Source organism: Corvus cornix, chromosome 3 (genome assembly GCF_000738735.6).
Source record: "Corvus cornix cornix isolate S_Up_H32 chromosome 3, ASM73873v5, whole genome shotgun sequence".
In the NCBI taxonomy this organism is placed as follows: Eukaryota; Metazoa; Chordata; class Aves; order Passeriformes; family Corvidae; genus Corvus; species Corvus cornix.
Window position 1 is genome coordinate 43908264 of NC_047056.1, and position 288358 is coordinate 44196621.

The 288358-nt window shown below is 41.1% G+C and overlaps 3 protein-coding genes and 1 long non-coding RNA gene across 4 annotated transcripts; 2 read left to right on the forward strand and 2 right to left on the reverse strand.

The window, feature by feature from the left end:
- Positions 1-24021: 24021 nt before the first annotated feature.
- On the reverse strand, positions 24022-38997 carry LOC120411718. The gene is made up of 3 exons (XR_005604225.1): positions 38824-38997; positions 35778-35843; positions 24022-24314 (listed from the first exon to the last, which is right to left on the reverse strand). It is a non-coding gene; the product is annotated as an uncharacterized LOC120411718 (long non-coding RNA).
- On the forward strand, positions 38465-206299 carry SLC35F3 (solute carrier family 35 member F3). Its single transcript, XM_039569397.1, has 8 exons — positions 38465-38750; positions 39024-39253; positions 159667-159991; positions 193219-193438; positions 199274-199399; positions 201750-201942; positions 203497-203586; positions 204626-206299. Exons 1-8 carry the CDS (start codon positions 38698-38700, stop codon positions 204868-204870), a joined length of 1482 nt encoding a protein of 493 aa, XP_039425331.1. The 5' UTR covers positions 38465-38697; the 3' UTR covers positions 204871-206299.
- A 9252-nt stretch (positions 206300-215551) lies between these two features.
- LOC104684291 (cytochrome c oxidase assembly factor 6 homolog) lies at positions 215552-217871 on the forward strand. The gene is made up of 3 exons (XM_010391529.3): positions 215552-215614; positions 215758-215914; positions 217021-217871. The coding sequence occupies exons 2-3, from the start codon at positions 215771-215773 to the stop codon at positions 217114-217116; spliced, it is 240 nt and encodes a 79-aa protein (XP_010389831.1). The 5' UTR covers positions 215552-215614; positions 215758-215770; the 3' UTR covers positions 217117-217871.
- A 208-nt stretch (positions 217872-218079) lies between these two features.
- TARBP1 (TAR (HIV-1) RNA binding protein 1) lies at positions 218080-253093 on the reverse strand. Its single transcript, XM_039568580.1, has 32 exons — positions 252841-253093; positions 252529-252770; positions 252255-252480; positions 252069-252166; positions 251212-251281; positions 250230-250378; positions 249488-249540; positions 247832-247929; positions 246614-246749; positions 245477-245573; positions 244516-244605; positions 243674-243812; positions 241907-242003; positions 241437-241612; positions 238326-238423; positions 237514-237675; positions 235695-235888; positions 234316-234571; positions 234044-234232; positions 230604-230803; positions 230398-230469; positions 228158-228278; positions 227224-227334; positions 226511-226660; positions 225283-225369; positions 224522-224718; positions 223930-224011; positions 222422-222593; positions 221985-222176; positions 220909-221033; positions 219640-219776; positions 218080-218454 (listed from the first exon to the last, which is right to left on the reverse strand). Exons 1-32 carry the CDS (start codon positions 253091-253093, stop codon positions 218292-218294), a joined length of 4632 nt encoding a protein of 1543 aa, XP_039424514.1. The 3' UTR covers positions 218080-218291.
- Between the last annotated feature and the right edge of the window lie 35265 nt (positions 253094-288358).

Genomic DNA, 288358 nt, shown 5'->3' on the forward strand with positions numbered 1-288358 from the left:
TCCTTCTAAAGACTGCAGAGTATAAACCCATTACAGCTGCATTCCAGTTTGTTGCTTTCAAAAAATGGTGTTTTCAGTTCTCTATTCTACCAAAAAACTAAGGCTGAGTGAAAGGAAAAAAGGCAAAATACTGAATCCTGTGAACTCTGTGTATGGAATGCCAGTCTCTCCCAAGCTGTTCAACTGGCATTAACAGTACACCCAGCTTCAAGGTTTCACATATTTGTAACTTTTTTTGGCTAAAATATACTGCCTTCAAACCCAGACCAGACTTCATAACAAATACCTGGTGTTCATTGGAAGAAGTAATGCTTTTTCAGACACTGTCAGCCCTAAACTTTCATCACCTTAGCAGCTGGGCAATTTGCTTTTAATACCCTCTATGGCCTCACTTGCTCTCTGTGCCCTGTGTTTGCTGGGGGACCAATTGTACATTACTTGACAGAGAGATCGCAAAGGCTCTTGGGCAGAAGAATCAATTGGTTTGTTTGTTGGTCTTGAAGACAGCAAAAGAGAAACCACTCTCTTTGGACTTTCTGCCCAAGCCTGTAGCAACCTGGAATGCTGATTTACTTTCTAATGTTTGGGCATGAGCACTGCACAAAGAGTTAGCAGAGCTGGATGAGGTCCTATGGGAGCGGACGGTGGAGCAGGAGTCTTCAAAAGCCGTGCTTACAAGCTGAGGGAAGCAGGAGAGGAGAAAGACACAGGATGGGACACCAAGGGGAGAAAGACTAGAAATGGGGACCATGCCAAAAGGGGCCACAAAGAAGTAAGACAGAGAGAAGGGGCAATGATTCGAACTTTTGTAGATACATGGACAGAAAGACTTTAATTCTCTAGAATTTACTGTTGCCAGTGACAACTTCTGGAAGAAAAGTGCATGAATCACATTGCTTTTCTTCATAGGAAGATGCAGTTTTAAGGGTCAAACCTTGCAAAACCCATGTTCTACGCCTCTATGAGAGGGAGCTGTCTGGCAATTAAATGCTGACATCAGACAAGAACTTGCCTCCAGGCACTGAGCTCCCACCTGAATCCCTGCTTTGACACTGTGACAGCTCTTGGGAACAAAGTGTGCCCTCATTTTAGAATTACCATGTATACCATTTGGTAAGTGTGGTGTATTTGCTTCTGCAAGCCACAAACAGAACCATAAATAAAAGGCTTTGCCTGAGTGCACAGGCCATGACTAGTAAACATCCACCATCACCTGGGTCCTTCCCTGCATGGCACACTGCACACCCTGCTCTGAGTCTCTTTCTCCCATGGCATGAGCTGTACTCGACTCTGTGCAGAAGCTGACATACCTCATTTTGCTGTGCAGACAAACCCTGTAATTTATTCCCCCTCTTTTCTGATTAAGACTTAAAAAGGCACTTGACACTCAAACACACCTCTATTAAATAGCTAGTAACTGGGCTTCAAAGCTGGAGGTGGTGCCTAGGTGATGTGGCACTGGGTAATGAGAGGGCTGGTGCTCCCTTGCACAATGCAAATACTGCAATCCTTTGTGGCTCTCACAGCACTGCTAGCTCACCTGCTAGTATCTGAATTAGTCCAAGTGTCACCATGCCCCCAGCATGTCTGCTGTTATAGAACTCTATAATTACCATGTGTTACAAGTCTGTATAATGTGAGTGCTCTGTAAGGAGAAATCCCACCTGTCTGAAGTGGACCATGCAATGAATGGATGGTCTGACATTTCAGTTTCTCTTTATCCTCCACCTAGAAAGGGAGAGAAAGTAGAAATCCCTCAACACCAGATTGCTGTGGCAGTAAATGTACACCTATTTATCATGTACTCAGACATTACAGTGTGAGTGTGCAGAAAAATAGAAAAGCAACAGTTTCCTTGTCATGAAAAAACCCAGAAATAGTGTGGTTAGACAAGACAATGAAAGTGAGATAAAACACTGAATAGCTGTATTAAGCAAGCTCCTACTTTGTTCAGTGTACAAATGGGTCCCACAGGGAAAAGCAGAACAAAAAGCAAGTGGAAACCTGTAATTCAATACACTGTTTTAAAAAAATTGCCTCTGCTGCGATGTTTCCTAGCATTCAGATAGTTCAACCAATATTACAAGACCATTAATGTCATCGGCTGTGTTTTATTTTACTCATAATCCAAGAAAAGGGAAGGAGAAAAGAGATTTGTGGCAGGTGTGTTCAGTAGAAATTCTCTACAAAGGTAAATGGCTGATATGCCAGGAGATGGTCTGGCTTAAATTTATAACACTCCCCCTAGAACTGTAGGACTGGATAGTGCCTGCACTGCCAATGCCATGCAGTGTGCTGCACATTTGGCGCAATGGGTAAAAGAAAGATTGTATGTGTAAAAGTGATGCAGCTGAAGCAACAGCTAAACAGCATTTTGGAAACTGCTTTCAGTGTGGGAAATCACAGGCTTTGAGAGACAGGACTGGATCAACAGAAGGGTTAGGGGAAGAGGCAAGGAGGAGTTGCATGTGGGTCTGGTTTGTCTGTTCATCCCTTGCCTCCTCTGTACAGTTAGCATCACACAAGGCAGTCTCTCATACAGTAGATTATTCTCTGCTGCCCACAGTCTGGGTGGGATTGATAATGGAATGGGGTTCTTCCTCCTGGTTTGATGACTGAGCAGAAAAGGAATAGAAAGCACATTAACTGAGCATGGCCACACTCTTGAGGGAGGGTGTTATCACCAATCTCGTATCTTCTTCCAGCTTTCCATTGCACCGATGTTAGCAGGTATCACCCAAGTCTTACCTGATCACTTTGAACACTTGGCTGTTCCATGCCCTCTGTTCCATGCCCTTTGTTCCATGCCCTTGTCCTCAAAAGGTGACATCTGCAGAGGGTAGAAGTTTGGTTCTGCATCTTACCTGAGTGCTTTCATCCTCCAGCAGGTCCTCAGTACCAGTCTGGGACCAGAGCCTTCACACCTTGACTTCTCTCAATTAATTGAGTATACATGATGCCACAACTTGCTTTCCAGGCAGATGGTTTTACTTATTCATGAAAAAAATAGTTATGCTGTCCTCATCACTTTGGAGGGAAGGTGTGTATCCACTTTCTCTTAGTCCAAGTGCTGTACACATTTTCTTATATGAACATGCTTTTATCTTAAAGTAATCAATAGCCTGAAGTTTTCAGATGCTTTTATCCTATTGACCATCACCAGACACATAAATGACCTTTTAGTTTAAACACTGGAAGGATGATTCTTGTCAAAATGTGGCCTGACTGCTCACTGTCTGCCCAGGCCAGCACTGTCCTAGTTTCACTTTCAAAGGCCCTCTGTCCTTCTGCTGCTCAGGTCAGGTACCTCAGTGTTCTTTTTCAATTTTAGCAGGATTTTGCATTCTGTTTGATCTGCCAGCAGATATTTCCACCCTTTAGTAGCAGCTAAGACAATCTTCTTCTCAGGCTCACACGCAAGCCCCAGTCCCCACACCTGTTGCTCACCGGTAGGGTGAGCAGCCATCTTAATTTTCTTTTACCAGAAGAGCATGGCTCAAAGTCTCTAGAATACGGAAGTAAATACGGAGATCAGCGGAAGTCAAATATTATGTCTACTTATTTTCTGTGTTGCTTAATGCTCATAGATGAGGTGCATCTACCTAATAAGCATGAAGAAGTTCTCCTACTAAAGAAAAAAAGGAGATCAAAACATATAGCTGATGTAAAAGTCTGGAAATAGAAACTGTGCTCATGTGTATATAGTGTATAAAAATGGCACGTGAAAATAGGATTTATAAAGCCCATTAGCTGTTGAAAAGCAGATCTTCTGGGATTGCAGTTTCCATTGCAAATTTCTTTTTTTTTGGTATATATATCACATGCACATATTTTCAAGTGCCTCAAGTGAGAAAGCAGCCTTAGGTTCAGAAGCTGCAGACCACTTGTGGTTTTCAGAAGTCTAAATTACCTATTGAGTGTCTAATGAAGATTTGGAATAACAAACTCTGATAAACAATTTGATCTATGTAACATGTGGAAACTCTTTCTCAAGCCCCCCCTTCCAGTGATACAAAAAAAAAAAAAGTTGTAACATGCTGGACTATCATTTTCAGTTTGCCATAAATCTGGATCTATTGATGAGTTGGGATTTCATTTTATTTTCTTTAATAGACACTCTCCAAATTAAAAGGAGAAAGATGAGCCTTCACTGAACCCCCAGCTGGTGAAAGGCAGAAGGGATCAGTGCTTTGCACAGGTGTGGTGTTATCTGCTGTGATTACTGACAGATAGAAGGGTGAGGCATGGAGTGCCCCTGGTTCAGTGATGGGACTTCTTGCCAGGGTGTCTGCAACAATGCACAAATCAGGGGAAGGACAGAGATAAGCAGCTCCTTTGTGTGCAGAAAGGATCTGCACTGTCACAGGGAATTTCAGGTCACATACCAGAGGGCTGTCCCTGCCAATGGCAAAACACCTGTCAAGTCTCTAAATATTGCTTTTCCAAACAAGGTATTGCCACTGGCTCAGGACTGTTCTGGGTCTGCTAGACAGAATTAACTCTAAAAAGGTGTTTCTACTTTAAAAATTAATTTCTACACCTACCTGTGAGCAAAGCATGATCACACTACAGTTTCATGTAGGAGAAGAATGTGGGTTTGGAAAAAACAAGAAGAGCTCAGGGGTAACACTTAAAACGCAAATGTGCTTCAGGAAAACTGAGTGAGGGAGGTTATGTCACAAACCTCCCCCTGTTCTCTTAACATATTGATATCCCTATTAACACACATATTTTACATACATGTATAAATATATATGTCATTGCTATTTTTTACTTTCATTCTAAAGATGTTTGCATAGTAGAAGCATGAACAGAGTATTTAGTCAAGATACTAAACTGACAGGTACACCTATGAACCTGTCTCAAATTCTGTAACAATATTTAATTTTTAAAAAACAACTACAACAACAACAGTCCATGATCAATGAATATTAAATACAAAGAGAGGGACTGAAATCTGCTTAATTAATGGATTTGTGTTTTATCTCCTGAGGGAAAGGGAATCACACAGTACACTGCTCTGATGTGCACTGTAGCACTCTTCAAATACCTGTTTGTGACAATAAAGAAACTGCCTAGTCCTGGACCAAAGAATGTATAAGCAGAGAAATGTCACATGAGCAGAAAGAATATGCTGTTTCTGTATAGGTTTATTATATCACCACTGCAGGAATAAAACAACCTGCTCTAGAGCTAATACTCTTTTGCACAATTCTTTGTGTAAAAGAGTTCAAGAAAAATTTTAAAACGGGAGGAAAAATATTTAAAATTTAACATATTTGCTTACTGCAGTTGAAGGGTAAGAGGTAACTTGATCATGGTCCACAGGTATAAGAAAGGGATTTGAATACTTAGGGAGAAAAGCTCAAACAAAATAAAGAAATCTTCAGTGCTTTAGTGACAAACTATCACATCTCTGTATTTCCTGACAAGTTGGAAGTCAGAGAACTTCTGCAACTTAGCCTATAATCTACTAAAACAGATGTGAAGCAATTCTGAAATCCTCTTTTTATCTCATGATTGTTCAAAGAAATATTAAGTTGTTAAACTAATGACATAATGAAAAATGTAAACAGGAGCATCCAAGTATAAAAATCATTTATCTCTCCAGCTTAAAGCAGAGTCTCCAAAGACCGTCCTTTAATTCCTGGTCTTGTTCAAACATCATAAATCAGGTTAATTTCTGGAGTAAGCTAAACTGTCATCTTTCTGTCTGAAGTGTTTCCCTATACCTTCAAAATCTCCATTTCAGGGATTCATGAGAAACATTGGAGGCCAGGAGAAATGATAGTATAGAAAGGTACAAGAAAATCTGTACGCTTCATCAAGTAGCATTTTCAGAAATCTGTTTGGATCATGAAGATCTCTTGTTTACCGTCTCTTTTGGAGCTGTGTACTCAAATAGACAACATACAGATGAAAATCTGGGTTTGTTTATTCTCCTGCAGGCTGGTGGCTGAGGAGAAATCCCCAGAGACATGCTAGTAGATTCTGTAACAACTGGATAAAGAAGAAATGCAAGTGTGTTCCCTAATTGGTGCCTCATCTGTATGGAAATGGGATTACTTATATACATTTAACTCTCCCTGGCACCAACACCTTTCCTGTGATCAATGCATCACTCTCTTCTCTCTCATCTTGGCACAAAAAGTCAAGCAACTTTAAAACCCATAGACATTAATATAGCTCTACAATATTGTTCCCAAAATGTACTAGTATAGATCCTAAATATGACATGTACTTTATCTTAGTCAGATGGAAGGAAAATAAATCCAAGCAACTCAAAAACTTACTGTAGATTATTTTCATTAAATATAAATTGCACATCTCTGATGGGCAGAAAGGTTTTTCTCTGTCATATACAAACTACAGCCTCACTGAATGTATACTTTAAGATGTTTTATGCCCAAAATTATCCTTTATGTAGGTATGCAGCAGTCAGTTTGTGATTATTTGTGGCCAGGATGATTTCTCCACATACATAAATATTTTCTGAAAGTGCAGATTATCAGCCTGGTCTCTTGTGGAAGTGCTACCTATGCATGACACATTTTCAGTCAGATACATATGATCTGAGCCTAATGAAACACCTGCTATCTGTACTTCTGTTAGAAGCGACTCCCTGATGTTTCTTGCTGTCTTTCACTTGCAATCATGTGAACTCAAAAGGAATTGGCTTTTTCTCTCTCTTTGATATCATACAATTTATATTCGTATTTTGCAGAATGGTTAGCTGCAGAATTGACATGATTGCTCTGAAAATTGCACCTAACTCATGAAAGCTGCAATTGATTTTAAAATGGTGACTATTCTCACTTTCTGTGATCTCTGATTAGGCTTGAATACACTGAACTTTGTCTAAATTTTCTGGGCATCTCTGTAAAAGTGTTTCATTAATGGGAAGCTACAGTTTTCATTTGCAAATTTTAATGGGTCTGTGACCTCCCACGATCTCACTTTGGATCTCCTATGGAAACTAATGGGAATTGCTTTGGGAGAATAAGAAGCTTCCTGAGAGTCTCTGCAAAGACTTTCATGCAGCTTGTGAAGATGGCTCTGGGTTGTATTAACACCCACAGTGCACAAATAAATACTGTTCAGATAGAGTGCTTCTGCACAAATTGGCTGTAATCTCCGCCAGAGGCAGTCATTGCCTGCCATATTTCAGATCTTCAGCCTCCTTTGTCCTATTCTTGCCTCTAGCATCAGCAGCTATATACACCTATGAGAGAGCAAAATGTATTAATCTAAGCTCACCTGAATACATGAGGCTTGAAGAGCTTGGTGGAAGAGCTCAGGTGAGCACAAACTGGTTCAACATAATTCTGTGATGTCTTGTAGAGAAAACTTACCAGTGGAATGAAGTCTCCCTCCCAGGAAGCCCTGTGAAATCTTATTTTATATCTTACACTTCAGGACTCTGAACTGGGGGCAAGGGAGCAATTAAAAACCTAGTGACTGGACTCACTACTCAGCATGGCCTTGACCAAAACCTCGTGGCAAGCCTCGCTTCCTATCAGTGCATGGCAAAATGACACCTCAGTGCTTTAGCTTGGCCTCAGGCCTAGGGTTTCTCTGATAAATGTTATGCTGCAGTTGTTGCCCGAGCTGAAAATAGAGTGAGTACCGTTCTGCTGTGGCTGGTATTTCTACTCTAGTGAGTTGCACTGGTATTTCAGAGTGCAAAGGTGCAGTGTTATGTTGGTTGCTGCCTTCTTGCAGGTTGTACATTTTCTGGGGTGTTTTGGGGTTTTTTTGGCCAACACCTTCATGAAAGTCAAAATAGCTTTTCTCATAGTCCTTTCAGAGCTTGCCATGGTTGTGTTGCAGTAGCCATCCACGTGAACACTCTCTTTGCAGTGACTATGATCCTTTGCTTGCCAGCTCTGATCAGCTACAAACTGTTAGCTATTGACATTTTGTGTTTGGTACAATCAAATTCCAGATGTGCTTGTAATGGAATGGATGTATCTGGAAAATTCCCTCCCCTTTAGTCATAATTACAGTTGCACTGTACAGTCTTGTGCATAAATGTGCTGCAGTAGGGCCCAAACATTATAGTGTTACCTTCTCTTGCAATGTAGGTAACATGGGAGGTCGCCCTCCAGAAATGTGGGGCAGTCCAGACAGGCTGGTGATACCTGGATGTTCAGAGAACCAAAACTATTGCTGCAGTGAGAACTTTGGTTATACTACAGATCTTTTCTCTTAAGATTGTCAAACATACAGTGAATGGACAACCAAGGTACTGCATAAATGTGAAGTAAAAAAACAACTTATACAATGCATTAATTACTGGGAACATTAATTGTTAGCAACAGAAAGGACCTGGTTGCCTGATGAATCTGCACCTTCCAAAACAAAAAAATATTGACAGCCAAATGTCTGTAAAGATTTCTGTTAGTATTATACATACAATATTCTTCAAGAATCATGTAGCTATAGGAGAAACAATATTTTTTTTAAAGTGTTTATTGAATGAAAATGTTTGCATTTGAAACTGACTTTAAAACTGTTATATGATTTCTAGTTTTTTTGAACAGACTGAAGTGAAACCAATGCTGTATCTCAGATTTCTGCTCTTCCCATAAATGAATATTACTGATACCTATTTCACAAGTGGTAGACTGCAATGTACGCAGGTTTTAGAGCTCTGTCCCTTTGCTAGTGCATTCCTCAGTATCATGGACTTTGGACAGATAATGTAGTTTCATCAGCAGTAAACTAGTTAAGTTAGTCTTGCCTGAAACTGTTCAGTGATTTGAAACAGAGGACTGTTGTGCTACAACAAAAATATTTCATAAATCTATTGTGATAATTACAAAAATAATGTTGTCAGTATCATAATCTTGGACTCAATATTTTTGTATTTACAGTTGTTTTTTTCTGCTTAAATGAATATTGTTTCTGAATTAAAGCAGAACGACAATTCTCACATTAGATACTTAGGTTCGAAGAGATAAGTAAGGAACTGTGAACTCTGTTTGCTTAACCAGGTTTTTAGACAGCTTTCATATCTTCCTCTGTTTGCTTGTCTTTAAGATTATTGCCTCCCACTGTCTTAAAAGACTTGTTGATCTTGGAAATGTGAAAGATTGCTTTCAGGATAGCTGGCGCATGCACAGTCTCAAAAAGACTTAGGAGAGAGCAGTACTTGAAAAACTTACATATGGACGCATAATGTTTCTTTGGTATTCAGGTTAAGGCTGGCCAAAAAGCTTCAAATGCAGTTTATTTTTATCCAGTTTCACTCACAGTTTATACAAACCTACCTTACCTACTGAAGACAGCAGAGATTGGCACAGAGCTTTATATGGATCAGGGGATCATGGAATAAAAGGTAGTATCTGACATGAGTTTGGCAGGTGAGCACTAAAGATCTCACAGCCTGCAAATCTGCGTGCAATTTTTTGTGCAGAGTCCCTCTATTTCCACCTAAAGTACCATTTAAATGAAGGCTACGTTAAGGCATCCATAGGCAACACACTATTGCAATTTCTGTCACAATGTCAATTCCAATATGATGGTGTTTGGTTTGCAAATGTAATACTATCTGAATGCATTTTTTTTAGCATCACTGAGGCTACCAATGCTGGAAAACCACCTTTGGGGTGGTTTGCATTCTACTGCTGGTTCCAGGCTAGATAAGAGATTGGAGTGATTTTGGTCAAAGCAGAATAGTTAGCAACTATAGCAGCTCCTCCATACTGCACAGATAAGTGCCTTCAAAGTGGAAATTCGTATTTCTGTGGCATTAGAGAGCTCTAAACCGTAAGCTTTATGGTTTTCATGTTCATAATATTTGCCTGATGTAACATGTGGGAGGGCAATCCTGAATACAAATGAACCTCTGCACACTGTTACGTGCTGTTAACTGTTCCAGTGGGAAGGAGCAGCTGGGTCACTAGAACTAGCCTGGGTGTTTGAGAGCAGTCATTGCTGTGGGTGCAAACACCCTTTGCAGCTCAGTGCTTAGACAAATCCAACCCTGGATCCCATCAAATGCAGCTTATTAGTGCAAAGAATTACAGTAGGTGACTTGTAGCACTTCACAGTCATCTGAGGTTGAGGCAGTGACAGGAAAACAGTATCCTCTGCCACATTAATCTGCTTGAGCCATGAGCTCATCCTTTCTGACTCATCTGCTGAGTACTTTCCAGTTCCTACAACAGGCACAGGAGTTGGTTCAGCCCTTTTCCTTGCACAGCCTTGATTCAGTCTGCAAGCAGGTTCATCCCATGATCTGAAGGAGGAAGGCCCTGTGCAGAGCACTGCCTATGAACACATGCCACCACCCACGACAAAGTGTGCAGTAAGCACACCACAGTAAAGCTGCAAGAGCAATAGTAACTCTCTCACTTCTTGATTTCTGAACCCTTTTCTTTCCAACCCCCTATTATACTTTCTGGTGTATTATAATTTTAAGTGCAACATCTCCCCTCACTATACTGAACAGCCACTTCCACACAAGTAACCCAAAAGTTAATTAAATTGTGCTTAATCAAAAAATAAAACCTCCAGGATATGTCAGTCAACTGCTTCATCTATTCTATTTCTTGCTTGGAAGATTACAGTGTCTCCAAATTCCTGCTCCTGCTTCAGAGTACCATGAAGAAAGGCAATAAAATTCGTCCAGGTATAATATTCTGAGCTATAGGCCAATGATTACAATTATACTTTTAAATATCTTTCTGTCCTTATACATAACACATTACAGTCAAAATTAAGCATTATTTTTATATGATGAAAATCAATGAAAACATGGTGCAAGTATGGGCTTTTACTGGCATGAAATAACTGAATGAGTCACAAAAGTCTCCTTTTGATAATACGATTTAAAAATTTTTTTTACTTCACTCTGTCACAGCTCTTTAACTTCATCCTCCCTCAGATAATGCTATTTGAGTAAAGGGCTGTTTTCATGAAAAATCTTGTGACAAGGAAGAGTTATATTAAAATGACACCACTAACAGAAAGGCATAGTCCTTTATTTTGCATGTGATGTTTGTAGTTCAAAACCCTTGAGCTGGTTATATACTTTGGAACTGGTTTGTTTCACAGCTTAAAAATCCCAGTGTTTTGCTTTCTAATACCTTAAAATAGACAGAATAGTTTAGCTTAATGATCCCTCAGAGGCTGATAAGTATTCAGTTACAGTCAAACCTATATCCCAACAAATTTCAGGGGAAAGTGGGCTGGGATGTTCACTATTCAGAGGACAGCTGGGATACCCTTCTAAGGAGTTTGCTTGACCCAACACTCAGCTGGGATAGTCTTGGGGAGAAAAACCCTGTAACTTCCCACAAAGTTGCAAATGGACCTGTAGAAGAGAAGTGCTGAAAAGCAGGACTCTCCTGGCAGAACTAACCTGGCAGAAGTGGGGACACTGCATAAAAAGATGCTCACTGCACACATCAGTTCTGATTCATCCCACAGAAATGTGTAGAGACATTTTAACAGGTGTTATTAGGATTTTTCTTGGTTTGCACACCTAATCACAGTCCATCCACTAGGAGTGCACTGGTTTTATTTCAGGCAGAAAGGAGAATTTGACAGATAAGATAGAGATCATGTATATTGAAAAATAAATACTTAAATACACTTATGAATCCTAGTAAGAGCAAGTAAGATTCTTCAAGTGAAAATAAACTACTTTCTCAGAAACAAATCTAATCTCTGTCTATTTCCTGGGATTTCTATCCATATCAGTGAGAACACCATATTATGAAGGGTCATTGAGAACCTGCCCGTCCATGTTATTATGGTAAGAGAAATATAGGTATAGTGATGTTTCTCACATATAGAAAATATACATCTTCTACAGTGGCTTTTTTTTTAGGAGATGAGAAATTTTCACGTGTATTCCAGTTCAGCAAAAATGCTGAGATAAAACATAATTCTTTACCTTATTTTATGGAGTCCAACACAAAAGATGTTGAAGCTGGAAAATACGAAGTCTTAGGACATATGCAAACTGTGTGAAGAAACAAGGAAACAAATAGGCTTCAGCCTTCATACCAGTCTTCAACTGGTTTCAGTTTTCTTAAGTTTTTAGTTGTTAGGCACCTGGATTCAAATACCAAAAAGGTGCATTGAAATAGACTGAAATCTTGCACACTGCCAGTTTAGAAACAAGTACCATGTAGGGGATTTGGCACATTTGGAAGAATAAGCAAAATCATGGCAGAAATTACAGTTTCTGTGAGGTGATGTAAATGTGATTGTCAGTTTCTGAGCATTATCTTGAAACTCTGAGGAGAAAAATATCTAAAGCAAGGACAAATAATTCCAAGTTCTCTTACAGTTATTCCCAAGACTGTAAGGCTGCAAAATCACCCCTGCAGAGCTATTTGGCTTCATGTGTAGGAGCCATGACATAGACATCTGTCATATCCACAGGTGTTCCTCCCATTAATAGAACTTTTTTATTATTTTTTTTTATTATTTTTTTTTATTTTCCCAAGTTACTTGTCTCTAAACACTTACTATGACAATTTTCACTTGCCCAGATTGATACTATCGTCAGAGCACAAGTGAAAGTATTTACAGAATACTAACAGCAGAAAATCATGCAATATGTGGTACTTGTAGCTGCTCCTTTGCCACAATTCAGGTTCTTTCTGTGTTCAGGGATTATAAGTTTAAAACAAGCAATTAGCAATAGTGAAAAGGTTAATATTCCATTACTAATGCTTATTTCCAGGTTTTATGCAACTTTTTTCTACTTGGTGAAAGTGTGTAAGTTTATCTATGTGCATATCTGTTCAGATAAGTCAACCAACAACTATGTGATACTGAAACCAGGAGCCTAAGAGCAGCTCAGTAGTGTTTGAGGAGGATATAGGATATCAGAGGATTCTGTATCCTACTGGCAGATCTCCTAAATCCTCCTCATGAGCCACATCAGCCTTTGCTCTGTCTGTTTCAGATCCCTGTTGGAGCAGAAAGCGGCACAACAGCCCCAGGGCCACCTGGAGAGCAGCCGTGAGGTCCCACAGCAGCACACGGCACATCTGCCAGAGCTCTGCTGCCTGCTGGCTGTTTGTTACCTCCTCCCAGGTAATGAGGAGAATTGTGTTTTCCCTGGTGACTTCTGCACATCCTGTGTAATATCTCTGTGTGTCTCTCGCTGCCTCCCACCATCTGACAAGCTTCTGTCCCCTGTGGCCAGCACTGCACAAAATGAGCACGTGTAACAAGAACTCTTGGTCTGGTCTTACAGCTTTGAGATGCGTGGGAATGCTTCTGCAGAAAGTTGCAGGCAAGGCAAAAAATAACACCCTCCAATCACAGAATGGTTGAAGTTGGAAGGCACCTTTGGGGATGATCTAGTCCAGCCTCCAGCTCACCAAGGCTTTCGCTAGAGCAGGTTGTCCAGGACCATGTCCAGATTCCGGACAGCTTTTAAACTTAAGAAATAAAGGCCAGAATACCAGTCTCTCTCCAACCTCTTCTAGAATAGAAGGGACAGTCTACAGAACCCCAGGAGTGTACCAGACCTTGCTCTGCAAAGACACAGTGTCACATAGATCAAACTCATACATTCTTGGTAGGTAACCCGTACTGACCCATAAAACTCATCTGAAAATAGGATGGTTTAGTATGCATTCTGCCCTAAAGATCTGTTTAGACAGGGAGAAAAGACATGGAGCTCATATTTAGGAAAAAAATCTTTATTCTTTTAAAATGAGGAGAATTAAAGACCCTGGTCTCCACAAACTAATTTCAGCACAGTGCAAAGACTGACTGAAATACACTGATGCTTCTGAAAGTGTGGAGGACCCCTTGCAAAGAGCCAGCATGAAGGAACTGCATTGTGTCATTTTTCTATTGTCAGGGCAATGCAAAAGCATGTCCAAGTGTTTCTGGAAATTCAAGCAGTTTTTCTATCACATTGCCATAAAAAAACCTGCTCCTAAGCATTTGTATAAAGGCACCTGCACACAAGAAAAGTGTTTGTCAAAACTTGCATCCTGTGAGAGAGATACTACAAGGTATTAGAATTAAACCACTATACTGGTTTAATTATGAACTGATATTATTGTGTTTTAGAAAAAACACCTTTGCATTCTTCCTTGTCATGAGCCATTGCCCTGCTCTACCAAATGAAAAGACCACTTCCTCCATCCATTCTTTTCAGTATATTTCATAGATAGTCCTCCCATACTTAGTTATTTTGGGGTAGAGAGGGGCTGGTTTGGAGTGTTTGTTGGCATTATAAAATTGTAAAAATATCCTATTTTAGTAATATTAAATGTCACTTTAATTTTGGTTGTTCTTTATAAGTGAAGAAACAAGCTGCTTTCTGTGGAGAAGAAAGATGCTTTAAATTCCAAACATTGTAAGACTCCAAAGAATTAATCCAGGAGAAAAACCAACAAATTCTTTTGAAGACATTATTGTTACTATAGAAACATGCCCACATCCAGAACTTCATTGTGAGGTAAGAAGGGAGAATTTGCTTCATTAATCATTTTTACTCTCTTGTCACAACTTGGTCGATGGGGACAATGGCAACCACAGGGCAGAGAAGCACAGAGGTAAAAGCATCTCCTTCCCACTTCAGTAAAAACAGATTGAGAAAAATGCAAGTTGTTGTGCAGAGCTGGTGCTGAGGGGACCTTCCCTTCAGCCACCAGGGTGTGTGTTAGAGAAACTAATGCCAAAACTGTCTTAGTCATCTCCCGCTCAAAGACATCTACAATTGTGTAGTTGTAGCTTCAAGATGAAAAACATCAGCCTGTAGCCCTTGTGAATCTGCAGTGTGGTCATGGCCCTGCTTTCTTGCATCCTCATTCCAAAACATATTTTTTTAAAATCTGATGTTTCTTTATGCAGGCTTTCATTAGCTGGTGGCTTGTGCTACTGCAGAAAGTCACTGGGCCAAGTACTGCAGCATGAATTTTAGAATTGAATGGACAATATTTTTACTAAAGTTTTATCCAATATAGGAACACAGAAAAGATGTAACAAAACCCCAGGCTTTAGAGAGTATGGATGCTTTCCTCTGCCATTCCACCACTGCTCTCTTTTTGGTTTTAATAACATTGCACATATACTTCCACCGTCCCTGTTGTCATTTTCTCAAGAGCCATCGAAGGCCATCCTCTACATACGCAAAACACCCCCAGGAGCCAGAGCTGGGCTGTTACTTCCCTTAGACACTATTTCAGTGATTTAGTTCCAAAACAACAGGTTATGAGCCAGGTTGTTGGCCAAACAGAACACAGAAAGGCAGATCAAGGACGTGCCTGGGGTGGCATGGACGCTTGCAGTGGTTTTACATCTGTCTCTCTATGGCAGTTCCCAGAAGCACACCATGCCAAGATGAATGTCAATAGAATTGGTACCCATGACACTCCTTGCTGGGAGCAAAAGCTGCCTTGCTGAGATGACAGCCATGCTCTCTGGCCAGTAGATTCACTTGGCTGAAGTTTGTTGGATTTAGAAGTCAGGAAGGAGCCAAGACACCCAGAAACACGCTCATTGAACTTTCCATTAAATTTTTCATGCTCTCTGCAAAGTACCACAGAAAATCTCATGTGAAGGTAGGAAAGGACCTTTATGTACAGATCCTTGATGCTAAGTTAGAAAGGAGAAGGCACTTGCAATGGCCATTTATGACCCAGGGATCTCCCAGATTTTCCAAGTAGCCAGGCCACATCCATACACTCCTGACTTCATTTCAAACACAGACACACAGCAGCATGTGCTGTGGAAGAGATCTGCACTGCCCTCCATCCAGCGTGTCCTCAGCCTGGTGGCGCAGGAGGCCAGGACTCCCCACGGACCAGCTCAGCTGAGGCACATCCCCACCCCAGTGTCACCCGTACCACGAAGGGCAGCACGCTGTTCCAGAGGGAGGCAAGCTGAGCTGCTGGCTCCTCTCCACACATCATGAAGAAGGTAAAATTATGTAAAATTATGCAAAAGCTGACATGATTTCAACCATAGTATAACTTTCTCGGAAGACTCTTTACAAGGTTTAATAAAGATTAAAGCAGTAGATTGCTTGAAAAACTATTGTCACAGCTACAGAAGTTAATACAGAATACCTTCTCTACTGAGGTATTTCAAGAACATCAATTTAAAAATGCAATTGTAAGGATGATTTAAGTTCCCTATGGATATTCAGAAGACTTTCTAAGGAGATCTGCCATGGAGAAAACCCATTAACTTTTTATCAGGCTCTCTAGGAATCTCCCATAAATTGATTAGCATCCAAAGCAGAAAGTACATGACTTTGCCTCTATTCCTCTGAGAAGGAGTTTGTTTCTAGCCCTCCCCTGCCTCTTAGTCCTAAAATGCCTTTAGAAACTTATGATCCTTTCTAAAAAAGATACTAAAAGTTGGGTTTCTGCCAAAGCCGTAATTAATAATCAAGCAACCAGACTCACATACTTGCCTCATTTTTTCTGTGTTTAATAAATATGTATTTTAATGTGGATAATAATTTTTATTGATGGCACAGAGGTGTAATGATTTTTATATTAAGAAAAAAAAAGTGCAACCAAGTCATAACCTCTGTAATAATGAAGATACAAAAACAAAAAAAAAGGAATAAATTAGTTTGCTTTGTGGGTGGTTTCTTGAAAGTTACATTTCATGAAAATTTAAAACATGAGCTTTCTCATTTGAAATTTTTTATAGTTCTGGATTACATAGGTAATTAATACTGAGGGGTTTTTTTTCTTTTTCCATGGAGACAGCTATGTACTGTAGTCAATATTCTTAGTCTCACTTTTGACAAAATAAATGAACTACATTTTAAAGTCTTTCTCTGTTTGAGGAATTTGCTTCAGCCCTTTAATCACTTCATAAGAGTTCTTTGCACTCATTTGATTTTGCAACGTTCCTTAAAAAATGGGAGTAGCTAAGCACAATGCTCTATTGCTATATCAGCCTCACCAGCCCACAAAGAGTTCCCCTGCCTTCTGCACCCTTTACCCCTAGGCATCAGATCAGCCCACTTTCCAACACAATGTCTTTAACAGCTCATAACCCATGTGGAGGTACAACCACCCTTTTCTTTCCCCTGTAGCAGCCTGGAAAGGGTTAAAAGGAGCCTGCTTCCTCCTCTTGCCCAAATGGCCTATTAGGCAGGACTGCTCTAGAAGGAAGCTCCCAAGATAGTCCTGGAAAGGGTGAAAAATGAGAAAGGTTCATAAGAGATCTACATGTAGGAAACGAGTAAGAGAACCTTTTGCAGGCTCACATGGGAAGGGTGAGGGATCTTATTTTAAACAAAATTCACCATGTTCTTCATACCAACAAAAAGGAGGCCCAGAGTCCATCTGCTGGTATGAAATTCCCACCCACTCTTGCTCTAGTATCAGTGGTGCTAATTTGTGGCCTCTTATTTGGACTAGGTGACAGGAGGGGTAGCGATCTGTACTCCAGGCACCCTGGGAGAGAGGGAGCCCTAAGAAACCCTTACCTGGGGCTTCTGCAGGTGGCTGTGGGAAGAGGGAGATGCCTGGGCTTGTGCTGGGTAGCACAGCAGGTGAAGGCTGTTGGAGGAGGTGCAGTGTGACCTCAGGTGGGAGATGTCAGCTCTGAGTCCCTCTTCAGGAGCAGTGTAATCGGCAGAACTGTGCCTCAGGAAGCTGCCAGTTGTTGGCAGCTGGTGAGCACAGAGTGAATAATTACTGATGTGGGTCCTTCAGCCTGCCCCCACATGCAATTTCTTCCTCTGGTTTGGTCTAGTAGTGCAGGATAACTCCCTGCTTCCTCTCCTCCCAAAACTTGGTAGTTGGCACATGGTGGTTCAGTGTGTGGGGAACTGTGATTGACTTTTCCTGTTTTGCCTGTATATAATGTACAAAATAAACTTTGCTTCTTGGGGTTTTGGATATCAGAAACACACTGGTGAGAGGGTGGATGGGAAAAGAAATGACTCATGGCAATTATCAGTTGAAACTAATACTTTGTTATGAATCCCTGTTTCCTACACAATCTTATTACTGCAAGGTTCCTACACTGATTGGAATCACAACTTGAAGGTATCAAATTTTAAAATAATCAGAATAAACAATTTCTCAAGCTGCCTCTTAAATAAATATTACATTACTTGTTTTATAGATTTTCTTTTTTATTAATGAGGTTTGGGGTTTTTTTTAAGTATCACTAAGTGCAATCTTGCTTTCACCAGGGAGACTATGTTTTGTGAGAAAGACAATTGTGCTTCTGGAAGTATTAGGCTGTGAAATTTGTAGAAAGTGTTTGCATGGATCACTGAGACCTAAACTCATCTGTAGAGTCATGGCTTATGCTACATAAAGCATTATGGCTTGGTGTTTTCTTTTGTCCTTCATAAAGCTCTAATAATGGTCCAGGTTATAAATAATTGCACAGATCTAGGACAAAAGACATCATTGAGTTTTGTGATGAAGAAGCAAATTGTATCAAGATAACTGACAAACTGACATCTTTCTTACTTCCCTACACCTTCCACCTAATATTTTATAGGAATTGTGCAAAAATTTATGCAAAGTATCTTCCCATGGGTTTGCTTGAACACTCCCAACCACTCATGCTAAGTTTGTTTTGACTCTATTGTTTTACATCAGTCATACCAGAGATAAAAAGGAGATGTGCTCTCCAGTGAAGCACACATCTATAAATTCACATAGAACGAGAGAAGACAGTAGGCCAAAACCTGTGAGGGAACTGGAAAGGGAAGAACTAAGTTCTACCTGGCTGGACTGTGTAAGACAGAGGTTCAGGCCCCGCTCGTAGTGGTTACACCTCCATTGCACAGCAGGAAGCAAAGAAGTGGGATTTTGAAATACTGTGAATAAAATAATTGGTCTCACAAGGTCTGAGGAAGGCAACTGCATATACTCAGGCATCCAGGAATAAATATTCTTGCCTGAGCATATGCTTTGCTTCTGTTAGACTGTTTTGCTAGTGAGGGTTCGTTTTTTTCCACAACCTGTCAGACCACAGGCAGCACAATTGTCTTTTGGAATTTAAACTAGAGGTGGCTAGACTTTCTTGGTTTTATGTTGCACAGTCCATAGACCCAGAACACCTGCAGATGGGGGTTTGGATGTGCAGAGTACCTCAGTCAGTGCCTGCTCTTCTGGGCAAAATGAAGACAAAACCATCCTTGGAACTACACCCAACTGATTCCATGGAGAAGAGGCTTTCTTCTGTCTCCCCAGTCACCCACTCCCCCTGCCACACATTTAATGAGGTGCATGCAAAACATTATCAGAGGTGCACAACTCTGTTAGAAGCTGTTGTCAGTATAGGTAAATTGGTAGGTGCTCCCTCTCCTACCCAAAGAGGCAATAAGGAACTGCAAAACAGGGTACATAGTAGAGATTTGTATTATGATTTGCCTTTGATATTTGTGTCAAATACTTCAGCATTGGTTTTAAGCTTGATTTAATTCCCTAAATGTGTTAACAACTAACAACCATCAAGTTTGTTTTGTAATGCAACTCATTAAACACACAGTAAGGATTGAATTACATGGGTATGCAATTATGCTCGCAAAAATGTATTGCAATGAGCTTTTCAATTTATAGGCAGGAAATGAAGTTCTGTAATTATGTGACAACAAAAAAATCAGAGCAGTGAAATTGGAATCTGGTCCTTTCTTTTTCTTGGTCTACTGTCAGCAAACATGACCTTGGCCCACTCTCCATTCCATGTAGGTCAAAAAAGATTTCTGGAGAGAATCCAGTGAGAAACTGGTAATTTAGAGACTTGAGAGTGTGTCATTGCCCAAAGTATGCAGCGGTATCTTGCTCCGCTGCTGGTGCGCAACAGGGCAGTTGTTGCACCACAGTACCTCAGCTCCCTCTCTCAAACATAAGGTCTTTTAGGATATAACGCATATTTTGATCACTGCAAAGCAGCCCTCAACACAGGCCAATTAAAACTGGTTTTGGAATATGCCCTGTTCTGAGGTTCAATCATGCCATAAGATAAACTTATGAGTGAGTGGGAAAAGGACAAGCTCCACAACCCCCCTGTCCCATACAGGACAAGACTTGAAATTGTAAGTCACAGAGGATGAACGTGTTGAACCTCCTACACAGCTTAATTGTGAAAGTATGGTTTACAAAATACAATACTGATACCAAGATGACATGACAATGCCCATTTCATATAACCTTATTTAATAAAATACTTGATAGAAAGGCTACAAGAAAACCAAATTGATACTTTGTGTGTAAGGGATTCATTCTTATTTTGGAAAAAACATATTGAATAAGTATTGCACCTACAGTATAATGTGTTCTTCATAACAGTGATACTCTCTGAAGTAAACTTTAAATTAAAGGATTACAATAAGCTCTATGTTTCCACAGAATACTCTCTGGACCTATTGCATCTGTATGAATGCTTACTACCAAAGTGTGTAAGCAAGAGCTGTGTCTGAATACTCTCATTAGGAATTCTGCTCCAGCAGAAGTGATCTGTGGTTACTTTTGTGATCATCTAACTGCAGAGACTGGAAGACAGAAGGAAACAAATGGAATAAGGTCTTTGCTGGTGAGGGTTGAGACAGGCTGGCACTTCAGCCTGAAAAGGGCTGCTGAAGGACAGGCTGAGCTGCCAGAGGAGCTATTCCTTGAAAAACCTGCTTCTGGGCTATGGCTGGGGATTTTATGCCAAAGATCTCTTAGGCATGAGCTGGGAAATACTGATAATGAATCTAGGACAGGGATTTCTCATGGAAAGTAGAGAAACACTTGTTAATTGCTAGAAAAACCACAACACCTGGGTCTTCATTTTAAAGTAGCCCTTATTAAGATACTTCTAGTGACCTCCCCCATCAGAAGCTGATGCACTTCAGGCACACTTCTAACTCTACAGATGTTTTACGTGATCACTGAATATAAACTGGCTTCTGCTACAGACCTGCAGAACTTAACATTATGTGGATAAGTGCTGATTCCTACTTTCAGTTACATAATTCTTATATGAAATTTCTTTGCATTTGTATAATTGTTTTCAGTAATGTGAGAATAGAGAGTATTTGCGATCCAAGCAGTTGCTCTTGATTAAGCTGGAAGGGGAAGCCACTTATCTCATATATAATGCACAACTGAGCTATAAAAGCTTTTGAATCAGTGATCTCTAGCAGGTGCATTCTATGTTAGGCTGCTGTTATGGTATGCTGCTGTGTTATGTTTACTTGATTTAATAGGAGGAATATATTAACAATTTTTTAACTGTCTTAACAAGAAATATAAATACCCTATTTGTTTTTTCTCTTCATGATCACAGGACCTACCAAAAGTTGCTAGCAGAATACAAATATTCATTTTAGAATATTTTTACAAGAAGTAGGATATGTAACTTTGTAATACAGAATACTGAACAATAAATTATACATTTTTAATGTGGGAAAATAGAAATTGCATAATCTGTGTTAGTAAAGATGAACCTTCCAGGTGTTTCAAACTGTATTGCACAGGAGACTGGAGTACAGGTCTCTTGCTTACTCCAAAGTCCTTGTTTCCTCTTTGCATGAGAGGATTTGATATTCATAGAGGAAAAGCAGGACTGAGGGAATGATGTATATATCTCACTAATGCTGTCAGGTGATTGTGTTTTTACTCCTATCCAGAGTGAAAAGGAGGCCTAACATAAAGTTGGTAATAATACTTGCTCTGGCATAAGTGCTATGTGCTCATCATTGATTGCAGATGCTCTAGATTTCTATTATCACTGTTGAGGGAACCATTTGAGCCCATCCTCATTCTGTTTCCAAGTGCCTGTTTGGGTAAGCTGCGTTTGATCTTCAGTTTGGTTGGAAAATAACATTATTGCTGCATCTTACAAACCGCAGTGTAAAGTCAACAAGTTCTCTGAAATAGTTAAACTGATGGAACTGCAAAATTAAGAGATTTGTCTTGTGGAGCTATGAAAGCCATAAAAAATGCTCAGTAAATGCTCTATAAGCATCTTCTTGTATTTTCCTGTGCACACTGCTTTCTCAGATTGCCCTTTCTTCCCATACTTCAACAAAAGCAGGAGGTGAAATTTCCTGTCTCCTTGATATTCATTTAATAGTTATTTATTTTTCTTGCTCCTGAAGACAGATAATCTATAGAAAAGTATCCTGAAAGCCCTGTGAATCCTGTTGAATGAGTTGGACATGAATTATCTTCTCAATGGTCTCAGAAAATATGCCTGACTTCAAATCCCAGTAATGCTATCTATCTGGCACTGGGAATGCTTACAGGGGGCGACAACACCCTCAACCAGCTTGGGACTCCAGATAGCACTGAAAGTGTGATGATGAAATACTGAGCTCTTCCCTACATCCCTTTCTGAATGAAAGTAAGTGGCTACTGCTGAATATAATAGTTCATCTCCTAAAGTAGTCCTAAACAGGCAGCAGTAGATATACACAGAAGGGACCTGGCTTCATACTTTCTGAACATCCTGTCTTGGGAAAAGGTGTATTAGATATCTACACATACATTATTTCTGAAAGATTCAGGTGAACATCTCGTATTCTAACTGATCAAACTCTTCCAAAAACTGAAGACCTAAACAAACTCAAATATTAATACTTGCATAACCACAGCACCTGCCCAAATTCTTCTCTGTATTTTTACATCTTCTATTTCATATAAAGAGTAGACAAACACTTTAATACTAGAATACAGTTTGATTCTACTGTACTCTAACAGGTCTTTTTGATTACAATTAACAATTGAGCCACTCAGAAAAGGTAAACCAAACTTCTGGGTTTGTTGGTTTGGGGTTTTCTAATCAAAAACCCAATTAGGTTGGAAAAGACCTCTGAGATCACTGAGTCCAACCTATGACCAAACACCACTTGCAAACCAGACAATGGCATTGAGTGTCATGTCCAGTCTTTCCTTAAACATCTCCATGTATAGTTACTCCACCACTGCCCTGGGCAGCCCACTCCAATATTTAATCACCCGTTTTGTGAGGAATTTTTTTTCTCATATCCAAGCTAAACCTCCCCTGGCACAGCTTAAGACTGTATCCTTTTGTCCTATCACTTGTTGCCTGGGAGAAGAGACTGGCCCCTGCCTGGCTACACCGTCCTTTCGGGCAGTTGTAGAGAGCCATAAGGTCCCCCTCTGAGCCTCCTTTTCTCCAGGTTAGATGCCTCCATCTCCTTCAGCCAGTCCTCACAGGACTTGTGCTCCAGACCCTTCAACCAGCTTCATTGTCCTTCTGTGGACACACTCCAGCACCTCAGTGTCCTTCCTGAACTGAGGGGCCCAGAACTGGACGTGGTTAATTTGTTAAGCTAATGTGCTTTGAAAATCAAAACTTGGATGCAGTCTTTCTACCTGCAGATTAATGATATTTAAGTTTCCAGTTCAGGCCAGGACAGTGAAAAGTTATGTGGTCCTGTTAGGAAAAGAATTCTCTACAGGTTGCATTTTGAAAATTAGAACAATTTTGCTACTTAATGTCTCTGACATTTACTGATATTAATAAATGCCAGCTATAAAAAAGCTTACATGGAGAAAGATGATATTCTGGACTGCTTGAATGGTCAAACAAATGTTTTCAGAAGTGTTAATTGCACCATTCATCTCAATAGGATTCTGGTGCTAAGGCTGAACAGTGATGGCCTTTCTAATTTCCTCACAACTGATCAAAGCAGGCAAGAGAAAAAAAATGCTGTTAAATTTTTTTTACAAGATATTGATAAAAGCTCATCTAGCCAAGACAAGTGGATGGTATTTTGGAAAGTATTGCAAAGTCTGATCTGCTTTCCCTTCTGTTCAAATGCATTTTCTTCCTGTAAATGAAGAGTATGCATGTGTCAGTGCCAGCCTTGACATTCTAGCAAGGAAAACAATTATTAGAATTCAAGTAGCTCAATATTCTTCAATGCCAAAATTCTTTTGTGTTGATGACTAAGCAGAGAAGTGTGGTGGGTTGGTACTGGCAGGACACAAGGAGCCCACCACAGCTGCTCTATTACTCCCCTCCTCAGCTGGGAAGGGGGAGAAAAAGATACAATGAAAGGCTCGTGGGTTGCAATCAGGACAGGGAGGAATCACTCAACAATTACTGCAAGAGACAAAGCAGACTTGATTTGGGGAAATCAGTTTAATTTACTACAAAACACATCAGAGCAGGATTATGAGAAAAGAACCTGCAATCTTAATATACCTTCCCCTCATACCTCCCTTCTTCCCGGACTTAATTTTACTCCTGATTTTCTCTACCTCCTTCCTCATGAGCAGCACTGAGGGATGGGGAATGGGGGCTGTGGAAGATTTCATCATGTTTTCTCTGCTGCATCTTCCTCAGGGTTCTTCACTCTCTTCCCCTGTTCCAGCATGGAGTCCCTGCCATGGAAGACAGTTCTCTGTGAATTTCTTCAGTTAGAGTCTTTCCAATGGGCTGCAGTTGTTGACAAACTTCTCCAGCAGGAGCTCCTCCTGGGGACTGGCAACAAACCTGCTCCATAAGAAGAACCTCCTTCCCCTCCTTCTCTGACCTTAGTGTCTACAGGGCTGTTACTCTCACATATTCTCACTCCTCTCTCCAGCTGTAATTGCTCTTGCACAGTTAGTTTTCCCTTTTTAACTAATTATGTTATTCCAGAGGTGCTACCCCAACAGAGTTTTCATATGTTTGCCCATAGTAATCCTCAAGGGGAACTGGTGCAACAGAAAATAGATTACCTCTCACATTGACTTTACCTCTATAATCTGAACAAGGGTCAGTTCTGAAGCTCTTATTGAATTTCTGTGCTGGATAAAGATGATTGAAGTCTTGAATATGCAAGAAAAAGAGACACTGCACTGCACTATTCTCGAAGCTGCTGTTTTTAAGCTGGTGAGCATTCCTTTGGTCAGAAATCTCAGCTGTACAACTCTGACTCAGAACCTCCTTGGAATCCAGAAGAAATATTCATCTTCTAACTGGGTTAGTAGTTACATTTTAAGAACCTGGGCAGCAGATTCTAGTCCCTCTAGAACATGCATCTGCTGACTTTAAAATGTCAGGATGGAGATTATGATGGGATAAAAGCAGTGCAAGTGGGAGACATATTTTTATATCCAATGTGTGCTGGAGGATGTTAAATCTCACTTTTTTCCCTAGCTCAGTGCTATAGCTGTGTCTCAGATGTTTAAGAAGATGAACGTTCATTCAATCAAGCTTACTAGTTTATTTTGTTCAGGTATGGTCAGTGAGCCATTAAGGGAGAGAAGTGAAAGGAGAAGAACACACAATCCTGAAGTTCTACACTGTCTCATTAGTGATTAGGCTAATTGCGAATAAGTGATTAGGATTTCTCCAGGAAACAGGACAGGTGAACACACACCCATGTCCTGCTCTTTTAGAGTGAGAAATGTTGAAAGAGTCATGGTGAAAGATGCAGACAGGGTAATCAGAAAAGTGGCTAGATATAACTGATTGATATACTACATAAGTGTGGAGTGTTCATGAAAGGCATATTCATGTTTTAAAAGAATTGTCTTCATGTCAGAATGAAGGCATGAGGTATTCTGTTCTTTGATGGAGTTTTCTTTGTTCCTGGTATGGAGTGCTAACATAAAACTTCAGTGCTTCCACAAGCGCTCAAGAACTCAAGAAGCCAATCTAATTTTTTATACCCTCATGTCAGTAAAAAAGCTCTGATGGGCTTTACCTAGAAGTGCTGGAGGTACTAGATGAACAACACCAGCAGCATCGAAAAAGACACATAACAGTCCCAGCCAGCCTGGGAATCCTAGGATATTTTTGTCTTCTGCAATGTTTTTCTTCCTTTCTTAGAGCTTTTATCCATAATTTTTATTCTGATTCTTTGGTTTTTTGTTTAGAATTTACCTTTGCCTGTCCTCTTAGAATTGTTTTACTCTCAGATCATACTGCCTATAAGGAACTCTGCAATTAATAATCAAAAGGCACTACATTTAACTTTCATGTTCACCAAGTCAAAGGCCAGCATGCATCATTATTTCATCTCTCAAAAGTTTCCAAAATGTGTGGTAGAATAAAATTTTAAAAAACCTCTAATGAAAGCAGATGATGTCCATGTGATTAAAGTGACCAATAGCTGTCATATTTAGGGGCAGTGGTGGTTATGCTACTGCACTTTGTAGGCCATTGGGCCAAAGCATTTTGCTGTTTCAGGAGATTATTCTGATCACATGTTGAGTACTGAGATGCACAAGTACACTTTTTTTCATTCTACTCCAAAGTTCTTGCTCTTTGATTCCTATTGCTCAATTAGTAAGCTCAGAGTTTGCTTTGGCATAAGCATGGAGTGCTGGCTTTTAGAATGACTGGAGTTATTTGATCTGTATCTTTGTAGCCCCTGTCATGTTTCTAATTTACCCTAAAAAGAAGGCTCAGTTTCTTTTAGCCTGAAGTAGAGATCAGCGCCCACAAGCAGCCCCCTTGAGACACCAGCTAGGGTATTAGTATGCAGAGCTTTTTCACAGCAGAGCTATATTGTAGTTTTGTATGTGTGGATATGAGAAAATCAATATACTCATTATAATCTTCAAAGCAGTGGAAAACTATAGATGCACGAACAATGGAAAACAAAGCTAGTATTATTCTAACAAGCATGTACCTGGTGGAATGGAGAGGTTTGTGTCAGTCTGGTATTGTTCATTTTCATTCTAACTCTGAATCTTGTAGACGTGTTTTACTAAGCTAATATTATCACATCTTAAACAAATGAATATATTTCATTGTATGGACAAGAAGTGCTAGTAATTGAGTGTGGCAAAATGTGGCAGCAGAAGAACCTTCTGCATGGAGCTTTGCAATAAATTCACCCATTCAGGGCCTTGCTTTTGCACCACCTGGAGGCTGTAGGCTTCGCTGAAATTAACCTCTCCAAACTCTAAGAAATGCCATTTTTCACTTTTGTCTATTGAGACAGCCTAGTGTCTTGATGCTATATAGCACCAAAACTCGTTCCACTGGGATTCCCTTTTGATGCTTGTGCCTGTTGTCACCACAAATAATGCTTTACAGTAACTCAGCATAAATTTGCTAATACTATTATGGTAAGCAAGTCCTAAATTAAGGTCCTCTTCTATTCTTGCCCCCCCCCCCACCCCGCATTCTTCCTGACAGCAAACTCTTGTGCTGTTGTTTGAATGTCAAACTGTTCTTACCTCCAAGATGAGCTCACCTGACTTGACTGTTACTTATGGATTTTTGGGTGGGTTTTTTTTTAGTTTGGACAAATCATGCAAGGTGACCCTATAGTGAAGTCTACAGGATTACTGTCAGTTCTGTAAAAAGAGTGTGTTTGAAGCTGCACTACCATTTACTTGGTGTCATGGGTTAGATGTCAGAACTAGGAACTCGGCTTTCATTTCTATGTCAAACAAGGTTTTGGTGATACTAACTAAATCTTTATCATATGCTCTACTGTCATAATCTAAAAGATAAAGTTGAAGCTACCTACAGCACTGAGAAATGCTGGGTTGATAGAAGTGATTCTTGGCTAGACACTATCACAGAAGAACCGGTGACATGCAGGTTGCTACTAATTCCTACCACCTTCTGCCATGAAGCATCCAGCGTCGCCTTTCAGGGATCTCTTACTGTTTCTCTTCAAATGGGAATCACTTTTGTTCAACTTAAAATACATACTGCTAAAAATAGTTTTGCAGTTTTAACCAGGTCCATGATTACCCGTTTATTTTGCCTGACAGTCTAGAACTAAGAAACCAATATGAAGGATTATCACACTTCACAGTCAAGGAGCTGCCGCCAGAAAGGATCTATGACTTTGAGTGCTACAAGTTGTTATCTTGTTGTAGATAAGCTGAGACTGTTAATTCTTGTTGATAATGTTTGTAATTGCCTAGAAATTAATAAAACACAGTTTAAACATCTAGTTTCTGGAGAAAAAGGAAACTTTTCTTATATGACTTCTCAACCACCACTTTCCACCAATAATATGTTTAGAAAAGGAAGATCAAATTCTGAACCGAGCTCATAACATTTGCATCTAATCATGATCCATTAGAGCTGGGGTGGCAGAGGGAAGAGAGGAAAGAAGACAATCATCTGCAGAAGTTTCTCTAGCTTGACAATTAGAAGCTGCAGACTAGCCAGAACTAGAAGCTGCACAATTAATTACCAAGGCCTGCAAAACTTCATCTCTTCCCAGGAGACAAGCTGAGCTGAAAGTTTCCAGTTGTTCTGTCAAGCACAGAGTACCCTTGCCTCTTGTTTGATCCTTCTCCATGTTCCTGGCTCACTGCTGGAGAGAGCAGCCTCCAAACAAAAGCTGTGTCACCTGCCCACCACTCTGCAGCACTTGTCAGTCTCATTTTAAGTGATGGTATAGCTCAGCATCCCTACTAAATGTTGTTATGGTGACCGTGGGAACCTAACGCTGAGCACTGCATCTGTCTGCTTCTCTACTGCTAATGATCCTGCTGTGTACAACTTCAAAAGGAACGGAACCAATGGGCTGTTTTTAAAAACCTGGATAATCAAAGAGGCCAGGGACTACAAAACTGTACTTCTATTAAAAAATTCATGCTTGAGTTTGATCCCAGGTAGAGGAAGGGGGGGGTAGATAAATCTCTTGGTACATCTCTATAGCTAGCTCCTTTGTTTATTTACGGCCTGATCATGCTCCTGCAGAAGATGGCAAAAATGCCCCATGTGAGCAGACTCCAGCGGGGCCCACAGCTGGTACAGCAGCTTGGAGAATGAGCTGAGCAGTGCCATGGTCTGAAGCTAAGTGTGTGTGTGCAGACACATATACTTTATTGGGAAAGCAGTAACAGAGGGTAAGAACATGTGCATGCTGGCACATACCTGGGCAGTTTCATATTGCAGAATTGCACAATTCTCAGGGGACATTTTCCTATCATCCCTTCAGCTCTTTGTGCCTTTTGCTTAACACTAGCAACAAATGAATCTATGTAGGTAAGTAACTTAAAACCAAATAAAATCAACAGTTGCTTAGGAAAGGTATAGAGATGAAGTGTGGGTTTAACAAAGAAGTTTGTTAAACTCAAGTAAAAAATATAATAGATCGGTTAACCATATAATGGTTACCTTTTTATCCTCAGCCACAGCCACATGAGAGGTCTTACTTATCTCCTTTATATCACAGGCTCTTTCTGTAAATCAGATTAGTTGGTGTCTCACTGATCTTTCCACTGTATATTTGCTTGTCTTGTTGGTGTGTGTCAAGCAATACCACAACACAAATGGCATGAGATGCAAACCCCTGCAGTAAGATGGATCTCAGGTGGTAAGTGGGAGCTCTGCAGCCATCCTGCCCATTCTAGAATAAGGTAAGAGAGGGAAGGCTGAACTTTGGAAAAAATGGCATGCTGATAATTGTTACCACTGGTGGACAACTATGGGTCCTCTTGTATGATGCTCAGATATTTGGATTCTATATTAATGAATTCTCAAGGATGTTCACAATTTTTTCATCCCAAAATTTTCTTTTTCTGCTTTTGAGTAGTGGGAGGAGGTGCTGTTTTTTTTCTTGGTGTTTTTTACTTTTCCCTTGTGATTTGGCTGCTTCTGTTTTGTCATTTTGATGACTGCCTCACTCATGTGCCTGCCTGAGTTCAAGAGGCATTGGGACAATGCTCTCAGGGACATGGTGTGATTCTTGGGGATGGTGCTGTGCAGGGCCAGGAGTGGGACTTTGACGATCCTTGTGGGTCCCTTCCAACTCAATATATTCTATGATTCCACGTGGTGAAATTGGAGCCATGGAAGCAGGCAAGCAGTGCTCCTCCTAACACCCCCCTGCATTGCAGGCTGCATGGAAATCTCTTTTGTGCTTCATTTGTATCTTTAGAAAATGTCACCAAAGAACCTTTTCAAAAGTTAGTGCTACAAACTGCATTTCTGAAGGCTATGACACAGGTAACACTCTGCAGCCCTGAGCCGGCTCATAGGCCATAGAGCTGATGAGCATCCATGGGTAAAGCATGAGAACCAAGAGTAATTAAATTTTATCAGATGAAATGATAACTCTGGAGGGGGGTGAAAAAAGCATTCATACTGAACCAGAGAATGGACATTCAGAAAAAGGAAAACAAGTCATTACACAAGCTCCAGGATTTATTTCCTGTCAATCTTGTTTGACAACTAAAATGTAATAAAATGGAAAAAGCAAGGAGGCTGCAAGTAAAAAGGTAGCTATTGCCTAATGCAATACAAAACATTAAATGGTATAAGAGCAGCAACAGTGGCAGCACTTCCCTCAAAATCTAATATTGAGTCTGTGTTTTTACTGGCGTGATTTTGGCCCAGCACATGAAATAGCTGCTGCCAGTGAGCAATGGAGATTGATGTCTCTGCTGTGGAGAAGAGATGGACAAGACTGAATTCATGCTTTGACATGTGTGTCCTGCTACTTCCATAATGCTGATGGAGGCTGCAGCAAACACGCCTAAGCAAAGCACTTCATTGTTTTGGGATGGAAAACTGCTGTTGGCAAATTGCATGTTTGTTGCATATCTCTTCAAAGTCATGAGCAGAGCTGAATATTTTTGCTGATTTTTTTTTTAATTTGGCTGTTAAAATCAGGCTTAAAAATGGCTTCTGTACATTACTTACAGACAATACAATATCTCTGCTTGTGTATAATATTGAGGAATATTATACCAGGTAAAGCAGAGAACATCCACAACTACTGGAGGAGGGAGAGAAGGGAGCCTGACTTGGGTCTGCAAGGACAAGGTCATTTTTTATGGACTAATGCAGCCAAAGTGAACTTGAGGCATGGAACAGCATGGCCACCTCAATAACTGCATTGTGTGGGTGGGCTTTTGTCTTGAATGGTATCATAGTAACTGAGAATTCAGCTGGTGGGAGTAGAAGGCACAAAAAAAGGCTCTTTTATATATGACAACTAAAGGAATAAATACAATTTTTTTCCCTAGGTGATGTCAAAAGACAGGCTAAAATGTGTTGTGATGAGTATTTGTTTTGTTTTAGTAGAGAAATATATTTACGGTTACAAGACATTAATTTTAGTAGTAGCTGAGGGTTAAAACCCTAGTTATAAGTGTGTATGAGTACTGGAGTATTGCAAAACACTATCTGTAGCTCAGTGTTCAGGCAGTAACAATGGCTGTATCTTAAAGAGGCTGGTTTATTTCCTTTTCTATGTTTATAAAAATGCATTCAAGGCAATATAAAAATCCCATGTGAGATACAAAGGGTGAAAATTACATCTTCATTGCACAGTAAAGCATAAAAAGTTGCTGGTTTTCAACTTTTTAATGTGTGAAATTTCAACTGCAGGAGGACAATAAAAAAAAATAATTATTTATTTCTCCTTTTTAGCTATTTGATACAACTAAAATTTTTATTTCTGGCAGGCATTAAAAAATCCATTTAGGGAGGTTTGCAATCCTTGTTTTCTCTATTTACTACAGATTCTAAATGTCAAGGCTAACATTTTTACTTATCTCTATGGCCAAATAATTAAAAAACTCACAGCAACATGAAGAAGATTGTGGGAGAGAAATATTCTTACAGGTCCTCAGTCTCACACAGCACTGTCATTTCCTGAAGTGCCCTGGAGTTCTATATCCTAGGAAAAGTTGTAAATTTTGTCTCTGGATTACTCCTTCAAGGACAATATTTGTATTGCAAGAAATTTAAGGTGAGTGTCCCTTTTCTAATGAAGATATGTAACCATAATGTAATCTCTTCCTTAACTACATGTAAGGTTTTCGTTTGCCTTCCTAATATTTATCATGTTGTAAATATGGCTCAATTTTTCTTTGAATTTTCTCACATTCTCCTAATTTTACTTGAATAGGAGTTTTGCATGCGCAAGCAAAAGAAAACCTTTATACAAGGAAAACCTTTAGCTCAAAACCAATAAAGGTAGCCTAGAAAAAGGAATATAAAAATACGCTTTAGAAGAAACTTTACCAAGAGAGGAACACAAGGTTCTATGAACTTTTAAGACATTTTTATGTGCTTAGCTTAAGCAAAAACACAAGAAGTTAAAATATTTACAATAAAATTTTCTTTTAGTCACATTTCTTTTGAAAATACACAAAAATTTTGATCACAAAAATCATGCCACTCTTCACAATGAGAGCCTACCTGTGAATTCAGAGAATAGACATGGGAAGCAACTCTGCTAAGCTGGTGAAGTTTTACCAGTATGAAGTAGATTAATTGAGCTTAGAGGATACCTGTGCCATAAATTTTAATGACTTGAAACTAGTGTGCTTCTGTTGAGAAATGCAGCTGCTTGTGTCTACATACAAACCGCTATTTCCATCTAGGCGACCAGAGGTAAAGAATGTTTTAACTACCTGGGACATTCACTTTTCATATATAAGTAAATAACCTGAACAGTGTTTCCAAAGCAGGCTGTTGTGTATTAGAATTACAATGCAATTTACTTGACAATAAAATGTTCTATAGTTATTGTGCCACAGATGAATGATTTTAAACAACAATGATGTCATTAATCTTGATCTTGTGGTGTTTTTTGATAAGCATGATTATGTACACATGCTTTCCATCCACTTTGTGCATGTCTTTCTGAGCTGTATGTGCTTATACAGCCCATGAGGCAATAAGTTAAAGTGGTGTGGAGTGTCTGTATCGATTATTGTAAATGAAAGTTTACCTTTGGACCATCAAGTGATGCTAGCATATGTCCAGCTACCAAAAAAGAGAAAAATAACAACTAAAACACAAAAACCCAGCTAGAGGACATTAGCGTATGTGTCTTTCTCAAAACTAAGTTTGGTATCTAGCTTTCCAATCAGCATGCACAGCAAAATAAAACCTGGTGCATTGAGCTGCATATGGAGAAACCATTCACATACTGTTCTGTGCAGTAAGCAGCTCTAGCATGAATAGGCTGAAGGGAATTCTGGACAGTTCAGGACTACAGCTTTTGCAAGGTCATCTTCTCCTGACTCAACCTTTAAGAATATGATTTAAAAGCTTTCTGACTTTCCTCAGCAAATGGCCTTTGGCAGGATTAGACTGCGCTGCTGCCAATCCAGCTCAATACCAAGCATGTTAATGAGGTGTCTTGGCCTTTTTATTAATTCTACAAGCAGGGTAGTCCATTCAGCAGCGACTGAGAAAGTTTAATCAAATAATCTCATTGTTCCAAATTTATCACCACAATAAAAGAATCTACTAAGGAAATACAAGATGAAAGAACTCATTTTTAATGCTGTATCATTTTCCACTAAGAAGCAGTGCAGCCTTGAGGCTCACAGCAGTGCTAACATCCGTGTCTCTGTGGGCATGCAGTGTATAGGGGTGTTGCAATCTGCAGGAGGGACCTGCATAGCAAATTGTCTGTCCCTGGTTCTTATTATTGCTCTCACTAACAATTTATACTGTTAACAGATTTACTTTTTCTAATTAAGTCTTTTGATTTCAAAAAACATCCAGAAAAAAGTGTAGTGAGATACAGTCTTTATCCATGACATGATGAAATCTATCCATTGTAGGTGACAAAAGGTGAAGAAAGAGCTCATTTTGCATATTGTGGAGAGAAGTGAGGTCTGAGGTGGTGTAACAGAATAGTTATAGTAGCTTCCAAAATTAATTCCAGATCTGGAAAAATAAGTAGGGTTAACTTAAAAATAGAACTTAAAATGCACACATGGAAGTAAGCGGGTTTGCCCCACGCTTTAGAACCATATGGCAAAAGCGTAATGCTTTTTTGATCTTCTATGCTTATAGATCAAAAATTCAGCTGTGGGGTTTTTAATGTTTCAGACACGTGCAGCTTCAAACAGCTGCCATTAATTTTATAAAGTAAAAATTGCCTGTCAAATCAGTTTCCAAGTGTTCCTTTCTCTTCAGAAATCTCTCCTGCTGAGAAATCTGTGCAGTTCAAGGCTAGTGACACATTTTTTTGCATCAAAAATATTCAACTTTAAAAACACCTTAAAAACTAGAAAACAACCCAGGAGTTTATCTGGAGGGTGAGAATTATCGGGTTTTGCTTGGGGCTAGCACAACTTCCAGATAAGCAACTTAAAACATAACCTGAATATTGTGCTCCAGTTCACTAAAGTTACTTCCCTCCCTGAGCACAAATCCAATAAGAGTTTTCTTTCACGTTCTTTCTGGAGTCCTTTATCCTCTTTCCTGTATCTTTCCCCCTCTTCCTCACTCCCTGGTTGTTTGGCTCGCCTCTCAGCAAACTCATGGGACAAGGATGAGCTAGGATTCATGCACAGATAAATACAGAAAACACAGTACCAGTATCTAGCCTTTCCTTAACCTTAACAGGTTTTGTAGCATGTTACTTCTAGCACAAATAACTTGAAATGGCAGAACATGAAGGGATATCAAAGCTATTTAGCACACCGATGGACTTTGAAACTGAAGCCTCTGGCGTGTCTCAAAATATGGGATAATGAAGAGGTCTGCTGTTCTGTAATCTCTCATTAACATCTCCTACAGTCCTTTTGGGGCTCTTGTTGGAGGAAGGAAACATTACTGTTTTTCTGCTTTTTGCATTTCAGTTTTTGATTTGAACTGGGAAGAGAGGCACCAGCAGGGCTCGTATGCCACTAAGACATGGTAAGTTGCTCTAATTTTTTTCTGCACTTCTCATCTAACAGTGGATATCAAAACAAAAAATAGGTCTATTTTCCATTCCAAATATAAAGGAATTCTATTTTCCACTGTGTCTGTTGAAGAAAGAAAGTGAACAGTTTATATTCAACCACTTCAAAGCAGCAGATTAAAATCAGCTTTCTATAAGGCAGCATACCTCCCAGGAACTGGGACACTAACTCTGTATGGCCCTTCCTAACTATAACAGGCGGCTACATTGTGATTTCCAGAGCTTTCCAGTTGCTTTCAGCAAGGTGTCATGACAAAAATTGTGACACTTATTTGGTTTTGCCATGCATTGCAGGGGGATCAGAGGAATGGGAGAGCTCATGTGACAAATTTGCTTCCACTTGTCTTAAATTCATCTGACTGCTCTCTCAAGCACAGCATTGGTTTCTCTACTTGAGAGAGCAAGGGTGATTCTGTCAAAGGTGGTCAGGCTGATTTTTGCTTCTCATTCAGTCTTCATTTGGCCATTCTCTGCCTGCTGTATCAGTTTTTCTTGGTTTGCTGGGTTTATTTCAACCATTTCAAGATGGTATTTGATACTTAGAAACATGAATGGAAGCAAATATCTAGGATGGACTAGAAAGTTTCTGATTTATTTTGTAGTCGTTGCTGATTCAAAGTATTTTGTATGTGAAATGAATTATGCTCGAAATTGCATTCCTATTCAATCTGAACATGCTACAATTAGTCCCATTGATAGAGCTGGAGTCATTTGGGTTATGTAGTGACATTATATTCATGTGGATGTCAAATTTGACCCCAGCTAGAGAAAATTAATAGCTTTGCCATACAGCATTTCCATACATTATATAGGACTTTTATCATGTACATTGTATTTCTGTCCAACACCCAAAAACCCTTGGGGCAGGAACATCTGATTAATGGCTTGGGCTTACACCTTCAGTGCTAAACATAGAAATATTAAGAAGCAGGACTATGCATCAACTACAGACTATTCGGTGAGAAGGGCACTTGCTTAAGTCTCTCCTTTCTCAAGGAGGGAGCTAAATTGTCTTCTAAAGACTCAGGTCCCAGGGCTGATTTTTATGAACTGGAGAAGAAGAAACACATCAACTTCATGCTGTTGTTTATGCAGTAGTGATTATTTTGTTGCCCAATGAAACACTGTTGCTATCTTAGTCTAGTACGTCACAGAATCTTTTAAATGTAAAACTGTTATCTTGGGGTGGGGGTTGGGAGAAATAAAAAAATGCACTTACCTATCTCATGAAATTAGTAGTATTTTGATAAATGTAAAACTCCATCCCAGAGAATCTTCTGGCAAGCTAGTATTGATGGGAGGTGAGAATAAATGCAGTTTAAATTACATTTTCCTTTGATATGGCATCACACTGTAGACAACATAATGCTAATATATCTTAATGGCTGTGCCTTTTAAGAGCTGAATATCAGTCAAGCATATAACTTTATGCTGTCTGGAAAAACATAAAAAGGAGTATCTAACAGGACAGAATAAGGCACCACACTCTAGAATAATTACTTATTGTTCCCTTGCTATAGAGCTCTGCCTTTTAAAAAAATACAGTTTCCTAACTTTTCTGTGTTTGAATGATTGCAGGAGTTTTACTAAAGTAATAAACTCTCACTAGTAAAAGGTTCAGAAAAGCTGTTTACAGTGGCTCGCTTGGTGTTGCATATCATTTTTCCCACTATTCCTTAAGTAGGTATATTCTGCTTAGCAATTTTTTTTTCTTACACTTTGTAGAACTGCTAGTATACTGCAACATTTTCTTCTCCTCGTATTCAAAATCTTAAACAGCTCCATAAATCTACAAATTCCAAGTCATGTGGAATCCCATAATTTTTGCTTTAATGTCCTTTGCCATGTTGTAACATTTCAGTTTTAGCTACAATGCTTGAATGTAATTAAAATAATATACATGAGAATTTTTACTTGCATGTCTCCAGCAATTTTTAAAGAAACATCATCTACATCAAGGTTTGATAAGATCCTAAGAGGTAGCGGTTGGTAGATGTTGCATCTTACAACAATTTTGAAAGGTCATATTTATTAAACGTTTCAGTGAACTTTAAGATGTTCCCTCCCATGCATTTTTTTCCTCTCTCACAAGATGCATGCTCACTTCAAGTTTGGCAGTGCTGCCACCCAAGCTGTCCAAAGTCACTTGCCTGCATGACAGGAGAAACACCCATCCGTCATTTCATTTACGCCTTGGGATGGCAGCAGCCAGGGAGGAATAAAACAGCTGAAAAAATGTTATTGGATCGAAGAATAAGATGGTTCTGGCATATTAAAATGGATATGTGTGTAATAGGGTCTCTGACTTCCACAGCTACTCTCTGGTGCTATAGAAGATGGGCAGCTAAACATACCAGTGATGGAGGCAAAATTTCTAGCAGGGTTGAACCAGCCTCCGCTAGTTTGCACGAGCCCATGCCAAGAGGCAGATGAATGCTCAGCAGGTGTCAGTCACTATTGGCTGGTTAACAGTGTTCAGCTTGCTTCATTATTAGAACCTTTGCTGGCTCTGAGACTATGGTTTTTTTCTGGACCTATAATTATGAAGGAATTTTACACTAGATACATGTAGTATTACAGGAAATTCTCAGAATAAATCCTATCCTTGTCCATCACTTAAAGCCAGAGATAGCATGGACTTTGCACACCGAATAATGCTGGTCCAGTGATGCCTTTTGGAGGCCTGACTGAAATGATTAATCCCATTCATGCCTGTTTTCACCATTCCTGCCCTAAATGCCCTAAAGAGACTTAAAGCAAGACAGTGATCAGTATACTTAGATTTAGTGAGCATTGTGTTTTTATCCCCTCATCTTAACCAAAATCATCCTTCTGCATTGATTTGTGTACCCTGCAAGGAGCTCTGTCATTGCTGGCAGGCAGCATCAAACACCTGCACAATTACTCTCTGTTTGCACTATTGGACCACTGCTGTTCACCTGTAGTGGATTTTGGAACTGGCTTCCTCAGCAGCAAACATTTTTCCCCTTCGCAGGCTCAAAATAAGGGTTGGAGAGGAAATAAATTTAGTGCATTATTCAATACATGTGTATTTAACATGATAATTAGCTTGATTTTCATCTGCTGGGTATTTGTTTTACTTTTCCTTTCTGATCATGGTGCAGTGATGCTGTAATGTTCCCTTCAGTGACAGTGAAAGATTGCATTTAACTGATCCAGTTCACTTCCACATTTGATGCCTCAGTGGTTTAATGCTCCAGGTAAACCGAGCTTGTGCAGTGGTGAAAGGTAACAACCTTTTCTCCTTGGACTTGATTTTTTTTTTCCACCCCAAATATATATGGAAACATATATACAAAACACTCTTCAACTATCTCTACTTCTAGGTGATCAAATTTTGCCCAAGAATCTATTATCAGATTTTAATCCTATTTGTTTGCGAATAAATTCTTTGTATAAACATCTATGCTAACATGTTCATTTAAGCTTAACTGCATGTTTGCCACTTAAGTTAGGTGGTGTGTTAAAAAAAAAATTAAAAAGTAAAGGTGAGTTGATAGAAGGCTGTGTGGCTCTGAAACTGCCTCGGCGGCCTTACGGGGGTAACCAGGTGGGTGTCCTGGTCAGATGGGGTCCACGGTCACTTCAGAGCCGGCCCTGCTCGGGCTGTCAGGCCCCCCCGCGCTGTACCGAGCTGGTCGCCACCGAACAGAGGCGGGAAAGGCGGGGCCGGGCGGGGCCGGGCGGGGCCGGGCGGGCGCGCCCAGGAAGGTGAGGCCGCCCCGGGAGGTGAGGCCGCCCCGCCCCGCCCGAGGGCCGCTTGTGGCGGCGGCGGGCCCGGGGGCTCCCCCTGCCGGCGGCCGGCGGGAGCGCGCGGGGTGGGGGGCGCGGAGCGCGCCCTGCCCTGCCCGGCCCCCGCCGCCGGCGCTCCGCAGGCGGCAGCGGCTCGCAGGCGGCAGCGCTGGCCCGCCCGTCTCCGTCCTTCCATCCCTGCCTGCCTCTCTCCCTGCCTGCCTCTCCCGCCGGGGCCAGCGCCAGCCCGGGGACCCTCTGCCACGGGGCGCCGCCTCCCCCGCTCGCTCCTTCCCTTCCTTTCCGCCTCTTACCCGGCCGGTGAGAGCCGCCGGCTCGCCCCGCCGGGAAGCCTGGGCGCCCCCCAGCCATCGCTGCTGCTCCCCATGGGGATCCGGGAGTTCCCCAACGGCTCCGCGCGGGGCAAAGCCGCCACGCTGTGAGTACCGCCGGGGGCCGGGCGGGTGGGCCGGGGGGACGGGGACACCCCACACCGCCCCACCTCGCCTTACCCTGGTCGGCGGCGGCGCCGCCCGTTCCCGGGGGTCGCTCCGGTGGAGGGCGGCGAGGAAAGTTGTGGGCGCCGCGGGTCCGGGCGGGCTCCGCTGCCGGCAGGGGTCCCGCCGTCCGCCGCTAACTTCACCCGGGGCCGGCGGGGGGCGGTGGCGCTGGCAGCGCGGCCCCGGGCTGACGCCCCTCTCCCGACCCGCAGCGGCATGCGGCGCTCCCCCGATGTCAGCCCCCGGCGGCTGTCCGACATCAGCCCGCAGCTGCGGCAGCTCAAGTACCTGGTGGTGGACGAGGCCATTAAAGAGGACTTGAAGTGGTCCCGCTCCGTGGAAGACCTCACCAGCGCGTCCGTGGGGCTCACCTCCATCGAGGAACGCATCCTCCGCATCACCGGCTACTACGGCTACCAGCCCTGGGCCGCCAGCTACAAACGTGAGTCCCCGGCACGGACGGGCGTGGGGGTTTGCCAGGACGGGGGCGAGCGGGGGCAGCCCGGAACCGGCTGAGGGATGTGGGTTCGAGGGGCCGATCGCTTTGCCGCTGGAACAAACCTCGCTCAAGTACTCTCACTCTCGGCGAAAAATTCTATGCCCGTGTTGCCTTAGTCCTTTGGCAGTGGCTGGTTCACGAGAGCGTGGTGCTAAGAATGATGACAGCTAAATTCTGCTAAGAAAATAGGTCAAATGTTTGTCTTCGATGTTGCAGGCACACTTAGCGACGGTAATCACCGTGGGCTGACAGCTGTGTAAAAGCCCCTGCACGTTCACGCACGTACCATTTCCACAAGTAACGCGTTATCAGTGTATGTTTCCGTTGTTTTAGGAGTCTGTCAAATTTTCCCAGCACTTGAGCTGAATGATCTGTCTTTCCTATGTCGAGTGAAACTGTTTCTTTCGTACGCATGCACTTGAGAAAGAAACTTCCAATGATAACGATATGAAGAGAGGTGTAGCTGTATTCTTTCATATACATGATTTAAAAAAGGAATGCCCTATTTCCTGTCCATCATTCATCATGTTTATGTCAATTGTATGCATGAAAAAGTTCTAGAATAGTTTACCAGTTAATTGAAGTCATAGCATTATTTTGGTTGTCTTAATGTCATTTGTAACATTACAGGGTTTTTGTTGAAAAAAGGATTCTGCTGTAACAGAAATAATCGCTTTGCTGGAAACACTGGCTCTGATAAAGTGGCTGTTTTCATGTTGTACTTCCCTAAGTATTAAGTGCAAATGTTCTGAAATATTTACTACTGGATTATCTATTTGGCAGTGTGTTTAATAATGGAATAGAATGATACAAGAATGCATGGCACACAGTACTAGTTCAGTTTTTCTCTGAGAAGAGCCACTCCTGGTTGCCTGAAAATAGGACTTTACTAATAAATATTCTAATACCTCTTCTGTGAGAGCCTTTTTTTTATTTTTTTTCTTTGATTGCAATTATGACAGAAATATTGGATATTTGCTACTTTACTCACTAGGAGTATGGTATTTCTGGAAGAGCAATTCCAGTGCCTGGATTGGGGCTGTTCTTGAGAGTAAAGCTTATTCAGGCAGTTTTAAGGATCAGATCATATGTGGTTGCCAGACTGAGTTGGATGTTAATGGTTCTATCTAACAGAGTGACTAATAGTCTAGCTGAAGTCACACTGAGCTGCTGTGGCTGAACCTTCTGAAATAATAAAGGTCATGCTGGCTCCTCAATTATAACCTATTTGTTGAAATTTATAACTCTGTCTGAAAAAGTTAATAGCAATCCTAAGCCTGCTATTCTAGTTACATTTTCTCTCCTAAATTGATGTGAATAACAAAATTACATACTTGAATTGTAATGGTGGGGAATAAATATACAAAGTGTCTGATTTTCATAAATGTATGTCTAAAAATAATAGGTTATGTGAATTTGTTGCCAATTTAAAATCTGAGTTACTAGGAACATGGAAGGACACGTAGAAGAAAAGACACATCTCTACAGCATGGTTTAAGGAGAGCTGTGTTGATCTGCATCAGTTGAATAGCTGACTGAATAGGGTATATCATAAAGTGGGAAGACAACTTTGTCACCACCACTTTGAAACCTCTTTGAATACTCCCTCAAGTTGGGTTGACATCTAATTTTGGGATATGGACTTTCCTTGTGACTTTGCAGTTAGAAAATTTATTTGGCTCAAGTACTGTGATCAAATTATTTTTGTTAAGCTCAGATTGCAACCTGGGTACTTTTTGTCATCTTATTTTGCATGCTTGTAGACATTTGGATGCACTATGATTATAATTATGGAGTGCACTAATAATGGACCTGCTTTGCAGAAAATAAATCTATAATATGGTCTGATCTAGATTTATTTAGTCTGTTTCTCTTGGTGACATTCTTTTTATTGCAACTAAATTGCCTTTAGGCCCAGATCTACTTCTTTTGCACTCAAGTGTATTCTTTCATACTTTATTTAGACTGTTTATATATATACAGGTGTATGTGCAGATATATATAATTGTTTGAGGGATCCAGAAAGCTTTGGCTTATTTGGTTATTTTTGTTTTAGCAAACCTCTGTTAGGGAAACTACCACTAATAATCCAAAATAGTGTTACCATGATCCCAAAACTTCCTTGGAGAACAATTTAAAACATACTGGGATGCCTCAAGGTTATGTAGCAAATCCAGTATTTAATATTCTTATAAATTAGTGGAAAGAGAGGAGAAAGAAGTGAAAATGTGCTGAAGACACAAATTGGTCTGGATTGGACAGAATGAGAAAAGACTCATAACATTATTCTCAGGAGACTTGCCCCAGCCAGGTGACTTGCTGAAATGTCAATAAATGTCATTCAGTTATCAAAAACAGAAGCCTCATGTTTCCTGAAAATGCTGAAATTACCTGCCAGCTTTCACATTACATTGGCTGGTGAGTTTGGGACTGTACACAGCTCAGGGAAGACCTCTGCTGTTTGCCTGCACTTGCAAACCAGATTTTAGGAACTGGAATAATGTGATGCAGTTCCTGTGTGTTAGGATGCCTTCAGAGAATTTAGTGAAATACTGTAATTTTGGTTGTCTGCTCTCAAAAAATATTACAGGAGGCTCTGACATGAGCAAGGAGAAAGAGTACAGGCAATCTGTAAAGAGCCTCAAGAGTTTTTGCTGTTTACCTTAAAGAGGTTGAAATGAAAGTATTGGAAAGTACTGACACATTGCTTAGGCAGGCAGAGAGTTTTTCTTCTTTCTATGTCATAAGAGAAAAAGGCAGGCAAAGAAACTGAAAAGCCATCAATTAAAGACTGATTGAAAAACAATATTTAAGAAAACGTAATTTATTCTTGAGACGAAGATTTCAAGGGATTGTAATAGCAGTGGAAAGATCTGGAATTGTGATAAAATGGGAAACATATCGGAGAGAATATTAAATTTCATTATCCAGAATTCAAATTAGCCCCTCCTTAGGGTGTGAGGAGACTTTTCTTGAGGGTTTCTTGTGCTTCCCTCCATAGCATCTGCCAACCTTTAGAAAGAGAATAGGAGTGTTTCCTGATCCAATCTGGTAGTTCTTATTTTTCTGAATTCTTTGATTTCCAGGGTAACTAATTATGTGGTTAACTGCTCTCCAGTCTAAATCAAATATTCATACGTGTCCCGTGGGAAATATTTTGCAGCATGTGATTTGATTTTTCGAATATAAAGGCAGAGGGGAAGAAACAGATAAGATGCCATCAGATTGTAGAATCATACTCTTATGCAGCTACCAATGTAAAAGCTCAATATTTGTGAAATTCTCATTATCAGTAAGAGGTATGTTGCCTTTTAATTTTTTTTCTTTTAGTTAGAACATAGGGATCAAAGACTTTAATTTAAAAAAGCCCCCTAAACAATGCCACAAGATTTGCAGAACCCACTGACAGTCTTCTGTCAAAGAAGCTATTGTTAGAGCTGTATTAGCACTGCTGTTCTCTTCCATGAAGGTTATGTGAATTCTCATGATTTCTGCTTCTGGAAGCCTGGGACTTCAGCTGAAGAGCAAAGCCAAGTTTGGAGGTGAACAGCCGTATTTTAAGTTTCATTTTCACACCATTATCAGTCAGAATAATTCTAAAATATTCTAAAAATATTCTAATATTCTAAAATATTCTAAATATTTTTAGAAGTATAGTTCCCTGGGAGCTTTTCTGTGCTTGACAGATACTGGTGTCACAAAACTCTTGGACTGTCCTCCTGGGCAGTATGGAAGACTTGTCTATTTTAATGATTGTAGCAATCACCAGGGTGCTTATTTCCTGTGGAAACAAATGTGCACAGCTATCACCTTTACCAAACCTTCATTTTTCTCTAATTAGGTCTATTTTGTGGTGATTCAATATCACACTGTGTCATTATGTGATTAGTATTTTAAATACATTCACGTGGGCTTGAGCCAGCTCTCCTTATTTTGCAATCTTCTTCCTACAGATCACCTGCTTCTACTCCTTGTTTAAGATTAGGGTCTTTCTTTTAAAGCAGGGACTTTCATATATCCTTAGCATGTGTTTGTAAATACAGACTTATTGTGGACAAAACAGGATTATATGGGCCTTGGCCTCCCTCTTTTATTCACTTACATTCTTTCTGTGCTCACAGATGTTTCTCTACCTGCAGAAAGAAAATTAAGAGAATAGTATGTAGTTTTAACTCCTCTCAGTTCTGTTTACTAGGAATTGACTGCTATCTGTGGGTCATGGCTTGTGAACATACATTTCTCTGAGACTTTGACCTTGTGAATAATTCCAGGTTGTCCCAGTGGTAACTTTTAAGAGATGTGATGTTCAGGTGAAAGGGAAAGATTGTGTCAACTAAATGAAGTTCTCTGGCTTTGCTTCTCCCTGCTACCTTAAATACCAGTTTTCATATTTTTAATGTTTCCTCATAGTTATTTCAGCAATAACAAAAACCATATCATTTTAATGCACAAAATTTCAATATAGTACTCATCCAGTGTGTAGCACATTAGGTCTTGACCTGAATGTGGAATTGAAGTGCTATCACCAGTGTAAGTAACATACTGGAACACATTGTCTGAATAGCCTGAGCATTGCACAGAAAGCATAATTGTCTGAGTATGCCAATCACAGAATTATGTCAGAGAATGATTTGTGTAAGAAGGGACCTTAAAAGTCATCTAGTTTCCACCCCCCTGCCATAGGCAGGGACACGTTCTCTGGACCAGCTAGCTCAAATCCTCATCCAGGTTGGCCTTGAGCACTTCCAGGGATGGGGCACTCCTAACTCCTCTGGGCAGACTGTTCCCAGCTATAGACTTTGACAGCCTTTCAAGCTAATAGTTTAGTGTTGGTTTTAGCTAATTAAACGTATGAGCACTGTACCCTTATAAATATTAGAGTATCAGTTATACAGCTAAAGACCAGTGTTTCCAACTGATCCCCAGTGTTCCTCCTTGTGATTTTCTTTTCATGTGCCACTGAATGCTGAAATTTCACAGTTGCTAAAAGCAAATCCAGTGAGGATATGAATCGAGAGAAATTTGTGCAAATACCATTTTCATGTATTTGCATCTGAGGGAGAATTTAACTTACTCTTTTGAGTTGATATACTCCAGAAGTTCAAAGATGTAAGTTGAAGACTGTAATTTTCTCTGGGGAAAGCCATTTTCAGGCCAACTGTAAGCAGTTAATTTAAACTGATTGCTTGCTTTCCAATGCATAAATACTGAATGTAATAAGTTTATAACTGAAGCAAGACTTGGTGGTATCGTTCATGTTGCTGTTTCTGAAGTCAAATGATTATGTGAGAATATTGCTTTTCAGGTGAAAACATGGAGTAACCTCTAGATATCTTGCTTGGTGCAGCTATCTAAGTTTCTCTCCCCAGGGTCAATCTATAGGTCAACAGCCCTTCTACAATACCCAATCTGTAGGTCACCACTGAAGAAGCTTAGAAGATTAATAACAATATGTGTTTTATAGCTCTTTTTTTTTTTTTTCCTTTAAGATAGGCTTATGGCATCTGAAGCCTAGTTTATTTTTTAATCAATGTTCTTCAACTCTTCATTGTCAATACTAACATAAGTAATTTTTATGCTACCAAGAGAACCTACGAGAACACAGGAATGCCTACAGGTGAAAGAAAGCAACGGTGATGAATTGCACTGCAGATTTAAATTACTGTAGCGTTGTTGTTTCAAATGTCAGTTGCAGTTATCTGCCGCAAGCTAAACCTACATACGGTGATACATGAACCAGGGATATTAGTGACTTATGCCCACATGGCAGCTCACACAAAGACTTCTTAAGCAATTTCCTCACGTACATTGTAGTGTAACTGAGAAGGGCTGTCCCCAGAAACAGTCTTTTTAAGTATTTCAGAGACCCAATCACAAGTCTGCCTGTATCCCAGATACTACAGGCTATGTTTCTCCTTTGAAAGGGAACCCATTGGCTCCTGGGGGTTTTAGATCTTTGGGTGGTCTTGCAACTGAGAATGAGCACTATCTGGCCACCGAAGGCAGAGCAGAGCAGTATGGGTGCTGAATACTGAGCAGCTGCAAAGATTCCAGGTGAATATTTTAAAAAAAAAAGCCTTTCAGATGCTTCTTTTTCAAGACAATTCCAATAGAGAAGAAACATGGGGGTTCTTAGGCTTTTGAAAATTGGTAATAATTTTTTGGCCTGTACTAAGGAGAAAACTGGTTCCTGTTGCAATACAGAGCTTAATTAATCACAGACTTTAAGTTTTAAATTTCTTGCTGGCAAGCCAAGCAAATTCTAATTTAAACTGGTTTGCTAAACATTTTTGATTGTTTAATAAATATTTAGTAAATGGTAAATGTTCAGTGAACATTTAGTAACTTGTTTACTAAACAGTTTTAATTGTGTAGTGTTAAGTAACCACCACTTTTAACTAGGCAGATAAATAAATATTTTGTGTTTCGTATCTAGGTTTCAAAGGGAAGAAACTAAAAATTGCCACTTACAAAACGGGCCCTCTTTTTTTGCTTGTTTGCTGTTTAAACAAATTAATTCATTGCTTTCAGCTTTTTTTTCAGTGCAGCTTTAATTTCATGTCATCTTCAGCCATTTATGCAAAACAGTTCATGGGACAGCAATTAGGAGTCTGTTGACTTCCAGCATTCATTTTATACCCTTAATGAATGTTATCATTGAATGCTGCTGTGTTAGAATATACCACTGAAGTCTCCACCATGAAAACCTACTGCTAAACCTAGCTGTACGTTTTTGCAAGGTCAGGACCCATGTTAACAGTTTTGAAGAGAGTTACCTGGCATTTGAGAATCCTTTCATTGGAAAACTGCCTTTTTTTTTTTTTTTTTTTTTAAATAGAAATGTGAGCATGTTCACTAATCAATAAAATATGGGTTGTTGCTAAAATCACATACTACTCTGAATTGATATGGAATAATGAGGGAGCAAGTTAATTTGTGAAAAAAATTAATTTGGAAACTATCAAGAATCATGAACAAATACTTTTTTTTTGGAACTATTTTTATTGCAGACCCTTTGTCAGGGTAAATTTCTGTAATAGTTCTGGAGTGCACTGTGTGAGGTTTGTTTGCAACTTTAAATAATGATTTCTTTAAAAAAAACAATTAATTGCACAAGATAATGGCATTAAAATCAGACTACAAAGCCCGTGTTGTTCTACCATGATACCAGATACTGTTGTGTTACTGGAGTGTTACTGAAACACAAAGCCACAAAAGGACAACGACCAGCAGTGCTCATTAGCTTAATAGCTAGTTTTACTAGATTTTGGCTCATGTCAGGGCTGTCTTCAAGGTGAGTTTTTGTGCCATAATCTCTCTTCAGTATAATGAGGTGTTTGCGTTTCGTATTCCTTGGGTAAATTGCTGATAATTTCTGCCATTTACTTGAGATCAAATAAGCCTCAAGAGAAAGAGGAGGATGGCAACCTGGTATAGGGGCAGCTATACCCTGCCAAAGGCAGGGAGTTGGAACCAGGTGATCCTTAAGGTCCCTTTCAACCCACACTGTTCTGTGATTTTATAGAAAAGTTATGTAAAGGCCACTTTAGCCCTTTGGCAAGTGCCATCCTTTGGAATGCAAGGGTGTCGTTTTGTCCCTCTTGATGTTTTGGAAGCTGAAGCCATAGACTTTCTGCTGTTGCTTGTGAATGATGGCTACTCAGAGAACAGTAATAAGATGAGCACTTATGTTTGTAGAAATTTATCTGCAGATCATGGTCCCTACCTAGGGAATACCTTGCCTTCATGGGATACATCTTATTGTAGAAACCACTTCCCTGAGCATTTATGATTCCCTGTTTGTCTTCACTAGGCATGTGTTCTTTCATTCCTCAGCATATCCTTCGAAGAAAGAAAGATGCTGTGATTGTGTTGTAGTGCTAGGTTTAGCTTAGCAAGCTGCAGCTTTCCCTGAGAGCTCAGCGGAGCTGCTTAGGGCAGTACAACCACTGTCGCCCTCCCGTAGTCCATTTTGGATGGCTCTGCAGTTTTGCTCCAGCAGCTATCAGCTTTACAACACAGTGGCAGCGAAGGAGGCGAGAAGGGTCTCCCCATGAGGGTTTTAGAGGATCTTTAATCTTACATCTTGTCCCAGCGATCCCCAGAGGCAGAGAGACCCCGTGATCCGGACGCAGGGGCTTTTCCTCAGGGGCTATGGGGTGGTACATGGGCAGAGTTGGGGTACAGGAACCAACAGGGAGGACCCGAGGGAGTGGCCAGGAGTAGGGGCAGGGGACAGTGGGGGGGAACAATGTGAAAGGCATTTAATAAATGGATCAGTGGGAAATACAACACCACATGATTGCATGGAAGGCCATAGAGAAATATTTTCTTTATGAACCACTACATGTACTATTCCTTAGACAGAAGGGATGCAGCAGTGATATTCCCTGATTTCATTTTCTTTACACTTTGAGAAGCTTGTTCTCCTCTCAGTCATCTCCCCTTATAAAAAAGTGCATCTGAGTGATTTCAGACACCTCTCTTTTTCTCTGGAACTTGAGGGCCTAATAAGGTTCTTTTTTTTTTTTTTACCAAATGTGCCTTATTTTGCTTCCTGTCATTTTGTTTCCATGAATGTATCTGGCCAATAGAGGATTTGGGCTGCTTTCTGAGAAAAGCTCTTCCAGCAGTGAAGGAATTTAGGTAGCTTCACATTTAGAAGAATAACAATGACATCACGTAGTCAATAGGATGTATTAACTCAGCAAGCCAATCATCTGAGGCAAGGAAATTTGCATATTTGAGCTTCTCCAGGATAAGGGAATGTAACTGATTTTTAGTGAAATAAAAAGGCCTTAATCTTGCAATTAAATGTTCTTTTTGCTTTGCCATAACTAGCCTCTGTCAAATAATTCATGAGAAGTGCCTTATATGTCTAAACGAAGCAAGCAGATTTTCAGTTTTGAGCCCTGGTGCAGAGTCCTATTGATCCCATTGCAATAAAAATATTGTGGCAGAGCTGATCCAATAGTAACAACCCAAAGGTGCAGGGTTTGAAGAGGTGGACTCTGCTGGGTGATGCATGCAAAGCCAGTTTATTACACAAGTTACCAGCATTTTATAGTTTACTACTGGGTAGATCCATAGGCTCAACCCCCCCTGCCCCATCAAGTCCTTGGTGATTCCCTCTTGCAACAGTGGTGTGTCCTGGCTAACCGTCCTTTTGCACCAGAGGCTCAGGTCATGTCGTCCTGTTCGTCCTGTTTTGCCTCTTGTTCTTGCCTTGGGCTTTGTTTCGTCTGTTTCTTGTTCTTGCCTTGAGTTTTTATCTGTCCCATGGCTTTCACAGCACTAAAGCTAGTAGATCCACACAGCTATCAACTTTCATTGCTCTCTGGCCTCTGTCACAAAGGGTATCTTTTTCCTTGACTCTTACATCAGAAATACCACAAATTTGATGCTTTTCCTCACTATCTCTTCACACCAGCTAAGGTACCAAAGTAGCATGGAAGTTGAGCTGCTTGTCCACTGTCCAAGCTGAGCAGGCCAAGTCATTCCACCCTTAAACTCACTGACTGTTGTGCTGTTTTTAGCCCTGTGGCAGCCTGGGGGCTCTGCTTCATCCAGGATATCTTGCTTTGGCTTTGCCAGATCCATGCAGTTGTGTGAACAGAGCACAGGTTTGTGCTCAGGTGGGAAGTAAAGCAAGAACCTGCTCCTTCAGAGCTGCTGTGCTTGTGTGAGCATGGTGATGGTGTATTCATGGTCATGCCCTGAAAACCTGGAGTTGTTTTTCCTGTTTCAAGCAGTAACTCCTTTCCAGAAAATCTGGTCCATTGGGTGTTCAGTAGGGATTATCTGCTTGCAAATTTTTTGCCCTAGTTGAAATATGCAGTGCCAGGATTAACATCAACAGTGCAGTGTTTGCACCGTGAAACAGGAAATACAACTTTATGGCTTTGATTCTGTTGTCTCTCCTTCTCACTTGTGCAATGTTTTTTGGAAACTTTGAGACTGATTTAATTACTATGCAGCCATTTATTCTGGACAAGCGAAGATGGCAATCATGTTCACTTTTTCAGCTTAGGCGCTAGCTACCACTTACGGTTTTGGTTAGCACTTTCCATGGAATGGAAATTAATGACAGAAAACATTGTTCCTTGTACTTTTGCTGAAATGATTTTTAGCTGCATAGCATTTAGTGTTCTGCTGGCCTGGTAATTTCTCAGTTGTGGGTCTTTCTTCCCTTCAGAAACAAGACATTTATAAAGTAAAGAAATATATTTAGGTTTGATTACCAAAGGCTACTTAAAAAGAAAAAAATTACAAAATAATGTAAAGGTAGAAAAAGGCAGTCAAGAAACAAACCCCTTAATGTCAGTGGAGACATGGAAAATGTCTTTAATTAAGTTAGGAGATTTGATCACTTTCAAGTTGAGCAAGAGGAATGAGAAAAGAGCAGAAAAGGCTATATTTTTTTTAGCAGATTTGGCTTCTCGACATTTCTACATCATATGTTGTGACTAGAGGCCTCTGATTTTCAGGACTTATATTTCAGCTATTTCTTACATGCATTGCAAGTGTATTCCATGGGCCTGAACTTGGGAACTCAGGTTTCAAGCAAGCCAGAGATTATGCCCAGACAAGTATTCTGGTGCATTCAGGAGTTATAAAATTATTTAAGTTTTCTCGATAGACATAGGAATGACAAGTGGGTCTTGACTTGGAAATGAACATAAGCCCACATTCAGTTATTATAGTAGGTATATCATGGTACTCCTACATACAGCCATGTGAACTTTCTTCCAATATATGGGAAGTAAAGTCCTCTTTATCAGTCTGGGAAATTACATGAGTTGGAGTAAAAACTAGGGTAGCATGAAGGAATAGAGCTACTCTATGCATGGCTTCAGGGATTTTGGGAGGCTATCTGACTCCTGTATGGTTTTTCCAGCTTGCCAGGTTATCTTGGGAGAATATATGAAGAATGCACAAAGACATCTTAAATGACTGCCTTCCCACGGTTGTTGGCTTGTAAGACTTATGAAGATCCTCTTAGAGGGTGCAGTGTGGAATTGGATCTCTGGTTCCAGTTCATAAAATTACATCACAGTCTTTGGGAAGTATTATTTGATAAGCAACTTATTTAATAAACAACTTACTTATTTTCTTGCTTCAAAGACAACTTGCTTTCAAACTTTATAGCTTTGTAATATGTAGTTTAATATCTGTAGGAAATTCCTTGTCTTCTGCAAATAGTGATTTCAAGAGGTAGAGGGCTGTAGATGTGTTTTGACTTCACCCAGAGTGAGAAGTAGTTTCATGTTTTATAATATTTCTCCAAATGGAAACAAAAACGAGAGTAAATCATAGAAGCATGGATGAGTAATTTCTTTGTAGAGAAATGCATGGACAAGAAACATGTCTTGTACTGGGAACGATACTTTGTGCTTTCTGGTTTTGCTATCTGCATAGTAAAAACTGGATCTCATTGGAAATAATTATGACAAACAATATTAAGCATTCTGTATTTATTTATACAAAATGAAAATATTTTTGCATAGCATCTTTATAGGAATCTTTGCTATTAAGATTACTTTAAAATGATGCTCATATACCAGACAGTGTTTTATCACTGCATGTCAAATTGTTTTACACCGTACAATAACATTTCTCTAAAGGCACAATATCTCTTGTCTATATCATGAAAATGCACTGGAAGTGGTACTGAAACTAGAATCTTTAGAGTATAAGCCTAAACTCTCTTATGACTCTCTAGGTAGTTTTTGTTCCGCGATGAGCTTACTGAACAAGGGAAACAGGGAAATGCATCTCCAGTAGAGCACTTTTTAATGTATTATTTAGTTCTGCACTGATAATGATGAGAGAATTAGAAAACCTGTTAGGATGAATCCCTGACTCCAACCAAGCCCATGGCACTTTTCTCAGCAACTTCAGTCAAGCCAGGCTTCACCTACCAGGCTTAAGTCTTTGAGTTTGCCTTTTAAGCAGGCTTCCTGCTTTGTGTGCTGAACATTTGTTCCTAAGGCAACTGCATCCAATTACACCTACCCATACATGGTCTTTATTATATGCTCCTGAGCGCTACTGAGGAGCTCAATTTAAATTATAGAATAATTATTTCTTTTAATAGATGTGCAATTTTAAATTTCTTTAATCTTAAACTTGGTGTTTAGTTATTACTTAATATCTTGTCTGAACATGGGTAGAAAGTATCTACAGAAATTGAGAAGAGACCACTCTTTCTTCCCGTTGCCTAGAACACTGACTACCAGATCCCAAGTGCTGAAAGCAGAATGAACATACATGCAATTGTTTGCAGTTTTAGGTTAGGAGTAAAGAGTCGAGACTTCTAACAGGGCATGCTATAGAAGCAACAATAGAGGAGAAAAAAGTGCTTAAACAAGTCTGTTACCAATAGAAAATATGTATTGCCCTAAGCTCTAACTCCCACATTTTTCCTAAATAATAAAACATTGTTCATGTCTTTCTGCTTCAGATGAAGACAAAAAATCTGCCTGTACTAGAGTGGGGGTCACTGAATGGGTCTGAAGCAGAAGCCTTTCAGAACAGTTAAAGAAAGACATTCCAGTTTATCATTTGTATAAGTAGCAGTCTGAAAGCCATTTAGGTTTTGACAGCCCTGACTCAGGTGAGGAATAAGAACATATAAACCCAGAACTCCTTGCAAATGTAAACAAAGGACAGTATGCAGTGGGATGGAATTACAGTGTTCTTGGAGAAATTTGAAATGCTAGAGATAAAAAAATGTTGTACATTCAGCTTAGGTTTTTGGTGGTGATATTGTTAAATTATCCCACCACAAAGCCATATGTGTGATGGGCAGGATGCGGCTTGGAGAAACTCCGTGGTAACGTTTAAAATCTATCTAATGAAACTGTTTGAGTTAGTGCATTAACCTCTTATCTCTTTATTTTCAGAGGCCAAAATTGTTCCATCTTCATGTTGGTAAAACTGATAGAAGCTAAGAGGAATTTTGCCAAACTAAAACCAATAACTAATGATATGAAGGAATACTGCAGTCCTGAAAGGAATTGAGGGTTCTGGTATGACTCTGTAATAAGTTTGTGAAAGCTGTGCAGTTTGGCAAGCCTGGACACTCTTAAACCTCCAGAGAGTCCCAGAGCATGCTCACCAAAGTATTTTTACAAACACAACATGCTGTATCACAAGGCTAGAGTCTCTTTTGCTGTTTGAACATGTTCTACACTTTTCAAATGGAAGTGCAAAGTAACTGGATCTGGTCCCAGCTTCTAGCTGAGAGCATTTGTGTTGCAACTATCTATTGATATAAACATGTATAGAAAATTCCCTTCCAGCCAAGAGCATTCTCCTTGTGAACGTCTAGTGAATTCTTCCGCTTTCCTTCACTTTTTTCCATGCTGAAGGTAATTAGACAGTTGGTATTTTTGATCCTCCAATTATCTATAAGAAAATGATCCTTCTTATTTATGCTGGCTGAGGACAGCATGGGAGCAATGAAACTGCCTTTCCCTCTGAAAAAGTTCAAAACAGGAAGAGGTAAAACAATCTCAAATGTTGAGATAATTAGGATCTTGAAACACTTTTTTGGAGGGAGGTTTGTAGAACCTATGCAAAGTTGCACGCCCAGTTGTAGGAATTGTAGCAGAGAAGTAAGAGGTCAAGATCAAGAGGCATAAAATACCCTGGATATTAAGTGCTCTAGCTGAATTACTTGCACTGTAGAATAATTGGAAGGTACAACAAAATCAGCACCTTGCAGAAAGGCTTCTTCTACTTGAGATATATAGCTCTCAGTTAGTTCAAGGTTAAAACAGTTGCACTGTAATCTGCTTTGTGTAACAGCAGCTGATTTTACTAAAGGATAAGTGGTTATATAAATCTCAGCTCAGTGTTGAAGCTGGTGAATTTCACTGACGAATTTCAATAACCAACCTTGCAAGTCTGATCTTTCTTGGGTTTTTTGTTGCTGTTGGTTTATTTCCCAATAGGCTGAATTATTCTGTCATCTCATAAGGATGATTTCATTCGATTTTCATTTTTTTTGTATTAAAATTAGAGCCATTCTCAACCATTACATAATTCAAATAACATATCTCAAATAATTTTGCATTTATAAGCTTTTGGGATTAACTAATGAATGAAATTTAAATATTATATTAGTTATGATAAGGTAACATTTCAGGCATGTCAGCGTTGAAGAAGCATTTGGACAAAGTCCTTAATAATATGCATTAACTTTTGGTCAGCCCTCTGAAGCTGGCAGCTGGACGAGATGACCATGGTAGGTCCTGTCTGAAATTGTTCCATGTTTTCCTACTCTTCATCTCTCATAATTTTTTTATGCTAATGTTACACCATTAAAATATTAAGGACCTTATCCAGTAACCAAAATAATAGCTGAAAACACCCATGGGTGTAATTACAGCATCATGCATCTGCTTTGCAATTGAAAAATAGGTCTTTAGTGGTTTTATTCAGTTAAATAATGAGGAAGCTGTATTTCATTGGAGTTACTGAGTTGCATGGAAATGTCACTGCAACTATTTAATACACAAGTTTCAAGCCTGCAAAATTACATATGAGTAACTTAAGCTGTGCAGAAGCTGTGTGACTAAAATTATTTGTCTGTATATATTAGCTTTGAGGATATGAATTATCTGTATTGCTCCAAGTAGTTGGTTTTAGCCAACAGTGAATGTAGAACTTTTAAAAAAATACTAATTTAATATTCTTCACGTCATAAAATATCATTTTTATTTGTCTGTGCTAATTATAGCTGTCTAGAAGATTGTATCATTACTCTCATATATAAATTTTAAGTAAATTTCTGTGTAAATAGACCAATTTTTTTTTGGTGCAAACATAAATAATTCCATGCACTGTCAAAATACTTGAGTTCTCATAGTCATTTTGTCCTTTTCAACGTAATCACTGATCGGTGCTTTAATTTTTTTCAAGTCGGATCTAGTCATTTTTACAGAATATAATGGAATCCAAAGTAACTTGCGTGTGCTGAGCAATTTAGCTTGACACAATGGTCTGTCTATAAGGAAAAATTCTTGTGACAGGGTTTCTTTGTGGTTTATTTAATACAAATTAGAATCTGTATAAATTAGTGTTTTGATGGATGTTTGTCTTATTTCAGAAAAATGTATTTCTTCAGGTAATAATTCTGAGTGAGCAATTAGACGTTGTTGCAACGTGTTGAGAACTTAAGACTTTGATATCTTGTTCGCAAGAAGCACCATTTCCTTAAGCATAAAATCCTCTTCAAACCAAATACATCATTTATTTTATTTCCATTGTTTCTCTGTTGACTTCAGTGAAGTGCTAATTAAGCAGTACGAGCTTGTAGAATACCACTTAAAATAAGTAGCTTGGAAAAGACGAGTAAAGTCAATTATCAGTTGTAGGGTTTAAGGAAAACAGCATTAAATTTTCAGATGTCTCTCTGAATAAAAATTATAATTTGGATGCCCTGGATCCCAAATGCGGCATGTGACAAGAAACTGTAGCTACCTTTTCCTGGTGCTTTTCTTTGTTTTGTTTTGAGGTTTTTTGTTTGTTTGGGGGTTTCTTGTGGGTCAGGTTTTTGGAAAGAGAAAAGATCTTGTTACAGACAGGTCTTATAGACTTGTAGTCTATACAAGATTTATAGTCTCTTGTATAGAACACAACTCTTCTTGTTCTAGATAAACATTGCTTAAGGGACAGCTATCTTTATGTAGCCGCTATTAACCACATTTTATTTGTGAGTGTTCAGCTGCAATTTTAACAAAGAGAGTGGGGAGAGAGGGAGAGAAATTAATCCTACCTGCTGGGAGGTGTCCTGTGGGAAGCCTTACAGTTGCTTTCTGTTCTCCAGCCAGATCATTCTCTTGCTCAAAGCCCTCAGCTTCTTCCTTGCTGCACTCTCTACCCCATTTAGCACTTCATTTGTCTTTTCTCTCAGCTACTGATGATTTTTTTTTTCCTCTCCTGTTTAGGTTTCTTATCTGTCATGGGAAAGTCTCTTTCATTTTCTAACAGCTGACTGCAGTACTGGTCGTGTATAGATAAAGACCAGACCTAGAAGAAAAGGAAATTCAGAAACACTAACAACATTCTGGACACTGATGTGCTAAAACCAAAAACTGCTAATATGTTCTGAGTTTTCTGTGCGGAACGCAAAGAGAGAAGGTGGCCAGTGCTAGAAAGGCAACTCTCAAAGGAGTTGAGGAAAAATGGCGAAGGGGAAGGCTGGTAAACCATGAGTTATACCAGTTAATTTTAACATTTAAAATGAGTGAACATAGGTTTCTAAATAGAGATGGGGTTTCAAGTTGCTTTATGATAGGATCTGTACAACTGCTGGGCATCAGTACAAATATTATGAATGTAAAGTAGTATCTGTTCTGCAGAGGAATATATGTCCCAATCTGTTTGTGTGTAGCCAGTCATCTCTAAGAATGAAATGCTAGTAAATTGTATTGAAGCCCTCTGCCTCCTTTAAACCAGCATTTTCTGAAGAGCTGGTCAGACCTTCCCTCACAGCTCCTTCAGGCAAAAATGAGAAATGTCGGTTCACACAGCAAATGTCATGTAACTCACCTGAGTTCTGGTTTTGATAGTCATGATGTGCTGGACTATCCATATGCATATATATGGCAGTTAACAAAAACGATTTTGGCAGTAACAGAGCAACAGGGATAAAATATGGAAATCGAAGGAAAACACACTGAATCAATTCACTAAGTAAAAAAATTAAAGCAAAATAAAACACAAAGTGAAAGAGATTTTTATGGAAGTGTAAGAGTACGTGGGTGAGATGCCATATGGAGCATTGGTTGCGGGCAGCCAAATTTGCATCTGATGTAAGCTCTGTGAAAACTTGTAAGGAAATAAATAGGATAAGAAAGATATTGAAGAATAGCAAAGGCATAGGAGAGGTCCTGAAAGTTTCAAATAGGTCTGAAGAGCTAGAACTGGGAAGAAAACTAGGCTTCTCTTCTGTTGAAAATCTCAGAAGTGCCAAGGTTTCTAGTATCTTAATACATTTGTTATACTCTTATATAAATAGATTATGAGCTCAAACATTAACACATGAACTGATTGCACTCCGAACAAGTTTTGTTAAAAGGTGACTACTAGCAAGGCTATATTGCAGTTGTACTCTTTTGTACAGAAAGAAACAGAAAGAAAGAAACTTTATCTGAAATAACCAAATGAAAAAAACCCACACAGCTAGTATCAGTTAAAAATTACATTTTCATATAGTCATATAAGTACTTAAAGAGAATATTAAGAAGATTCCTTCCATTTAAACATTTCCTTCTCTCTGTACTATATCCTAGCATCCATAATAAACAAAAATACTGGTCAGATCTGGTTATGCTTTTTTCTCACCTTGTATTGTTTCCTGACTTAGAAATTTGTTGGCCAGCAAACTCAGCTGTTTGTGATAAGGGACAGAGAAGAGAGACATCTTCCATTGAAAGTAGATTTTGGGGGCAATGTGGTACAATTGAGTGATCTTAGAACAAGCAGCAGCATCTACCTGTTATTTTCTATGGACATTGTTTCGACTGGTATCAGTCCAGGATAACAGGAATACAGGGAATGGGGTAACATATTGATGTGATCTGTGCTCTAGAAGTGGTTTGTACTGGGAAGTTGTCTGAGAAAGGTACCCCTTCCTTTCCAGATAAATTGTTCTTGGCAAAGTAACACCAGAATCCACAGTTCTCTACCTCCTTTGCTTGGTGGCTGAGCCTGTCCATATGCAATATGCCACATATCTAAATCAAGATTTTAATCCTGATATTACAGTGCTCTGTGCTTTCCACTGATTTAAATATAAATATGATTCTCACACATGCAAACCAAGTGCATGTGTGTGCAGTGTTAGCATCCAGTGCTGCTGGCCTTTTAGTGTTACCTTGGTGAAATACGTGTCCCTGAGCAGAAACAGTTACATTTTTCAGAAAAAGTACCACAAGAGAACATTATGTAGGGATCCCCACTGACACCTTTGGGTGGTTTCTTTATGTTGACTGATTGTTCTTGCAATTCTTTTCCCCCCCTCCCTTTCTAATAATTTAATTTGTTCACTTGTATAAAGCCCATTCGTTTTGCACTGAATTTATTATCTCTATCCCAGCTATGGATTTGTTCATCTAAGGCATTTTGCAAAAGCCTTAATTTAGCCTTTTCTACAGTTGCAGAAGTGAATATTGTAGTCTGACAACCAGTTATTTCAACCTGCATAGATCATTCCTTGAGTGGTGTTCACAGAGAAATGGAAAAATTAGGGAGTTTGGCAGAAAGTCTATGTACTATGCTTTTTACATGGCCAGGAGAAATAAGGCTAACCTTTTTAAGGAAAAAAAGAGGGAAGGCATTAGGAAAGAAATTAGTGCTATTTTCCTATGACTAAGCTGTTCTGCTAAGAAGTCTGTAAGCACCCACAGTGTACTAAGATCCCTGTTTTGGGTGCTCAATGGAATTCAGAGACAGATTTCTTTTTTATTTAGAAATTGGAATATGCATTGAAAATTTATTTCAAAATACTGGAAATTTTTGTGTTATCCATGATGCATAATGTTGAGCGGTGATGGATAAAAGTATAATTTGAAATAATATGCTAATACAGTTAAAATGAGAAAGTTTGAATTTTTTAAATGACTTCTTATTCAGTAAGGTTTAGGGTCCACAGACAGGATACTGTAACCAGAAGACACCACAATTACACTGCCAAGCCCCAAATCAGATGTGCTTATTCTGGGCTGGTACACTCTTGCTAATTTTGACTTTCTAACACCTAGACATAGCCCATTACCTCTTACAGCATTTCTTTCCAGTAACTCCTGTTACTTGAGGATAGAAATACATGAATTGCCATGGTTGCTCTGAGTTAAATTCCATCTAATTGTTATTTACCTTTCAAAAGAAAGCAAGGTTAGGCAGGTCTGAGAGCGTGTTATGAGAGAACCTCTCCAGAAAGTTGCTGTTAGATTTTTTGTGGGCCTTTTTTGGTGTTTTTTTAGTTTGGTTTGGTTTTGTTTTGTTTTTTTCCTGATCCCTTAGAGTTAGCTGGTAAAAATAGGAGTTCACATATTTAAATTCAGGTTTTGAATGTTTTGGCAGGTGGTGTCTTACAGGTTCAGATAGTGTCTTAAAATAGTCTAACAGCTTGCCTATGTATATTTAAACTGCAAAATAGAATATACTATGCCAGTTATGATAAGCTATATGGAGTATTACCTTTGGCCATACAAATTGCAGGGGACTTTATTGATTTGATTGTCACTGATTTAGTTCAGAATTCTCAAATACCTGACAAGGTAAACAGGATTGAATGATAACAGCAAGCTGATCATGAAATGATGTTTTGCTAAGCAGTAAAAATGTCTAGCTACCAAAGTAACAGTGAAAAAATATCAGAACATGATGTCATCCCCCCTTATGCCATGTGTCTTAGAAACAAATTTGTCTGAAATGGCCATACAAGCAGGTGAACCAGATAAAGGAGTATAATCTAAAATATTTCTATGTCTTAAAAGTATAAAAAGTAGCTGCACTGATGCCTAGACATTCCACACAGTTTTGATGAAGGACAGGAAGATGAAAAAAGTAATTTTTAATTTTCAAAAGTATCATCAGAAGATAGACTTATTTTCTTCATGGTTTGTTTCTCAAATTAAATTATGTGTGCTTTCTTGTGAAACCAGGAGGCCTTTACAAAAGTCTAAGTACAGTTCAATTGCATGAGCATTCATCCCCATTGAGTAAAAGGCAAGCTGGTCACATACTCAGAGTGTTAAAAAGTGCAAAAGATCTTTGAATGCAAAGTATAAGTAAAAATTCACTTACTCTGTTTCACAGTATCATTCTTGTGTAAGTTTGACTTTTTCTTTAATGGAGTTCAGATTTTCAGTTATTGTTATGTTTTCAAATGTATTTAGCATGTTATACCTAAACCCTTTCTCTCATGCTAGGTTTTTTCATGTACTGGAATCACCTCTTGAAAGTTTCTCCTACATGCTATCTAAAAAGACCTCTAACCTGATGTGCCGGTTTGGACAAATTTGGAGGAAAATATCCTCTGATAGAAGGCAGGTTACAACCACCCACTATGTTCAGGAAAAAAAATTTTCCTCGGAGGAAAGTAAAAGAGATTAAAAAACCTATTTATTTAACAAACACACAGGAAAAGGATAACAATGCTAAATAATAAAACCTCTCGCTGTGCAGAGAAACCTGGGAAGATTTCCGAGTCCTTCTGTAGGTGTGGTCTCTCTCCTCCTCCTCGGAGCTGGGTCGGCGTGTGGCCACCTCCAGGGCCTTGGTGGAAAATTCTCCCAATGTGTTCTGATATTGTTGAAACAGTCCAGAAGAGAGGAAGGGAAAACCCAAAGTCCCAGGAAAATAAAGTTCAACTCTCCGTCTCCCTCAGGAGAAAAGGAGCCGAAAGCTGGCTGAAAAGCAAGCAGGGTGCTTCCTCTGCTCTTGCTACCACAGCAGGAGAATGCAGAGGAGTCTGTGTATGTGTGTCCTTGAACAACTGCTTTGAAAAGTTCCTCTCCCCCCTCTCAGGCTCAGTTTAAAGGCACAGAAAGGCACAAAGTTAATTTCTGGGCAGAGAGCAGCAATAGGAGATACACATCACAGAGTCACCCCAAGACACCTGATAACGGGTATTAGTTTTGAATATTGCTCCAAGCTGGTCCAGGCATAAGGTATATTTTGTGATTTTTGCCACCGTGTTTCCTCCCCAGACCAGTTCTCTTTGTTCCCTTGTTATACCCTCCTTTGATCCTGTTTATTTTGTACTATTGGGGGAAAAGTGCTCTAAATAATAATTCTGTTACTGATACTGATGGTCCCAGTGTAGGTGGATTCTGAATGTTACCACAATATAAATATTATTAAGTTATGCCCACTGACTGTAATGCCAAGGGTTGGTGTGTTTCTTGTCTGACATGGGGAAGCTGCAGACCAGCAAACCAGTCAAGTGACATATGTTGTGACATGTCTGGGAAGGAGGGACTGTGTGTGGTTTATTATTTAATAGGAACTAGCTCATAGAGTCAGACAAAGCATTTGGATTCTCCCAGTTTTGCTGGAAAAAAGACATCTGTATTAGTTGCATAAATGTTTTTCTTTTCTTTAACAGAAAAAGGTAATTGAGAGAACTTTCCTGTTTATAACATCTATAAATATGAGATGGGGTGTTTGGATTTGCTGTAGAAGTTTGTTAGAAAATGACTCAAAGAGGAATGCTATTCTCTTTCCACATGTGTCCTGTAGGGTAGTTTTGGACCTTTACATGCCAGCTTGGGTGACCTGTAATAATCACACTGTGAGGTGAGTGACCTCAGACCGGGGGGAGCCTGGATCTTTCAGGTGCATGCTGCTCCACAAGTTGAATCTTTTACAGATTTTTTAAAATCTATTTTTCACTGACTCCAAGGTGACTAATGCATTCAGAAAGATTACATCATATTAATTACTAAGAAGTATTTGACAAGTTGTGTTCTTCCCCAGGGTGGAAGTGTAAAGTGCGGGAACATAAATCAATAGCGTCAAGCCTTGTGCACAACAGGCTGAGATAGGAAGTGACTAGAGGTGGGATAGACAATAGTCTTATTTTGTTATAAGCAAACTAAAGTCATCTCTGAATGTAGGTTCAAGAGGAAGGGAACGACATTCAGCACTGTTCTTGGCGGTGATTTTTCTTAACACCTGGCGAGTTGACCTGTCAACAGATACATGCAGGAAGCCGGGACAACCCAGTGAGGGAAGTGAACAGCTTAAGTGATGGCCTCCTCCCTCTCTGGTTACTGTGGCTGATATCTCCCTCCTGTATGGTTTTTCCCATTATTTAATTATTTTATGTATTGCACAGAAAAGGGAGCATACTGCACAGGAATGAACCTCTGAAAGAATTTCTGTTCTTGGTGTTGACGCTTCTGCAATATGATGGTATCTGCAAGGAAAGTGTTCTCTTCTTCTGTCAGGCTTAACTATCCTCTGTATGATACAGTGGAAACAGATACTTTTCACTGCACAGTGGTCTTTTTGGGGAGGGATATGTCTGGTGAAGCAATTTATAAAGTGATGAAATTATGTTTCAGTTCAGAAGTATTCTGATGTAGCAATTGAGAGTGGGAGATTCCAGTGGTCTGGACAAAGTGAGTAGACTTGTTTGATTAGTAGCATTGCATGGCATTTTTCTCTTTTTACAACAAGAATGAGATTTGCAAAATCCTGAATGCTGAAGGCTGGAATTTCCCTTTTTTTTTGGAGGCTAGGTATTATGCATCTCACTTGCACCTTTGGAAGTTTACTGAATTGCCTCACATTCTCAAATGAAATTAAATCATTCCTCAACTCCAGCAGAGTGGGCTATTTTTTCAGTCTTAGAATTGTTAGTGATGGGCATGGTAAACTGCAGTAATTTTACTTTATGTAGATAGATAAATGCATAACATTATTTCAAGGGCTATGAAAAAGTCTCATAAGTGAAGCCTAATTTTGAAAATTCAGGGGACTTTATGCCTATGTAAATACATTATAATCTATTCAGATAATTCCAAGTGAGTTACTAAAATTGATCAGTATAACAGCTTTGTTTGCTGCTGAAGTGTTAAGAAATGTCAAAAGCGAAAGAGGTAGCAGTCCCTGGTTGTTTAACCAAGACTGCATTTTTTGAATGGCTGAGCCCACTTTTGGTATTTGTAATCTATTCTGGAAGAGTGGAAAGAATTTTCTCTTGATTGAATAAATCAAATGAGTAAGTTTGGAAGCTGAAGATCATATTACAATAAGAATTTTCTTTTCTACTAATTTTGATTTTGTTGGGTTTTTTTGGTTTTTTTTTTAAAGATGTACTAGCTCTCTAGGTTCCTCTTGAGCCTCCTTCCTCCAGTCTAAAAAATCCCAGTTCCCTATCCTCTTCTCATAAGGCTTGTGCTCTAGATCCTCCACCAGCTCTGTTGCCCTTCTCTGGACATGCTCAAGCACCTTCCACCTCTAGCAGTTCTCCTGGATAGCCCCACAGTGTGATGGGAGCTCAGATGAAGAGTGGATTTATAGGAGTGTAAGGGGAAAAGAGCCAACTGGGAGCTGAAAAGAGCAGTTGGGAGTCTGTGGAGGAGCTGGCAGAGAGGTTGCAGCCTGGTCCCCATGTGCTGAGGGCTCACTTTGGCCACTGAAGGGGTTTCTCTCAGAGCTCCCATCACCTGTGCTGTGAACGTACTTGGTCAACTGCCCCATGGAAGGACTCTTCAGTTCCTGTCCCCCACAGCTGTGGAGCTACCCCAGGGCATGTGCTGGCCCGCTCTGGTGCCATATGGGCTGTCTGCTGGGGCTGAGGCATCAGTTCATGTCCAGGTGGGATGTAAGAAAAAAGAAATGATGTGAGCAGAGCATGACCATACAGAGGTGTTTCCACAGAGCTGTTCAGAGGGAGCTCTCAGGAGTTCATGCAGCCCACTGAGGAGGAGTGTGGTGTGCAGGCAGACTCACAGGGCAGAGGTTGATGTTGCTACTAGAGTGTGACAGTGGTTGAGGAGACTGCCTGTCTGTGAGCTTCTTGAGATAGAGAAAATGGTTGTCAGATCCAGGGCACCACTCGTCTCCTGGAGCCAGCAGTGGGAATGCTGATGAGGGATTGCCATATTAGCCTCCACACTAACACCGTCTGCCAGCCTTGTTCATTTAAACCATAGTCTTCTGGTTAAACTGGAGTCAAATGAGTTAGTCATTTCCCTTCTCTTGAATACTTGTCTTTATACGTGGCCCTGCCTGATCTCCATGGGTTAAAATTACTGGATTTAAGAGTGAACAGTGAAGTCCAAGGAAAAACAGGTTTTGCTTGTATACCTTCCAACCTTCATAACCTATCCATCTCAAAATGAAATCAGTTCAGGGTTTCTTTAATATTCTGCTCCTTTCTTTGTTTGCTGGTTTTGTGGACTTTTTTCCTGCTGTCTATGTAGGAAAGGCCAGGAAGACCAAGGCTGGCTGTTTTGATTGTAGGATCCTCTGAAGTACTGCAAGAATTTGTTCACAGTGTGAGCTTATCCCATCCGTTCTCATGAGTTTATTTTAAACAGGTTTAAGCAGAAATGAAAAATAAACAAAGAATTTAAAATAACCTGACTTAACATCCTTTCTCTTTAATGAGAACACACCAAGTCAGAAGCCACTGGGCTTTATTCTGTCATGATTCCTCATGTTCATTATTTTTCAGTTATCCATCAAAACCTGAGGAATCTACGGTTATTTAACACGAAGAGAAACACTCTTCTTATCTTTTATTTAACACCTCCTTCTAAGCATCCTTCATTCTTTGTACAGAGAGAATAAAAGACCCCAGCTTTTTTTGTTTGCTTGCTTTTTTGCTGCATTAGTCATCTTTTAGGTTCTTCTTGTCAGTATCTGAAAATGTTTTCCTTTCATTCCAACTTGTGCAGCTGATTTCTTTTTTATTGGTATTATTATTATTTTTCCTTCCTCTGGTAAGAGTAGTTCTGTGTGTAAGTGTGGATAGCATTCAATGCTGTTTTTCAGGTCAAATACCTTATTTCATTCTATCTTTCTCTGGAATTTTGGGACCCTACTAATTCTGTTTGGTGGCTAAAGCAGTAAATTTTAGCAAACAAAGCCCTTATTTGGACACATCACTGCAATGCTTTGTGAACAGTGAGAAAAGTTTGGTTTCTTTTTAAAGGAATGTTACAATTTGGATGAAGTTATCAATATTTCTGGTGATTGCTTAAGTATATATAACTATGTGGTTTATCTTCAGTTTTTCTATACTGCTTTAGGTATAAATTATTACGTTATTGTATTTAATAGGAAAAGAAAAAATGCCATAGAACAGTTGCATCTAGTTAACTTCTGTAGTTTCTCATTAAATTATTTGTCATTTGTTCCCTTGGTTGCTATGATAAATTAACTGTAACTAGATTTATCTGACATGGTTTTTTTTTTTCCTTTTTCCTTTTTTAATATTTCTGCTCTGTTGCTATATTTTGTATTTTTCCTAGCACCTCCTGTCTGACTGCCTCTGCATGTTTCCATCTTATGTAAAACATCTGTAATTTCATTTTCATTAGGCACATGGATACCTAGCATATCAGGTCTCTTTAATTAACAGGGGAAGACATAATCATCTCAAATTCTAAAAGAATTTTTAGGTGATCTATTTAATCACTGGAACAAAAATAAAATAAACTTTCATTTAGACTTTCATCTGGAAGTTCCTATCTATTGCTTTTTCCTTCTTCTTCTCTTAGAATAACCTCAGTTCTTCCTTATGTTTTCCGTTTAATGCCTTAAAACTTACGTCTTACTAGGCAGCTGTATTATTGTTGTTGTTTTGGGGGGTTTTATTCCACAGTCAGTGTTATATGCATAAAGCAATTTTGTTGTGGAAGCAGTTAGGTATGTGCCTAAATTAGTGCTCTCGATCCTGGTGGATCTTGTGCATTATGTCCACTCTTCTTTTGCAGTCTTCCTACTTGTCTTTGCTTCAGAATCTGCATCTGGCTTGAAGATGTTGTAACCTGTAGTCTCAATACATCTGTGCTGTTAATGCAACCAGGAAGTCTGACCTGCATGTCAGGTGCTGGATTCTAAATGACAGATTTGCTGCATAGGACTGCTGGTACCACTATGCTATCCCAGCAGTGCTATTCTTCACAATTTTGGGGTTTAATAACATTGCTTAACTGAATATTTATCAGATGCCCATGCAAACTATTGTGTAGAACTTCTGTGATTAAGTTTCAGAACCGATGAAATCATCTGCTTCAAGCAGTGTAAAATAATTGTTTATTTTTCATATCTTAACATTGTTTTAATATTAATAGGCCAAAGGGATGTGGAGGATGTAGTTCTGTGGCACAGACAAGTTACATTATTTACAGATTGGGTTTTGCTGGAATTGGTATGGTAGATTTTTGTTTATTTAGTGTTTTGTTGTTTGTTTGTGGTTTGTGATTTGTTTTCTTTTTTAATCTTACTACATTGGTACCTGTGAAGGTACTATTCCATTGATACCTGTGAAGGTGATAACCTAGTTGGTCAACAGAATATGATTAATGTTGTAAGAGCCACAGTTTTAAAAGAGCAAAAGTGTAGTTTTTCCTCTGGTTGACATGTTACCAAAAGATAGGAAATCCTGTCTTAAAATGAATGGTATCTTTTCATTAATCTGAAATTTAGCACAGCATCTCTGCTTAAAAAGGGAGAAGAATTATTGGAGAAAGTAATATACAGCTAACACAGCTACACTTTTAACACTAATTCTACAGAACACTGGCAGGGACAGTAAGTAATATAAAAATACCAAAACATTTTAGAAATATGGACAGAAGTAAAAGCTGAATTTGGAAAGTTGCTAAGTCACATCCACACTTGTGAGAGTTTTACTTCACCCAGTTTCAAAAAAAGATTTTTCAACATAGGTATTTGTTAGAAAGAGAAAATGCCAGTGACACAGTGGTAGTGAGGGCCATCTGACAGTAGGAAAAATACTGTAGACATGAATTTATATTGGGATATACCGATGGAGGAAAATGTGGCTTTTCATGCATCGTCATCCCCTCCTGGCAAAAAGGCAATTGAGGCAATGAGGGAATTGTGCTGCATCTATAATTAGTTTGATTCTGGGTGCCATCTCCTTGGTAAAACTTGAGTGAACCCAAAGGAAAAAATGTATTTTGTATTAGATGGCTGGAGGGGGCCATGTTGTAAGAGAAGAATAGCAGAAATTAGCACAGTATTTAGCTTGCTTAAGAAAGAAAAGAAGGGACAGAAACACAACACATGCTTAATTTAGCATTCATGTCTCTGGAAGTAGTAAAGGGACAATGATTCTGCTGTTTTTTACATAGATTATCAAAATCGACATTGCCTGAGACAAACACACTCAGGAGCATATTTGATGTGCTTTTCTGGCTGTGAAGCATCAGACCTTCTGGAAAAAAATGCTTGGAGAGGTCTTTCTGGAGTTGTACATCTTTTGTTTGCAGTCACCAACATCACTTGTAATGCAGCTATGGAACCTTCACTGTGCAAGAAATTGCCTTAAGGAGTTCATGTGTACTACCAATGGCATGTTTAAAAAATAGATGCTGCTCTGTTTGCAGGCACATAAATCAGTTGTACCTTCTGCAGGATCTTGTAAGTTATTAAAAGGCAGTGTAAGGAGTAGAAGCTAGGAGAGATTTATATCCAGGTGACATGAGCTGAAATGGATCAAGGACATTGAAAGCCTGAGCAACTCAAGAAAAGAGTGAGTCTCCCAACATATTTGCTGCAAATAGCTAAGCTTGCTTTGTTTTCCAGGTCATTTAGGTTAATTAGTAGTGGATTTTTACCCATAATCATGACTGATGGCATACTCTGAGGTTAACACCAGGTATTATTCTTACTGCAACTTTGCAAAGACTCCCAATCACTTTAGCTCACTTCCTAATGGACAAATATTGCTGTATATCCTAGGCAGTCCAGGTACTCTTAAGACATTCAAGTATTCTATCGAAGATGTCATAAACTCTAATCTTGTGAGTTGCATCAGAAATCATTGCTTAGAAAAATTAAGGATATAGTAAAAAACATTCATGTTTGGTTTTTTGCGGTAACCTCTGTGTCTAGCAGACTTTCTCCTTTCTGAAGAAGTTTTAAAATAAAATGCTTAGTTCTTAGCTAAAATATATTCCTTATCAATGGCTTTAGTTTTTAATGTAATATCAAAGCTGAACTTTTAGTTATGTTTTAAAATGTCAGCTTTGCTTTGAAAGAGAATCTGTTGTGCATGGTTGTAATTAGAATGAAATGCAGTAGTGGAGAATTCTAAGGTCAATCAACTGAGATCACATAAAACTGACTTTTTCATGCAGTCATTACATATGCCTACTTTTTATCTTCCTATTCTTTGGGGAAATTAGATTTTATATTTTATAAATGATTTGGAAATAATTTTAAGAAATACTTTGCTTGAATCTTACTCCATTTGTTTCTCTTTCTCCTAAGGTCAACATATCTTCCTTTGGTAAGGTTTTGGTGTACTAATGCTTCATGTAGGTCAATGAAGTCACATCCTGAAATCTTTTTTCTCTTCTACCCTATATGAGATGTTTTGAAACATTTGCTTTTTCATTATTTTTTGTGGATTGTGTGAATCTGACTTACTGCCCACTACAGCAGGCTTGTAGGTAGAAGACCTGTCATATACTACACAACATAGCAGGGAAAATGTCAAGAAGCTTTGGTGTCCTGCTTCATCTTGAAAAATTTCACAGGGAAGATAACGGTTCTTACAGTTGCTTACTTTGATCTACTTTTGTCCCCATAAACGTCAGTGGTAGAATTCTCCTGGTTTCAGAGCAGCCAACACCAAGAACTATAAATGGGCAGACAGGGGTTTTCAAAAGCACTAAATAAACGCAATTCAATTAGCTAAGTGCCCAGTAGCCCTGAGGGAAGCAACCAAACAAAACTTGTACTTCCCTACCTTCCACTCACTTCTTCAAAACAATGACTGTTGTAACTTTGCTGTTGTGAGGGGTTTAGGGCATATCTCAGGCATCTTATGCACATAAGTTTTAGGTGCTGTCATCCATAGTCTCCTACCCTATGGCAGACGTGGCAAGAGCTGTTGGTATGAAAGCTCCTCAGCACAGTCCCATTTGCAGTGCACGTTCTTTGCTCAAACCCAGTGTCACCTCAGCATTCAGCTGTTTCAGCTCAAATGCTTCAAACCAAAGCTTTGCATGGGAATGAGTGAGCCATAAGTGCCTATTCTCTTCTGCTGCTGTGTGGTAGGGCAGGCAGCACACTGGAAAAAAGAACTGGAAATAGTGAAATCTTGCACCCCCGTAGCAAGATCGCCACAAAACATGTTAGTACTTTGACAAGTTGAGGAGGAGCTGGATTATTTACTGTATTGTAGGTGAGGTTATTGGTAGTGTGTAACACTGCAACTGATAATTGATGCCATGTAGTGGTAGAAGTATACATCCACATGGTTATTAATTGGGCTTGTCTGTTGTTTCTTTCAAGAGAGGCTGGGAGATATTAAAGACTATGGAAATTATGCCTGCCCTACAATGCCAATAATTTTAATCATGACTGTAACATCAGTAAGATACCCTTTATGTTTATTAATCTCGTGTACATGGTTTCCCAATAGAAACAGAATAACTTAAGCATGCAGAAGGGTTCCATGTATATATATCTTAGAATTCCCATTCTGCGAAGTGCCATTGTGATACAGTCTTGATCCATGTGAAGATGAAGAATGAGCAACATGTCAGTTCCCTTTTAAATGATGCCCAACCTGTGTTTTTTTCCTACTGTTGTTGCATCTACTGTAATTTCAACCTACTACCAACTCCAGAGACATACACCACAGTGCAAAGCTTAATTATAGCCATCTGAAGAAAAGTGACAATGAATCAGCTCTTCACCAGGCTGAATATTAAAATGGCTCAAAATAAGATATTTGCAGCATTTACAGATGTAAAAGATTCTGTGGTTGCCCAGCAACCAGGGAAGGAAAAGCAAACAGAGAACACTTTTCTTCACTAGTGATGGGGAGCACCGATGCTTCCTTGTCACTGGCCATAGTTTGAAATGAAAGACCACCTCCTACTAATGTAGGTTTCTACTCAGATGAACACATCCACCTCCTTCTGGACTTGTTGACCTTCACAGAAGGTCATTAGCTAGAAGATCAATCGGCCATGAAAGCACTTGCACAAATTGCTGGTTGTGTAGCCACCCTTGCTAAGGAGAATGTGTGAAAGGGGAGTCATCTCTGTAGCAACTTCATTGGACTTTGAGTCAATGCCTCTAAGCATTTAACTGGGCTATGCCTGTGCTTGCTATCGTGTCATTAGACACCTGTCAGGGTGATGAATAGTTCATCACAAACATCAAGCATGGATTCATCTGGCTGTGGCTGAAGCTCACTTTTTATTCTTCCCCCATGGATTGCAGACTATTATTCCCTTCCTCCTTGCAGCACCTTTTCATGCTTTGTTAGGGTGTTAATATCCTTGTCTCCTCTCTGTGTATTTTGCATCCCTTTGACTTCTATTTGTAGGTCACTGTCGCCTGACTTCTGATCATCGGATTCTGTCCAGATGTCTCCATTGTGGTTGGCAGCTCCTCCAGCTGTGGCCTTACCTGTGCTGAATGTTTGGAGCTCCTTTCCCTGCTGCTGCTCAGGCTGCAGGACTGCATGCCTGTGTGGCACTTTAAGCAGCAGTGAAGTGCATGCCGGTTGCTGTGATTAGCTCACAGCTCATGTTGGGGTCCAGCTGCTGGAGGAGGCTGCAGATGGGTCACTCCCTGTGCCTGGGGGCACCCTCCTGGCCATAAGGGAAAGCACTCACATCGTATCTGTACTAGGTGTACCCAGTGAGTCTTCAGGCCTCTCCTCTTCTTTATATATCCCAGATAGCAGTATGGTCTCAGTGACTTCTTTTCACCTTATGATCCACAACAGCCTGCATTTCTACAGAAGCTCTACTTACTCCATATTAGTGTTACTGAGTTTTCCCTTGCAGTTATGCTTGTCGAACAGCATCCAGCCTTCCTTCCCATCAAAGAGTTGGCAAGACAGCACAAACTCGGGTGGTGTTTGGACAGCTGCTTCTGCTTCCTCTAGTGTAGCAATTTGTGTATTGTGTGCCAGGTGAACCAGGAAAGAGAAGTACATAATCACACAGGGAAATTATGGCACTGCATAGGGATGGATTGAGAGAGAACTTTAGCAGATGAGTCACAGGAGTAATGCCAGATTCCTCTGCTCTGGCTTTAATCCCAAGGAGCAGTCTGAGTGTTGAGGTGGCGAAAAAATGATGGAAATTCAAAAAAATTATTCTCATGTGAAGGAAATGGAAATGATAGTTTCATTATGTAGGAAAATTCAATATTGAAAATACATTTTGCTGTAGTTGTGTAGTTCTGTAGTGTGTGCAGAAAAACTTCGGTGTACTTGCTATTTGATGGTAACATCAACCCTTCCTTCTTCCCTTTTGAAAATATATTAAGTTTGGTTTTATTTTTCTTTGTGGCAGAGTAAGACAAAAGTCATATCACTGTTTTTTTTCCCTTGTGAGAGTTCTGCTGGTAAGAACAAGAAATATACATGGCAGTATAATTTACCTCACATTCTGGCCGGTGCTTAACAACCAGCTTCTCAAATGGGTACTCATCCCTGGTCCCACAATACAGTCATTTTCATAAGTCTGTGCTTCATAACTGGCCTTTGTATTTTACCAGTGAATTCCTTCCACACACAGCCTGAACAAAACTGTGATTAAAAAATTAGAACCTTGCAGTTCATTATTTTCTGTGCTTTGTGAACTGAAATGTGCAATGTCTACAGATAAACTTTTCTAATTGTGAAAGTCTCAGATTGTATAGATTCTTCTAAAGTTTCAGATTGTCAGAATGCTTTTTTCCTTCTTATGTTCGGTTTTAAGTACTTGTCTAAGCTACAAAATGCAGTTCCAGGGCTTCACAAGTATCAATACCCCAGACACATTATAGGCAAAGCTGGGAAGTAAATGCTGTGAGTGCTATTTGTAACCGCTGTTGCTATGTAGTATCCTGCACTTCTGCATGTCTCGGTGAGAGTTCTGGGGCTTGTGCTTCCATGTCACTCGTGCTTCCATGTCACTTAAATGCTTTTGGAAATTTTCCTCAATGCGTTTGACCATGAATTCAGAAGTCATTCAAAGGTTCTTAAATCTGTATTTCAGAAGTTCACCATAACTGTGCTGAAAGTCTGAAAGTCAAGATTACTTTTCTTTCTTAAGGCTGTGCTGTTTTGTTGTGATGGAACTAAATCTTGTGAAATTAAAAAATAAAACGCTTAGCTCCTCATTCTGCAGTAATTATACACATGCTTAATTTCAAGGACAAAAACAGTTTGTGAAAGACTTTAGGAATAGTAATGTGAGTTACATTTCAGCAGTGTCTGTTTTGCCTACAGAGATTGGGTACTTTTTTGTGAATTGGAGAACAATTCTCAATCTCCTTTATTTCAATTAGAGGAGCCTTTTCAACCTTCTTTATTTTAGAAGTTTATCTAGAATTGGTGCAGTAAAATTGTTCATATAATCTAAGGCTATGAAAAAAAATCAATAAATTATTTTTTTAAACTGAAGTAGTTTCAAAAGGCAGATGCAATCACTGCTCTTTGGGTTTTTTTCACTCATTTCCCTCCTGTCCTGCCTTTGTTTTCTTTGCTGTTCAGCTACCTCCAGGCCGTCTTTTTCCTTGTCCACCCATTCCCCCCTTGCTGTATTCTTTCTTATCTTTGTTTTACTGTTCTGTTGCTGTCTGATGCAGCATTTCCAGCTCCTTTGATTTGCTTAAACAAACTGCACTGCAAAAACAGTACCTGTGTGCTGCAGGTTTGATTTGAAGTCTGGGACCTGTCTGAGACCCCATTGTCCTTCAGCATTGAGAACAGCAAATATTTTAAGGACATGCTGCTCAGCAGCTGTAGCGATTTCTCTCTTATGACTGCTCAGCAGGATTTTCCCTCTAGACTTGAATCTGTAGGCTCATAAACTCTTTTATAAAGTGTCTGGCATCTGCTCGCAGGAAGGTGATTTGGGGATAAGCAAAACTGGTGTTGGTAAATGAGATTATTAATAGGTGGGTTTTAATAAATGATCTTGTATGTTGAATAGCAGATGTAATTAATTGTGATTTTCCTAACAGTGGAAATATTTCAGCAGCAGTAATAATCCATTCACATCCACACGGGTGCAGACATACCTGGGGTGCTGCTGCTAATTTTCAATCAGAGCAGTTTCCCTGGTAATTTTAATAACGTTGCCAGAAAGCTCATGGGGAATTCAAGGTGAACAAGCAGATCTGCACACGGCAGAAGCTGCACCATGTTCCAGCACAGCCCCTTTGCCTTGGCTTTGAAAGCAAGCAGGTGACATAGGCCAGAGTCATCCATTACCTGTCAGAGACCAGATGTTGCCCAGGACCTGCAGCTGCCAGCCAGGCCAGAGTGTGTTTGTGCATGTGGGAGGAAGAGGAAGGCTAAGAAAAGCAGTGGAGCTGGGGACCTCAGGTCCGAGAGCCCCAGGATCTGTGTGAGGCGTTCTTCTGTGGTGTGGGACATGGTGCGGTGTCTAGTCTTTCTGCCAAGAGATGGAAGGGTCTCTCCCCAGGAGATGAGCCATCAGGAGGCACTGTAAGATGAAGTGAAAACCTTTTACTAGCATCCTACAGATACTTGTTCAGGTTACCCCCCTCTTGCTATGCCTTTACTTTCAGATTTAGTATTAACAATGGCAGTAATATTGAAGTTGTCTGGCAATGGGGGATGCACACAGTCTCAGTGTCTTAAAAACATTTTGATTCAATGAAATTGGGCAGGCAGTGCCATTGGCAAGCTGATTTAAGTGGGATTGACATCCAGTTTGTCTGCAGCCAGTGTGGCTTGATGGCTCCTGCAGACCTGACCTTTACTGCAGATAATACTGAACAATGGCCGTTTGTCCAGAGGGGATCAGGGTGCTTTGCAGGGGTAGCCACCTTGCAAAACCTAATACAAGGAAGTTTTAGCAATTCTTTGGATGACACAGAGAAGCAGTAGTGGTTTATATATTTGTGTATGAAGATAATTTTAGAGTATTCTGTGTATAAAAGCAGTAGTCATACAAAACAGAATGCAGCTTGAATTAGACTTAAAAGCTACCAAATCCATCAAGCAAGAAAAAAAAATTGTGGGGATTTTATGGTCAAAAAGCCAGTTAGAGCTTTACAGAACTTATAGAAGAGATTTAAGCTTAAAGTCTCCATGAAAGCTTGCAGAACATATGCCAAAGCAGAAAATTAGCAACAGTTTGCAATAGCTAATTCTTTTATCAAAAGTGAACTCTGTCAACTTAAATTGTTAGTGTTTGTAATCTGAATTGACTATACTTGTTTGAAAGGAAAAGCTGAGGTGGGGTAGATAACGGGGAAATACAAAAATAACTGCATGTGACCAAACAGCAAAAATACATAATCCTGATCTTCAGTTAGTAGTGTAATGCCAAGTTCAAGGATGATAATAAATAATTTCACTTAAAAACAAATTCTTGTAATTCACCTACTGTGCTCACAAAGGTCTATAAATCTGTCTTGTTAAAGAGATTGTTTAGAAACACTTTCCAATACAATTGTTGAGGAGGGTGAAGTGGATATGTGGGCTGAAGAGTCATAATCTCAGCACTTTGAAGGATCCTTCTTTTTTTTTATTTCTCCTCTTCTTCAAGGAGAAAACATTGGGAACCACAGAATATGTTGTAGCTTTTAAAAGAACAATTTTTTTATACGTAGGCTGTACTTCTGAAGGATGCATTGTGCTGTTCCTGAACATATAGAATTGGAAAAGGGATGCAACCAAATGCTTCAGTAGGATTTGTTCTCAATAGGTGATACTAATTATGTTCAGTAGGTAATGAGAATAGTTGCTAATGTAAGCAACCAAAGGAATGGGTATTGGAGGCATCACCTGTGGGCAAAGACACTACTTCTATTCACTGGGCACCAAGTGCTTAATAAAGTGTTTTACTCCTCTCTATGCACAACAAAAGCATGATTAATATTAACAGCAGTAACAGTACCTGGCAAATACAAGCATTTAGTCACCAAATCTATTGGAAAAGAAAGTGTCTCAGGAACATTGCACTGTATCAGTGATACACTGTAAATTTTTCTAAGGTTTGGAATCTAAACAGTCTTAGTTATGCAGCTGGAACAACACAAGGACAACTGTTCACGTGGGTTCCGACAAATACCAGGTTTGTATGTATCTGGGTCAAATTGATCTCCCACTGGATTTGTTAGGTTGAATCAGTAATACAGACTCTGTGTTTACCCTCTGAGTAACCGGTATTGATCTACATGAGTTTTGGGAAAGGTTTTCTGAAATGCTTTGCATTTTCTCTTAATACTTTTTCTTATCAACAATGATTACAAAACCTCAGATGATAAGGCCAGAATTATTATCTCAGTACTGTGTTATTCTGTTTTATCCGATTCTGCCATTCACCTTTATCTTTTTATTATTAAAGTTCTTGGCTATTCCCAGGAACTAAATGTTTAAAATTGGATGTGCTGTTAAATGTTTGCTTCTATTTGCCAGCTGAAATTATCTTTTAAATAATCTATCAAGAAAAAAGAACCCCCTTGATTCATACTAATTCTATTGATTTTGATAGGAGATAGACTTACAAACTTACTTTCTAATGATTTCAGTTATTGCTTTTAGAGGGAAAAGGAAAGACTAGGATTCAGAAATTGAGATTACAGAACTGTGACTGAGATAGCACAGTCAAGAATGAATCCGGTATCTAGAGACAGTTATGAATGGCCCAGACTATGGAAGGTCAGATATCGAGGTTCTTCTTGACCAAAAAAAAAACCAGCAGAAAACTCTGGTTCTGCTAAAATATTCTCCCTTTTCGAGCTGGGAATGTGGTCCAGGATTTATAAATCTCAATATTCCTTAAAGATAACAAATAACTATGAAAACCTGTGTGTGCTTCATGCTTATGAGCATATGCCAATCACATATCTGGTGTCAATTCTTCCCCTAGTTCAGGTAACAGAAAGATAGTGCATCCAGAAATATTTCACCTAGCTTGAGTAAAGTTTCAGTAGGATGCTGTGAGATTAATTTTTTCTCTTTGGTTTCACTTTAGAAGTAGCAAAATACCGAGAAATTCTCATTTAAAATAAAATTACAAAGATAGAAAAGTGGAGTAATTTGCAAATGCTAGAATTTAAGTTGCCTTTATAACCTGGTTGTGACCCAGTTTGTGTAGGTGGAGTCATCAGAGTTTCTGAATCCAGGCCAGTGTAGCCTCTGTACCCAGTAAACAGCTGGTTAGGTCGATCTTCTCCATGTGCTTTTACTCATCACTGGCCATAAAATACTTTTGATCCTGTATTGACCCTCCAAAGAAATTAGACCTATTGAAAAGGACACTGCTCATGTTTTAGGTTCTGCAGTTGTTAAATATTTGTTAGCTACATTTTCCCTAAACTATACCACAAAGGAGGGACAAAAGTGTGTTGTTATTCTGGACGCAGAGTGTGGCATGTCAGAAGACACATTGCTCAGGCACATGAGAGATTCCAGGGTTGCTGGGAATGCCCATGCTGCACCCAGCTGTATAGAAGGATTTGTCTATAGCCGTTCTCAAAGGAAGTGGGAGAGAACCCTGTTAGACTTGCCAGGAGGAAAACAGTTAAACTAGGAGAGATTTGGAGCAGGGCTCTGCCAGCACCCACCACATGGCTCTTTGTTACATCTGCCTGTTGCTCCAGGACAGGAATAAACCACAGCCACCATTGCAAATGCCCCAGGAAGGAGGTTTAACAGTGTCATACCTACTGAAGAAGTGCCTGACTTTCTCACCACCCACTTGGCCACCTGCAGGATGGAAAGCTGAGCAGCTCTGTAGGGCCTGCATTCAGAAGGTGGTGACTCATGGCGTTTATACAGCAATGGATATAAATTCATGTCTCTATCCCAAGGTGCTGCTACAACTGTGAGCTCTGGGAGAAGCTGAAACTGCAGCAGGCTTCCAGCAGCATCCTTGTACCTTCTGCTTTATATTCCTCTGCTGTTTATCTGGTACAGATAGAGCTGTTGCTGCAGAGTCACTATAACAAAATGGAGTTTTTCTTATGTGGCACTACTTGAAGCTTGCTTACATCCCTGTACTTACTGCTGCATTGTTTTATTCTTTTTATCTATGATTACATGCTTTCTTTACATATAGACAGAAGAACATGCTTTCTTATTTACGTATATTTGTGTGTAAAGCCAGTTTGCAGCCTTACAATTATCTTTCAGCCTAATGTGTTCATAGTAATATTGTTACCTTGCATATGAACCAAATGTTGATCATTCAGATTTTTAATTGCGCTTTGGCAGGCAATTTTAGAAGTTTCCGTGTTGCTTTGTTATCTTTTCCAAAGTCAAGCTAGAGTTTTTCTAAGTCCGACTAGGTTTGATACAAGTTGTAGGAAGTGATTTTGTGGTTAGAGATGATTTTAAATGCAACTTATTTGTTTAAGACCACAACTGGAATTCAAAAATCATTCTGATTCTATATGACCCTATTAGGAAAAGGAATGTATTGTGTAGAAGTCAAGCAATGTGTGTGAACAGTCATAAATGCAGACTTGAAGGTGCAATTCCTCAGAAGACTTTTTAAACTGAGGTTTCTTCCTGCCTTACAATTGTAAAAGTAGTAATTATTCTATAAGTGTAATAGCTGAGTAATATTTGGAACAACTTTCCATTTCAAAGGTCTGAATTTGTCACTGAAGAAGTAACTGAATACACAATGGCGTAGAAAAAAAATCAATGTACTTCTTACCATATGCTGAATAATTACTTTTTCATGGATATAAAGGAGAACAAAAAAACCTCTGAAAAACATAGACCTCTTTTGCAAATTATTAATTTCACTTTGCAGACAAATTTCTTAGGTTTTCTTGTCACAGAAGAAATGTCAAACAGAGATAATATAGAAATCGAAGACTTTTTAAAGATGTAAAACTTTAATATCTTGCTGAATAAGAGGAGGGTGAGTACTGTGTCTGTGAAACTTACGGGTGATGTGGAGTTATGAGTTGTGAGGAGAAAGAAGTGGATAGGAGTGAAAAAACAAAATCCTCTTTGAAAAATGCAGGGTAATACAATGAGGAATTTCAAGAAGAATGAGGTAAAAGCTGTAATTTATCAGACGAGATTAAGGTGTTTACTCATGAGCACATCTGCAAATATGTTGCATTAGTCAGAACATGCCTGAAGCTTTTATGACCTCTTACGACAAAGAAAGTATTAAGAATATTTTTCTAGATTACAGGTATTTTGATGTTTTATGAGGAAATTATTTTCACCATGTTTTCTTTAATGTGTGGGAGTGATAATATGAGTGCAGACGCACTGGTAAATAGCAGAGTTTATGGTCCGGGTTCTCTAAATTTTTCTTGCCTGGGATTCAGTCTGGAATAAATCACAACTGAAGAGAGTTTGGTGCTCTCATATTAGCCTGGGTTGCAAAAGCAGTATGACTGCAATATATTTATGCTGTATTTTCAGCCATCATCTGGAAAGCTCCAAGAACAAAACCAGACTTTAGATCGACTGTTTGGCCATTCTAGACAGTGTTGTGAAGAAGCTGGGGGTAATGGTTCCAGTATGAAACCTCTGTTTATGCAGCACCCCACCCACACTGGGTCTGACTCTTCTCTTGTACTTGTGTTCATAAACATCCCTGCTTACAAGATTCTCCAACAAAATATTTTAAAGAGTAGCAGACGTATATTGTGCATCTCATCTCAACCTCCCGTGAAACTTCCATTTAGTGTAAACATCAGGCAACTAAGCCTTCTTCCTGTGACGACGATGATGAATTCTGACTTCAGGGGCAAATACAGCTCAGTTACAGCCAATGGCAAAACTCCAACTGACTTGAGCAGAACTACTATTTGGCCCTTGGTGTTCATCACATCTCTAGCTAGCTAAGGACACAGTAAAGCCTGGAAATCCATGTGTTTATACCTTGCATTTGCTCCTCAGATAACTTTCTGTCAGTTCCTTAAAGCTCTCTGTGGTTTTTTTCAGCTCAGGAACTTGAATTGCTGCCACATTCATGCTTGGAAAATCTCAAGACTTTAAGTGTAGTCCTACCTACATTGAAAAATGAGTGTGTAGCTCAGATTGGTACAGCCATGGGTGTTTATTTTAGAAGTTAAGGCATGTTCTTAATTTTTCTTACTGCTACTTGCCTTGCAGAGTGTACCCACTATAGAGCAGGTATGCATCCTTCCCACTGTTGCCATCAACACATCCTTCCTTTTCCTTTTTTTCTGCAAAACCTCCCCCAGATCTTCAGCTGATGGATCACAAACGCCGTTAAACTGCATGAGGTAATGACAAGGAGATTGCACTATGTCAGTGTGGCTCAGACTTTGCCAGAAGAACCTTGGAAGGGAGACAGAGACATGGGATGGTCCCCGCCACCACTCTCTTCATTTCAGGACTGCAAAATTAAGTCTGTCTGAGCTAGGACTTGAAGAGGTCGTGTACATATTTTGGAACTCTTGTTTCTCACACTCTGCGTCTTCACATGGCTCAGAGCAAACCATGCCATGCATGTAATCAGGTGGCTGGAAACAGACTTCAAAAGAGAATTGGAGACTTCAGTTTTATTCCAGGAGTTCAGAAACTAGAACACTAAATATGCCTTATGAAATTAGAAACATTATTCCTTTGGTCCAGGTGGAGTTTTGGATGCTAGCAGCTGGAAATTTTTTTCATTAGCAAGCCAGGTGTCCTTCATTCCATCTGTACAGAATGCAACTCATTACCTTTAACTTTTAAAAATTACCTTAAAAATTTTTGCGAAATGATTTTCATAAAAAGACTTGAATAGGAACCCATACAGGAATGTGTTATGTGACTGACCAGACTGTCATCTTTAAATGCCTTTAGAGATGTTTGCAAAGAACCCATTTTATTCTGACTACTTGGATATAGGTAGGAAGAATTAGGATTTTTTTTTTCCTTCAGAGAATGTATTTTGTTGAAGGTCATAAATGAATTAAGAAATTCCCATTTTGGCTTCAGTGATGCAGGTCTTTTGACTTGCAGTCTGAGAAAATGGTGGATTATGTTTTGTTTATCAATGTTTTTCTCAAATTACCATCCCCAGTTTGGAAGTACAACTTGATAAAAAAATGGGCTAATGAAAGGCCTCCAGCAACAAGCAAACCCCAAACATAAACAAAACCCACACAGAGCAAACAAAGAAAATCCCAAATCTTTGTCCCATCTTGGTCTTTTCCATTTGCCTCTGACTTGTAGGAAGTGTTTATAATTTGATTTTTCCAACAATTGGAGCATATGAGGAAGGACCATTTATATACTGGATATCATTGTGACCTCTGCTAGAAAGACTGAAGAGACCAAATATCAATTAAGGGAGGAAGAATATGGCAGCAAATTATTGCTTAGGATGTCGAAATATTGCAAATAGAATAAAGAATCCTGTTTTTCTAAACTGACTCTGGGGAAAAAAGGTGTTTTAGGGAAGCTTGAGAGAAAGTAAGATACCTTTTGCCCTAACTTTGCCCTTACTTGAAACACTTTCTGCCTTGGGTACATTATTTCCAAATCTTTCCATCTTCTCCTCTTTCAAATCAGTCCACTAAAATACCAGCTATGCTGAGTCTTTTTGTGAAATTTCTGAGAAGTGTACACAGTGGATCTCCATATATGTTTGCTGTGCTTCTAACAGGATGAACTTGTGGGATAGTAAAAGGAATTGAATGAAAGCATAAATGGGGCATTTTAGTGAGAGTTTCAATAGGTGAAAGTATGTATAAATGGAAATTTGTGGTTAGAAGTGAGCACTAAGGAGAAGTGAGAGGATAAGTGTTGGGGTCTCCCCCCCGCCATGGAGCCCTGGGAGAGGGGCCCTGGGGGGGGAGACGCGGGGTTTCCCTGCCCCTGGTCAGCCTCATTCCCGGTTGGTTGGTTTGTGTTCCCCGGTGTGGGAAGGACCCTGGGGTCCTGTGACTGCGGAGTTCCTGAGCACAGCCCCGGCCATGCGGCTGGAGAAATAAACATCTCTGAAACATCTACCATGAATCTGTCCATGTATACTTCTTTTCCACGGGACTCCTGGTTTGATAGATGCGTGTTACAGTAATCCCCGCTGTAACAGATAAGAACTAGATAGATGCAAAGCAGAACAACAGGAAAACGAGGTAAAAATAGAGTAAAGGGGTCTTGATTACTTAAATTCTTGTTGGATAGCAGTGAGGCTGAAAATGAACAAATTTTCTTCCAACTTATGGAAGGAAATATTCTGGTTTCTACCCCCATATTGTCTCCTCTTGCTCTTAGTCTCGGTGAAAGCATCAGTGTCTCTATGACACTGTGAAAATGTGGTGGGAGCTGAGCCCAGAAAATATATTGAAAATGCAGCTCCCACCCTGACAATCGAGGCATAATTTCTAGAGAGCTTTGAAAAATAAAATTGTTCAGTTCAGTGGAAGCTGTAGAATCAGTGGAGGAATTAATTGGAAATTAAGAGAGAAGTAGACAGGAAAAGTCATTTGAATGCATGTCATGCATTAATCTAGCCATGCTTCAGTTTTGGATGATAGTTTGAAATCTGTAAGGAAACAGCAGGAAGAGGATCTTCAAAGTAAGAGTTTGACTTAGCATCAGAGATGAAGAAGCTCTGTAAATTGTTAGCCCAAAGATGGAGCACTTACAGATTAAGGGCTGAACTACGTATCTTGGGGAAATTCACAGGGAAGGTAGATGCATCAAAGTTTATTCATGATTAGATCAGTGATTTTAAGCATTATATAATGTTCAGTTGGCTGTCATTGGCAGACATCAAGTTGGTTTATTAGTCTTACTTTTGGTGAGCACTCCAGTGGTGAGCACCACTAGGACAGGTTTACTCTCTCTCTTTATCCATGTGTTGCCATACAGAGGAGCTATCCAGACTGCGTAAGCATCATTTTCTGTATGATAGTTCATTCTAAAATTTTGCTGAAATCTTAAGGTGCTGGAATGAAAAATACTATTCGTTTGAATAACTGAAGATTTCTAACATGGCATTATGGATCACTTCAGTCTTTTTGCATAATACTGTATATATTTGTTCAGTCTCTGGATAAGCCTTACTAAATTAGTTTCTTTCACAACCTGACAGTGATAGATATATTATAAATATGAACATAGACAAATGATAAATTTATCAAGAAAAACAATTTTTCAGTAGAGATCTGTCTTCTTTCTGAGAGTATTTCTCAAGTACCTACATAAGATTTTGGCCCTCCTTAACCTTTTAAAAATTATCTTGTGTATATGATGTCCTTTGAATGCTTTTTTGTTTCGCTTTTATTTTTTTAAACTGATGTCTTTGAGTACTTTGGCAATCCTTGTTCATTTGTTTGCCATAACTCTAAAATTACATCTCTGCAACAATACAAAAGAAGATGTAGTTTGTGCAAACCTGTCAGCTTTTTTTCTGACTCATTTTAAGACCATTGTAGAAAATCACAGGTCTGTCTAACCTTAATGTGTGTTACTTCTTGGAGTGGCTGTTACCAGATATTTTAAGAACAAGGTAAGAACAGGACACATAAAATAGGGGTTTCCTGGTAGGGAATTACCTCCCTGTTCTTGGAATTCATTTGCTTAGTGTCTTAGCATTTTGCAGTAATGAAGAGTACACCAGTACCTCATTTCACCTGAACAGGGGGAACCAGCCTGCCTGTATGAAAAGCTGCTGTGGACAGCAGCTGCTGGATAAAATGTCATGACAGCATACCCCTTTGTGTATAAGTCAGCTCCACAGACTGTAGAGTGCTGTGGCTCTTCCCTGCTCAGAGACCTCCTGTGCCTGAGGAGGCTCACAGATGAGGCTCAGCAGCTGTGCTAGCACAGGTAGCAACAGGGCAAAGACAGCTTGAGCACAAACTGACATTGCTGCCCATGAAAGACACTGCAAGGGTCCTAATACATTTCAGTCACAATTTTCATTTTCTCTATGAACCTATCCACACATAAAGCACATACTTCTCTGTAACCCCCCTCTGCCCCACATACATGATAAAGATTTTGTTTTTTATTATCTAACTCTTTGTGGGATTTTTGTTCATTTTGTAAGGGTTTTTTTCTCTCTACTTGAAATGACTCCTTAGAGACTTCCAAGTGGCATTCTTCTTCCTGTCACATTTCTCTTGCCATTGATTTGTTCTCTTGCTTCCAATAGAGGCAAAATTTCAACCGATTTTGTAGTTCTTTCCTTCCATATAACTGATGCAGCAAACAATGTCCACACAGCTCTGAGATTATGGTTTAAGTTATGCTTTCTCTCTGACTGCAAAGATTTTCAGAAACAGAAGTTCACATATTGTAGCTATAACTTAAAGGCTGTTTGCTTCAGATGTTATTTTACTGTTTCCTGGCAACAGACTGGTTTTTTGCCTTCATCTCTCTTTAGTAGGTCCTAAGTTCTGGGAATACATTTCCAATCATTAAATATGTGAAAGTTAGTGCAAAAAAACACTATGCATTCTTTTGAGAACATTATATTCTTAAATTAATTTGTTCTCTTTCTCATCTAGAGTACTTCTTATGTGCTGTAGCTTCCATGTCTTTAGCCAAAGGCAAATGCCTAGCTGATGTCTTTAAAATAAATAATTGCTGCTCCCTGGATTAACTACATCATATCAGAAAATAGTCTTTCAAATACTGGTAGATATTAAATGTAAATGCTGCTGGATAGTGAATGTATATAAAGGGATAAACCAGTGGAACTCAAAACAGCTTCAGGGAAAAAAATAAAAACATTCACTATTTTATTGTATAGGATATGTTTGAATGTACAGTGTTTGATGTCTTGCTTCTTTAAGTGTTGACTTGAGCTTTCTGGGTTGTTTGGGGTTTTTTTTTGTTTTGTTTTGGTTTTTTTTTTTTACATTCAGTAGTCCTGCTTCAGCTGAGATCTGAGGGAGTGAAAGCACATGCATGCATTGCATAGTAATAATGCTCCTTGAGTAAGTGTGTTGGGTACAAGAGCAGCTGTACTGGGTCATATCAAAGGCCCAGGTACTTCAGTATCTTCACTCCTTCAATGACTGAATACCATTTACTAAGGAGGAGTAAGATCAGGACAAGCCCATACCAACACCTCTTTCTAATAGTACATCCAGTATCTGCATCTCGGTGACTTCCTGGACGAGATGTTGTTGCACCAATCCAACAGCATAATGAAGGTTTAAAATAAACATAGATGTAATTTGAAGACCATTTTTCTACCATTACTGTTTAAAATGCTTTTGATACAAGGGATAATCAGCATCCTTATTTTGAACATAAATAATTTTATTTTACCTGTGGCTGAAAAACAAAAAGCGTAAACTATAATTGTGTTACTGAGCACAATCTGAGGCCATTTCAAAAGGAAGTTTGCATTACCATGAAAGAAGTACTGCTATTCCTTTGTCTAGAGCACACTCTTTTGTTGGATGTGTCATTAGAAGTTGGGCAAACTGAGCATAAAAATCTTCTTCCCCTTAGAATATATTTTAGCACAGACTCTTTCACATTTCCACTCTTTGTTTTGCTGTATCTTTACAAGTGTCCATTACTGTGAAGTACTTGAATACATCTGCAAGTAGTTTTCAAGCTTTGAACTCTCCCAGATCTTTTCATGTATTAGTTGCATTCAGATTTGCCATAATAATTTTATTTTTGTATACTGGTGTATGACATCTTTAAAAAATACCCAAACAAACCCTTGATGTTCTTTGATGAACTGCTGGGTCTTTTATTATGAAGTTTGCCTTGAAAAGAAAGGATGAAAAACATGTATTAACCCTTCCTGAGGAAAAGCAGCAGAGACCATAGAGTATTTCTCCTCTTATGCCCAAGTATCCAGTCACATAAATATGCCCTAAAGTTACTCACCTCTGCTTCCAGGACTGCTTGGATTTTAGTATTAAACATTCCAGTGTTGGTTGGAACTTTTTGTATATTTGGGAAGAAGAAGAAAAGAGTGAATCTCAGTCATCTCTGGAATCTGTGTATCTGTCCTCCTGTATGGGCGTACTGGCTTCTCTTCCCATCCTTTTTCTGTGTTTCAAGGATACATGGTTCTGTTTCCCACAACATGTTAAATTTTTACAAATAGGAATGGCAAATCCACACCTCGATTCCAAATCTGTCTGTAAGTCAAGGTCAGGGCACTCCACTGGGCCATGCACTGAGAATCCATCTCACCCTGGCAGTGCTAAGTGCAGTAACAGGAGCCACAGGGAGCCAACGCCCGCTCCTGATGTGTCCTTTACTCCCTTGTAGTTGCTGAACTGCCTAATTTCAGGGCCAGTGCTAACCTGTGTGCCCCATTCTGTCACTCCTCTCCCTCTCTATGGACGGGGGCTGGATTCTGCTCTGAAAGCTCAGCATCATCATATCTAGCATCATTTTGTGAAGCAAGCTCTAACTATGTTTTCAACTCTTAAAGCAGAGAAATGCAAGTTAAAGACATTTTAAAGCCTCTTTGCAATGTCAAACATGTTGCTGTGATTAAGCAAGAGTATTTGTGACAATGTATGGTATCTCATGAATCATTCAAATAGCTAATAATGGACGATCTGTATTCTGTAGATTGATCACAGATTTATTTTCTTGCAATTCTTAGGGATGAAATGTGAATTCTGCTGGTACAGACTGTGTCTCATCCTTGTCGATAATAAAGGAGCTACAAAAACTTCCGACATCTCATTAATTTAAATTTCCAGGAATCAAAAATAAGGTGAAGCCTTTTCATTATGCATGAAGAAAACTTAGTAAGCATCCATTTCTCATCCAGTTGATTTGTCTTTTCTGCTGAACTGATTTTGTGGTAGGTTGACCTTGGCTGCACACCAGGAACCCACCAAAGCTGCTCTATTACCACCCCTCCTGAGCTGGACAGGGGAGATTGTTACTAAGTTGTTTTACATATCCTAGGCAGCAGAATTTTTTAAAAAAGCAAACAAAATCTGGACAGTATTTTGTATTTAGATGGTTGTTTAGAGACTTTGGTCAATAAAGGAGAAACTGTGCTGTGTGCAGTTACAGACCCCTTTTTAGTGCCCACCCCAGCCACAGAATTCCCTCCCAAGAAGTGAAGGCCCTGGGAGATGCTGCTTCAGTTTCTATACAAAATCCCTTTTTCTGTCGTTTCCACACAAAATGCACAATTACGTCTAAAACAGTAAGAAGCTGTTCCACATATAACTTTATATATCGTGTAACTGTGCTCCTTCCCAGCTGATCCAGCCGAGTTCCTGCTAAGCCCGGGTTCATTGGCTCCTCCGTTTATGTCCACAGAGCAGTCGGTCTTGCACCTCCCTGGGCAGTCATGCTCAGAGAAGGAGGGCAGAGAATCATGATTCACTTTTGACAGTGCCATAAAAGTGAAACAATTGTTCTGTACACACAGAGGATACTGGATTTACTCCATGCTTTTAGGTTCATAACTCGGGAATCTTTAAAATTTTCTTCTGCATATTATACATAGATCAATTTACTTTGTTGATCAATTTGTATTTTGTGAAAGTAGTGTTTCTACTGCTGTTTCAGCTGCCAGTGATAGCATAATCCATTGACCTTCCTCATCTTTTTTCTCAGCCCTTTGGATCAGAGTGAAACATGACTGGAAACGATGAAAGTTAAAAAAAACCCTTGATTTTTCTTTTCTCTCTGCATTTCTATTGTATAAGATGTTGTGTAAGATAATTTCCTTTCCTGCTCTGTGAACTTTTTTTGGGTCAATAGTGTCTCTGAGGATCCACTAATATTGATACTCACCTGTTTCTTACCAGAGCAAGAAGGCCCAAATTTGTAATTCTTTGCTGATCTAAGTGCCAGTTCTTAGTTTTATTTTACATCCTTTTATTATTGTAAATGCATTAGGGTAAATTTTTTGGTCTTTGTCCTGTATTTTGGCATTTTAAATATTGATTTAAATGTACTGAGAGGGGAAACATCAGGCATTTGGTGAACTGACTCTTCACAGGAAGATTTTTAACAAAAAAAATCTGCACGCTCCTTTTTTACCCTTGAAAGAAGTCAGTGGGTTTTGTTTGTGCAGGAGGGCCAAGTGTCCTCAGCACAAGAGTTAGGCACCCTTTAATCTTCTACTCAGGAGTGCATTCTTGAGGTCAAGAGAAGTTTGCTTCAGCTATTAGATGACTAAATTTCATCTTTGAGATCACAGAAAAGGGAGATCTTTACTGGAGTGGTTGGGATTGTGAGATTTATCCTGTGTCCATTGTGTACCTGAAAAATGACGTGGGAAGTTTCTTACCAAAGTTAATTTGGTCCAGGAATTTCATTTTCAGCCAGATGGCCTAAGCTATTCCTCCTGTTAGTGAAATGATAACCATGAAGTAACACTTCTCTACACATGGCTCTTTTATCACCAGTCTCCTGAAACTTGTACTACTTATGCTTTAAATATATGATTGTATGTATAAGCTTACTTAGTATATTGATGCATGGTTTACCAGGGAGTGCTACCCTTGTTAGGAGAATCCATATGAGCTGCACTGGGGTTCCCCAGCAATGTTAACAGCTGAAGATCGTAGTGCAGAAATGAAGCTCAGAGTGGACGTTTGGAGAAATAACGACCCTGTCCCCCCTTCACTCTTTTCCTCGATACATCTGTGACAATTAAGGGTCTGTTTAATTAACTTCTGTGTCAAACAGCCTCCAAAACCCTTATTTCATAACACACAGAAGTAGCAAAGAGCCGTCTCTTGATTTATATTTTTATTCAACACATATTTATTTCAAGGTTACATTAAAATGAATTTATTAGTGAAATTAGTGTTCTGAAATGTGAGACCAGGAGGTACAACCTTCAAGTGAGTTGGCTTAATATCAAACACAGCAATTTCTTTAAACTGTATAAATAGTTAAGCTGTCAGCTTCCAAACCAATGTATGCAGTTATCCTTTTCAAGCCTGTGGGAACGGTGTGGGTGCATAAATCGTCTTACTTAGAAAAAACAGTTGTGTAACTGGGCTTTTAATTTTTACTGGAAAATGAAAATGTGAGCAGTTGTAGGAAATTATCTTCATTTTGATCATTTGAATTGTTCTTGGGCCACCAGAAAATTATTCTGTGTCACAATGCTGTACCAGAGCCTTCAGCTGCTCAAAACTATAAGAAGATGCTAAATAGTAAATACTTCATGGTATTTTAAACCTTTTCTTAAAATATTTTCTTTTCACATACACATTTTATTGCCTGTTAATATTAAATATTTGAAAAGTAGCTTAAAAATACTGAAATGTTTTGCTGGAGCTTATTGAATTGTTGATAATAGTTGCCAATATGTTGATTGGTAATTTTACTTGGAGGTTAATGTCATTATTCCAATTTGCTTTACAAGACAACTTTGTAATGGTGAAAGTTAATTTTGGATCACGGTTTATCTTAGACTTTACTGCCTGATATTTAGAAAATAACCCATTAAAATGTCTGAAGGTTTTCTACTCAGGTTCATAATATAGGTTTATTTATTTCAAGTGACAGTGAATTAAAGAAAAAAGTAATTTAATTTAATTTTTTAAGGTATCTGTGTACTTTATAAGCTCTTCTATAAATCTGGCTTATTCTAGATGGCATTAAAAAATCTGAAACAAAACAAAACCTCTATTGATAATTCTACTTTCATCTGACCCTCCTTTGGAGAAATTATATTAGCTTAAAAACTGTATTTCTGTGTAAAATATTTTCCTACAAGTAGTAATTTCTTGAAGATTTTTAATCTTAGATGTAGATGATACATAACTTTACAGTCTGTCATGTTTTTCTCAGTTTGCTAGTGTTATAAGTTCATCTAACAATGAAGATCACTTGTAATCAAAGGTAATGAAAATGAAAATTAACTTCTCTTTTATTCTGTATATGCCTCCTTTGCATATATGGTTTATAAGAAGATTACTGTGTTCATTCAATCATTTTCCATTCTGATTTATGGTATATTTTTACAAAAGAAACAGGTTAGAGGGAGAAAATGAGAGTACAAGTAGTACAACTGTAGATGCTAACTGGGGGAGTTATACTGTAGCTAGTGGGGGTTGTGTTTCTTTTTCTTTCTAGAAATATCAGTAAGATTTCAAATTCACCTTTCCTTTAAAACTAGTCTATATTTCAACATTTTTATCTGTTCTTCCAAAAGAGTTTTCTTCTTTTATGTTTTTTTAATTCAAAACCTTGCCAGAATGTGTTCATGTATTTTGTAATGGTTGTACATTGTGCAATATAAGGGAGTTGAGAATCTGACCAACCTAGATACATGTTTTTATGGATGTCCCAACTTTTATCCAGTTGTTCATAATGAATCTGAGGAAGATGTCTTTCTAATGCATAGCACAACTACATGTTGCTTAACTATGCTGGTTTGGGCAGTTTTTCAACCAGAGTTTGGTCGAGGAGGAGCGGGCTGCATCCTAATCTGGAAGGTACTGAGGGGTTACTTCTACGCTGTACATAAAAGCATAAAAGAAGAAATTGTGCTGTACCTTTTGAATGAAAAACTGAAGTAATCTTCTATCTCAGAGTGATGATTTAGTAGGTTTCTTAATCTCTCTGAGCTCATACATATGATTTCTTTAGGTGCTGTGTGGCACAGGAGCATCTGGCCTTTGCAGCATTTGTGGTGTCCAAGTCTGTGGCTGTTGTTTAAACTTCCGCCCTATACTTTGCCTTGGAGGTGGGGTGTGTGTATGTGTGCAAGTGCTGTTTTGAAGTCAGGAGAGGGAAGGGGAGAGCTCAGTTAATCTTCTTGAACTGTCCTGCAATAGATGGCATGCTACTGACACCTTGGTGGTTTGGCTTACCTAGGCAGTGGCCCTATAAACGCCTAGGGAACTTTCTGAAAAGTTTGGGCTTTAGGACTAAACTTCCAAAACCCTGTGTCTGCTTTTTTTGTCCTTTTTTTGGTTTTTAACTGGCCATGAACTGCATCAAACTGGTTCATGGGTCAGCAGATGGAAATAAAATTTTAAAATGTGGTACCTTTTCCAACATTTATAGTGCTAAAGCCAAACAGAACTGAAGAGGAATATTTCCCTGGCTTAAAATGTCTTTTTTAAAATTTCTGCTTTGAATTTTGAAGTGTTAGAACAAGTCCTTGTCACAATGGATTAGTGAGCATGGAATATATCAAGCTGTCACCAGGGCATTAGAACTTGAGAATGGCTGTGACAGTTCAGACCAGAGATCCGTCCAGCACGGTATCTTACATCAAACAGTGCCAGCAGCAGCCTTTGTGGGCAGCGTTGCAGACAGGGCAGGAATGCAGCTGTAGCTCCCCAGAGTATTCTCCCCGGCTCCCATGGTCCGTGGCTCAGGGACTTTTTGAGTATCATTGTCTTTGGCTGCCTTTGACAGGCACTGTGAATGTGTCACAAAGTGCTGCCTGGGCATCTGCCCTACAAGGAAGCTTGCATGTGTATCAGGACGCAGCTGGTTTCTCAGCCTGGTGTGCCCTGCAAGGAAACATGCATATGTATGTGGGTTAGGAGACAGCAGGTCACTGAGCCTAGTCAATCACTGTGGGGTCTGCATGCCCTAGCACTGCTGTGTTTGTTGACACTAGTGTGAAGATTCATGCTCATTGTTGAATTTTTCAAGATTTTCAAGAAAAACTAGAAGTTAAAAAAACCCCGAAAATTATATGCATAGATGTGACCCACTTGTTTCCAGGAGTTGCATCCTGGACCTTATATACTTTATTAGTTTCTGGTTGGTTGAACTTTGAGTGCCTCCAGAATGGCTCACTGTCTTCAGTTCACAGTATTGGACCCAGCGGTGGGACAAAGCACTGTGGGACACTTGGCCCCATAACTTGCTGTAACTTAGTGAAAAGGAAGGCCCTGTGGAAGGTGAGCCACAGCAGGGTGAGACCCAGCTGGCTGGTTGGAAATGCCTATAGTGTACTGGTGAACTCACATTAGCTACTGCACTGCAAAGACAGCCCAGCTGGGTAGACAAGTTCATAGGTGGCCTTCTCCTTCCCTAGCAGGGAGGCCGTGCAAGGAGAAGGATTTGCTTCAGGCTTTCCAATGGAAACAACAACAACAATTACGACAATATTTTATTGGTATTTATTATTTTTATCCCTGAGATATTTCAGAGCTACTGATCTTGCTTTTATTTTTTTCAACTGCATGTCTGAAGTCCATTTTGTGCTCTTGGAATTGGTGGAAAACATATTTTGAGTCCAGTAGGCAGCTTGAATAGGAAGATTCTACCCTGGTTTTCTTCTCTTTGTACCTTCTCTCTTAAACATAAAGGATATTACCATCTTTATATGCTGTGTGCACACAGAAAGAAACCGGACCTTATGTACTTTAGATATCTGTGCAAAAAGAGTGCTCAGAATATGACATAAATGTTATGTTCTCTTTTCAGGATGCACATAAACTGTTTTCAGTGGTATAAGCACAAAGGTATCAAAATCAGAACTTAAAAATATGAGAACTAAAGCAGAAGCAATTAGCCAAGCCTGCATGTTGGTACAGGTGATTCATGTTGAAAGAATCTGCTCTCAGAAGTAATGATGGAGCCAGAAATATCTTTAAAAACCAAAAAGTCTTCTCTAAATGTAGCCATGCTGCATTCACTTAACTGTATGTGACATTTCTTTCTCTTCAGGGCTTACTTGAATCCTAATCCTTACATTGTGCATTCATTTCTTGTTAATGGTCACTGGTTTTTACCATTTCACATTCTTTTGATCGAAAGGTCTTGCATGCTGTGACTTGTCGCTCAACCAAATCATGCTCACGATGTCACACCTATACAGTCCATTATTTTATTGATTTCCACCCCCCTAGCATTTTTTTGCTGCTTATCTCTGCAGTATCTGAAGCATAGCAGCTTAATAGATTGACAGGAAACCTTCAAGGCAGTGTTTCATACAGGGTTGTACCAGTAGTAATTTTGAAAGAAAAACAGTGGCTCTGGTGTCATGATAAGGAGCATTCAGGGGGAGGAACAGAGAGAAGAGGGCAGGAAAGGGGAGAGCAGTTGTTGCTTACATGAGGAAACAAAAGGATCGGTTTGTAGGAGAGCTAGTACAAGTAGTAGTTGCTCACAGAGCTATGAGGTTTTTCATACAGGCTTGAATTAGTAAAGTCTAAGATGTGAAATGGGAATGGTGAGTGAATTTTAAAGAACAGTGTCCAAAGTCATCTATTTGAAAATACTAAGTTTGGATGGTTGTTTGGTTTGGTTTGGTTTTCAAGGAAAGGCATAATGATAGCTTGTTTCCTTCCTGGCATTACCCTGATCAATGGGTTTATTGTCTCTCATTTTACAGCTATATGTCATTTATTTATCTCTTTTCAACTCTCTGTAGATGACTGTCTAAAATAATGAGGATAAGCGTTGCATAATGTGCAATATGTTTTATCACAAACACACACATATATATATATATATATTTATATATATAATTCTGGATGTGAGCAAGAAGTAAACTTTTTGACATTACAAAGCACTGGGCTTTGAGCAGTTGCATGGCTAAAGCAGAATTGCAGGTTGCAAACGAACTGGAGGCCAGACAACAAAGATGTGACCACAAACCCAAGGATGTGGTCGGTGGCACCTCCACAAAAGTGTTTTGTATGATCTGTGCTGCGTTTTTAAAACATGTAGCTTGCTAAAACTGTTTGCTAGATAAAAGGATCCTGGTAATTTCTGTCACATAATGCCAAAAGCATTTTTCAGCTAACCATGAGGGCTGTCTATTTTCAACCTTTTGTAAAAGTTTGGCTGTATTTGAAAAGGTGCTCAAACCCATTTAGAGCCAAAGAAGCACCATTGGGATTTGAAAACAGTTAAGGAAAGAAAGCACCACCTCTCTTTGAAGCCAAGTCCTTTTGTATATTACCCTGTATTTATCTTTGCTTTTTTCCATGTGCCAGTTCCTTCTGTAGATATCATCTTGCGCTTCCCTCAAAAGACCATGAATCGGTAAATCACAGTCCTTTACAAGGTCTCCTGCGCTCTCTTAGAGTTTGAGTCTACTGTGGGAGTTGTAAAAACAGCAGGTTGCCTCACTTGCAGGCCCCCGTTTGGAAAATGGCATTGTTATACAGTGGGCAGAAAAATCAATCTTCATCTGGAGCTTTCAATGTGAGTAACATAAAACAGAAAAATTGTTTTTGTTATTTGAGCCTCAGAGTGCTCAAGCAGTGAAAAATTATTATGTAAAATTTGGCAATATACTACTAATGTGATCTGCATTTAATGAATGTCCTGATGTATGTAGTTTATGCATACTTAGCTGAAGAACTTGAGTGGTGCCTTTGCACTTGTGCACATATACCTTTTCCATATTCCATCCCATGTACCAAATTCACCAGAATAAAGGGACTAAACAGTACAGAAAGAGTGTGGTCAATTAAAGCTGAAAAATGTCACACATTTCAGATTCATAAAACCACAGTATGTGAAACAGAATCATAGAACAACCCAGACTGGAAGGGACCTCAAAAGATCATCTGGTCCAACCTTTGATGGGAAGGGGAGCCTAGGTGAGATTATCTAGCATCTTGAACACCCCCAGTGGTGGGGAGTCCTCTCACCATGTCCCTGGGGAGGTTTTTTTGGATAGCTGAATGACATCTTATTATCGGGTTATGAATAGCCTGAAGAGGAATCATTCAAAAAGAAATGCTTAAAAATAGCCTTAAGGGGGAAGTAAGAGTGAATTTTCCTTGTTCATTTTATGTGTTAGAAGCACCTAAGTGGACCAGATGAGAGTTGTCTTGCTACCTTTTGAGTACAGAAAGAATATATATAAATCATATACTAGACTTCACATCAGGCAGTCAATGGGGTAACAAAAGCTGGTAAAATGCCATCACAGGAGACCAGCAGAGTCTCCTGGCTGCAGGTAATTCCAAGGAGGTTATGAACTTCAAGGCTGCACTATAGACATTTACTTTCTAATGCAGTAACTTAAAGTGAAAAGAAGAAACTAATTGTACGTGGTCTTGATTTTAGCAGGATTCCCCTGAGAAAACATCCTGCTGTAGACTTAAAAAATTAGGCTGGTTTGACTTGCTAGAATCTGTCTTTTCAGATTACATGGAGATCCTTCTGAGACACAAGAAGTGTTGCTAAGGCAAAATGCATTAAGAATTACATTCAGTGCTTCAGGGCAGTGAATAGGCATTTTTTGCCCTTAGAATTTACTTACTTGTCTGCACTTTTCACACATTGCACTCAACTCCCAGGTGGAGCTGGTGGTGGAGAAATAGCCAGGTTTATGTAAATTCTTGGTCTCCAGCTAAAGAGTTGGTCTTTCTGAAACATGAAAATTAGTTTCTCATCATTAGAAAGGAAAACCTGTGCTGAATCTGATATGAAAAGTCTATTGTGAAAAGAATTAGTATCTTCTATTCATAGTCTTAGTTTGGTCATGAGTTTATCAGCCAGATTTCCGAACAGGTCCTCTGGAGGTGAAGTCATGGACAGATTTTTCTAGAAACCACATTTCAGATTATGTCAGTTAGTAAAGAAAGACCTGCACCAGGGCCTAGGAAACTCCTTGATGACTCTGTGGTGTTGAAGCTCACCCAAGAGGAGAGGGCTAAATGTTTATTATCTCTAAGCTTAGCAGATTTCAAGGGTCTCAGGGAGGTGAAGGACATCTCTAGACAGAGAACTTCTCTGTCTGGAATATATCTCTTCTTATGCCTGAAGGGCTCAGTTGTGGTATTTGAGATCTAATTTTGCACTGAAACTCAGCTGCTTCTTGCGTTGAATTGGGCTTCTTTTAAGAAAATGAATTGCCTTAGGCTTTATTCCTTAAAATATGACTCTTCCAGATGCCAGTTTTTCTTAAAGGAAAAAAAGCCTGGTACTGGCTATGTTTAGCAAACGTCTCTCCCAAGAATTTCTGCAAAACCACTTACTGCAGATCTGACCAGTTTCAGCCCCAGGCTTGTGGGAGATTTGCTTAGCACTTGACCAGAGATCTGAGCTGTTTATTAGCTCAGCATAGCTTTTTATTGTGAAAATATAAACCCCAGAGTGTTAATGAATGCAAGTAAAAACACAGATGTATTTAGTGTAATATCCACAGTAAAAACGTGGGTAACATGGCTCTCTTGACAATGGAGCATTTCTATAAGGTTTTGTATTAGGTAAGAACAATAACAGTGGTAAAACAGAATCCCAAGTGATTCTTGGTATTGAGTAGCTATTTCTACCCGAAGTCAGCTGCAGACACCAGCCATCCACCCACTGCTTACATTGTTCAGACAAGCACATTGTTCTTCCCCTGCTCTAGAGGTGCAGATTGTGCCAAACAAGTGGAGATTCTGGTCAACTTTTGGATTCTGTGAGCTCTTTTTTGGGCTGGCTGGAGAGATTTCCAGTAATGTTGTTTGTGCTTGTTCTCGTGAGGAGCAGAGGGTACATTCACTTTCCTAGTATGATTCATCAATTTTCTGTGTTTCTTTAAACACTTCTAACAAAAATTGTCTCTCTGCTTATGTTGCAGAGGGATTATGTATGAATAAGCCTTGTACCCACTATCAGCCTTGAGACAAATAGGTTATGTCCAATGCATGGATCAGCAACCTTTGAGAAAAATAAATGCCTAAAATGAAACATCCTGCAATTCTTCTTCCCTTGAGCATTTCAGCTACTTTGGCTTCTCTTAAGAATATTGTTAGTCTCCATCCTTGGAGAAAAGCTATAAATTGTTCCATTGAGAACAGCATTTATGTGGTTCTAATGTTTCCTGGTCTTCAAGTTTTCTCTGTAGACTAAGTGGTGTAGAGCTGTGCTCTGTAGCAGTGACAGCTCACAAGCAGAACCATCAGCTTCTACACGAAAAGCAGTAACATGATTAGAAAATATGTAAATTTTTGCAGGTGGCATCTTCCTCCTGTGATGGTGATACATACTGTGAGTAGACTGTCATCGAGAAGATATTCTTCATGGTTTAGAAATCAGATGAGAGTTCTCTTATCTGTGCTTTACTGAAAAAACACTGGAAGTTCCCCAAGCTCCTTTAGGTGATTTCTTAGGGACTTTTACATTCACAACATGAATAGGTAAAAATACATTTCTCTGTCTGTAGAAATCTCACATACATTCAGTGGATAAAAATGCCTCTGCTGTGACCTTTTAACATCTAGTCAGAAACAACAGCAGGAAAACCTCTTCTTAACAGAGCAATGCCGTAGGCTTTTCTTTGCTGCCTTGCTTTGGGTGGCAAGAAGCTTTTTGCAGTGGTGTATCCCCTGAGTTCTCTGGTTTTGCACAAGCCATTGGGGACCCTCTCAAATACTTTCTTAAGAATCATTCCAGCACACAGTGAAAAAAAAAAAGCTATTTAAACTTGTGACTTTAGACAAACATGTGAGTGTTGACCATTGAGGTCTTCCACATCCAACTTCTTCGATTTTCCTCATGGTAGAATACCTACCATGGGGGAAACTCATCGTTCTGTGCTCTATAAACATTCAACCATGGAAAGATTTTTATACAAGGCTCTGCTTATTTCAGAGCATCCCTTGGGAGCCCAACTCAGAGAAGCCCATCAAGGAGTTCTGGATGGTTTCAAATTGCCTCAGATGTCATTATTGTTAGAGGCTTCTTCAGGCAAGCCTGAGTTATTGCCTCTATCAATTGCAAGTAAAAGGGAATTCTTCATCTTCTCAACCAATTTTGCTAACAAGTGTGGCTTGACAGCTCCATTCAGGATGCTGATAGCTTTTATTCCAGGCTTCAAAATACAGTGCCCAAGGGAACACTCAGTGAGCTACAGCAATTACAACCTTCAGCTGTGCTTTCTTCACTGCTTATTTTCAAGCAGAGGGATTATCTGGCATAAGTTTTATCCTGTCATCAGCTGACATATTTGTTTCCCAGGGTCTCAGGTCACTGCTGTTGGCACACTGGTGCACACATCAGATTTCCTGGTATACATGAGTCAAATTATATCTGTTTGGCTTAAACCAAATTGTGTATAAGCACTACAGTTTAGTGCAGGCTCTCACAGACCTACAGCTATGTTTACAGAGTGCTCCATCTAGGCTAGTTTACCCTGCCTCTCAGACAGGCTGGGTGGCTTAGGTGCCATAATAAATGCCATTAAATGCCAATGCTATGCCCAGTGCCAGTTTAGCTAATTAGGAACTAGTTTGTATGTTTCCACTAAACTCCATCATGCAGAGTAGAAATTAACTTGGTTCCTACATAGGTTTTATGAGACAGAACTGCTTATTTTGTATTTCTTACTAAAATGATTATAGGAATGTTCTTTTCTTCATGCTTGATGTGGGCATAGATCTACAAGCCAATGGGTACTTCTTAACTGAAAGTTGCCTCTCATCATGAATTGTCGCATGAGTTGCTAAGTAATAAGTTTTGTTCATATTTTTCCTTTCACTCAAGAGTACTGAATAGTTTTGACTTTTCTATTCCTTCCTGGCAGTGAATGGATTTAGTAATGGCACTTGCATGAGAAGGAAGTTGTTCAGATTTGTTAGTATCTGCCGCTTCCTGAGGCCAGTGGGTTATTTATTAACTACCACTGCCCCTACCTGGCTGGAGGTTTCAATTGCAGATACATAGCAGGGTCAATGATTATGAAGTATTTACCCACTGTGGAGTCCTGCATTTACCTTTTAACACAAATTCATAGCCATAACACATGGGAGGTAATACATTTGTTGGATCTGAAAAGAAATAGTGTTCTCTCACAATGAGGTGATTTTTCTGGAGATGAATATTCTTTACTTCCAGATGGTCCCTGAGAAACATTGTCACTATCCAAATTAATAGTAGAGACTTCCCTTCTAAATGCAAGTGTTTTGCAGATGAAAAGCATTACTTTCTCTCTTAGCAGTTCTATTAAAGACATTGCTCTGGGGTTTTCACACTGTATTAAATCTCTCAAACCTGCCTTTTGATGTCAGCTAAATAGTAACCATTTTTCAACTATAACCAAATTCTGAACTGCTCTCCCTGCTGCCTTCACAGAAATCTCTGACACTGGGAATTTTCCTAGAAGTCTGATTAAATTTCTTCCTTTTTCTTTTGCCATTTGATGCTTACCAAGGTGACTTGGCCTGCTTGTAAGTTTAGGAATATTGCATTCAACCTGAAAATAAACTTCAATATATCTTGATCTTGATAACCTACACTTGATCAGTAAGAGAGCAAATGGTTAAAAGTTTGTGAAGGTGTGCTCCATACCTTGGAGCATTCATACAGGGAATTCATACAGGGCAATCCAGTACTATGTGGAAGAATGCATGGTTGCCCTGAACGAGCCTGCTCTAGAGTCAGGAGCTCTGAAATAATTTCAGCTGTGTTAGGCTCAGCCTATGTGACACCATCAGGGAACGGATCTGATAATCGGCCTAATGACACAGCACTCTTTGGTCTCACCGGACACAAATCCGTGCAGAACTCCCTGTCATTTGTGTAGTTAGCAGCCCACATGGACATTCCCAAAGCAGTGCTCACCAAGCTGTTGAGATATACCCACAGAGAGCTTTCAAGTTAGTCCTTTGCTACCTACGCAGCAAAGCAGTGCACAACGGGTGGTCTCTTATCTATGTGATGTCCCACATTAAGTTCACCAAAGTCCTTCCTTTAACTTCCCATGCAGTGTTCTCTGGGAAGCAGCACACACAGTCTACTCGTAGATAACTTGTAAAGTGAGTAGGGGACAGGTGTGAAAAGTACAGGGTTGCAATACTTTAAAGACTACGCTGAAATTCATAGGATTTGTCTCATATCTCTTTGATCTTTAATTTCCTTTGCTGTGTAATCTCACAGTAATGTGCTCAAAATCAGTGGTGATAGTGGCATGAAAAATCAGAATGAAGAACAAAGTATATTATGTCCTATCAAAAGGCATATATAACTTATTTTAGGTAGCCTGAGTGTTGTTCTCATTTGCATTGAGACCTCTTTCTGTAACTCTACTGATGTGAAGAAACATTAGAAGATATATTTACATGTAGTTTATAGCCAGAGAAATATAAAGGGGTGAAGAGAGCTAGCATAAATATAATTAAGATTTTCAGTGGAGAAATGTTTTAAGCTCTGATGAGCAGAAGGCTTCATAGACCAGTGTAGAGCACTGGTACCAACTTACTAAAATTTCCCACCCAAAAGAAAAGTTGGGAGCTCAAGCTGTCTGCTCCAGAGGGGTGACAGCAGCAGTGTTAAGGAAACTCTTTCTTCTGCTTTCAAGCCTTCTACTTGCATGTTTCCTGCAAGGACTTTGGAAGCAGATAAGGCAGTGGCCGGGGCTGGAAGAAGGCCACTGCTGCAGACCAGTGTGCCAGACTGCTTGGGCAAATCTGTGAGTGGCAGGAAGGATGGAGGAGCAGCAGTAAGGAGGGCATAAGTAAGAAAAGCCAGCAAAAAGAGGTTTGAAGTCTCTGGTGAAGAGGAATTAATGGTAAATTTTTTAGCATATTGCTGTTGCTCAATATTGAGTTTGCTGCTTTTATATTGAAATGTGGATAAATACAGGATTCAGCAGTCCCAGGAAAAGTAGTTTGATATAGCCCATTGAGATTTATACTGAGATGACTTTATAGCATCCTAACAGTTTCAGGAGCTCCTTAAAATTGATGGAAACATTGCTCTTGTTAATCATTATACTTTTTTACCCTACCAGAGCACTGGGAAATGAACTCAGTGTGACTCAGGAGCAAGTATGTTTCTCCATACCCAGAGCTGGCAGCCAAATGGGTCATGTGTAAGCTGGCACTGACTGTGCAGGTTCCTGTTTCTATTCCTGGGCACCAGCTGGGGAAGAAGCAGACTTTTCTCTCTTCTGAGGACAGCAGTACTGAGTATTGGCAAACATTACTGTGCAATTCAGGAGCAAAATATTATGCCCTTTCAAAACTCAGATCCTTTCTTTCATTCTGGAAAAACTGGCTTTGGGTGCTTAACAAGATGCTCACTATGTCCCCAGCAATCCTTGCAATGGAATTGTTGCATGGTTTCTGTTAATAATCACCTTCCCAGTCAAAGTAAGTGAAGAAAAGGGCTATTGCATATATTGTAAGACTTACACACCTGATGATGCAGAATTTGCAATTATTTTCCAACCAGCTTACAGCCGCACAACTGAGTGAGCTAAGATAAGAGATGAAAAATTAATAGGGGACTGAGAAGTGGGATTTGTTAGTATTGCCTTGAAGCCTGAGACCTAGTGAGAACCTTGCTATTATCCTGCTGTTGGCATTTCTTGGGACTTACTAGCTTGGATGCTGGGAATGCCACTAATGAGGGAGTCTGTGCACTGCTCGGAGGGTCCATGTTTCATTTCATTTTCTGGCTAACTGGTTCTCTGAGGAACTTGAAGCTCTCATATCGTTTGACTTGTGATGAAACAGGAGATATAGATTTTTGTTTTCTTTACTCATTCTCTCTGTTGGAGGGCAGAAGCCCTTCTAGTCACCTGCTGGTTCAGGCCCAGACTTTTGGGATTGTATACCCAGGACTCCTTTTCACTTTATACTGCACTAGTAAATTCAGTAGCTGTATCTGCTGGTTTTTGGTTGTTCAGTATTTTAATCAGTAAGCTTTCCAGAACTGCCAGTCAGAAATCCATGAGGGAAGGCTTGAAAAACAGCGATATAATAATCATAATTTAGTAACATTTTATTGCTCTTATCTAATAATTTTGTCATCTTGTGACTGAATCCCAGAGTGCACGTGCATCACATTTTTGACCATGTTTCCCTAACCAACAGCACTAGGAATGTTTTTGAAGGTATTTCAGATTCTCATAGGGACGCATCCGCAATTGCGGTGGGAGCAGAATAGCAGGTGTCTTGAGAATCTGCATGAAATTGGGAGAATTGACAATGTTATAGATTTCCCTCAAAGTCTGAGCTTAATGTAACTGATATGATTCTTTGCACAAAGATTTCAGTGTGTTTATTGCTGCACTGGGGCTTTTTGCAGCCAAAAGCATGTGCTTGTTTTTGGTAGTGTCACAATTCCCATAGATACGTCGATACCTCCCTTTCCTGTGTAAACTAGCTAGTGGGTAAATATTTCCTTTCTGTCTGAAAAATCTGCAGTTTCCAAAGGTACACCTCACAGACCCCCACATGCTGTAAGTAAGAGCATTCCCATAGGATGCTCTTCTTGCTGTACTCCATCCTGCATGTCTCCTTTCTTACCAGACATGGCATTTTAACGCCTTCTCATCACTGAGACAATGCGGTTTTGAGCCTGTGACAACAGAGTGGGAGTCAAGCCTTCCAGATTATAGCAGCCCAGGGAAATTCAAACAGCCATGTAGCTGCTCTGCCTGGGGTCAGAACCCAGCAAATGGAAGATGGTTCAGTCTGTAAGCTGTAGCCATGTTCAGCTGAGCTGAGCTCTTCAGATGCACAGGGGTCTGCACCCAGCCGTAAGCATAAGCCCCAAGGTCATCCTGCCAGTCCCGTCACTGGTGCAGTCTGGCCAAGATCCCTGCTGTGTCTTTGGTGTTGGATTGTCCCCATCTGCAAGAGGGAGACTTCTTTCCTTCTTTGTAAAGGGGTAGAAATGTTCACTCTTAATTTTAAATGTGGTAAAACACACGTATGCGTGCATGCATACATATATATGCAATACATGTACATACATATAGGTACACATAAAGTCTCCAGTGCTCCAGGATTGAAAGTCATAACTTCAGGTCTGGGGATTTTTGTTGTATTTCTGAAGTAGCCATAAATCCTGCCTGATTTTGAAGTCTTATTTCTCAGGCCCTAAATCACCTTCCATTTATCTTCAGATTTCATGCATTTTGTGATGAGGAGTGTTCTGAATTTCCAAACAGCTTCCATAAATTATTTAGAACTGAAAATGCCATGTTAAAAAAAAGTAAAAGCAAATAAACTGAGCATCTTTGCTGGTGATAGAGCCCTGAGAATAAAAGCAGAGGGGCTTGTGCTCCCTCTTTTGACCATGATTCGGTCACAACATCCTGAAGCTCAGGACAGCAAGATCTTTGGCATGACAGAATGTGGAGAGGGTACATATGTCAAGAGACTTTTCATACTTCAGGAATAAAGCTTATTTTGCAGGCATAGTCTGAAGTTAGGGAGAGAAAATAAAGCAGCTATCTTGCGAAGAGTTTGCGAGCATTTGGATTGCTCTGCCTAAGGAGTAGTCACTGTGTACGGATGTTTAGTTCAACATATCCAGATAGGCACATATTGATGGAATTCTACCAGTTGCAATGGGAGTCTGCAAAACACAAGCTCAAATTAGCTGAAACATTAGAGTCTTTTGTCTTACATCTGCTCTCCTTCCCATCTTGCTTTTTGAACTGTGTTTTATTGAATCTCACAGTTCTTTAAAGCTGTGGCATTTGGTGAAGGAAAGGCTCACACATTCACACTTCAAATATTTAAAGTCCTCTTAAAACTTGAAAAGTAAGTTGCCCTCTAGAGTGGAGGGGAGCTAGGACTGCCAAGTGCTATATTATCTCAGCTGCTTGATCTGGGAATGCTCCCTCCACCCTGGCAGAGGTGGTGAAGGTCCTGGAGAACCACACTGGGGCTTTATGGTGAACACTGGCACAAGTTGCCCAGAGAGGTTGTGGAGCCTCCATCCCTGGAGATATTCAAGACATACAGATATGGTCCTAGGAAACTGGCTCTGGATGACCCTGCTTGAGCAGGGGTTGGACTAGATGATTTCCAGATCTCCCATCCTACCTCAGCCCTTCTGTCAGTCTTTGATGAAAGTGGCCTTTCATATCTTGGAATTCGTGACCTAATTCAAGTCCTCCTGGCTGGAAATGGCACTCAACAGACTTGTCACTGAAGTGAGGGCAGTATGTGGGCCCAGAAGTGCTGACACACGGAAGGTCAGTGCTTAGCAGTGTCCAGCAACATTGTTCATGCACTTGGTTACAGTCAAGGTGTGTCTGGTGGTGGTACTGCTCACGATCCTGCATCATGCTGCCATCTCCTGGGACAGCCACTCCATGACTCCTCCTGCCTCAAGCTACCGGGAGCTTCCTGCTCGCTTTCCTGTCCTTCCCCATCCTCTCTTAAGCCACAGCACGTCTCAGTAAATGAGATCAGCAGTGTCACAAAGGTTGCTACCCATGGCTAGTGTTTCAGGGTTTGCTGTCTCAGAAGGTCACTGGCAGGGAAGGTGTTTGTGAGTTGGGTAAAATATGAGTTTTAGAAATCTCTGTGTCATGTTCCATGACTTGTTCCCCAAGACAATGCCTGTATGCCTTTCGCACCCGGGAGGGGATTACTCTTGTAATCTGCGGAGCAGCCTCACAGAACTGTGCAGGAGTGAGCACTGCCTTCTGGCACTCCACAGGAGGAGTGCAGCAGTGCACTTAGCTGAACCAATTAAGCTTTTCCGATCCTAGGCTAGCACCAAGTGGTACTGCATGTTTGATATTCATACCACAAGGGATGAAACAGAGCCCCATGCCCAGCTAAACTCCCATGTGCACCATAAATTCCCCAAGGCTGCACAGTAGATGTAGGTGTATCTCCTACCCATAAATTCTGGTTTATATGCACCATTGGTGTCTCTGCTGTATCTGGAAACCTTATATAACCAGGAAATCCTCCAGCTGTGATCATTAAGCTTCTTTAAAAATATGTCTGAATGAAAATAACATAAATTTATAAATAAATGAATCTGCTGCTTTGGAGGGTTGAGAATGGCATCTAGTTCAGCATATTATGGTCATCTAGAATGACCATAATATGCTGAACTTCAGTGGAATTTCTTCACTTGTGCTACTAGTTTTAGGAGACATTTCAGGGTTTTTTGATAATTATTACCTACACTTTCCTCACTGCGCTACCCTGAAATTCTGCAAGTTTTCTGTTACGGAATAGAAGTGACCTACTTTAGTGTTACGCTGCATATAGAATGACTGCTTGTGTTTTCTCACCAGAGCTTTTTGCAGTTAGAAGTGAGTCGCTGGTAAATTTAACAAAACTCCTCTGTGTGGAGAGAGATTAAATCTGGACCTATACCTCTACATAGATCTTTGTGGCCTGTTGTAGTCAGGTTAATGTAATTTGCTTGAATGTTTTTTGCAAAAACTTTTCCTTGAAAGTTCCAAAATGCAGCAAGTTCATTCATTTTCCGGGGATTTTTCCTGTTTCCCAGTTTATCATGAAAAGTCCTAACTGCCAGGTACTGCTGTGGCTTAAGAAATATCCCAGCTCTAGAAGAATCTGGGTTCTGAACTGAGGTCTCTGGAACTCCAGGAAGGAGTTTAATGATAAAACGTGAGAGAAGCAGCTTCTCCAGTGTCCAAGGAGATGTTAAACTAGTCTTGGGGTGAATCAGTTTCCAGGGCTGGAAGGCTGCATTGGCACAAATAAATGGTTGAGGGGATGAAAGGATTAGAAAATGTATCTGAACACAAGGTGGCACTGTAGGAATTAATTTTACAATGTTTAATTCATTTTCTGAGTTAATGTTTTTTTGTGGTGCTCTTTATAGGCATTCAGAGAGTATTCTTGCTTTCACATCTACATTTTCAGGAATTTGTAAGAGCATATTTACTGTAAAATTAATAGAAATCAACCACAGCAATCTGGCTTAGCTAATCACAGGCTCTGCAATTTTTGCTCTGAAAAGACTGAACAAACACAATGCAAATACTAACCCCTTCCCCACCCTGGTTACAAAAATGTGAAAACATAGAGACTGAGGAGCATCTGGGGTGTTGACTAACTTACTGGCTTGCTAAGATGGGCTTGATCTTTATCATCCATCTCCTGTTCCTCTCTTGGTTCCTTTGCCCAATACATAAAGTATATGATCATCGGGCCAGTGGCATTATTTTCATTCTACTTTGCATACTGCCTCACAGGGATATCCAGTATGTGATCAGATTTCTATCATCTATAAAAATACACATCAGTTTCAGGTTAAAAGCCAGACTTTTAGCTATTGCCAGTCTCAAGAAGTTTATCTCAAGGACTCTTTATCTCAATATCTTCAAGTTGTGATAGCCACTTAAAAAATCTGTAAGTTGAAGTCAAAGTACTTTATTGTCGACTTCGGTCTGGTGATTTCACATCTCATTGGTTAGAACTGTAGTGGAACAAGATGTTCTATTGAATTTACAGAAGATTTTCTGAAGTGTTTTCCTTCTTTCATTGCTCTTTCATTTTCATAAGCAGGAAAATGCTTATAAAAACACCTCTCGTCACTGTTTTCCTTGTTGGATGTCATAAAATATACCACGCACAGCATTTGGGTTGAGGAGGTGTGCAGGAATTTTTTTCAATGTTTTCACAAATGCTGCTCCAATCAATAGAATTTGGAATCCCATCATCAGCCACAGGCACTCAAAAGCTGTGAACTGCCCTTCACAGTCAAGGCATTATCTCACAAAACACAATATGCTTATTTCTTCTTATGGTCCCAAACATAAATGTTGTCACTGTGTTTTTTGAGCCTGGATTCTAAGGACACAAAGTGATACTTAGATGGTTGGTTCAGACCTTCTTTTCACAGTGTTATGATCTATAAGCATTTTTTTATTGAAAAATATTAAAATGCTCATGTGATCAATTATCCAAGAGCTGGAACTTTAGCAGAAGAAAATATGTGATAAAATAGTAACTGCTGGAAACATGTTCAAAATTTTTTCACACAACTGCTGTAGCACTGAAGTGTGGAGCTGTGAGTTTCTCTGTATCTTTTTAACAAGATTCTTTAGCCACGAGCGATTGCCTTCATACAGTTAGAGGGCACTTTAATTCTCTGTAGTTTTTTAGTCCCAGAACTTCCTGCACTGCCTACCAATCACAGTATCACACAATGCTGATATCAGAATGGCTAAAAACAATGCCTCTTGTCATGTGGTGCCAATGCCTGCCAGGGAAAAACTCCTTCAAGTTACTACTGGGAAAGATCAGGGTCCAGCTACTAACCTAAACAAAAAATTTCTGTCTTACTTCTAGCTTGTGGTTCCAAAATTTGTCAATGAGTCCATGCCAGATAATTGTATCAGTCAAGTTTTATATGATTTTCAAATAAAAGCTTGCATATACATGATGGATGGTACCCCCCAAGGAAGTTTGAAGGCTGACCACTGATCCAGAGGGCTTGGAATCATCTGGCCTTCACTGCTCTTCCTTTAAAATATCTCTAGTTTGAACCATGTTTCATAATCTGGATAGACTTTATATGAGAAGCTGCTGAAACCTCCCAACTCAGTCCTAGTGCTCTGCTTAACCAAGTCTCTGTCAGAGCCAACATATGTCTCCAAGACACTCAAAACAATTTCTCAGCTATGGTATTCCCAAAGTCAGAACTTGTAGGTGTCTCCACGTCTTTCCATCTCCATCTATGGATCTACCAGCATGCTGAGAATGTCTCACATCTGGAAAGAAGTGGAGAGACTTGTGTCAAGAAATAATCTTGGGTCCTGGGAAGCTGTAAAGTGGAGAAACTGAGAGTGTTCTCTTGGACTCAGACAGGCTTGGGAGCTCTGAATGTAGGTAGCCATGTAGGAGCAAGGGCTTGAATGTGATACTCTGTACCTCTGGTGAGTCTTCTGATCCTTAAAGAAACACACATCCTATATTGCAGTTGAGTTCTGCTTCTTGTATAGGATCCCACAAAATTCTGGGTCACTGGCAAGGCTGGAGACAGACCACAGAACAAGTCCTGTTTTGGGGGTTTAGCTCATGTTGGATCTCTGAGCAGCTCATTTGCTCTCTGGTGGCACCAGTCCTGAGGATGCCTTGTGCTTAGCTCAAGGCCCTGTGACAGTGAAGCAGCAGGTTGAAGGTGGTAGTGGTACCAAACTGGTCTGTAAGCACCTTCTGTGTTCCTTTTAGTTTTATGATCTGGGCCTCAGTTCCTAGGAAATCATTTGTCCTGCAGATGTCAGCTCAGTGACACATGCTGGGAAAGGTTGGATTAGCTCTACTTTATAAGGGGGATATAGGTTTGGCAGTGATTCATAACTGAATAATTGCAAGCCTTTTTTCTCCAACTACTTTGAAATGTGACAGCAGCAGAACTAAAAATAAATAAAAACCCTGTATTTCTGTTTTTCAAATTTTTTTAAAATTTTATTTTACTATTTCTAAATATGTGAAAATGAAGCCTGGGTGAGCTTATGTGTGTTTATTAAAACACTTAACTAGGAAATTCCTAGTGAAAAGAATCATCTTGTCTCTGGGCAGGGGGGATTGTAAAACTAGGTGATCTTGAAGGTCCCTTTCAACTGAAACCATTCTATGATTCTACAGTATCAAAAGTTGAAAGTGTCTTTGACAGTATCATGTTGAGTATAGAACAAAAATACATATTCACAAGTTGTTTTTCTTATTCACCTAACAAATTAGGGAAGTATTCCAATTATTTACACTTTGTGCTGTTAATAACTGTCCAATTTTACTGTTCGTTGTAGTAGCCACCCAGTTAAATTAATATGTTGCACATGCTAATTGCAGCAATGATCAGTTTTAAGACTGTTTTGGAGATACTAGGTTTACTCTTTGATGCTACCTAAAGAAGGTACAAATTTCATGTGGCATTCGTTTCAATCTGCATCCTCTGCTCTACAAGGAGACACCTGGTTATTAAATAATAAAACTCAAAAATTAATAATGGTAGGCTTAATTTTCAGAATTTTAAAAAATTATAACTAAAATGTCAGCGATCAGAACTTCTCAAAAAATGAGGGTGCCAGAGTGGAAAACAACAGAAAAGATTGTCAGAACGAAGGGCTGAACTCTCTTTTTTCCCTGGTTTGGGCTAGCAGGTATGGTAGGGCGTGGACAACAAGAGAAGCATACTATTGTGGCTTAAAGAATCAGTGCCAATCATCTGAGCTGCACTAAATACCACGTGCACAACTGCATATTATAGCAGTCTGACAGAGGTCCCAGCTAATGCCTTTTGTCATCCTTTTGGAGTGGGTGGTGAACACCGAGAAGGCCCAGTGCTGCGGTGGGGAGGCGGCAGTGCCATGGGCACGATGGGTGAGCAGCGGTAGTGAACAGCCCTCACACTTAGGTGGAACCCAGGCCTGGTACCTGCGATTGTCCTGGAGGGACTCTTGCCTGGAGCATTCCTAGTTATCAGTAAAAGAAATAGGTAATGAAAATGAGAAGTTTGCTGATGATAATTCAGTGGATCTCAGCTTTTTTTTTAACAAGTAAAGAACAGTAGTTTAAATGGCATGGATACATTTCACAGGAACAAAGGCTTTTAAAAATAAATATTTACAGTTACTTCTTGAAAGCTTGTGTTACGTAGCTGAGGGAGAAGGATCAGCCTGATTTTTTTTTTTTGTAGACAGAATAAAGTCTACTGATGCCTCTGTTGACTTACACAGTAGATACTGTCAGCTCTTATCTGAAATGCTCAGTGATATAAAGGTTTCTTTGTGTTAGTCTACAATGTGAAAGGAAAATGATCAAATGTAAGCCCAAATCTCATTCCTCAATTATAGATTTCCTCTGCTTTGTTCATAGCAAATTAAAAAGACGTGAAAGCAGGAAGGTTTGAGATTTGATTTAGAAGAAGTAGAACTCTAGCCTATAAATAATAATTTCAATTGATCTATAGTAGTTACCTGCTCATGGTACATTGCTTCAAAAGATGAAAACTGAAGTATAGGTTAGAAAAAGCTCCATGTTGAAATAAATAAGCCAGTTGCTTTTTGATGAGACAAAATTTCTCTTTTAGTCAGGAACTTCTGCAGATGTCCTAAATGACCTTGATGAGATATCCCTCTGTAATCTGTTGCACTGCCACTATACAGCACCTGGGCTTCTTTCTGGGGGGCAGATGCTGGCTCAAATGTCAGCCACTGTGGAGTGCTCCTGACCAAAGGACTTTGAGTTGGACCCATGGGGGTGCTAACTTCCCCCAAGTCCTCCCTTAGGCCAGAACATGTTTCTATACCGTGCTTAAGTAAAGCAGGTGATGCTTTTCAGGATCTTGACAACAATATTTAAGTTGAAGTTTCGCACCTCCATCCCTGTGCTTCAAGGAGACTGTTTCCTGCTCTCTTTCTTTTGGGCATTTCTGCTCTGGCCTCTCTGCCCAAGGTTTCTGTATCCTATAAAGATGAAGCAAGATTTACTTCTCATTTGGGCACACTGCAGCTTAAAAAAAAAAACCAAACCAAAGGGAAATCAGGGAAAAAAACTGGGAAATTTAGAGATTTCTTAAAACAATGGGAAGCTTTGTCCAGAAAGACTGAAAAGTTCACATTCAAGGTAACATGATCATGGTTCACTAAACTTTTCCCTTAGAAAGCACTTATTGTAGTGACTATAGAAGTCAAAACATCTATCTTGTATTGCATACTTACATCATTTCAAGAATCTCTATTATCTGATGATGCTGTTATTCATATTTTTTTTAGCTTTAAATAGTCCTGCAAGGAGCAGGGAGTTGGAATTGATGATCCTTATGGGTCACTTCCAACTTGAGATATTCCATGACTCTATATTTAATGAATTTACAGCTGGAAAGCACCTGCTAAACAAAGAGAGGAAGATAGTTTCTCTTTCACAAAGCTCTTGGACTGCAAACTGCTGGAAGGCAGAAGGATACAACCAGAGATATCACTGTATATTCCCTCTCTCCTTTACTCCTTCTCCAAGCTCCTGTTCACAGTGTGCCCAAACACACGTACAGGCAGGGATGCTCATAGCCACTATACATACTGAACAGTTTCATTAGGGTTCTTGTTTCTGTTTTTCACGTGTATAACACAGCCACAGACACCCATTTGCCTACAGGCTCCTCTGCCTGACAGCAATATCAATGTTTTAATTGTACAAATAGTAGTATGTGTAAGGTTTTGCAAAGCAGCTTCCTAAACTCATGGCACATTCATATTTTATGTTCGAAGTGAAAAGCCTTTAAATGGTACCTAAAATGAAAATGAATGAGACTTCTAATTTAAATAGTTAAATTATTGCAAAATTTCCTGAAGAGATTTTATTTCAGTTACGATCAAAAAACCCCAATCATTTCTCAGTAATAGCACTACATTCGTGATTTCTCATTAGCAGTGTGCCTGCGGTGAGTGGTACAGAGTGATGGTGTTTCTCTCTTCTAATGTGAGATAGAAGGTCTTAATACTTTGTATTTCTCAATAGAGAAAGTACTGTGGGTTGGTTTTCCTATTGAAAGAATTTGTATTCACTGGAATGACACAAAGGATCACAACCTGTTAATGTATTCCCGTCATTTACTGAGCATCTTATTAGTGAAAGTCTCTGGGCATTTACAATCTTACTTTACCGTAAGAAAAGAGATGGAGCAATCAAGATATTTCTAAAAAGTCTCAGAGGAGATTATCTTCCAGGAAGCTAACACAGGGCCATTTTGTGAGCAATTTGCCATGTGCAGGCATTGGCAGAACTTGCAAGCCTGAAAAACTGATTCACAGTAGCAGAAGCTCTTTTGATTATCTTCATTGGCACTTTTGGCTTCCATAAGGGTTTGTGTAACTTTCAGCCCATGCAAACCAAAGAGAAAGCAAATAGGAATTTACAAAGGAGAGAGTCTAGACACTCTAAACTTTTTGCCATATCAGCATCATCTGGACACTGTGCATGCATTGGGACACAGGAGATAGAGGAGAAGGTTAATTCTAAGGGCCTGAGCTTACCCTTTCTCAGATAAATTGCTGCCAGAGACTTTGAAAGTTTTGGATTAATAAGGTCTACAAGTTTTTTTAACAGCACCACTTTCAAGTGATGAGGCCAGCTCCAAGGCAATACCATTTGCCGCCACTCTATCACCCTTTCCTAGTATTGAAACAAAATGCTTCAAACTCTGTTGGCTGTAGCTGGCATCTTAGAGCTGTATTATAGAATCATAGAACCACAGGATACGCTTAGTTGGAAGGGACCCACAAGAATCAAGCCCAACTCCTGGCCCTGCACAGTATTCAGTCATCTTAACTCCTTACGGACTTTTTTGCTCTAAAATTGAGGGAAAGAGTAACAGAATTCCAGCCAAGAACCTTGTTACCTCCAGGAGTGCGGAAAACGCGACCGCGTATTGAGGAGTGGCAGCAGAGAGCAAGGGCTCTGCCTTGTAATCCGTGTGGCTCAGTGCCCGACTCTCAGGCTGCCTGGCAGTGCAGCTCCTCGGCGTTGGGGCACAGCAAAGCACAGCACCTGCAGCGTTAAATGAGGTCAGCTCCCAAAGGAACTCAGCAAGCACTTGGTGGTCTTTAAGAGGGGAACAGAGCGCAGTGAGTGAGCCAGAGCTGTGCTTTCATCCCTGGGAGAGCAGACCAAGGTAAATTGAATCTCACAACATAAGCTGTAACTATCTTGCAAAACAGGGGAATATTCAGACCTGACTCCTAGAGCAATAACCATTAGCCCATTTTTGCTGAGATGTCTGCTGCATCTCTACATATTGAATCCACAATCAATCTGGGGAGACTTCAAATCACAGAAAGTAATTCATCTCGATAGTCCTTACAGCAAATTTATATAATCCATAAAGATGAAAAGCATAAAAACTGCTTCATCTGAAGAGTTATAATGATGTTGCAGCTAATTTGGTTTTGAACCAGTCAGAGAGTCTTCAGGTTCTGATAATCTTCCTATTTCTTTCAGATAGTTAACTCATCTCTTAGGAAAGTGAGGGTAGGTTTCTTTCAAACAAAGAGAATAATGGTTCCATTCAGTGCCATGCATTCCTTAGGATATTGCAGACCTCTTCCTTTCCTCTCTGAGGACTTAGAAGCTTAGTTTTCTGCCTTACTAACAATTTTTTGGCAAGAAGTAGCCTTTGACTTTGCTGCTTTGACAGTGTCAAAGTTTTTCACTGTCTGTTCAACAACTTTCTCAACAAGTAGAAGAACACATGATACAAATGGTAATAGAGTTATGAAGGAAGCTTCAGTAGCAAACTCATATTGTTCATATCTGATAAGCAAAATCAAAACCATTATTTTAAACAAGTTCTGTTTGCAAAGAGAGAATGCTTGCCTTATTAGTAAAGTGGCAGCTAAAATGCATATGTCCTACAGGTATCCATTGTGTCTGTCTAGCAAAACCTACAAACAGCAACATCTTATCATGGGATCCCAAATGGATATGGTGTATGAGCAAGGGTGAACCAGAGCAAGGCAAAATTCTGTTAGAGACATCTATTTTTGTTTAATAACTATGGTAAAGGTCTCTTTGTAAAGGTCTGACAGCTATATGCTGATGCTGGCAATGTCTTCTTTTTTCTAGTTGAAAGAAATCCCTGTGGATACAGTTATAAACTTTTTCATTTTCTTGGTATTGGTGATCCCAATGTAGTAGTTTAACATGCAAGAACCTTTCACTATTAAGGAGTTAAATTTTGCAAATTTAGAACATTCCAATCTGCCTGTGTTTTAAGATTATATTGTAATCATCAAACTCTCTTTTGTTCCCAAGACATTGGCATCCTACTTTATTTTCAAGTATAAATGTTTTTCCACCACTCCCACAGGCATAAGCTCACAGGTTGATGTATTTGTATACTAGGTGTCTAGACCCAATGGAATTGTAAAGAAAGAAGAGCATGTACACGGATCTGAATGTTCCATCTTGGTAGGCAGGGAAGAGGAGTAGTTCTTAAAATCTGATAGTCATGTGAGCCCATTCAGGTTTTCCAAAGTACAGAGAGCAGTATCTTTTCTGATATTGATGTGGAGATGAAGATTTGATTAGAGATATTGCCCCATAACAGGCAACTGAGAAGGTAAAATAGTGAAGAAAAGTGAGAAAGGAAAAAAGTAGAGAGTGGCCCAAAACTCTACAGCTTCAGGAGCTAGTGTGCAATGTTTGCTTTTGGTTGATCATTTTAAAGAGCAGGATCCTGTTGGCACTTGTTCCAGTATATTTGCTTTAATCTTCAAAGTACTGAGTTGAGAAGGAGGTGTGGCAGAATAAAAGAATTTGAATTAGAAAGTCTTAAGAAGCCTGTTAAAGAGGTTTACAAGATATATTTGAATTTCCCTACCTTAGAACTCTCTCTTTTAGTGTCTTGCTTTCTTTTCTTTCACAGTCCTCCTTAGAAGCTATTCTGTTAATTAGGTAAAACATTAACCTTTTTAGTGCTGTACTGCTCTTGTTCTTATAGGTCATTACTCTTTCCATATCACTTAATTTGCACTATTTAAATATTTTTGTTAATATTGATTCTTGCAAATATGTAATAGTCCCTTCCCCACATCACATCAGATTTAGAAGGCTTGTCTTAGGTCGAACCATTCCCATTGTTCTTTTACATCTGACTCCAGTGGAGTTGTCTCTCACTTTTAAGGAGCTCATTCTCCAGGGATCACGATCTCTGAGGGACAAGCCACGTGGATGTATTCACAATACAAAATCAGGAGGTAAACACTATGGTAGCCTAACATTTCCCCCCTGAGAGCTGGCATCTTGAGCACCTACACTGTTCTACCCACAGCTGCGTGTGTTCGTGTGTTTGCAGGTTTTATGTTCTGTTGCAACCTTTGTGATGAGTTTGTGATGTTGGCAGACAAAAAGCCAAAAGGAGATACAGAAATGGAGGGCCTCTGAAGCATCTCAAAAAACAAAACAACATCTGTGCTCTTTTCTGCACTCTCCAGGCACGTGAAGGGCTTCCAGATGTGCATGAATTGTTAGGGAGCTGTGGAAGCTTCTGGATCCAGTGTTGTCCTTGAAAAGTGCAGCTGGGGTGGAGGGTTTCATTCAAACTACACATGACTGATTTAAAAATAAAATTGCATACAAATGTAGAGTAACTCTTTCAAATTTGAATTGTGATTACTTACTTCCACAAAACTAATTGCTTTATAGAAAGCCCTTCCCCTGTAGTTTAAGTTTTAAAATTTCACCAACAATAGGAGATTTTTTCAGTGACACAATTTATGCTGTATTTAAATGTTTCATCTGGTTTTATGAGAGATAATTAGCAAATACTTTTTGTGTTTTAATACTGTACCTTGAAAAAGTCACTGTCAAAATTAGTAAGTCTAATAATATGTATTTCAGAAAAGACCTCAGGAATTAATTTATTTTCCAGAATGTGCATTAATTTCTGGTGAGCAATGCTTCATACAAAGTGAGTAGTCCTATTTTTATATCCCCCACAATTTATCATTATTAAAATCACCGCCACGTGCCAGATGTATTCATAGCACAGCAGCTTCTGTTTGACAAAGCTGTCCACAAAGCATTGTACACCTTTGATTGGCTCTAATCAATTAATGAGACTTTCAGATAATTCTTTCTGTTGCTTTGGAAGACATTTCAGCATTCCGTTGCTTCACTTTATTCAAAATCTTAGGGGCTTTTTAACAATATAAGACACAGAAACCAATCCTACTATTTAGTTGATCTTTTAAAGATGTGTAGACCTTCTTTGTGTGACCCCATAAGCATAAATTCAGAGTAAGTGTTTAGCATAACATGTACGAGAAAAGGGAACACGTGGGAAGTGCAGCCTCCTGTGATTTGTGAGGTGTGTTAGAACAATGCTGTGAGGAGCCTTTGCAGAACAAGGACTCGGTGGGGTGCAGCAGGGGTCTGGACAGCAGTCTGGGCATGTGCTACCATATTAGTAGCAGCTGGTCAGCTGAGAACATCTGAAAAAATAATTTCTTGTCACAAAACCAAAACGTTTTATGCAATGTATATAGAACTGAATGTATGTACTTCCAGAATATACATAATTCTATCTTGAATAAAAATCTTGTTTTATTAATAGGGAAATGTTTCCTTTGATTTTGATTTTGCTCTTAAATTTAATGTCTTTTTTACTACTGTTATTTTCTTGAGTTATGAGACTATTTCATCCAAATTTGTATCATTTAATTACTTTCTAACTTGAGTTCAAAATTCTTGGTTTGGAATTGTTTCTTTCTCTTTCTCTGAGCTTCAGAGTCCATGCTCCTTCATTCATTTGGGCATTCATGCTTCTTGACCTCCTTTCACTGTCTGTAGTTCCAAGATGAAGCTGCCTCATTACTTGGCTTGTGCTGACCCAAATACAGTTTGAGTTACAGACTCCAAAACTTTTCATACCAGGCTGTTTTTCAGGTTGACAGCAATACACAGTAATTTTCCTTACCTACTTAAATTTTTAATATTTAATAAATCATATTGAAATGCTAAAAATAGTTCAGAATTTTAATGGCCATTTGATGACAGAAAGACCACTGGGAGAGACATTTCACTTAAGGCCATCTGACTTTCATAAAATGTTTATCATATGGGGTAAGACCCAGCTTGCATCAGTACTGCAACTCTGCATCTGACTGTCTAGCTTGGATCTGAATTTTAGATGTCTTGTGGAGAAAGCCTCCTAAAATATATACCTGCCTTCCATGTCAAATGAATGGAAATCTCTAAAGTGTTCCAGAGGGAGAAAGCGTCTGCTTGAATTCAAGCATCTAAGTAGGTATTTATCTCTCAGCTCAGTGGTGACATTGAAAAGGTAAATTTTGTTTTAGTAACTCAATAGGTAATCTCTCACCAGGTGCAAAAATGAAATAAGCAAGTAAAGATCTGTTTCTGCAACAGTCATACCACTGGCATGTGTAGAAGAGCAAGTATGACTTAATCTGTTCATAATTCCACCTAGAAACACTACCAAGGGCATTTTATCTAATGCCTTTTTCAGCATAGTTCAAAAATGGTTATTTGTGAAGACTTGCTTTAGCTGGAAACTAGATAAACCAGGATAATTTCTTCTTAGAAAACATGTATGGCTCACTTTAAAGGTACCTTTAATGGATATCTTTTTTTTTTTTAAGTATTATTTATAACAATTGAACTATGGGCTCGTTCAGGAGCAATACCTATGCATGTGACCTTCACCTTAAAGATGTGGAGGTTTTTTGTAATGGTCCAAATGCAACACTGTCAGCAGAGTTTCTGACTGACAGAAAAGATTCTTGTTTGTGTTATAAGCTTGTAATTTAAAAGTAATCTTTCAGCAATATTTTCCAGTAAGAGATATGAGAGTCCATCCTCAACAAGTAACAAGGAAAATTGTGGATAAACTTTTAAAAGAAAAACGTGACTCTTAGTAGAATTTCACATCATGGCGGTATGAGGCAAATCCATTTTTCCAAAGGGGGTGGACAACATGGCTTCCTAAGACAATTATTTTGAATAGGTTTCAGTTTGACATGGGCTAACATTATTGACTTCAATCTGAAGTGATGTGAAAAAGATTGAGTCCAAAGAGCAAACTTGAGTTTTAAAATAAATAGTAGAAGAATACCCACGATCAGAATTTTACTGATGTGTTCCTGTTACTTTGAACAGGTTTTGATATACAAGTTTGCTACAGTAGTTCTTAATTTTAAAAAAGGCTGTCATTATATAGAAGTCCATGAACAAAACAGAAGATGAAAGGCAGTGTTGTGACCAGTGCTACACCAGCAAAGTCCGGTGTGAAGAACAGACACCCTCCTTGGCCTTGGCCAGCCGGCTGCTCAGCACTGTAAGCTGTCTGAACTACTTTGGTAGTTGCCTGGGAAGAGGGCAAGAGTTGATTGGTTCAGCACTGGGAGCTTGTTTCTGTCTCTTCCTTAATGCCTTCAGTTGGAAAGGAGAAAGTACTTGACTGAGTTGCATATGTCAGGGGGGCTGATATGGGCCAGAAACGTGCTGCTGTCGAGTGTCTGTCCAAAAGCCTCACAGCTCAGAAGGGAGGGGGCAGACACATCCCCTCCCAGCCCAGTGCATCCCTTTTCCCGCTTGCCTCTTCCCCACACTGGCAGGGGCATCTGCGTTGGTAAGCGGTGTCGAGGCTGAAAAGTGCATGGATATATGGACCACAGTATTATAAAAAAACACTCTAAAGAATTTACGTTGTTCTTACTGTTCCTGCTTTCCTGAAGAATGTTGTCCATACTGCAATTTCATGTTGCTTTCATGTAAAAAGTAATAAACTATTTATCTATTTACAAGGTGAAATCAGCATTTCTTTTTCTTCAATAATTCTATGTTTCTTTTAAAATTTCTGTGTTTGTAACATTTTTCATAAGTAAATGATGATTTTGCAATAAGCATATTAGGTCTGTGGAAATGTGCATCAGATCTATAGTCAGTAAAGACGATACATACGAAGCTTAAAACTATTGATTTGAAATGTTTATTGGGAAAGAAGCTATGGGCATGTTTATGAATTATGGATGTTTCCCATAGCTAAATATTGCCAGTAAACTTAATGTTTCCTCTTTTACATTTCATTTCAGTTGTTGTATCTGTTGTAACACATCCTAGGATTTAAATAACCGGAATAATTTCTAAACAGGGTGTCATTGGTGTACTTACTCTGTTCTGAGCTAAATGTCAATTCAAGTGCAGAAAGCAGCAGCTGTTAAAGGGGATTACAAAAGTCAATATTTAGACTATACCAGTGTCTAATAAAGCTGATTCTTGAACACATTTGCTGGGTATATCAAGTGAATAGAAGGAAGGGCCTGTTTGTCTACAAAACACTTGAAATAATAATATTGCTGGCAAACACTGTTAGAACAAATAGCCCTATGGCAGGACCTTCTGCTTGAGTAGTGTGTGTGTGTTTATATGAAATTAATCAAATTGTGTTGATCTTTTCCTTTTTAATAGTTGTAAACCCAATCCTAATAATCCTTCAATAAGCCTCTGTTATTCCTTATGTACCCTTGAAAACCTTGCCCTTCAGTTATTGTAACTTTAAAAGAATCTTTGGCTCTAGAACTAGTCATGGAACATTTGACAGTGTGTGTTTCTTTGTAATTTTTGAATGATTTTTGTACGAATATTTTTAAAAGCTTTTGTATGCCTGATCCATCTTACACATAGTACTAACAGCTCAAAGATGGATTTTTGGCCTGGCATTTAAAGTTGGTGAAGCACCTGAAGCTGCAGAGAGACACCTATTGTTCTAGATGGAGTTTCAGGGACCTAAGCTTCTTTGATTTCCATTAATTTCAATGGAAATTGGGCATATTATCAGATTCTGAAATTCTTCATCAGTACATACCAGTACCTTCAGGCTTTTGACTTTTAAATATCTGACCCTCAAGGTACCTTGTCTGTAGTAAACTCACCCTTGTAATTTGCTCCTTGAACTTGGGCACTCTAAATTCTTTTCAGGAAGATCAGCATTACGATTGCAATCACTTGATCTTACAACGTTTCCCAATGGGGAGATGAAATACTAAGACAACAACACTAAGGTTTTCCTCTGCATGTCCTTCTCAGTTCCACGTGGTACAGTGCTGACTTTTGTCCCACAAGGATGCTGTGCCCTGAACGATGTGCTCTGGGGCGTGAAGGGTTTGCAGGAGCAGAGGTTCACACTGCACTGTGAGCAGCCCTCGGGAAGCAGCCTCCACCTGTCGGGGAAGGGGAGGGTGGGTGATTGCTGGATCACAGGTTACAGCCCCTGAAGTGAGAGAAAAGAAGACAGCCTAAGTGATGTAGAAATTAATAAAAAGGAGTGAAACACATTTTCCATCTGAAGGGCATTTGCGTTCTACACCTCAGCCCAGTGCCTGCCACGCAGAGGCAATTTCAACAGCCTTCCATCTCTTCTTCACTGCAGCTGCAGAGCATCCCTGCTCTACTGTGGCACACTCATATGCTGAGAAGTAAAATGTATTTTTTATGTTTTCTACTGTAAAACAGAATTTCATTCAGTGACTTGTTTCTGTTGAATTATCCCCAAAACTGTCCCTGCTATCACTTTGGAAGCCAAATCTAGTGATGGCTTGGTTAGACCTACCATCTGTAGGCTGGGGATTTGGTCATTTCCTATTACTAACTAAACAGCAAGCCACTTTCAGCAGTTCACAGAGCAAAACCCAAGTCATATGTGGTCTGCTCCAGCTCGAAGAGAAGAGAAGAGAAGAGAAGAGAAGAGAAGAGAAGAGAAGAGAAGAGAAGAGAAGAGAAGAGAAGAAAAAAGGAATTTGATTTATTCCTTTCACACAAGTCTGTGAAATCAGAAAAAGTAACTTGGTGCAAGAGACATTTTAAATAATAGATTTCAAGGCTCAAAATAGTCTCATAACATCTAGGAAGTGCTGCTGCAGCTCAGTTCTTGAGTGTCTGTAAAATTCCAGTGAATTTAAAATCAGTAACAGGAGGGAGAATCGTTCCTTCAGCAAACTGGGTTAAAGGGAGGACCCCATAAGAACAATCAGGATACTTTGGCAGTTGCCTTATAAGATTAAAACCAAAACTAGTCAAGTGAATAGGATTCTGTCAGCTCAGAAGTTACAATAAATAGTAATAGCTAAACTGTTTGTGGCAACAAAATGACCCTAAACCAACATACTTTAAGTCTCCTGGAGAGCACTGGAATTCACTGTATGTACGATCTCTGCAGATGCATTGCACCTCAGCTCTTAATCATGGACCAGATTTTTGTCTAAAAATGAGCTGATACAACACTAGACACAAAAAGTGTGTGTGTCATCACCAGTAGATCTCCATCATAATGCTGAGTTTGAAGTATCTGGTTATGGATTGCTGTTAGGAACTTCAGAAAGAAATGTAACCAGTAGGTTCAGGTTGTGCAACTTCTCAGCACATTTGCTGAGAGGAAGGAGCACATTGTTGTGGTTTAAGCACAGGTCTGGGAGCCAGGAGGTCTGGATCTATTCGTGGCCGTGTGCTGTGACCTTGGATAAGTCAGGTTATCCTTTCTGGGCTCCTGCACATCCGGTGTTATATCTATGCTTAGATAAACACATTGCAAAGTGTTTCTGTTGTGGTCACTACACGTCTCTTCTGAGGGCATCTTTGCCTTCAAGGCAATGGGAATGAGGAGCAAGAGAAAGTTTGGGGTTTTTCCAGGTCGAGTCAGTAACTTCTCCAAGTTCATATGTGATTAACTTCAGTGTTATGTATGTGTTTCCTCCAAGAACTAAGTGTCACCCTGCATGCCCCAGTTAGCTTTGGTGGGACTTGGTTGTTCTCCCCATGCAGTGAAAGAGATGGGAATAAGTCGTGCATGTCTAATATTTAATAATCTGAACTCCTTGCATGCTATTCAGCAGCATGTAAGGCTGTAAACTTCCCTGCCGAGAGGAGTGCTGAGATGAAGCAGTAGCAAGACTCTCTCTTATTTGTTGACACTAGAGGGCATTAGAGTAATATTTTACTAAAACATATATGTAAAGAAAAAAAGAGAGGGCAAAATAGTCCCCTAAATCTCAATAATAAGGCTTGCAGCTGGAGAGTTGTACCAGGGATTGACGTTTTTAGGTGCTTACCCGAATTGTTAGCAATCCATCCGTTACTATTCATACAACATTGCTAATCATACATAACGCATCTCAGGACACTCTAGGTTCTAAGATATGTGACTAAGTAACATTATTGTGGCTGAACAAGGCAAAAAAAAGGGATTGCAAATTTGTTTGCTCGTGTTGTGGCTGATTCTATCCCCAGCTGCTTCTGCACTGGGCTTCCAGATCAGGTGGTGGAGGAGAATTTGCACAAATGTGACTGCCTCTTTCCCTTCTGGTAGAAGTTGGTATTTTGCTTTGTCTCTAGCCACGGATTAGAAACTAATAGTGATATAGAAAACAAGAAAACAAACAAATAACCAAAAACCCAAAACAAAACCAAACCAAAACAAACAAATAACCCCAAAACCAAAACTCAAACCAAACAAACAAAAAAAAAAAACCCAACCAAAAAACCAAAACAAAAAAAGAAGTCAGGAAAGCTGGATCACTGAAGCCACTGGAAGATGGCTGTGCTCTGTGAGCAGCTCTGGGGGGTGGCTTTTGTGCAGAAGGTGGTGGGTGGTTCTGATTTTCTGCTACCCTGTGACAATGGGAAAATAATAGTTGGAATATGAAAAATAAGAGCTGTTTTCTTTACTGTCTGAGACAGGGATCTATGAAATTCTGTCACTATCCATATTGCAAAAGGTAGAGCAATGTTTTCATTAGTCTGTTCTGCTACAGTTTTTCTTTCCTGCAGCAGCTCTGACAGATAGAACAGCAGCAGGAGAGAGTAAAAGAAAAGGAATTAGTCTGAATTTTTACTGCAGGCTTTTCATCACAGAACATGAGTGGGAGGCAAAAATAATAGGAGCATACTGCCATCAGGTAGAAAATTAATAATGTAGAAAACTGCATAAGAACACACACATTTGATGTCAAATGCTGTGTAAAGGGGTTTAGCTCTCACTGGCACTCATAATTTTCAAAGAACAGCTGAGAAGAGGCCCTAATGCCTGAGCTCATTGCAAATGCTGACTATTGAACCTGAAGCAAGTTCTGGAATTGCTATATGAGTCACAAATTTTGAGTATATTTAGTTTGTGGTTGCATGAAACACCTGTACTGAGACACAGAAAGCACTTCACCTCAGAAAGCTTTTGTCTGGTTGTCTTAGCATCACCCTCAGTATATTTGTCCCCACATCACTGTCATGACAGACTGATCTTAGCTAGAGTTCTCAGCTGTTGCTATAATCCAAAGACTAAATCCTGCCTCCCAGCAACCATGCCTGCTACTGTCTCTGTTTTAGGAGATTTACAACTTTGGCAGTTCACAGTTCTGTGACCAGTGGGCTGAATGGGCTTATTTTACTTGGAATTTAAAAACAGGTCTCGATCACTCTTTGTTTTGCAAGTGTTGACAAACTCACCCTTTGCCTCTACTACAGAAGGTTTCACAGATGTGGCTGCACTAGCAGAGTACAACCCTCCTAAATTTACTTCTTACCAGAAGTGGGTTTTTGCCTGTACAGCTTAATCCAGAAATGAAATCAGGTAGGTCAGCAGAACTGCTTCCTGCCAGTATGATAGCTATACTGGGCCATTTTCTGGGAAAGTTGCACACTTTATGGACTAGGTATTGTTTCACAATCCAGACTGGTGCAATCATTCTGGTGAAGCCTCTGGTGTGTTGGTGGGGTCTCGCTGATGCCAGGGGCTGTACTGAGTAGTAGCAGATTTCCTCACTTTCCTGGGGCCTGAAAAGGAGAGGCAGGTGGTTCCTGCCCTTCCTTTTGGAAGTCAGGGGAAGGAACAAGTTCCAAATTTTTATGATGCTAGAGCCTATGCAGAATGAACAGGGGACATGTCCATGCATAACATAAAGGTGTGATACTAGCTCCTTTTTGCCAGCTTGCTCCAGCTAGTTCTGAGGATATGGATTTTAACAACCAACCTGCCTACCAAGATCCCCAGAGGCTCCTGCTCCCGTCTCTAGCTCATGCAGAAGCCCTCACTGCTGCAATGCCTCCCCTGTTGTAGTTCTCCCAGTTAGCATGGCATACCTGGCCCTGGCACTGACCAAGCCTGCCCTTGCTCTGAGGTGCCAGCAAGCCCTCAGTACCCGGCATGGAGGGAAAACAGCCTTCTGCTCCACCTATGCAGCACCGTGACTTGTAACTTCTGGGTCTGTGTGTTTTAAAGATTTGAGAACTCACGCTGTGCCCCTGGATAGCTGCTCTTTTCCTTATGTTGCCTTGCATTTCATTGTTACCAGGCAGTGTTGTTTAAGTTCTCTTTTTCTTTCTCACACAGAAGGCCAAATGGTGATAAGCTCCTTCTCCCCTGCCTTGCCATCAAAGTCTGCTAGATGTTTGCCTACCCCTCAAATTGTAGTTTAAGTGTTTTGTTTCATCCTTAGGTTGTTAATAAGTTCCAAGCTGAAGCCTTTTCTCAAATGGCATGGCAAATGTTATTTCAATTACACTCTATTGCATTTGTGGCACTTCCAGTGGGGTGAGATTGCCTGCCAATGAAAAAGGAGTGTTATTTACAGTAAAGGCACTTAATGGATGCTGGCATATGTGGCTTTGTAATGTCATATCTGTATGACTGACAGTGAATGCCAAACAGAGCAGCAAAGGTTTCTTTCCTACCTTTGACTCTCCCACTATTTGGCAGAGGAGAGCAGACAGCCTAGCTCTTAGAAATACTATTTTTGTATTGCACAGAAGCAAGGGAATGAGGCTTTCAGCTGGCATGTGCACTTGATGCCCATTTTTTTATCTGCTTGAACATGTGCAGGAAGAAAAACCATGGTAACAGAAACTAGTTATGGATGAAACGTCCTGGTGAATATTTTTTGAAAACAGTATTCTGAACTGTCTGAGTAATTTCAATTCCTCCTCTCAGTGGTGCTTTCATCAGATCATGTTCTGCAGTGTGGTTTTGCTACTGTGCATTATGCATTACTGATTTAATTCCTACCACAAAAGAGGTGCCAAGTCATCTCCAAAGATGCACAGATACTGGCATGAATTTAGACAGGAAAACTGAGGTGACAAACCCAAACTAAGCAATACAATCACCAGTAGATTTAAAAATCAACTGTGATATGGCAAATCTTGTCCAGACAGGAATGATATTTTGAGAGTTTCAGTTGCATGGAATTTATTCTGGTCACTATCTCAAATTAATTTTCCTCTAAACAATGGAATAGGATGTACCTACAGTAATATTGAGAGAGTGTTTCACTCAATGGATCGTTGTTAAAGACCAAAGTTGGAATTCGTATTGAAAGCAATTGGAATTGAAAGTAATTGGAAGTAAAACAGTAGAGTAGTGGGCCATATGGAAGCAGTTGTGAGTGTTATGAACAACTGATAGGATACAAATGTCTATTTTTGTCTCTTCCTCCAGTAAACACTTACAGAAGGAATCCAGCTTCAAATTGTACACTTGCTTTGTGTTAGCAATAAACAGCCATTTGTTAACAATGATCTGTTTTGATAACTCTGTTCTTTGACATTTCAGAGTTTCTATCTTTGAAAATGTTCCCCTGTGCTACCCAAACTGCAGTTAACTCTTCTCAAGTCACTTACAGAAGAGCTAGAAGCTCACCTCTTCAAATTCACTCATGCTGCTTCATAACCAGAATATTTAATAATCTCCGTTTTAACATCTGCTACCCCAGGGTGCTTCCCAGCACTGTCAGCAGTGCCTGTATATGGCTGAAGTATAAGGAAATTTTCATATAATTTCAATAAGGAAATGAGGTATAAGGGGCTTTTCAGCCCTTAACAACCTCAGAAGGATTGGAGGAAGAGAGGGTCAAGCTGAAAAATCATTGACTTGGAATTAAGGGACAGAAATGTGGTAGAAGAATGGGACAGGAATGAAGGGGAATGATGTTTGTGGTAGAAGAATGGGACGGGAATGAAGGGGAATGATGTTTGTTTATTTGGCTGAGGCAGAAAGGGGTCACCCAGCAAACACAGAACACAGACCATGACTTGCGAGGGGACAAAAAAAACTTTCCAAGGAAAGGCAAGCAGGAGCCTGCTTGACTTGTTGACTGGGTCAAAAATCAGGGGATAAAGGCCAGAAAGGGCAGGCAAAAGACAGGACATAGGGAACTGTAATGCATAAACCCACCAGTGTGATGCAGTTAGGTGTTACGGGCAGTCAGGCAGATGCTTCTTTGTCTCTCTCATGGCTCATTCTGATTACTGGAAGGTAAAGCCTGCCAGGCTGACTGTAACTGAAGGCATCAGCTAATGCTAGAAATTTGTTCAAGATTTACAGCCTCCAGTGTTAAGTACTTGTGTAGTAATAGTACAGAGAAAATACAGAGATGCATTAAAAAACGTTTTGGCACCTTCCTCATACTTGCAAGGTAACCAGAGGTGGCAAGGCCACCCCAAGCACTAGGTGTTTTTCATGCTGAAAGTTACTCCACTGTTGTAACTTTTAACAATGCTTTGCACTTTGAACACTCACCTGATTCAAAGATCCATGAAATAGTTAAGGAATAAGGGATTTATATTTATTTCTGGTTGAAGGGTGAAATCATGAACAGAACAACAGTTACTTCCTCTGTTTAAATTTCAGTTGCTTTGTTTGAAACTGAAGCTCAAGGCAGAAGGCTTTGAAGCTTACCTTTGGTTAGTTATTTTAAGCATCTTGTGGGCTGCAGCAGAGTAGGAGGGTATCACTGGCAAATAAGCTTTGTATTTTTGACAGGGAGACTTGTGGCACTTCAGTAAGTTGGATCCTTTTGCAGCAGAAAGACTGATATGTGTGGCAGCATTTCTCATGTGTGAGCTTTTTCATCTGGAAAAGAAACCCCTTCCTTTTGTAGTAAGGCAACTTTTGCATCATCCTTGCAGGATGAGAGAGGGAGACTTACTGGCTCAGCTCCTGTGCAGGCTAACGTCATATAGAACATCCAAGAGACATACCAGTGGTTCTGCCTGATGATTTGTTGGCAATGTTTAAAAATCCAGGTCGTTGTAAGTTAATTGTTCAAGGAGACTTTAAAATAAAGACAGGCTTGACACTGCTGGGCAAAGCTTTAATGTAACATAACTGGGTTTTAGGTTTAAAATGTCAGGACAAATTACTCACTTTCACAATGCAAGTTTCCTCTTCCTCCTCCTCTCCAAAATACAGAAAGCCTAAAAGGGAGCCAGCTTCCGTTAGTCTGTCCATGTGTCTTCCCCACAAGGTCTGCAGAGGTTTCAGCTCAAAACACATATGGCGAGTGTATGAGTACTCAGTAAATTTACAAGAAAAACATGTTGTTGTTTTCTTCCTGAACTATAAAGTCACTGGGGATCTTAGGCAGGAAAGATTTTAACACAATTACGTATAATACAATTACTCATACTAAAGATTTTTAAGTGGAAATTACCTGGAAAGGATTGTTGATGATGTGCAAGGCTGAAGACAATCTCAAATGTCTGCCCTTAAAACTGTGCCTGCTCTCTTAGAGCTAAAACAAGATTTTAGACTGTGATTTTCTCCTGAAATGGATGAATAATAGGGCACAAATATGTATTTTAATAATCACTTTGCTAATGACTCAGTAGCACTGGATAAGAAAAGTTAGAGATGCACTTGAATTCTGGACTTGGCAGTGTACCATGGCCTGGAGATGTGGAACAAGATGAAGGACACTTATTAAACATTGAAGGTTTGACATAGTTGCACTCAAGTGCCATGGAAATTAAAAGTCAAGGGCACTCATTCCTAAAAGCAGAACTTGGTTTAGGAACACATGCTTTTTGGGGGCTGTAGAATTAAGAAATTATGACAGAGAAGGATACCATAATGTGTTTAAAATACCACAAATGTAACCCAGGGCATTATTTGATAGCTTTTATCCTATAGATTTCATAGCCCAGTTGAAATACTTCCTTCTTGAAATCTTTCTTATATGCTTAGGCATTGAATAGTATGAGGCAGAATATATTATTAGCTGGTCATTAGGCAGTTTGGGGGGTTTATTCCTATCCCACATATTTTTTTGTGTTACATATTCTTCCTACCTTACCAAAGCTGTCAAACTTATGAATGGGGCTACTAAAATTACTTTTACTTCATACTGCTTCTAAAAATGCCTTATTTTTAAATATACAAGGATGGGTGAGTAGTCCTTATTTTAAGGAGTGGAAGGAGAAGCTGCACATTTCAGATTGTTTTCTCACACACTTACTGTAAGCATACTGCAGATGTGCACATCCTGTCACTCCTAAGAAAACTCCTTATTTCATGTTCAAGGGAAGCTCCTGATGATGTCTGAGAGAAAACAAAGAGGAATGGATGCGGAACAGAATGGAGATGTGTTATTCTTGTCTGAGGTGCTCACTGGGTGTAACCCTTTCACAGGATGTGCTTTGGATGAAATCCTTTCTCCCACAACTGAAGCATTTCATCTTCACTTCAGTGCAGGCACGAATTTTACCCAGGAGCTTTTTCCACTGATGCTAATTACCTTTGGATCATTCTCTCTGCATGAAAAGATTGTCTGGGGAGTCAGTAGTGAGGTAATTTCCACTGCTAACAGCTCTTCAGAACAACTAAAACTCAAATCCCAATTTACAGTGTTTGTCTTTTGATCTGTTTTTAATACTAAGCAATGGAAGTGCTTCTACACTTTGCTGCCACATAGCCTACTTTCAAACTAATTGATGTACCCTGTACAGCTCAGAAAAACTAAACTCTGTTTCTCTCTACTCTTATAAGGAGAGATTACTCATTTATCTTCCAGCCTTACAAGTTTTTCCCCTTTTCTAGGTTTCTGGAATACACATTATCTCTCCATGTAAAGATATTTTTGTTAACCTGAGAGTCACCCAAGGTGGTAAATGAACAATTCCTTGCCTGTGAGTCAGGGCTGATTTCTCCCTAACACTTGGCCATAAGCACCTCCATAAGCCTCTGGGTCTCTTCATAGATACCAAGCTGCAGACATGGTGGGTTTCTGCACACCACTTTTGGTCTGGGCTCTTGACTACTCAGGAAGTAAGAAAACCCAGAGGCATTAGGTTGTCTCAAACCTGTTTCAAATATTAACCTAAAATACAACCCACCCTCCCCCCCCCCCCCCCCCCCCCCCCCCGGTTTATTCTAGTGAAGGGTGGTGCTCCAATAATGTAAACCAAAACCAAAATGAGAAGTGGGAAAGAGCAGCCTGCACTGTCAGAGTACCCCAACTGCCTGGCAGCCAGGGCTCTGAGTGTGGACTTGGCAGCGGTAGCCAAGTGTCCTTTTAGCAGCAATCCCCTGCCCATGGAGTGAGTCTTCAAAACCACCTAGCACAACAGGCAACCTAGTTTGCCACTCTGATTTGCTTTGGGAGCTCCTCTACTTTTTTGAATCTGCTCTGTTCCTCTTTTTAGGATGGATTCCCATCTTCTGTCATCTCAGTCTTGCTGCCCACCATCAGGTAAATTTTGTGCTTATAAGCAAATGACTGTGATGAAGCAGCCTTTTACCTCCCTATCTGACACCAGGCTCTGAAATAAAATAATGTTAATATAGCAAGTCAGAGCTTTCTTTCTCCCCACTGTGTTTCTTAATTAGCACATTCTTTCAAGTTTGAATGGTCGCTGCATTTTGTGAACTAATAACTGTGCTAGTTACTCATGGTAACTACATTTCCAGGACAGTATTGTATTTATAAATCATGTATCTGAAATATTTACTATTCATGTACTAACAGACTCTCAGCTTTCTGTTTGCTTTGAGTTATTCAGAGACAGCACACACACATGTAAAGCAGGACAGATGATGCTCTTACCAGCACTCTCTCCATGCACCATCCTCCCCCCTACTTTCCATAGGGGTTTTGTTCCCTTCACAGCATTGTCACTACTTACATGGCTCCACACTAACAAGAGCCACACAGGACTGCAGCAAATGCCAAATACACCAAGTAATACTGCAAGCAGAATGTCTTGTCTCAGCTCTAAAAGGCACAACAGAGCCAAATCAGAACAATCTCAAGGTGATTGTAACAGCCAGCCAAAACGGCTGAGAGAGGAGGAAAAGCCCTATCACACTTTGTGTGAAAGCCTAATGCATTTTGGTGACTTAGAGTCCAGTTGTAGTGCTTTGACAAAGATGTTTTATAAAAAGCAGAGCAGCAGTTCCTGCTGCCTTTATAGGGAGGCTCACACTGAAGAAAAGTATTTGAGATAGGCCATATCTTAACTGAAAAATAAGTCACTATACAGTATATCATGGGTTCTAATAATAATCTTCTCTTACTTGTTTATTATCATGCACCAGTTATATATGAATGCAAGGACATTGTAAGGAAGCAAATAAAATTAGATCTTGTATCACTAGAATTACTGAAATAAATTTCTCAGAATTTTTTTTCTCTCTCTTGCCTTCCAGTTCAAAATGACAGTGAGTTTTCTACAAATAGTGTGTCTATGTGAAGATTATTTTACCATGCATTTTAAGATGTCATGTGTACAGGTTATAAATATGATGTTCTGAATACCTACACAATTTTTCTGTACTGCCCATAATGTTATTTTATCTGGAAACCAGACATCTAGTAGCTGTTCACAGATGAGGCATGCGTGGTCTAAATCCTTTTCTTTGGTTCTTTCAATCTCCACTGAAAACATTCTACACTTTCCAGCACTCCTGATGGTCCAGTTTACTGATGAAAAAGTAGTGATTCACTGAATGCTTCCTTCTGTGGGACTTATTTTCTTCTACAATTCCATGGACTTCAGCAGAATAGACCAACTGTGGTGAGTTACCCGAAGTTGCCTAAGCCAGGAGTAAGTTTTCCAGAGATATCAGCAGTAGCCTCTCTGTTGACTCCTGTGGAATTTGGATCTTAACTTCAAGACCAGGCTGAAGATACCGTTCTCCTGGAGGGTCAATAGACATAGTTCACACAGTCGACTTGTAGGCTCGCACAGATATGCTCCAGAAAGTCAGAACATCTCCTCATTCAAGTAGCAAACTGAGCTTCCAAAAGGGAAAACAGAGCCTTTCTGCTTCACTGAAATTCTTTGAACTCATCTTTATCTTTATATGATCTGAAGAGAAACCAGAGTATACAGTAGCAGAGAGGGAAGTACTCAGTCACAAATTCTACCTAAAAGCACTGTCAAATGCTGCAGGAGTCTTGAGGTCTTCACCCAGGATGCCTGAGCAAGACCTTGTACTTGCAGAGCTCCTGGGTGTCTGGGTGCACACATCTCCTCTCCACAAATGCCTTGCAAGAGGCTTGTGCCTGTGCAGAGCTTGGCCTGGGGAGCTGGGGGCACCTCTGCTCTGTCACAAATGGGTTTCCACATACAGAACTTCACCCACAGCAGTGCACTCCTCCCTCAGCTGCTGCTGTTTGGAAGTCCGAGCTGAGACTTAGTCTGCTGGCATCCAGAGCCTGACTGTAGTATTGCTTTATTTCATCCTTTTGCTTCTGAAGAAGTAATTTATCTGTCTCAGGAGATTTAAATGATGGGCAGGCGTAAAGTGAATGAAAACAAGTGTTGTCTAGCAAAGCAATATGCTACGTTCTTGATCATAAATATGAAAACATAGTTAAAAATAAGAGTGTTAAAAAAGGAAGACGAGATAAAATCATATGTATTTATAGGTGAAAAATTCTAGCTGTCTTCTAAACTTTTTCTGAGAAATCTCTTAGCTGTTATAGCTGAGGGCTAATCAACAGATCAGCTTGCTGCATTGTAGAGTGTAATAAATTGTGGGCTCTCCTCGCACAGTCTCTGTCTTGGATTTTCTCTAATACTTAACAGTTGTCAGGATTACAATGTGTATAAATGATATGTCAGAGCAATTCTAGGATCTCTGCTTTCCTATTAATCCATTTAGGGAAACATATTGTATTTGCAGCCTGGGTTGGCTGCAAATGTGCTTGAGACATTATAATGGATATAATGAATGTTCTTGTAATATTGTTCAAGCCTGTCTAGGTTGGACTGTGCAAAGCCTCTCTTCATAGGAGAGGTGACCTTTTACAACAGCCATATCCTCCTGCTAATTACATTGCAGTCCCTTTCTGTCCCAGACAGAGTGACTGTAATGTGAACATTCCTCCTTTCTGTAGGTAAATGTGATTTATGTATTATGAAAGGCAATACCTGTACAGCATTTTGGTCTCACGAATTCGGTTACAAGAAAGACAGACACGTAGCCAGTTCTCTGTCTCCCTTAACATTCAAAAGATTAAAACGTGACTTTGTATTTTCAGTTTCTTCTTTTCTTCCTCTGACTTCTGTCAGAGTTGTTGGCAAGATTAATCATATTAAATCAGACCACTAAATTTAAAGAAATACTACCCTCCCAGTCTTTCTGGGTTCCACACCAAAGTAGCATAATTCCCCATAAGTATAAATCCCTAAATTATTACATAAAGTTTATCTGTTGTCCTCAGTTTTGATGAACTGTTCATAGACCAACTTCAGTAGAAATAGGAGAAAACACTGAGGAGGGGAAAAAACCATTCACAGAGAAGATCCAGAATGAAGAGAGGATGGAAAGACGGAGTTATTTCATTTACAGAAGGGTTAAATAGGAGAGAGCAAAGTGAGTGCAGGGAAAATAAAAAATGGTTGAGGGATCATGTCTCAGACTTCTCCTGTTTGAATTTTCTCATAAAACAAGAAAAAAAAGAGAATTGTTTTGGATTACTTAGCCAGTAAAACAGATAGGCGGCAGCTGTGAAACTGAGTAGTGTTTTTCACATGGGGCAAAACTAACCTGTAGGACTCCTGCAGTGAAACATTTAATGGAACTGTAAGTTCAGCAGGACTCAGGAGAGGATGGGACTTTTTGGGTGGAGTTCAATGCAGTCCCAACAACATCAAATGAAAGAACGGGAGATGTGGGTGTCGAGGGTTAAATACATGACATGGAGGGAAGGATGCAAATCAGCATCAGTAAAGCACTGATGCACATTTTTAGCTTTAAATATCTACTTAAAGCCACTCAGCAAATCACTCAGTAAGCAGCTACAGAGCTCTGAAGATGTGCTCAAGTTGGTTAAGTTGAAGCTTCATTATTTGGTGTTTTGTTATAAGCCTGGGCACTTTTCCATTGTATGGAGTCTGAAATTGAAACATGCTGAGGGGTAATGTCAACAGCAAGCATACTAAGCATGAAATTATGAACCATGCAAGACAGCAGAAAAACATAGAAGGCATATGTATCAAAAGGTGTAATATTTGAAAGCAGTCCTCCTATTGCCATGGCTCTGGCTTCAGCTGATGAGACAGAGCCCGCTAATATACATGACTTTTGTCAGGAATCACAGCATGTTACTGACGTGACAGATAAAAGTGTATGACTTACAATATGCTATTTTATATGACTATAATAGAAATGATTTTGTGCTATGCTCACTTTCCTTTGTTCTTTTGAGTCTGAGACTCAGTTCAAGTCATTCTTGGGATCCATGGCAAATTCTTAAGGCTCCTTCACATTAAAATACGTACTGAAGAAGGAACGTCTAAAAAGAAAAATGAGAACAAATTAAAATAGGCCTTTTGTTGAGATTTATATTAAACCATTCTGACACACTCTTGTTTCTTATGTATTATCCACAGTTGCTGTGCCTTTCTCATCCAGACATACTTGACTCCTCCTTCTTACTCATCTTCTCCCTTACTTAGGCTTTGGATTCCCTAATCTTCCTCAGTGCTGAACAGCAAAAAAATTTCCTGCAAGCCTGGAGGACCTTCTCTGTTCCCTTTCATCCATCTGTATTATCTGCAACAGAAGTAGCAGTGATTCTAATTACGGAATTTCTGTAATCATTAACATTTTATAAATGATCTGTTTCTTCTTTGAGGTCGTCCTATTCCAGCACCAGATATTCTGCTCATATTCTCCTCTCTTACTGGCAAATTTTTGATGATTTGGCATTTCAACCTGCAAAGAAGCTCCCTTCCCCCACTTGGCACATTCATGGGTACCACTTCTCTGTTAATCTCTTTTTAAAATGAGGTTTGTTAATGCTTGTGTGCAGTATATAAGCAGGCAGGAGAATATCAGAATGTTAGTAGATAAGTGAAAACAGAAGCATTAATGATTTCTGTTTCTCTTCCATACCTTTCACCTCAAAGTTGTGCAACTATTAAAAAACCCCCCACAAACAAAAACAAACAAACAAAAAAAACAAAAACCCCAACCAAAACAAAAACCCCAAACAACACTGCTCCCTCCCCCCCAAAAAAACCCAAACCCCAACCCAACAAACAAACGAAAAACTCCCCCAAAACAAGACCAGAATACCAGAAGCCCAGCACTCTCAGCACTGATCAGGCAATCATTGGCAGTCCCTTTGGGTAGCAACTTCATCATACCAGATGCATTGTACTTGTTTCAAGTTGGAAATAAAAAAGAAAACATAATTTCTCCAGGTGAAACATGGAAAAAATACAGCAGATTAAAGAACTTTCCCAAACCTTCTGCTGATGGGGTAAAAGGAATGAAATGTAGGTATGAAAGGAAGAATGTAATGGCCCTGGTTGTTGCCAGTATATAGTGATATCGCACTACCATTTAAAGCAAGGTCTTAAGTGAGTTTGAGTGACTTCCCTTGAAGCAGATAAAACAATTTTGAAGCTACAAACTATCTGGAAGTGAGACCAATCTGGCTGAACTTGTACAGCTCTGCACACCGAAATGTAGTCATTTTACTGGTAATGCAATAGGATGTGGTGTCTCTTCAGTTAAAGGGTTTTTCTGTTGAAAAAAGATCAACAAACCCAAAAAAACCAATTATTAGTAGGAGGAGTAAAAATCACTGTGAAATAAAATGTACAAGGGTTTTATTTTTCCACTGCAGTGACCCAGGAAGGGAATGATAGGAAAAAACAGGATATCCACACCAGAGGTAAAGGCTTTTCCAATGAATGCAAGATGCTCATTGCTAGTTCTGGTGGTATTCAATGATTAGAGCACATGATACACAGATGATGCTGCTGTTTAAGGGTGAACTGTTTAGGATTAGCAATTACATATGACAAAGTTATGTTTGACAAGATAGAGGGGAGATAAGGATGTAGCGAGATAAAAATGAATAGCTTTGCTCGATGCTAAAGTACTTAAAATGATCAGATAGAGTGCCAATATCTAGGTGTTGGCTTCATTGAAAAATAACATCTATTGGAGCAGCTGTATGATTATATACAAGATAAAGAAGGCTTCTTTTTAAGTAAAAGAACTTAAACCAGTCCTGCTCCTTAGGGATTTAGACAGTTTGCAGTCAGACATCAACTGGCAGTTAAATTGGGCGAAGCTCGATGTGGGCGGTATAGATTGACTAAAATGTAAACAGCTTATTTTCTTATCTTTATGTACATTATACACTGACAGAGGAGGAAGAGCAGGGTCAAAACTCTTTTAAATATATAGCATTAACTTAGATTAAGCATTTTTATTATTATTATTACTGTATGACATGGACTGAAGCATAGAAATTAAGGGCCAGTTTTCATCTAAATGTATTCTCCTAAAAGCTAGAGTTGTAGTTTGGAGGATTTCTCTGTAGTGCCTCTGCAGCTAAGGGAAGGAGATTGGCCTAAGGGATCTGCATCTGGATCCTGTCCAGATTACTAAATTCATATTTTTTTAAGTAATTTTCAAGTAAATCTTTACACTCATAAAATAATGAAATGGATGCAAGCTGTCAGTGAATATCTGTTTGGATGCTGTTGTGGACTGAACTCTGTTGCTTTTTTCTCAGCAAAGTGAACTTGCACTCCCAATATTTGTCTTATTAGTATTTCATGTCTTTCCTTGCTGTTGCCTTAATTGCCCTTATAAGTTTTGTATGCTTCTGCCTGTTTTCTGCCTTTGGATTGTTTTCTTCAGCTGATGCTGTTTGCTTTGTCAGACACGAAAGTATCATTCAAAAAAATGTCTCCCACAAATAAGCCTTCTATGACCTTATTTTACACAGTGATTATAAGAATAGCTCTTAAATAACGATGAAAAAACTATTCTGATATCCTGGTTAACAAGCTCAAGAGTCTTTTGTCCGTCTGACTGGCAAGAACTTATCTCAAGCTTAGTCATGCAGTTGTCTTAACTCCTTGTAGATTTAAAGCTGTGTTTTGATTCTTTCATCTCTCTCACACAAGCCTTCCAGGCATAACTCTGCAACCTCCCTTGTTCATCCAAACAATCAGGAAAAGAGCACAAGATAAGTTCTTCTGATGGGCAAAAAGAAACCAAGAAAAAGCTTGTCGATTCCCATACATAATCTTGTGTCAGGGAGTACATGTGCTTTTTTGATTAGGGTTTCTGATGTTCCTTTCAATGCACTAGCAATGCCCTATACAATGATTAAAGGCTTCAGCAAATACGACCTGAGAGGCCTTATAACCTTCCAGTCTCCTATAAATGCATTTGCTTACTGATTTCCCCTTCTTTTCTCTACGCGTCTGTTGTTGCTGTCATTTTCATCTGCTCTAGAAAGTCAGCCCTAGAGAAATGCCATTAGTCGGGGAAAGACTGAGCAAACAGCAAGTCTTATGCTTACTTCTGATGAAGTGCTGACTTATTCCTAGTGGTGTCTGAAAGAGCCAGAGAGCCTGGACTGAGTCTAAAGCTTCATTTTTTTTACATCTCAGTGAGTAATACTCAGTTTGGAACTACATTTTGCATTGGAAACTCCAATATCCAAGCCAGGTGTAAATTACACTGAAGAGTAATTTCTTTTCAGTGAGTTACTATATGAAACAGCAATAAGTTATTTGCAAGGTGTTTTATACTTTGTTAATCAGGAGAAAATTGCTTGGCCTTTGTGCTATTTATTTCCATCAGGTGGTATGGAATCTAGATTTACGTTTTGAAGCATTGAGGAACCGTGAATTGCATTGGTGAAGGCTTTAAACTGTTACGTGAAAGAAAAGCAGTTGAAGAAATACATTCTGCTGCCTGAATTATTACACATATCTAAATAATAAAGCCCTAGCTGTGTTTGCCTCCTGCCTGTAACAAAAAGTAGATGTGATTTTAATTACTTAGAGCAAAATTCAAGTGGTTTATTAATACCAACATAACCCTAGGACAGAATTATAGCAATGTTTTATATACACTTTGGGAGATGCTGGTGGAAATAACATGCAAGGTATAAATCTGCTTTCCTGCTGCTTCTCAGCTCTGTGGAAATTTAACCTGAGATCAAGACCTTCATCTGCTGGGAGTGGGAAAGGGAAGAAGAGCACATATGGTCAACTCAGGGGGAATTTCCTTGTTCCAGATCTCAGGAGAAAGTTTCTGCCATGGGTGCAGAGGCTGGAGCCTCTCTAAGGAGGTTCAGTGCAGTTGAGAGAGAGATGCATAGGATTTCTTTTGCCCCCAGCTCCCTTATCCTACCATCATCCAGGCATCTGTCCAGTTCCTAGCAAAGATCAGAGCAGGCCTCATCCTCCTGTAAGTGACACCAGAAGCTGATGGGGCCCCAGGGTTATGCTGAGACCATTGGGTACCAGCCAAGGGAGCCTCTCATGGAGGGCAGTCGTCTCCACATCTCTGTGCCATCCAGTGAATGCTCCTATGGCCATATCTGACAAGTCTGCTTTGTGTGACAGGAGGGATACAAATCAGCTGGATTCTCCAAAGGATTTGTCCTGGGGAATGTAGTGAAGGGATCAAACTGCAGCTAAAGAAAGAGTCAGAAGTGCGTTTGCACAAGGACACATTAACTCCTAACGCATTATAGGACAAGGAGCCTCCTTTTAATAGAGAACTGTGGTTTTAGTAGTGTGTTTTTTACTCTACTTGAAAGGAACAGGATCTGATGAATTCCCCTGCTCTATCCAAACCACATATGGACTTACCTCACAATAGGCAGTTGCTTCAGCTTTTCTGAATTAACCTAACATTCTTATTATTTCTTACTCCAATTATGTTTTGTATTTGTGTTCTGATGCTTGCCTGAACTATTGTCCACCTGTTTTTGGCTTATCCTACCTGGCAGTCCTCACTTTCCTTCTTTATCTTGGATATTTCTGCCTAATGCTTCGCCCTCCTTTAGTTTTCCTGTGGATTCCTACCTTATCATGACCCTCCCTCCAATTATTCTATAAGCTAATATTTTTTGTTTGTCTACATTTTAAATTTGGTTTCCTTTTAGCTGTTTTATTACTACTGTTTTATCAGCAATGACTGTTCCAACACCGAGTGCATTGAGAGCAATAACAAAGTTCCCATTAGCCCAAAAGAAAATCAACTGAGTCATGGGAATGTAAAACCATGTGCATAATCTTATTACAGATATCCCTAGTACTGTTAATTAATCATCCAGATTCATTGCCCAAAAGCATTAACCAAATCCAGTCTAGAAGCTGGGGGATTAATGATAAGCAGCAGGAAGGCTTTATAAAGACTTGTCCTGTTATTGTATGAAAGTCAGGGCTTATAGCATAGAATGACACATCTTTGGTGCTCACAGCCATTGTGAGCATGGAACTTGGAGCTTCTACTCCAGCACTTTAAGAAATCATCATGCCTATTTTAACAAGATCTGTATAGCAGTTCCTGGCTAGCGAGAGACAGCATGAACCCACTATAACTTCTTTTGTCTCGTACTGAAAGAAAAAAAAGACAAAATCCACCAATGGATGTTCACATAGCAAAAAAGGTTGTAGAAACCGCTGCTTTTTGAAACAATATGTAAAATGCAAACTCCTAAACATTGGCAGGGATCAAGGTGACAAAGGACAAAAGTTGTGTATCATACAGAACCTCCACAAACAACACCTGTACCTTGTGCCCAATGGGTAGGGAAAAAATAAGGTAGTAAATTTAGTAAATTACTGTGGTAAATTTATGTGCCATAGTACAGTCCCAGCTGAAAATAGAGAAGCATGTGAGTGACTAAGAGAAACCATCGTTTTCTTCCTGTTTCTTTCCTGACCTCCTTCACAGATCCTAGGGCTGTGGTTCCTCTGTATCTGCTGAAACATAAGGCAGTGTGTTAAACCTTCTCACCAATATCTGACCAGTATGTACCAAATATTTTAGAGCTGAGCTGAATTTCCAATCTGAAGAATTAAACATGCAATTTTTTTGCTTCTTTTAGATTAAATTAATCAAATAGAAAATAGAATGTTACAATCCTGCCTTTTTTATCCAAAGTAAACTGCTGGAAAAAAGCTTCCCATTTTCCTCAGTCTCAGCCCTCCCTTGAAGGCTACTACAAACACAATGTTACAGTCTAAGTAGAAGACTGAATTTAATTCAAGATATTTGGGGCAGATGATACTCTTTTCTTCCCGTGCATTCATCTGATAGGGCTACACTTAAATCTGTGGAATTATTCTAGATTTGCATTGTTATGAATCTCCTGATTCATGGACCTTCATACAAAGTACCTTCATTCCAAAGGGACAGAGCAGCCCTCTTAACTTTCCAGCCACAACCTCAAGCTAGTTTCCTGTCTTTAACCCTGCTCTGTTAATCAAAACTTCCATGACCTTGAACCAGCACAAAGGACTTATTCTTTCTCTGTGGTGTTGCTCATGAATAACAGTCACTATTCCTTTGCTGTGGGCATTCATCTGACATTGCATTGTTCAGCAATGCACCTGTGAGGTTAAAATAATTAAATTTATTAATTATTAAATTATTAAAATTTATTTTTTCCCGAACCTGGTGGGGGAGGGATGGTTGTAGCCTGCCTTCTCTCAGAGGATATATTTCTCGATTTGGCCCAACTGGAACAACTCTGTAAAGATATATAAGATTATGAATCAATTTATGAACATCTAGAGTATTAAGAGAGGTACTTCTTGGTCTACAAAGCACTGTTTCACTGTCATTTCAAAAACTCATATTTAACATGTGACCCAAAGACTTTAATTATCCTTGCACTAGTGATAAACAGCAGTAATAATATATTCACCCTCTGCACTAATAATAAAAGTCATTCTCTACATTAAGGGCAATAGATTATAAATAGTAAACCTGTTAGATATACTCTGAGTGTTGAATAACAATAATGCTTGGGTGTTCTCAGGGCTTTTCAGCATAGGATCTCAAAAGCACATCAAGAAACTAGCCAGGTTTTGTCCCAGGGTACTTGTGAGTAACTGGTGGCAGCAGCTTAACTCAGGCCCGGTGCCACGATGATGGCAGAGCCTGAAGTGGAGTGGGAGGATTGCACTGCCACTGCTCATTGCACTCACTAGGAGGTACTTTTAGGTTTTATAAAAGCCATTTCCATCACAACATTCTCTCCCTTTTCCCAGTGTCCGAAGGCAGATATTCATCTTGGAAACAGGATTATATTGCTGTCTCATAATAAGATAGCTGGGATCCAACTGTATTAATATGTGCTTTAATGGCAGCTGGATGAAGCAAGAGGAAAAGCCCCCCAAAAAAAAACAAATAGCCAGTGGGCTGAAGAAAAACAATTGGCTTCAGTGAGAGTGGGAGACTGGAGTGATTAGGATAGCAGGATAGGGAGGGTATAATTACAAAGCACGTGGTGCTAAAAGGCTCATCCTATATAATTTCTTTTAAATAAAATCTATGCTTGAAGGGGGAACTCAGTGTGCCAAACTGATTGGTCTCTCTGAGGGCAATCAGCACAGCTACTTGCTTTCTTAAAACTTACTCTCATTTCAGTGAGAGTTCCCAAGAAAATTAACCCATTTGCTTCCAGAGATCTGACTTGCTGCTTCCTGAGAATTAACCCAGAAGCCCACTTTGCTGAACCTCACTTGGAGCTCCTGTGAGGAAGCAGGGCAGACTTGGAAAATCTGGGGAGAGGCTGTGCCTGTGACATTATTTCTAATCCTCATTCTTGAATTCTCTAATAGCACCATTATTGTGCACAGGCAGAAACTTAAATCATAGAGCAAAGGGTAGGAGAGCTTGACAGGTGCACAGCTTCTGGACAGCTACAGCAAATTTACTTTGAAGCTGTAAATTGTGAAGTCTAAGACATTTCCAGAACTCCCAGTACTAACTATTAAGGGTTGTGATGGACATGAACAGTTGAAAAAGAAGGCAAAGTAGAATTTTTTTTCTGTTTGTCTTTGTAACTTTAAAAGTGGATGTGGCATTCAGTTCATACTGCAAGCTTTTTAGTATTGGCACTGGGAGGAATTTGACTAAGGAAAGACATGAAAGAGAAAAGACAATGCAAAGGAGAAAAAGAACCAAAGAAATACTGACAATAAAAAATAAGAAGAAAGACAAAGTGCAGAGTATACACAGGAGAACAGGAAAGAATGTAGTTATTTAAAGTGTTTAAAATCAGTCTTCCTGGTAAAAGGGCAACACAGGAATCAGTCTGGATCTGCTGGCTCTTACACGTCTTTGTATTTTAGATAGGCAGCAATTTTCTTCCTGGCAAATATCTGGCTAGTTATTTATGTAGGTTGAAACCCTCTCCATTTCACAGGCCATTGGGAGTGCTTAAATCCTACCTAATCTGTGGTTCAAGCAGCTGGCAGTAAAACTTAAATTGGACAGATTTCGTGATTTTCATCCTAGAGCACTGTCTGTAAAAAGACAGTGAATTGACTCTCCTTGGACGTGTCTTTACTGTTATTTTCTGAAAGATCTTTGGAAGCCTCTTTTTCATCTCATCTCTTGTTCCTGTCCTGCCTGATACAAATTGGGAGGGCAGTGCAGAGTTCTGTGAATATTCAGGTGAGAAGAAGAAAAAACGTGATTCTATCTTCAGTTCTTATGGTCTGTTCTTGGATGTTTGAGGCCAGGAGCGTGTGCTTATTTGCCCAGACAGTTCTGAAAGAACCTTTTCTTTGAGGACAAAAGGTTGCCTCATAGATTGAATTTATTCTTTTCTTTCTGAGTCAGAGTCTGAACAATAGATTTTTTTATTTAATCCTGTTTTTAGGTGTTAGATATTTTAATTCTGTTTTCATATATTCCAACTTCAGATGTTTTTCACCTACTTTTCTTAGAGTGCTCAAAGTGTGAGCTACTGTCTAACATGGTCTCCTCGCCTTTGCATCTTTATTAGAAGAGTCAAGTCCTCCCAAGCTGGGGTGTTTCAGGTGTAGAGATTTAACTCTTACAGAGTTACACACTGTTTATGATGGCAGAAAATGTGCACAACTACATTGAAATGCATTTCACATTCAGTGCTTTACAAAAACAACTGGCCAGGAGTGGGCTGGTGGTAAAGAATGTAGAGGTGATGCCCAGTTATTTTTAATACTGTATGTATCCTAGATAATTAAAGGGTTAAGAAGTAATTGTTGCTGGATTGTTGATGGCATAACAATGTATTCTTTATGGTTTGAGGTTTTTTAGGTCTTGTAGCCAGACAGTGTCCCATATACAAATATGCAAGGAAAAGCAATTGCCAGATAAACCCAGGAGGGTGTTAAAACTCTGAGATTAAATCTAGCTTTTTTCTTACATTTTGTGGAATCCACCAGTATTATTTGAAATGCAGCTGTTCTTTATGCACAAAACCAGGAGAGCTTCTCATAAAATATTGGAAATAGTTAATATTTTATGAGACTTGGAAATAAAATCCATCAGTGCCGTCTTCTCCAGTAATGCTTACAGCAGTTATAAACAGAAGGTCAAAAAAAATGCAAGGAAGATATTCTCACCAGGACTTTGCATCTGTGTCTAGGAACTGTTGGATATATTGTCATACAGACAATCTGCAGCCCTTATGGACAACTCACATTAAACTATTATCTGTAGCACTCTCTTCTGATGAGATTTGAAGAGGAGGCATTCAGGTATAGCGGTGACTCTACAGCAGTGTCCGTGTGGTGCAGTCTGGTGAACACCTTTGGCCAGGGAGGTTTGAATCTCTCCTCTTCCTTTCTCCTTCCCTTCACAGCCTTGTTCTGTGAATTCAAGACACGATACTAAAAGTAACTGAACTATTTTGGAAGAGGGAAAATTGGAAAGACATTGTCCTTACAGCTAGGTTAATATTGCAGAGAAAAACTGTATGTAATTTTGACAAAAATGTGAAGTTGTTCTGAGTGGAGGCTGTGAATGTAGGAGGCTGCAAACAGAATAGTGGTGCATGGTCACCAGACAGAGCATCTCAATGCAGATTTCAGAATCATTGCAGGACAGCAACCATCACTTCCAAAATAGCTAATATTTGTGTTGGAAATGTGCTTTTGACATCTGTGGTTTTTGAATTGGGAAATAGAAACAGATTAGAAAGTTATTAGTTATTGTAGCCAACCAAAGCTAACACAGCATTCAAGTAGAACAAGCTCCTCACAAAGAGACTAATATTTATTTGTGGAGAATATTCACCAAATTACTTCAAATATACTAGAGGAAAGGATGATTTTTTTCCAGGCAGGTTGTGGCCAGTGTTGGTTTTGTGTATGTGTTTGACTCCAGGCACATGAATTCATTTTGATATGAGATGGAGCCTATTAGGAAATTGGCTACACGAGTAAAAGTCCACACTTCATTTCCTTTAAGGTTGCTAAGCACAACAATTATTGCCCTCAGTGATAAGGCAAGCACATAAATTAATAAATGTCCTATTAATGAGTACACTAAACATGAAAATGTCTGAACTGGGGAAATACCAACTGTGCCTGTTACCAACAGGGCGTGTTTCATGTTGGTTAAACAAACTAGCTAATAGGATAAAAGTCAAAGGTTGTAGCCCACTTAACTATGAGAATTTAGTTTTGTATTGAATCTACCTTCCTGTGTGAATAAAGAATCTTTCAGGAAAGTGGTTATAATACATAGGTTTAGAAGCAGTGAGATGCTGAGTGTTAGCACACTTGTATATAGGTTTATATGTACAAAATCAACACAATGGCTGTGATTTTTTAACCTAAAATGAAGAAGGGTAACCAACTGTAACAAAACTGGTTCCATCAAACTACAAATTCTGCAAATTCTTCAAACTGGGCAAATTCTGAATTTTTAATCTAACCTTTTCTTTTTCACATGAAGCATCCTTGCTCTTGATTGGGAATGAAAATCTGCCTTCTCCAGTTTCCAAGGTTTGAGAATTTCTCTCCATATTTGTAAGCTGTCCACAGCCCAGACATCCACCAGTTTCTCCTCCACTGCCTCTTGAATACAGGAGTGGTGTTGTAAAGGTTAAAAGCCATACATTTGACTTGAAATTTTACCTTGTATGAATCAATTTTGCATTGCTTATATACAGTAAGATGCTTACTGTAAATGAAATTAAATGTAATCCAGCAGCAAATGTGTTAAAGCTTAGGGAGGTGGGGATGCTGCAGCTACAGAAAGTAATAAGCCTGCTGCCAAATGCAGCTTTCACAGAAGGGTCCCTGGAACACAGTCCTCAGGCATCCTAGTTCTTCATTAAATAAACACAACTTTTTTGTTATTGTGATACGTGGCTGGTATTTTTATGCACAGTGTAAGACAGGGGCCTAGTGTGGATCTCTGGTGTAAGTGTGTGTGCCTGTAAAGGCAGCGAGAGACATCAGAGACCATTAAAATGCTCTGGGATTGGAGTTGAGCAGAGCTGTGTGCTTCACACACACATTGGGCAAAAGGTTTCCAAGAGCCCACAAGTGGTTAGATGTCCTTTCCCCAGTTTGAAACCAGTCTTAGCTGGATACTGAATGCCTTGATGACTTTGAAAGCTTCTCTGGGTGACTAAACTGAACACTGAGGAGCGGGAGGTTGAGTGCTGTGGTCATGCAAGGCATCATCAGAGGAGGAAGGATGCCTCAGCTCTCCCACAGCACCAGCTGCAGAGGGGGCCAGCCAGCCACAGGAGAGAGTTACTGCCATACACATCTTTGATGTTTGGAGTTCCAGGCTTAAATAAAACACTGTGAGCCTGAAACATGTTGACTGTTCTACAAACCCTGCAATATTACACATGTGCAGGGTTAAAGTAACATGCCATCCAAAACCCCATTTGTTTTCAATGTGATTTTCTAGGGGAGCAGCACCACCCTCCAAGCAAAATATGGTACTTACCATGTCTTTCCTTTAACAAATAAGAGAGCATAAGGCTTTCAGAAGGAAAGAATATAAGTGCTCAGCAACAAATACTTTTTAATAAATATCCTTTTAATTCTTATGACCATTCCATTGATTGCAAGTATAACCAGAAGAGAAGTCTGATTATCCTTGCACAGCCATCTACTTCTGGGAAAAAATTGATGACATTTGGATGTAAAATGCTGATTTAGTGTTTTCAGAGGCTGAGATGATCCTGGAAGGTCTGCTCACAGCAGAAGCCAGACAGAGTTCTCCAAATTCTGGTGTTACTGGTCATCTGAATCTAAGGGAGGCTCTTAAATTCTGTGGCTGTATTTTATCTACCAGTGAGCCTGAAGTTTCTTCCCAGAGGCAGTGTAAAATGAGTTAATGTTTTATAATTTTCTTTGAAATCCTCAGATAACAGGCACTGCAACATCACAAAATATTTAATGGACAGAACCATCTGAGGTGAAATCTGCCTCTCTTATGTAACTTCTTTCAAAAACCAGAAACTAATTGGACTCTGAGACAAAATAGTGCAATGAAACAAGATGGACCCATGGTTCTCAACATGCGTATGATCGATCAACATCCCAGGAAGCTGAATTGGTCAGACAATTCTACTAAAAAGTCATAGAAATAACCATGAAAACCAGGGTTGTTTCATTTGACCAAGCTGGTATTTTGTGGTCTTAGCACTGAGTACATGAATATTCTTTTAAGAAGGATTCCTTTGAAAGTAGCCTAATGATTTTTTTATAAAGTTCATCCCAAAGGCTGCACAGAACAGGCACAGGAAGTGCAAAACACCCTGGAGCTCCATCAGACTGCAGATCAGCCAATGAGCCCATGCAAACTAACAGTGTGGATCTGACCCCTTGAGAAAGCTTGCCTCTTAAGTATAAAGAACTTTCTAGCCAGCAGAAGTAAGGTGGTATTTTCCCACAGTTTCCTGAGAAGTCTGTCAGGACTGATTTTCAATAGCTACTATTTATATAATTAAAGAATACTTTGGAATGTTTGTGGAGTATTGATGGCTGCCCAGTCTTGTTTGCAAAGTACACTCATTTTAATTTGACCAGATCTTAAGAAGTGTTGAGTATTTGCACCTTGTCTGCTGATGCATCTTGTTTTGGAACCTGGTAAATCTGCAGAGTATTTTCCTATCCACAGAAAAATCACAAGGAGTAAAGGGTGCTGAGGTCACTGTGCGCAGCATCTTGTGAATTCTGGTGCTTTGCTTACAGTGATATAAATCTTTTTTACATTTTTCATACTCATTCATTATTATGTGTTCTCTCCTGAATCCACTTACATTAAGTCTTGTTAATTAATACCAGTTAGATTCTTGTGCTCTGACAGAGTGGTAGCTCTACCACACGTTGTTGGTATGTCATGACTGGGGATCTTAAAATTATTGCTGAAAAAACCAAAAACACCATAAAAGGTTGCTACATACAAGCAGCATCCAGTTGTGACCTGTGACACTTTATTTAACGTGTGTAGGTATGGACATGCTTTGTTTCGTGCCTCAAAAAGAAGTTGTTAAACTGTGTAAAGAAAGCTGTAGAGTATGTGACTGCAGGTATTGGAGTACTATTGGTAAATCCATGGAGTATCTCACCTTGGCTGCTGGGTCGAGTTTTGGTCTCCCTCCAAAACGATACAGCAGGAACAGAAAGGCTGTGGCGAGGATGGTAGAAATTACTAAAGGCATGGATGAAAATCGACTCAGAATAGTGGCTGGACTTGAAGGAAAACAGAGGAAGGATAATACTGAGTAAGTAATGAATTGGTTCGGAGAGTGGGAATTCTTTCCCCTCAGACAGTGCGAGGAACTAAGCAGAGCGTGATGAGCCAGGAGCCCTCTCCGTGCGGTGCAGTAGCCCAGCGCCAGCAGCCACGGCCGGGGCCGGGAGCCCGGCTCGCTCCGGGGAGCCCTGGCGCACCGGCGGGAGCGGGAGCGGTGTCCGCAGCCGCATTACGGTCCCGGCTCCCTGCGACCTCCGCCGGAGCCGGACGGGGGCCGGCGCCGTCCGGGGCCCGGCAGCGCCTCTCGCCGCGGCGTCCGGGCGCCTCCCCGCCGCGACCCGGGCGGCCCCGCGAGCCCTGGGGGCGGGGGGGCCGTGCCGGTGACGTCGGGTTTGCAGCAGCCCCGAGCGGCAGCGGGCGGGCGGGCGAGCCCCAGCCCCCGCCGCCCGGTGCTGCGGCAGAGGGCGGCGGGCCGGGAGCCGAAGCGGGGAGCGCCGCCGAGGAGGGCTCCGGCGGCGCCAGGATGTAGGCGCGGGGCGGCGGGAGCTGCCGCCGGCGACGGGCTCGCCATGAAGAAGCATTCGGCCAGGGTGGCCCCTCAGCGCCTGCAACAGCCCCGTCCTCACCCTCACCAAAGTGGAAGGTAAACGACGTCGCTGGGAGCGGGACGGGGGTATCCCGGGAAGACCGGGTACCGCGACGGGGGATGCTCCGCGGAGACCGGTACCGCGACAGGGGATGCTCCGGGGCGACCGAGTGCGGTGCTCGGGCGATGCCCAGCGGCGGGGGACTGCGCGACTCGTGAGCGGGCGGTGGGGACCCACGGAGCGTGCAGCTCCCCCGCCGCCGGGCATCGCCGGCATTTACCCCTGTCCACCGCCCTGCTCAGCTCCGGGTCTTTCCTCACCCATGCTCCAGAGGCAGAGCACCTCTCTGGAGCTCCCCTCGGAGCTCGAGAGCAGCCCCCAAACCCGTGGGCAAGTACCTGCCATTGCAGGACCCTTGGCAGGAGGGAAGGAAGATGCTCGGCAGATTTGCTCTCCCGATGTGAGGAACGCAGCCCCGTGTTCCAGCCATCTGTCCGCACCTCTCTTTGCCAATCCAGCTGCATGGTAGCCGTGGAGTTGGAGTCTTATGGCCAGGAGGGACATAAGAGTCAAAGAGCAGTGGGGGTTGGCAGACCTTTAGGGATCACAGGGACCTTTAAAGTCTTTTCAGGGATCATGGCAGGGGACCTTGAAAAGGACGCTGATGTGCTCAGGAGGGTTCCACGGAGAAATCTGAGGTCTGGGATAAGGAGCTGTTCTCTTGGGTAGAAACCTGTAAGGCACGTCTTAGAGATGGAGGGGTGATGCAAAGGCAGGGTGCAGGTCAGGAAGAGGAGTCCGTCTGAAGGACAGATACAGAGCTCAGTTCCTGAAGGAAGAGCAAAGAGAAAGCTGATGGTCTGGGAGATACCACTGGGGTATTTGGTTGTTGGTTGAGAGAATGGAGTTGGTGAAAGAAAAATGTCGCCCAGGGGGAATGGAGGGAGGAGAGGCAGAAGAGGGATGAGCAAGGTGAGGCAAAGAGGAAGAACAGCTAAAAAAGGGAATGATTGAACAGTAAGAGATGAAATGTGATTGTGAGACTCCAGAGAAAGCTCATGAAAAAGAAAAAACTAATATTGAAAAACTGAGAAATGAATAGAGGAAAAGAAAAAAATGGTAGCAAAAGCTCTGTGGAGCAGAAAATGAGAAAATGCAGAAATGTGCAAGAGGAGAAAAGGAACTAAAATCAGCAAGTAGGAGTGGAAAGTAAGGAGTACCTGAAGGTTCTTATTTCAGTTCACAGAATATTCAGCTGTTGCATTCCTATAACCACCTACTGCAGAGATAGGAAAAGGGATCCCAGTTTTTTGATGGAAAGAGCAGGCCTGGTCTTCATTACACTATAATTAGAATTTTAAAAAGCTCTTGGAGTTGACCCCATGCACAGTAGAGTGTTTCTCTCAAGGTTGCACTGGAGGCTCCTCTGGACAAGGAGCTTGCCTCCCATTCTTTTGGTGCACTGCACAAGCTTTATGAATCATAAATAATAATAACCTACAAGGTTCCAGCTTTGAAATGTGGGTCATCTCATTCCTCTTTTACCAGTTCAAATACAGTTTATTACCTACCTTATATAGAAGCAGAAGCAGAGCAATCTTTCACTGTGCCATAAAATTGAATCCTTTCAAGCATTTCCATGTCTGCTCTGCATACCAGCTCTCAGATACCCTGTTGCTGCCCACCAGGGACTTTGTTGACCTAGTTGGACTTTTCTTTCTTTACTTCAGATTCCTTTTTCCTTTATCATCAGTGGCAAAAATCTAAATTGCCTTGATGGTGTATGATAGGGCCCAGAGTTACTTTCCTTCTCTTTAGTGAAACAGACTGGCTCTGTTTGAGAGCTTCCTTTTCCAAATCAATTGACAACATTTCGTTTCAGACTAACATTGACTAATTTTGCCAGCTGGTGTTAAAGCCATATAAAAAAAAAGCCAAGACATAGTTATAGGCAAAAATAAAGTGAGGCAGCTGGCACGCTGTGGATTGCTGACTTCCCTGGGCTTGGCTGCCGTACCTCTGGCAAAGATTTGCCTTCCTCTGGTAATCCAAGTCCATTGCAAAGGCACAGATAATGCTACAAGAGCAAGACAGCAAAAACTTTCATCTGCTTCATAGTTATGATTATTTTCTCCCCTATCAACCACCATCAAAGCGTTTCAAGGATCTTTGGCAGAACCACTAGGAATATGTTTCATTCTAGGATGGTTAGCCAAGAGGAGCCTTTCATTGATATGCATTGCTGTAAAGCCCTCTAGCATTCCTTCTATTTTCCTGGCGGTGCAGTGGCTTCTTTGCTTTAAAAGGAAGATAAGGACTCTGTGCATTCAGAAGCGTGACTGCCATTTCGAATTATTTCAGAGATTGAATCATCAGTATGCTTGGAGCCTGCTGTACCAGCACTTTTCAAGACAACTGTGTCTACATGCATTGCTCAGGCAGACAGTAACCCTACCATGTGTTTTCTGTGCCTGGTACCATTGTACACCCTTCACATTTTGAGAAATGTAGGCTTGGTGCCTGATTTCTGCTTGTTCTTCCTTGTGTTGTTGTTTTTCTTACCAATTTCTGTCCACACTGCAGTGGCCATTCCTCTCAGACCAGCCAGTTGACTGGTTTCACCCTATTTGTACATGAAAGCACAGTGTACTTTGAGGACTGACTTCTCTCCCTTGGGAAGGTAAATATCTCCATTCTTGCTCTGCATCTTGGGATCTTGCAGAGACAGGTAACATCAGCTTTGACAAAGAGCTGCGGAACTATCACCACACCAGAGAAAACACATCCTCCATTTAATTAGCCCCTACTTGGAGCTGCTTATTTCCAGGCTTTCAGCACCAAGGAAATGCTATTGCAGCCTCCCCATATAGCACATTTCCTCTGCACTGTTCTATCAGGAATGAGTGACTGGTGATATTCAAAGTTTCTTATAGGGCAAATGACATCTCTCTGCAATCAATTATTGTGCATAAACATCTAAACGGAGTTGCTGTGGAGCCAGATACTGCCACATGTTCAGCTGGAGTAACCTGGCCTGCATCACTGGAGTTGTAGGGAATTTGTATAAGTACGAATGAGAAATAAATTTGGACTTTAGTATATTTGCATGCCTACAGGGAATTCATCAGAAGCATATCAACACTGTAATCGCTTTAATAATAAATCTTTTTCACTTCTTTAGCAAGCACAAACTAAAGATCCCAAGCACAGCAAAAACTTCCATGAGTAGCAGTCAGCTTCTTTAAGAGATGAGATTCTTATTATCCTCATTTTGCAGATGGAGCAGCTGAGAAACTGCAGAATGAAGCAACTTGCCTGAAAACAAGCAGCACATCTTTTCACAGAGCAGGCAAGAAAAGACCTACAGCAGATAGGAACAGACCCCCAAACTTCCCCTGTATACCTTTCTGGCCATGAGAGGGCCATGAACAGATGCAATGGGGATCAGAGAAGCCTTCATTTATTGAAATCAGTGACTAAAGCTTCCTTTTTGGGAAATAAGCTCAAATGCAGCATAATTGTATTTCTGGATAAATACTGTGTAGCTATTAGCAGTGTTCTGCTGGCAGCATCCAAAGGTTTTGGTAGTCAGGCAATGTTTGTACCACTGAGCACTAGGGCAGACCCTGTGAACATCTCACCCAGGATTTCACATCTGTAGAAGCAAGATTTGGTGGCCACTGGTCTTTTTCCCATGACAGATCTACGCAGTGCTCGTGCATCCTGGAAAACAGAGCAGCTGGCGGGCAGCAGAGGCCGGTGTTTCGGTGGCTCAGCTAGGGCTGCTGGTTTGGGTGTGCTTCCCCACTGAAGCGGCCTTGGCAAGGAATGTGTGTTGGCTTCTGCATGGAGAACTTAACTTGCAAAGTGTTTTGCTTTTGTTCAGGCTGCCTCTCTGCACAGGAGACAGTGTTCAGTGTGAGCATCAGGGCACCTTAACCCACCTGGTTCTTTCTCCTTAGCTATGGTAGCAGTTTTCTCCCTCTCCTGACAGGAACTGGTAAAGGTGACAGTGACAAGTTCGCATGAATGGGGGTTTAGGTTTGCTGTGTGTCTGCTTCTCCACTAGACCTAGCAGCACGCACCCGGTTACCGCAGGATAATGATAATGTCACTTACTCAGCTGACGGAAAAGCAGTACCCTCTTCCATGCTTACTGTGGGTACTGAGTGTTAAGTACACATGGGCAGTAATTACACTCTGGCTTTGGCCCAAGGCAGCTTTTGCCCAATTTTTGTATACCTTGCAGTATTTTCAGTTAGCACAACAGCATATTTGATCAGATAGCCAAGATCTTGTTCCAAAGGCATGAGGAGTTTTTTCTTGCATAACAACTGGCTCACTTCCCAAATGGCACCATGCTTTCTTAGGCTTTAAACAGCCTCAAAATGAGCTGCTCTTAGCTGTGCTAGCTTACTCACTGGGGAGTCCCTCTAGCTCATCTTTGATCATGTCCCACTGGTTGTTTCAGCTACCATCTCGCCTGTGCAAACTCATAAGGTATAGGTTTGGAGGTGACTCATTATTTCTGCACTGTGTCCCCTCCACAAATGATGTAAAAATAAAATAAGACCATTTTGAGGTTCTAAACTCAGGCCAGAGCAGGAGTTTTAATGCATCACAAAGCAGAAAGATAAGTTATTAAAGATTTATCTAAGCTTCCTTACCTTAGTGGCTGCAATGAGACAGTATGTACACACAATGGACAAACAGTAGTTTCATTTACAATGATGGAACTTAAGAATGACAGCATCCATTGGATCATCTTCTCAGTCCTTCCATAGATCACAGACCATTACATTTCACCCACTTATCCCTAAATGAAGTAAGGTGCATTTTGTAGTCATCTTGAATCAATTTAGGCATTTGCTTTCAAAAAATAAGCAGATTACTAATCCACCTATTTAATTATAGATTCTCCCATGAGAAGCTGGAACAAGAACCAGTAAAAAATAAATATGAAGTCACCAGAATACATTATTCACTCCCGTATTTTAATTTTATATGTCTTGTAAAAGAAATTTTATCCCTCTTTCCTAACAGCTGACAATTGTAAACAGTAGGATTTGTAGCAGCTGAGTGTAAGAGCCGGAGTTCCAAAAAGACTCCTAGTTCAACATACAAGCCTAAGTTATCTCAACATGTATTCCCCAGCAATTTCCCAGCAGCAAGGCTCATATATAGGATTATTTATGTTGTTGCTTTCCTAGCACATTATATGCAGTACAGCACATTCACTTATGTAGTAAGCAGCTCTCTCCGCTTGGCTGGAGCACCACTGCCAACCTTTAGTCCACAGCCCAGTTAATCTTTGTTAATTATAAACTGTGAGATGCCACTGCAGACCTGGATAGCATCCTGCGGAAGCAGGAATTTGGCCAATGAAAGAGTAGATTTACTTTGTAGTCTTCACTGAACTTTGCTGACAGCCACTGCGGCACAAGATCAAAGGCAAAAGGAAACAAGGTGTTTTTAGCAGAGCAGAGCTGGCTTCCTTCTAGGCAGAGCTGCCTACCATCTATTGGAGAAATCAGGTACCACCTCCTATGTTAGCTGCCTGGTTCCAAACACATGGATCCACTCTATGTGGACATAATGCAGAGGTACCCAGCCTGGAAATTTTGTGAGCCCTACTCAAGGCATGAATTTTGACATGAGATCAAGGACCCTTTGGTTATACAAAAGTTGTCTGTTGCCTCTTCTGGAAGTATTAGGTATACATTTTGTTCAGTATCACTACTTCTGACCGCAAGCCTCCTCAACTGAAAAAACCCAGACAAGTGTGAGCCCTGTAAGCCTTGTCATTCAGTCGTGGAGAGTACAGAAGTGAGGAGGTAAGAGCTAGAAGTGCCTTTTCCCCAATCACCTCAAATTCCCCAGCACAACTCTCAGCAAGGGTAATATTTTATTTGTGACTGAAAAAGGCATGAGTCTGTCTTCTGTAGCTGACTGAAACAAGTGAGGAATGGTGGGTTGCAAAAGCCTTTCTCACTGCAAAGAGGACGAGGCAAGTATCAGAGAGAAAATAGAAACTAGAATTTTTGCATGTAATGTATTTTTGCTTGGAGTTATACTGAGTACTTCAGTGCCCACATCGGCCTAGTCAAACCTGTATTTTTTTAAAGGAGGCTCAGATTTTGATGAGTTTGCTGCTGGAGGCATCTCTTCTTTCTTCCAGTTGATCATTGAGTAAATCATGTGGGGACTTCTATGGATAGATGTGCATTCCTCTAACCACTGTGAGCATGCTCAAGTCCGTGTCAAGTCCACACTAGAATCTGGTTGTTGGTTGACAGAGAACAGATGCTCCAACTATTTTGACCTGAACTTAGGACCTAAGAAAAGCATTGTGTTTGAGGTCAATAGCAGGTTAAGCCTTTAGATTCTAGGAGAAAAATCAGGTGGAGATGGAATTCACTATGGAAGAAATAAATAGGCTACAGCAGAGTCTTCTGTCGAAAACTGTGCTTACCTGAAAGCCAGGCAGCTCTGAATTTTTGAAAGCTCCATAAGGAAGAAAGAACACTGTCTTGTTTTTGATACAGTGCAGTTAGCAGAGCCTCCACAGTTAGCATGAGTTCACTTACCTCCCTGTATATATGCACCGATATAAATGTGCTCTTTCTATTGGTATATAAGTAATTGAATTCCCTTGGAGATAAAACTGTTACTGAAGAAAGACATGTAGCACTCAAATGCCTGGATAATTATTACAGTAGTTGCCTGCAGAGAATCCAGTCTGATCTGCCACCACCTCTCAACCCTCTGTTCAGTCTAAAATTTGAAAAGACTGATCAAAATTTGCCCAGAACACAGTTTTGGTCATATCTGACTTTTGTTCTAATAGAAGTTTTGCTTCCATAACTCCTCAAAGTTAGTGGTGAAACTCCCAGTGACCGGGTAACTCACTGTAAGATTCAGTGCAATTTTTATTCAAGAATGGAATGCAGAATAATATTAAGAATATGTAACTTATAATCAGGGTTACTGTTTGCATGCTTTTATGGTGATTACTTTCCAGTCCCACAATGCTGCTACTGTAAAAAGCACCCAGTATCTTCCATTTTCTTCCATGATTGTGGACTCCAGTCATGAATTTAGGGACAGTATTTAGGGGAACTCCTCACCTCATAAAATTCAAAGTAGAGTATCGTAATGAGCCCATTCGAATGCAGGACTTTTAATAGAATTTCAAGGCAGTTGCCTCTGAAGATAAATTAAATGGATTAAAGTCCAAATTGCTGCAGTATGAAGTTGATAACTTTTCAGTTCTCTTTATATCGCTAACAGGAATTAGAATATATATTTTGCAGCAAGCCTTGCTGGCACATTTGACAGAGGCAGAAAGGCATATGTATACTAGGGAGGAGAATTTGGCATATCTTCAAAAAATGTGTGGAGGTTATTTAATTCCAGCTCTTAGTAAGTTTAGATACAATATTTAGCACAGGATAAAACAGGAATTCATATATAATAACCTTTAGTGGTAAAATCCACTGTATCTGTGAGTAATACTTCAGAATATGAGAGTACCTGCTACAAGAAACTTAGGCCTATTAGATGGACGATCTGGTGATATCAGTAATATGGGACAGATTTCCACAGATGAGAATCACCTTGATTGTCAGTGAACCAAAAGTCCTGTTTTCTACCCTGCTGAAATTAAGGTGAGAAGATCAGACAAGTTCGAATATCCTGCACAGATTATCATAACACTTTACTTTTATAATTAATTTATTTATACTTTGAATTTCAATAGCAGAAGAAGGTCTGAACTCAGAACGCTTTTTTCTTGGTTTGAGTTTGTGTTAATGCAATTTTCCCTATTTTCATATACCTCCGTCCCTTATTCTGTAGCCTCAAGCCAATTCAGACCTTCTGACCTAATAGGTTAATACCCTGGGCTTGTTCTTTAAAATAATTCTATTGTGGACTTTAAAACTGTTTTCTGTATTAGTCATGCTATTTCACAATCAAATTAAGTAAAATTATTTTTCTCTTACTCTAAGAGCAAAGTATTTAAAGAAAGCACTTTAAACTTCTCTCAAATAGCATCTAAAAATCCATATGTGCAATGCGTGTTGACCAAATATTCTAATTTAAAAACTGATTTAATAAAATTTTTGGGGGTTTTGGCATTTTTCCATTATGATACGTTAATTAATATTCAACAAAAAATAGACTACTGATCTTTTAGACCTTCAGCCTTGACTATGGTTGGAAAACTGGGGAAATGTGAGCAAACCCAGTCATTCCAATGCTGTATTACATTCCCACCCACCAGCCACCCACAGGGACTCACAGCTTTTCTGTAGGAACCCGAGAGCAGCTTCCTCAGAAATCACACGCAGCTGCCATATGGGGCCTGACCAAAAGTCCATCGGGTCCTGCCTCCAGCTTGGTGGAATTGAACAGGAACATGTATTTTCTAGCCTGACACTCATCTCACAGTGTGGGTGTGCTGACAGTTGCAGCTTCCCCAGATGTAGGAAAAGATTTCTTTTTTCTGCTTTGTTCCTAGTAATTTTTGGCAGTTATTTTGCTTTTTTTGCTGCTCTTGAACACTGAGTTGCCCTTTTCCACAGAGCAGTGTGCGAAGAGCTCATAATCCCTAATGGCAGTGGCCACTGAGCATGCAGCATGTGGGTTGTTTACTCCCACCTGCACCTCTTTATCAGCACACTTCTCCATCTGCTGATGTATGACCTGGTCACATAGTCTGTCATCCCCTGCAGCTGGCCATTGCCCTTGCTGACCTGCCTAACTTCACATCATTAGGAAACTTTGTTGCCTTGTGGCTCACTCCCTTGCTCTGGTTACCTGTGGTTAATGGTGAAGAGTGCGGTTCCCACAGCAAAGCTCTGCAGAGCTTTGGCCACTTCCCCTATTGCTGTGTATACTCCTCGTTGGTTTCCTGTCCTGTACTGAGCCTTTTATCCATTCCAGCACTTTCCCTGTCTGCCCATTTTCTGTAAGGCCCTTTGGAGAGGGATTTTATTGGGAGATTCTTCAAAACCTGGAAAGGGTACCTGCACCTCCTTTATCAATGTGCCTGTTGACCACTGCCAGAGAACACTGGTGAGGCTGCAGGATGAATCATCTAGTTTGCCCAATAGATTTTGCTGTCCTTTATGCCATCTAAGATGCCCATTCTGACTATTGCTCACTCTCTTTAGCACTTACAACTCTGTTTCAGAGCTGAGTTGGCAGCTAAGTGGCTGAAACCTTTCCTTCAAAAAGTGGAGGAGGAGTGTGTGTCCCTCTTCAGTAGCTTAGTGCATAGAGCAGCCTTCCACCCCTCTGCTAGGAGCAGGAAATCCATCTGCCAAAGAGAGTGTCCACAGGCCCTCCAAGGCCAGGAGAACCCAGATACCAGCAAAACTGGTTGGCTTAGAAGAGAAAACATCCTTACTTATCAGGAAACCATAAATTCAGGAGGTCATTTGCCCAGAGGAGAAAAAGTGAGGCCCTAGCCTTGTTCCAGTGATTACTTCAAATACAGAATGGAAATACATACTGGAGATGACTCCTAAAATGAGAGATGAAAACTTAAATGTGTCTTTGAATCCTGACAGAGTCTGGGTGTAAGAGAGGCACATAGGTGTTAGAAGTCATGGTCCTTTGGCATGCCCAGGAACAGATTCTTTGGCATCTGATGAGCTCTAGTGGGACTGGGAGGAGGTTACAGCTGCTACAAACAGTTTTGGCAAAGCTAGACCTAATTTGGAAAATGAGGGAATGTCCCTTGATGCAGAAGTTAGGCTGAGCATGCTCTCATTACATCTGTGCAGGAAGGTTGATACATGGAGATTACTGGCTCCCCAAATGAAATATTAAAAGTTTCTCAAAACCAGACACCAGGATGACCTGTGAAAGGAGAGGCCATCACTGACAATGGCACAAGAAAGCTGCACTAGGTGCTGGGTGGTCTGCTAGGCCACAAGTGAGTCCCTGAGACCTCACTCTTTAACCTGACTGACTGCAAAAAAAATGCCTAGGCAACAGATCTGAACAAATATTAACATTTAAGGTTTAGACAACTACAGTGGTAATTAGAGATGTAAATCACTTCATGAATTTGGTATTTCATCCTCCCAGCATGATGCTTCAGCTGGTTTTTATCAGTTTAGCTCAAAAACCTTGAACACCTAAATAATGCATGGTTGGTGTGGTAGGAACGGAGTAAAACTGTGATAGGCAGGAACAGGACAAAAACAAAATTTGAGGAGTTTGTGAGTCTGCTACTGAGGCAAATAATATTGGGTGTCCAGGAGACCACCATCAGAAGCTGTTGTGTGTGTTCTCAGGTATGTTGGAACTAATTGTCTTCCACTGATCTCTCCCTGTAGTAGATACTGGGTGAAGAAGTCACACAGCATTCAAGGCTGTGAGAATATGCCTTGGGTAGTATCCAGCTCTGATCCCCCTGCATGTCACAGGTTTCTAGAGCTCTAACCATCCTGAGGGTCAGACACTGTCTTACAGGACTTGCCTCAGCTCCTCCTCCCCTCTTTACGATAAGCATGTATTTTTGCAAGCAGATTTGTTCTGCGCAATGCTCAAGCAGTTACAAAACATTTGACAGGCTGGCAGAATGGAAATACCTTCAGGATGTCTCATTTGTAATTGTCAGAGAGACCTGTGAGGGTTCTTTTTACCAGAATTTTTTCCAGAAGCCCGATTTAAAGAACTGTTTAAGAATATGCTTACTCCAAAGCACATTCCTAGCCTGGGGAACCTAGAAGAGTTGTGCATTATCATTAGGTACATGTTTTGGTCCTTAATAGGCAGGACCTTAGTCTGTAAGGGTCACTTTCTCACTCTGAAGGACTAGAAAGGGCACCCAGCTCTTGTGTAATACTTCCTTCCCTGAGTTGCTGACTAGCTGACAACAGCTAAAGCAGGTCACTGATGACAGCTAAATATGTTCGTGTGGCACTGCACAGCTCCAAGTCCACCAGCGCTGTCTGTGGTGGCTTTACTCTCTGTTCCTGACAGCAGTGGTGGAGAGGTGGGACTCATCTCACCCAGCTTCAGACACCCACACCAGAGACACCTACTTCCAGCTTGTCGCCCCAGACTGTTTAGAGCTGGTGGAGAGAAACAAGCGCTTAGAGAGAGTGATTCATCTGGCTCGTTTTAATCATCTTCTTTAGGAGGGGATAAATCGTGCTATGGAAATGTCTTTTTTCTGTCTACTAACTATGCAGAAAGTGTAAATCACCGTCTCAGATACACAAATCGGCATAGCAGATGTCTCAAACTAAGAAGATGAATGCCACCCTTGGTTTTTATCAGTATCACATTTTTAACATACACATTGAGGTACAGTGTGGTCCTACCGTAAGTTTATAGCTATCTAGCTGTGCACAGGAGTCGTAAGACTCTTGTACAGACTTTAGAAGAGGCCTGGACAGCTTATTTCAAGGTGTTACCTTTAAAGCTTTAAAGGTGTAGTGCCTAACCATGCCTCTTTTGCTTCATGGCCTTTAGCTGGGTCTGTGGAGTAAATAGCTCAGGTATAGATGTCCCTGCTAGAGGTATCTGAAGTCAGCTGAGGGGGGTCTTAGCCATAACAGAGGAAACAGAAGGACAGCAGTTTTCTGGAGCTGGGCATCTCCATGGTTAATGGCATTGGCGGTAGCTTTGGAGATGATTTCCTTCCTTTGTTTCTGAATGCCATGGGAGAGAGGTTGGACTGAAAGGGAGGGAGGAGGAATGGTCCCATTTGGGATTTATGACAAAGAAAAATGAATGAACAAAAGGGACAATGAAAAATCAAAATTAGTAAAGCAAGATAGACACTTTTCCCTCTACCTCAGTATCTTAATTTGTTCTTTTGGGGGATACAGTAGCATATAGAGCAGTCTGCTGCAAGGAGCAATGGAAGAAACCCATTAAAAGTCTGCAGAAATAAAATTCTTCAATGCCCTGCCTTATCAATTCTAAAAAGACATTTTGCCATCTTTAAATTCATGTGTATTCTGTTGCCAGCTGACCCTTGTGCCCTTGTGCAGTGTTAGAGAGGAGCTTTTCAGCCATGTGTGGGTTTAATGTCACCCCAACAGTGCACCTGTGGTTCGGGTGAGGAAAATGTCCCCAGGAGAGACACAGGCACTTGACAAGGCAAACTACAGCTTTGGGTTTTGTGTTTGCCAGCTGGCAGGCAAGTGCTCTCCACAGTAAATGAGAGGATGAGACCACATGAGTGTATATTATCTGTCGTGTCCACCATCTCCAAAGACAATCTGTTTTTTGGGGGCAGATTATGTCCCAGGTGTTCTCCAGGTCAGTGGTGCATCCACTGGAAAAGGCTGTGGCACAAGCAATCATGAGTTTGACTGATAGATACTACAGATATTGAGAGATATTACAAGTCTCAGCTTGTAACTGTTAATCATCAGACAGTGGTTTTTACCCCTATCATTATGAAATCCATTGTGCCTGGGATAAGTTTTTAGTCCCTCCAGGATGTAAAAGCATCAAGAGAACGAGCATCCCTAGAAAGTTAACCTTTCAGGTGCAAGGTCCCTTTAGAAGTTATGCATGCAGTATTGTCTATTGCTGAAAGCAAATGTTTCTGTTGGTGTGTTTAACACAAAATTAAATATACCTGGACAAGTAATTTTGCCTATGTAGCAGAGAAAGCATCAGTAAAGTTCAGCTTTAGGGAGTAATTGCCATGGAACAGAGTAGAAGGCATGCAAGCTGTCCAGGTGAACTGCTGACTCCTGTGTACATGCACAGTACAATGGGGATCTGGGCAGGTGGCTTCAGCCCTTCATGAGGGGAAGATCTTCACCGCAGTGTCTGTAGTGGGCTGTCTATCAACACTTTATTGCCAGATCTTGAGTGTCAGATGGTAGAGTTGTGATTGATTCTCATATTAGAAGAAATAACACAGCTTCAGTGCTGTGATTCAGAGCACCTACTCATCTTAAAATACCCCAGTGGCTTTAGGCACGTTCCTAATGTTAAATATCTTCAGCAGGAGTGGTTTAAATCCTGGTTTCCTGTTTCCCAGGGGAGTAACTGCAGAAAGACGGGAATGGCAGATACCTCACTGGCTGTCTTCTAGAAGGAGGACCATTTTTGCCTACGTGTCCAAGTAGTTTCAAAAATGTAAACTCTGAGTGCAGTTGCATTGACCCAGAGGCACAAACTCCTCTTAAGCTCTTGTTTGGCACACTGGCTTCCTGAATTCATTTATTCTGTGCCCAGAAATCCCAGTGGTCCATGGGAAGAAGGATGCTGGAGTTTGTTGGGGTGTGTGAAGTGTTTGGTGTTGCAGTGACAATGCTCGGAAGAAGATCTTGAGTGGAAAGGAAAAATGCGGTAATCATTGCAGGACTTGCGTGGTGGACAGCAAAGAGAGTGCTGGCAACTGCCCATTACATGGTGAGGTTAAAATAAATGAGTGTTCCATTGTTTGGTATAAACTGAACCCTGACACTGGTCTGTGCAGCAAGTGAGGCAAGAAGCATTAGTTACAAGCAAAGTATTACTAAGAAAATGCATTAGAATTATTTTGAATGAGCCAAGTCTTCTCAGGCAGTCTGTTTTCAATTGAAACATTTGGCAGGTAACTTGTAACCTTTCCATTATGTGTTTAATACAAGGTCACATTAACTTTGGACAGTTCATTGGCTTGCTGGTGCATCTCTTGTTATGTGGGAGGCTGCCCACACAATCTTCTATTGAAAACTGAAATAAGTGGAGAAATCAGAAACATCCCTATCTCTCTGAAAACCACACAAAAAGGCTAGATGTTTATATCTTTGCTGCTGTACGTTCTTTTTAGATATCAGGCCATCAAACAGAGGCCACAGTCCTTCTTGTTATAAAATACAGCTTTACCAGGCAAACTAATGGTACTTTTAGCTCAGATAATGTATTTCTTACCTGTAGAGAAATAACTAAATAGTTCTTTCCATAAAAAGAAAAAATTTTCTTTCATAATGTGTTAGGTCATGTAAATACAAATTTATGTTACCTTGAAATAGGAGATTTTCCATTCCAAATACTAATTCACACCAGGATAAGGAAGGACTTTTTTTCGTATGTGGACCTCTCTTCATCTGCCTTGAACATATATAAATGTTTGGCAATAATACAGTCTCTCACTGTCCTCACTTTACTTACATGTTTTCATCTTTCAATGCATGCAGTAAATTCTGGACAGTTTTGAAGTTGTAGATTGCTGGATTTCAACATGAACTACTGTTACTTCCTGCTTTAGGCAAATGGACCAACTAAACTGCAGTCAGCCTCTAAGAGACATCACTGCTGAGTGTTGTGTGTGGGGGACTGACAACTTCAGCGGATGTTGAATGGGGTGAATTTAGGAAAAGCAGGTAGAAATCCCTAAGGGCAGTGGCCTGCTGCTGAGGTCTGCCAGCATGTTTTGATCTCTGGAACTCAACCACCTAACCTCTCTTTGCTCATTCATTCACAAGCTGGATACATTATTGACTGATAGCTGTAGGATAGCAGGGCTATAACAGTTGGTGTTTGAGGATTGAAGGGGCAAGGTTTTTTAGGAGAAAAATTTCCAGCAGCATGCTAGGCTTAGTTATAAAGGGGCAAAGCTCCAGTCCAGTCTCAGTTTGTGCAGGACTCGAACTGAAAAAAGTTAGGATTGCCTGATCAGAGATGGACTTCAGGGCAGCCTGTGGGTTGGTCTAGTTTTTGCCATCTGGCTACAGCCACAGGAGACCTGTTTTTCCAGGGATCACTGAAATGCCTGGTGATCCAATTCAGTATTAATCATGCTATTTGTGTTGCAGTGATTTTGCTTAACTTCAAGACTAAATGTATTGCCCTCCCTCTCTTTTAAGAAACACCATATTCCATAAACTGGCCATTTCTGCATTTTCCAAGACAATAACAATTTCAAGTGCTGTTATAATCCCCTTTGCTGCTTTATTAAACTCAATACCATATTTTTCATTCATTTACACATCCAACAGCACGAGTTTAAGTGGTGTGTTAAGCCTTTCTATGTACATCAAAGCAACATGTAATTTTCACTTCCATTTTACTCAACAGCTTCTAAATCTAGAGGTGATAATTGTTATTTGCATTCTAATTATGCCTCAGTTCAACCAGAGGCTTTGCAATGATCTAAAAACAAAGGACATTTTGTGGCAAGATCCGGTGGGTTCCTTTGCTCATAAAGCTCCACGTGACTTCAGAAGGGCCTAAGATTTGAAAACTAAAATGTAGGATGGATTTCCTTAGTAAGCCATGTGTTTTCTTCTCCGCAGGGGATGAGCGCTCCCGGGAGTCTCCAGCCCCAGCCGAAGCACAGATGCAAGCTGGGGCGGAAGGCAGTGGAAGGGTGAACCGCTGCTGCTGGAAATGCTCCGTGACGCAACTCAAGAAGATTTTCTGGGGTGTGGCCGTGGTCCTGGGTGTCTGCTCCTCTTGGTCGGGTTCCACCCAGCTAGCAAAACTGACCTTTAAGAAATTCGATGCACCCTTCACTCTAACGTGGTTTGCAACAAACTGGAACTTTTTATTCTTTCCTTTGTATTATCTTGGACATGTTTTTAAGTCAGCTGAAAAGCAGTCTCCAAAGCAAAGATACAGGTATGGGAGCTTTTGTTTTTAATCCCATGGCTCTTGCATGCTGCTCTACATTTCGCAGACATTTTGTTCAAATCAGTCAGTTAAATCAAACTTGTGTTTGCTTTCCTCTCCAGGTTTGTTAAAGGATGGTCTGAGTTCATTGTGTGTCCTATGCTAGGTGCTGTTATTATTCCTAATATGATTTCATTTCAGCATTAAGAAATTCAGATTTATTTCCGAGATGTGCAAGTCATGTAATGAAAGTCTGCATTTTCTGCTATTATTTATCAAGAGTTTTCTGCAAATGTAATTTTTTTTTTAATATCTCTTTCCCCTACCTGACTTCTCTGTCAGCCTCTGAGTAAGCTAAGTAAGCTTTTCTTTTCCAAGCTCAGGAGTAGAGCAAAGCCTTGAATAGCTGAGTAAAAAGTACTGCAGTATTTTCCTGGCACTACGCCCTTGACATCAAAGGCCAAGCTGTGATCCCAGTTAAACTTGGGCTGTTGTGTTTATTTCCGGGAGGAAGTACAGTCATAACCAAAGGCAGCACTTTGTCTTCAGCACACCTTGTCTGTATAGCAAGCCAAACCCGCAAAGCCTGAGTCACTCATGGAAAGCCCTGAGTGCCCATCCTCTGTGAGAGGCTGAGGATGCTGTGTCTGCCTGAAAGACTGCCTCTCACAGAGCACTCCCCCAGCTCTGCTCCACTCATTTTGGCCTGAGAGGTGTCTGGGACAGATGGGATGACTCAGCCATCAAGATGTCCCATGTCAGAGAGCTTCCCTGATACGTGGAAGGATGTGAACAACGTTTTCCCCTTCTGTTACACAGTGGGACTCATAGACTTTTAATGAAGTAGCTCAGAAAAGTAAACAGTAAGAAGTACACATTTCTCAGCTCCCAGCTGCGCCACAGCAAGGTGGAAACTTACTACAAGAAAAAGCTAAGAAACCAGGTTACTCAGGAAATGCTCTACCTCAGATGTCTAGGGTTACGAGATTTTACTGCTTAACTATCATTGTGGTTGCTTCGTCTTTTAAATGATCTGGAGGCTGCAGATAAAGGATATGACCATTCACTGCAGGTTCTAGAGCAGGATCCAGAAGTTCTAAAGGCATTTTCATAAGCGCCACGTTTCCTGCACTTTAGTCTTCAGGTTGCATTTGTTCACGGCAAATGTGGTTGCTTCAGAGATAAGAGGAGTACGGAGGTTACAGAAAGCTACAGTTTAATCTAAAAACAGCAACAAATGCTAGCCTAAAAGCTACTACCTTTTTGTTTCTTTGGTTTTAAGTATTTTTCTTTCCAGCTGCTCTCAGAGAATGTTTTAAATACTGCTGAATTCTGGGGTGAGCGGTTGTGGTTTGCCAGATCCCTGGGGTTAAAAACCCAGAGCATCATACTTGTTACTGCTGCAGTAAATTGATACAGTTGGTAGTTTTATGTCTTTCATTAATTAAATGAGGGCTGAATTGAAGAGCAGGTGCAAGCCCTGCAGCATGTTTGGGATGCAGGGGGATATCATTAGCAGTAGGCTTGCCCAGGCTTCATAAATAGTGTGTGTTTGTGTGTCTGACAAGTAGACTGAATAGGGTTAACTTAGGTTTTTCTGGGTGTCAGGGAAGATGTGTGCATTTGGAGATGCGGCTATGGCTCCTAGCTTTGCTGCAGATTTGTTCTGTGGTTTAGAGCAAGTCAGTACAGACCTCTGATTTCCTTGTACTCCCTGTTCTTTTGGATGAGAAGTCCTTTAGAGAGGAGGGAAGACTCCCCCTTACCGTGTGTTTACATAGTGTCTGCCTCAGCATGTCCACTATCTACACTGAGGCCTTTTGGTGGTGCTGCACGAAGAGTAACTGTGAAAAGATTTACTGCTTATCTGCTTGCTCCATTACAGCTGAGATGTCACATGCGTATACATCAGTAAACCCAAGCACTGCAGTCCAGCCTCCCCCCTTGATTATTCCCCCTTTTTCCATATTATGTTTGTGTGCAAATATATAGGGAAAGAGATACACAGGGACTTTGCAGCTCCATATGAGGTATCACCATCTTCAGGAAAGCTTGCAGTTCAGGCATGGTTGGACATGTTAGAGAGACATTTCATAGACTTCTGGGTAGTTAAAAGAAGACAGTTCTGACCTAGAGCTATAAAGAAACTGGCATAATCACTTTCTGCTTCTTTTATCCTTCACTTTCATCTGTATTTTACATATAATCTGAGCTCTCTGGCAGGAATTTGGAACAAGGTAAATTAAAAGGTGGTAGTGGGAGAAGGTGGAAATATGATGTCTAAGTCACCTTAGCAGTGAGGTAGAAAAAGAAGGAGTTCTCAGATCTTGCCCACATAGGCTGCTAAAATCCACAGGTATCTAATGTTTTTGGCAGCAAAGCTCCCCAAGGAGACCTACCCAGCCACCTCAGCAGGCTGGGCAGCTCAGCCTCCCCTCCACCTGGCACAGGCAGTGCTTTCACACCGCCCCTTCCTGAGGGCACCGGAGCCAGCAGGTGTGCTTTGAGTACCTCCCTATACAGTTAAAGGGCACATAAAAAACAGCAACCACCGGGAAAAATACACAAAAGGGGGATCATAAAATGTAGCAACAGTGAATAGATGTATAGTCCCTCCTACATAGATTATATGGTTTATTACTGTTTTTAAATTCCTGTTGTATTGTACCAGTATGTATGCTATGCTGTAAATACACTAATTTTTATGGTTTGTAGTCGCACAAGAAGAACATACCCATCATGGACATAAACCATTTTTTACCTGACTTATGACAGCAAAACAGATTTTTTTTTTTTCCCTTTTTATAACATGTATAATAGTTGTAAATTTGCCACCAAACTTTTGTAGTGACATGAATGTAAGAGCAGGTTTATTCAGTTTCTTCATAAGATTTTGAGTATTAGACCACAATGTGAAGTATTAAGGATTTATGATTGAACCATATTGCATGGTAAGGAACTTGCTGTTTAAGCTGAAGTAGACTATCAGTGTATCCACACCATGGGGAGAGAGTCACTCTTCATAGCAAACCAGAACTCATGCATTCACTTCCAGCTGCTCTATACTCCCTGTACAGCTCCATCAAATGCTGTCAGGGTTGTGCCCAAGTGTAGACTGCGTAGAGAGAACTTCTCCCATGGTTGCTACCAAGGACATCATGGCGCAGGACTGCACGCATGGGAGTGATACGGAGAGCTCTGGAAGGCCACAGGAGAGCATGCCAGGGTCAGCATCACTCTCCTACTTCTTGTGCAAGTGCTCACTAGCTTAAAATAAAATTACTGTAACTAAAATATTATTCATTTCAACCACTGTCCAGTCCAGAAATAACACATGTAATGATTTGTGCACCTAATGCATCATTTAAGAGTACTTCATACTTTTTGCTTCCAAACTGCTTTAAAAAATGACACATTTAATCTGATGAGCTATCCTCCATCATACCTACATTATTAATTTATGAGGTAACATAAATTAAAAGCACTAGGGCTTAAAACTCCCTGGCTACATGAAAGATTAAATTAAAATCTCTGCAAGATATTGCTTAGCTTTGTGTATGTCTAGGCAGAATGAAACACGCCTTTTATAAAGACTCGCCCTCTGTGTTCCAGCTGGGAGGAATAATAGAGGGGTTTATTCCCATTTTAGTAAAACACCTCAGAAAGCTTGTTTATTTTGATGGTGTGGTCTTAGCTAATGATTTTTTTGAGAAGGAAAGGGAAGGACTTTCAAGAATGGTTTTCAGGATTATTTATTTATTTATTCATTTATCATTTAGATCTTGATTTTTATTTCATAAAGCTTTAGGACTAAAGAACACAACAGAAGCTAAAACTAAATCTCTTCTGAAACCTTGAATGCACGTGATGTGTTGGGCAAATGAAGAAATCAACACAGTACAGTCCCCGCACTGATCTGCCACCACATTTGAACATTTTAGAATGTTCTTTTTCACTGATTCAGAGTTTTGTCTCGATATTGTCCCCAAATTATCTGCCACTAATCTTTCAGAATCTGAAGATTTTTCTTTGAAAATAAAGAAAAAGTTGCAAGTAACACCAAAGTATTGCTATGTCTTTGAAACTGAGCCAAAATACTGATGCAACAATGGTAGAGGACTAACATAGTAGATCTCACTTACTCTGATTTACCTACATACTGACTTCACAGAAGCCACTTTTGATCTATATGCATATGGGCCCAGAATGAAGGGGCCTTGAAGTTTCAGTGCCATAGCTTCACTTGAGGTCCAGGAGAATGTGGGCCAGTTTCTAAACGTGTTTCAGAGGCATTTCTGCTACCATGGAGAAGATGAGACACTAGCCATCACCCCCAGTAATACAAGGAGTTGAGTCCTTTAGTTTGATCCTGACTCATATGAAATGCAATTCACTGCACCATCGGTACTGCCCTCCTTTTCTGCAGCAGGCAGAGAACCCCACTGGTAACCAAACCCCTGGCAACCATGAAACTCTAAGGGGAAAAAAAGGTCAGAGCCATTTGGCGTGACTGGATGCTGTTTTACTATCGATTTTTCAGTGGTTTGTGTTCATGAGCCTCTCTTACCCAGCAGCATTAAAATGTTGTAGTGTGGTTAACTTTTGGCATCCTACTGATTTATATTACTACTTAGATGGGATCTTCGCCACCAGAGCAGACAGCATTAAGAGAGTCATAAATAAGCTGTGGAGGCATCAAGACATGACAAATGCAAGTGTTTTTAGCAAATGTCACCCAGTGAAGCATGTTTTCTTTCAAAAAACTTCAGTTTATAAACTTCTGTTTGTCTAATTAAGAACATTATCCTTAAAATAATACCTATTTACTTTGTGTTCCTCAAAATAAAATCACTTTACATTTCAGGTTCACATTAGCTTCTCAGGAAAAATAAAAATAAAAAAGCAACCAAGGAACAAATTAAATTTGAAATTAAAAGATAGAGCATCTGATTCTTACCTGTGTTCAAAAGACACCAGTTAGGAGTAACTCCAGATTAAATCAGTTTGATCTCTACAGCAAGAGATCAGTTTGACCTCTACAGTCATCTGTCAGGGCTCACCTTTGTGCTTGGTATCAAAGCAATTAATTAAAAGAAGATGTGGATATTGTACAAGAGGTTTATGATACTCGTAGTCATCTTTATCTCTCCCGCAGATATCTGAGCTGCTGGTGGTGTTGTGTTATTGATGGACCACTGTATCACTTCTCCAACTGTTTTCAGTGAATATGCACTTTTCTGCCAGAGGTTCTAGCTGAAGACAAGGCCAAATTGTGCAAGTAGCAGTAGTAGGGAAGCCTTCTGCTGGAACAGCGTGATGTTTGTGGTAGTGGCAGTGCTGGTGGGCATGTGTCCAGTGTCCAACCTGTTGTCTGTATGGCATCAAGCTTGGTCATGGGGCATTCGTTTGGGCTTAGCTCAGCCGAAGCCCAAGCCACAGAGCTCAGGGTGATGTGGTTGTTAACTTCTGTTTCTCAAGTCAAGTAGTTACCTCTTCCTGATGAAACCTGCAGCAGCTGCTATTTCTTGCCTTTTGAAGAGGAAAGTGTCTCCCCACGGGATATGGGATGGGTGTGCTGTCACCCCATGGGGGTTCTGGAGGTGGCCCCTTGCTGCTGCCTTGACATAATACAGCTATGCTGCCCTATTGCCAGATGATCGCGTGAGTCGTCATTTCCACTGCTTTTTTGGGGAGGTTTGTTTTCTTAGGTGATTAAAGATTAATGTCATGGTCTCTTGGTCTTTATGCCTCGTGAAACAAAAATTTCTCAGCCAGCTGTCAAAAATATGCTCTACAGGCTGCCTGTTCTTGAGAAAATAACAGCTCCAGAGTTTTTCTAGAGTAGCCTCCTGTTCACATCGTCTCCTCTGAAGACAGTACTAGGGGTTGATTTAGGGAGGAAATGTGCCACAGCTGGCTCCTCAGTGTCACACTGCATACTCCAGCACTGCCAGCTTGGCGCTGAATGTCTGGTTTCCCCACAGAATTCACGGGAGAGCGAAACATACAGCAGAAGCACAAACATGAGGTATGTGAGGTAAGCAGCAGGAGAGGGTGAGGAGAAAGAGAAAGGCTGTGGTCAAACTCGCTGCTAGTGGGACCCCTCCACCATTCCAGAGTTAGGCACCTCACTAGAATTGAGATACTGCTCCTCTCAGTGTCTTCCATTGAAAAGCTTAAAAAAACTGCTCCTGGAACATGATGAAGGTGATAGTTTTTCTCTACCTCAAATGTATGGTACCTACATCAGACTCTTGATGTGAGTGGCTGGCAGACACACACTTTATTATTTAAAATTAATGCCTAAGTCCTAATTTCTCTGGAGGCAGCTCTCACAACGGTAAGCCTGCATGGTGGACTCAGGGACATAAGGTGGCATTTATATGTTTACCTCCCTTTCTAAACCTCCTGGAAATACCTTTTAGAGATTTCTTTTAAAATTCTGTTTGACTAATTTGCTAATTCCTTCTATTCAGCTAGAACGCTGTCTCTGAGAACTCGTGTCTTAGCTTTTGTAAGAAAATGGTCATAGGTCCTTTTTTAGGAAACCAGTCCTTTCTAATTTAACCTCACAGATTATACTTGGAGTTTGTATTTGTTTTTCAGAACATGATGTTCTGAAAAGAGCTTAAAATTTATGTCCTGTGAAAAGCTTTCCCTTAATCTGAAGAGCCTTCATCTGTTGAGAAGCACCTCTTCTGGGCTTTTGGACTTCTCTGAAGTGCTAATCGAGAATAAAAATTGGGTACTGCTTGATCAGGAGAAACCCACATTCTTTAATCTTGAGCCTGGTTTGCAAAATCCTTCCAGGATGATTGAATTAAGTAATGTCCTGTAATTCTGTCTTGTTGTTCCATTACTTTTGTCTCCTCTGCTGTGGCTTGAACAGATGCTTCAAAATAATTACATTAACTGCCTCCTATGAGGTAACAGTGCTTGAGGCAAGGACTAGAAAGAGAAGTAATTGTTCTTACCTGCAGACAGGGCATGTGCTATGAAACAATGTATTTATGTAATGGCTTTTGCTTGGAAAAAGATGTGTCATACAGCACCGAATGATCTCTCTCTGGTCAGTAGTTAAACTGCATTTCATTAGCACTGCCTCTGGTTAGTTAAGCAAGCTGCCAAGCTCCCACACTGCTAGGCCTTTTCTCAGGAGACCTCAAGAGCAAATCCACCTATGCTGGTCCTACTCAAGATGATCTGACCTCTCTGCACTCACTGAGACCATGGGACAAAAGCAAGCCAGACTGAAGGGACTGCGGGTCACCTCCTCCCTTTTCTGCCTCCAGGCACAACCTGCACACACAAACAGAAAAGTAGCTGCATTTTATGGCTGGCAAATGAAAAAAAAAGGACTGGGAAAAGTGTGTGTGATCATGTTTACTTTGTAGAAAGAGAAGCAGAAAGCTGAGGTGAGCATGGATTTGCTGTTTTTCCAGTCATCATAACATGGAAGGTTTCACAGCTGGCCTTTTTGCAGAATGTTGTTTACCGTGGTCACCACACCAAGTACCTTAACCCCCAGTGCACAAACTCATTAAATGGGGACTGTCCTAGAGAGATTCCCCATGATGTTTACAGAAGCAACAAAAATAACAACAAAACCTGGGAAGGAGTGATAAGGAATTCTGCTTTTGTTTTTTCCAGCCCAGATCTGTGACAAAATATCTTGAAGACATCTACCTTTAAAGCTGCTTTAAAAAAGGAAAGTGCATGTATGGCAACAGACTTTGTAGCTATAATTAACAGCTCTCAATAAAGATGGATGATACAGTGAGAAGTGTTGGAGGCTGGCAGTACTACAGAAGTGGAAAAAACCTATTTGTCCAGCTGCCTAGTGGTTATGAACTGTGTCCAGATTTCCCAGAATTGTTTGTGTTTGTGTTTGTGTTTGTATGAAAAGGCAGCTTCATGTAAGTGCACATGTACCTGGCCGAGGATCCTGTTCAGTCCAGGTCTCCAGGAGCTGGCCACCCTTGCCTGTTAGACAAAGCTGTAACAGGTAAAAAGGGACAAATAGCCAAAGGTGAAGGTTGCAGCAACAGTGGTATATGAATAGGGCATCATAAACTGAAAAACTCTGTTGATCAGCTACATAATGTTGTCTCTGAACATCCATAAGGGGTTTTGGAGGGAAATAAGGTATGAGCTGATGGGCAGACAGGTTCATATATGTATTCACACACTCATGTACAACCATTTTGTGTTTTCCAATGCTAAAACACCTTTCCAAATAGTAGCTTTTTTTGCCAGAGAATCCAATCCAAAAATGGCGAAGGCAAACAACATCTGGTTTTGTTACCTTGTTCACCTGCTTTGGGTGGCAATTAGTGAAGATCACTTCTCTTCAGCCTGGCTGTAGAAAAGAAACAAGCCTCCTGTTGGTTCGTTTGCCAGTCCCTGGGGTCAGGGCTACAAGTCAGTGAGTTTAAAAGAAAGAGCATCATTTACTTTACAGCTTAATGGGCATTGCCATATCATTTGGGTCTCTTGGCTAAGCAAGCCTGCACTAAGTCTCCTGTGGCTGCTTCATCTGTTCCCTGTTCCTCATACCTCCCAATGAGCTCTTCCCCACCTAGAGCTGGTGTTGTGGTTTGTTAATTTATAAATTGTGTCCCTTCTCTCTGGAGCTGGGGAGGTGTTTACTCTTCTACTGAAGCTGCTCATTTCACAAGCAGTTAGAGTCTGCTGCAATATACCCTTCATATCTTCAAAAACCTTCCACTGCCTGAGTGAAACATTCAGATTCCCACAGGGGGAGTGGGCCTCTGGAAGCCTTATGTGAAGGATGGCATCCCTCATCTCTTTCAGCATCCACAACCATTAAGCCTCAGGGATCTCAGGTCCCTTCAAGCACCTATGAGTGCCCCCTCAGTGACAGAGTATTAACCTTCATGTAGTACATTGCTAAGATGAGGCACCTTGGATGGTATGAATCCAGGTCCATTTGCCAGAGGAGGACTCTGTGTCTTTTTCCTCTACATCATATGGCATTTGCCCTTGCATTGCATCTAAAAGAATGTTTTGCTTCATTAGAATACTGCATTTTTTTAACTAAATTCTGTTCACAGTGTCTATTATAGACGCCAGCCAGGCCAACTGAAAATTGTATCTTGCTTTTTCTGCACTGGAACTGCAACTTTCTTCACTAGTCTGGCTTATTATACATTCGGCTGGAGTACATATAGATTTCCAAGTACAGAAAGATAATTTTTCTGATATGAAAAACTCTCCTGTTCAATAGGACACTAGAAAATTGCAAGAATTTCACCCCTACTTTCAGTACCTCTTAAGACTGACTGGAAGAAAAAAGAAACTACAGCTCTGTAATGCTGTCTGATATTTTTTCCATCTAACAAGTGGTGGTCTCGTTAGACCATCTCACAGCGATATCCTGAACATCAGGTCATAGAATCATGGCAAAATTCTAGCTGCTGGGGACCTGGGGAGGCAGCTCTACTCCAGCCTGCTCAGTGCAGAGCCACATCATATCTGCCTTTTAATTTTGTTAATGATTAGTGCTCTGCAGACACTGAATGAGGCATAACTGTTATTAAATTTAGGTGTGCTTTATTGCATCTTTTATTGCGCTGTCTCTAGGATATCCCAAAATTACACATACCAGAACATATTGCCATGAATGGTACTTGTTCTGCTTCTGTTTGCCCCTTTTTGCCAGAGCCACCTTAAATATTTTTCTGTTGTCAGGCAAAGATATGTTGACTTAAATCCTGACCATTTGATTTATTTTTTAATAACCTTGAAATTTAAAAAGAAATGGTATTAAGCCACTAAAATGAGAGTTTAACTTCTTTTTAATAATCAAACAAATTTTCACCTAGCGTTTTCAGTATTTCATGAAGTTCTCTATATTAAATGTGATGAGTACAGGCAGTACTTGACCCTGTCTAGAATAACTCCACTGAGCCCCATAACAGAATGCTGATTTCATCATAGAATGGCAGGGATCTTAAAGATCATCCAGTTCCAACTCCCCTGCCATGGGCAGGGACACCTCCCACTAGACCAGATTGCTCAAAGCCCCATCCAACCTGACCTTGAACACTTCCCGGGATGAGGCATCACAGCTTCTCTGGGCAACCTGTTCTAGTGCCTCACCACCCTCACAGCAACTACTTTCTTCCTAATTTCTATCAGAAAGGGTCTGGCTGAGTGTATATTAAAAATATCAAGTTAATAACTATTGAGATTTATTTCATCTTGCAGAGGGGAACTCAGGCTTTGACCAGACTGAAATTCACCCTGCTCCTCCACATTACTTTTCAAAAGTGACTTTTGATTCTGGAGAACTGAAATATAAAAATTTAGTGTTGAAAAATAGTGTGCCAGAAGAGGATACAGTGACATACAGACACTGTATGGTCAGCTGCTTTCTGTTAACATGCATGCAGACCTGCCCTTGCTCATGAAATTTTTAACAATTAAGGCCAACCCTCTGAAAGTCTTACAGCACTTAACAAAGAGCTCTATTGATTTCATAGATTTTTCAGACAATTTATAAACCCATGCTCTTCTGTAGTTCCAGTAGTTCCTATGCCAAAATTTTCTGCATTACCAAGTTCCACATGGATTTTTAGTACAGTTGTAGTCTTGATCATGTAAGACAGATAACTGTATGGGAGTATGATAAAGATCAGCTAAACCATGGATTGAGGAAGGTGAGGAAAGAGCTAAGTGACATTAAGCAGAATAAGGGAGGTATTTGAAACAAGGAAGCTGGTTTCTCTCAGTGTGCTGGTGAGCTGTCAGGAGCCTGAAAAACAAGAAGAGCCTCAAAGAGTGGTTACTGCATGCTTGGGAATCAGAGATGGTAGGCCAGATGTGTTGTGTTGTGGAAGCAGGGTGCCTGAGCTCTGTTGAAACGTAACATTTGCATGAGTGACAGTACTTATAGCTCCTCTATGAGCTAAGCTGGGTCAATAAATCCTGTGTGATTTCAGTGGACAGTGTGCTTCTTGTAGTATTGCTCATGTATAGAGTCCTGTGGCTGGCTGCAGGCTGTTAGCATGGGATATACCAGGGCTTGGTTTGGCTCAGCAGCCATCCAAGTTACAGAGGTCCAGATAAGTCACTCGGAACCACCGAGGGAAGACATAATCATACCACCAAGAGTTATTTCATGTGTTAACTGATTTGTTTCTTGACAAGAATGAATGTACAAATAAAATTTGCCAAACTGCTAAAGATATCTTCTTGCGGTCTTTTCGAAAGTGAGCAGTGAATTGGTGTTATTTTCAGGTGAACAGGAGTCATAATGAGGAAATTCCTCTTGAAAATCATGCCAGTTATATGTACAGTTAATTGTGGACTTCACTTTTGGCTGGCAAGTTGCAAACTAACTTGTCTGCTGCTTTATATTTCTTGAGCTTTGCTTTGTTTTAAAGATTAAAACAAAACAAAACAAAACAAAAAACAGCTGGCTTCCCGGATGTGTTTGCTGCAAGAAACCAGAGACAAGTGGTTTCGAGAAACTGGAGACAAGTGTGTTTCCTCCATAGCAATTGTGCTAAAAACAAACTGTTCTCTTAGTCAGTGTGGCTTCAGACACTTTCTACTATTATGCTGCTGGTATCTGGAGTCTCAAAAAGCTTTTGTCTAGCTCAGAACAGTAAATAACCACAGGTTTTGGGGACATGTAGAAACATCTCATTAGGGATATTTGAGAGAGAGATGGCAAATAAAGTCCTGGTATCCATCTCATGTCATGATCTGAGTGTGCAACAACAAATTATCCTTCCTCAAGTAACTCAGCTACTGAAGGCTACAGATGGGGTTTGTCTTCAGCAAAAAAGCTCAGCGTTTGCATGCCTTTGGGCTAACAGCCATGACCACGCAGTTCCTCCACATGAAGCATGCTGATGGCATCTACTAGACGTTGTGCAGCTGACAGGAAAAAGATGCAATAGTTCATTAGTTTTGTCATTCTGTTTAATTCAGACATTTTCAAAAGAAATGGCACTGAAATCTTTGTAGTACTGAAGGTGCATAATAATTGCATCAAAATTGCCCATCTGCGGCTAAAGCAAGATAATTGCCTAGGCGTGTTCACATTTGCAGAAGAGATTTTGAATAATAAATGTTTATAAAGCCCTTCTGTCATTATGTTATCCAATCCTCACCCGTGAGCCAAACTCTCAGTTCATTTACACTCTTTTCAAACCAAAAATATCTCATGTTGGCACAGCTCTGGGGTGGGTGAAGATGAGAATCCTGACTAGTGTAAGTTACCTGAAACTGGCTTCCAGCTCCCCAGCAACATTTATGAACCAAATAGAGAGTAATCAGCAAACCCTCCTAATTCCTTGCTGGTGTTATTTTCTGTATCTTTAATAATTAATTTGACTAATTACTAATAGGAGTGCCAGTGCTGATTTTCAGTAATGCCAAATGGCACTCCTTCCTGAGGAGCAAAGCTTGTCAAAGGGTCAGAGCCACAAAAAGGCTAAGACACATCCCCCATCCTGCAAACAGCCATGAACATCTGTGTGTGGCTTCCAGCAGACATTTCCCCCTCCTCAGGAGCCTCTCTTCTCTGCGAGAGGTAAGGCCTAAGCAGATCCATCCCCACAAGCACAGACAGGCCAAAGATTCGGTGGCACTGGCAGCAGCAGGTGAGATGCAAGCCATCTTAATTCGGCTTATCATGGCTGATCTAACATACTCCAGCAGATAAGCTCCTTAGCACACACTCAAGTCACCCAAGCCTTTGAACACAGTCCCTCCATGCTCTACAAAATGCAGACAGCTGAAAGACATGTCCTGGTTTAAGTGCATGCTTACCTGGTCAATCCCTCCTCCACAGGGACTTGGTTTATAGCCACCTCCGTGTTCTGATGCTCTCCCCTTTTCTGGCAATTAAAGATGTAAATAGCACTGACCAGGCAAGATTTGTTAGTGCAGCTTTGTTATCTTACGCTTCTTGGAGAATGAATTAATTGATTTTTCCGTTAGACTTGGTACAAATCACGCTGATGTTCCCATAGTCCTCAGTGTGCCTGAGTGATTCCCAGTAGCTGTGTTACAGTCTTCACAACACATCTCATGCCCGAACAGAGAGCTGTTCATTCCAGCCCACCACCACACAGTGAACAAGAGCAGGTGATTTACAACAAGATGGAAAGTGTCTCCAGCTAAATGCCAGGTTCACCTGCTTTCTGCCACTGCTTGCCACTGGTCTTTCTGCATGAACAGGAACTGTCATTCCGGCTTTGGGATCCCTTCAACAAAATAGCCACCTGCCCTCCCCCTTGGCCAGCTAGCTACACAGCTCTTCAGCTCATACATCCTTGGTGGTGTAGGGAGATTTCAGCAGGCTGTACCTCCTGGGTAGTCCCAACATGGCCATGGCAAAGCTGACCAGCTCTCCAGCACTGGGAAAGTAGCCAGCAACCCTAGGAGATAACTAAGCTGGTGTCCCCAGCCACTTAAAACCCTGCACATCTCAGAGTGCTTTGCCCACCTGCCTTAGTGAGGTGTTTTAGATCCCTTCCCTGCGGCAGCAGGGGCCGGCCAGAGCAGCAGCACCCTCACCGCTAGGGATCCAGAAGAAAGTAGGGTAGCAAAACAGCATTGCCTCTGAACAGATAGCTGGAACCACATTGCTGCTTTTGTCACTCTTCCTGGGAAACAGTCTGTAAAGAAAGTCAGACACTCCACTAAAATTAGTAACTACTGTTCAGTACATTTTTCTGTCTCTCAAGGGCTTCAGCTTATTGAGTAACCTCCCTTTCAGTTTCATCACAGCACATTAAGTTTTGAGAAAGGGCTGAGTTCAAACACTGAAGCTCTTTATTCTAGTTGTGTAGGTGCAGTATTGATAGAGCCAAATTTAGCAGATTCCCTCCTGCACATTTACAGTAAAATGAGCCAGATTTTGTGTTAGGTACCTTGAGGGGGAGAGGGGGAAGGGAATGACAGATAAGGATATCACAGGGCACTATGACTCTGAATTACTCTGTTGCTGAGATTTAGTGAGGTGTCAGGATATTTTGGGTAGCATTTTTGAGGTTCTGCTGCTGGATTCTCTATTCTTACTGAAGGCTGTGGTGGGACTGTAATGATTCTGTTGGAAGGAGTGGTGAACCAGTAGTAAAAGCTGTTGGAAATGTCTCCTTGTGGTGTTGTACATACGTGTGTGCATGTCTGTGTGTGTACACAGGCACCATTTGATGTCAGCTACATGCTGAGCCCCTTTACCCTGCAAGAACCGTCCCAGGGAGGTAACAGGCTGTTTTACTTTTGACAGACTTCATAAAACATCCTGCAGATCAGGAGCTCTCCTGTAAACTGCAAACTGTTGAAAGGAAAGTGAAGCCACAGATTTTGTGCTTTCTTGCTCTAGGATCAGTGTGGGGTCATGCTCTTGACTGGGGTGAAAAAATTCTCTTGTGCATCTTACTCTGGGGGTCTGGATAGAAAAGCACGGTCTCCAGGATCAGGCCCGAGTTTGTTTGCTGAGGGAGCTGACACCTGCCTTTCCACAGCAGGAAGAAGGCTGCTTATTCTCAAGCATCTGTCTGCAAAGCACTGCCTGGTGCTGCTCCCAAAGTCCCTTCCTTCTTGCCTACAGACAGAGCTGAAGCCCCAGGAAGAGGACAAGGCACCCCCAGCACTCACCTGCCTACAAATCTTCCAAAAGGGAAAACTCCCCTTCAGAAGAGTTTTTTGACTCTCTCCTGGACTGGAATCCCACCATGGCTGATGCTCTGTGTGAGAGACATAGGTAACCTTCCTACATCTATTTTAAGATCCAAATTGATCACCCATAATTCCTTTTGAAGTCTGTAGGTAGTGACAATCTTCAGCCCACTGGCAAAGTCAGTGCATTAGTACCTGAATATGAATTGATGTTTTTAATTTGCTATGGTCCTCCTAGGATTTCGGTGTGGAGTAATCCAGTCATTTCTTGCAGTTTGCTCATTTGTGCTGTCTGTGGATTATTTGTCAAATTCTTTCTGTATTATCTTGATGAGAAATTTGATAAATCTCACCAACACCGAATCATTTCTGTCTGTTGGTTTACTTTTTAGGATGATTTATGATTTATGCATACATTAAATGTGATTGTGAGCCATTTCCTAACACATGTAAACCTTAATTGTCAAAGATCTCTGGGGACGCTCCAAGTTTCAATATAAAACACAATTACCCCATTCTGGCACTGCACATGAGTAAAAATGGATATGGGGAGTTACTAAAATAATAGTTTATTTGTTATTTCACAAATTATAATTAGTGAAAACTCCCTTCTAAGAATGCTTTGACCACATACCCTAAACTTGGTATATTCATCCTTGTTACATATGCTATTGATAATGAAGAGAAAATGCTAAATACATTTTTGCTCAACAAGCATAGCAATAAAATAAAATTCATATCAAAGAGCAAGTATTATTAGATAGATTAGTCTTTTACTATGTATTTTGAAGATACTATTCTATGTTTTCTTGTTGGACAGTTGACATTGTTTGCTTCCATCTCCCATATAATCTTGAAGCTGCCTGCTCATCCTCTCTCACATGCTGGGATTATTTTAGTTTATGGCTCAGCCCACCTACCAACTATTTCAGCTCCTGAGATGCAGTGAGCTAATTAACGCATCCATCATCTTACATGTTCTTCAGCTGCCATGAGCAATAAGGAGACTTAGCCTTAATCTTTGATGCCTTACTTGTTCTCCCAGGCTCAGGGCTCAGGGTTCTATGACTTAACTCAAGCCCATACACATTCTCGTTGCTGAACAGTTCATTCATGTATTTTTGTTCTCTATTTATTGACTTCTAATTCCCTTCCTCTCCTAGCGACATGCTATATTAAATCTCCATTATCTAAGCCCGTGTCGCCTTTTCTTAGCTCACACAGCCATGCAAGTATCACTATTGCTTAATAGTTGTATGAAATTAGCATCCAGCAAATCCTGATCTGGACCAGCTTGGTGCTTTTTCAACAGGGAAACAAACACAGCATCTGTGCCACAGAGTCTGCCATCAAGGTTGAGGCACATATCTGCTAAAACCTGCCATTTTGCATTTAACTGGTGAGTGCTGACTTCTTCAGCTGCTGTTCGGCATCCTGTGGAGGGGCTTTGGTCCCACGGTACTTGCCAAGGGAAGGCCATGTCCAGAGAAGGGCAACGAAGCCCAGGAAGAGCCTGGAGCACAAGTCTTATAAGGAGCAGCTGAGGGAGCTGGGGTTGTTTAATTTGGAGAAAAGGAGGTTCAGGGGAGACCTTATCGCTCTCTACGATTACCTGAAAGGTTGTAGTGAGGTGATGTCAATCTCTTCTCCCAGGTAACAAGTGACAGAAGGAAATGAAATGGCCTCAAGTTGTGCCAGAGGAGGTTTAGATCAGGTATTAGGAAAAATTTCTTCATGAAAAGGGTCAAACATTGGAACAGGCTGCCCATAGAAGTAGTGGAGTCACCATCCCTGGAAATATTCAAAACATGTGTGGCTGTGGCACTTGAGGACATGGTTTAGTTGTGAACATGGTGATGGTGCTAAGATGATGGTTGGACTTGGTAATCTTAGAGGCCTTTTTGACCTTAGAGATTCTATGATTCTTTGACTCTAAGGCCAGACATAAGGATGAGGACATCAGGGAGATGCTTTTCTCACCTCTTCACGGACCTCACCATGAACCTAAGTAACACAACATGTGATGCAGTAGCAGAACCTGGCAGGTGAACCGGAAGGCAAATAATTACAAACATCCTTGTAGATGCAAGTAACAGGACTTTCAAAAGGCCTGATTCCTCTTCTGCCTGAGATTTGCTTTCTGCCAACATAATGCCTCTATCTCCCCCAGTTCATGTCACAATATGACATAAGGTGTCCAGATCTTACTAATTACAGTGAAAGAGGAAACCCTATGTGAGAGGCAGTCAAATGACAAGTCTCACTGCGAAGCTCCCCCAGAAAGCTTGCAGCACTGAGCTCAGCCTGGCTGGGCCGACTTAACCAAAAGCAGTTTATGAAATACAAGGCTGAAAGCAATCTGAGAGTCTTAGAAAGATGTAAACATGCTTTTCCAGATAAAGTTATTTGGTTAAATTAATCTATGTCTGAACTTAAACTGAGGTAAGTGCTTACAGAGTATGTAGGCTGTGATAAATCCCCAGCAGCAATTCTGTTAAATTTTTCAACACCCCCTGCTATGTATGTGTAAGGATTCACAGGCACACTGAAACAGGCCAGCTAACTGTGCTTGTCTCCTCTGCTTTTAACCACTCCGAACAGCACTGTGCCTCCTCCTTGCATGCTTTCTGCTATAAACCCAACCATTTTCATTTCCCGGGCAATCCTCTGTATGTGGGTACGTGGCTGCAATTGCACTAGCCATAACTGCAACCAAAGGGTATCTGATCCAAATTATGTAGCATGTTCTGATGGCCTCTGGAGCCACAGATCTGGGAGAGGGCCAGAAAAGCCATTTTACAATTATAGTCTGTCACGGGCCTTAAAAATGTGTTATTAAAATGAAGACAGAGCAGGCACACCCACAGGGCAGGCATCAATCATGGCTAGATAAGGTCCACTTCTCTCCTAGGTGGCAAGCTGCAAGGTTTCAGCAGGAGCTGGCTCCTGCTGTAAGGACACCCTGTGCTTCCTCCCCTCATAATGCTTTTACTCTGTAATAGCAGGGAGCAGATTTTTCACTGCTCTCTGTGCAGCTGCTCTGGAAATAGTGTGATGCTGGAAGCAAGGATCACAAGGTCATTTTCCAAAATGAAGGAAGGAATAAGCATGTCACAGGAGTAGAAGGTGGAAGACAAATGAGCCCGGTAATTTCGTATCTGGCAAATACTTGGCTCTCCTCGCTGTTGCTCGGCTTTCAGAACCACCAAGCAGGAGGGAGGCTCATTGCACAGCCCTTACAGTCTCACTCAGAAAATCACAGTCCCACATTCCCTGTTACTCCCTCTACCCATGAAAGCCAGGGAGATGCCATAAACTGCAGCTGTGTGTCATAAAGCTGTTTCATTTTAGCTGAAAGTGAGTGCTGTAAGAGTGGATACGCTACATGCTTCACTGATGTAGATTAGAAGGAGCTTTACTCCTCTAGTCATAAATAGTCAAAGAACAGAAATTACTTTCGTGACTTTAAATCAGGTTGTAGTACAGGAGGGTCCTCCCTAATATTCTTACATTTTATTTTAGAAATCTTCTATCATAAAAGGATGTTCATCTGTGCTACAGTCAATCCCATGGTATCTGAGGATCTAAATCTAAGAAAACTGTTTAACAGGCTCTATTCCAGACATTTTATTAAAGCCATTACCAGAGGCACATCAAAATGTAATAGCACAGAAGCAGATAACAGCCAGAACATTTCCAGCATGAAATGCATGATCTATTCTGATTAAGGGAAATCCATGTTAAAAGTTGTCATTTTCATTTGACACTTTCAAATGTCACAGTCACATTTCTGAGACAAATCCAGATACCATGTTTCTGAGTCATCTCGAGTTTATTGTCAGCAGTCAATCTTTGCCACTTGAAAGCAAGGGCTCTCCTTGCAAGTCTTCCAGGAGTTCTCGCTAGACAGTGTACCTTTCCCCTGAATAATCTGTATTCTTCCTCTATCTGCTGTGCTAATTCCCAGAAGGTAATGATACTGTTTTCTCTCCAGAGAGGTAGTCTTAGTGAATCCCAATCACCCTGCACCATCACAACATGCAGTATGGATGGTTTCTTGTCACAGGAAGAAATCCCAAATTTGTCAGACCAAGCACATGCAGAGCATTCCTTGAGGGTGGCAAAGTCCAAGTTGAGCTGTGCAGATAATCAGGAGCTTACGATAATGATTCATAAAGGCAATAGAGAAGTACTTCAGCTCTGCGCTTACACCTAAGGGCTTCAGAGTGCTTTAATTAATGAAATTTTAATTAATTTTCACTGCTCCTGAACTGCTGGGGGCTACACTTGTGTTACACGTTGAGTGAAGGTACATGGCTAATGCATCCAAGGTGGATTAAGCAGGAGAGCAGGAGGAGAAAGACAAGAAAGTGGCAGCTTGTCCCAGGGAATGGGTTTCTTCACAAGGGCCATGTCCCTGGTGCCTCCACCATCAGCAGCTGCCAGAGATAGGACAGGGCCTGGGTGGACCCAGGCTGGCAATTCCTGTGTGGTCCAGGCCCATCTCTTCACAGGCATCTCCTAGTGACTGCATCACTGACACAGAATGGGTAGAGAAGGAAGGGATGGTTTATGCTGCATTAGTCTTTCAAAAATTTTGTTCCCAAAAAGACAAGTACAGCATTTGGACCAGCATATGGGTTTTCCAATTCATTAACTCAGGAGTCCTGCATCTTGTGGTGAAAAGTTCCTATGTTATTACCATTACAAATAAGGGCTTCTTTCTGTCTTTCAGCCTTTCACAAAGTAATTGGTGCATTCAGCAATGACTGGGTTGAAATCCTAGTTTGCAGATTCACAGCCAAGATCAGGATGGTGCATTATATGCTATCGAGGCACCAGCTCGCTCCTCCTCAGGACAGTTTGCAAAGTGCTTCTCTGCACAGAACTGTTTTCTTTGCACTGAGGTTCACACAAAGCAGAGCCAAAAGAAACCATTTAGTAGGCAATAAAAACATAAATTAAAAAGAACAAGTACATAAAAATGTCACTAGGAAGGAGAGCAGGGTGTGCGGTAACAGCCTTATCCAAACCACACTGGCATTCCCCCACACATGCACAGCAAGGACAAGATGCAACTGCTTTGTATTTTCCTACTGCTGTGGCACCAGATTCTGGCCAAAGACTTTTGGTGCTTCATCACCTCTTATCATGTAGGAGGAAAACCTTAAAAATATAAAATATTTCATATAAATAATATAACATTTTAAAACACACAGATGAGCACTCTGAAGCATCCTATCCGTGGAAGGCTTCAGATTCAAAACAAAGTTCCGCCTGCCTCTGAAGAACAGCTGTGTATTCCATCCAAACACATAAATAATAGTGGTTAGCATCCTGTTCAGAGGGACTCTTATGGCTTCCAGCAATTTTTAGTTACATCCACTGTCTCAACTTCAAGTCTGTTTTTTAAATGTGGCAAATCTGAAACCACCTTAAGTAGCCTGCACCACATTCTCATTTCTGGTCTTTCCAGGGACTTCAAATAGATCTCATTTCTTATAACCTCTAAGCAGCATAATCACCTCAGTGCCATAATCCTTTTGCTTACTTGTAGAATGACAGGCTAATAACCTGTCCTGGTTTGAGAAAAAGTCACCCCAAGACATAACCCCATTAGGTATTTATGTTCCTATGTTCTGTCTAAGGAGGATGTTGGCTGGAAAGTCCAGAGTGGGACATTGACAGCAGCTGGAAGAAAAGTCAGTGCCAAATGTGGCTGCTCTAATAGCCAACAGTGAAGGCAACAAGGCTGACCCACATATGTGCCACCCCACACTTCCAGTAGGAACCAGGGAGGTAAATAAAGCTACACCATTCCAGAATTCAAATGAGCATAAGACTTAATAGCCATGGCAGCTGACACCTGTTTTAAAGACCTGATCCGACCAGTGCAACAACATGTGTAACAGGGGCATTGCAGCTCTTTGAATCTGTGGTATTTGCTTGCTATTTCTCCTGTTTCTGGACCCCAAGTTCACACCAGCATTATCAGGCAAGACTCTGATGGAGTTTGCCATTCCTGACACTGCTGGAGGACCTCTGCATCCATAGCTGTCTGTGGAGTGCTTCGTAGTTCTCCTGTGTTAGTGGCCACATGCTGGAGGAGATGCAGATGGGCATGCAGCTGCTAATGGCAGACCTCTGGAGATACCTTTTCCACCCACAGGTAGCCCTTTCTCCCATGAAAATGACATATCTCTCAAGGAGAGAACCGGTTGTAGTTTCTTTGGAATTGGAGAGTGCTGGCTTGAGCAGAGGAGGAGAGGGAAGGGTTACCTACTTCCACAATTCTGAAACATCAAGGGCTTTTCACCTGGGATGTCTGGGGAGTTGCAAGGAGCTGATGGAAGGAGCTGGAAATTTTCTGAGCTGCAAAAGCAGACACAAATCTTGTTCCTAGAATTGCTCTGTGGTAACTCAACTTCCTCTCTGGAGGGAGGATCTATCACAAAACTCAGTATCCTGCTCACTTCTTTGGAATGTATAAAGGGGAAAAGATCACAGCCTTCATATTTATGGATCACGAAACTGATATTCAGGTTCTGAACCATGTAACAATGAGTGGCCCATCAACCCATAAGCATAAAAATAGCTTGAAAGAACTATCAAGATGTCGATCCCTCAGAGTGCAAGAAGACTGAAAGACAACTGTGCCTTGTATTTATACTGTAGACCTGCCTCTCGTGCTCAGAAAGAAAATGAAGTTGTTGCTCTGTACACTTGTGTCTTGAGAAGAGTCTTCAGAGAAAAGTTTGCTTTTATATAGGATCCTCATATGCATATGTGCATGTAATTTTACAGATTTCTTAATTACTCTGAAAAGTAGGGAGGAGAAAATTCCTCAGAGACAAGGCTCCTGAAATGGCATGTGCATGATCAGCTTTATTATTTCCTTTTAGTATTTCCTCCTGCAGGTCTTATTTATGAAGGTAACTATAAACTATCTTGTAAGGCTATGGAGGGAAAAATTCCCCTCCCTCTCTTCAAGAATGTGCTTTCTTGGGTCATTAATAGACTTTGCTTTCTAGGATGCATTTTGAAATTTTAAAAGAAATCTTGTTCCAAATGGATGACAGGCAAAATCCAAGAGCATACACAGGTGGGAAATGAAAATAAAACCACTTTCCAAGTACAGTACAATCTGGACTATTTTTTTAATTATTTTCTGCTGCCTCCATTATTTTCCACTATAGATTTAGTTGATATTTACTGGGAATTAAGAAGAATAATTTCACTTAAATTGTTCAAACCAAAAAATTTTAAAACTTATTTCAGTATTTTTGTAAGTTTTTTTGTTAACCTGTACCCTTCTTCAGAAGCTTCTGATTCAATGAATGGGTATTTTGTTTCCCTGCAAATTGAATGAAAATAAACATGTACAACTTCTCAACCAACATTTGTAGAACAACATTGTAGAGGAGATGTTGCCCTCAAAAATCCAAACCACACAAGTTCTGACAGCTCTTCACTGGAGTTATATCTGCCTAATCCTTCATGAGTACATTCTCTTGGCATTTCAGGTACTATGGCTCCATTTCTGCACTGTCTGGTCCTTTAAAAATTCAGTAGGTGTCAGTATTTTTTAATTTGCATGTTTACTGTTCAAACAACAAAGTGCTTATATGGGGAGCGTAAAATTTCATGTTTCTCTTGCACAGCAGGTAATTGATTTCAAGCCATTCTCAGTTACTGTATGCCACTTGAGAGACCTTAATGTCCCAGTAGCAGAAATGAAAGCCATTCAATTTCTGTTATATATTGCCCTGTTTTTACCATTTATACTAAGGCATTACACAAATTTAATGCAACTAGCAACATCAGTGTTTTCTGAAGGATTAGCCTATTGGGAGAAAGGTCAAAACAAGTAAAGCTGCTTAGAAATCTCAATCTCAGAAGCGATGGACATCATATTTTCTAACACCCCCTCCTTTTGGCACCAAACTCATCAGCTGTACTCGTTCACCTCATGTGACTGCTGAATTTCTCAATCTTTCACAGGCTGCTTTTCAAAGATTGCTGTGCTCTGGAGGGTGCTGTTCAATCAGGCTCTGGGATGAGGGTATAGATACCATCACAGTCTTGAGACCTCCTCACTCCACTTCCATGGTCCCCTCCTTGCTGTGCTGCTGTGTGTAGGATTGGGATGACTTTGCTGAAGAACAGAAAGTAAGGGAGTACAGGGCAGAGAGTGCTCTGTTTTTGTGTTAAATGGACATCAGCAGTGCAACTAAAAAGTCAAACAAACTTCAAACAGAAAAGATTCACCTGTTCTTGAGAGGACGTACTCTAAAAATGACCACAAATACAAGTATTTAGAAAAGATTATTTCCTTCTAGATCCCGTTTATTTAATGCATCTAGGGGCAATTTGTGCATTGTAAATGTCAGCTACTCTGTTATGTCAGCAAACTCTCAGCTTTCTTTTTTTGTATGACTTTCTTTCTTTTCATAGACTAGCTGCCAAGTTAATGGTGTGCCTGACTCACATGCCTTCCTGTTCCCAGCAAGCCCCAGTATCCCATCATGGTGCTGAACAATCAGTACTTAGGCTATGAAGTTGATTAGTTTATGCCCTTGGCCCAAGGCTGGCAGTGCCAGCAGCAAGGGCTAACAGGGCTTTGCCCAGCTGGAGCCGTATCTCCACACAAAGTGTCTCTGACAATCCACAGGCATAAAGGTGCAAATTAAATATGTATGTGAGGGTATATATATGCGTTTCAGTAACAGCTGTCTCAAGGTGTTTGCATAGCCAGTTTTATTACAGAGATATTTCTCTCCTCCTTCTTTTGCCTCTTGTTCCTTCTCCCAAGACACAGCAGCACTGCTCCCCCTCCTATTGGCACCCTGTTTCTGTATCAGCACAGCACAGAAGCCAAGACAGCAACTACTAGAAAAGCATTTTATTCTTGCATACTTTTTTGGTCTGCCTATGCCAACCACTACAAAAATCTAATTTACAGGAGGCCAGCTGGCCAGTTTCTCCTAAAAGTTTCATTCTGACTATTCCAAAAAGTACTAAGTGGTTCAGGTCACAGCTGAAGAGGACAAGCTAGATATAAATCACATCAGGCCAAACTTAAGATATCCACAAGCAATTGCTGCACAGTTTCAGAGTCTGCAGGCCTTTCATACCCAGAACATCCACTGACGTCAATGGAAATTTTGGATGATGACGGAGAGCAGTGATGATGTTGACTCCGGCAGTCAAAGCCTTGAGAGTCTAATGTTTAGGTTTTCTCTGCCTCAGTTTGTGTATGCTGTCCCTCACCACACGCCAAATGCCGCACAAATGCTTGACTGCATTTACCTCAACACAGCCCTGGGAAATAACAGCGAGCCTGTACCCTCATACCCCACTGCCACAGGGGGACAGGCTGGCTGGGGACTCATCCAAGCTCATACTGAAAATTTGTGATAGACCGTCACTATGGACCTGAAATTCAGCCTCCTGGTGCCCTTTCCAAGTGCTTTCCCTGGAAGGCTTTTCATGCTTTTCATCTTTTCAGTAAATGAAGTACTGAAGCGTTGCTTAAAGTGCCTCTCCAAACTGCTGGGACCTGCAGGGAATTGCCTAATCCACTTGGGTTACAGTGGATTAAAAATAATGTGGGTTTGTGGTTCGGGTTTTCTTCCAAAAAACAGTTTGATTAACTAAAGGCCAACATTAGCAAACTCACTCATACTGCGCCATGTAGGACACAGTTTAGTTGTAACTTTGGTGCCAGTGCATCTCCCAAGCCACCCAAAACACAACCCCTGCTCCTTAGTGCAACACCCTCCTGCCGTGGGCAAGCAAAGGGGCCCTGAAGCAGCTCTTCTGATAGCTGGGATGCCCTTCCCAAGAACTGGAGTGTGTCCCCCACAGCTGGGCCCAGGTGGCTGGGGAGGCTGGTGATGCTGAGGGGCCATGGTGCTGCACTGCTCCCTGTCTGGGAGAAGCTGCACCTGCAAAGGTGAGAGGCCTTCCCTTCAGGCAGGCAGAGCCCAAAGAGTTTTTCTAATTGCAGCTGCACAGGATAAAAGTGAGGAGCAAGAGCCTTCAGGGGAAAGGTCCCTCTGGAGACCCAGCAACCCCAGGCCACTTCCACATGACTGGTGCAGCGGGAGATCCTCAGGAAGGTCTGAATTCATTAGCACTAAGTTGCTGCAAGCAGTCAGCATCCTGTTTTTGAGGATGGCAGCAGTCATTAGGTACATGGTACAAGCAGGAGCACTCCTGCTGGGCTAAGGCCTTAAGGACACCTGCTCACCAGTGCCAGCATGCTCCTTGAACTGGGCATTCCCTGTCTTTGTCACTCTTTGATGAACCCAGGAGGAGGAAGAGGTAATGCAGAGCAGTCTTTAACTAGCAATGGTCATCTTCAAATAGCCAGCCACAGTCACTGCACAAATTGGATTTAAAGAATCAATGCAATGTTTGCTTTGGGCAAGAATTTTTTGGTTTAAGGGAATTACAGAGCCCTCTTATGAATTCCCTATTTCATTCTTGGGCTTTTTTGAACTCTTGAGTAAATACTGTCTGATGACTTGCTGCTGCTCATTTTCTCAGCTTGCTCCGTAGCTCCCCAAGGACTGTCATTAGCTTCAATACAGATCATTAACTGCTCCTCACACCCTGCCGTGGCTGCCTGTGCCTGGCTGTATGTGGTGCTGTTGGAGCTGACAGTCCTTTCCCTGTTCTCCATTTGAGCATGGCAGTGGGTCCAGACATACTCTTCATCACACCCCACCGAGTAAATGGGTCAGTTCCCTCCAGCTCATCCTCCAGCCCTGTCCCAAACACCAGCAGGAGCTCTCCCTCTGCTTGCACTCCCTCTGCATGCCAGTAACCCCCAGGAACCTTTGAAGCTTTCATTTCCCTCATGCCCCTCTCAGCTTCAGGCACTGCAGCTGTGGAGGGGAATGTCCAGTCTGAGTACCTCCTGGCCACTGCTCTGGTGGGCTCTAACAAAAATTTGAGGCTAATGCTGAGTGCTACACCAGGTCAAGTCAAGGGTTTCATTTCTCATGGGCTCAGAAACAAGGTGCTCTACAAAGCAATCTTTGAGTGTAACTAAAAAGCTCATTTCTGTGTTCAAGTGTGATGCCTGCCTGGTCTGTGGGTGTTTGGAGCTTGCACATAGCAACAGTCTTGCATTTTATTTGTATAATGCCAGTTGTCTAGAAGAGCATAAAGTACTGCAGGCTCTGGGTACCTCTGGGGTGTAAAGGCAGAAAACGTTGGATAATTCATTATCATTTCAGCTGCCTGATTGCTGAGGGCATCTTGTCACATTAAAAGCTTCTTCTTGCCAGGAATACTTGCTGCATTTTCCAAAATGTGGTTCGGTCTTGTTCTTTTAAACTTTTTTTATTTAAATGTTAGTTTAAACAGTCTCTCATTAAGGCTTCTGAGTCTGTGCTAAGACTTGTCTTGAAAATGTGTATTCAGGTGGTTTGTAAGATTTGTATTATTTGCTTCTTTTGGAGCCATTCTGGTGTATTATGTAAATCCATAGCTAAGCATTTCCTGGGAGCATTTATTGTGCAAACATCTAGCTTGGCACGTGCACAGTGCCAAGCAAAACCAATTGCTTCTGCCTCTCTAGTTCAGAGAAGGTCAGTCTGGAGATTTTTTATTTCATTTACTTTTGTTTAATTTAAGAGAAAACAATTTTCTCATTCCATTGCCTATCAGAATATATTTTCTGCATATGAGCTGGAAACTCCCAGAACAGATAGAAGTTTAGAGGCAGAACACCAGCCCCAAACTAAGCATAGAAACAAGTAATGGTCAGTCGCAGGCACAGATATTTAAAAGTGGCAGCTGGATGCTTGATTGGCTTCTATGGTAATTTCTTGCATTTAATAACATGCTTACAGAAAAATATGCATGAGATGATAGGCATTAACAAGCCATTAGAGTATTTTAGAGAAGCCACCCTTTGCGTCCGTCTCCAGAAACCAGTGCTGTCATTGGGGCTGATGTTACTTCCAGGGCTGAAGGGCTGCCATTCCCGTTAGGAAGGGTATAATGAGAGACCGAAGGGCGAGGATCTGCAGCACAGACAGATCCCCAGCACAGACAGACTGGACTGGATAAGTACAGACATCTCTGAAGAGCAACAGGTCCTTGGCCGTGGGCTACGGCATTCCACAGTAGGTACTGCAGGCAGCAAGGCAGGCAAGGCCCACCAGCACACCCAGGACAGGTCTCAGACTTCTGCCCCATGGAAGCTGAGGAGAAGCTTGTGCCCTCCCAGCACTGGAAAGCAACTTTCCTGGGGAGAGCTGCAGGCAGGGGTATACAGGTTTTGTTGTAGAAGCCTCAGACCAGCGAGGCAATAAAAGCCATGGCAGGAGTCCTGGGCATCTCTCTGCAAAGTGCTGAGGCTAGCAGGTTTATTCAAGGCATTTTATGATCTGGGACACACCACAGGAGCCTCTGTGCAACTGTTCTGCTGGCATGTGAACCTGTGGTGACTCAGGAAAAAGGCACACAGGGACTGTCTTGATAAGTAACAGGAGCTGGCTATAAAATAAACATGCAGGAAAAGCAAATCCCCATCTCTCTGAAGGTGCAATCAACAGGCAGCCCTCATCCTGCCACTTTAAATCATCCAGTGACTTTGTCTCTCTGTGCCCCAGCTTGCACATCTGTAAAATGGGTTTCATGAGCTCACCCTTTTCTCCCACTGCTTTGAAATCCACCCACCTCAGAAGCTGATTTTGTCACGGCTACCCTTTGGGTCAGTGCTGGCTCAAAGGGGAGGGAAGCAGAGCTGGAGGCATGATCCTTTTTTCTGCAAAACACATCTACTTTTCTGGAGACAATTCTTGAAGAATATATTGAGTTAACTTTCATTTTTTAATCTGTACAGCAGTCATACTTACCTCCACTTAATGTGTGAGAGATGCTGTGGTCCTAACAGGATGAATTACAAAAAACGTCCTCGTGGGTTTTTTTCACTGGGAGAAAATAAACTTGAGTCTAGTTTCCTTCTCTCCTGTTACTGTCAGGGCATCTTGCCTGTCTGCTTTGCTTTTGCTTACTACAACTGGCTTGCGAGTGCTCCCAGAAGACATGGCATGACATTTCAGTCCATGTCTTTTTTTTTTGTACATTGAACAGAAAATGTAAGACTGTTGCACATCTGCAGATTATTTATCCATGCAGGCCTAATTGGTGCAGGGATTAGCAAAACATGTTTTGCCTGCCAATCTCTAATCAAGAAGACGGATTCACTGGCACAGTGGTGGCTTTGCTGTGCTCCAGGGAGGTGATGCTCACTCTGCTGAAAATCAGAAGCAATTTAGCCAAATTCAATTTGCAGGTACAGACCTTGCAAGGTCAAAGTAAGAAGCACAGTCTACAAAGAAGAAATATTACCCTCTAAGAGCAACAGCAGATCCAAACCTGGTTTCAAGAAAAAGGCTCCAGTATGAACATTGAGACAATGAAAAAATTCTAGTGAAAGTTAACAGTCTGGAAAGGAGAAATAACTGGCTTGTGAAAAGTATTCCCTTAGGATGTGTATTACTCCCAGAAATTTTCTACTTTGCTGCAAAATTCCCAAAGATGTAATGGCAGTTTCAATGGCTTACAAACCTTTCTGGCACTGGTTTGTTCCGCAGGAGTATCAGGAGACCAAACCCCTGGCCTGGGGCAGCACACTGTGTGTACTTTTTCTGGTTCTTGTCTGCCTTTCCTCTTCATAGGTGGGATTTTCTTTTTCTCAAAATAGGGAAAAAAGCATTCCTTCTAGTGTTGGCAAAATTTTATAAATTCATTTTCTCGAGGTTCGGAGAAGTGGGGAAACATCAAGACTACCTAGCAATGGTTAAAGACAAAACAGGCAGTGGAAGGTGAATAGTGTTAAATATGTAATTGTGAACTCAGTGGGGAAAAAGTGGAGCTTTGCTGTCATATTTTATTTGCTAGTTTTATTTGACTGCAACACCTACTTTCAATACAATTAACTCTTACTTAGCATAGAATTTTGGCACTGATGACTTCTGATCTACTTCACTGGGGATGCTTGGTTCCAGTGATGGAGTTATTTTGCTAGTATTGTGCTGGAGACCTGCCTAATGGGGTAGAGGTAATTTGTGATTTGCTGGGTTAATGAACATACACACTAAAAAGAGTATGATGAAGAACAAGATCTAGTACGTGACAACTAAAACAGCAAACAATTTAGAGTTAAGACACCAACAGGAAGATTGCTGTGCCTTAGGCTTTTCTGTAGTATCTTTTACCCCAATTCCTGTAGTACTGTAGCAGCTACATGCTGTTTCCAAGTGACACTACACATCTCCTTCAGGCCAAGCTGACAGACCACCAAGTGACAAGTGGCAGGGGACCAGAATCCCGATTTGGGAGAGAGGACCGCTGGCATGTACAGCACCTGCCTGGGTGCTGGTCAGGACTCGCTGAGCCCTGCATGGGGGCTGCTGCGGTGGAGAGCTTGTGCCACAGCAGCAGCAAGGTGAGTTCAGTGGTGCCATGTGGTGCCCACTGCTTTATTTTAGAAACTACAAGCAAGTTTCCATCTGCCTTCATTGTTGTCTTCCCATGAATAGGATGCCCTGAAAGCGACACAGCCACTTCTGCTCCCAGCTGTCACCCCTACCAGTTGACATCCTGAGGAAGAGTAGTGTGACCAGGCCGAGTTTCTGCCCCTCTTTCTCACCTGCGCCATCCCGTTACCCCAACACACAGCAAGGCTGCTTGCTGCAGCAGTGCCCTCAGCAACACCCCTTGGCGAGCACATCCACTGTGCCACATCTCACTGGAAACACTTCCCAAGGGCCACGTGTAACCAGGCTGCAGTGCTTTCTGTTCGCATGGAGACCTCCTCCCCGCAGTGTAATCCCACGGTTTATTTCACTCTTGAGCCTTCAGATTGGCTGAATGTGGACGTGGCACTTCTGGGTGGAAGGAAACTTTTTTCTATTGCTGCTGCAGCAATTGAGCCAGTACATTTCTCTTCCAGTATCCTCCCTCTGACATTTCCATTCCAGTCTTACATAGACTTTGGCTGTTGCCTTTGTTAATGCCTTGCATTTACATTTTAAACCAAATGCTGTGATGACAATGGAGCGCCAGCTCATGATGGCAGAATTGAGGAAAATGATGCAGGAAGATCATTTATCTCAAAAATACAGCATTACACCCTACAATGCCACAGCTCCTTGCTGTGTGCTCCCACCTTACCTGCACACAGCCTGGCACTTGTAGGAATTTACTCCTCACATAGAGGATTACAGAGATTAAGGGGGAGATCATCTCAGCAGAAGGGCTCTTCAGGGCGGGTTCTCTGCCGAAGAGGGGCCACACTCAGCATGACCTGGGGATTCACAGGGCCAGGGTACACCTGAGCTTTGTATCAACTTTTTCCTCTATGCTCTCTGGCTGTTGTCCACACCCAAAGTCCCACTATTCTGTGGGCAAAGCAGGGTGATCCCAGCAAGCAAAACTGTATTGTCAAGAGAGCACCAAAGCAGCTTTCAGGTTGAGGAGGCAGATGAGAGCAGCAGGCACAGGATTTCTGGTAATGTGACCAGGAATAGGTTTTGTCAATCTCAGATGAAAATTTCTCTTTTAACACAGTGTGGGAGTTAACACAGGGGATGTGCCCATGTCTGTGCTGGGCCCAGAAATTAGTGGACAGCAGGAACAGCTGTGTTCAAATGTTCTGTCAAAATATTTAAGCTGAAGGTTGTTTTTTCTGGAGTCATCCCTGACTGTTTTGAGCTTACAGCGTAGGTTATACCAAAGTCCTGCCGTACTTCCCATAACTATTTATCTACTGTTACTCACGGACAACTCTCTTCATCAAATGCTACGGCACCAAGGAAAAGTCAGTTTTCCCAGTAAGCAGTAGCAAACGTGGGGAGACAATTAATTGTGAGAGGTTTATTGTATGTCACATAGCCATTCTGGTGCACAAACTATGCCACACTCTCCCAGATGCTCCTCCTCGTACTCCACTGAAGACGCCAGTCCAAGGCAGCCATCTAACCCATCTGCAGGAGTGCCCCTGTTTGGAACAACAGGGCTTGCTGTGGATGTGGGTGCATGGCTGGCAGCACCCTCCACAGCCCTAGGAGTCCTCGGGGAGAAGCTTCCTTACAACTGGGCTGAGTAAGGAAATCTCTGCCATAAGGAGGTTTCTGTTGAAAGCTGGAGCCAGCCTACGAAAAGCAATTCACGCTTGGTGAAACCAGCCAAAGCAGCTAAAAGGAAGCTTTGTTGTATAGGGCAGAGAGAGGAGTCTCCCAAAGTGGGCACTGCAGCTCAGGGTCATGATCCATGTCAGGGCAAGGCTGTCCTTTGGGGCGTCATGGCACTACAGTGGATGCTTCAGGGATCTGGGCTGTGATATCATATGAATCCAGTGGTATTTACTGAACAAGAATCAGGCCCACAAGACAGTAAAAGCACATGTTTCTATTGCATATGAAATAGTGATAGCTAATTCTGTGTGTGGGGAGCACATTCTTGGCAGGAGGAATTTGTTTTCCCCAGGATGAATCCCAACATAAACTCCATTTTTGTCCTTTCATTTGAGTACAGTGTTTCTGTTCCTCTCATACTAATCTTGTTTCACGTCATTTAATTTAAACTGTGCCTGTGTATTTTGTTTTCAGAGCATGAGGCTGGCTGCCTATGACACCCTGGCAGTCAACCCTCGCAGTGTCTTAGGAAGCAGGTTTAAGCCTCTAATGAAGTTTGGGACTGGCTTTTGCAATGTGTCTGCTTCCTTTTGCACTCCCGGTGTCGCCTGTGGCAAGTGGCTGGTACAGTCAGTGCTGTGCAGGACTGAAGGCCAGACTTGAAGTGGGTATAGTGTTTGTGGAAGGAAAGAATGGATCCAGGCCACATGCTGAGCATAGGCAGCATCTGTCAGGGTCATGAGCATCCCTGAACAGCCCAGCACGGCTCCAGCAGGTGAGAAGTTGGGCTGGGGTTTGTGGTGTAGATGGGCAGCTCTTCTACTGATACGGAGAGGCAGTTAACAGGTGTGGCAGGGAATAGGCTGCTGCCAGGAGGCAGTTTTGCAGAGGACAAGGGACACGGAGTGACACAGTGCAGAACCAGCAGCTCAAATGAAAGTGTCCGTGTACAGCAGCCAAAGTACAGGTTCATCACATCCAGAGACGGGCAAGTTCTGCATAGCTATGATTTGATACAAGGGACTGGCAGGCAACAAAAGCCAATCAACACAAAAAATGTGTTTCCTCTATCTTGCAGTCTTCTACCTGCTGCAGCAGAAGGGCTGTGGGCTGATGTAGACTTGTGGATGGGGAGATCTGATTAGCCTCAAAGAATGGATACGGGTTTTTTTGGGTATTCATCTGGTACAGCCCTGTCTTCTAGGAAAGTGGATCAAAACAATGCTTTCATCAGAGTCCAAATAATGATCTTTACATGCCCAGTCTCAGGAAACAAACAGCTTGAAATTCATGACAGCAGTGAAAACCTATTTGTCCATCATTGTCAGTGGGAAATTTAATTCTGCTCAGGTTTTGTCAAAACACCCCAATAAAGTACTTCAGGGCCCTGGGGAGTTTCCAGGTTTGAAAGTAAGCAATGGCAGTGCCTGCCAGGGCACTGTGCTGGCTGCCCCCCACACACCTTGCAGGCTGCTGGCCACAGTCCCAGCCCCGCAGGCTGATTCATTCCTTCTTTGTGTTACTGAATTTCCATGCAGTCGGCAGCTCCCAGCTCTGCTGCCAGGCAGGAACATGCTGTAGGCAGGTCTCCCCCCCCACCCCTGCAGCCCCATCCCAACTCTGCCAGCAGGGCCAAGCTGCACCTCATCACCTCCTGTGTCCTGTTGCCCACTGCCACATTCGGGACACAAACAAACTGCTGGTGCTTCTGCTCTTTGTGCCAAGGCTGAACCTGCTCAGGCTGCCTCCTGCTCAGGGATTCACAGCATCCCCAGCCTGGATTGCACACACGAGCTCCTGACTCCCCACTGCTGCTGCAGCTGATCCAGCGTGTCCCCTGGTGCTACCATGCCATGTTCTCACCCCAGTGGGAGCAGGCAGCTGCCTGCCACCCCCTCCTGCTCCTGCCCTGATGGTGCTGGAGATTTGAGCCAGGTCCCACCCCTTGAGTGGAAAAACCCCAAACCGGACTCCTGCAAGGCTTCTTGCAAGCTCCACATAGCAGATCGGATGGGCACCAGCTTCCCATGGCTTCAGCAGGAGCAGGGAGCTAGGGGCTTTGCTGCCAACCCTGGGCCCTCAGCATCCTGGTGCCCACAGGGGTGAAGGGTGGAGGATGACCCCACACTGCTTCAAGATGTGAAAGGACTGGGGAAAGAGTGAGATTTCACCTCCTGTTGTCACCTCTCCCCTTGCTCTTTGCAGCCCTCTCCCATGTTTGCAGCCCCTCCCTGTTTGTACCCTGTGCAGGTGCTGGCTGTTGCAGCAGAAGCTGAAACTTGGATTTTTTTCTCCTCTTTAAGGTGTGTGCCTCTCTTTCCCCAGAGGAAGAGAAGAGGAGCAAAAAAAGCCATCTATTTGCTGCAGACTGTGACTGGCTTATGTAATAACACTGCCTTTCTCTCCTTGTTTTAGGGAGTGCTGCCGATTTTTTGGAGACAATGGCTTGACTTTGAAGGTGTTTTTTACCAAGGCAGCACCCTTTGGTGTTCTTTGGACACTCACAAACTACCTTTACTTACATGCAATAAAGAAAATAAACACTACGGATGTCTCCGTGTTGTTCTGCTGCAACAAAGCTTTTGTGTTCTTGCTTTCATGGATCGTTCTGAGGGACAGGTTCATGGGAGTGAGGGTAAGTGACTCCTTATCTGTCTCCCTTCTTCCCCCTCACCCTTGTGTCTTTCCTTTACCCCTTGCCTCCTGCCAGCTGAGTCAAGCAGCACCCATGCAGACAGCTGAGCAGGCACAGAAGTCCTTGCAGAGCAGGGATGCATCCTTCCCTGCAGCCTTCCCAGGTGCCTGTGATCTCCTGGAGCCCCTGGCTCCCCCAGCCCAGTGCCTTTGTGCATATTGCTTCAGGAAAGAGGTAACTTGCTCCAGAGTGTGTCACAAAGGATATGTGCTATCTCTGTGTTGCTGTGGATGTGTGACCCTTTGCCAATGCCTTCCAAGTGACTATTCCCAGGCTGCCACCAGACCTGGTTGTTTCTAACTGCATATTCTTGCAAGCCCTGGCTACACACAATGCCCTTCTGGTCCCAGCCTGGGAATTTAACAGGGCCCTTTACACCTTTCTATGTGTGACAGCAGGCTTGCAGGGTGGGACAGTTATCTTTTGCATCCATGTCAGGTAGCAGCAGCTGCGGACAGGAGAGGAGAGCTGGGCTGCCCTCGCCCACCTGTGGCCGAAACGTGTGTCTGCATGTGTCACTGAGGGAGGATCGGTGTCCACAGGGACTTGCATCTGGCCAGCAGCTGTGGGCTGCTCTCCTGGTGGCACCCCAAATGTTTGCTTACACCTTTAGTTCTGCACCCCACGCAAATGCCTCTGCAGCAGCAGCAACAGAGCCACGTGCAGAGGGTTTATCAGAAAAGCCCTCAGCTCCCTGCTGACCCTGCTGCCATTCCAGCAGCCCTCAGCACATCATCGTGTCCTTTGGCAGCAGAGTGGGTGGGTGGGTAACCCACCACCCTGGGGCCAAGGAGCTCCTGCCAGGGCCAGGAGCAACTGCAGGGAAAAGGTGGGTCCCTCCTGCCTTGCTGCACCAATTAATAGTAATTAATAATCAAGATCAACGGCAATAACTGCAATTATTCCCATCTCCTGTTCACTGCTTGAGGAGCTCCCTGCTCACCCACCCATGCTGGTAGTGCTAAGAAGAGGTTGCTGTATGGAGCAGCTGAGAGTTAACTTTTCAGGAAGTATTCCTCTCTGGCAGGAGAATTTGGCAGGAAAGCTTGGCCAGCCTTTCAGTGGTGGCAGCCAAGAGGCTGCTCAGGGGATGGTTGCAAAATGTACCTGCCAAAAGCTCGGCATGGCCAGCTGGTGTCTGCCCACCCCTCTGCCCAAGTAGCCTTACCCTGAAAACAAATTAACTGTGATTTTTGAGTGCAGAAGCAAGGGTATCCTGAAATGATCCTGAAGGTAAAGAAGTCTCATTGTTATCAAAGCTGGACATGCTGGCCATTTTGATAAATGAAAATAAAAAAAGGTATTTTTGTGTCTTCACGTCTCTTGTGGCTCTGTCAGCTGTAGCACTGGTGGGACATCAGGAGAGATGTTGTGTGGAGGGGTGACCACTGTGGTCTGCACCTGCAGCTTGCTCCTCCGTCTGAATGGGCCATCTGTCACCGTGGGACATGGCTGTGGTGTGGAGGGAAAGAAGCCAACCTGTGTGTGTAGGGATACCTACATGGGCATGTACATGTTGGAGCAGAGGTGCTTCTTGGGCTCTCCGGAGTGCATGGCCATGATGGAAGAGCCAGGATGCTCAGGGACTTTCTAGCAGCTTCTTGGGAAGGTTGTCTTGTGCCATGGCAGGGGACATGCACTGGGGGATGAATCCTGTTCTGGGTGCCTTCCTTTTCAGAGGGGCAGAAAGAGTGGAAGGAGCAGAGAAGCAGACCCAAGTGGTGGTCCCGGCCATGTCCAGCTGTCTTTTGTTTCCTATCAGCACTACTTTGGGAAAGCAGCAATGAAGCAGAAAAGCGGAACAGGGACGAGGGCAGTGGTGGCTGTGTGATGCTCCTGCCATGTGTTCCAGCCCCTCACTGTGGCACCTGGCATTGGTGAGGTTGTGTATGGGGGGGTCTTCCTGAGAAGGAACAAGCTATCTCCTGAACCCAGGAAGGAACACAGCTGTCTCCTTCCCAGGTGACAGGCCAGCAAGGGACCTGGGTACAGGGAGAAGGGGTTTGCAGACAGACTGGGCTATTCACTCTTAAGCAGTTGTGGCATCCTGACATGTGGCAATACGGGAGTGAGGAGGCACTTGTGCTTAGGGATTGGAAGGGCACATGGCAGCACAGCGGTTCTACTGCCCAGCTTTGTGTGACACAGTGGGAGTGCTGGGGCACTCCTGTCTGCAGAGGGACATAGCATGGAGTCTTTGGAGACAATTATTTTCTTCTCTCTTTTCTCTCTTTTCTGTACAGCCCATGTGAAAAGCAACTGGCAGCAAGAGTGTCACTGCTGGGGGATAGCCTCAGGATGACCCCAGCACACTGCCTTCTTCCTGGGACTGGCAACCAGGAGGAAGGACAGCTGCTAGGGCCCCGCTGCGAGTGACCCAGGGGCTGCAGCCACCATACAGCCCGGCCCCAAAGTGCGTGGTCCCTCGGGGCCACACTGTGCCAGAGCTGCTGACCCTGTTAGAAGCACCCTTTGAGAGGGTATTTGGCAGACAAGGCTGCAAGGGGGAGAGTGCCTTGCCCCACAGTGAGTGCCTTCCCATGCTCCTGCTCCATCCCCAAACCAGTGCAGCAGGATGGATAGTGCCACAGCAAAGCTCTGACTGCAAATTTGGGTGTCCCTGTTTATGCTCACTGACAGGGGCAAGGTGAGAAAGGCAGCCACTCAGTGGAGTTAAAGCAAGTACAAGTATCCTCCTTGGCCTTCAGAAGTGCAACTATTAGCTCTATAATCCTGTAAATCACAATTTGGCTGGAATTTAAATGTAAGGGCAAGCTGCAAGTTCCCATCCTTGCCATTCAGGTACTTTTAAGTGCCTTCACCTCCCATAATGAAGTTGAGCTCTTCCCCCTCGCCCTTCGCTGGGCTGGGCTGGGCTGGGCTGGGCTGGGCTGTGCGCCGTCAGAGAAGACACACACATAACGAAGCTGTGAGTGCCTGAAGCACTGCCTCTGCAAACCCTGCAGTGCTGTGACATTTGTGGGCTCTGTGGTGTGCAAGCAGTCTGTCACCACCACTAACAACATGCTTGATAGACAGGCTGAAAGGCTTTCACAGAAGGTGTGTGTGACACCCCTGGCAGGTCAGCAGGAGACTGCGAGGTGAGGCCAAGACTCATCTGACACTTGTGACATGCTTGATGGAAGAGACAAGGACCTCTGTCCCAGAAGAACTATTTACAGACTGCATTTATTTGCTTTGATCTTTGACTTCGGTGTTTCCCTCCATGCTACAGTGAATAAAACAGCTTGGGATCCAAAAGAGCCATCACTTGCAAGTGCCTCCTGTGTACATAACATATAGAAAAGCACATCTGCCTGTGGGACTTGGAAATAAATATCCTCTCAAATGTCAGACTGTAGTCTTCCCTTCCAACCAGGCAGAGCCACAGTCTCTTGCAAGGTGCTCTGAAGCTGATCAGCTCCCGACGTTAAAAGCAAAGCTGGAGACTTTTCATTCTGCAGTTCATGAATGCACCCCGAGCTTCCAGTGCAGAGGCGTTACAGCTGCCTGTGGGGGTTGAGGCAGGCTTCCTTCGCCGATGCACCTGGAGGTGCCAGCTGGATGCCACAGCCCTGGCTTGTGGTTGTGGATCTCCTCAGCTCTCCCGTGAAGGCTGGACAAACCCCATGCAGCTCACAGGAGGACAGCCACACCTGGAGCAGATGCTACAGGAAATGCTGCATCTTCCACTCTTTGTCAACTCATCTGTAGCACAGGTGATGTTGAAGGAGTTGCCATCTTTCAGATAACCCTGAGCCATCTACCTTGCAGCTCTCCAAAGAGCCATAGTTAGTCAGAGCAAAAGTGCCTCTGCCCCAGAAGCCTGCCTGCAGCAGCTGCCAATAGTGGACACCTGGAGAAATCGGTCTAAATAGGAAAAGCCGGTAATGATATTTCCTCTTGAGACTTTCCAGCCTCCAACAATTTGAGGCTCAAGGACTTCCTGAGATGGAAGCAGTGTTTCTATAGCTAAGTCATTAATGGAATTTTTTTCTTCCATGAGTTTATCATTGTAAACTTTTCACATCCACAGTGTGCAACAGCAAAGCTTTCCTTCACTTAATTATGTGTTGGATGAAGGCAAATCTCTTTTTCCTTGTTCTGCACCTACCTCATGCTAGTCTCATTCAATGACCTTTTTTCTTGCACCTCTGAAGCCACACAGAGTGTCTGAATTTTTATTTGACAAGCATCAGCACACTGGTGAGAGAACTGCTGAGCTCCTTCAGCACTGCCTGTCTGAAACAGCCCCCCACTGCTGTAGAGTCATGCAGGGAGGGTTCTCTCCTTGACTTACAAAGAAGCCTGTCCTGGACCAAAAGACCCAGTTACACCACCACAAAACTTCACTTTAGAAATGATGCCCCACAGCTGTACGTGGAGAGACCAGATACCAACTGGGCTGCAAGCCAAGACACTGCATCTGAACCTCTCCAAATCTGCAGCGTGTATACCCAGCCTCTGCACCATGTGCTGGGCTCCACCCTGACCATGTCATAAATCAGCATTCTGCCTTATGCCACCCTGCCATTGTACAGCAACACCTGTGGAGAAATTGATAAGGTTTTGTTTGCAAAAATGGGCCATTTTTATGCTAGGGGAAATTGAAGGTGTTGATGTCAGTGTGCGGGAAGTATCTGCTAGATGATTGTCTGGTTTATAGGTGTCTCCTGGCACCGTCTCCAGCTCAACCCAGGGAAGAGGCTGCTGGTGCTGCTGGGGTTGGGACCTGCAGCTGTTAAAGGGGCTACCTCACCACATCTTGCTCATCAGGCAGCAGCAGAGCTTGGCACACAGACTTTCCCCCTGCATCTTCACTGCAGCCCTGGTATCTCTGGTGGGAAGCAGGAAAGACGAGAGGAGACTCATGGATGTGTAGACAGCTGCAGCCTGTGGATGTGGCTTACAACCCCAGTCTGGTCCTGGGAGGGGGGACAGTTGGCTGGCACTTTCCCATCTGTAGATCAAAATAAACTAATATCCCAGTCATCTTGGATGCCTCACCACAGCTGTGCAGCCACAAGGCATGTGGTCTAAGCAGGGCTTCCCTCACATCCCTGCAGAGCCAGGAAGCATGAGCATACAGAAAGCCCTATTCACCCCAGAATTAACACCCTGAGAGGCTGAAGGTATCTGACAGGACAATCCCAGAGAAGCCAGGGGTTTCTTGCTGACTGGTAAATCAGGGTCAGCCTGTCCCCTGCCTTTGTGAAAGCTCCCTCCACTTGGGAGACGCCCCTCAGGCATTGCGGTGTGCGTAGTTGGCTGAAAAAAATTCCTCCTACTCTCTGCAATGATTCGTCTAGACTGGAAAGTAGTTGCATGAGTTTTATTCCCCTGTTTATTTCTATAACCTTTTTCCTCCAAAACTTCAACAGGACTCGAAGCCTTTTCTGCAAGCTCCAGGGAATTATTACTTGTGTATTATTGTCACGCACAGGCTGCAGGGACCCACTGATGGGGAGGCTCACTGACAGAGATTAAATCCCCACTTCAGCTCAGTCGGAGGCAGTGAGCCCTGCGGTCTGGCTTGCCACACATGCCCAAAGCAGCCACTCCTTTGCAGCTCTGCCCGCAGCTTCCCTGTAGCCAGGGAAACCACGAGGGCAGGCAGCATCTGCTCCCTGGGTATTGGCCCGGGCTTGCTACTATTTTCCACATAAGCAGATGATGCAGAAGTACTGCGCTCACATGTAAATCTGCCTGCCTGTTTCTCCATCGTGGAGGTTGTCTAGTAACACTTTCTTGCTTTCTTTCTTTGTCTCCAACCAGATCGTGGCTGCTATATTTGCCATTGCAGGGATAGTTATGATGACGTACGCCGATGGGTTTCACAGCCACTCTGTTATTGGGATAGCCCTGGTGGTGGGCTCTGCCTCAATGTCTGCTCTCTACAAGGTAAGCACACCTGGCTCTCCCCCCCACAGAAAGATGCCTCGTCCCCCTCGTCACTCACTTTGGCTGTTCCTGTCTTACTTGCAAACTTCTGTGCAGTTCAGTGCCATGTGCCCTTCTTTGAGAGCTCTGCCATAAACACACTGGCTCTGCAGCAGTGCATTCAGGTGTTCACTTGCTTTGGTGTCTGCTCTCACTTAGGATAAGAACTCCTATTTCCTTGGAATAGTCTTCTCCAGTACTCCTCCACCAGGGGGAAGATTTACAGATGTCCCACCTTCATGAAAAATGAGGCTGCTTTTCCATAGATTCTGGATTTAATCACTGATTCTGGAAGCACCCTGCAGCGATTTAGCTTCTTTAAGTCACTTTGTTACCTCCCCTTGCCAGTCCTCCTTCACTAACATACATAGCCCGTGTTGAGCTTAAGAGTATTGCTTATCATGGAAGCAATCGCATCCTTAAAATGCAAAGCACATGCCTACGAACCAAGTACTCACCCTGAGAAGCTGGATGAGTTGCACTACATGTAAGATGCCACCTTCTCTGCTGAGCAGAGCCATTTCACTCAGACTGAGACACTTCTGGGCACTTGCCTCTGTGCTGCTCATGGCACTCAGAGTCACAGCCCACAGTGAGGAATAACCATTCGTAGGGTGTGGTTCACCCACCCTGGCTCGGACATGTAGATTAGGAGGAGATGTAGACATCTCCATCTGGGCTAATGAATTGCACTGTACCAGTCATCCAGCAGGAATTAGCCAGGAGAGCCCTGCAGCCCCAACACCAGCAGTCCAGGGAAACTTGCCAAACTGAGAAGCATCTGCCTGTGCCCCTCAGCACAGTGCTGCGATGCTTTCTGCTCACTTTTTCAGATCAGATGATGTCTTACTTTAGGAAGGTCATGAAGTTTCATACAGCTCATTCCTCGAGACATGGCCCTCCAAACCAGAGAAAATTAAAGGCTAGAGCGTAGTTCTGTTCCCCTTCCCATGACACTGCTGCTCTTCCTGGGAATGGGAGTCTCAGGGCTGCTCCACCAGAGCCCGTGCACAGGAGGGTGGTGGTGGCAGTGCCAGCAGGGTGCAGTGTGCTCTGCATGTCAGGACAGATGAAGCTCTGCAGCTTGTTGTGCAACACATGCCACTGCCACTGCTGCTGCCACTCTTGCTTTCCACAGTCTGGCTCAGTTTCCATGAGTTGTGTGTGCCAAAGGGGCAGGCAGATCTGCAGGCAGACAAATCTCACCATGTGCAGCAGAGTCACTGCTGTCCGTGTCTGGGGTAGGAGGACAGGTCGAGGTGGCCCTGGCAGGGGCAACATGCTGTCCTCAGGTGATAGATGAGGAGTAAGTGGCTTTTGGGAGATTTTGCTCCATATTGCAGAGCAGCAACACAGCTGCACTGGCCAGTGATGGCTGGGGGGTGGTGGGAGTGGGCAGAGCCCTACATGCACGGCAGCCCTGCAGACTTGCCTGCTCTGTGTAGGCAAAGGAGAGAACTGACACTGGTGAGGGGGGCTGCCAGTGCAGCACGAACCACTAAGTCAGAGTCCATTGGCTGTCCAGGTTTGCAGCCAGTAGCAGAGGAAAACTGTACCCACAGACCCTGGTAACCAGCAGACTCTCTGCAGCTCTGTGGTGAAAAGCCAATGCAGAGTCCAGACAAGACCTGTCCACAGGCACTCCCCAGCCACAGATGGGCTACTCACATCCTTCATTTCTACTGTCTTTTTTCCTTCGCCCACTAACAAACCAGAGCTTTTAAATCCCTCCCTGCAGTCTCATTAACCAGGCTGCATCTGTGCTCTGGGCTGTGGGGCTGCTGCTCTGCTGTCTGCCTTCTGGAGATGAGTTCCCAGGGAGAAGGTGGAAGGACAGCCAGCCAGCATGGCCTGTGCTTGCCCACCACCACAGCACTGCTCAGGCAGCAGCCAAAGGCCTGGACCAGTGATGTCTCATGCAGGGAGATAACACATTGCTTTGTCTCCTCCCGGCTGCCCTGCTCCACAGTCTTCTTAATGCCAAGTTTTCTGGAGGTGCAGAAAAAAGACTGAAGGGTCTAAGCTAGGGTTGAAGGGTCTATGCTAGGGTTAGTGACATTTCCTTTCAGGACATGCACAGAAAAATGTGCTGAGTCCCCTTTCTGCATGGACTCAGTCGGCAGCTGCCCCTGCCTGTGCTCCAGGAGGTGCCAGGAGGGTGAAGGCTGGGCGACACAAGCAGCTTATCACAGTTTCATGAGCAGCCATCCCAAGTGTCCAGCAAGCATCACTGCATAGGTGCCAGAACAAAACACCAGCCTTCCAGGGATGTGGTGCAAGACAGTTAAACCCATGTATTTTCCTCTTTTAGGTTTTATTCAAACTTCTTTTGGGCAGTGCTAAATTTGGAGAAGCTGCCTTATTCCTGTCTGTGTTAGCTGTCTTCAACGTCCTCTTCGTTACCTGTATTCCTGTCATCCTTTATTTTACCAAAGTGGAGTACTGGAGCTCTTTTGACATCATTCCTTGGGGGAACCTCTGCGGATTTTCAATTCTTTTATTGAGTGAGTAGATGGGGGGGGCTCTCACACTGCTCGGGGTGGAGAAGGGTGCCAGAAACTGGCCACTGGAGGAAGCTGCAAACCTCTCTCATACTGTAGCTGTTTTCCCTTCTTCTCAAACTAATTAGTAGCTTGAGATATTATGAGAGGGCCCAATCCTAGGGGCAATGTAGACCTTGCTTCTGCTGTTATTACCACACCAAAATACTGTGTCTCTCTTTAGAAGGTGCTGTGGGACTAAACTGTAAAGCTTGTCCTAACTCCTACTCGTGAACTCTGTGTCACAGAGACAGGAGATGCTTGCCCAGGCTGTGACAGACCAGCCCTGCTAGGAGGGCATTATCTTGGGTTCATCAGCATCCCCACAGCGAGGAGGTTAGGCCAAGCCAGTCAAGGTCAGACTCTGATGCCTCTGCTGCCTGCAGTAATAGCTAATTGCTGCTCCTAAAGAGGAGGAAACTTTTGAAAATGTAGTGTTGAACAGTGATGGAAATCTTGATAGGTGGCAATCCTCTCTTCTGCTGCCACTGCTGTGCTACCAAAGGAGCCCAGGGGAGGGATGCCAATCTAAGTTTTAAAGGTTAATGGTTACCAGAAATGTGGTGTTGTTCATTGTTAAACTAGATGTGTTGACTTGCTGCCACAGTTGGTCCCTAAACTGGATGATGGAATCACATCTCCTAAAACATTAATTTCTACTGGCAATAGTTCTTCTCTACCCCTGTCTTTAGTCCCAGCTCCTTTTACACTGAACAGTCACAATGCCTGACTCCAGAAGTACCTCCAGGTTACTTATCAGTGGACTCAGTGGAAGGTGTCTGTAAGGAAGTGGTGCAGAACTGGGCAAGTGATCACTGGCGTGTGCAATACATGGGTACTAGTGGTTGGAGCCCCAGCTCCCAACAAGCTCAGTATTGGAAAGGCTCTCTTGACTCTGCTAAAGCTAAATCACCTAAAACAAGGATGAATTTGATCCAAAGCAATTATTAATTTGTCACGAAACACTCCACAAACAGCATATGGTATTACAATGGAGTGATATTATAATCATTCTGTAGTAATGATATTATAATTTCATTGTATGAAATTATATTTAGCAAGTTCCTGCCTGGAAGAGGGTTAGACTTACAGCATCTTCCACCTGCAACTGGAGGCAGCTTTTCCACAAAAAGGCACCCAGACAGAAGCTGCTGTTCAGCTGAAATCTCCCAGATGAGGAGTATTTAGTCTTTCAGCAGGGCCAAGTGAATCACTGGATCGGTATAAAGAATAGGAGTTACTGCACATGACACTGAGAGACTGGCTGTACGCAAAACCCACCCTGATCCTGCCACTGGACTCCAGAGGGATAGAGAGTTCCCCAGAAACAGCAATCTCTCAGGCAGGTGGACATGCAGCAGACAGATCTTTGTCCTCTAGTATCTTCAGGAAAATCAACAGAAGCTGACATACCCTTTATTTGAACAACAAATAGAGTAATAAAGCATAAGTGTTTCAAGTGACATTCCTTCTGCCTAATTTCACTGTACTAAAAGACATTTTTCTTTCCTTCATCAGCATTCAATATTCTACTAAATTTTGGGATTGCTATTACCTACCCCACCTTGATTTCTCTTGGAATTGTACTGAGTGTCCCAGTGAATGCAGGTAAGATTTTCTGTCTTTTCCATCTTAATGAATACATTAAATCTGTGGCCTTTCAAATACACAACAGGGGTAAAAGAAAATAGATTTATTAAACATGTTTTGCATCTTCTCTCAAAGGCTTACAGAGATGACACCGATTAAAAATTTATTCTTTATGTGTTAAATATGTATCGTGTAATATTACATGGATATTCATAATCCCTAGAATTGGTTTTTTAATTACTGTCCGAATAAGCCTGCATACTGAAAAACAAAGTAGATTTGAAAACATTCATCTCTGGGCTAGAATGAAAACCCATGGATAAAGCAGAAATCAATTCTTAATGATTTTTTCAAGGCAGGCTTAACACTAAATTAAAACAAATAAAATTGCTTACATTTTAGAGCAGATATGTACTAGTAACTCTGCTTGCCTTGGTAAATAACATTGCAGGTGTTTATCAAGAGCACTGGACAATTCAGTTTTGGGCATGTCCTGGTACATTTCTCTGACGGTTTTCTGAAATTTAGTGAAAGCCAAGAGACTGCAGAGTCTGAGAGGGCTGGGCAGGGGAGTGCAGACACAACCCCAATCTAAAGCAGCTCCTAAAACCCAGCATGCTCAGCTGGTGCCACGGTGCAGGTGGCAGCTCCCAGCTTCATGCTGACTAAGTGCACACAGAGCCAGGCACTGCTCTGGCAGATTTGGCTACCAAAAGGTGTGATCCCCCCAGAGTGTGCACACAGCTCAGCCCAGGAAGTGTTTCTTACTCCTCAGGGCAGCAAGAAAAATTTGCAATCAGGAACTGCTGTGCAGGGAAGAGAAATGCCCCTTTCTCTGTGTCCCAGGACCTCAGCAGGAGTTCCTGTGCTATTGGTGGCAGGGCATACCCTGCTGTGCGGTCAACCAGCAGGAAATAGTGCCCCTGTCATCACTGCCTCCATGGCCATGTACTCCTGCCACAGCCAGCCCTCAGAGCTAGGGAGGTGAGGGGAGGGAAGGGGATACTGTCCTAATGCCTTTTCCTATATAATAACACCCATTCAATGTCCCACACAGTTGTTGATCACTACACGAGTGAAATTGTCTTCAATAGTGTCCGAGTAATCGCCATCGTCATTATTGGCCTGGGCTTTCTCCTGTTGCTCTTGCCAGAGGAGTGGGATGTCTGGGTAATAAAGCTCCTCACACGTCTCAAAGTCCGGAAGAAGGAAGAAATTCCCGAAGGGAATGGAGACATTGCTTCAGGACTGCCTAATAAAAGCCGGAGAACTCGCCCTTCCATGTCATCCTTTGCTCATTAAATGCTCTTTTTACCAAAACTTTGTGGTTAACGTTATATATGATGATGCAAAAGTCTTTTCTTGGGAAGAAGCACACCTGTCCAACATGGTGTACATACCTGTACAGTTTTGATATGATCACCATCTAAAGCATCAAGTCTTGGCATGTCCAGTTTGCTTGTACTTTTTTCACATCTGACCTTTCACTTAAGTAGTACACTGAAAAAAACTGCAAACCAAGAACCTCTCTTCTCTTTTTAAATGAATGTAATATATAGTCAAAATATATTTGCATAGGTTATTTTAAAGAATGACTTTCATGAAAAGCAGGGCAGATATTTTGAACATTAGGTACTGAATGATGCATTGCACACTGTGATTTAAAAGAAACAAATGCTATGCTACATCACATGTTTATTTTTGACCAGAGCTGTACTTTGAAAGTTTTCAAGGAGCAAAAAAAGGGAATCTTTTCGGGGACGGGAAGATGGGGGGAAGAGTGGAAGGAAGATTTAGAAATCACTCTATGTAGATGAGCGCATGTTGCGCTGCAAACAGGGAAAATTCAAGCGCAAAAAACTGCTTGCACTAAAGCACTAGAGAGAAAGCAGTCTAGAGCCCAAATCTCCTTATTCTGCATATGACTGTAGTCCACGCTGAGAATCATGCAAGAGAAATCCAGTGCCTTCTACAGAACTCTTGTCTTTATCCACACAGAACCAGGTCCTGCTGTGAGGCACTTGCAAAGGCAGGGCTCAGGTTTGTGGCCCCAAAGGACCCCAAATTCCCACCGACATCAGGACGTGCCTCCTGTACACTCCGTGGCTTCTGTGGGAACATGGGGCCCAGGGGACTGCAAGTTCGAGCGCAGGAGACCTGGTTCTCTTCTCACTTCACAGGTTTTACCCCTGTGTGGAGCTGCGCTTGATTAATGCCAATGTGAGGAAGGGGGAGTCTTGGTCATGTGTGGGACAATCCGACCGAAAATGATCAAAGGGGCTGGCAAGAGCGTGGTTGCTGATGTACAGTCTGAGAGTATGGACTAAGGGGGTGAATCGCCAGTTGCTTTTACTCCATAATTGTGAGTGTTAAGAGTTAAAAATGTAACATATTTACATCAAATGTAACACTTTTTATGAAACTTGTAAGCACCAGGATGTTTACTTACGCGATTTTGGTTCGCCATTAAATTTCTATCTGTGATAGATCACATGCTATGTAAAAAGGGGGGGGGGGAAAGGTTATAGTTTACTATTTTTGAAGTTTACATTGTTGCATACAAAACTAAAAGTGTTCTTTTGAACTGCTGCCATAGCCTAAGGTCCCTGCTGCCACTGAGGTCCTCTTTGTCTCAGGCAGGGGTGGCATCCACTTCAAAACATTTTAGCAAATCAACTTCAGATTCCATTATCTGTTTGGCAAAGCTAAATAATAAAAGATTTTAAACTCAGCCTTGGTCAGTGCTATCCGTTTCCTTCTCGTGACTGAACCTTTATTGCAGTTCTGCTGTGGGTAGTATTTGGCCAAAGTGATCAGAAGGGAGAGACACAATCATCAAAGCAGCCAAGGCTGCATCTCAGTGCACTGCTAGCCTGTCTGTCCAAGACAGCAAAGCCTGCTCCAGGCTACCTGGACAAATCCATCTAGAGGGATGCTGTTAGGCATCAGTCAGGAAACAAACATCCAGCAGAAATAGACCAAAGGAAAAATTGATCTTTGAATGCATCAGTGAGCAGCCATACATGCATATGCTAACAGGTATTTGGGGGCTGCATGTGGGACATGAATTTGTACATTAATAATCAGGCCCTAGTCCTGGCTGTATGTTTGTCCCCACCATATTGCTTGATGACCACACACTAAAGACTTGCTAACAGAGATTACACACCTGAATTTTTAAATCTATTTCTTTGGAGAGCAGAGGAGGGTAAAGGCACAAGACAGGAGCACAAGTGCAACTCCAGTAACAGCATTGAGGGCCACACATAGAGACTTGACCTCAAAGCTCCCAGATTAATGTTTATTCCATCTTCGGACAAATCATTTTGTCATCCTTGGAGATGTCATCCTCCCCAAGCTTCCTCTCTGAGCAAGACAGAGAATATACAAACAGTGTTTCCATTTTCCATTGCCCCAAAAAGTGGCATCTTCTGTGATCTCCACACTTCATTTTGTTCTGTGTTTGATGCAGTTTGTAGGTATTCAAAAGCCTCCAAATGCCATTTTAAAAACTGCAACTAACGTGTGTTTTTAACCAAAATGGAAGCAGGTTTTTTAGCATTCAGCATGGATTCAGTGGGGGAACTTATGCACCAGAATGGACAGGAGCATTAGTAAAACTGTGATTTACCAGATGCAACTAAGTCATTTCTTCTGTTGGCTCGTCCTTCCTGAGAACAGGCTGAACACATGCAAGGGCTGGGATTTCAAACAGCACTTCAAGAACCATCCCTCTGCTGAGTGGGAACTGTGCAAACTAGATTTACCCACGTTAAGCAGTTCTGAGCTGGCCATATTAACCAGATGAAATGACCTATATTTCTTCAGGCAACACCTTGCCCTAGGCATAAGCACCTGACTTGACAGTAAGTCACTGCATAGCAAAACCTTCCAGACAGTGAAGTCCAGGGTGTGATTAGGAGAACAAGAACTCCCCATATCCATATGGTATGTGTGCACATCTCTAAGTGCCAAAACATCACAGATCTGAAGCTGAGGAATGAAAAAACTGGAGTTGTTGGCTTTCACCAGAACAACAAGCCAGAGCAAACCCCTCTGAGAAGGCATTAGATGTAACTGGGCCACCCTTCAGGTGAAGGCAAGATTGAACTCCTGATCTCAGACTGTTGAAGGATGCCCAGGACAAATTCAGTGCCTTGGAGAGCAGGGCTGAGCTGTGGCAGACTCTCCTGCTTGCCCTCAGAGGTCAAAGCACTGTGTGCAATCTCTGCAGCAGTCTGTGAGTGAGACCCACTGCTGGCCTCTATGGACCCCACACTGCTCTGCAGGGCCATACCTGCTCTGCAGCACAGAGAAACACAAGCCTGGAATTAGCACTTTTAGCCCACCATTGGCCACCTTGAACCTCCTCCTTAGGCAGAACTGCAGGTCCCTCCAATGTGAGGTTTCTTAATGTGTCTCTTAAGCCGGTCTCCTGCATTATCATTGTGTGTCTCCTGCCCTCACAGAGAACTGCCAGCCACAAGTGTGCACCCTTATTCAAGGGCTGACCTTGACTGGCAACCTTCTGCCCCAACTCAGCCCTCAAAGTGCCCAGTAACAATCTAGTGGGCTTGTTATAACAGCAAGTTGAGAAAAAAAAATCTCAGAAAAGCAACTAGCATCACCAGACCTCATTGCAGCTGCTGGTTTTCACTGCTGCACAATACAGCAGTGAGAAGGCACAGCAGTTCTCCTCCTCCCTTGTGTGCCTTTGTCCTTGTCCTGTTGTCTCCTGCTGCTACCTTTATAATAATTTTTTATTGCAACTCTCCACAGTGACAGCATGAGCCTTTTATCAGCACATGGGTCAGATACGGGCTTATTTAAAAAAGCTTTTCCTGCTCTTCTGTCTAGAATGGCTGTATTCATATCAGTAGTCTTCAGAAAACAGCCATGAAGGGCAGAAATCCAACCACAATAATCAACAGATGAACAAAAGACACTGAAACCAATATGTAGCTTAACTGTTTTGGGAGCTGAGGGTAGACTAGCAGGACCTGTAGATCACCACGTTCTGGGGCTGAATTAATGTTTCCTGTGAGCTCAGGAACAAATCTCTCACCCCCAGCTCTCCAGAGTGCTCTAAACCAAAACTAGTGCAATATTGAGCTGGTCAGAGTTACTAAAGATACTGTATCTTCCACTTACAGAGAAGGCAACATGACCAGGCTGACACCATTTCTGGTCAAAGGCCTGTCTGCTACGGTGTCTGCAGGCCCAAAAACAAACTGAGAAGTGAAGGTTTCCCAGTGCAGTGAATCAACACAAAAGTCTAGATGGACTGGCATAGCCATGGATCATATTCCAAATAAACTCAAAAATGTGCTCAACTGAAACACATGGAAACACCCTTCTCTTCACTGAAAAGGAAGTAGATTCTCCAGCCCTTCAGAAGCCCTAGGAATAGCACCAGCCACCTTGCCTTGGCTGTGTGGGCTCAGACACCAGGCTGGGACTGGGCATTTCTTCAGGGAAGTGGGGAGGAAAAGCGGCCAGAAACAATGCAGCTCATGTGAAGCAGAAGCACAGGAGAGCTGATGATGGAATCAGAAATAAATGCCTTCTGCAAAATAGCTTCCAGGGCAAGATGCCCACCTGTCCATTGCAACAACTCCAGTTTGAAGAAACGGAGTCTGTGCACATGCTGTAAAGTCATAACCTACAGCGAGTTTGGCTCCACGGACCCTGCTGGTACTGCAGAAAGGATGGAGCCTTCAAGGCCTCCAAACCTGAGTTATTCCTTGGTAAAGGCCAAGGCTGAGAAGCTTCTTTCACAGCCCAGTCCTCATGCAAAATCTCTCTGCAGAAACTGGCTGAAGAAATGGATTTTGATGGATGAGTTTAATTACCCCATTGTTATTAACAGAGAAGCAATTAGATTATCTTCTTCAGCTGGCATGTTCTAGGGCATTTCCATAATAATCTGAACCTTATGGAGAAGTCCTGAACATTAAAAAGAGAAGTAAGAAAAAAAAAAGAGCAGAAAGATTTTATGACCTGTAGCTTAAAAGTCTTCTGAGGGGAAATCAAATTCCTAAGGACAGGACCAGTAACTCAAACTAATGCTTCTGAAAATAATAAACCTTATATTTTTCTTTTCTACCTGAAACTCTGTTAGGTACAAAAGATCTTCATATATGCACAAGATCATTTTAAATAAGGTGGCAATTAGTATTTCTCCATGCATTCTACAGACATTCTAGGGTGCCAGCAGCTTCTCAGAAGTGAAGAGTGGAACTTCTAAGCAGAGTTACAATTCTGGAAAAGGCTTAAACAAGAGAGGTCGTGGAGCTCACATTAGCAGTGTACTTAGGAACCTGTTATATGCAACTTTTCTACAATGATCTAGAGACAGTTCTTTAATCCTACTGCTGAAGTAGATGATCACTTCAGAAGAGAAATCAAATTTTCCAGCTCTTCATCCCCAGGTTTCCCTCCTCTTTAGATTCAGTCCACCATCTCAAGATAGCCATCAGTGCAGATTGGGAACAACAGCAACCAAAGAGCTGTTTTGCTATTTGGCTACCAGAGAGTGACAGATCCCCTCTCAGTGCTCATCTCTTGAATCAGTAAAAAAGTATTATCAGTAAAGGGTTTTTTTGACCAATCATTTAACCAATCAATGACCAAGAAGACTGGCCTCAGCACGGCTCCTTTAGTAATCTCTGTCCTTTTGAACAGCAATTTTTTCCTGCTATTTCCTGGCTCACTACCCAGTTATTAAGCCACAAGAAAACGTCCTTTTATCAACAGTAGCTTCATTTCTTTGGTAAGAAGCATCATTAAAAATCCTTCAAAAATCTAAGTGTAGTGTTCCCTATTCTCTCAAAAAAAAAAAGAGCCAACACACAAGTCTGCAAAAAGTCATCCATCCTTCAGACTCCTTTCAACATGAAAGGATGAGACAACTGAGACACTGTGATTTCAGCAGCATTTTGCCTTTCCTTAAGGGAGGGCTTTCTTGCCTAACTTCCACAGAACATTTACACCAAAACTCCAGCTTCTGCACATACCCACGACTGACCCAGACACTTAGAAGATTCTTGAATTAAGACCTGGATTCCTGTGAGTTCCAAGCAGCAGGATTTGTAAATACTTCAAAAATGTGAACTTGTCTTTCCTGGCTATGAGTAGGTATTATGGGCAGTGAACGTAGCTTTGCAGTCTCCCAGCAATAGGTCTCACTGCCTCTTTGGCTTCTGAAGCTGCCAAGTTTTTAATGACTGCAGCCTAGTAGGCAGAGTAAGCTGCATAATGGTCTCCTGGTGATTTTTGGCCAACTATACATTTTAAATGCCTTCCTGACTTGTACACAAAGCATCGCTCTTTCATTGTGTGATTTTGGATTTGGTCAAAGGCATATCACTTGCTAACTTGGTTGCTAAGAAAATTGATATTGATCTTGGGAACAAACACCATGTTTGAGAATGATGTTGCCTTTGTGCATGTGTAAGCAATCCCATCTGGTACGGTACACCTACGTTTCAGACATTGTTTATAGTGCACATAAGGTAACTGGTGCAGCTGATGGGTTATTAGACACAATACCTGAATGAAAGAATGCAGACAGGCATTTCATAAAGAATTTTAGGATATGCTTCAGTCTTAGAGAGAACTAGGAACCACTTCTTTTCTTTAGTACATAACATGTCACAGAAATTTGAAGACATCCAGTTAAAAGATGAGTTTTCCTGTTCTAGTTACATAGCTTTGAAAACTGAAGTCTCCTTGTAGAACAGGCAGATTTCCAGCTTCCCATCTAGCTTTCTTGCAAAAAGCTGAGCATCAACATTGCTGCAAAGCAAACTTGTCTCGTCCTTGGTAGGCTTGGAGAATTGCTAAGCAGGAGCCAATAGAAGAGTGAGAATTAGTCAGTCTTCCCACCATCGCCTGCTTTTCCCAAAATACTCCTCTTTCTGTTTTCTTCCTTTCTAACAACTGAACAAAAACAGAATTCTGGCATTAAAAACAAGTGCCTACAATTAATGTAAATTACTTCATCACCCTAAAAGAACCCTAAACCTCCAGTTTTCGGGCTTTTTCTTCATCTTCATAATCACCAGTCCTCAAGGTACCTACTGATTTTCAGATCACACTCCACAGAGTACTCCCCTGATGTCCATGAGAGGTCACAAAGATAAGACAAACCTTTGCTCAGCAGGCTTCAAATCACCAAACACAGGCCTGGAGAAGGTGAAAAATCACCATTCTGTCTATTCTTTCTCCTCTGTCTCCACACCAGCCTGCACAGATGGCTCATCTTTCCCAGCCAAATCCCCTCCAGCACTACCTGATGCAGGCACCTAGCCCTCAGGTACACACCGAGCTGCACAGAAAGCTGGGGCAGTCTCTTGAACCTCTGTCCCTCCCCCAGTGTCCCAAGCCCTGGTGTGCTGCATCCTCTATGCTCACGTCACATTGGCACTCCCTAGCACAGGGGTACTCATCACAACACCCAGCAGAGAGCTCGCTGAAGAAATCAAGTCAAGAACCCCAACACACAGTTAAACAAACAAACAAACCAACCCACATGATAACTCACCTTCTTAGGGATTTGGAGAACTGATCTGCTAAGACCACCAAACAAAAGCTACAGGTTTCTTTCTCCTCATACATTCCTCCTTCTTTATTCAGACATAAACCTAAATTTTTGCTAACTAATCTGAAGTTTAGGCATGCTATTGTTAAACAGAAATTCACAGAAATAAAACACAGTGTGAAGTCTTTATGAAATAATGAAGAGGAGTGCTTTGTACAAGGCAATAGAAAGTACAGTATGCACTTCTTAAATGTTTCCAACCTAAGATTACTGTGTGCAGTTCATGAGGCTTCTTTGCTTAATTTACTCCTTTTTAATAATAAAACCAGGTACAATTATCATTGTAATGATTTTGCTTTTTAAAAATTATTTTCTTTCACCAAGCATAGCAAGGAACACTGTATGGCCAAAGGAGTCAGAGTTACATCCTTAATGGACATTTAAGAAGGAAGGTGGGAAGGAGGGAAAGAATCTTAATATATGGTTCTCTTGAACTACGTTTTTTTTTAATTTTATAAAAAAAATTTCTGGTATTCCACAACAGAAGAAAATGTCGCAGGCTACCTCAGGTAAGATTTTGTTATTATTTCTAGCAAAATAAATAGTTAGACACAGGGCTATATTGCTTAAAGAACTCATTTTTAAATTCAGTTCCCTGAAAATCTATCATGGATAAGGATTGTATTTCAGAATATTTCAATGAAAGAAAAACAAATTAACTGAGCTCCTGGTATAAGCACAGTGCTACAGTACATCAAGGGTTGCTTCTATTATTGGTTGTAGGGACACCTATAACATACTAATTTCTTCCAAAGTGAAAGGAGAAATCATTATAGTTACACATCAAGAATCTGCTGGGCAAATTTCAATTAAATATGGGGTTAGTAAGGCTGTAGGTGAGGAGTGATCTGTTAGGCATTAACTGGAAGGCAAAGCACACACAATACTCTATCCCAACTAGCAAGAACAGGCACAAAAGAGCTTGAGAGCTGAACCAGGCATCAACTGTATAAACACCACGTGATTCACTTTAACACACTGCTGGCAAGAGTTTCAGTGGGAAACTGGTATCTATTTCTTTAACATCTGTCTCACTAACTGCTAAATGGAAATGTAATTCAAAGGCTTCAACTGTGGCAACCAGCACAACTTACAAATCCGGAATTTTTTCTCCCATCATTCTAGAACATTAGGCTCTGCCTATTATTATAAATATCCCATTCATTACTCCCTGGGCACATTTGCCAAAACAAAAGACTAAAAATAAACACTTAGAATTGGCTAACTAACAACAAAAACCTCCACCCCCTTATGACAGCAGTTTAACCAAATGGAAATACTGACATTAAAAATTTATAATCTAAATCTGTGTATTTTTTTATTCATGCACTTTATAAAACCATATCACTAAATTTCCTTAATATCCATTACACAGAGTTATTTACAATTGTCTCCAGTGAGTACTTTTTGGGCTACAGGTCATTAAAGAATAAACTATTTATCACAAATATCCCAGATGTGCTATTTGGGCTTTGTTATTAATTATATATAATCACATTATCCCCTCTGTTTCATAAATGCAGTAACTAAACAACTTTACACGCAACATAAATTTTGAAATCTAAAACACAACTGGCATTTCCTATTATTATGTTCCATTATCACATGTTCTGGTCTCGAGACTTAACATTAATTTTCTTTTAAATATTCATGCTTGTAAAACCTTGCTTTGCAAAAGCCTGACTGCAAAAGGGTCCTAAGTAAGCTGTAATACAAATTTACTACTACATGAATTCTTTGCAACATAAAAACATAACTGAAATTTCATTTTTGCAGTAACTTCAACTCACCTTAAACCCCTTGTTCTGTTATTAGAAACTAAATTACTGCATTTCTATTTCTTACCTATTATAGTGTAGAAGGTTAAACAAATAGGCAGGGCAGACAAGATGGGCAAGTGTTAGATACCATACGTTGTACAGCAGCAGTCACATTCACATCGCTCCGAAAGTGTCCTTTCCAAAGGGATGGTTGGGAATTTCAACAAAATCCCCTCCAGATCCAGCTGGTTTACCTGGGGGCTCTGCTGAAAAAGTGCAGATCTTTGGCCCTCTCCTAAAGTAGCTTTCATGTACCAAGATGAGTGAGCTACCTGCAAGGAGAACCAGGAAAGGATGCTCAGCACCACCAGCCAGAACCAAGGTAGCTCAAGGTAGGTCGACAGCTACACCCACCCCCGAACTGGCTGCCGAGCGATCTCACACACCACACAGAGCATCCGCTACCAGCAAACTCACGGGAAAGCTGCCGGGCGTTCTGGGAGCTGCCAGGACAAACACCCGGTAAAGCTGCTGGGCAGTCTGGGAGCTGCCAAGGGCTCAGCAGCTGGCACTTAGGTTCTTCCCAGCTGCCAAAATATCACCCTTCCCAAAACTTCAGTGTGTTACCATGGGAACATGCGCCATAGCTTTCAAAACTGCAAAACTGGTCCACATTTCCAGGTGGAATTGATGCATAAAAGGAGACCGCCAATTCTTTGGCATATAGGGGCTGCCACAAGGAAATGCCACCGAGTCCCAAATGAAATAATGAAACAGAGTGTGCTTCTGGATGCTCTCTACCAGTGCTGCAGGCTTCAGTCACCACCTGGCTGCCCTCAGGCTTCTCTTGCTCTTTTACCACCTTGACTATGGGTACACTTTTCTTTCACTGCGGTAATCAGCTTGACTCAGTGACAGAGTCCGTTCCAAAAAACCTTCCCAGAGTGGTTTGTGCATGCTGAATGAAATCAATGGACTGCCTCTCAGGAGGAACCATGCTTCAAGGAAAACTGTCAAACATGCACTGTATGTATATGCTATCTTTATCAGCCGTCCACCCAGTCATTACCTTACTGTTACGCAATTTAAAGTGTGGCAAATTTACAGTGCTGTAAGTGCTATCAGATTTTTTTCCCCCTAATTCATTACATTAGCAAAGCCTGAAGTAGCTCAGACCACGTGCCATTGCTCAGCACTACTGTTTACTTGAGTTTACTCCTACGGCTTTATAAACACCACATGGAAACTGGTCCTGACCCCAAATATTTTACACAATGATTTTATCCAACTGTCTTTCAAAGGAAAGCAGAGACGCTTCGTTTCTTTGAACAGATAATCCACTAAGGCACTGCACGGAACTCACGAGAAGAACAGTTGTTTATTGTGTGCTAGAGAACAGAGGATGACACCGGAAAGAAATCACGTGCAGAAAAGCACATCAGGCAACTGATATTTCCAAATATCTATTGCGACCGAGAGGCCAGAGCAGCCCAGGCGGGCCCAGGATGGGGGGAACCCGGGGGACAGGACGATGCGGGAGCCGCAGCCAGTCCGTGCCGACCCGGCGGGGCGGGCCAGCGCCAGGCGGGGCGGGACACGCGTCCTGCCCGCCAATCGCGCCGGGGCCCGGCCGCGCCCCGGGAAAGCGCCGGGATCGCTTCCGGAGCGCGACCTTGGCGGGCGGGTGAGTGAGTGAGTGCGGGGCCGTGCGGGGCTCTGCCCCCGGCGCCTTCCCCCGGAGCCTCGGGACCGCGGGCAGGGCGGCGCCGGGGCCCCCCATGGCAGCGGGGCGGGAGCGCTCGGACAGCGGCCGTGTGTTGTGTTCAGGGCCGCAGCCGGGATGGCGGCGCCGACGATGGAGGAGAGGAAGGCGTGCTGGGGGGCCCGAGACGAGTTCTGGCAGTGCCTGGACAGCCACGGGGATGACGCCGCCAAGTGCGAGAAGCTGCGCCGGGCCTTCGAGTCGCGCTGCCCGCAGCAGTGGGTGAGCACCGTGCGCGCATCCCTGTCAGCGGCGGCGGGATGCAGCTGCTGCCTGGGATGGCAGCTCCAGCTTCCTGCAGTGCAGAGCCCGGGCAGCCCGAAGCTTTCCGTAGAGAACCCTGCACCCGTGCCAGGCGTAGCTTGGTTTGCACACTTCTGGCTGGACAGGGAAGGACAGAGCCTGAGCGCACCCCCTGCCTGGCCCGGGAACTAAGAATAGCAGTGTTAAGGGTATAGTACAAAGGGAAAGGAAAATACGGTCTCGCACTTCCAGATAAACACACAGGGTTATTGTTTAATTTAAGAAAAAAGTTTTAGAAGATACTTGAAAGCTTGTTGTTAGAAGTACCCAGAAATTCTGTTACTAAGAAGCAAGGCCAGTACAGAAGGGAGCTGCCACACAGGTCTTGCGGTTGTACAGCATTTTAAGACTGGCATCTGATACCTGGTGCATGAAAATACCTTTTTTTCATGCAGTGTAATTTCACAGAAAGCCACCTGCCTGCATGTAACCCATTCATGTTGTTTTTTAGTTTCCTGAGCACAAGCTGTGTTTTTTAATAGGCACTGCCCTTTAGTAAGGGTAGCTGAGGGGCTGTACCATTCCTGTTGCAGGTGGTAGACTGAAGTAGTTAAAAAAGCCCAAGTACCTTCACAGCTGCTGCACTGACTTACACTTCGTGCAGTGCAGTTCTGCTGTTTGTCATCTCTAGGGAGGATGGTCTCACTTGCAGTGCTTTGCACCGTGCACATCAATGAATTCAGACAGTGACTTCAGAGGTTACAGAGGCTGTGATACCACAGAAAGGCTGCTGGACTTATCTTTGCATCACACGTAATTTTTGTTTGTAGCAGTGAAGAAAGCAACAGACTGCTTCTACAATGTCTTCATGAGGTAACAGGGTGGTGAACTTAAAGAAACTAAAGTTCACTGGCAAAATGGTAAAAAAAACCCCAAAAACTAAACGCCACTTTTTAGTCTCCAACAGAAGAAGCTCCTAACTTATGTATTAAAAATCCGCCTTTTCAGTGATCAAAGACTGTTTACACAAAGCCCCTTGCTCTTGCTAGTTTCTTCTAAGGAACATCTTTTCTCTTTTTAAACAGGTTAAACACTTTGACAAAAGAAGAGACTTTTTAAAATATAAAAAAAAGCTTGAAACAGAAGGCTATCATCCTCCAGAAGCTGCTGGAAAGTCATAGGAAGTCTGCTTTCAAAATAAATCAAGTGAAAGTAACTACAGAAGGAAGAAGCCAGAGAAAGCAACAGAAGCTGCTTGAGTGCAAGAACTGGTAATGTGACTGTCTCCCTGAAATGCAGACCACTCTTCTTGTTGCCAGGTCTCACGTGTCTGCTGAAAAAAAAAAAGTCGTGGACAGCTTTTTGATGAGTTCAAGTCAAAGAAATACGGTGCAGGGGTATTCACAGATTTAAGGGTTTGAATGTATAATTGGAAAAATTGTTTCACAGGAATAAATGACTATTTAATACTGCAATGTACATATTCTAAAGAGAAAATGAAATTGTTTTTCAGTAAGTGAACCAGCTTTTTCCTAAAATAAAAAATTCCATTCCAACTTGCCTTTCTTGTCGAAAGCAGTGGGTTATATAATATAATTTGTATTTGTCATTTATCAAGTATTTCAAAGTATTTTAAAATACAGTTTAAGTCAGACGCTAATTTATGTAACAGTGGTCACTAGAAGACCTAAAGCATCCCGTGCATATATGTAATTTATGTTTCGAGTATGCTCTTTTTTTTTATAAGCAACAGGGATTTTTACATTGGTGATAGGTTTTCAATCAGTATCTCTGCTAGAAGTATGTCTAGTTATTTCTCACAATTCTCCCATTATGGCCTTTTGTAGAATTGGATTACCTTAGTGATGGAGCTTTATTGAAAGGTACAGACTGTTTACAGCAGGACTAATAAATGTGACTGTAGAAGGCATTTAAACAAGAAGCAGCATTAAATGTAATTATGTGACATTCCTTTCCAAAAATATAAATCTAGTATATCTAGGTGCTAGAATAATTTAATACTATGGCTAAAGGCACAACTTCAATTTCAAGCACAATCATCACAATTGAAGTAACTTTGACTTTGGGATTGTTCACAGTACTGTGCTGATGTTCAAATAGCAGAAAAACACATGCACACCACATGCAATATAAATAATATTTATTTCCAATGCAACAATTTAAGGAGGTAAAGTATTAAGGCATATAAAAGTCACTCAGAACACTACAGAGAACAGAACATGCAGAAGTTAAGAATCCTCGTTCACCCTGAGTTTGTATCTCATCTATTCAGGATTTCATGCTGTAGCACCTAGGAAGCCATCAGCTGTACAATAAGGCACGAGACTCTGGGCAGTTATTGTTGTTTTTGCTTGATGACTTGTTGCCTTGTGTACTCCCAGATCAGCAGAGCTCCGCTCACATGAACATTGAGTGACCGAATGATGCCCTGCTGAGGAATTTCCACACAGACATCCAGGTGGTGAATCAGGTTGGCTGGGATTCCTTCATGTTCATTTCTAGTAAAGAAGAAACAGTAACTTGTATCTGAGAGAGGACATGTGTGTTCCAGAAAGCAAAAAAATACAAACGGCACAAAAGGATCCAAACATCTTTTGACAAATGGTGCAAAACTGGGTAACTGATGACAAGAAATGAATTTTTTAAAAACAGTAAGACATTACAAAGAAAACATGGGGAGAGCTGATTTAAGTTTTGGTGTTAAAAAAACTCCTGGAAGACTGAATTTTCAGCTCACTGGTCCAGCAACAGCTGAGCACTCAGCATAAAGACTCTCTGCTTTTGTTTTTAAACTCCATATATAGCAAAATGACCATGGTATGAGCTGCTGGCACAACAGGAAAGCTCAACTGCCCACTTTACATTCAGGTCTCAGCATGAAGGAATGTCAAAACTAAGCACACCAGAGGATACCAAAGTTTACTGGCAGTTAAAACTATTGTTTGTAATTAAAGAGAACAAAGTGATTATGAGCACTCAATTTTGAAGACAAGCTACATATAAAGAAGTTGGAAAAAAACTTTGTTCTAAGAGGATAGCCAGGCCCTCCCTCCTGGTTTCACTCAGTGGCCCTGCAATTCCAGAAGCTTTCTGGTTTGTATGTGCTTTACTGTAGATTTAAGTAGCCTCCCCTTTGTATCACATTTGAGGCTTGTCTGCTTATAGAAACTGATTACTGCTCTTCTCCAGCGCTGTCCCATGCTCTGTTTGTACTGCAAAAACTTGCTACTTCATCTTGTGCCTCATCTTAACTTTTAAATCATCTCCCAGCTATGCAGACTCAGTCTGCTCCAGCCCCCCCCCCACCAAGTTCAGCAGGGCAAACGCAGCCTCCTCCTCGCTGAGCTCACCACAGCCCACACATACAGGGCCCCATGTAACCAAACTGAACAGATGATATCTCTAGCACTCCCAGAAAAATACAACCCATGCTGCTGCTACCTTCACCCACTATTAAAAGGAGTTACAGTGTAGGGATAGGTTATTATGGATAGGAAGGGTCATTCAGTAGATATCAATACCTCCTGGTCCTTAGCACACAAAGACAAGCTCTGCTCTTTCCATAGTCATTTCCCATTCTAAAATCACCTTTACCAGTGTCACTTGGTTTTCATATGACCAAACTGACTAGAGAAAGGGATGGACTGCAAGAGGCAGATTTACAAAACTGTGTGTGCTCTTACCCCAGCAATAATAGTGATTTCTCTGGGAAGCAATATTCTGTAAGATCAAAACTTTTAGCTGTCTGCTCCACACCAATAATAGTGTAGCCTTCTGTTTTCTTCTGCTGTAAATAATCAACAAGCTGAGATGGTTTCACCTGTCCATTAAAAGTAGAGAGAAATAGAAAAATACTTAAGTATCACTTTTTGTAAACTTCTGAAGTTACTCTAAAAAAAAAAAAAAACAATTTACTTGGACACTTTTTAAGATTAATGACTTTTATCCCCGAAGACTCTCTCCATGTACATAGCTTAACATTTTAAAAGCTCTTCAGCAGTAGCACAAAAGGTTAAGTAATGCCACAAAATACCCCCACCAATACAATGAAGAAAGGCCTTTTCCAGGCTTTTGATAGCTACAAGCCTTACATCTGAATGTGAAAGAATCATTCTTGCATAGGGACAAGGTGCATAATTGTTATTTAACCTGAAATTCCTTCCCAATACCACAGAACAGGCAGTACTGAAACTGCACTGCCACTTGTGATAGCTCAAAGTGAAGAATTTCTTAGTTCTCTGCATCCTACTCTCTAAACTGCTAATTTGTATTAAAATGCCAATTTCTTCATGCAACAGCAGCTCTACCATCAGTACATTTATGCACAGAGATTATCCAAACAGCATTCTGTTTTAGGCAAAACACACTACAGCTATCTTGTTCTGAAAATAGGCTGAAAATGAACACAATGGGGTTTGCATGGAATGAAAAATTTACACTGGATGTTTCAGATCACTTAAAGCTGACCTTGAAAAAGTGATTTGTTATAAAATATCACAGAAATATTTTCTACCGAACACTACACATACAGGTTGATAACCTCATTTTTGTAAGTGGTAATAAGTTCTAAAAGCTTGGCAAAAGTAAACTTCAGGCAAACTCGAAGATTATCCCTATGAAAGTTACCAAAAGCAGTGGACCAAGCAAGAAAAATGAAGTGTTGTCCAACTTTTATAAACATCAAATTCAAACTCACCGCTACTAAGATGTAACAATGACAGTTCACATAAGCAGTTTTATCACAGCAGTAAGAAATTGCAAGTATTTTCTAAATTCTTTTTTGTAAGGTTGACCCAAAACATACAAGATTAAGTGTCAGAGATAACAGCAGGAGCTTCCATTAAACAAAATGGTATTTTTTTCAATATAAAAAATGTAAGAAACTGAACTATGCATATGACAAACTGAAGATGCTGAGTACACTTTTTAGCTATCAAAATGTTTCCGTTCACCTCAACAAGGGGGAGCCACTGCTCTGCAGAAACACTCAGATGCTGAAACTGCTTATCCTGTATATAATGAAGACTGCCAACAACTAGTGCAGATGCCCCAAATATTTCACTTGTACGACACAAACCTACAAAAACAAGAAATAAAGTGATTTTTGTGTAGAAAATGAACACCAAGGCAGAACACAAAGTGAAAATTACAAAGAATGTGAAAGAGAAATGGCTACTTTAGTTATACTTTTAATTAGTTTCAGGTCTTCCAAGCCACACCTTGTTCCATATAAATTACAGGAAAAAAATGTTCTGTAACTCAGCAGAAAGACAGAAATTAGAAAAGCACTGTGTCTGACAACATGCTTTTACAATACTAATTACACAAAGTAAGGGGTTAAGTGTCCAAGCCTTAGCAAGGATAGGTGATTAGACACATCCACACACAAGCTTAAGCTTTAAATCCAGTACCTGTTAAATGAAAGGCTCGAGAGGATGACACATAACAGCATTACAATGCAGACAGCACCAGCTTGTGGGCTTTTCATTACTCACTGCAGCTATTTAAACTGCTAACAACATTGAACACCATGGCAATAATGAATTTGCAGAATTTATTATGTCACAGCTGACACATTGTGAAGACAATCTTAATCAGGAAATGGGGCTCTGCTGTCCAACAGACATAAGAATCTAGCTGGTTTACAAGATTTGGTTTCATCATTACAGAAAAAAAATGAAAAAGCAAATCATTTCTTCTAACTGCATACACAGTTGAAAAATTCAACTGTAGCAAATATAAAATCAGCAAGAAACTGAGCATGATTTACAGCCAAATTCTACTTAATTAATGCATGCCATGTGAAAGTATTTATTTTTTTTCCTTAAAATGTAACTGTAGAAGGCCCCTTTCTCTGAAGTAGGTAGTATTTTCTTTGGCTTCCAGTTTTTTTCAGGATAATGATCTATTCTTCTGAGCTGTACTTAAGTAACATTCTAATTATCAACATAAACTGAAATTAACTTCCATTATCTAAGTGTGCACCAAGGTGTAAAATAAAAGTTTGAAAATGTGCAATCAACCTTACCTCCTAAATTGGTAGGTTTATCAATAAGTGAAGCCACCACAATCAATCTGCTGTTTGATTTGCCAAGTTTAGCAGCACGATCCTGAAAAGCCGTTTCCAAGTCTAAACTAGGAGTACTGTTCTTCCAGGGTATAATCTTTTTCTGAACATCAGTCCACTCTGGCTGGCTGTCTGCTTCAGCTGAATGTGAACCTGTAACAACAAACTGTATTATTCATATGGGTATGCAAGGGGGAGTGAAACTAGTGCTTCAATAAAGAAGATAATCCAAATGGTAATACTGGAGATACCATTCATCATCCACTATTATTTTATGGTGCATGTTCTACTCACATAGATATAAATTTACTTCAGCTGAAAACCAGAGGTCAGATTGAACAGATGTACACAGCTACTCCATACAAGTAATTAACAAACATAGACTGGCTGTATTTTACCCATGTCTTGCTGAGACCAGTCACTTGGTTTCAGATCACGAAGTTCCCTTCGGGAATGGTACCCCTGAAATGCTGGTGGCAAAGGAATGTCAGTGAATCTGTCAAATTTAGAGAGGGAGATCCATTCATCTTCAGCGAGTTCCGAAAGGCGGGGAAGAGTATAAAATATCGTCTGCAATGCAATGCAACACAGAGTTATCAGCAGAGCAGCACTAGAGCAAGCAAAACCAGATAATTAATCCCTGGTAATTTAACTGAACTAGTCTATTATCTAGCCTCCTATGCTTTTCATACTTGTTTTTCTGGGTACTTGATACAGCTTACCAGTATGTCTCTCAATATTCACAACTTTACTTATAGTGCTATCCAAAACTTCCGTAAATCTAGTCTCATTCTCTCTGTAATTAAACTTTTCCTGAGGATCTGCACTGATTACGATTCTGAACTTTTAGAGTATCAAAGAATTAACACTATGCCTCTCAGCACAATCTAGTGAAAATCTCGTAAGTGTAACACTAAAGAGTTTTCAAATATCCTTACAAATTTCTAGTAAAGGATGCAGATTGATTTAAAGTCAAAAGGAAAATAGTTGAAAGCATTAAAATCTAGTGGTAAAATCCAACTCAGCACAACCAACACAGCTAGCTAACCGTGATTTTTCAAGGAGGAAAAAACATGCATCCCAAGGGAAAGACTGAGTAAGTCAAAGAGTTTAAAACCCAGACTTTTTGTTTATCCCAATGCACCCTTCAAGACAAAGGTGAAGATGCACCCTGAATACATTTAAATGCTTCATAAATACTAGTCTTGCTTTGCTCTTTTTTTTCCTCCTGTTCAGGACTTTTACTCTCCACTATTTAGCATATTTCTATTTATAAAAATACTTCATAGAGCATCAGTTAAAAAAGTATTTCTTTTATCAAAGATGGCACTGTTTCTGCCAAAACATACACCCCATTCACACCCATGCTTATCTTGTATTTTGAGCTTAGTTCTCCTGTCTCTTATATTTATCTGCACCCTTATTTTTTACCTTCCTTCCTCAATGTTTATTCAGCTGTTAGTTATTTGAGCTATAGCATAAAGGATGGCTGAAAACGGTGCTCTGGAAGTGATGTATCTGTATCCCACTCACATCAGACAATCCAGTTAAGCAACCTCAAGTTACTTCTGAGAACAGATGCCTTAAAAGTCCTAATAAACTACGTCAATTAAGTAGATGGTCTTCTGTTATTAGAATGAACTTTCCCAGTCATAAATCCAAAACTGATTAACTCCCACAAATAGGCACGTTCATCACACATACCTCTTCTTAGGTTTTTAACATAATATCAAGTAGAAAAACTAAGCTGCAATCTTAGTCTAAAACCCATCACAATCTGGGCAAAGTAATTTTTCGGGGTTTTAAATGAATAATAGTTGATAATTTCATCCCACATTAGAAGATACCAAAAGAGATGAAAAAATACAGTTGTGAAACTAGACAAATAGTGCGGTCTTGGACTTGCCTCTAGACTATAATCCTCAACTGGATGAAATGTTGCAAAGAAGAAGTGATCTTGGATTCGCTGCCAATTCCTTCTGGCGTTCCTGCAAGTGCAGAAAGTTATATAAGAGACATTAAAAAGGCAATGTGCTGGATTGAAAATTTCAATTGTCAGATTGGCATAAAGCAACCTAATTTATTTACTATATATTGTAAAGGAAAGAAAGTACTTCAATAATTAAGTACAGGCCCATTTTTAAAAAACCAACAGCATTCAGGAAATGAGTTTTATTTACGCTTCAAGAAAGGCCCATAACACACCTTCAAACTCTGTTATCAAAAGGTGTGAGTTTGGCAAGAAGTATCCCATGGAAACTGGATACTAGCCCATGGTTCAGTGCCAGCTTTTAGCTGTTAAAAAAAAAAATAAAGTCAAGACTCCTCTTGTTGCTGCTTTTTTCTGTTTCACGTCTCCCCACACCAACTTCTTTTTAAACAGAGATTAAAAAAACCCCATAAAACCCCATAAAAATTATCAAGTGATATTTTAGAAAATGTAACTTGCTGCAAATGGCTCAGAAGAACAGTGTTAAGCTATAAAAAATGTTACTAACCCTGTGCCGTGCATGTTTTCCACTTGTTGAAGGCTAGATTCAATAACTGGTGTCAGAGCTTCAAATTCCTCCACATGCAGCATTCTGCACATACCCCAGATTTTTTTAAGGGCGACTAACGCATAAAGTCGAACGCTGAAATTATGGTTGAAACACCACTGCAGAACAACTATGAGGGCTTTCTTCAAAGCTGGCTTCTAAAGAAACAAAGACAAAGAAGCTTCTTTTATGTCAAATCTGAATGCACCATTCAGAAGTTATGAGTGGCCCAAGAAAAAGTTCCTCAAAAGAAAGCCTTTTGGAAAGCAAAAGTCTTTGAACATGATAATCATTTCCTTCTTTCCATCTCCTTCGGACAAAACCTACAGCCCCACTTGTTTTTTGAAAATGTATTCATTTGCTTTAAAAATCATTATTCTGCCTACGAGGAAACCTCTACTTACTTCTGATTAAAAGAGCAGCAAGAAAAACAAACCCAGGTGCATCCACATGTTTAGTTAAAACTGGATTAGCTATTCTAGAAAATTTCACAGGTAATCAGGCTCTATGTATCCAGAACACCTGCTAGTTTTGCTAATTTTCCTGAGTCCAGTATTTTACAGAGGTGACAGGAAGAGTTAGTGTTTTGCATAACAAAGGATACCTTAGTAGGAAGTAAGTATTAAAGAGATCTTTAAACCATTTTGGCAGTCTATTTTCAATTCAGATCTCTATATGCACTGAAAGTGAATAAAGAATGAACACTCTTAAGAGAAATGTACCTTCTCTGAGGTATTCTGAAGAATGATGTCAAAGTGGGCCAACACTGATAAAAATGTGCAGATGCTTGTTTTAAGCTTTTCTTCATCCTAAAGTAAAAAAGAATTTAACAAGACATATGCATATTTAAAACGTTTTTATACTTTATATATTTTGCACCATATTCTGCACATGCAATAATATTAACACCATTTAAAATCTACGTGTTTCCACAGCCAAATTTACTAAAATGCAAGGTTGATATTATTAGGATTTAATTTTTCCTAACACGCTGCTTGCTTTTTACTGACACTTCAATCAGAATGAAGTATACAGTGGTATAAATGAGCTAAAATTCAACCCAAGTTCACTGTATTCCCCCAGGAATGCAGAGGGTCAGCACCACTCCACAGCCTCTTGCCGGGGGCCCCGCTAACCAGAGCTCAATCCACGGCTCGCACTGCAGCTGCACACCGAGCCACCTGCACTACATGTATTCCTCAACACCAGGAGAGCCTCTGAAAACACAGTCTGTACTCCTTTGTCATAAATCTACGTGTTTTCTGCTTGCTCTGATGGTTTGAATGGCCCCACTGTGATTTAGTACATTTGGTATCAGAATGAGATCACTTTGATCCAACAGATTATCATCTACTAAAATGACAGCAATTCCAACAGCCTGAGCTTTTGGAAGGAACTCTGAAACAGTCAGCTCTCCTCAGTCAACCCTTTCACTTTTGGGTATCATCACTCAAACCCTGCTTCAGGTTTAAAATCTCATTACAGAACTCCACTGTGAGAGAATTCCACATTAAAAGCTCCAAATTGAATAAGTATTATGCAAGTCATGTTCTCACTGACACAAAGGATGTGACAAAAAAGACAAAGGTAGGCTGTGGAAACCACAAGTAACTCAGACCTTCAGACTCAGGATCTAAGGCATCCATGTGGTCCTGATGGCTCTTACATTGGACTACTCTGACTCGCTATGCCAGCTCTACTCTGCCCAGAATAATACATCAAAAAAGGAAATCTCTCAACAGGAGGAATTCACTTGGGCCATTTTTACGTCACAAATTTCTAAATGTCTCAGGTTATTGCTCAGACTCACTTCCAAGCTAAGCTGAACTACTCAACAGCCCGCTGCTTTTAAAGGAAGATTGGAATACACAGAAAGTAAGGTATGGGAAGACAAACTGTACCCTCTTTGTTCAAATTACTCTTCAAGTGAATGACAAAGGTCTTACTTACATAGCAAAAGCAATCCCAGAATTTATCAAGGAATTGGGGATATTTATGTAGACTCAAGATAATAATCCACTCTATGAAGTATTTCACAGATGCCTGATTATTACTGAATCCAGCCTGAAAAACTCTGTCAAGAGCTCCACACAAAAAATTCTGAGAAAACAAAATCAGGCAATCCTTTAGTATATTGTTAAGAATTATTTCCATAGAGAAAAAAAAACCATAACATTCTCACCTTTAACATACTACCAGATATATATTTTAATATGCAAATTAAAACATTTTAGAACCATCTAATTTCTTTATTGTACTTTTCAAATATTTTCTTATGAAGCAGCATTTGATGAAAGTAACACTTGTCAGTTTCTTGACTGTTCATAAAGTAGCAACATTTTTACTAAATGAAAAGTTTTCAATCAGCTAGTCAGTACAAACTTTTAGCTAGCTTTAACAGGAACAATCCGGCCTCCTAAAATTCACAAATGTAAGAATCAGTTTCCAGTGTCCTCTAGAAATGCATCATAAATCCATGACTTCAGACTGAAAGAATGAAACTACACAGAACTTATACTACATAAAACTTCCACATCAGCCACAGGTTACGTGCCTTTTATACCCTGCTGTAATTTAATATATGCAGCTTGCATGACACCAAATTAGGTCTTGAAAGTAGGTACATATTTATTTATTTGCAAATTAATAGTGAAGAGCAATACCTGGTTAAGCTTTGGGAGAAGAACTAAGAGTGTCTGCCATACCCGATTTTTAACTCTATGCTGTAAAGAGTTGGCATAATATCGTGTTCTAGATCTGGATACAAGTTCATCCTGGAAGAAAATTAGGTTTATTGCCCATTCTTCCTTTACATTTGAATACATGTAAATACACTTTTCTGTACTAAGAAAACAGCATCTACTGCACAGCTAGGATCAGCACTGAACATAAGTGTAGGAAAATATATTAACTTATTAAGAATTAAATTCTGAAGCTTATCATTAAATAATAAAGTAAGCAAATACCTTCTAAAGCTCCCTTTTTTCGCTTGGTCAATCTCACAACACAAATATTAATCATTCTTCTGCAGTTCTTAATTGAGAGGATTGAGGGACCTACCCACTCTTTGTTCTTCAGACAAAAGCAGAATTCAGTAGTACCAGAATGTATGGATGATGTTCTAATAGCAGCCGCAGTAATTTACCACTGACTTTAGACTCCTGCCAATGCAGAAGCAGCTATGATATAAATGAAAACCGGACCCCCACCTTCTCCATGATTTCTATCTATAAAGGTATTCTAAGGAGACAACAGCTCTCTCAATTTAAGAGGCAGTCTGCAATTGTTAAAGTCAAATGCAGCACTTCAGAATGCAGCCCAATGGAAGACTCTTAATGGAACAATGGTTACAATTTGGATAATGTTCCAGGAAGTCAAAATATCCACTAAAAACAGAGAAATAAAACCAAAAGGCAATTTTTACTATTTTGGTTTGGCCAAATTAACTTCTGTCTCCTAACAAAGAGAAGTGTATTACTTGGGAGATCTAGAGAGGCTAAACAAACAACCATAAAAGCATCCTGTCAACTGTAATTATTTCGCATTTTACTGATGGTACTAACACTACATTTCTATACCAAGAGAAATGAATTTTACTTTATCAAGTAGCTTGATGAAAATGTCTTCCATAAACGCCTTATGCAAGATGTTTGATGCGTCCACCAAGCAGAGAAATTTAACAGCACAAACACGAACGTAGTGATCATCTCGATTTGTACTGTAAAATATTAATAAAAATAAAAATCAAATGCTACTTGTTTAGACATAAAGATAATTCCTAAACTATAAAAAAGCACCACACATCATCTTGAACATACAGCCATCAAGTTGTCTGCAGTGAGACAACATCAAATATCCAGAACCAGAATTTTAAAATCTGTAATTGGTGATCAAAACCAGTGAGTTCACAACTTGACCCTGAGTCTACCTAGAGTTCTTTAGTAACATCTAGGTGTTTAAAAAAATTTTCTATAGAAAAATCTGTATCAAAAAGTTTTTGAAATGTTGTGCCTGTAAACTGTAATCTTTTAACAACTAATTCACGCTTACAGTTTGGTCAAATATTCTAGTCCGAAACAACACTTTATTCCTATCAGTTAATTACAGACATCTAGAATAACTTATGGCAAGAGTAAAATTAATGACATTATAGATTGTGACAGCTGCAGACTGTCACAACAAGATACATGATTACCAAAAAGCTCTTGGCAGAAAACACCGGAGTAGTGAACTTTTGTGTCATACATGAAATCCCTATTTGTGCTTGGTCTTTGCATATTAAGTGCTTTAATTAATTAATTTTGAGTTAAATATTTTTAAATTGAATGTTAAAATTAACCCATCAGCCCAGGTACAAAAATCAAGTTCCATTATCAGTGTTTTCAATTGTTCAAAGTAATTTATTAAGAGAGTTGCACCCTTCCCAGTTAAAAATTCCCCAGTTAAAAATCACCAACTTGCTCCCTTTTCAAACTTCAAACCACCTGTACACCATAAGAGTTACCTTTCCTGTGTTTACTGTATACTTTTACAAGTGTTCTAAGATGTGCTGGATGTATTTTAATACTTTTTTTAGGTGTCTTTACTTGCACTTTGGTTCCAAGGCTAACTCCAAAAACCCCAGTTCTAACAGCCAGCAGCTATTTTTAGCCCCATAGCCGTTACCCTGCAGGCAAGCTCCGTGGCACCCTGAATTTTAATGAAGGCATTTCAGCTCCCTTATCTCAACTGATACCACCCCTCTGACAACGATGAGCCATTGGTGGATGGAGATGATCTGTCAAAGGGAAAGCACCAATCACTTTAAACTGAAGGGGCGGGCCGTGGGCGGAGCAAAGGCACTACAAAACAACGAGACAGAGAGACGCTCTCTGCAGGGTAGCTGTGGTGGACAGCAGTGCTGGGCATTAAAAGCCTTACTCCTATTAAGGAGCCTTTAATAATTTTTTTTCCTGACTTTTGGACCAGCTAAAAGCCAGCCCAGCACTGCAAGTCCTTTTTCTCTACCTGAGGTCCAGTGCTATCTCAGCCAGAAGATCTCAAATCCCTGCGCTCCTGGGGCATACCATCTACCGAGCCATAGGATCCCAAATTTTTGTATTTTTATAATTTCTGTAATTTTTCAATTTTTCTGTTCTCAATAAATTATTTTAATTTTTTTTTAACTAAGAGTTGTCTCATTTCTCACATTTTGCAGTAGAATTTTTTTAAAGCTCAAGTTTTATAAACTACTAACTCTTCTGAAAGCAAGGTGACAGAACTTTTTCTCTGACTTTCTTCCACTGAGTAAAGATGGGAGTGAAACTAGAAAAAAAATTCAACAATCCAGTAGCTAACATCCCTGTTTCAAAAGCTGGAGGCAGAGCCTATTGGCAGTAAACACACAAAAAAGGCCTGCAACCAAAGTTAAAAAGCCAAGCTCAAAATCTGGCTCCATTAAAATTTGAGTTTCCTAACTGTCTTGCTTACAATGATAAGATATATATTAGCTCAGCATCCTAGAAAGTATTACTTTTATGAGGTGAGACAATGAGGAAGTAGTTATTTCAGCCATAATCAGATTAGCAAGTGGGATATATTTTCCTGAAAATACTCAGCATTTTCTATCTTTTGTATTTGAATTATGAATATAATGTGATGTACAACCCTTTTACCAGTATTTTAAAAAGATTATGAATACATTCTCTGTGCATCCCTTCCTACTACTACTCATGATATTCCACGATTGTATTGTAAACAGCTGAGTTCAAAACCAGCATCCTTGCTATCAGAGCATCAATCAAGACAAAGAGACAATTTACACCAAATACTCTAAGATGCAGCCTCAAAAGCATTACCTTTCTGTAGCAACATTTGCTGCACATTTTTCTCCAAGATTTTCTATGAAGGCATGCACATCCTGAATGAGTCTTCAGAGATGAAAGAAGACAAAGAAAAATTAGCAGAATAACATACAAAACCTTTCAATAGTTATCTCAAAGTTTAAAAGGAGAAAAAGCACACGAAATTGTAAAACATAAATCACAAAGATTTTTTTATATACCTTTGATCTCTCCTAAACACAGTTCCAAAGACACAAGCCTCAGTGATAAGTTCACTATAATTTCCAGCATTTAAGAAAGCATTTGTCAAGGCACTTCTCTCATCAACAGTGGGAAATATCCAAGACTGACAACAATGACTAAGGACTACATTGAAGACTCCAGTCTTTGTAGTGGACAGATCTATGAGCTTGAAAATTATCTGAAAATAAGAAATAAAATATTCAAAATCTAGTTTTCAGAAGTGCCAGATCTATTAGAATAAAATTGCAGTGGTATCTATTTTAATAGGTCTCATGGTCTTTTGCATCCTATCTCTGCTCAGGTTAATGCTGTCTTCAATCTATTTAGAATTCCCTGATTGTAAGAGCAGGTGAACAGGCAGCAACTGGCCCAGTATATGCTTATGTTAACAAAAACCAGAACTGATCTTTGCTTAAAAATATTAACACCAGCTGCTTTAAACAAATCTCCTGGTTAGTGGAACAAATGAACCAGGGCTTACTTCATGAGCACAAACCTCATGTTTTAATCCCTCCTCACCACTTCAGAAAAAAAAAAAAATTAAGCAAAATTTCTTACATAAGTAGCCCTATGACTAGTTGTCTTCTTTAAGGAGGATTACATTCATGTCAAAGTTCCTATTTAAGTTACAGTGCAAAAGTGTCTTTGTACCATTTATTTTTTGGTTTTGAGGAGGGCATATTTAAGGTATTTGAAACTGCTATCTAAAGCTTCCCCAAAAAGAAGAAAAATAGAACAAGAAAAATGGCCCCAAAATTCTTCTTCCCCTTCCTGAGGGTAAGAGCAAGAGTAAATTTCACTTCCAAAGTAAATTTTTTTCTAAGAATTTGCAAGCATTTGGGAGAGGGCAGGGAGATTCAGAATGAACAGGTAAGGCTTTCTAAGAATTCCTTTTTAGACATCAGTTCATCCATGAAAATGGTTTTTCAGAAGGTGTAACAGCTCTTAAAGGACAAAGGTGCTTTGCTTCCCTACACTGAAATGATAGGTTTGATAATGTGACAATTCTTTGACAGCAATGCTGATTTTATAGAGAAAGTTGTTCTGAATTGCTAAGCATTGAAGTACCAAGAAGCTCATGAAGAACTTAAAACTGAAATAATGCAATGCAGTCTGAAGAAATGCTTGCTGGAAAGAAAGCTCTACACTAGAAGTATGTGGGGTTTTTACCACGAATTCAAACCTATTTTCTAGTGCAAAGACAGGCATTGTAACTTTCCTAATAATTCCAAAATTGAACTATTGTTTCACCTGTAGGGAAGCAGCACAGCATTTACTACACATTTCTCAATCCTGAAATTTTTTTCAGCTGTTTCACTAATATAGTAGAAGTTCAGCACACACGAAAGAAATTTAGGATATTTAAGTTCTAGCATAATTAACATATGAATAATCACGAAGAAAAAAGAAGAGTGCAGCAGAAGAAATTAAGCTAAAGAACACAGTGCTCTGGGCACCTTCTGTGGAAGCCCTTCACAGTATTACCACAGCGATACTCCCTTTTTTGACTCAAAAATACCCCTTTATTCCACCCCTTCCAACTACTAAAAAGACAAGAGTACACTGTGGTAGACAATATTAAAATTATGCTTCTGTGACAAATCAACATCAGGCAGTTCAATTTTTTCTTCTCTTTAGCTACAACTACACAGCAGGTCAATGGCAACAGGGACTGCTGAGGGCTGGGATAAGAATATACGTAAGTAGGCACTTGCTTGGGAACTTTATCTTCATTTTCTTATGAAGGGGCAGAAGGTGGCTCGACCAGATGCCCTTTGTTGAGTATAGGAGACCTTCATTAGCTCCTTGATGCCTGCTGTCATGGTATGTCCCACTGCAGACAATGGGATAGCTGTCACATGGACTCAACACTCTCAACATTGGCAAAACAAACCTTACATAATGCTTGAAATAATAATGCTGAAGATATAAGGCGGTAATGTTAAGAATTTAAACAAGTTCTAAGATCAAGAAAAATAAAATACTAACTATAGCTCATTAGTTACTACAACACTGAGCATACAATTAGCTGTTACAGATATTCATTAAAAGTAAAAGCTAACCGACTTCTACAACAGAAGAGGTAATTTACATCTTTACATATGTATCTTATTTTGGCTTGGGTCCACAGGGAGACTACAAATGCAAAGTGTTTAAAATAGAGAATGGTAACATTCATTTGAAGCAAGTTTTAAAAAAAAAAAACAAAGAGAAAATAAATGGGACTACATTTTAAGGTAATTAAGGCTAATACGGATATAGCAGAGCAGTTTTAAATAGCTGGGAAGTGTCTATTTTTCTGTATTTTATTACAAATAATTTTAGTGTGTCTGGGCTGAAAATGAATTTGAGACATTTGCTATTATGCTGTTATTACAGCTATGAGTGTGGCACCAGGACAGAGCTACTTACGGTGACTTCAAAGCAAAACTGCAATCCCTCCTAGTGTGATTTGTGTGCTAAGTGCAAAGCCAGCACATGAGCTAGTAAGTCTAAGCAGACATATTTAGTGGTATATAATTCATAATGTACTACTGCCCTAGTTAAAGTGTTGCAGTCATTGTGGACTGTTCTGCACAAATATTTAATTGATGCTCAGAGGGGAAAAAAAAAAACCAAGAAAAAAACTCAAGAAAGATTATTTAGAAAATAAATAGTTAACAACTTTCCAATGCATAAAGCCAGTATGAACCAACATCCCAGTACTGCATACAGTTTCCCGGACTTAAAATCAAAAAAAAGAACACTACGACGTATGCAAGAACTCTTGGAGTTCTGGCAGCTGCATAAATCTTAAAAAAGAAGATTGTGTTTTTCTTCTCCTTAGCTCTGGAAGCAGCTCTGCCATGCAGTATTAAACTGAACTCTAAGGTGACTGTGGATTTTTTTTCCTACATCCTGACCACCAGAGAAAAAGAAGCCTTTAAAGAAGCAGTAAAAATGGCTTATCAGTAACAGCTTATCAGTAATGGCTTATCTACAAAATTTTGAACTGTTCTAACTTTTCATCTAAGACAGCACTTTCATAAAGAGTAAACTATTTAAAAAAAAGCATCAGTTCCCCAGAATATTAATAGTTTGTGACAGTTCAGGTGTCAAATCCTAAATAAAATATTCAAGAAGAAGAGCATTATGTAAAAATAAAAGACAAAACCCACTAGTTTTACTGCATGCAGAACATACTGAACAATCTAAAAATCAAAGCAATAGTACTTTTCATTTTCTGTGCTACAAGAACAATATATTTTTTTTATCTTCAATCTAATTCTCAGGTGTTTTATCTTAACACTCTCAAACCTGGGCCTTTTCAGAAATGAAAAATTCACAACAATAGCTGAAGGGAAAATAAATACATTTTTACATCCACACAGAATTTATGTTCCCTTCTCAAAAAAAAAAAAGAATTCTTGAAACTGACCTCTTTTATTTTGGCATATGCTTGACCCTTTGCACTTGCAGCAACAGCTAGAACCTCAGTATCAAAGATGAACTGAGCAAATGCTTTTAGATTGGCCCAAAATATTAGCTGTGTGTTGCTCAAAGAGGATATAATTTTCCAAGCCAAATCAAATGCTTCTATGCAGAGAGACTCTGATGAGTCCAGAAGCTGTAAATAAAGAGATGAACAAAGTTACATTTGACAAAAAACACCCAAAAACCCTATTAATACTGCGCAGGTTTATCTTTTACCTTGGGAACAAGGACTTTCATGCAGTCGAACACAGGTAAAACTTGGTCTGAAGGAAGAATAGACAGGGCTTCTAATGCAGACTGTAGAGTTTTTTTTGACCTTTCTACTGTAGAAAATGACATTTCTGAAGTTTCTTCATAACCCTGAGGCAGTGTTGGAAATGAATTTAAAACAAAACGAAGGCAAATCCACTGGTCACGAATGTAGCGTGCAACAATTTTCCCCCATCCTTGAGATGTCGTTTCATCGCATAAGCTGTGAAAAAACCACTTTTCTTAAATAAACATTGTGTTAAGTTTATCCCACACATTCCCACTCCACCAGGAAGTGCTTAACTGTACAAACTCACTGTGCTACTTCAAGGTGCTAAGATTTATACAGTTCAAGGCAAGACTGGACAAGTACATGGAAAAGAAATCTGAAAATGAAGTGTTTTTTAAAAAGAGAAGAGTCAATTCTGGGCTCAGTCAGTCTCATTAGTCAAACACCTGTTAAGAGTTTTCAGTGGAAACATCACTATATGCTGGTCATGGCTTTTTGTTACCCAAGTATTTGGGTTTTGGCTCTCTGGCTTGCTCTGGGTTTCCTTTCCCAACAATAAATAATTTCCATTTAAACTTGCTTTTGTACATGCCATGGCTTTCTGCAGTGTATAAATATTTAATCTGGCCTAAGGGTAAGCAGTGTTCAAAGCCAGCTCTGGCTTCATAGCGCTACGGGACTTGATGCCTTAAGAGGCCTACTAGACACAGAGACTAGACAGGAGTAAGGGAATAAAGGTAGGTATTTATTTGAAAGGCCTTCAAAGGTACCCCCTGGGGAGCCAGAGGCTATTCCCAAGATGGACCCCAAGATGGACAACAGGTCACAAGTTCTTCACACTTCTATAGGTTTGGTTCATTTGCATATCAGGGTTAATTCTCCAATTAAAGCTTCAGTTTAATGATATAATTTCCCCTCTGCTTGCCCCCCTTTAGAGGCTCTTTGGTTTATACTTTTTGGGCCTAGGAGAGTCTAGGTGTCCTTGAAGAGCAGGCCTGGAGAGGCTTTGTTATGTCTACCTAGCATGAGAGAGCAGAAATCAACAGGCTACAAGAAACTTCAGTTACACACTAAGCAGTACAGAATTTGAAAAATATAAAATTTACAGCCTAAGGCATCAGACTGAACAAAAGCAGCTTTGGTCTGATCAATTATGGCTTCTTTAATGTTCTAAAACCTGGATGTTAAGACAAAAGAGCAACTGAGTGAATAGTTAGTGTACATCTTTTCATCTTGGCCAAAAGCTGTCAAAGAACAGGAAAAGCCAACATCTTAACCACTGCTTCACATTAATCAAGTTTATTCTAAAAAATTACTGAAGCTTTAGCAGACATACCTATTTTTTTCTTCAACATGAGATGGCTTCTTTAATACTTCATTGAATTGAGAAAAGGAAATGAATTTCTTCAGAGCATCCACAGAAGGCAGAGATTCCAGGTGCGCTTCCGGCTTCCCACCTATTATCTCACAAACAGCTGCAAGTGAAGCCATGCTAGCTACTTTTCTGATTTGTTCCTTCATCTTTGGCTCCTAAGAAAAACCAAATCATACATGAACAAACACACACCAACTTCTTCTAATATGATTCAAATAACACACTAATACTTTAAATAATCCTCCTATTTGTATCACCACAGACATCATAAGGTAGCAACTCTGCATCCTTCTGCTTCTCTATTTTCTTTCCCTGTGCCTAACACAGCTTGGCTTGGCTGCGCCAGCATGATCACAAGCTACAAACACCGACAGAACCAAAAATCTTCCAAATTAGAGTCACTTATGCATTAAGTGCAGGCAGCTTGGCTGTGACAGAACACTCCTATCTTGCCAGGTAACAACAGTTCATACATACAGCAGGAGAGCAATTAGAAAAAAAGATGTAGGTCCAGTTAATCAGAAACCCAACAGCTGGAATTTGGAATACGACACACTGGCTGCTCCAAACACCCAAAAGATCACAACCATGCCATGGTTATTTTGTGTGATAAACGTATATATTCAAAGAGGCATGAAATAGAAAAGTCTCATTAAAAAGAAAACGCCAATAGGCACGTAATACCCGTATAATAAGAAAACTTTGATGTTATTTAAATATCTCCAAAAGTTACATTTGGCTGTCGAGAGCACAGAAAAACCTTTTCTCATCTGTAATTACTCAGCATTTTCTTCTTTCTTTTGAAACTGAAGATGTACTGTACTGAAGGTGTACTGAAGAAATCATAATGAAAATATAATTTCCCTGAATTCAAAATAAGTTGGTAAAGGCCCCCAGTGAACACTAAGTTTGAACCAGAAAATGTTTACTTTGAAACTACTGGAAGAAGTATATAATTCACATAAATGAAGGAAAAAAATAAAATTAAGTGCTGTTCTTTGTTTCCTTAGAACACAAACCTAACTAATCAAATACTTAAAATCTTTTAATGTGTTATTAACTGTTCTTGCACAAAACAATAATACCAAATAACAAGACCAAAGTTTACACTGCCCAACAAATCTTAATTTAAATCTCCTTTATTTTAATGGAAGTTATTAATGTTTCTTTACCTTTTGAAAATTTATCTATTTCAGATACAGTAGCCTAACTCATAGAGCTATGGGACAATCAGCATAACTATAGGAAAAAGCCAAAGCAATGCCGGATTCTGGAATTTCTTTTTTTCTGTATATTTCAGCTTTGAAGTCAACAAACACAAAAGGCATTTCATTTAATAGTAACTTGATCAGTAAGATTACTTCATATTTGAGGAAAAAAATCTTTGAGTACATAGTTCATTTTCACAGTAAGAATTTTACTTTTGCTATACAGACTTCTAAATAATGCAATACAAAAGACCAAAAATAAGTACTAAATCTTAGCTACAAATATTTTACGTTCATATTACATTGCCAAATAAAGACATATGTGTTAGGGAATATATATGCACATACACATCCACACAAACTATTATTTAATTTCACATTCTATATAACATTATTATGCATTATATATATATCTCATAATATAAATAAATAGCAGTACATTAACTTAGGTTTATAGTAAGTCTATATAATTATTGATGCAGAATCTAAATATTATATTAGCATATATTTTATTTACTACTTATTGGTTTGTTTTATGTTAATCTTTATTGTTGTAAATAATTTTAAATTACCTTTTCAGAATTTCTCTCCTGAAGATTACGAACAGACGCATTTATCAGGGATGAAAGGAAATTCTTGATAGATGGCATTTTCTTCCAGTTGACTTTCAAGCACAAATTCACTGTCTCTGGAATTACAGTCAAGTACAGATCACAACGATCCAGGTCGCCAACCTAAAAGCGAGGAAACAACAGCAATCTGAATCAGTGAGAGGAGGAAAATTCAACTGAAAATCAGGAAGAAAACTACTGGTAACGATAGCAGAAGGAAAACTACAATTGTCATTGCAACTGAACAAATTTTAATTTTGGGTTTTGTTTGTTTGGGGGAGGTCATTAATTTTTAAATCTTAAAAACTGACTTCCAGATGCCATTCTCCTGATTCAACTCTAACTTTTGCTTTGCTTTACAAGTGTCAGGTTTCTTTCAATATAAACACTGGCCACAGAAACGAGCAAGCAGTGAGAGACAGTCAAATAAGATGATAACCAGGCTGACTACTAAAGTCTCCAAACACCTAACATCTTATGTCCACAGCTGTACTAGTAGATATTATGCAGTACGTGACACTCGGGATTTCTTAATACATGATTTCTTTAGATTTAAGAAGAAACAAGAAAAGCAGTTTATAGACAGTGAACACTACTTGTCAAGACACCTTTTTTTCTCTTCTTACTATGCCCATTCAAAAAATGGTAATGGAATGTTTCTATGCAAATTGACTTTTGAGGTGTTTAAAGATTTGGTATGAACTTTAGGAACACTGTTAAATCAAATTAACAAGCAAAACCACACCAAAGTATGTCTCATAATCATTACTTACAGTGCTTAACTCATTGGTAGTAAGCCGTCGGAGAACAAATTCAAGAATACTCTCCACAGGTGTCACAAGAGATTTCCAGATAAAAACCAGTACTTCATCTGTGTGGAGGAAAAAAAAAAAAAAGTATAAATACAGAAACACAAGTCCCTTCAGAATTTTATTATATCATGCAGGTTTATTTATATTACAAAGTTATACAGTAATAGTATTCAAATACCTAAAAATAACTTAAAACAGCTCTATATTCTTTCACAGTGTAAGCCATAAGGCTGAAATTATCAAACCAGATTACATTATTTCCTGAGACTCAAAATGTATTAGTGAACCAAAACCCACACAAGACCAGAAGACCACAGTCCAATTTTCCAACTTTTAATGCCCACTTTTGTCCTACTCCCAACCATCTGCACAAACAGATTATTAATGAACTTAAGTCTTTAATAAAACCAAAAGCTTTCATATCCAGCAATTAACTTTATGTGAGAAAAATATAGTCTTCCATTCCTAGTATTTATAGACATGAACACTGGTTTTTGGGGCTTGCTTTTTGATGCTTAGGAATAATTCATCTTTGGAAATAGTGTGATCTTACAAGATTTTAGCCAAGTAGCTTCCAGGCTTAACACTGTAAATGAAAATACAAGATTATGACACAAAATGTGGTATTTTCTATAAGAAAAGGCTAGGCTACCAAGTATACCACATGTACACAGCATTTCACAAATGAAGACACAAGTTTATACACAAGGGAGGTAGGGTAGGTCACTCTGGTAAAACATTTAACCACAAACACACTTCAGTCTGTGTTTCAAGGGTAAGGGCTAGCTGAGAGACAAGGAAATAACATCTCAGTATGAAAATGAAGTTAAAATACTCTGCATGGCCACCTTGTTCTATCAGTCTCAGTATTTAGTATTATCCAGAGGCTAGAGCAGTTTTTTCTGGAGCTGACCCTGAGGAACACTTCACGTTGCAAAAATATTATGAAATGGAAGACCTTCAAAAAGTAAAAATATAAAGGGAAATATTTCCAGAAGTTCCAAATCCATATTGCACTTTCAATGCTCCCAGCTAAAATGGCTCATTGGACTACATTTCTAAGGCTTAAATTGTTTAGAACCAACAGTTTAATTATGTCAGATTATCATCATGTTTCATCCTAAGTCTCAAATCACTAAAACATCTTCTGCAATTTATATTCATAAAATCTTCAGATAAGCATGTTGGACATAAAACCCAATTCCTTACCAGTGGCTCTGTAACACTAGCAAAAAATAGTAATTACCAAAATCCTGCTGTTTAAAATAGCGAACTCTAACAACAGTTTAGACAGCAAGAACTGTAGAAGAATGCTGATGATTTCAGCATGCGTTCCAGGCATGTCTATCCCCATTAAAATATTCTTAAATAAAACAATTCCCACTTATTATTTTTGTTTTACAAAGTTAAATTCCTTTATTATTTCCTACCATTTTATTGCTTTCCATTTGAAAAACAGGACTTCTCACCTCCCATTTAATCAACACAGAAACACAACTTCTGTATTTTACAGCATTAATCCTCCCACCCCTCACCACACTCAAATCACAGCTGCAGACAAAGATGATTTATTACTTGGTTCACCTGTGCAGAAGGAAGAAGCACAAAACCACCGTAAAAAATAATTTAAGAAAAGTAATCCTTGCTTAACTTAGAACTACAATGCAATTCAGAAGCCTCTCAAAAGATTGATGATGGGCTGTACTGGAGCACCTATAGGGACCTTTGAAAGGATGGGGACACCGCAATGCTCAGCCTTGCCATACCTTTGGAACTCTGTTAGCAGAACTCAACCTGCCATGCCAGGTGTCAAAATTCCCAAAGCAGGAGCAATCCACTGCAGGTACATTAGCAAGCACATGAAGAAATAAGGCACACAAGGCAATTACTTACTCTTGATACCAAAAAACTAATATGCGCTTGCATGTGCTTTATAGGGTTCTGCTTCAGGCTTGTTCTGTCCTTGTGCCGGAGGCTGAAAGCCCAGTGGTAGCTTAGTGGACACTTCTTCCAGTTTAGTTCATTTCAAGCAACCCATTTCAACAGTCACAGACCATGCCCCAATATGAACTTGAATAGCCTGCATAATTAGTGCTCAGAATTTCAGACAAACAGCTAAAATTTAAGGGCGCAGGGGTTTTGAATGTATACAGCACTTGTTAAAACGAGGGTGGGCATTTATTTTGGGCTGCATTTAGACATGTATATGAAACCTAGATGTATAACACAAAACTATCTTTGTTAAAAGTAAGAGCCTAGATATAGAGCCTCTCCGCTCCAAAACTACTCTTCTGTTCCATGTTATAAACACCCTGAAAAAAATCCCAAAATAATCTGGGGGAACAGAAACCAAACACCAAGATCCCTCCTGTTCCCATTCAGCATCCCAATTCATTAAAATAATACTGCAATTTTTCATTTGCTCTCAGGAAAAACATTTAGGTCTATTCTGGTTACAAACCAACCAAGTTCTCTCAAAAGGAGTAGTAAGGACTCCATAGTTTGTTGTTCAGACTCTCCTGAAAGGTCAACAAGTTAAAGTGCTCCATCTGTGAGGGGCCAACACTCCCAGACAGATCACCAGGCATGTACTTCAGTGAGCACCTCTTAGCCTACCAGTCAACTCAGAAAACAGGATGTCCATCAGGATCACTTTATGTACTCAGGAAAGGCTGGCTGTGGCAACTAAGCAGGCTAGGCTGGGTTTCTGTAGGTAACTTCTTTCTGAAGTGACTAAATGATTTATGGAATTCATTTGTTTGCAAGGAATAGGCCTACAAATATTTGCAATACAGTCACACTCATTAAATTTTAACTGATAATCTAATCCTAATGGACAACAATCGCTTCCTCAGAAGGCTTCCCCATTCTCAATTCCCAGTCCTTAGGACATCTGCAAGACTGGACCCACAGCTCAAGTTTTATAACACACACGCCAGATTGTCAACCTTTACATTTACCACTTCTAGGCTAGTATCAGTTTGACAATGTAGCTGTAAAACAGTTAAGTAGCTTAGCTGTAGTTAAGACTGTAATGAACAGAAGACACAGTAGACTGAAGATGTCACTAACCATCTTGCGAATTGGAACATTTTAACCAACGGGTCTGCAATAACTTCAAGAGAAGCTGAAGGCTTTTATCTGTTTTCACTGTTGGTATGTAAGCATTACTGCCAAGTTTCATCAAGACATCCAGAAGAGGGTTCAAGAAAGCCTCTAGTTCAATCCACTCTATGTTGCTTTTTCCACTACACAAAAACAAAAATTAAAAAGAAAGTCTTCTTCTGAGTATCTGCCTTAAGTGCTGAAGTTACTTATGGAAATAAATAGGACACGTTTCCAAGACACTTAAGTATCTTTAGAATGTTACCCACTATGTCTGCAGCAACAGTTTGACAAGGCCTAAGGAATGATCAGGCTGATCAAAAGTCTACAGAGAAAAGAGGACAGCTTCCCAACTTCATCAGGCTTCTACCGGATCCTTCAGGAGTGAGGGGATTGAAAAAGAGAGAAATGTAAAAAATAAGGTATTTCATACTTACCTGTATTTATTCTTCATCTGCTCCACATCAGCAGCCAACAGAATCATTGTGGAGACAAGCTTAGCTTCAAACCAGTCAGGCATAAAGCAATTTTCTCCTGATTAAAGATATTTTAAGGTTTCCACAGTAACTAAAAAATACCTTTGTATTAATTTCTAAAACTTCTGGTTTTGTAACTTACTTTAATAAAATAATAGCTCAAAAACAATTCATGCTAACATGAGTATTACTGCTAACTTTTTGTATTCTTTATCTAGATAAAAATTAAACTCAAACACAACTGGCCTTGATGCTCAAGTAAATTCTAGGCAATGTGTTATGTAGTATCATATGTTATGTAGCAGTTCACAGACTCCTCCATTGCTTTTAAAAACACATTAGCATATTCAAATGAATTTAATGAAGAACGTAATTCCACTACACTTTATCAGAAATATCAGCTGTGATTTTGACCACAGTAGTTACATAAAGAACTAAAACTGTTCTGTAAAAAGGAAATTTTAAAAAAACCAAGTGAAGTTTCTCTTTTTATCAGTCTTTGATGAAGAACTACATCATCATAGTTATAAAATTGTTTCTTAAATAGCAGTACATAAATTGGTTTTAAGGGGCTTTTTAACTGGTATGTTTCTGGCTTTGGAAATTCAGAAAGAAAAACACACTTTGGAGGTCAAATTCAAGCAGCTGGACATGGTTCTTTTTTTTTTTTTTTCCTCTAAAGAACTGCTCATTAGTTAAGTTTCATATAAAACCAGGATTAAAAACATCACTTTTTATAAGTGAAATGCAGATGATTGCCATGGAATTGCAGATAATACAGACCAAGGACTAAACAAACATTTCAGGAAGGAGAGAAGATCTGCCAAAATTTTTAGCAAATTTACTTTGGAGTATCAACAGAGAGAATTTGCTTGCAACTTCTCTAAGAATAAGACAATCACGTGAAGTTTCCTGGTTTGCAGGAAGCTTCTGAAGCTATTTATCATTAGCAAATTCTGACCTAGCTTTTTTATCTCCTGTATGTATAATACTTTAAACGTGTTCAGTTTTGACTTCTGACAAAATAGAACTATAAAATTCACTATGATTGTGAATGCCACACAGAAGTTGAAGCATTTTTAAAAAAATCAATTTGCCATTCCTTTCAATGTACCTGAAAGAAGAAACTAACCTGACGTGGTAATCATTTAAAATGTATCAGTGAACAAAAAGGCCCTTTGGAATTTATCTGCACATTTGCTGCGCCTTCCTTGGTTATAACATGTGGCAGCTCACCTGCTGCAAGCTGTCCAAGATCAAAAGAATATAACAACACAGGAGGGTGTGCAATGAGCTGTTGAGAAGCTGCCTCACTCTATGGCCTCTCTCTCTATAAAAATACTTGGTCATTTTACAAAGCTCTACTGAGAAAGGTGACAGAATCTGTTGTTCATACTCCCTTGCGCTTTCCTCCGCCCCCACATTCCAGCAATTTCAGACACCATCAAAAGAGTGACAAAATAAATCTAATGGACAAGCATCAGGGCAGCATTAAAACTGAATATTAAGACTTAATGTTCAATTCATACTGAAGGACTAATTTAGGGAGGAAAGCTGGAATTAAAAAATAAGGTTCAAACTTAAGAATTGTGAATAGACAGGCTGGGCAGAACCTGAACAGGTACAATATAAAAAACCAGACAACTTTTCTAAATCCAAGGGATTGTTGTAATTTCTTTTTAAATTATCTTTAAAATAGTGGTTTTTATCAATACACACGTAACTTACTTTCAGATGCAGGTGTCTTAAGGTACTCTCCCACAAGACTGTGTACATATTGACATAATGATGATGTCTCTTGATGTTCAAAATCAGAGGTTACAGACTTCCTGAAGCACCTGTCATTCACTTGCAACCAACTGCAAAGCTGAATTAAGAACAGTATGTTACTCCTTGACCACATCTGGCAGCGGTGCACTGACATCACTGACTTAACAGCAGCACACCAGAGCACTGTTAAACACAAACTCTTACATCAGGAAATGCACACACTGCGAGAGGTGTTCACCACAGCTACCTTGAGCCTGAGCAGACTGCTCCCTTCTAACTACACACAGAAAAATGTCCTTCCAGAGGGTAACTCAGAGCACCCCCAAAAAATCAGTGGCACCAACGTAAGAAAAACAACAACTTTTAAAATTAAGCAAGACTGGTAAAAATTCCCTTATCTCAAAAGGGCTTCTTCCCATCAAGTGTTGTCTAGTGAGACCACCATTTTGTCTTTTTAACTTGTATGCCAAAAGCGAATGGAGCAAGATGAAACATACAGTACACATAACAAGAAGACATTGTGCAAAAAATCGCTTTATCATTATATGGCTCTACAAGCAACCAAACATTATGGCTACATGATCAGTTGGCTCCAGTATATACTATATTAAAAATTATTTCATTTTTGAATTTTTATTCACAGCATTTTACATCTCGCAAAGACACAAAATACAAATCCTGTGAAAATTTATGACTTACAATCTCACTTTACATGGTATGCACATTCTTCCCTTTGAGATTATCCTGCTATTTCTACCAGTGATGGGTTTGATGAACATAAAACCAGCTTCAGTTCTCACCTCTGTCCACAACAAAGTATCTCTCCTTAGGGACTCCTCTGGTCTAAGGGACAGAAGAAAGCTTGAAACTTCTGGGAAGGACACTTTCTCCTGAAAAAATTAATCAAAATACAATAGCTACCAACATAATATACAACAAATAATATCTATATGACAACTCAAGAAGTTTGCCTATATCTGGCAAGTTTTTAAAGAAAATTTAAAAGAAATTTACTTTTTCCTTTTCGTGATGCAGACTCATTTCTGCCCCTTTGGGACCAACTTATCTGTACCAAGGAACAAAACTTAATTTCCCAAGTATTAAAGCCTGTCTGAAAATAAATGAATGACTGTACGAATGGTGCTATTCACTGATGATACCTTTTAAATTAATGTAGATAAATGATTAAGAGCTGCTCGTAAGTACTATTTCTGCATCTCTAGAAAGAAATTGAGACACGTTTACAGCCATAACACACAACAGGAAGACTACTTATTTAGAAAGCAAGCTACGAAACAAACAAAACATGAATACCTCAATTACTGAATAACTATGGTCCTGCTATTTCAACAGTAATGGTAGTTTATCAGTCTGGTATCATGAATACTTTTATTATTAGGTACTACAGGAAAGTCTATTTAGTTTCTATCTGTTAAAACCTGAGTTTATATGGTAGATATGGAATAATATCCTGTTATGATAACTAGCACATGAAAAATCCCACAATAAAACATCAACTCATAAAAGCTAATGAAAAAAAATACTTCTTATGAAAACCAAAGGTAACAGAAGCATACCATACTTACATAGCACAATTTAAATAGTCACTAAAAAAAAACTGCAAATCCAGCAAAATCAGTAAAAATACTGTATGTAGCAATTTTTTTAATACTGTTGGCCCTGTAAAAGTGCTATGGGGTTTCTATGACATCAGGGAAGAAGAAAACAATAAAACAAAACAAAACAAAACCCCAAACTGACCACATCTGTCAAATGCATAGTTGTTTGAAGAAGATAGCACTGAGCAGCTCCACGCAACAAAATCTGATGTGTAATCATAGTACACTGGAGGACATCTCTGCAAAGATGAAAAATACACACTGCATAGAACACACACTTAAAAATGTAAACATTTTCACGTATTTTCTAATTATTAACCATTTAAAATACATTAGATTGCATGTAACAGACATATTCTGTTAAGTATGGCACAAACACTGCCTGATCAGACCACAAACAATCCAGAACCAAGACTACTGTTACATGTACTTTCAAAAACCGCTAGTGAAACTTGGAAGAGCATAAACCTGACAAAGTAAAAAGGGGGAGAAGAAAGAACAAAACCAAAACTAAAGGAACAACCCCCATGACCACATCAGTTCAAACTGATAATTTAATACTACCATTTCTATCTGTAACAAGTATACAAATGTTTGCCATCAAACTCTCACTCAAGCATGAAACTGAAAGAAACTTTCAGGGATCTTTTATCAGCAAAGGCATGTCCAACATTATTTTTTTCTTTTTGTAAACTGCTTCTATCCAATACTCCTTCAACCACCAGTAAGATTTTATTTAAAAGCTCAGATTTGATTAAACTGGAATGACAACTGATTTTTAGTGGCTCTAGGAAGTGAAAGCAGACACTTAGGAAATATCAGTGTGATTAAGGTCAATAATGAGGCCAAAAACTTTTACCTAGCCTTCTATTGAGAAATCTTTCCATTTCCAGCATTATGGGCTGTGGCTATACCCCTGATATAGTCTCAACTGCTGTTAAAGCAGGCTGTACTGTAAATAGAAGAAAAGGAAGAAGTGTGATATCTATCAAGCAGGAAGTGCGAAAGACCAGGAAAAAAAAATATCCTAAAAAGTAGAAATTATGAAGATCTAAAATGCAAAAACTCAATTTTTTTTTTAATTCACAGAGAGATATAAATACACTGATTCTTGAATTGCTTTCCTCTGAAAACTAGCCATAAAGGAGACAGAACCTTCCATTCCCATGCACAGCCATCCCTTCAGAAGTAACGAACATGAATCAAATCCTGGCTCTCCAGACTGTCAGCACATTTCTTTGGAAAAAGGCTGTAAGAACACAGTGCAGTGTATATTTACCTTAAAGCATGAAGGCCTTCAGCACCAAGTACTTTACATGCAGGGATAGATGCCAAAGCCATAGAAAGAAACAGAATAGGAACAGCACACCAGTGCCTACTCGTCATCTTCTGAATAAATTTTAACAGGAAGCTACCTTAAAATAAAAGTAAACAAAACAACCCAGAGTGATTTTGTGTTCTCCAGTGCATTCAAATAACATGAACTCCAGCAGAAGAGTGTTATTATAATTTCTGACAATTAAAGACAACAGAATAATTTCCTAATTATTTCAAAGAAAAAAATTACATTCCAAAGAAGTTTGTCAGTAAGGTGATACGATTCGGAGATAACCAGAAATAAACCTAGCTTTGACTTTGGTAATCTGCACTAATCACCATGTTCAGGAATGGAATTTTAATTCTTGATTGTTTTGAGCACTAATCAATGCCTTTTTTAAGTTGCTATTCAGTTTGTGAGATGGCTGACCACAGTAATTCAACCAGTTTAATGAATGCTGGAATGGGCAGAGCAATCCTCAATAAGCCATCACATGTACAGTTTCTGGAAGCAGGCTACCCATCCCAGGATTCCTGATCACACACCCTCCCACTTAGTGATAAAATATATGCCTTGGGACATGACAGAGAAACAGGGCACCTATGGCATTACAAATATATAAGGTGTTTCCTACTAGAATACACCTGTACATATAGGGTGCTGAAGAGAGCTGATTCTACCCTTATCTGATCCAATTAGACCAGGTATTAAATCCTGCTTGCCTTCATGTCAGCCTATACTAGCACCAAAATTTGAAACAGTCTCAGAAATTTTTCCCCAGCCAGCTTCACAACAGAAGAATCCTTATTTTGTTTCAGCACTTGGCCTGGCTCTTTTGAATGTGTCACTACACAAGTCATGACTAAAACAGTCTGACAGATAAAGAAAAAAGAATCTGCAAGTACTGTTCACTTCAGATCTTAGGAACTTGTTTGGGCTTTTTATTTTTCCATTAATAAAAAGCAAATCTGCTTTGTTTTACCCCTAGAACAATTTTGTAGGTTAGTACTGCAGGATCCCTTAGACTGGCTCAAGGCCTCTTCTCTGGAAAGTCCACTCTCAGGACAACTACTCCCTTTTTCTCTCAAGTAAATGCTTACATGACATACAAAAAATGGCTCCATAGCTTTTATTTGGTTTCCTTATTTAAAAAAAGATATAGGTGAGACTGAAACATACCTTTTTCTTCTTCTGGAAGAAGAGTGAGATAAGTAGCCAAAAACTTCTGTAACCTTATTCCCAAAGGAGGACAAGCTCCTATTGATTGACCTGGTGTCCTGTTGGGTTTTAAAACATGTTTTGATGCAACTGGCATGTTAACAGCTTTAGGATTAGATGTAACAGATTTAATCTAAAATCAAACAGATTTAGAACGTTTAGAATTGCCCCTAAACAAAAACAAAGCGTCATTCAGTGGCAATCCATGAGACCAACAGAGACCACCTATGTCTCATAAGAAGTCTCAGGATCCTGGCTATCAAAGATTAGCATCAGTCAAGAGATTCTATAGCTTTCTCTCAGCTGGACATTAACTGTGACAACTTTGTATATTCTTGGTATACTCAAATATGCACCCTCCTCTACATATGCCAATATGTTTCAGCAGAAACACAGAAGCTAAGAGAGAAGTTTAAGAAGATTACGAAGTATTGATTCAACACAGCTCTAACATACACACTGAAACACTTGGCACTTGCTTCACCTTCTGAATTCCCATCTGTGCATGTCCATGGAAAGATACTGCAGCCAGCTAAGATGAGAAATGTGTAACTGCTGCCAAGTGCCTACAGAGGTCACATCTGTCCTGCCATAATTAGAGGAAACAATCTGTTTTGACTACACTTCATCCATCATCACCTAATCCCCACTATCACCAGTGACAGTTGGTTTTATCCCCCCAAAAATAAGCATATATTAAACTCTTTGAACTCTTTGTTTCATGGCCTTCCCCCACTAGATTAAGACCGTGACCATCAACTCGACCAAGGGGCATTGAAAATTGCAACAATTAAGTCTTGTCACTGGATCCACAGATGGTGATATCCTTCCTCTCCACTATCTACTCTCATCTTCTCTTTCTTTTCATTATATATATTTTATATTTTTATATTGTTACATTTCTATGGACGACAACCAAAATGGCTACACACTTCCTTTTCATTGAACCAAATTGTTCTGAAATAAACCTGCCATATATAAATACACCAGTCATTCACTCTAATCCACTCCAAGGGATCTATTAACAAGAACCTCCGTTACCTTGGGTCATAACGAAAGTGCATTTAGTACTTTATTCCTCTCTCAATACTCTCCATGCAACTAGCACAAAGGACTGAATGCCATCCATCACTACACTGAATGTGCAGCAACCTGCAACTCCTCCAGCTTTCCTCTGTTCTTTACATATTTACACCACGAGGATCCATGTCATCCACCAACCACAGTCTCCTGCAAACACCCACTTCCAGCACCTATGAATTGGGAACAACTAGAGCAGTCTGTGTGGCAAGAAAATAAGAAGATAAAAAAGTACTTCGCTAAGTTATTCATTTATTGTATCTCACTTCCAAATTAATGTTTCAAAGCAAGATGCAATATAGGAGCTTGAGGCATCCTTTGGTTGTTACTCAGATTAAATTGTACATACTTCATCTGTTCACAGCCACTCACCTTTCCTGAAAAACTCTCTACCTGTCAGTAAGTTTAGCAGCACCATTTTTTTCATTAATGTGTTTTCCTTAGCTAAAATTTTACCCACATACTTAAACCAGTATTATTAGAACACATTTGCAGCAATCAAGACATTATAAATGATTAATTAAACCACTGGTTTACCTGCTGTAGAGGGAACTTTCTGAAAGGGCATCCATTAGTGGTCCAATAACAAACTAAAAAAAAAAAAAGAAACAAGAACAATGGCTATATGTACATTTCCAAGGCACTGTTACATAGAAGCTAGACTTATTCCACCAGACTTTAAAGGACAGAGCCAGGAATCAGAGAATACTCTTGTTAATAGTAAATAGGAGAAGCAAAAAGAGGAAGAAACTAAAGAGAAGGGGGACCAGGAAAGTAAACAAGGAATGAGATTTTCCCACTAGATACATTTCACAGAGTATTGTGAAAGATGCAGGCAAGTAAGAAATCCTTTTGGGAAACAGATAGAGAAAACAGATTTAAACATGAAATAAAAGAATGATGAAGAACCAACACAGGTAAAAAGATTTAGGGTGCATATTAAGGCTGACTTAATTTGTATAACTCAGGAATGTTAACCTCTGAGGGGGGAGCTCCTATGAAGACTAAATAGTATAATGTAGATCATTCCTTACTAAATTGGAGGCTGGTTGGACAGTCAATACACACGTGATAGTAATAAAAAAAACCTTTAAGCCTTAATGTTTCTTCCCACATAGAGAATATTTTAAAGTGTGGGGGTTTTATGGGATACAGTGATACACTGATTATACTACAGAGACAGAATGTGTCCAATTCCAACTACTGAAGCAATTAGTGTTACGATCTGTTACAAATCAGAAAATTTGTTTGTTCAGGCAAGTAACAGTAACACCCTTACCTCTGAGAAACCAAGTGAATTTGGAAGATGCTTTGTTTCATAAAGCTCCAGAAAATGAAGAATGCCTTCCTTTGTCAGTGTTTTATTCTCACTCTCAAACATTCGTCTATAAATGCACATATGCCACGATGGGTGAAACAGCCAACAACCTATTACAAAAAGAAATTCTTCTAAACTAAACTGACACAGAAATGACAGTGACACACTAGCACGTAACATAATGACATTATAGTCTATGTACAAGACATTTCAAAAAGGTGACTATAGCTGTTTAGTTTTATAAAGACACCCTGCTAAATCTAATTTTAAAAATTAATAGTTTTCTCCAGTTACTCTCTATTTTATTAGTTACAAATTAAAATCACTAAGAAGTGCAAATGGCACATCCTTCTTTCTGCAACTCTATTTATGCCAATGTATTTCCAGGCAAAAGTTTCACATTAGTGGTCTTTCTGCTTTACCAATCTCTAACATGTTGCACTACCTAATCACATGTACTCGTGTGCCCTAGACACACTGTCTCAGCACTCATATTCTTTATTCTCTCCCCACTTCTAATAAGTTGTGTTGGGGGGGGAGGATTTCTCCTTTTACAAAGTTGTGCAGGTGACTTGGTTTCTACAACCCCAAAAATCTCTGGGTTTGTTGTATTTTCACATTGTCTTAAGTAAAGCAAAACACAGTGGGAAATGACCACTTATTTGGCTTTTCTAGCAGAAAAACAGTATTTCAAGACAATATAGTAAGCAACAAATATATGCTCGGATTTCCTCTCACAGCAGAGTGGCCAGTGCCTATGCATGTTTGCCAAACAACCTATGCATAGAGCAGACCCACAAAAACTGGAACAGCCACCCAGGAAACACCTAACTTGAGAAACAAAACACTACAAAAAGCTGCTACTAAACAGAAGAAGAAAACATAAGAGTGTAATTTAACTGACTAATATTTAAGAGATTAAATAGAAAAAGGTCCATCTTACCTTTATCCCCTGATATGGCAAGCTCATATAAACTGTTTAGTTTTGGTAATACTGGCTTTATAACATGGATCTGAAATGCAAATGAGATGTAAACAGTTTATATCTCAAACCCAGGAGCTGTCAGTTACTCGGACTAGAATTTACTATCAATAGCACTAATATAGCAATTGACAAGAGAAGTACATTTAAATAAAACCTATAATGCCTGTGGCATGCAACACTCAGATGCAGTTTAGCACTGGAGAAAAACTGATACATCAATGCTACCATATTTTAAGAATGATACTTACTAATAACCATTCCATTCCTCAAAAGTAAAACAGCACAAATATCTATAATTAAGCATTTAAATAAACAGTTTTTCAGTTGCAGAACAACCATGTACAAATAACATGAAATAACTACAGGGAGGTGGGTACGCTACTAATAGTTAACACCACGATACCATACAATTATGGAAGCCTCACCCAAAAAAATTGTTTTAATCCACAGCCACAGGTACTTCACCATATAGACATAGTCCCCTCTACCAAAGAGAGGTTATTAAGTGCAATCATTGGATCTTTCACTAAGCTGGTTACCTTGCTCTTGCAATTAGCTGCACCCCAGGTTTTTGCCATTGCATTAACAAGATGTATTCCGATGACAGAGAAGAGTCCTGAATTTATTCCCAATGAATGACACATGCTGTGTTTTAAGTATTTACGAGTTGAAACAAAAATATTCTAGTTAACGCTGACTTAGATACCCTCAATCACCAAAACTGTAAATACTCTGCCCTACAGGAGCATTCATACATGCCACAAGTGAGGCAGCACGTCTGTCTAGGATGGGCAGAGATTTTAAGGCGCTCCTACCTGGTTTCCTTCCAAAGTTTCCATTATCAAAATATAAGTTTCCCAAAACTGTAGGAGTTGCTCGTTCTTCTCAGCAGACCACCAAAACAGACTCGATTCTAAGAAAAAAAAAAGATAAAGACACCCCTTTCTGCCGGCTCCGCATCCCGGGCCGCGCGGCCCCTCCCGCCGCCCGCCCGGCCGTACCGTGTCCGCCGTCCGGAGGGCAGCGCAGCTCGGCGCGCTGGCCGCCGCTCAGGTCCAGCGCTCGCTTCAGCAGGTAGCGAGCCCGCTTGCGGCACAGCCCGTCCCGCTCCGTCAGGCCCTCCTGCACCAGCCGCCAGAACCGCGGGCACAGCCGCGCGTCCAGCCCCGGCCCCGCCGGGCCCCGCGGCAGCAGCGCGTCCGCCAAGGCGCTCAGCGCCAGCAGCGCCCGCCCGGCCCGCGGCGCCCCGCCCGCGCCCAGCAGCCCCTCCCAGACGCGCGGCAGCGCCGCGCCGTTCCCGCCCAGCGCCGGCAGCAGCCGCCCGGCCACCAGCGCCGCCGCCGCCTCGCCCTCGCCCTCCTCTCGCACCAGCGCCAGCGCCGCCGCCACGCACCGCGACAGCAGCTCCGGCTCCTCCAGCCGCGGCGCCGCCGCCACCAGCGCCTCCACCGCCGCCTCCTCCGCGCCCGCCCCGCCGCCCGCCGCCAGCTCGGCCAGCGCGTCGCGGGCGAGGCGCGCTGCCAGCGGCGCCCCGCAGAGCTGCACGCAGTGCCGCAGCGCGCCCCGCGCCGCCCGCGCCGCCCGCACCCGCTCCCCGCAGCCCGCCGCGCCCTCCCCGCCCCGCAGCAGCGGCCGGCACCGGCTCCAGCGCCACCTCCCAGGCCGCCCGCCGCAGCGCCTCCGCCTCGCCCGCCGCCGCCGGCCCGCCCGCCGCCAGGCGCTGCAGCAGCAGGCGCAGCGCCTCCGCCCGCTCGGCGCAGAGCGGCGCGCTGAGCGCCCGCAAGAGCGCGGCGCGGTCCCCGCAGCGGGACAGCAGCGTGTCCGCCAGCACCACCTCCATCGCGCGGGGGAGGCGGAGGAGGAGCGGCGGCCTGCGCAGGCGGGGCGGGCGGGGCCCAGGAGGGGCGGCGGGAGGCGAAAAATTCTTGTGATTGACTGTGTGTGTGTACGTTTAAAATATTCTCCATCTCTTGGTCAAAACCCGTCTGCGTGAATGGTCCCAGTCGTCGTGTCTGCTAGGCACAACGGGGCCCACTGTGTGCTCTCATGGGCCCAACACAAGAGGCCTAACGGAGATACCCCAGCGGCGAGCATCTCGCTTGGGGGGGGGGGTGAAGTTTCATTCTTGTGTGCCATAGAAACTCCCTCTACTCTTGATGCGCATTACAACGCAAGATCAGGCAGCAGTAATACACAAAATGTCCCGTCTTCCCACCTGTCATACTCTAACCATTTATGCCAAAAGAAGTTGCTAAAAGCAGTCACTGTCTTCATCACAGCGTACCCGAAGTTTGCCTGAATACCTTGTGTCTGCCTCAGGTCGGAGGCATTCCTGGACGCTGGCTCTGTGCTGTTGGCTTGTTCGAAGGGCCCAGGCCACCAGCACTGAGGCCATAGAACAACTCCTGTGCAGTTCAATGTACCGGTGCAGGCAAAGCCTAACTCAGAAAATCAAGCTGATTTCCAGTACGTGTAAATTCACTATGCAAGATTACAGTTCCCATGAAAAAAAATTTAGAGATCAGCACATCAGAAGTGGTGGCAAACTACTCTCCTAGAAGTTCTGGTCATAGGAAAAGGCAAACCTGGAACCTTCTGTTCCTGTGAAAGCAATGAATAGCAAATTCCCTGTACAGCAGCGCGGATACAACATGGTTACCAATGGGTGTGGGCATTACCTTGGCCAAGCTGTAGTTGCTTAGAATCTAATGAAGACGAAAGGTTTACTGCAAGTTTTCCAAGTGAGGTTCCACTTAATCACTCCTCTCCAAATCACATAAGTAGTCTCTCCTTTTCCTGGCTATCCATTTTCCCCAAACATTTTTACAAATTATTTTATCCTTGAGAGTTTTTGATTGCAAAATGACTGGATTTTCTTATTAGAATGGGGCCTGTACTGTGATTATATATGCAATATATTCTGGAAAAAGAAGATGGAAATGAATTCTTTTTAACCGTCTAGCTAACATGGGTTCCATGTGCCTTACCACTCTTTGTATGTTCTGTTACACATAAATTACAGAATCTAGTAAAAGCTCAAGAAAACAGTTCAAATTATACACTTTACTCAAATGTAAAGTAAAACTTAGTACTTTGTTTCACACACACAGAAACATAGTTCATAGGAGGAATTATTACAATGTACGTTAGTAAATAGGATGCTTACAGTTGAAATCTCTTACGTGCCATAATATATTTTGTTTTTCTATTTGCTCTTTAGTAACTTTTCCATTTCCATTTATAGCATGCAGTCTGATGAATTGTGGGGGTTTCTTTTATCAGGCTTGAAACAGTGCAAAGCAGGGTATCACTTCTTATTATAGTTTTACTCTTCCCTTCCTGGCATCTGTAACACTTAACTAAATGAAGAGTTAAAGGTCTGCACAACAACTAGTTATGAAAACAGAATCAAATGTACTACGTGTTGTGCTGGATTATTGTCTGAATTCTCCATTATTGTCTGAATTCTGCTTTGCCTTTATTTTTATCACAGTGGGATGCCAAATATAAAATCTCACTACACCAAGTTAAACAACAGCATTTACATTTGAACTGTTCCATTGTAGATTATCAGACAAAGGGGAGATCGGGCTTGGGGAGCTTCTGAGTGGAACATTGTGACAGCAAAACAAAACAAACAAACAAAAACAAGCCAGAAAGGTGAATATGGAGTTAAGAGAGAGAAAATGAGCAAGCATTTTGTAATTTTCAGCAGTGTTTTGTAATTTTCTGATGTCAGGAACCACACCATTTACACCTTCATAACACAGTTGCTAAGTGTCTTCATTCTAGGACCCTAAATTTGTGTTTTCCAGCTCTACAATTCCAACACAACCCCTGCCTCACCAAAGACCATGTCCTGTTCGGTTTTCTCCACTTTCCAAGCTTATCCCAACCACTTCCTTTCTTCTTCCTAAGCCAGCCCTGCTCATAGGCCCCCATCCTGCCACCTGCAGCCACCTCTAGGATCCCAAAGCCCTTTCAGCCTAGGTTTGCTGCACCAGCCTCAGCACTCAGAACATCCCACACCTGCCAATCTCTCATGTACTCTGCACTCCTATTTATAAGGTATCCTGTATTCCCTGACCTCTCCAGGTCCCCTCCAAACTCAGCATACAGCCTAGATCAAAGGCTGAAATAGCTTGCAATTTTATTTTAAGGAAGGACATCTTGTAGATACTTTATTTCTGTCGTACAAGATATTCTCCCTCAATCAGATTAGTCTATTTTAAAAGTGTGAGACTAAGAGGAATTGCCTGAGGCATCAAAAGCAGTCCACCACAATTGCAGACAGCCCTGAAATAAATGGCCATTCTGAACATGTCCCCTTCACAGGCCACTTCTATCTATAGGCCACAAAATACTTCTCAACTCCTTGTAACTCCAGATGTAGAGCTTACTTCACACTCTTCTCACTTAACTAGGGTCTCTCTGTGTCATTTAATACTATTACTGAGCCTAAGAGAGGCAGGACAAAGATGAGAAACATATTATTGTTGATTCTTATCTGAACTTTGTAACAGTGCCTTTGCTGATGGTTTGGGTTTCCAGCACATAATAACAAGTTAACCAAATTTGGGCTGATTTTACAAGTTAAATGCTTTACAGTAATAGTCTATTGGTTTTCATCAGGACCCATAATTCCACACCAATTTAGTAATGCAAGAGGACTGATTCCTTCCTCAGACTCATAGGTGGAAAATCAGGGCCTTTATTACCTGCATTTTCTTTTGGACAAATGTATACTTGTTCTAATGTGAATGCTTTCCCCTGTGATCATACAAACAGGCAATTCTGTACTAGGAAAAATTTCTGGTTGATCATTCCAGTGGTCAGTTAGCTTAGAAAAGGATTATGGACAAAACTACAGTATAAACTACAGATGACTGTAAGTCTTGGAAACCCCCACTTACAGTTTTGGAAGGATGTGTTATGCTGTTGCCATAAAGCCCCTGCTAAGGTGCTGAGGCACCACAGATTATTAGAACCCAGGCCAAATCTATGTCTTTAAAAAGTTTAGTTTCAGTGATGGTTTTAGATCACACAAAGTACATTTCTTCTCATGAAAGCCCCGTACTACCACCTGCACATTTACAGGTAGTTCTGCACAGTTCATAAGGAGGAAGGCTCAGCTAACCCTGCAGCATGACTTTTCCTCCTTACAGGAGGCTGCAGGAGTGTGTCTGCACAGTTTAAAATCTCTAGGGGGACCAGGTACGTAACACGGCCTTTTGTTTCCTCTCCCACTGCATGCAGGAGAAGGAAATGGGAGATTTCTGAAAGAGTTATGCAGAAAATTTCCCACCACAGCCCTTGCCCACGATAATGAAATTAAAAGCCCAGATATGCTCCAGGCAATAAACCTTACCTGTTATTATGGTTACGTATATCCATGTTCTTGTCTAGATTTCCTCAGTGCTGTTGTGCAAAAAAACAGCAGCACACATAGCTGTTACACGACTCTCACTCTGAGACAGCACTTCCCCTCCCTGCCAGGGGGTAAGGAAAAAGAAATTTACAGGAGGTGAGAAAGGGAAAGAAGAAAATCACCTCATTTTTGCCAGTTTGCCCTGAAGTCCTTGAACCCTCTTGCTAAGAGAGAGAGAGGCAGAAGTGTTCTAACTGAAAGAGGAAATCATTGATATGCAGCTGGGAAAGCTGGTCACGACAATTTCCACAAGGTGGTTGTGCTGTTATCTCCTGATCCTCTACTACTTGTTTCATTTGCCTCCCCACCCCCACCCACACATTCTGGCTCTTTCACATCACAATGCAAACATGTATTAATCTTCATCATTTAAAAATGAGATTCAGCTTGTCCCTCCACCTAGTCCCTTCAGCCATCACCTTCTCTCCCTCCTTCTTTTCATTTCTGAGCTTGCTACCCACATACAGTGAGCCTGGAGTTTGTCCTCTGCAGCATCCCAGTCAGATTTGTATATCCCAATTTGCCTACACTGTCTACTGTTATTATAGTATATCAGCTATGACTGCTCACAACCTACCTGCTGAGTAACTAGCTCCACATTTCTATCCCCAGACTCCTTTATGAAAGATGAATAAACCCTTTATATTGCAAAATCTACCTGCAGAATTTCCCCAAAACAGGCACATTCCTATCAACTCACAAAGTTACTGTCTGATCTGTTGGTGTATCCCATCCACATCCCCTTTCCTGGCTTAACAAAAGCAATCTTACCCTAATTAGATATTGCTGTTGTGAAGATCTGTTTCTTAACCTGCTGCTTTGACCTTGCCACCTCTCCCTTTATGTCCCTCTGCTGGTTCCCTCTTCTATGCTACATCACACATGCTGTTCTTTTTCTTTTCCATTTCCAGACCCATTAGGCTATCCTTCCTCATCCTCTTATCTAATACCAAGACATTGACTTCGCACTGACCTACCCATGCTGCCAGTCTGAATTGTCCATATATTAGTCTTTCAAGTAAGACTTAATGTTTATCTTGTGCTAACTCCCACCTCATTTTCCTCTATTATACCCCCAAACAACCCTTTGTTGCCACAGTGACAAATTTTAGGCAGCACATGGTCTGTGACCTTCTATGATCTATGGCCTTCTATGTGGACTGATAAGCTGATCTCCTCTGTGTGTATCTTATCTATTTGGGCTGCATATTTTCCCTGGTGACAATTAGTACAATACTATTGGTAGAGAGTAAGGATAACACTAAATGTGATAAGTAAACAAACCCAGAAACTGTCAATGTGTCAAGCCACAGGGAAGACAAGCAAGAGGAGCCTGAGGTTTGCAACTGAACTTTTATGAGGAGAAGAATAAAAGACAAATGTGAAGGTGTCTCACAGAGAGAATTGCTATGAGAACTCTTTGCTGCCTTTCGTACACGCATACTGCCCCACATACATTCAGAGTTGTTCAGACATTGAAACTCATGAATAGTTCATATCCAGCAGTGGCTCCAGGTTTTTCAATCAGACCCATCTCTGAAGCGCTCATAGGCGCTCATGAAGCCTTCATGATCTCTGCAGAACAGAAGATGGTGCTGTTGTCACTGACATGTGCCTCTCAGTTTTTTTTCTGGTGAAAAGAAAGCAAGTGATAGCAAAGAAAAGGAGAGGAGAGAAACTAAAAGGAAATGTACAGGAAGAAAAGTGACTGCCATTTCCTGGGGTTTTTTTTCACTGGAGAAATTTAGAAACTCAAAGGGAAGAATGACAAATGCACAGAAAACCGAAAGGAATATCTAAAAGAGCATGTAGGAGGAGCAGAAAGGGCAGCATAGACTGTGTGCTGGATACACTCTCCCTCATTTCCCTGAAGATACTGTAAACTACACTTAGGAAGGTGCTGAATACCATCAGTTCCCCGGTGATTCCATAAGGAGCTGTTATTGATCGTCAACCCCTGGGAAGATCAGGGTCAGCGTGTCTCAAGCCAGGCATTTGAAAACAAAGACATCAAAAAACAGTGGGAATTTAAAAAAAATAGCATTAAGTAATGGAGTGGAGAAGGAGAAAGAGTAGAATCAGGCAGGCAGTGAGGAGCTGTGACTGCAGCACGGGCCCCCTCGCACTGAATCACGGACTGCACGCTTCCAGCGTTATCAGGGCTGTGCTGCATGGCTTCCTTTCTTTATCTGCACGGGGAAGAAAGAGCACAGGAAAGAAACAGCAAGGTATCTTTAGGACACTGCTGTTAGTGTTGTGCTGTGAGACTGTGCACATCTGTGTAAGAGATTCCAGTGTGAAATTCTTTCTTGACTGAGCAGGACAGCTACATTCACCAGAAACACTACAATATTCCTGGGCTTTTTAGGATGTTTACTTTAAAAATAAAGCCAGAGTTCTACTGTGTAATGCTGTAAACATCCTGTGTTCAGAAGCAGCATTTAAAGGCAGCTGATGAAAAGCAGTTGTGTCCAGTTAAACATTCCTAATGATGGGAAGTTACAAATCTACTATGTGGTTTGTCACTGTAAGTTACAGAGGGGAAGTTAAGCTGGTAAATCTCTCCATTTAGACTGAGTGCAGTGGAATGGTCAGGAAAAGATGAATTAGGAAAAAGAATTAGATCTAATCCTTTGCCATCTGTCTTTATTTTGAAAACCTGCTTGACACGATACTACTGAAATCTGCAGACATTTTTTATCTGCTTCTTTTAGCTGAAGAGCATTTGTTGTACAGACTGGAATTAAAATGCTTCCCAAATAATAGTAAGCCATCCCAGTCATTGTCCCTGTTTGCTTTCCTTTTTTAAAAAAACCCAAACACTTAGGATTTTTGCTTCAGCTGTAGGCTGCACCATTAATTTTTGACCTCTCCCCTTCACTAGGACTCCGAGCTGGGTGTTAAAGGCTAAATAGATTTCACCACTAGTTTTACAGGGAAGAAAAAGGGCTGTTGAAATGTATGTAATACATTCTTCTCCAGCTTTCAGCCTGAAAAGCATGTGTAGATCTGGAAGAAATGTGACAATCAAGAGAATGTCCATATGGTATCACAGTTTCTCCATAACAGTTTTTGTCTTCATCTAGCAAATCATGTAAACATGAGCTTATCTCTAAGCACACGCCTGAGTATTTTGCTGCCTCTGGATTTTATTGTGCAGAGGATTCTACTGATAATGAACCAGATAAGAGGATCTACTGCAGAGGGGAAAATACGCTGTAGCTTCTGCATGAAAATTTACCAGCTGCAACCCTGGGAGCCTTTAGTCTTTTTAAAGCCCTGGTGTTGTTACTGGGAATAATACTACAGGAAGGGGGATAAAAGAACCCCAAATATAACCAAAGCACACTGCAAGGACCAATCTGGTTCTTACTTACTTTCTTGGGAATACAGCAAAATTCCACCTTGGGTATTTTTTTGGGTTTTTTTTTTTTAGCAGGGAGGGAGGGAGGGAAGGGGGAAGGAAGAGAGGAGAGAGGTAGGGAGGAAGCTTTCACTTTATTTCCAACTCCTATGTAGTTTTCTTTGGAAAGGCAAAGGTTTGTATGCCAGTGTCTTTTCAGAATACATGATATGAAGAGCTTTGTAGCTCCTTGGCTTCAGAAAATAGAGCATTGATGATTAGCTTTTCAGAGATGAGCTAAAGTTAATTTGTCCCTTCTGGAAGCATAGAGATAGCCTGCTAGGTACAAAGAAGTTATCTTTGCTTTTCAGATCAGTGGAGGAATTCATCAGGCACTGGTTGAGACCAAGGTTATTTCCTCAGTGGGAATTCAGATTATGAAAGGCCCACACCACTGCTGCCTCCCATCTCTTACAGTCTTTCACATCAATGGGGAGCAAGGGAAAACAGCTTTAAAATGTTCTCCTTCATCTTCCAAAGTACTTTAGATTACACTGGTTTAACTAACCTCACAAGGAAAAAAGCGTGAATCTGTTGTGCTAAGATGTAATTTTCACTCTTTGACTTGTACATCTCACTTCAAAGAACTTCTTCCAAGTTTATTTTGAGTTTCCCATGCTAAAAATAAAGACACAGAACAAATTAGTTCAGTTTAGCTGAGAACAGCAGTTTTGGGAGCATTAGGAAAGAAGAAGCTCTAGTGTTTTCAAAACAGCTCCTAATGCTGTCATCTTTAATGGGGGTGGCTAATCCTCCCTGTTTTCTCATATTCCCAATGATTCTTTCTAAGTGGAAGCCTGCCAGTTATTCTGCAAAACTCCTGACTCATTCCGACATCATTTAGGGCCTTCCTAATTGATTGCAGGATATCTTCAAAGTCAGAGGAGGGCTCTTGTTTGATGCTGTAAAAGGTTTGCCAAAAGGTTACAATCTCTTCAGTTTCTGTAAATTATTTTAAAGATACTGGGATCAAAGGAAAAACCTCCAGATCAGCTAATTTTTAGAAATACCTCACTTTTACAATTTCATTAGAAAGACAGTGGGTGTTTTTAAAAATATTTTTCAATTATTAATTAATTAATTAACCTGGGTCTTGCAGGTTTACTTTGGGTTCTTTTCCTGCTGCCCATACAGGAACTGTAAAAAGAGGCATTTGTCATATTGCCACAACATTTCTTTTTTCCTTCACCCCTTAAATCTCAATCTTGTTAAAAATGATAATAGTAGTCTTTTACACATTTATGAGGTCTTCCATTAAAGTCCATTTGAAGGATTTTATAGACAATAATGTATGAAGCCTCAAAGCACACTGCTGAGGTATTTATTACCATGTTTTTACACTCAGGAGAATGTACCACAATAACTAGTCGTCAGGTTTTGGGCAAAAGAAATACTTTAATGAAACCCAGTATTCAGAAGCTGAAACATTTTCTAAAAGTGTAGCTCTCCTCTAGTAGCTGCCCAAAAATGAAGGCATCCAAAATAACTCTCCATCTTCAAGAATTTTGACATTAAGATGTTTTCTTCGACCTCCGCCTCCTGTCACTGCATCTAATTAGTTCTTTTTTTTAAATCATGTTGCATAATTCTGAAACTTTCCACTGTAGAGGCATAACACTACATTGTGAAAACTTTGCTTTCTTCAAAAAGAAAAAAAAAAAAGAGATGTCATTTTCCAGAAGCATTTGGCCTTAGCCTAGACCCCTTCTGGTTTTCATTGAAATTACTGAATACATATGAATGCTGAGCAAAGCCATCTCTTTGGAGGTTTTGCAATCTTTTTCAGGGGAAACTGGTTTTATAATACATTCTCATATTGGAGTTACATTTGTAAGCCCACTCTAGGGATCTTTGACCATCTGTGCTTTAAAAAACGTGGTGTTTTCAGATCATGGTGCAAAGTTTTCCTCACACAAACTCCCAGCTTTTGGTTAACTCTGCAAGGAAGTTCACAGACAAACTATCATAATACCTGTTCTAGATTTAGCATCATTACTAAGCCAAAATGCATATTCCTTCTGTATCTTTCACATGAGATCCTCTCACATACCCAAAAGGTATATAGTTTTTGACAGTAAATGTAGAAATGCTGGCTAGTTCTATATTCTGGACTGTAAGGCATTCTAAAATGTGCTGCATCTAAGAAAAACAAGTCCAAAAATGACACAGAGGTGTGCATATGTTTGACTTCGTGTGTGGAAGGGGAATACAGCATTTCTCATCCCTTGATAATTCTATGTGAATGTACTCAGTTTATATTGTGGAAATACTTTCTCCACCTAGACGGCACTGAGGCAGATTCATCTTGGACACTTAATAAAAGAAATATTTGTGTAGATTCTAATTTGTGAATCACTGTTAATAAATAACTTGTTGCAGGAGATACTTGGTTAGTCATTGCTTATGATATGAAGTCCAAGCTAAAATCCTGTTCATCCTGTTCAGCTCTGTAATACAGAATTAAACCAGAGTGTGTTAGGTACAGGAAACAACCTACTTTTGTCAACAAAATGTTTTTTCACTTTAGAAATAAAATTAACCCGAAATGATTTTTTTTAATCTTTACAAAATCAGAGCAAACCTTTTCCTTATCTTAAAAAAAAAACTCATCTGGCAATAAATACACTGGTATTAATGAATAATGGTAAGATACATTTCAGTAAGGATTGGCAATACTGCTTCATTCAGGGCCTCATAAGTGACAAAATAAACACGAGAGATGAAGGATAGGGGGAAGATTAAAATAGGTAATGTTCTTAGAAAAGAACCTGACTTTTAACTTCTGCAATAGCAAAGGAAGCCCAGCAGATGGTGGAAGGAGACCGCAGTGCTAAAGGAGAGCTCTTGGCATTGTGCTCGTTATTAGCCCTTAAAGGACGTTACTGACTTATATTTCATAATGCCATCTAAGTGTTTAAAACAAAAATAGGACCGCAATTGTTTTGGCTATGCATTTTGTGTCCAAAAATCTCATTATTTTGACCAACATGGCAAATGCATTCTTTTTCACTATGGAGTTGAGGCTTTGTTTTAAAGCCAATGACATCAATGACAGTAAAAAAATCACTTAACCAATAAAAATGCTGCTGGCTGCCTTTATTTTGTGTTGCGGAGGTATTGTATTTTATTTGTCTTGGGGTTTTGTTGGTTTTGTTTTGTTTTGTTTTGTTTTGTTTTTGGGGGGGGGGTGTGTTTTTGTTTTGCCAGCATTTTGATTTATTATTCAGATGCTGTTGAAGATCATATCTGCATTACCCAAAGCCATAGCAAGAAGAAAAAGACATTACACTTTTCAGACCATATTTGCACGCTGAGTGACAAGACCCTGCAGAGCTCCCTATCTGCAGCAGCTTTCTGTCATGAGTGCCAGTGAAGACCTGGAATCCAGCAATATGTCTGCTCTAATCCTAAGAAATGTACAATTGGAGGCTGACATCTTGTTTTATCTGGTTCATTCTTTAAATATTCTCTCTTTCTCTCTCTAACTTCTATGTCTGTGTTATGTCATATCAAGATAGACATTAAACACCTGAGAGATGATCCAGATCAAAGGCACCCCGATTTTTCTCTGTAAAGGATCAACTATTATATAAAAACTATCAGTGTTACTGCAATTTTGGTGACACTTTCAGTAATTAGAATGGGCTTCAGAAATGTGAGGACAGAAATGCTAGCAATAGGGAACCCGTTTTTGCAGTGTTAATGCAGAAGCACTGGATGACAGGCAGTAGCTCTGAAGCGACAGCATGACACACCTCTTCCTACTCATCCTTTTGGCACCTAAATCCCACAAGCACCCCAAGCATTTTTTGGGCTTAGCAGAAGACTCATAAAAATACATTCCCCAAATAGTTTTCAAACAACTAGGCTTATTTTATTACAGCAGGTAGAAAATAAAACTGCTTAGACCCTTTTTTGATTAGTGGGCATCCTATCATTTTTTGGGGGGCACAGGGGAGAGGGCATGTATCTCTTGCTGAGTGACTCTAAGTGGGCTTATTTTGGTGGGTATCTTTTGCGGGCTTGGTGGCCATGCCCAGGGAGCACCCAGTGCTCAGGCTTGAACAGGTTGCTGTAGGCACACTGGCTTTTATGGTCTTCAGAATGAACAGCAGTTGCTTATTCCTGCCCTCAGTGCAGTTCCCTAAAATGATGTGTTTATAAGGGGCACTCCCAGGGCCACCAAAAATGTCACTCTTCCTGCCCTCTGCAGAAGGCAGGGAAGCCTGACTGGCCAGGGTTGTGCTCCCCTAGGGGCTGGGCCTCTGCTGCTCCCTGCTTCCCCTTTGCCTCCCACCCAGATTGCAGCTGCCTGCTACCTGCAGCTCAGCCTTTCCATGCTGCAGGTTTATCCCTCCCTCTGTGCCTCCTGTGCTTCTCATCCACTGCTTGCTGAGGTGACATTATCCTCTGCCTGTATATCCAAGTCCCAAATGGGTGCTTCAGTTTTGTAGCTTTAGTCACATTTGAGACCACAGCATTAAACAGGAACAGCATAACCTGTGAGAACCTTTAAATGTACATTCTTTTTGTCTTGTTTTATAGCTAATGTATTGGGATGAGATTTTTTTGTTTGCTTTTTTTTTTCTCTTCACTTCTTGTGGGAACAAGGCTATATTCCTCTGTGTCTGCAGAGGCTGTTCTTTCATGACAGGGTACTGTACTGCCTTGTGTGTACACCTGGAAGCATCAAGGTACACCTTGATGTTGGAGTTGGCGTATTGTTCACTTGTGAGCACAGATGACTGCATTCTGCTTGAGCTCTTCAGCAATGTATTTCTGGGGTATCACATCTATCCCCACAGTCACTGCTCTTTTGCTTTGATCTGTGCCCTCTCAATGAAGTCTGCAGCGTGCATAATTCACTGTTATCTCTGTGTCTTCTGTGCACAGCAACTTAATGTATTTGAGATTTCAGGGAAATACGTATTTACAAATGCTATATTACATGAGCAAGAACTTACCTGTTCAACAAAATGGTTTGCCCACCAGAACATGGTATGTCCAGCAGAAATAATCTGATAAAAATACCTTGTTCTGCTGGTGGTTCTGTGAGGTCTTTATTTCATCAGTCATGGGAGGCTTTGGCTTTCACATGTTTCTTCTGTACATGACTGCTTTCATTGCTGTTAGCCACATTAGTGATGCCACTGCTCACAGTATCAGACAACGGAAGCAGATTGAGCCAGGTTTTCTGTGAGATTGTTTCTCCATTCAAGAGCAGAGATGCTATGCATTTTCTTCATGTTCTTCTGCATTAATAAAATTTCAGGCATTTTAGGGGCTAATTTGACTTTGCCATTTGGTGGCAATGCTGTGGTGGTAACTGAAGGGAGTCCATTTGAGGATGGATTGCAAGCAAACAGATCTGTGCTCCCACTGGATAGGATATTCTGCCTATTAAAGTACTTCATTGCTTTAAACTCACCCACTTGACTAGATGTCTGAGTAGCAGTCCAAATAGCCAAATTTAGGGTTGGGAGACAAATTTGTGTTCTCCCTGCAGATGGTGGAAAGAGCAGTGTGCTTCCACTTTTTCATTGCTGGTTGTCCTAAACACGGCACAACAGATCACCAGATGTTGGCTAGCCTCTGTCATATTTGGTCAGGACAGAGTATTTCTGGCTTCCTCTGCACAGACTGCAGATCCAGAGGAGAGCCAGACAATTCCCAAAGAAAGTGTCCATTCCCTGCAATCTGGGTATGTGATTATCTTCAGTCTGTTTTAGTAGATCCCGTACTCTTGAAAATGGAGACAGTTCCCCCTGCCTTCTGGCCTTCCCAATAGAAAAAAAAATAACGTTTCTGTTTGGATGTATCTCTCTGTTCTGCTGGAGATACTAAAATCAAGCTGTAGGTTAGCAAGAGGAACATGTCTTTTTCTAAGGTGTAGAACTGCTCACTAGCAATATGTTATGTATCTGCTTCTTTATTAGAAGCGGGATAATTAAGTGTCTGCTCTTTCACATGGGTGATTGGTGTATTCTCTGATGATACCAGTTGTCCATATTGCATCTCTGTTCAGGAGCGGTATCAATGACTTGCACATATGTGAAAGCTGTGAGAGAAAAGTTGTCTGATAGGCTGCAAATCCCAGCAGACTCTGGATGGAGTCTGTGCATCTGCGAGCAGGAGGCTTCTGTATTCTCTAAATTGCTGAGGCTGGTCCTCGCTCTTGGGAGATCAACAGATGTCTCATACAGGATACTGTAAGCAGTCCCCACACCAGGATGGTTTAGTCAGCTCTAGGTCTATTCTCTGTATCTTTCTAACTGACAGATGAAGGTTGGATCATGATGTGTCACAGCTTCTGCCACATGATCTCTGTGTCCACCCCCAGAACCCAGCAGCCATTGCACTGATCCCTCAGAGTCCTTTTAATACATCTTGCTGACAGCACTAATGCTCTATTACCTCACATCTGATCCCAGTAGTGCTCACAACTATTTGCATATGCTCTTTTCCTGGATGTGCTGAGGTAGTTTCTTTCTTTCCCCAACAGTTTTTGTCAATACCCTACGTAAAATTCATTTCTTTGTTCTCACCAAGCTGGGTATTCCCTCATTTGTAGGAATTCATTGAATAGTCTTTTCCTGCTTGTTGAAGGTACTTCAGTTTTCAGAAAGGGGTAGGTTGTCTGGTGTCTCAGCATCCATACTGCTTGTGTGACTTGTTACTTAACATTACATAAAAATGTCTTCCTTTTCCGTTCCCTCTACTGCTCCAATTATTTTTTCTTTTTGTTCTGTAGCCACTCCTGGAGGCACAAATTGAAAAGATGAAAATAGATGAAGGCAATTGTATGCCTGAAAGACATTGTCCCCTTCGAACACTTCTTGATATGCCTCCCAACAGCTTCATTGCAAGGATGCAAGTGAATATTGCCAGCTTGGCACATGTAATTATTTTTTAAAAATTTGTTCTGCTTCTCTTGCCTGCATGAATTGTTTGCTCCAAACTTAAAGCCCCTGTGTGGTGACAATTCACTGGGTGCAGCTGGAAGTAGAGGATTTGTTGTTGCCAGCATCACTGATTCAATCTGCAATTTACTTTGCCTAATGGCATGGGGTCATTGCAATGCTTTAATTCAGCTTTGCATGGCTACAATTCCTTTCCCTCCTTGGCATAGCTGTAAGGAAGCCTTTGCATCCTAACACATTTAGCAATGTCCTACTGTCTCCATAGCATTCATTTTTCTAACTAAGTGCTGCTGCTCTCTCTTGGCACATAGCTCAGAGTTTTGTTTTCACCCTTTTGCACCATATTAATGTCAGTGCTGTGCATTCTATCATGTGCACATTTTTCGCACAGCACTAAAGGTCTTCCCTGATGTCTTCTGCTTCATATTTATGCATTTGCTTTTGATATTATTTTATGCTTCTCAGTTCTATCTTCTGAACTAACTGTGTCTACCCCACCTACACCCTGCTTTGCAGCAGCTTTAGACACTCCTATACTATACTATCAGTGAGGACAGCTGTTCTTTCAGCAGTCTCATTGCACTTTTTTCCCACTTATGAATCTAACACTAATTATTTCAGGTTTAAGATTGCATACTTGCATGAGTCAGCCATTTTCTGCACAGTTTGGCAGCATATCAATCTATTGTTTCTCCAGCTTCTTGATTACACAACTGTGGGGAAGATACCTTCCCTATGTGTCATTTTTCTGAGGACTGGAAATGCTTCAGAGACATTTCTAGGATTTTGCATGGAGTTCTTCCAGTCTGCAGTTGGTATATATCCAGATACTGCAGAAACACATGGGAGCTACCACCCAGTACAGCTAGCAGCAGGAATGGGCTTCTTTTGGCTTGCTGTTTACCCAGCCCCACAGCAGTGGGTTACATACCCCATGTCACTCTAAGGAAGGGCTAGCAGAGCTACTGCCAGTACTTCCTCTTTAATTTTCTGCAGCTTTGGGGCAGGAACCTGCTATGAACCCATGATGTCTTCTCTGTACTTCTGGGGTTTGGGAAGTGTAGTGTTGTCTCTTTTTTCCCAACCTTCAAAGCTGTCTATGACACATGGCTGCCCAATCTCTTTTGCCACCATATCTAATGTCCACTCTGTCACTGCACATGAACCTGAGAGAGAACCAGGGAGCCAGTGCTGGTTGATGGTTCTTATCTTCTCCCCTTTACCTTCCACTCTGGGAGTGCAAGGAGCTCCCCTGCTTTCCAGCAGAGCTACCTTCTCTGGAGCTCACACAGCCTGTCCCAAAAGGAAATTGCCAAGTCTTCCTTTGTTGTGCCAGGACAGACTCTAAGTAGTCAGCCAAGGAAGGACTGCTGTAATGGAGACTGTGGATTTTGTACAGGAGTCAAAGCAAGAGACAGCTGTGCAGCCTGAAAGATGATCAGAAGATAAAATGACAAAGGCTGAATTTCTGAAGACATTATACTGCCAATTAAAAGTCTGAAATCTTCCTGGCTTGCCCTGCCCCAGAAATTCAGATCAAATCATTCACTGAGCTGTTCCCACAAAAGGAACTGGAAATTCAATAGGTCAGATTGTCAGCTAGAGTAAGTCCACTGACTCCAGGAGAACTACTCCACTTTCTGTCATCAGAGAAACCTGGCCCCATGACCACAAGCCTCAGATTTTCCATATGGCTGTTTCCTTGGGACTTACATCATCACCCTGCACAACAAGGAGAGTTCAAGGTCACAGTGTAGGAGGATTTTTAAAGAAGCAAAACAAGAGACCCACAGAAAGCTCAAGTTCATGCTGTGCCTCCACAATACCACTGGGTTTAGTAGACCCGTGGATCAGTATCTTCCTCAGGTTCCATGTGATTGGTGCCAGATTTCAGTGCTGAGTCCTTCAACTCAGACCAGAAATGGTGGAGGTCAAGGACCCATGGAGCAGCTGTGCTATGTCTTTGCTTCTTGCCAGTCCCGTGTCATCTATGATACAATACTTGTGGCATCAGGGTACAGATAAGGAATGCCTTAAAAGTGTTAGTTTCCCTTACTGCTGTCTCCTAACCTGCTGTTCATTAATACAGAAAGGAATATCTATTATCCCAGTCCTACAGTAAGAACCCAAATCATACAATAACATGTAGGATTTCTAGGATGAGCAATGCCAATGAAAATGAGTTTTAAAAATTCTGCCTGAAATTTCCAAAGCATGACATTCACCCCCAGGCAGAAAGTCTGCAGATAGTTCTGTGTATCAATTGAGAGGTGACAAGTCACTTCTTCAGCCTCATGTGGGCTTCTCCATTGGTGAGATTCAGCTAAAAATCAGTTAGGAAGAAGAACATCAGTGCTGCTATGAAGAAGAATGATCATTACCCAACACACCTTTTCTTGCAGAGGCATGAGTTCAGTGATTTACTGGTTCTTTCCCATTACTGACTACCATGATCTTATATGCTGTATATCATATTAACAAAATAAGAGCTTTGGTGTTATCCCTTCCTGTCATCTGCTGTCACCCCAAACCTTTTATGTGAGGACAGAAAATCTAAATTGTTTATTTCAAAATTGTCAGAACAGTAGGGGCAAAAACTCTTAAAAATGAGATACTAATTATTAATGTGAATGCTTTTCACATCCATCTCCTACTAACTAAATGGAATGATTCAGTTGAACATTGCTCAGTGAGAAAATCCATTTGTCATACTTCTTTAATTTGTTATCCATTTGTAACGTTTCCCAAGACCTAGCCAGCAATAAGACAGCAAAGAAATTGCTCAAGGCATCCTCTTAAAGAAGCAGTATGGGCTGGGTTCTGTTCTGCCACAGATTACTCTAAATTGGTAGTTATTCCATGATGTCAGTGAAACTGAGCTGCCGAAATGGAGAGGCGAATCTGGCCCCATGATCTAATTCCATGATGAAATTGCTAGTGTAAATAAATGACTGCTGCTGTTCAGTGCTTTTCCCCCCACTCCCCAAAGTGCATTAATGAATAATGAATTTTATGAATAAGCTTTAATGAATGACTGAATACATTTTAACAGCCCAACTAATAAGATCATATGTTAGAATACTTTCCTTCACTTTCCTCTCCTCCACTGCCTTCCTTTGCTCCCTTGAACCAGAGAATTGCCCTTTTAAACTACCTGTCAATCACACATAAAATTATCACATCCCAAAAGGTATTATCAAATGGCAAAAGTGGCCAGTTTTTAATTCTGGGAAAGACATTCCATATTTGTTTTAAACATCTAATTCAGGTTTCAAAATGCAAGTGCTGAAACAGAACAAACCCCTAAGCATTTATTCCTTCCTTCCTCCTGCCCCCCAAGATTAAAATCCATTCATTTCAATCAAGTCATTCAGAGGAAGGCTGTAAAATGAATGACATAATTAGCCACTTAATATACTGCATATGGAATTTTAATTTCAGATTAAAATCAGAGAGGCTTTTCTAAAGCTCTTCACTGAGGAAAAAAAAATAGTGATATTTGAAGACAGCCAATGCTTTTCAGTTTAGTGCTACTTTGTTGTCTGAGTTCCCCAGTACTCGAAGCATTACTGAAAAAACCTTCTTGAGTTCCATCAGAAGGGGCAAATATACCCTTACAGAGGGAAGAAGTCAGGAAGACAGTGAGACTAAGGACCTAGTTTTGCAGGTTACAATGCAATCACAAAGAACAAAGTGACTGCTTCCTCTGGCTGAATCCTATGGGAACCAGTTTGGGGACAATTTTCTGAAGTATCTTCCAAGAGGCTGAAGTACAAAAGTCAAAGAGAAGGCACCTCCAAATGGGTCTGTACTTCTGAAAACACTCAGTCAGACATCCAAAGTCATATGAATAATATCTATCTGATCCAGAAACAGTTTAAACCAAACACCTGCTGACCAACACAGTGGGATTTTATGGCTGCAGCCTAAATATTAATCAAAACAAAAAAAAGAAAACCACCCCACAGGAGAGCTAAAAGGCAATTGGGCAGTTTGCTATCTGATGAACTTGACTGTCTCTGTAACCAGTCCATCCTGTTCAATCCTGTTGGCCACTCATTTCTGTCCTGCTTGTATTGACATACTCTGCAGGCTTTTAACCACGTTACTGAGTCAGGCAACACTAGAAGATGACCCATTAGCCTGTTAGATTAAACAAGAGACACTAAACAGGAGATAATAGCCAAAGGGGAGGGAATGGGAACAAGTCAACATTACTCAAGGCTTAGAAAGATGTTCCAAAACGTAATCTGTGTTCATTACCTTGAGTAAATATACAGTCAACCTCCATTTGCACAAGCCTTGTTCACATGAAGTAATAATTTCAGGGGAAAAAAACCACATTCCACCAGTGTGGAATTTGTGCAATGACTCTTCCCCACATGTGCTCCTCCCAGACTTTGGGAGCAATTTCATTTACCTGCATTACTTTCACTGCCCACTGATGACTTTCAGATCCATCTGCCCATACCACAGGGAATGCAGCAAGAAGTACAATGGTTCTGCTGTGGGAAAAAAAAAATCCCAAGAAAACTTTGGAAACAGAAGGAAACATTAAAAAACTCGTGATTAAAGTACTGAAATCCTCTGGCATTGATCTACATCCCAGATTACCTCAATTGTACTACCCTCTTTCTTTTTTTTTTTTGTTTTGTTTTGTTCTTTTTGTGAAAGTCAAAACAACTATTAAAAATATGCTTATCAGTATAAGTCTATATTATTTCTGTTCCTTTTTTATTTGGATTTTTTTTTCAACGATTGAACTAAACTTCGTAAACCTTTGGTCTTGGAGTTGCATGCGAGAGTTTTCTTCTTATTTTGGTCTGAGGGGGGGGGATGAGGAGGAACCTCTTGACCTTAATGGAAACCTTTGAGGGTTTCCTCATACCAAATTGAGCCAATCCCATGCACTTTACTAGATACATAATTCAAGTCACTGCAACACTATTCTCAGCCTAAGCTGCCATACCTCACTGATGGTGGAAAAATTAAAAGTGAACCTGCCCAAAAAAGCAGAAGAAAACCCTTAGGGATATTTGCAGCATCTAAATGCTAAAAGGTTGTAGGGCTGTTTCCCTGAAGAATTGTTCTTGTTGAACAGGAGCAGCATGAAGTCTTGTACTACAACTGGCACGCACGAGATGAAGATGTGCACCAAAATCTTGGGTCTTTCCTCCATGTCCCATAGGCAATTAGAAACAACAGGGTTGTTGGTTCTTTGGGGAAGAGGTATGGGCCTTGCAAGACCACTGGAGAAGACCACTGGAAGCCCCTTCCCAGAACACTAGTCAAGGAGCTTAGGCCTGCAGCCTAGAGTCACATGCCATTCTTTCACTTTGATTGCTACAGAGGGTTGATTGGGAAAGAGAAGGAATCTGTCCAGTTTTTCCAGTATTCCAGCTCTCAGCCTCTTGGGGACCTGACGCTGAGGCAAGAACCATTGCTCTGATCCTTTGTGTAACCAGGTTGCTGGCCTCAAACCCTGGCACCCTGTTAACCTCTGGAGCCCCACCGCCTCTCACCTGGCAGCTCTGCACTACAGTCCTCAGATGTTGAGCATCAGACCTCACACTGAAATGCAAATGTTTCATTTCAGCTGTTTATGAAGGTACCCTCACAACACCTCTGGCTTCATATAATGCACAACAAAATACACCAGCAAAAGCCTGCAGATAGTTAAGTCATCTCACTGCAGAGTTAAGTTGTACAAGACCTCCAGAATCATCTTTTTCAGCCTGAGCCAACGCAGAGCCTGGTGTTGCACTCTGACAGCCAGCATATTTGGAAGCAAATGAAGGACCCACCACTGATGCCTGGCAATTTTGGAAGTGTAATATTATAAAAACTTATTAAAATCCATCTCAGAGTGTCTTGTTCCCATGCACCACTTTTTTTCGCCTTTAATTATTTGATGTTTTCAGCTGCAGGAAACACCCCCCTGCCCTTGGAACTAGAGCAACTGTGTCACAGAGATCACAGTCCCTTTAAAGTTCATGTGGTTACAACATTGCTGTCCCACTTCTGTCACAAACAGTATCACTGCACATCTGGTCTGGCTGTGCCTGTTTTCTGCATGCCCTTTCCTGCCTAGGGATCACCTTGAGCAGATGTCGCCCTCCATCCAGCGGCTGGTGAGCAGCCATGGTGGCACTAATCCAATGAAGGAAACTGATGAGCCATCATGTTTCCCCATCCAATGCCAGCAGGGCCCTGGCTTGATTGCCCTCTTTAAAATGCTGCTTCCAGATGGAAATTCCCACTTGGAGAAAGCTCTCTAAAATGCACGTACCCATAGGACATTACTGGGCAAAAACAAGAAGAGGAGTCTGTTTATGCCTCTAAAGCCTGCATCCTCACTAATCTGACTCCAGGCCTCATTATTCCTGTTGTGCTCACTGCAATAGCTTACACTGTCAACAGGAGGATATATCAGGGCAGCTAAGCACTGGCTGACTCAGCACAGTCAGAGCGTAAGAATTCCCTGAGGATGGATGGACAGAAGTCAGCATGGAGGACAGAGTCGCCAGTGTTCAGCTTGAAATGGCTGCAGGGGGAAGCTCTTCTACAAAATGCAATACAGCAGCAGGCCAATTTAAACTCTTTTTCCCATCTACAACATTTCTCTCCTTCTGGACAAAGATTGGAGGCTGTTTCAGTCTGACTGGTGTTTAATACTCCCAGGCCCACTGTGTGAGATGCAAGAGACATGCACTATGGCAACATGAAGGTTCAACATGCTGCTTTCCCACAGTACTGAGTCTTGAACTACAGACCATGCTTGCCACCTTTGCACCACACTTTCTGAGTGGGTCAGATCCACAGACCTTCTCTGCTCCCCTCCACACTACAGGCCTGCAACAATGTCCTAATGCTCCTGTTGAAGAAGTCAACAAATAAAATAACTTGTGGCATATCTTCTATAATAAACACACTTCTCATAATGGCAGGTGTAGAGAAAAGATGTGGATGAGGTTCTTTGAACACTGCTTAGCTGGGAGGACATTATTCTGCATACTTTCCTGAGCTGTCATTTCAAAGATGATGCTTTGAGTGGGATTTGTCTCACTCTGCTTTAGATATCTACATCTGAGCAAGTCACCTTTCATATTCAATGCAGAGAAACAGGCATGTCTGGGGTGTGAATCATCTGATTTACTTTATACATCTCCTTTAGACTAAGATGAATCACGCTCTAGAAGTGCTTATTTTTCTCTATTGACTATAAAGGGAAGCAAGATGAATGCTCAGATAGAGACATCTACATTTGGTCATATGACTCTTACCCTGCACCTGCTGAGACACATCTTCAGGTACCATCCTCCGCACAGGCAATCATTACTCTGACTCTATCACTCACCCATGCCAAAGCCTACAACCAAGACAGCTGTTCACTCAAGGTCCCCTCCAAAATCTGCTGCATATCCCAAGTCAGCACAGGGATCTGAACACCAGCCTTTGCTACAGAAATTAATAGGCAAAATAAGTGGGAAATGTGTTACTGTATTGAAGGAAGCCCCAGAATGGAAGGGTAGAATTGGAGTAACATGCATGGAAGGAATTATCATTATTGGCATAGAAGATAGGATCCCATTAAAGACACATGGTGGGGTCTGGGGAACATAATCATTTCCACTGGCAACTGTAACAGCAGAAAAATTATCAACTATTAGTAGCTTTTGGATTTTTCACAAAACCCTAGAAACAAGGAAAAGGAAGTATCCATTTGGAGAACACCTGCATTCATCCCTACAGGGCTCTGTGAAGGCAGGTATAATTAAGGCTGATTCCTACTGCACTCACAACACTGAAGACCTGATGTGCACAGAGCTCAGAGAAGTGGCAGATCTCCTGTTGGCATAGCCTTCCACTTACATGAGAGTGGCCATGCCAACCAGTGATCAGTGGCCTCTCTCCCTACAGCAGATATCCATTTCAGTCCATAGCCATCTGCAGTCTGTGAATTCCTCTGAAGTTTAGCCCTTGTGCACTTACACCCATCCTACATTTGAATTATATTCTTATTTATCTTCTTTTATTCCTATCATCAGCCATGTGCTGCTTATATTTATTGCAAGCAAGGTGGTTGGAAGATTCAATTGAGAACCAGCTCGTCTCATGAACATGATACCCAGCACATACTGTGGTTTTTCAGTGAAATCAGTTACAAACATTACCTTGCTAGGGAGAACATTCATTACGTACAGTACTGTTTCCCTGACCCATCGGAGCAAGTTCATAGACATCCTATCTGGATGTCCTCAAGGTTCAGAAACCTCCCTGCCTCTTGTCCTGTTCGCATCCATGCCCTCAAGAGCACTCACTTGCTGTCAGAGATGTCCAAAATACAGCATACCCCGCTCACATGAGGCACATACTAGCCAGAAATAACCAGTGTTTCCATTCAGCATGGCTATCTGCCCTTTGGTCTCCCAAGCATTCACTGTACCCACATTCTGCAGCTACGCAAGGAAACATTCATTTGCTCCTTGTCCTGGCCCAAGTCTCCAGCCAGAGATTTCCTAAGCTGGGGCATGGGAGGACAAGCTGGGTTTCTGCGACCGACATATGGAGTCATAGCACTGTTGATATCCATTAGCACAGACCTATGAAATGTCCAGGACAAACATGAATTTTGGATAAAAACAAACAAAGCAGATTCTTATAACATGGATGAAGTATTAAAAGATTGTTTTATTTTTATAAAGACGATTCAAAACATCTGGAATCTCGAATAAGTCTCTGTACAAAATGTTTTAACCCAAACTCCCTGATATTTATGGAATTTCCCCTGCTCTGCACTCTGAGCAGAGCTGACTGGCTGAGGTGAACCAGGCTTCTTTCCTGTGTTAGGAAAAGCAACTGGATACAGAGCGCCTGCTTTGGGTGGACAAACACAGTTAGCTGACAAAGCATTTTTTAATGGGAATATTTGGCTGAGTTTCCATCCCAAAACCAGGCCTGACTTTCTAAATACTCTGGCATCACAAAAGGACGTGTGATACCCTTCTTTATGGGCCTGGCATAGCTCCTCCTATGCTACTATAGCTTCTGTCACTCTCTCCATGTAGCTTATGAGTCAGCTCACCTGTAGGTGACTCACTTCAAACTCTACTCTGAAAACAAAAGGCTCAGTGCTGGTCTTTAGATATGCTAGTTGCTGCCAGTGCTATCTTTCCATAACAGAGGAAGACAAGTGGAGCCAAAGCAACAATGTCCTTCAGACTGCAACCTGAGGACCTGCGCTTACCATCAGAAAGCCTCACTTTCCTAATTCAGTATTTCCTCAGGCTGCCACTGACTTTCTCTGCTTACCACAGCAGGAAGTTGCACCATATGACACCTGCCCAGAATATTGAGCATTTGGCTTAAAAAGCACAAAGTCATGGGGAAACAATGATTAACTGTAAATCACTGTGGAATCCATTCCCCAGGGGAATACCTGCAGACAGCCTAGCAAATTGGTATGGATGTACATTAGCTCGACAGACTGCATCCAGGGCTAATTTAATGGCGTATTGCTGCAGCACAAATAGAGGCAAGATACTGCCTAGTGCTCCAGCAACCAGTTTCAGTGATCTGTTTCAAAATACCATGGATCAAAACCACTCCTATTAAGTTGGCATGTTTAAATGAGGCAAAAGAACATAATGTGTCAAATCTATGCCAGTCTCTGAGGGTCGCTTGCTTCAGACAGTCAGATTTAAAAGCTGGTCAGCATAGCCTCTGAAGCCTTTCATCCTGGCATCATGCATGGGAAGAGGACATAAAAGGTGGAACTTACATGGGGCTTTGTAGATTGTCATCAGTGCTGTGAGGGTACTTCTACATTCACTGAGGTCAATGGCAAGGCTCCCGCTGCCTTCTTTGGGTGCAGAGGCAGAGAGTGTTGAACTGCACCCAGAAACAGGGAGGAAGCACTATTGGAAAGCTGACAGGAAGTGCAGAGCTCAAGGGCAAGCTGGCACCCACCTCCTTCAGCTGCAGCTACTTGGTGACTGTAAGCAGTACTCTTGAGCAACAGAAGTTTTAGGGATTCGGATATCACCGGGATTGTCAAGGCCTAGCTCTCAGTGGTACAAAAGACCTCAACTTGCAGCTTTCTGGGACTAGGAGAAAGTTAATTCATAGAATCATGAAAATTCAAACCTGTTCAGGAGCTGACCTTCATTCAACAATCTTTTTGAATAATGACACAAGCAGTCAGGATAGACCAATTTTGTTTTCAAGGCTCTGTTTCTAAAGGTTTTGCCATGTATTTAACTTTACCTCAGAAAATGCCCTTTGCAGCAGACAGGAGCCTTGTGTTATATATAGAAATGTGTGATAGCAATAGACAGAGAGGAACCACAGGGCTGACAGTAGGAAGGGTCAGGGCTTTGAAGTCAGATTCGGGGCACATCTCACTTGGTAAAAAATCCGGGGTTCATAGCAGGTGAATGGAGGCAAGAAGGCAATCCTAGGAGGGGTGAATCACAAACTCTGTCTCAGAGAAGGAAGTTTTTCATTTCCCTTTGCCCTCCCGACACTGCTAATCCTGCCGTGGGGGCTTCTTCTGCCTCAGCCCTTTGTCCCTACAGCACAAAGGCAACGTCCCTTAAGAAGGCAACCACTGGCCTGTGCTGGTCTCTGCAGCAGCCAAGAGGCAAAAGCAGCTACAGCTGGGATCAGTTCTGCTTCTGGCATCTGTGTTCAAGCCCAGCTGCTCATCTGGCGCCTTGCTCCTGCCTCTTGCCAGGCTGGTAACCTACAGCCAAACACCCCTGGGTTTGCACATCAGTACTCTCCACCTGCCTCCAGCATATGACCCTGGCCCAATTTTGGATTGCCCTGTGAGTCACATTTTTCCTACCTGCCTCTTCCAGCCCTCCCAGCAGAGGGGCTGCATGGGGCCAAGAGTAGAACCCATCACTATCTGGCTCCACCCCAGTGAGCACCAGGCTCTGCGAGAGAAGCTGGGGTGCAGACCAAGCAGCTGAGCTTGGTTATCTTTATGTGGGTTTCAGGCATCATGAGGCTAAGGGGAAAGCCAGTTCTGCCAGCACCCCAAGACAATGGAAGGCATGGTTGCTCCTCCCTAGGGATGCTGCTGTAATGGGTACTCCATGTTCTCCCACTGAACCGAGTCACTCGTCACCTGTCTGTCAAGGGTAAAGCTGGCCATGAGAGTTGCAGACCAGGGAGGTGGCAAAGTGTAAGGACAAACAGACACAGGGCTCAGGCAGGAGCATCAGTTGCCTCACAGGTGTCTGTGCAGGGCATGTGCAAACGCTTCACCTGAAGGGCTCAGTCGCTCCCGCGCTGCTAATGCAGGTTGCCAGGTCAGGGTTCACGGGAATCTCCCTCCTGCCCTGCAGCCCTGGCCTAGCTTCAGGCAGGGACCGCCTGCCTCTGCTCGGGCCCCAGAGAGCACCTCCCTCCCTGCTCTGCCTGCCCATGGCTGCTTAAGGAAACAGCTCGCATGGGGTGCTATGCAGAAGACAAATTCCAGCACTGGGGTCACATTCCTCAAGCAAGGAATCTGGAAGTCCTTCAGTACTGGCTAAAGACTGCAAACTAACAGAGCTCCCTGTCCCCTCAGCAGAACAGTTTCAACCAGCAGAGTGGTTTTCTGTTTGGTCAGTGGGTTGCATGAAATGCATACAACAGTGATAAATTATCATGAGCACTTTGTAGTGCTCCTTGACCAAAATTAAGTTACTCACGAAGTGATTTCTTAGAATTGCTTCTTTGCTCGCTCTTCCTGAACTCTTAAATTACAAGTCTGTGATTAATTACTACAGCAAACTTTAAACTGTCACCTAAGAACAAAAGGTCTTTTTGATAGCGGATGTTTACTTTCAGCTGAAAGGGCACATGCTCAAATTTTGTTCAGTGTGTCTTACTCGCATTTTAATTCTTCAAGTTGAAAATATCATTTGGCTGCACAGAGAAGCAGAAAGGTGAAAATGTCATTGGATAAAACCTCTGACTATTTCTCACAATTGGCACTAACCAATGTCTTCCAGAAGCTAGAGGTCACTGCACACACAGTCCTACAGCTTTCGGGCATTAACCTGAAGTTACTGTGTGGAACTGGAATTCCTAAAGCACGGTCAGATAGTTTATCCCAAACGTTAGCAAATTCCAACAACTGATCTAACACAGATGCTTTCATTCCCTCCAGTGGGATGCTCCGGAGGCAGGGAAGGAGTGGTTTTGAACAGGGCTGCTGCTTCCTCAGTGCATCCAAACGGCAATCCCGCTGCAAATGGGCTTTGTGCTTCACCCAGATCTGACTGTAACTGTTGTGACCCTCCCCCAAAAGGTATTAAGCCTCATCTACATAGGTATATAATTTTTTAATACATAGGGCAGCAGGAGACACTAGCTACACTGTCACCTAAGTGTTTCTGGAAGAGGAAAAAGAGCTATTCAGCATTAAAGATTCAGGAATGTCTGTTGACATATTAAGGAAACAACCTCGGGGGACAGCTGACACGGCTCCAAGAAGCATTACCAAGGGAACAGTGACGCAAATGTCTTCCATTTTTACAGGCTGGCAGCTCGCCAGGTTCCCTCGCCTGATGGCTGATGTAATGCAAATCCCTATCTGGGTTAGCGCTCGGATATCAACCACAGCAGCTCACTGTGCTGCAATCAATATAGCACACTTTTTATAGAAGAGCGTATAAAAAAAATTCTGCTCTAATCTACTAGGAATATGTACAGTAGAGTAATAGCAGGGGAAATCTAATGGCTAGCCTGGAGCTCACCCATCGTGTGCTTTTGCAAGCGTGCACGTGTGTGTGCAGGCTTGTACACAAACCCATCTACACCTCAAATAATGGCAAGTCCGGGCGAGGGCCACACATTGAGAAAGGGCTGGCTGTTCATCACGTACAAGAAGCGCCTTCCAATTCCTTTATTAAGTGATGTATTGGCAGAGGAAAACAAGCAAAATGGGACTGGAAAATAAAATGGGTTATCAGTCATAGCATGGAATAAAATGGATGTTTCTGTTTTAATGACAACATTTTGTAGTTCTGTGAGTACCAGAGGGCTCTGTGGGGATTAAGGAAGCCTTACAGCACACCTCTACAGAGTAGACAGCACTGAGTCAGAGTGAAGGACGCACAGTCACTAGCAGTCAAAACCCACCAGCCCCGCAGTCAGTGTGTAAATTCCCTCATAGTGCCACCAACACCAGCACCTTAAGACAAGAAACGAGCAGGAAAGGAGTCCAGGGATCCTGAACTACCCTTCAATTATCTAAGTAGCAATTTGGCTTCCTCATAAAAGAAGAATTTTGAAATCCTGAGTAATTTCCAGTTAATATAGTCCTGGCTTTATACCATCTACTATGGAAAACCTTTCCACTGCTTGACTGCACCTAAAACCACTCTAGAGCACTGGTTTGCTGTGAGCTGATAGTGCAGCTTCCTGCTTCATCACTCCATTTCCTGTAATGGATAACCCCCTGTCAGTTTATTTCACAGGATACTGGTGTCATAACTGTGAAAGTATCTAAGGGTGTTCTTGTCCCAGATAAAATTTTAAGATAAACTCTGTGTGTAACAAAGTAGATGAATTCCAGCCTTATCCTGTGTTTAACTAGTGTGATGAGGAATTATGCAGGACAATACGTTGTTTCTTTCTAGTCCCCCTTTGTCATGTAATATTTAAGGGAAAAATTAGGAAAACACTACTTAAAAATAGATGCTGGTATTCCAGTAATATCATTAGTCCTTGGGTTAACTCCTGGCAGATTTGAGAATAATGTTAACCACGTCATTCAGGGTTTCCAGAGGGGGTCAGCTTTACAGAACAGCCCAAGAGCTGGGTTGGTATTTTGGGAAAATCCAGTTACATGGCCTATGGAGATTAAAAAGGCGATACTCTCAACCACATCTATCCCCAGGCCACACTCAAGGCAATTTTTCGACAGCAGCTGGTGCTGACTGGACTGAGTAACTGACCCTACCTTTCATTGCAGCAAAAATGAAGGAAATCAGTGTCCATTCATGTTAGGCCATACCTGTGCAAGCAGCCACACGGCGTAAAGCTCCCCTGAGATGCTCACCAGCACTCAGCTGCAACCCCGTGCATCCATCAGGCATTCCCTTGTATTTCTGCCTCCCTTTTTCCAGGAGCTGCCAGGGCACAGTGCTTTTTGTGGCCATCCCTCCCTCCTCTGCTCTTCATTCCCCACCAACAGAGTCCTGGACACAGCAGCAGTAGCTTCAGGAAGGGCTGACTATGGTAGTGATGTGGGGGCGGTGGTCTGCAAGAGGGTTTTCTGGATCCTTCCAGCAGGCAGAAAGGCTCAAGGGGCAAAACAGGGAAGAAGAGTGAGGCAGGAATTACAAAAAAAAGTAGGGCAGGTGTGGCCAGACCAAAGCAAGAAGAGGAGAGCATTTGGCTTCATAACTTCTTCCTTCATTTCTATACCTTTGGTCACCAGAAGCCATGGCCCTCTTCCATCCACCCATCCTGCTCAGTGCTTCCTGGCCCATCATTGGCTCCTCTGCCTTTAATTTTCAAAATACACTCTAAGCAAAGGGATAGTCTTGTTACAACAGCCTGATAAAACAGACCAGTTGAGAGTATCAATATAATTATATTACCCTCTCTCTGATTTGTGAAGAGGTGAAATGTTTGATCACCAAAGAGCTCTGTTCTCCAGCAAAGGATTTAGCTGAGGTTGCTCACATGTCAGTAGGGGAGAAGAAAGCATATTTCCCTTTCAAAAAGAAGTAAGGAAGAGGCACATAGCTCAAGCAAAGATTACACTGCAGCACCCTTTGGAGCACGTCAGTGCTCCAGACATGCCCTCTCTTTGAGCACATACACATGTAACAGGGAAGGAACTATAAGCCCGGTCCCCCTCGTGGTCAAAGATGACCTCATGGAATTATGATGCAATACCAACATGAAAGGAAAATCCAAGTCCTTCCCATGCAATCATTGGCACAGTTTGTAACGTATGTGATTATATTTCCTTAATATTTATTGAAAAGCGTAAGGAAAACATGTTCTAAAAATTCTGATGTAATTACAGTTTGTTGTGCTTCAGTTCTGTATGAAGAACAGTCTCCATTATTTTTTCCACATGCTCATACTACATTATATTAAAAGCATACACTGCTCTGACAGACATGTTGTGTGCTTTATAAATACTTTGCACAGTTGGAAGCATTAATGTTTAGCAAAAATCCCAGTGCCAGATAATGCAATGTGGAGAACCTCCTTTGTAGCAAATGGTCTGCACACTGATCATGGGAGGTGATTTCCAGATCATGCATGAAGGACCTACTCCGTATTTCCATGCAGCTCAGCAGGGCTCCTCAGGGTCCAGCACTGCTGAGTGGAGCACTCACCTCTCCAGAGGACACAAAACACAGTGCAAAGACTCCAGACAAGTTAATACTCTGGTCTAGGTGGTGTTTGTATCATTGTATTTTAAAATATAAGATACACATCAGTTAGCACCAGTGCCCTGCAAGGTTCATTGCCTTCCCAGCTTCTCTCACATTTATGGCGGGGTCCAGTAGTCTCTGACAATCCAATTAATGTGACTCAGGCATTATCACAGGATCTTTCTGACTCTAAACACTCTACTTCATTGCAGTACTCCTAGAAATAGTCAGAGAGCTCCAAAAAGATCATTCTAGTATTTTGTTTTAACATGTTAATGCAAGGCTGATACTCATAATCTCTAGTGACCAATTAGTAAAATCAGGTGGTTTTCAGGGCAAAATCATTAGACAAAATTCACAGGAATGAGAAAATGTCATCTTTTCATTCTCAGAGCAAATATGGTTCTGTGTTTTCAGTGGAAGAATCATTCTTATCCAGGCCAGCAGCATCTGGGGATTTCCACATTTTTTCCTACATATAAACAAAATAAACTTGGGGTGTGGATCAGTCTCAAGTTCCAAACCCTCTGATTCCCTTCCAAAATGAAGGCTATGTCAGGTGCAAAACTGATTCCTGTTCCCAACTGGAATAATATGTTCTCTATGTGCAGAGCTGGAGTCAGTGTGTTCATGGATGGATTTGTGCCCATTCCATGTTAATGGAAGGCTCAGAAGGAAAGTATTAGTGAACAAGTCCATTTTACACACCTTTCCTTTACGATGTATCATCCCACACCACATCAATATACATTGGCAGCAAATGAGAGATACAAGCCAGTTCTTATGCTTTAATGCCCGATGGCACCTTGATGTGATGAAAACATGGTTGAATAACATGCAGGAAATACTGCTAAGGGAAATAGGTATTTAGAAAACAAAAAGCAAACATTTCTTTGCCTGAGAAACACTGAAATGGAGCGTTCTTTCCTGAATTCTGGGAACACGTTTCCTTTGTTCACATTAGCAACCGTGTGGCAATTGATGGTAATTTTCCTCATGGTTTTCATGTTCTTTTTTGATATGTTGTTCCCTGTCTAAAGCACACACTGGTCAGGGGCAAGACTGAGATCTGTGAACCCTCCTAGCAGCCCTGTGAAAAGCAGGACCTGCGCTCCCATTCAGATGATGTGAGGACCACAGAACATAAAAATTCTATTCCCTAAGGTAGAGAAGAATCTGCTTTAGCCCAGAGCACAGGGGTCTGGGTTTCTTTTCACACTCCTGCACAAGCATGAATTGCTAGAAAGGGACTTGCCTGTTCGGTTGTAACAAGTGTCACACAAAAGTAGATGAACAATAACCTTGGTCTTAACAGCAGCACCTGCCTTTGAAGACACATTTCTTAGTGGCAAGACACCCATCAAGGTGAACATTTGGCCTTATGCCTTAAAGTGAAGGCACAGCCAGCTGAAGAGCTGAGCTGAGACCTGGCCTGGTGAACATTGCCCAGTGGTAAGTTTGAGGAGACCAAAGAGAATGACACTTCTTTATCCTGCCCATTAGGCACTCATGCCCTGTCCGGCTGAGTGCAGCTGCACCACTGAGTCTCTGACCATCAGAGGAGCCATGCTCAGATCTAAGTAGCTGGAATCACTTCACCCCTGGGTCATTACGATATTCAATTATGGCTCTGTACTTAAGTGACACAATAGGTATGGGAATTGAAAGCACAAGAACTCCTAACCTCTGATCCCATCTCTACAACAGAATCCCTCATTGGCTTTAGGCAAGGTACTTAACATCTCCTCCTCGGTTTTCCCATTTGCAGAAGGGGGCTAATAATACTCAGCTACCTACTCCACAGGGAAGTCCTGAGGATTCATTACTTAATGTAAAGTGGCTAGAAGATGAAAACCTGCATGTAAGTGCCAAGTGTTATTACAGTTACCAGGTTTAGGTTCAATTTTTGCAACTTGCTTTCTTCTTTGAAATGAGAAAAAGTGTTCCTTTTAGTCGACCAAGATTAGTGTTCTGCACTGCATTTCCTATAGAAGTGGGAACGCGCCCTGGGAATATGAAAGGAAAGGAGAAAAATGTGTCCCTTTGGATCCCAATCTACCTTTCACATCCTCTCAGGAAATTGTTTTGAAAGTGTCCAGCATTTGGTGCAATATGCTGCAGTCACAAGGCAAAAATTTTATTCTTTCAAGAATGTTTTATGAGCCCTAAGAATAAATCATCTCTAGCAGGGATGGTGAAGCATAATGTTAAGAGTCTGTGATTTTCCTCAGAGGTACAGAAATTATTCTAAGCTTTTCTCCAATTTGTTCATGAAACTTTAACAAGAAAATACCAAGGGCCGTTCTGGCACATCGCTGGGATATGTACATTAAGAAAGACCAAGGGGAGTGTTTCAATTGACCAAATTATTTCCTTCAGTCTCAAATGATTTAAATGTTTGATTTTAAGCAACAGTTCTGGTATGGCAAACTACTTTCACGGCAAGGCAGTCAACATTATGCTTGGTCAGCATCTTTAAAAAAACGGGCATAATTTTGTGGTGGAGGGCAGGGGGACTGGTCATCCTAACATGAGCTGCACTGAGACTACAGTCTGCAATAAATGGATGCAGCAAACAAAAGGACCAATTCAGTATTTTCAAATGCTAAGATTATTGGAAACAAAGGAAACAATTTTGTCACCCCAGAAAAAAAAAAAAGGCCTTTTATGATTGTTCTGAAAAAGCCCCCTGCCATGAACGGCTGCCACTCCTAAGAATTCAGAGCATGCAACTAATGCACATGGCTCTGCTTCCAGCTTCATTAATATGAGATTTTGGCACGGCAGGAGCACGTCCTGTGTGTACTGGATCTGGATCTAGCATAAGCACACCAGTATGTTTCTGTTGAATTAGAGCACACAATGTGGTGTTTATGCCAGTTTTATGCTGACTGCAGGACAGACCTTACCTGATTTGGTGCAGTGTCTGCCAGAATGTGTCAAACGTATCTGAACCGGCATAGTAAGTTTGTGCTTGTTCGGTGCTTGGCTTCGTGTGGCTATGATGTCCTGGTCCAGCACAGAATGCTTTTTAGGCCAGATTTTCTATCCCATGAAACTGTGATTTAAGACATACAGTGCAGTTTCATGCCTTGCTTATATTAACTAAATGTTCTGCCCCTTTCCTGTAAGGTGTTGTTTAATTACCATATTCATAACAGAGATTATATAATTCCAGAGAAAAAGCTCTCCTTTGATGTTTACTCACAGGCTTCAGGTTTCTTAGTGAATGCAGGAATTGTCAGGTGCCTCCTGAAAGTAAAACGTTTATGCATCTCTTCGATAAGTAAATGAAAGGCACCAAGTTAACATGAGCAAAGCATGTAAAGAAAAGGAGTATTAGATCAGAAGAGAAATCTACTATTTGCTTCTGCTCTTCTGACTTTCCATTGACTGGGGACTAGGACCAAGCCACCCGGTACTCTGAGTTGCTCCACTTTCAACAAATATTGGTCAAATCCTGCAGGATCAGAGCCAGCTTTGAGACATGCTGGCAAGAGGATTCTGCTAGGATCCTCCCTTCCTCATCATCCCTCCCAAGCAGAACAGAGTAATTTGCAGCAAAGTGGGTGGGGAGGGTTCAGAAATCTTTGAGCCCCTACAGCTTACCCAGGCGACACAGAGGCCAGCCACATGTACACTGGGAATGTCAGCATCCCAGCTATTTTCTAGAAACAATTCCCTCTGAGGGGAGCAGTCCTTCAGACAAAGCCTTATGACACATCCGGGTGACTTTTAGGCTCTTTTCCTTTTCTTCTAATTACTTAGTCATGGAAACCAGAATAATTAGCCATAAGTGGTCAAAAGAGCCACAGAAACAAAATGCCTCTCGGGACATTGCAACACAATACTGAACTAGTAAAAAAGAAACTTCATTAACCTAAGAACAGTGTGGTCTCTTTGCTTCACCTGCTTTCTCCAGTGTCCCTGTCTTATTATTCCTCTTTCCACCTCTGACTTTTTCTGTTTTCTCTATATAATTCTCTCCTGTCTTGGTTTGCATTCCCTCTTCTAAAAATAATTTTCTTCTCTTGTTCATCATGCCACTCCTTTTCTCTACACTATAGTTTTACCTACTTCTCTCATTTTTTTCTCTGGTCATTCCCATTCATTCCTGGCCATTGTCATCCTCAGTTTCTTTGGTCTGGCTCTTTAGCTCTCCATTGCTCTTCTCTCCCCTTCACTTCTCCCTGTCTGATGTTTTCTCTTCTTTCATATTTGCATCCCTGAGGAAATTAACTTCTCTCACCTTGAATCTTACACATTCTTACTCCCCATTCTTGCAGTCCTTCCTTTTCTTACACTGTTATTCTCATTGTTACTCTCTTTTTGTGGCCATCCCTCCCTCCTCTGCTCTTCATTCCCCACCAACAGAGTCCTGGACACAGCAGCAGTAGCTGTGTCTCGCCTCACTGCCCTGCAAACTTTCTGTATCCTTACCCATTAACTACTTGGCCAAATGTCGTTGACAAGCTATGGATGTCACTACAGCCACAGGAGCTACAGCCACGGGAGTGATGTTTACAGAAGCAAGACTGGGCTGAAAAGAAGCTCTGCTTGTGCACAAGTTAACCCATGGAGAGTTATTAGTGTGGCTTATCGGAGGGTGGGTCAGCAGGCAGGAAAATCCCAAGCTTATCTGTTTGTCCCTTGGACAGCTATGCCTGTTTTGTCACTGTTACTAATCCTTTCCCACTTTCCTAAAGAATGTTGTGGGTACTGCACAGATCAAGAGCTGCTGGTTGCCCCTTCCCTTGTCCCTCTTGGAAGTGGGGAGGGTTGCTGTGGCCAAAAGCATGCAGTAGCAGAGCCAGATCCCCTCTTCCACTTATGTTGGTATGCAGCTTGGAGTCGCGTCAGCTCTTTGGATGAGATGTTCTTTCTGTGGCTGGAAATTGCATCAGAAGTTCATCACAGAGGACATCTGAGCCACCAGGCAGCAGCCAGCAGTGCCTGGTAGGGTGCTTTTGCACTCCCTTCCTGAGCTTTACCCAGGTAGTTCCCTGCTGCACTGCCCGCTGATCCACAGGAAGGACAGCCATGCACAACCTGGGTGCTAGAGCTGGTCACTGGCCATGGGGTAATAGTGCACAATGTGCTTTAAAGTTGCTGCAATTAATCCCCTCTGCTCAAGGCCAGCCTTCACACTAAATTCTCTCTTCACAGTGAAAAAGGCTAGAAACTACCCGGACTAACTCCTTCCCCAGGGGTCCATCACTAAGTCAACAAAGTTGCAATATAAATGCATGTGTCCCATTGTTAGAGGTGGGAGAGGCAAAACTGACAAGGGTTTGTCAGGAACACCCACAAAGATCCCTAGACGCAGAGCAACCAAGTTTAAAGATCCAAAGGCCAGTGTCTTGCAACAGCAGCAGCCAAGCACAGTCAAGCAACAAATGAACATTTGCTTTTCTGCTTCATATCCTTCCCAGTTCTTTCCTTAAGAAACGCGGAGGATTAATAATTTTGGCCGCAGAGCCTGAGTTCACACAAACACATATGAAACCAGCAAACAATACCCCCATTAAACGCATCGAGAAGCTCAGAGACTGGAACAACTCACCTCCAAGAGCTTCACCCAAGTCCCACAGGAAGGCTACAGCGGAGCCAGAAATAGAGACCAGACCTCCTGACTCCAAGCCCTGGGCCCTAACAAAAACACCAGCTTCCCTCCACCAAGCCTCTCTTCATACACTACATTGACCAGACTGGAAAAGGCATTCAAAATAAATAAAATCTGCTTCTTGCGCCAAGTTTTAAAAAACATTTTCTTGTCATGGCTGTTGTTTTTCTCCTGCTAGACATTAGGCAGTCTCCACAAGTGAGACAGCTCTCCTTTCTTCTCCAGGAAACACAGTTGTCTCCCACATGTTGCACTCAATGTAGCTCAAAGAAATGTTTTAGGAAATTCCCCCTAATTCGGTGAAATTGTTAGCTTGGCAGAGGCAGGCTGGAAACA

Excerpts from the sequence above, each read along its gene's own strand:
- SLC35F3 (XM_039569397.1), top strand. The coding sequence starts at position 38,698 with ATGGGGATCCGGGAGTTCCCCAACGGCTCCGCGCGGGGCAAAGCCGCC. Across the intron at positions 159,992-193,218 it reads TCTCCAAAGCAAAGATACAG|GGAGTGCTGCCGATTTTTTG; the intron begins GTATGGGAGCTT and ends TCCTTGTTTTAG. Across the intron at positions 199,400-201,749 it reads CAATGTCTGCTCTCTACAAG|GTTTTATTCAAACTTCTTTT; the intron begins GTAAGCACACCT and ends TTCCTCTTTTAG.
- LOC104684291 (XM_010391529.3), top strand. The coding sequence starts at position 215,771 with ATGGCGGCGCCGACGATGGAGGAGAGGAAGGCGTGCTGGGGGGCCCGA. Across the intron at positions 215,915-217,020 it reads CGCGCTGCCCGCAGCAGTGG|GTTAAACACTTTGACAAAAG; the intron begins GTGAGCACCGTG and ends CTTTTTAAACAG.
- TARBP1 (XM_039568580.1), bottom strand. The coding sequence starts at position 253,093 with ATGGAGGTGGTGCTGGCGGACACGCTGCTGTCCCGCTGCGGGGACCGC. Across the intron at positions 249,541-250,229 it reads ATTCACTTGGTTTCTCAGAG|TTTGTTATTGGACCACTAAT; the intron begins GTAAGGGTGTTA and ends TTTTTTTTTTAG. Across the intron at positions 222,594-223,929 it reads TTGAGGATTATAGTCTAGAG|ACGATATTTTATACTCTTCC; the intron begins GCAAGTCCAAGA and ends ATTGCATTGCAG.